The sequence below is a fragment of the Notamacropus eugenii genome, chromosome 1 (assembly GCF_028372415.1).
Source record: "Notamacropus eugenii isolate mMacEug1 chromosome 1, mMacEug1.pri_v2, whole genome shotgun sequence".
Taxonomy (NCBI): domain Eukaryota; kingdom Metazoa; phylum Chordata; class Mammalia; order Diprotodontia; family Macropodidae; genus Notamacropus; species Notamacropus eugenii.
In genome coordinates this window covers 292,635,994-292,900,674 of record NC_092872.1, presented here as the reverse complement: position 1 = coordinate 292,900,674, position 264,681 = coordinate 292,635,994, and the positions used below count along the sequence as shown (strand labels likewise).

Here is a 264,681-nt window from a genome sequence, read left to right as displayed (position 1 = left end):
ACTCACTATTTGGGATCTCATGTGTTTGTTGTTTTCTAATTTGTAGATTTGGGGTCATCATTCTGGCTAGAAGTGAACTTCCTCCCAATGGTCTATTATTCAAATTATGGAAAGCAGTGAAGAAATTATCTTTCTAATACTGATAAGAATTATTAGAACTTCATTTCTTTAACTCTTCTTTCAATAATCCATTTATTTTTTCAGTTAACCCAGATGCTAATGGATAGTATGGAATATGATAGATCCATCCTGTACTGTTTAATACAAAATATCTCTTCATTTCATTACCTTTGAAATGGAACCCATTGTCACTTTGAGTCTTCACTGGGGTTCCATAATATAGATTCATATGGGTTATGTTCTTATAGGAACAAAGCACTAGTACACCTGAATAGGTGTCAATACAAGTACATATAAATTTGCATCCTTTATCTTGGAGGAAGGGTCCAGTATAATCTATTTGTCAGATCTGGGCTGGTACTTTTTCCCTTGCTATCTCTCTAGTTACTACCCGAGGCGTAGTTCATTCCATTTCCAATTGACATATATCACATTCCTCTGCTACTTATTTCAACAATGAATGAGAGATACTAATACCTTGGTCTTGTGCCCACTGATGTGTGGCCTGGAGCCTTAAATGGTTGGGCATTTGATGGACCTATTTTGCTAGTAGCAGATCCTCAGTTGGTGTCAGAGTGGGGACAATACATTGTGTAGCAGTCTTTGCTAGTCAATCAGCATGTGCGTTGCCCTCATGTTCTGGTGTGGTAAGGGTCGCATAAGCATCTACATGAAAAACTGACAAATTAATAACCAAAGACATATCCCATATGTCTTCCCATAATTCTTTGTCCTCAACTAGTTTGCATGAATTTTCCAATTCTGATTTTTCCACATGGCCATCCATGTAGCTAACCCATTAACTCCTGCCCATGAATCAGTGAATATATGACACTGTCCTTCTTGCTTTGTTTTGATAGCTTGCTGTACTGCCATAAGTTCAGCATATTGCCTACTTCCAGGACTTTCTAAAGTCCACCTAGTACATGGGTTATAGGCCACCACTTTCCAATGTCTTTTGTGGCCCAAATATTTTGCTGTCCCACCAGTGAACCAAGCATGTCTCTTTTGTTCTTCAGTTAACCCATCATATCCTTCATTCCATTTTACCAAGGACTGTACCAGCTATTACTTTGTTTCAGGGCATATATCATTTCAGTTATCTATGTTTACTATAGATTCGTGAAAAGCATAAACTCTACTTTTCCCTATTTTAAATCTATTTTGGATATAACAATTCCATTTAATTATGCTAGCCTCTTGTGCATGTCCAATTCTGTGAGAAGCTGAGGTACTCATTACCCACATGATAATCAGGATTCCAGGCCTTAATATTACCTCATGGCCCAGAGTTACTTGTTCAGTCTCTACCAAAGCCGAACATGTAGTTAGCAACTGCTCTTCAAAAGGGTGCATTGAATTCCAGATGAAGGGAGTTTCCTAGACCAAAATCCTAAGGGTACATTTCCACTTTGTTGTTTTTGCCATAAACTCCAGTTTGCATATTCCTGGACAGTCACTTGTAATTCCACCAGGCCACTTTGCAAAGGCCATATCAAGGGCCAATTATATAGTGGCCTTTGCTTCTTCAAAAGATTACTCTTTTCAAGTTTCCCATCAAATTCATATTTTTTCCCAGTAACTTTATATAAAGGTTTCACAATTTGCCTTAGATGTGGTATGTGATGTTGCCAATATCCAAATAATCCAATAAACTTTTTGGCCTATTTCTTACTGGTAGGGATAGGAAAATCCTGAATCTTTTGTCAAGCTTGCAGGAGAATCTCTTGCAGTCCTTTATTCCATTGTATACCCCAAAATTTTATGGTTTGAACTGCCCCTTGAATCTTTCCAGGGTTTACTGTCCATCTTTTGCTTTTCATATGCTGATGTAAAAGCAACAGAATCTCCTCCACTCCTTTTACATTTTCCCCCCTGTATCATAACATCATCTATGTAGTGGGTAAGCTATACACCAGGTAGTTCTAATTCATCCAAATGTCCAGTCACAGTCCTATGACAAATAGTGTGGCTATGCAGATATCCTTGTGGCAAGTGTGTAAAAGTATGTTGTCAACCCTACCAAGTGAAAGCAAATTGGTCCCATTGTTTAGAATCTATTGGAATAGTAAAGAAAACATTGCCTAAATCAATAACTGCATACCAAGTCCTATCATATTTCTAGATCCTTTCTGTTAATCTAATGGTATCTGTAACAGCAGCATACAAAGGAGGAGTCACCTTATTCAATTGTCTGTAATCCACTGCCATCCTGCATGTCCCATCTGACTTTCATACTGGCCAGACAGGATTATTTTCACTTCTTCTCCTGAGCTACATGAACAGTCTTTTCTTTCACCTGGGACCCTCCAGCTTACTATTTTAAAGGACAGCTTGAACACTGAGAATTCCCATGCAAACTAGCAAACTCTTTTTTCCATCTGAATTTTTTTCTTCAACTGCTCATCTCTACTTTTACACAAAATACAGTAACTTGTTAATAAAATCCAGCCTCTCCTACACACTCTGACCAGTTCTTTCCCTGGCTTTATTGATATTCTTTGCAAACATCTTCCCAGATCTTTAAGTTCTCCCTCCCATAAGCTCAGTTCCCAGTTTTCACAGGGTCTGGTGCTTTTAGCCCCCTTCCTTGTTAGGAAGGAATAAGGTAAATCCTCCCATAATGGGATATCCATTTCTTCCTCCAAAGCCCTTCTGCCACCAAACAGAGATTTTATACCCTACAAAGGTGTTTGTGACACCAAATGTATCACCAAAGTAATATTAACAGCACTGAAAGTCATTATGAATATGCTGGTGTAGCAAAAGATAGCAGATTCTCCATATAGAAGGCAGAAGAAAAACATTTATTCAGACACCAGAAAGCTGAATCCCAAAATCAGAGAGCCAAAACCATCATAGTAACCAAGAAGTCAATACATATGAGCACTGCAGGGGACAACATTGTTCCCAGGCCTTCCCCCTCCCCCCCAATGCCATGGTGGTGCCTTTCCACAAATGAACACTCATAATACAAGCTGTCTGCCTGCCTCTGTCCTCTCTCTCCTCTGCTCTAATTTCACCAACTTCCTCTAAGCTCTGTTCTACCCTTCCTGTTCCACCCATTCAGAAATCTCCTCCCACCATAGGTGACTTAGGCTTGCATGTCACATGGGTCTATTAATGGATGGGAAAAATCTTCAAATTAAGCAAAAGTACTTTGACAACACAAAAGACCAGTCCCTTCCTACTATCTAGAGACCTTAAGCATCCCAGTGAAAATGTTGAGGAAATCAGCCACCTCCCTACACAACAGTAGGCAGCACTATAAATGACAATAGCTCCTCTCCCTTTCTTCCTCTCCACTGAGCACTGACTTTTCAAGATATTGGGAGACCCCCTTTTTCCACAGCTAAAGCCCAGGAAGCAAGCTGTGCCCTGAGCCTTTGTGTTCACCTTCTGGAAGTGATGGTCTCTGAACTTGGGCATGGACCAGCAGGCCCAGACATGAAGCTCTGCTATTTATGGACTTTTTATCACTAGACAACCTTGCCTCACTATTGTCATTGTGCCTCATTCCTGTTGCTAAACTACACTGTTTCACTCTTTATATAGCCATAAGTATGTAAATCAAGGTTTAGCCCTACTGCCTTGAGTCTACCCACTAGGGGCAGGACTCCAGAATATGTGTCCTTCCTTGCAAGCAATCCCTTTCCCCCCCCTTTGAAATTAAACTTCTGTTTGATTCCTGACTCTCTTGTCTCTAGCCTGTTTGGCTGCAGCCATCCAGGGGTTAGAGAGGCTAGCTTGGTCCAGTTGACAACCTCAATCTCCTGACATTGTGTTGGCTTTTTTGAGGAATAAGTGTAGTTTGATGCTATTTTCTTTTTAATAGATTCCATTACTCTCCAGAAGTTTGGGGGAATAATTTCTAAAATCAGAGAAAGAAAATGCAGTATTAGTTAGTGATAATGAGGACAAGGGCTGATAATGAGGACAAGGGCCGACCTGCAGATTGATCATAGTTTTCTCAATTGCCTCCCCATTTGGCCCTTTAAAGATCTTCTGTGATGCTTTTTAGAAGACCTGAGCCATGAGGCTCTAAGCAGTGAGCTTCTATAAGGAGCAATCATGTGAATGTGTTTGGGAGAACAAGGAGGCACCAAGAGAGCCCCAGGTTAGAGAGAGTGAGATGAAAGCTTTGTGGTATATCACTGACAGGACTCACTTAGTTCTCTATAAAGTCCTGCAGCATCCTGCTTTACATATGAGAGTTTAAATTAGAACTATAGCTAGGGTAGAGGTGGAGAAATCAAAGTTTTGGAGCCAGAGGAGAAAGGACAAGAAATGAATGAAATCTGGTTAAATAAAGTGAAGACAGGGATAGATAAAGCTCTTATTAAATATTTACTATGCCTTAGACTCTGTGTGGAATTCTGGGGATACAAAAAACAAAGATGAGGAAGCCATTATCAGCAGTCTTTACTGATGAAGAAGAAATCCTTCTACATGATACATTTGTAACATCACATTAATGTAAAGTTTGTGAAATGGGCTGCCTGGAGAAAAAGTGGATCCTCCCTCCTTCCTCCAAGCAGAGGCTGTTATGCTCTGAGGTTGTAGTGGGGATTCCTTGGTTGAACTGGATAGTTCCTGGAGACTTCTCTAGAGTCCTGCCTGGACACAGCCACCCCATCCAGCTCTGAATTCCTTGACATCTTGGATTCTCATCTTACCATCTCCCACCCTCCTGTAGCTGCTGCGTTTGCAGATACTCCTCCTCTACTCACTAAGTCAGACCTTAGCAGATCTTCCCTAGGAGATATTAATTCCATCTTATCTTTACTGGGGCCATTTTCTGCTCTGCTGCTTAGAGTAGCCATTCTTCCTCTCTAAGGTTACCATCCATGTATTCTGTACCTTGTTTGTACCAATAATGTTCCCATTTCACAGATGAGATTAAGAGAAGTTAACAGATTTGTCCAGGGTTACACTGCTATTAAGGGTTTGAAGCTGGATTTGAACTCAGGTTTTCCTGATCCCAAGTTTAACTCTCTGTACATTGTATCACTTAGGTGCCTACCCAAACTGCCTCATTTTCAGATTTCTTTGAATTATTTAGCCAAAGGGAACACTAAGAATGCAAGCTTGCCCTTGGGGACAAAAAACTTTATCTTAATCTGATTTAGACAGTTGGGTGGCACAGTGGATAGGACAGTGGAAGATCTGGGTTCCAATCTAGTCTCAAACATATAGTAGGTGTGTGGTCCTGGGAAGTCACATAGCCTACATGTGCCTCAGTTTTCTCATCTACACACGGGGATGATAATAGCACCTATTTCACAGGATTGTTGTGAAGATCAAATGAGATATTTGTAAAGTGTGATATACATACCTGTGAATAGATTTGTGGGTATGCATATGTTTATATATCTAGTATATTTACATGTGTGTGTATGTATGTACATACATATGTATACTAATGGTATCATTAACAAATTAGACTCCCTGCTTCCTTAGATCTAGTCACCAGTTCTGGGTTAGGGGGAATTAGGGACATTCCCTCTGTATCTTGATTTGATGATTGTCTTTCTCTCAAAACAGCTTGATCTTGTTACAAACTAAAATATAATACCTTTGTATTGTGCCTACAGTGAAGAAAGTGACCTTGGGAAGACTAAGATCTGGGATTTAGTAAAAAGAAAAAAAAATGAAAATAAGAGTGTAAGGGTGTGCCTGTTAGGTTGAAGGTTATTAGACTTGGAGACTTTGAACTAGAAAGAGGAAGGCCTTTCAGATACAAAGAAAACATTGTCCACCTCAGGTAGAGTCAGAATCAGGAAAAGTTCAGATGCATAAAAAGGGACCACTGAGATAAAGAATCTGCTCCTGAGTGTAGACTTCTGGCATAGCTTGGTCCCTAGTCACTCTCCTGGAATCTGTGAAGGGAAACGTGGGTGATTATCATAAGTCAAAATGAATTTTCTCAATTTAGGAAGTCCCATCTGTAGCAGAAATGATTGTCAAGCCAGAGAGGCTAGAGAACTCTCACCTCTTTTCTAGAGGTGAACAGTCCCAGGGATCTGAAGAAGTCTTCAGACAAGAGGCCTCTGCCAATGCAGTACTTGGAGAAGGGTTATTCCTGTGAGTAAAAAGAGTGGTCACATCTACCTGACCCAGGAGCAGAAGATGGTAAAGACTGCAGCTGCCTGTTGAAGAGGAAGTCTGGGAGTCAAGGAGAGATGCTTCAGGCATCCTGAAAGGAGTCCTGCAGCTTGGTCTGGTCCAGCCACAGCTGTGTGCCTGGGGGTGTGTGTGTGCGTGTGTGTGTGTGTGTGTGTGTGTGTGAAGGTGAAAGATTGCAAGACTGCTTGCATACATATATAGATGTATGAACTGTATATACCTATATGTCTCTAGTACTGATTTTAAAAACTTTAACAGGAGGGGGTCCCCAAGAAATCTCCTGTAACCAAACAATCAGAACTATTTAAATAAAACGGAAGTACATAAGCACAACTTCTTAAACTGTTTCTCATGGTTTTGTTTATTTTTGGCATTAGTGGGAAACCCACCTTCTTCTAAGTTTCCAATCTCTGCACTTCATTTCCACATGTATCCCTACCCCATCCCCCACTTTCTTGATCTGGAATACATTGAGGACAGTTTATTTGTCCAAATATAGTCTTAAGATTTGAAATGGCGGTGGGTTTGGGGTGTTGAAGATACACAGGTGGAAGAGAGAAAGGAGTATAATCTTCTCAACAAACCTCTTGGTCATAAAAGAAGTTTCTCTTTCTTAAGACCGCAAATCCAGAGTTCTTTCTACATAAGACCAAACTATAATAAATTACTTTTCTAACTGAGAGAGACTGAGCAAAGGACTTTAAATTCTATTCATGTCTGGCCCACTGACCTTCCTAATCCTGGGTGGTTTCTTCCCTCTGTGGAGGTAATCTATCAGTCAACAAGAGATTCCAATGCTGGGAAGCCCATGAAATTGAGATGTGGCCACACGATACCCATGTGGGGTGTGTGTGTGTGTGTGTGTATGTGTGTGTGTGTGTGTGTGTGTGTGTATGTATAAACCTGGAAGATTACAAGGCTGCTTACTGATACAGAGATAGATACACATATGTGATTGGTTGGTTGGTTGTTGTCCTTTGTCTTTGAAGAGGACCAAAATGACATCACCATGATACAGTGAAGTTTCAGTGTGTCTGCCTGTGGCTGATCAAACCAATATGAGCTTGAAATGCTCTACCACAGGTGGGGCACAGATAGTCCATGTGACTATTTGGGGTGGATATCCCAAATTTGTGCATCCTGTGTTTACTTTGTGCTGTCTCAATTCTGCTTTGCTCAAAGAGCACAGCACCCTTTCTGATGTGGGCATGTCATGCTGAGCAGTCCTGTGCCAGTGTCTCCCATGCTGCACAGTCAAATCCAGAGTTCTTGAGAGAGACCTTGAGGGTGTCCTTGTACCATTTCTTCTGGCCACCATGTGATTTCCTGCCCCATGAGAGTTCTCCATAACATAGTCTTTTTGGCAAGTGTACATTTTGCATTTGAACAACATGGCCAGCCCATCGGAGTTGGCTCTCTGAGGCATAGTTTGAATAGTTGGCAGTTCAGTACTGGTCCACCCTGAACACACCCTACACCCCTATCACATATGTCTTACAGGTTGTATGTTCACTTCAAAGGCTTGACCATAATCTTGTCTCCTGGGCCTAGATGCCAGGGGGATGTTAAGGCAGCCAGTAATGAGCATCAGTGCCCAGAGAGAAAAATGAATGTTGGGGACAAAAGGGATGCAGTAAGTATTCTCAGGACATCTCTCACAATTGAGAACAGTTGAGACTAATTATCCAGGACCACCAACTTCCTGATGGCAAGGTGGAACAAATGAGGAGAAAATGATTATGAACATCAAAGAGAGTCAAGGAGAAAAAGAGAGGCATAAGGATGCACACATTTGCATTTTGTGGAAGGAAGGATCCTCATTAAATATAGATTTAATAAATTATTCAAACTTTATTAAATATATAAACATGGCAGGGATGATTAAATATTTGTTTCAGGTCTTTGTAACTTTGTATAGATAACTTTTATAGCAAAATTTATCACCACAAATATAAACAATTTAAGGGAGAGCTCCCATGAAGAGTACAACCATATAATGAGAACTGTTTACATAAAAATCCAAGACAGCCAGGCCTGGTATTGCATGTCACTAAATTTAGCTACCAGGGAGTCAACTCCAGGCTGGCTCTTCTGAGCTGCAAGAGCTTATGTCTAATCCAGGGAAAGAGCAACGGAATCTGAAGGCAGATTGAAGCACACCATTTTCTCACTCTCTTCTCTCTTTTTCATTGTTTTTCCCTTTGGTCCTGATTCTTCTTTTCAACAGGCCTCATGTGGAAATCTGTTTTTTAAAAGAATAGAGTTTATGTCTATTCTTTGCCTGCACTGTCCTGCACCAGGATTTTAAAGAAGAGGAAGGGAGTAACCAAGTTGCCTAAGGAGCAAACCTGCCCACTCCCAGCCAGGAAGATATAGGGAATCAAGTCAAGACAAGTATTTATTAGGAACCTACTTTTTTTGTGCTGTATAGGGAGAAGTGAACTATAAAATAAAAATATAACAATTTTTTTTCAGTTACGTCCCACTGTTTTTGACCCCATTTGGAATTTTCTTGTCAGAGTCATTGGAGTGGTTTGCCATTTCCTTCTCCAGCTCATTTGACATATGAGGAGCTGAAGCAAACAAGGTTAAGTGACTTGCCCAGGGTCACATAATTACTAAGTGTCTGAGGTCAGATTAGAAGTCAGGAAAATAAGTCCTGATCCCAGGACCCACACTCTATCTTCTGTGTCACCTAGCTGCCCTCAAAGCTAACACAAATTAATCAAACAATTAAAAAACAACTTATTTACTATGCTTTCAATCTATTTTAAAAGCATTAATTAGTAGGGTATTCTTTTTTCTCCTGAGCTCCCCAGTTTTCCACAACTCCAGCAAACTTTTCCCCACCCTGAAATCATGATGACCTTAAGCAAGTCAATTAGTGCTCACTAGATCTCAGTTTCCTCATTTATAAAATAAGAGATTTGAACTAATTTGCTCTGAGGTCCTTTCCAGCTCTAAATCTAGAATTTTTTTCTTCCTTCCTGAATCTTCCCATGCCTCTCTGTCCTTCCCACTCTCTCAACTGAGAACCTTGCCCAATAGTTTACAGAAAAAAAAATGAGACCATTTCACTGACAGCTCCCTCTTCTCCCCTCTTCCTTTTCTCCTGCCACTATTTCCTCTTTCACCCCTCTCAAATGATGAGGGGGTCATATTTCTCACTCTGACTAACCTGCTCAAGGGATCCCATTCCATCCAGGTTCCTCCAACTTACTGCCAAACAGAACTTTTTGTATTTGATCCTGGAGGCATATGGAGCCAGCCTGCCTCTATCCCTTATGTTCAGTCTTTCCCTATCTATTGGCTCATTCCCTAGTGCCCATGTCTTCCCATTCTGAAAAAGCCCTCACTTGGTCTTTCCATTCCCACTGTTGTCCTATATGTCTTCTGCCCTTTATAGCTGAACTCCTCAAAAAGGTAGTCAACAATGGGTGACTGCACTCTCACCTCTGACTCCCTTCTTAACCTCTTACAATATGACTTCTGGCCTTATCCTTTCCCTACAATAGCTCTCTCCAAAGCTCACGATCTCTAAGCAGATAAATCTGATGACCTTTTCTCAACTCTCATTGTCCTTGACCTCTCCAAAGCCTCTGAAAGAGCTGCTCACTCTTTCTTCTCTCTGGGTTTTTGGAACACTGCTCTGCCTTGCTTATTCTCCTGCTTATCACACTGCTCCTTCTCAGTTTCCTTTGCTGGATTCTCATCCAGAGCATGATTTCTAATTGTAGGTGTCCCACAGGACTCTGTCCTGGGCCCTGTTCTCTTTTCCCTCTATACAACTTCACTTGGTCATCTCTCACCTCAGACACTTGACACTCACTAGCTCTGTATTTTGGGCAAGTCACAACTCCAGTTGCCTCATCCTGGGGCATCTCCAGGCACCCTGATGAATCTCTGGTCAGTGCATTCAGATGGCTCTGGAGGACAAGTGAGGCTGGTGACCTGCACAGCCCTCCCTCACTCAAAACAAAGTCAAGTGCAAGTCGAGTCATTATTTCTCTGATGGCATGGTCTTCTTTGGGAACAAAGGAGAAACACACACATCAGCTCCCATGTACTGAATTACCATGTCTATGCTGCAGCTTTTCAAATCTGCCCATCCTGACCCAATCTCAGTCCTGACCTCCAATCTCTCATTCCCAACTGCCTTTCAGACATCTCAAATTGGATTGTCCAGTACACAGCTTAGACTTAATCTGCACAAAAGAGAACTCTAACTCCCTGCCCCCCTCAACTCTCCCCTGCTCCTTCCCTGTTTCTGTAGAAGACAACACCATCCTCCCAGTCCCTCAGATAGGCCACCTAAGTGTCAGGCTAGACTGCTCACTCTTCTCCTACCCCTTCACCCACAACTGTTGCCAAGACCTCTTCATTTCATTTTTGCAACATCTCAAATGCATTCCCTTCTCTCCTCTGACACTGCCATCACTCTGGTGCAGGCCCTCAGCACCTCATGCCTGGACTAAGGCAATAACCAGCCAACAGGTCAGTCTGCCCGAAGTCTCTCGACATTCATAGCCCTTTAGGACCTAGCCGCCTCCTCAGTCTTGTCAGTCTTCTCACACCTTACTTCTGATCAAGTTCTCTCTAGTCCTTTAACAGGCTCTCCATTACTCCCTGCGCGGGACCTTTCCTGTGGCGGTCTCCAAGGCTTGGCAGGCTCTCCCTCCCCAACTCTCCCTGCTGACCTCCCGCGCTGAAATCCCATCTTTACAAGAAACTTTTCCAACGCCTTCCTAATTTTAGGGGTTTTCCTGAAAACGCGGAACTACGAAAAGGAGGAAAGGACTTTGAACTAGACACGCGCCCATCCCACGCCTCTGCCTCCCCGGGAGCATTCTCGCCTCTACAAAGCCGTTGGACAGCTCCCAAGAGATTCCGCCCCCGGGGGAGCCACTGGCAACCAGAGGACCACCCCTTTCATCGTATCTCAAAGGACTCCTGGGTGCCTCAGGTCAGTTTCAATGGCGGTGACGGTGACCCTGATTCCCGGTCCCCGCAGCATGTGGGACGAGACGGTGGCAATCGCGGTGCACGGTCTGGCCCCGGCTCAGCGGGTCACCCTGCGCGCCTCCCTCCGCGATGAGAAAGGGGCGCTCTTCCAGGCGTCGGCCCGCTACGAGGCGGACGCGGGCGGGCAGCTAGACCTGGCGCGGGCGCCCTCTCTGGGGGGCAGCTACAGCGGCGTGGAGCCCATGGGGCTCTTCTGGAGCATGAAGCCCGACAAGCCCTTCTGGCGGCTGGTGAAGCGGGACGTGCAGACCCCTTTCCTCCTGGATCTGGAGGTGTATGAGGGTCACGACCCACAGCCCAGCAAGCTGCTGGCACGGGTGGTCCACGAACGGAGCTTCCTGCGGCCAGGGGTGAGGAGGATCCCGGTGCGAGAGGGCAGCCTTCGGGCCACCCTCTTCCTGCCTCCAGGTCGGTGCCCCCCCTCCAAATCTTTATGCTCTGAGCCCTCATGTAATCACCGACCACCCCTCTTTCTTTCCCTCGCCCACAGCAGGATTTTCTACCATTCAGAAGTTCCAAGAATTCCTCCTGGCAGTCTAAAAGAATCTTGAGATGTCAGAGGGATGGATGGACGTTTCTCAGTTGTTTGGGAGGGAAGCACTAAGGACATGGCTTACAAATCACTCCAAGGTCCTTTCCAATTCTAAATCATCTGATTTCTGATCTATAAGTGGGAGTCTGAAGTCCCATGTTCAAGTCCAGGAATCTGCCACTATACCCCTCCAAATCTCAGTTGCATAGAACAAACATTTGTGGTTATCTTTTACTCTTAACTATTCATTGAAGGTGAAGTTATCTGAGGCATCAGCATTGATAATACAGGTCTCTCTTGGCTAAATCCCAGCCTAGTTAAGCTCCTGACCAAAGTTCACCTTTCAATGGTGATCATTTTTGGCCATTTGAAGATAATCAGTTATACAGGAATTGTTCTTTATGTCAGTAGAGGGCATTCTCCCCGCGACAAGATCACTGGTCTTTGAAATATTAAAATAAGTTTGGAAATAAAAGGGGCGGGGTAGGCATGGCATAAAAAGGAACTGCAGAAATACATGGGCAAGCAAGCTGTTAATCTACAAAATGACTAGCAAGAAAGTGACAGAAATTGAGGGAATTTTTATATCGTTAACACAAAGGTGGAAAAATTGATGAAGAAATGTTTATTGTGGTGCAAAAACAGAATATAGAGACATTTAAATTGCTGATACAAGTAAGACCTGTAAAAATAGAGCTATAAAATTATACTGGCAGCAACAAAGGAAAAGGATATACTTGAGGTATAATCTCAACAATATAGTAGCAGTGTTGACACTTTCTAAATAAAGTATAGATTTACAGGAGGGCAGGTGAAAAAAAAGGATTTCTCCTTAAACTCAAGAGAAGTTGCTACTGCTGAAAAGGGAGATTAAAAAGGCAAAAACAAAATATACTCTGCCCAAAGGACCTTACATAGGGAAACAATACATAAACATAGAGATAATTAGAAAATATATAAGGGGCAAAATTTTTATTTTTAATCAGTTTTTACTCTTCATGACCCCATTTAGTGTTTTCTTGGCAAAGATACTGGAGTGTTTTGCAATTTCCTTCTCTAGCTCATTTCAGTTATGAGGAAACAGGCAAAAAGAGTTCAGTGACTTGTCTAGGGTCACAAAACTAGTATGTGTTTGAGGCCAGATTTGGACTCAGAAAGCATCTTCCTGACTTGAGGTCAAGGATTCCATCCATTGGGTCTCCTAGGTGTCCATAAAAATCAAATAGAAGGTACATATAATTTGAAGTTGGGTGGGGGAAGCATCAGGAGCTACTGGGAATCAGAAAAGGCCTTAGGTATGAAGAGGTATTTGTAGTGAGTTTTGTACTTAAAGGCCAGGTGTATGGGACAGCAAAGGCATGGAGATGAGAGAAAGATGTCTTGAGTGAGGGATAGCAGATGGGCCACTTTGAGTGGTCTGGAGGTTATGTAATGCTGAGTCTTGTGTAGTAAGTATAAACAAGTGGACTGGAGTCAGGTGGTGAAGGGTTATAGATCCCAGAGGAAGCAGAGAGCTGCTGGAACTTCCTGAGAGGGGAAGTGACATACACCGAGAGACCTGAGTTTTAGAAATATCTCATTGGCTGTGAGGGGAGATCCTAGAGGCAGGGAGACTTGTAGTAGTCTAGGGAAGAGGTGATCATGCACAGATCTATCTAGGTAAATGTATAGGGAAAAGGACTATTGTTGGCTTGTATTTCTAAGCCTAGAATCTAATATAGTGGTGGTAAAGGCAACTGGTGATGCAGTAGAGAAGAGTGCTAGCCCTGGAGTCAGGTAGTGCTGAGCTGAAATCCAGCCTCAGAAAACTGCTAGCTGTGTGACCCTGGACATGTCACTTAACCTATGTCTGCCTCAGTTTACTCATCTGTAGCACCTATCTTTGCAAAGTTGTTTCAAGAATCAAGTAATTGTAAAGAAGTTTAGATAAATATAAATTAACTAAATAATTGTCAAGTAAGTTTGTAAGAGCTAATTTTAAAGTGCCTGGCATATTGAAGGTGCTATATAAAAGCTTTTCCCCTTCCCTTTCTTCCCTTTACACTTATTGCTTCAATAAGTGGTTATTAGATGGGATTGGAAGTGGCTTCTCTTCTCTGTGGGAGGGTTCATGCCAAAGAAATCTGAGCAGTTCTGATTGGAGGACTTCTAGTATCTAGGAAGGAGATTCTTTGGTTAGCATCTGCTCCAGTCCTCTCATTTCACAGATGAAGAAACTGAGATTCAGAGATGAAATGACTTGTGTGTCCAAGACTTGCAACCAGGTGTTCTGACAAATCTGGCCTTTGTGCTACTTGACCTTGTCATGTGACCACTTTCCTAAGAAGGACATAATCGAATTTATTTTTTATTTGATTATTGAAAATGTTTCCAGTGTCTTGGGGCAATAATTATGACCACAAATTATTAGTAGCCTAGTACCATCACTGGAGAAGGCATGGGAGATTGAGCCAAATTGTGCTTCTCCTAAAAGGAGCATAATGGGGGGACCAGGTTGTGTGGGTAAATGGGTGTGTGGGTAAATGATTCTCTTTGCTGTTGATGAGAATTCTCTTGGTGACTCCCTATGTACCTCTGGAAAGTCCTGCTGTGATGCCCCATCATGGCCAATTTTGTTGAGTGGATTGCACATGTGACCCTGAAGCTGACTTAACTTGTCTTCTGGAGTTGCCCTATTTTCCCAAAATACTTTACCTGGAATATACAGGAGTCCCTGAATGATTTAAGGATGGTGAGTCCCCTGAGCTGACACAATTTGATACTTCCACTTTTAATTAACCCAGATAAGCTCAGGACATTGTCAAATCTCCTGGAAGGGTATAATCAAAGGAGTCTGACTTGTCTTTCCACACAGGAAAGGAAATGGTTGAAGAGTACCAACTGATCACATGTCAACATGCACTTGGATAGGTACCCATAGAGCTTCTATTTATATCATATGACAATATATACTTATATTTTGGCAAATTTAGAGACATTTCCACTCCAAATACTCCTATGGACTATTTGTGCCTGACCTCTGGTAGATAGAGCCTTCAGAGGTCCTACTGGTCTGATCAGCCACAGTGGGACACACTGTACCTTTATATGGACATAGTGATGCCATTTTGGTCCTCTTCAAGAACAGAGAACAACAACCAACCACCACATCTGGGATAGATAATAGAGATCAGCAATGATCCCAGAGTGGAACATGAGGAGAAGAGTAGGCTGGATTCTTCTTTCAGGTATTTGCACAGTTTTGTATTGTTTTGTTTTTTTTACTGATTGAAAGATTCCCATAAAAACAAAGACCCATATTTTCCAAACTAGTATTTTCCTAGTGTTTCTACATTACAGTGAGATATGAAATGTCACTGTCTTTGAAGACTTAAAGGTGGGGGAGGGGGTGGCAGTTGAGAGGCTCAACATATAACCAGTGAGGAACTCTGAAGAAATACAGGAATAAATAATGCCCCTAAGGAGTTACACCATTGGAAGAGAAGACAGGAAAGATTGAAGAATAACTGATGGATGGCCAAAGTGCTTCAAAAGTACCCTCTTGATAAAAATAGAAAGCATTTATGTAGTTCATGCTATGTGCCAAGCACCAAACTAAATACTTTACAGATATTATCCCATTTGATTCTCACAGCTCTGTGAGGTAGGTGCCATTATTATTCCACCCTTACAGTGAAGGAAACTGAGGAAAACATAGGCTACTAAGGGTCTGAGACAGGATTTGAACTCACCTTTTCATGATTTCAGGTGCAGTGCTCTATCCACCATCCCACTTGGCTACCTCTATGGTGGAATGTTGGGAGAAAGGGAGGAAGGCCTTCATGATATTGGATAGAGGCCCTGTGATGAAGGCTATGGTTAAGAATCACATAGGACAGGCATGCATGAATGAGGAAAATCACTCGATGTCCCAACCAGGGAAGCTCAGAGAAAAGACAGAAGACCCTCCAACTCTGGGATAGGGAAAACTTCAAGGGAGATAGAGACCACCAGTCTCCCTGATCAGAGTAGAGAGAATCCCCAGCCTCCTACTCAAATGGGAAAGAGACAACCCACCCTCCTGATGACAGAAGCCCCAGGGAATACAAAGAGCACCAATTATCCTAATCATGGGAGCCCCCAGGAAAGACAAAAGACCACCCAGTATCTTGATCCAGGAGGACTTCTGTCACACCCAGGATTGTGATCAAGAAATCTTCAAAGAGGACAGATGATCACTCAGTGTTATGATCAGAGACAGCTGACCATAGAATTCTTACCAGGGACACTGAAGCATACCAACAGTGAGTGCAAATGAAAGCCAGCAGAAGGAACACAGGAAATTGAATTCAGAAACAAAGCCTAACCACACAATTTGAGAGGGAGGAAGGGTGCAGAGTCTGGCTGTTGCATTAAGTTCTAATTCAGGAAATAAGTCTGGAAAAATTAGTAAAGAGCCAGCTTTTAGCTTTATTTCTCATTTTTTGGGGGGAGGGGGTTGCTTCAAAGTTGTGAATTTTCCCTCTAATTTTTAAAAGTCTCCTTTTTTACTTACTTTGAGTTTTTTTTGTTAGTTTTCTAATTCTTTATTACATATTCAGAAATCCTCTCTTCTGTTTTACATCTTTTTTCAGTCTATATCTTTTGTTTGTGGTCCCTGAGCCAATTACTATTTTTATTGCGTTATGATCTATAAATGATGCATTGAATATTCTTTCTGGGTAAAACTCAATATGGTGCTGAGATGAAAAAAGTGGATAAAGCCAAGAACCTCCAAAATGAGAAGTCTTAGGTGTATCAGGGTCCAAAGTCAGAGCTCTCACATAAAAGGAGAAATACTGCAAGTATTCAGAAACAATTCAAGTATCAAAGAACCACACTCAGGATCACACAAGACCTATAAACTTCTACCATCCATGAGAGAAGACCTTGAGTTACAATATATCAAAAGTCAAATTAGCTTAAAACCAAAAGTAAATCTGCCAAACTGAGGATAATGCAACAAGGAGGGAAAGTAGATCTTTGATTGAATAGAGGATTTTCAAGCATTTCTGATGAAAAAGACAAAAGCTAAGCAAGAACTTTGAAATACAAAACAAGATTCAATAGAAATCTAGAGGGTAAAGTTATTTCAGTAATTGGAAGCTGCTATAGTATGATACAGTGCTAACATCCTGATGGGAGAGAAGAAACAAGTTTCCCTTCAGAATCTTAATATATTCAGTACATTCAGGAAATTACATTAGGAAAACAGAGATCCTAGAGATGGATTGATTCCATTCTGAGGATTTTTAAAGGAGAAAGAGAAGAGAATAAATGAAATACCTTAGTTTATATAGGAGGAAGAAGAGGTGGTAGAACATGTTATTCTCCACAACTGAGGTACTTGAGGAATATACAAATATGAAGGAAGGGGTTATAGCAACACTGTAAAAAAGAAAAAAAACTACTTTGAAAGACTTAGAAATTCTGATGAGTAAAGTGACAAATCATATCTCCAGCTTAATATGTGTTACCAATCTTGTGAGAGACAGAGAGGTAATTTATTCAAGGTGCACAGATAAAAACATTTTGACTTGGACACTGTATGGATTCATTTTGTTTAACTCTATTTGTTACAAATGTGTTTTCCCCCCTTTCAGTTTTTAATTTGGGATAGGAGGAAGATAGATTATTAGAATAGGGATTCCAGTCTTTGCCAGAAGAGCCATTGAAACTTTTTTTTAATGTTCAGAAGCGTACAGAAAGAAGTTCAGAAGGAAGCATAGATAAGCAGGATAGTTTTGAGAGTGATACGTGGAATTTATTATATGCTTTGTTTATGACATGGAAATTGCTGATTTCATACATAACCCTCTTTTTTTATGTTCTAAGATATATGTGTTTGTACCTATGTACATGTGTGTATTACTATATGCCTATAGCTATAAATGCCCTTTTTAGTGTTCAAGTTCAGGATAAAAAATTAAATTTTTTAAAAAGAAATTTTAAATTAATTTATTTAATTTTAATTTTAAACATTCACTTCCACAAGCATTTGGGCTTTAAATTTTCTCCCCTTCCCCATGACAGTGCACAATTTGATAAATGCTTTACATATACATTCTTATTACACATATTTTCACATTAGTCTTGTTGTAAAGATGAATTAGAATGAATAGGAGAAGCCAGAGAAAGGAAAAACAAAACAAACAAAAAAAGAGAGCAAATAGCGTACTTCAGTTTGCATTCAGACCCCATAGTTCTTTTTCTGCATGTGGATAATATTTTCCATCGTGAATCTTTTGGAGGTGTCTTAGATCCTTGCGCTGTTGAGAAGAGCTAAGTCTATCAACGTTAGTCATAGCACAATATGACTATCAATGTGTATAATGTTCTGCTTCTGCTCAACTCACTCAGCATCAGTTCATGTAAGTCTTTCCATGTTTTTCTGAAGTCTACCTCCTCATCATTTCTTATAGCACAATAGTATTCTATCTCATTCATATACCACAACTTGTTTAGCCATTCCCCAATTGATGGGCATCCCCTCAATTTCCCATTCTTGGCCACCACAAAAAGAGCTGCTATAAATATTTTTGTACATGTAGGTCATCTTTCCATTTTTATGATCTCTTTGGGATACAGACCTAGAGATGGTATTGCTGAGTGAAAGGGTATACACAGTTTGGTAGCCCTTTGTGTATGGTTACAAATTGCTCTCCAGAATGGTTGGATCATTTCACAACTCCACCAACAATGCATTAATATTCCAATTTTCCCACATCATCTCCAGAATATATAATTTTCCTGTTTTGCATGTTAGCCAATCTGACAAGTGTGATGTGTAACCTAAGAGTTGTTTTCATTTGCATTTCTCTAATAAATGTAGAGATTTTTTCATGTGATTATAGATAGTTTTAATTTCTTCATCTGAAAATGGCCTGTTCATATCCTTTTCAAAGGAAGGATTAAAAATTAATTGGAGATTATATAGTTTAAACCTAAAATTTAAAGCTCAAATAGCAAAACACATAAACAATAGAAATTTCATCAAAGAAAATGGCAACAATTAGATAACATTCCTAAACATTTGGAACGACCTAAAACTAGTCACAAAAGGGAAATAAATATCTCTAAACATTTTCATCAAAAAAGGGAAAGAGTAGATTAATAAATTGGACATGCAACTAAAAAGAAGCCCTAGAAAAGCAACCATTTAAAAACCCAACTAAATATCAAAATACAAATCCTGAAAAATCAAACAATTAACAAAATGAAGAGAGAAACATGAAATGAGAAATAACACTAGAAACAGTACTTTAAAAAACATAAAATAGAAACTAATAACTAGTTTGATGTTGTAAAAAGAGAAAACAGAAAAACCAAATCAACAATATCAAAAATGAAAAGGTATAAAGGATAACAAAAATATTTATAGTTACTTCTTTTTGTTGTAGCAAAGAACTAGAAACAAAGGGAGTACTCAAAAACTGATTAATGGCAGGATGAATTGCTGTTTTCATTTGTAATGAAAGATCCTGAGTTCTCTTTGAACACATAACAAGATATCCAAAAGGTTATTGGCAAAGTAGGAGCTGAGGAGAAAGACTAGGATTGGAAATGTAGATGTGTGAATCATCTGAAAGATTGAATATGGGATTTGTGAGAAATGTGCTCAGTCTGGACAAAGAACAATACTCACTGTGAAGTCAGAAAAGTTCTCATTTTGTTTAAACCAATTATTCTACATTCCTAGTGAATGGATCTCTCCCTAATGGAGAAGACACTTGATCACACAAATGCAACACTTTTTATACTGTTCCCAATTCGAATTTCCTGTCTTGCTCTCCATTGACTAGATGCCACATCCTTCATCTTACACTTCATAGTCTCCTCCCTGGTAGGTTCCCCTTCAAATAGCTCATTAAGCATGCATACAAGCTTCTGACCTTTTGCTTAATCAGAAGCCTGGTTCTGCTAGGTCACGACTTTGATTAGAACCAGTCACCTCTGACTTACATTTTGCTATCACCCCAAACTGGGAGGTATTTCAGTCCTGTGGAAACAGAATTTCTCCTTTTGTTCCACACAAATTTCTTCTCTTTTTTTTTAATTCAAATTTTGTTTCCACATCTTTAATACTCCCTTACTCTCTTTCTCATGTGAATTCTTCTCCTCATGTATCTCTATTTTAAGTAGGAAGGAGGAGAGGTGTATCATGTCATTGATAAACCAATTGGGGAGATACCCCTCAATACATAGACCCAAAGGAAAAACTATAATGAGCAACCAATTGTCCCTTTAAGCTTCACAAATCTCTTCTTACACAGCTGATTGGCAGGGAACATTATCTGATGAAGTCCTCTGACCTGGGCTCCTGTTCCAGCCATCTCCAGCACAGCATCTTCCCTTTACCTTCTATAGAAATCTGCCCTCTTATGTCCATTCTCCTACAAAACTGCTATCCTTATAAAATCAAAATTGGAAACTTGGCAAATTGTGCATTATTCATTCCCACATCAGGAGGATGAAATTTCATTAAGGAATTAATAACAGGCTTGAATACATACATAAATACAATATGTCATCAACACAGCACATATCAAGTCATAAAACAATTCCAATTTCTGGTCATGTTCTGCTTCTTTTGAAGCACTTACAAGATAGACCACAAACTATTCTTCTTTTAACATTAACTAACTTCAGACAAGTATGATTAACTAAGCAACAGAATAACATGCTGACTTCAGAAGTCCTTGACCTAGTTGTCTCCATACTGTTACTAAGAATTAAAAGAACTTAACTTATACAGAAATACACACACACACACACACACACACACACACACACACACACACACACATAACAAATGTCAAGGCTAAATAGTTGTTTTGGCTAAAATTCTAAGCCTAATAACTCAATCTTACTGTAATAACTTCAGATGTTCCTGTACTAACCAATTATTTAATAGATCTGATATTATGCTTACAAAACTTTTGCTTATAGGATTTGCCATTATGAGAGTAGGTCCATAACTAAAGCAAGGGAACAACATTTCCCTAACTTCATGTCAATTCCAGGCAAAAATTGTGTAGACTACCAACTGGTATTTAGCCAGGTTTAAAGTCTGCCAGGTGTCAGTGGGGGAAATTAAGTCAGGAGAATCCTACCTCACCTCATCTTTGGATATGACTATAGCCTCACACCTTTAAAGTGAGTCTTAAATGGCCTACATGCCTTTCTATACTTGTTCAAATTCATAAAATCAGATTTCTGATTAAGATCATAAATTATTGTCCTAATAGATTTGCATCTGTTTCCCAAGCTTCTCTGTTCTTTTTAAACTATTTTGTTTGAAAGAAAGGGATATACATATAAGTTCAAACACTAACTTTAACTTATATTTAGGTCATGGAATGAATTCAGATCAAAACAGGAAACATTTAACTTTTCTATCAATGCAAAGGTATTCTACAAGCTACCTTCCTCTAAGAAACTTCCACTGAAATCCTTTTCCCCAAACTGAAGATGTCTCTGATTTAGTTTCAGTGACTAATTTGGTCAATTGTGTTAATACCCAATTCCTCTTACATCATCTTGAAATATGTAAGGACCTTATTCCATATAGATACACCTTCATTACAGTTCACTTTAAATCCCAGCCTTAGTCTATGTGATATTGATTCAGCATTATATTTGTACCTTTGTTTACTTCCCTTTATCTAATTATTCCCATAACATTTAGAAAGATTATTCCATGCGTTTTATCTTTCACAAGACGATACAAGAGTACCAATGTACCCAATTATTTGATTGATTCCACTACTTGCTACTTACTTTGAGTGCAGAAGCATGCCATAGAGACGAAAAGCAAGGACCTGATTAGATAAAGCATCAAAGTCTTCTACATGCAGTATCATACCCACTTTATAGGGCCAGACTCAGAAATAGTCAGGGGGGAAAACATTCCTTTTCAAAGGAACACAATGGGGAAACTGAGCCAGAAGGCTCCCATCCCAGGCTGGGGCCAAGATTGTCCATTCAACTATTTTTCTCAGAGGCAAACTTCCACCTGTAACAGTCACCTTCTCTCTGAGTAGCTAATGGTATCTTCCTCAGATGGTGGGTTATTGAGGTTAGAACACAATTTGTTATTATCCCAGAAGTTTTTACATCACGTGCCAAGTTTTATTAATCAAAACTTTACCAGGACTCACATCTTAAATTTTAAATTTGTCCTAAAAGTCAGTCACTAGAAATCATTTTTATTGACTTTAAGAGCCACTTTTGGAAGCTGGTGCCTTGCTATCACTCAGTATTACTTCCAAGCTTAAAGGTCCAGGACAGGAACTGTGGGGCCTTCACTGTAACTGTTGCCTCTCCCCCTTCCCTTTTGCCTGGTGGAGAAGGGTAAAGCATTCTCTTCTTATTTTGATCTGGGATAAATAGAAAAGCCCTGGGACTGTTTGCAATACACTTGAACTCCTCAAAAATGGAAGTTTCACCTAGAAACTTAAGGAAATTCACAGTATGTTTGAATATTAACTTCAGTATTAGGATATTACAACAAATTAGTTTACAAATAGAAATTTGGAGGACCTTCTAAAAATCATGCAAAAGATTTTACAAAACATTTCTTCATAAAAGTATTTCTCTTTTGAAAATCAGTTCAAAATTTGTCCTAATATTATTTCTTAAATAACACAAAATTCCCATGTTTCATGCCCATCTACAAACTCTTGTACATAATTGACAAAAATTACAAGACTAAATCTTACAAGTCCTTTGCATAATTATCCATTTTCCTTTCACAAACATACTTTTATAAATTCTTCATCTGTAGCACAACAATTTTGACTGAACCTTCCTTTTAATTAAAAAAAAAACTTGGAAATTTATAATACCTTAAATTAGGGCATATGGTCAAATAGAATGACTTAACAGCTTCTTAAACCATTCATCATTTTTCTCCAACAGTAAAATGAAGAGAAATTGCTTTTTTAAATACCCATTATCAAGTTAGGTGAATGCATTTCCAAATCACTTGCACAGAGAATAAATTATAACTTTAAACCACTGTATACATTTTCATAATAGCCAAGATTTCAAATGGAGAATTTATATATATGTATAACATATACATATATGTACATATGTATATAACCAAATATAACAGTTTTAAATGATCAAATTTTTATCACATCTCTTAAAAAAACCCATTTATATGCAACAAAATTCAGATTTAAAAATTGCTTTAACATCATTTCTACCTCAAAGAGAACTTTAGAAATACAGTAACAACACAAACAATAACTTCGGATGATATCAATTGCATTTCCAGAAATTATTGATCTTCTTATTTTGGGTGTTTAAAACCCATTTCAAAGCTATTGGGTATGTTACAATTACCTTAAATTAAATGTATAATAATAATGTTATGTCTAACTTATGCCAGTCCTTGTGTTAAGCATTTTGCAGTCCTAATGCCAAGTAACAATATGTAAACATTTTAATTATATGAAGATTTGTACATATTCTTAAAGTCCAATATCTCTGGCCTTTTAAAATGGAATATTATCCACAAATTTATACACTCCCCCAAAAGGACACAAGACTGTGTATTCCTGACTTTGGACAAACAAACACCTTAGGCATTTCAATTCCTTAGGCATTTCAATTCCTAACTCCTATTCTTCAGAAAAAGTTTCACAAAAAGGTTTGAATCAGATTAGCTAAAAGGTTTAGCCTGATCACAAAGTCTTAGGAATTTGAACTAGGTGTGGCCAGCTTCCCTTCCAAGCAGAAACCTTTGGAGTTTAATAATTAATTGAATCAATACTTTACCATAGTTAAGACTAATATTAAATTCAATAAAACTCTCCCATAGATCCATCCTGGAAGGCAGATAAACATAACCTCTTCTAACTTTCCATCATTAAATCAGGCTACAAATTTTTCTTTTCAGTCCCTAACCTTTCATTCTTTTAACATTCTCAAGTCTTCTGAAGTAGGATGGGGGAAGGGAGAGGCTAAGAACCCATGGAACTGAGGGCACATGGACTAGCTGCAGTCCCACCCCTCCCAAATCCTTCCTTTTTTTCTATTCTACCTTTCTTTCCTAATCCTTAGTCAGACCACCTTTGCCCTCCTTTACATTTCAAATAAATAAAAAAATTATACTTACCAATTTCATCCAGCTTTTCTGTACCTTATAAGCTAGAACAAGTTAAATGCCTAACAATTTATACACCAAGAAAACCATTGCCTGATATCAGATACATTCGAAATAGAAACTTTAGCTTTCAGATGTAATTGGACGTGGATTCAAAAACTCAACCTTTTTTTGTCCTAGCCCTTGCTTCCTCTGGGTTATTGCTAGGCCCTGTTACCAAATTTCCAACTAATCATGTTGGTCCTTATGTCTCAGCTCTGTAACCATTCACGATGCCCTTAATTTCATGTTATCTACCTTGTTCTTTTCTTTGCTCTACACTTCCAAAACCTCTTTGTGGTAGAGCTGCAGTTAGGGTTGGGCAAAAAGGGCTGTACCCCCAAGGCATGCAGCTTTGAAGGAGGGGAGATTTTACCCCAGGAGAGAGCCCTTCCTTCCAACCTCAACCATGGCCCCTGCTTCCCAAGCCATTGCCAGTTGACTTCTGTCCTCTCACTGGACTTCTATGACTCTGGAGGAGAGAGTGAGGATGATAACTTTGCTTAGCTCTGCCTCACTTAAATCCAGTTCACAAGCAAGTCAATATATCACCATCCTGATGTTATTGATCCTCTTTGAAAATGAAGTATGAAGAACTCCCCAAAGCATATAGAAGTTCAACTATCCTTTTGTTCAAGGTCTATGGCATTAATGGAGTACTAGCCATTGACTTATTTAGTGACAATGGCCTACCTCTGCTAATAAATGTTATCTTGCTCAGAGATCTGCCTCAATGTTACCATTTTGTTAAATTTCAATTGAAATAAGACAACAGTTGTATACCCTAGACAAGTCACTTCACCTCTGATGGGTTAGTTTCCTCAACTATAAATTGAAGTAATTGTACTTCACAGGACTGTTGTGAGGATTAAATGCTTAGAACATTGCCTGGCTCATAGTAAGCACTATATGAATGTTAGTTATTTCTTTTCCAGTTTTTATAGATATTACATATATTTATTTTTAATTTTATTTTACATATAATTCGTATATATATATATATATAGTTTTCCAGTTATTGAGGGGTTTTTTAAAAATCACGCTGTGTGGATGTAATTAGGTATATTCTTTCCAGGGCACATGCAGTAGTGAACAAGGAGTCTTATGGTGAGTCAGAATATGTCATGTAAGAGCAAACAACTTGATTAACCTTCGAATTCAGAGGGAAGACTTTAAAGGGAATGCTTTATGACTCTGAGTTTCTTATAGGTTCAGGGCCCTTTCCTGGGATCATCGACATCTTTGGAATTGGAGGAGGCCTGTTTGAATATAGAGCCAGCCTCTTGGCTGGACATGGCTTTGCTGTGTTGGCCCTGGCATACTATGCCTGTGAGGACCTCCCCAAAGACATGGAGGAACTTCATCTGGAATACTTTGAAGAGGCTGTCCAGTACCTGAAGAACCACTCCCAGGTTGTCTTCTCATTTTATGACTTCTCTCTTCTTTGATTTCTTTGATTCTGGGGGTAGATGCTTTCCCTGACTGCTTTTCATTTTTAGAAATGAAACCAGGAGTGAAACCTCCTATGTAAGTATTTATTGGGAATTGGAGGGGTTTGCCATACAGAGAAGGAAACTGAGGTAAACAGGAGGGGTAAGTGATTTGTCCAGGGTCACACAGCTACAAAGTTTTTGAGGCCAGATTTGAACTCAGGAAGAGCAGTCTTCCTAACTCTGGACCAGGCACTCTATCAACTTTGCTACCTAGATGCCTGCATTTCTGGGAAATTTTCCCCTAATTCCAAAGAGTATTTTAACACTGGCTAATTCCTCTCTTGTGTTTAAAAGAGAAAACTGAGAAAAATGCAAATCCCCTCTGGTAATGTTCTCTGTGTGGCCTTTGGAAGACACAGGCTTTTAACCTCTCTGGGCTGTAGTTTCCTTATTTGTAAATTAAGTGAGTGAGAGTGGACATCTCATTGGATCCAGCTTTCCAGGAAGAATGTCAGTGAGGAGTGACTTGAAGTATGCAGAAGGTCTACCTGCTCCAAATTATATCATCCATCAACCTGTAGTTCCCCTGAGTAGACTCATTAATAGGTTGGAAAAGAGGCAAGGGGAGAGTTTACTCCAAAAGGCCTCAATTAAAATACATAATCAGCTCTCTATCATAGGCATGTGAGTTGTCTTGGGCCAAATGGAAGGAAGGAAGGAAAGAAGGAAAGATTTATTAAGTGTGTCTACACTGTACTAGGAACTATGCTGAGTACTTTGTAAATATTATCTGATATGATCCTTACAACAAGCTGTGGAGATAGGTGCTCTCCTTATCCCTAATTACAACTGAAAAAACTGAGGCCAGCAGAGGATAAGTGACTTGTTCAGGGTCATAGGGCTGCCAGAGGCCCAGTTTGAATTCAGATCTTCCTGAGGTCCAGTACTCTATGTGTTGTACTATTTAAATTTCTTGAATTTTAAGTCACCGTGATTGTGGGCAAGTATTTGGTTCTCAGTTTCTTTTCTCAAAAATGGATATCATAATATTTGCAACATAGGATTATAATCAATATGCTGTATAACATGAGTTTTACATGTCATGTTGATATGAGCAGGGGTTACTGAAAAGCTCTATACAGTCCAAAAATATTTCTTAAAGCAAAAGGAAAGTTTTTTTCAGTTTTGGATTTTTTTTTTTTTGAGGCATTCCAAATTAAATGATTTGGTCAGGGTCACTCAGTAAGTGTCAGGTGTGCGATGTTAAATTTGAACTCAGGTCCTCCTGACTTAAGGGCTGGTTCTCTATCTACTGCACCTCCTACCTGCCCCTTTTTGTTAGTCATAACATTATTCTCATTCCCTCTCTCTCTGACTTTCTCAGGTAAAGGGTCCAGGAGTTGGGCTGCTTGGAATTTCTAAAGGGGGTGATCTGTGCCTCTCCATGGCTTCCCATTTGAAGGACATTACAGCCACTGTCACCATCAATGGCTGTCTGGCAAATGTAGGGTGTGTGCTACACTACAAGGATATGACCACTCCCCCACTGAAACGTGACCCAAAACGTATCAAGATAACTGAAGATGGCTTTGCAGACATCATTGATGCTCTCAACAATCCTTTGGAGGAACCCAATAGAAAAAGCCTAATTCCAATTGAAAAGGCTGAGAGTTGTTTCTTGTTTCTTGTTGGTTTGGATGACCACAATTGGAAAAGTGAATTCTATGCCAATGAAGCTGCCAAATTATTGCAAGCCCATGGGAAGAAAAAACCTGAGATTATCTGCTACCCTGCAACAGGACACTATATTGAGCCCCCATATTTCCCTATGTGCGTGGTTTCATTTCACAGTGGAGTGGGTAGACATGTGATCTGGGGAGGAGAAGTTAGGGCCCACTCCATGGCCCAAATAGATGCTTGGAAACAACTCCAAGCCTTCTTCCACAAACATTTAGGAAATGATCAGATAACACATCCCTCCAAATTGTAACTCATCATTTAGAATTTAAAATGCTATACGCTAAGGGTGTGCTGAGATGATACTAACTGGAGAGATTATTATTAGAATAATTGGAATAGGACATTTTTCTCACCATCACGATAAAGTTGAAAGTAAGAATTATTTTAAAACTCAACATTTTTTTAAAGTGAACTTTCCCCCCAAAAAATAAGAGATTAATTTTGTGAAACATAAGAACAGTGAGAGAGTACTTTCATTACATGGGATATAAACTCCTTAAACTCACAGCATTGGCTGGGACCTCCTAGGCCTATACAAATTGCCTATGAATTTCCTACAAATATTATCTCTGTGCCTTAGGAAAGTTATCAGATCTTACATATAAACAAATAAGATGCTAGGTATAGGATCTGGTACCAAACTTGAAGTCCATAGCAAAAGCCTCATCTTCACCTGTTTATGGAAGTGGTCCACAAGTGGCATCTAATCCCAAAGGCATTTGCTTCTACATGACTATGATATACAAAAAGATACACAAAAGGCAGGGCATGAGAAGGTTCAGCTACTTCCTTAGGCTGGACAAGTGGACCACCAAAAGCAAGAAAGTTTTGCACATCTGAATTAAGGATATATCCTCACCAAAGATTCTTTTTCTGTTCTGAATGTCTTTCCCCTGCAATGGATTGTCAGTTATACTATGAGTATCTCATTTTGTTTCACTCTCAAACCTGAGGTACTGGACCAGCCTGGATCAGGCCTGGTACATTATATGCATTCACTTGTATGTGATAGGGGGCAAATGGATTCTAGATTTAATATTGCCTTTTCTGGTTCCTTTTTCTTGGAAACTTCCCCCACCACCCACATCCCAGAGAACCTTGCCTGAAGGTCAAGCTTTACCTCCACCTTTGTAACCTCACCCATCACAGAGAAACAGAGGTCAACAGGGTTCAGTGACTTGCCCAAGGTCACCCATCTCATAAGTGTCTGAGGCCAGATTTGAACTCAGGAAGATGAATGAGTCTTCCTCACTCCAGGCTAAGCACTCTATCCACTGAACCACCTAGCTATCCTTAAAGTATTATAGCAACTTCCATCTCCTGAGAACCTTTGCCTTGTGACTTTCTCACTTGTCTTGGCTGTGGTTAAAGGTGTTCCAGAAGGGGAGGTCCAAATGATATAATCTCAATTCTGACTATGTCATCAATATCCAGTTGGAAGAAGACACACCTATGTTGCAAGAAATTTGGCTATGTCACCTTGCTAACTATTACAAAAGACCCTGTCAGCCCTCACTCAAAGTCTTTGGCCATGGAGAGAGGCCATTGACCTCATTCATTGGTTCCAGCTAGCCAAATTAATAAAGTGATCATGCTCAGAACTTTGACTCTCAGAATTTCTCTTAAAAAAGATGTATCCCCAAGGCAATATTCACAGCTGTGATGGCGACTATGCTTGTGTAGTTATGAATAGCAAAGTATAATAGATTCTTCATATAGAAGGCAAAAGAAAAACATTTATTTAGACACCAGAAAGCTGAATCCCAAAACCACATAGCCAATATCATCATAATAATCAAGAAGTTAATACATATTAGCACTGTAGGGGTAAACACCATTCTCAAGTCTTCCCCTTCCCCCCCACCCTGGGGGCCTTCCCACAAGCAAACACTCACAATACTAGCCAGACAGCCTGCCTGTGTCCTGTCTCTCCTCTGCTCTAATTGCTCTCACCAACTTCCTCTCAGTTCTGCTCTACTCTTCCTGTTCTACCTGTTCAGCAAGCTCCTCTCACCATATGTGATTTAGACTTTTGTGATTTAAGCAGGTCACATGGACCTGTTAATGGATGGGAAAGTTCTTCAAACTAAGCAGAAATACATTAACAATACATTCAGCCCCAAGATCTTTCTTATGCATTACATAGGTCAATGGGGTAACTAGTGTCAACAGAACTTTACAATAATATAAGACAGATCAAAAAAAATATGCACATGGAAGCAATATCTTAGGGTGAATCCAAGCACCCCATCATTCCCCCCTCAAACAAATGGGGCCTAAAATCTTGGGATAAGGGGTAAAAGTCTCTTCTTCCATAGCTGCCTCCTCCTGAAATTGGAGGTAGAGCTGTCCCTGCCCCAACAATCCCTATTCTAGAGGTCTGTTCTTTAGCTGGCATCCAGAGCTTGGTCAAGGTCAGGTCAAGGGGTGACATATCACACTAATGGATGGGGGGGACATTCAGTCTTAAGTGATCAGGCATCTGCAGGTGGAGGGTACTAAGCCTACAGGAAACAAATCTAGCAAACAAATTTAACGAGGAACAAAGAAAGAAACAAGGCGACACTAACCAGAAGCAGGGTAGATATAGGGTCAGCCATGCTTCTGGATTTCATGAATCCACTAGCATAGCCTCATTCACCACAGAATATCTTGAGTGAGGCATGCAGTTTGGTAATCATCTTCTCCTTTTACAGTATTATCTTTCCCATGTGCTATAATTTTTGCAGCCTTTGGAACACCATCCAGCTTCTGTTTTACCCATAATTTAGCACCCAATTTTATTCTATCAGTAGAACCCAACCCTTAACTTCCTTTGCTAGTCCTTTTGGAAGGAGAGTCAGTTTTCACACAAGGTATTATTTCATAAGGAATAATAATCACTTGAACTACTGTATAATTTTTCCAAAACTGTAGGGTTTCTTCACCTAAATTTTGGAATGTCACAATAATTTCTCCTTGATAATTTGAATCTGTCATTCCAACCAATACATGTATTTCTTGAGCTGCTAATCCTGATTTATGTAATATCCATCCCAAATGATTTTTAGGGATTCTCATTCATATTCCAGTAAAGATTTTTCTTATTTCTTTTCTATCCAACCAAAAGTCCTGTAAACATTGTAAATCATATCCTGCCAAACTAGCTGTTGTTCCTGGAAAAGATGCTGGGACATCTGTCCTCAGAGCCAATTACTCACTATTTGGGATCTCATGTGTTTGTTGTTTTCTAATTTGTAGATTTGGGGTCATCATTCTGGCTAGAAGTGAACTTCCTCCCAATGGTCTATTATTCAAATTATGGAAAGCAGTGAAGAAATTATCTTTCTAATACTGATAAGAATTATTAGAACTTCATTTCTTTAACTCTTCTTTCAATAATCCATTTATTTTTTCAGTTAACCCAGATGCTAATGGATAGTATGGAATATGATAGATCCATCCTGTACTGTTTAATACAAAATATCTCTTCATTTCATTACCTTTGAAATGGAACCCATTGTCACTTTGAGTCTTCACTGGGGTTCCATAATATAGATTCATATGGGTTATGTTCTTATAGGAACAAAGCACTAGTACACCTGAATAGGTGTCAATACAAGTACATATAAATTTGCATCCTTTATCTTGGAGGAAGGGTCCAGTATAATCTATTTGTCAGATCTGGGCTGGTACTTTTTCCCTTGCTATCTCTCTAGTTACTACCCGAGGCGTAGTTCATTCCATTTCCAATTGACATATATCACATTCCTCTGCTACTTATTTCAACAATGAATGAGAGATACTAATACCTTGGTCTTGTGCCCACTGATGTGTGGCCTGGAGCCTTAAATGGTTGGGCATTTGATGGACCTATTTTGCTAGTAGCAGATCCTCAGTTGGTGTCAGAGTGGGGACAATACATTGTGTAGCAGTCTTTGCTAGTCAATCAGCATGTGCGTTGCCCTCATGTTCTGGTGTGGTAAGGGTCGCATAAGCATCTACATGAAAAACTGACAAATTAATAACCAAAGACATATCCCATATGTCTTCCCATAATTCTTTGTCCTCAACTAGTTTGCATGAATTTTCCAATTCTGATTTTTCCACATGGCCATCCATGTAGCTAACCCATTAACTCCTGCCCATGAATCAGTGAATATATGACACTGTCCTTCTTGCTTTGTTTTGATAGCTTGCTGTACTGCCATAAGTTCAGCATATTGCCTACTTCCAGGACTTTCTAAAGTCCACCTAGTACATGGGTTATAGGCCACCACTTTCCAATGTCTTTTGTGGCCCAAATATTTTGCTGTCCCACCAGTGAACCAAGCATGTCTCTTTTGTTCTTCAGTTAACCCATCATATCCTTCATTCCATTTTACCAAGGACTGTACCAGCTATTACTTTGTTTCAGGGCATATATCATTTCAGTTATCTATGTTTACTATAGATTCGTGAAAAGCATAAACTCTACTTTTCCCTATTTTAAATCTATTTTGGATATAACAATTCCATTTAATTATGCTAGCCTCTTGTGCATGTCCAATTCTGTGAGAAGCTGAGGTACTCATTACCCACATGATAATCAGGATTCCAGGCCTTAATATTACCTCATGGCCCAGAGTTACTTGTTCAGTCTCTACCAAAGCCGAACATGTAGTTAGCAACTGCTCTTCAAAAGGGTGCATTGAATTCCAGATGAAGGGAGTTTCCTAGACCAAAATCCTAAGGGTACATTTCCACTTTGTTGTTTTTGCCATAAACTCCAGTTTGCATATTCCTGGACAGTCACTTGTAATTCCACCAGGCCACTTTGCAAAGGCCATATCAAGGGCCAATTATATAGTGGCCTTTGCTTCTTCAAAAGATTACTCTTTTCAAGTTTCCCATCAAATTCATATTTTTTCCCAGTAACTTTATATAAAGGTTTCACAATTTGCCTTAGATGTGGTATGTGATGTTGCCAATATCCAAATAATCCAATAAACTTTTTGGCCTATTTCTTACTGGTAGGGATAGGAAAATCCTGAATCTTTTGTCAAGCTTGCAGGAGAATCTCTTGCAGTCCTTTATTCCATTGTATACCCCAAAATTTTATGGTTTGAACTGCCCCTTGAATCTTTCCAGGGTTTACTGTCCATCTTTTGCTTTTCATATGCTGATGTAAAAGCAACAGAATCTCCTCCACTCCTTTTACATTTTCCCCCCTGTATCATAACATCATCTATGTAGTGGGTAAGCTATACACCAGGTAGTTCTAATTCATCCAAATGTCCAGTCACAGTCCTATGACAAATAGTGTGGCTATGCAGATATCCTTGTGGCAAGTGTGTAAAAGTATGTTGTCAACCCTACCAAGTGAAAGCAAATTGGTCCCATTGTTTAGAATCTATTGGAATAGTAAAGAAAACATTGCCTAAATCAATAACTGCATACCAAGTCCTATCATATTTCTAGATCCTTTCTGTTAATCTAATGGTATCTGTAACAGCAGCATACAAAGGAGGAGTCACCTTATTCAATTGTCTGTAATCCACTGCCATCCTGCATGTCCCATCTGACTTTCATACTGGCCAGACAGGATTATTTTCACTTCTTCTCCTGAGCTACATGAACAGTCTTTTCTTTCACCTGGGACCCTCCAGCTTACTATTTTAAAGGACAGCTTGAACACTGAGAATTCCCATGCAAACTAGCAAACTCTTTTTTCCATCTGAATTTTTTTCTTCAACTGCTCATCTCTACTTTTACACAAAATACAGTAACTTGTTAATAAAATCCAGCCTCTCCTACACACTCTGACCAGTTCTTTCCCTGGCTTTATTGATATTCTTTGCAAACATCTTCCCAGATCTTTAAGTTCTCCCTCCCATAAGCTCAGTTCCCAGTTTTCACAGGGTCTGGTGCTTTTAGCCCCCTTCCTTGTTAGGAAGGAATAAGGTAAATCCTCCCATAATGGGATATCCATTTCTTCCTCCAAAGCCCTTCTGCCACCAAACAGAGATTTTATACCCTACAAAGGTGTTTGTGACACCAAATGTATCACCAAAGTAATATTAACAGCACTGAAAGTCATTATGAATATGCTGGTGTAGCAAAAGATAGCAGATTCTCCATATAGAAGGCAGAAGAAAAACATTTATTCAGACACCAGAAAGCTGAATCCCAAAATCAGAGAGCCAAAACCATCATAGTAACCAAGAAGTCAATACATATGAGCACTGCAGGGGACAACATTGTTCCCAGGCCTTCCCCCTCCCCCCCAATGCCATGGTGGTGCCTTTCCACAAATGAACACTCATAATACAAGCTGTCTGCCTGCCTCTGTCCTCTCTCTCCTCTGCTCTAATTTCACCAACTTCCTCTAAGCTCTGTTCTACCCTTCCTGTTCCACCCATTCAGAAATCTCCTCCCACCATAGGTGACTTAGGCTTGCATGTCACATGGGTCTATTAATGGATGGGAAAAATCTTCAAATTAAGCAAAAGTACTTTGACAACACAAAAGACCAGTCCCTTCCTACTATCTAGAGACCTTAAGCATCCCAGTGAAAATGTTGAGGAAATCAGCCACCTCCCTACACAACAGTAGGCAGCACTATAAATGACAATAGCTCCTCTCCCTTTCTTCCTCTCCACTGAGCACTGACTTTTCAAGATATTGGGAGACCCCCTTTTTCCACAGCTAAAGCCCAGGAAGCAAGCTGTGCCCTGAGCCTTTGTGTTCACCTTCTGGAAGTGATGGTCTCTGAACTTGGGCATGGACCAGCAGGCCCAGACATGAAGCTCTGCTATTTATGGACTTTTTATCACTAGACAACCTTGCCTCACTATTGTCATTGTGCCTCATTCCTGTTGCTAAACTACACTGTTTCACTCTTTATATAGCCATAAGTATGTAAATCAAGGTTTAGCCCTACTGCCTTGAGTCTACCCACTAGGGGCAGGACTCCAGAATATGTGTCCTTCCTTGCAAGCAATCCCTTTCCCCCCCCTTTGAAATTAAACTTCTGTTTGATTCCTGACTCTCTTGTCTCTAGCCTGTTTGGCTGCAGCCATCCAGGGGTTAGAGAGGCTAGCTTGGTCCAGTTGACAACCTCAATCTCCTGACATTGTGTTGGCTTTTTTGAGGAATAAGTGTAGTTTGATGCTATTTTCTTTTTAATAGATTCCATTACTCTCCAGAAGTTTGGGGGAATAATTTCTAAAATCAGAGAAAGAAAATGCAGTATTAGTTAGTGATAATGAGGACAAGGGCTGATAATGAGGACAAGGGCCGACCTGCAGATTGATCATAGTTTTCTCAATTGCCTCCCCATTTGGCCCTTTAAAGATCTTCTGTGATGCTTTTTAGAAGACCTGAGCCATGAGGCTCTAAGCAGTGAGCTTCTATAAGGAGCAATCATGTGAATGTGTTTGGGAGAACAAGGAGGCACCAAGAGAGCCCCAGGTTAGAGAGAGTGAGATGAAAGCTTTGTGGTATATCACTGACAGGACTCACTTAGTTCTCTATAAAGTCCTGCAGCATCCTGCTTTACATATGAGAGTTTAAATTAGAACTATAGCTAGGGTAGAGGTGGAGAAATCAAAGTTTTGGAGCCAGAGGAGAAAGGACAAGAAATGAATGAAATCTGGTTAAATAAAGTGAAGACAGGGATAGATAAAGCTCTTATTAAATATTTACTATGCCTTAGACTCTGTGTGGAATTCTGGGGATACAAAAAACAAAGATGAGGAAGCCATTATCAGCAGTCTTTACTGATGAAGAAGAAATCCTTCTACATGATACATTTGTAACATCACATTAATGTAAAGTTTGTGAAATGGGCTGCCTGGAGAAAAAGTGGATCCTCCCTCCTTCCTCCAAGCAGAGGCTGTTATGCTCTGAGGTTGTAGTGGGGATTCCTTGGTTGAACTGGATAGTTCCTGGAGACTTCTCTAGAGTCCTGCCTGGACACAGCCACCCCATCCAGCTCTGAATTCCTTGACATCTTGGATTCTCATCTTACCATCTCCCACCCTCCTGTAGCTGCTGCGTTTGCAGATACTCCTCCTCTACTCACTAAGTCAGACCTTAGCAGATCTTCCCTAGGAGATATTAATTCCATCTTATCTTTACTGGGGCCATTTTCTGCTCTGCTGCTTAGAGTAGCCATTCTTCCTCTCTAAGGTTACCATCCATGTATTCTGTACCTTGTTTGTACCAATAATGTTCCCATTTCACAGATGAGATTAAGAGAAGTTAACAGATTTGTCCAGGGTTACACTGCTATTAAGGGTTTGAAGCTGGATTTGAACTCAGGTTTTCCTGATCCCAAGTTTAACTCTCTGTACATTGTATCACTTAGGTGCCTACCCAAACTGCCTCATTTTCAGATTTCTTTGAATTATTTAGCCAAAGGGAACACTAAGAATGCAAGCTTGCCCTTGGGGACAAAAAACTTTATCTTAATCTGATTTAGACAGTTGGGTGGCACAGTGGATAGGACAGTGGAAGATCTGGGTTCCAATCTAGTCTCAAACATATAGTAGGTGTGTGGTCCTGGGAAGTCACATAGCCTACATGTGCCTCAGTTTTCTCATCTACACACGGGGATGATAATAGCACCTATTTCACAGGATTGTTGTGAAGATCAAATGAGATATTTGTAAAGTGTGATATACATACCTGTGAATAGATTTGTGGGTATGCATATGTTTATATATCTAGTATATTTACATGTGTGTGTATGTATGTACATACATATGTATACTAATGGTATCATTAACAAATTAGACTCCCTGCTTCCTTAGATCTAGTCACCAGTTCTGGGTTAGGGGGAATTAGGGACATTCCCTCTGTATCTTGATTTGATGATTGTCTTTCTCTCAAAACAGCTTGATCTTGTTACAAACTAAAATATAATACCTTTGTATTGTGCCTACAGTGAAGAAAGTGACCTTGGGAAGACTAAGATCTGGGATTTAGTAAAAAGAAAAAAAAATGAAAATAAGAGTGTAAGGGTGTGCCTGTTAGGTTGAAGGTTATTAGACTTGGAGACTTTGAACTAGAAAGAGGAAGGCCTTTCAGATACAAAGAAAACATTGTCCACCTCAGGTAGAGTCAGAATCAGGAAAAGTTCAGATGCATAAAAAGGGACCACTGAGATAAAGAATCTGCTCCTGAGTGTAGACTTCTGGCATAGCTTGGTCCCTAGTCACTCTCCTGGAATCTGTGAAGGGAAACGTGGGTGATTATCATAAGTCAAAATGAATTTTCTCAATTTAGGAAGTCCCATCTGTAGCAGAAATGATTGTCAAGCCAGAGAGGCTAGAGAACTCTCACCTCTTTTCTAGAGGTGAACAGTCCCAGGGATCTGAAGAAGTCTTCAGACAAGAGGCCTCTGCCAATGCAGTACTTGGAGAAGGGTTATTCCTGTGAGTAAAAAGAGTGGTCACATCTACCTGACCCAGGAGCAGAAGATGGTAAAGACTGCAGCTGCCTGTTGAAGAGGAAGTCTGGGAGTCAAGGAGAGATGCTTCAGGCATCCTGAAAGGAGTCCTGCAGCTTGGTCTGGTCCAGCCACAGCTGTGTGCCTGGGGGTGTGTGTGTGCGTGTGTGTGTGTGTGTGTGTGTGTGTGTGTGAAGGTGAAAGATTGCAAGACTGCTTGCATACATATATAGATGTATGAACTGTATATACCTATATGTCTCTAGTACTGATTTTAAAAACTTTAACAGGAGGGGGTCCCCAAGAAATCTCCTGTAACCAAACAATCAGAACTATTTAAATAAAACGGAAGTACATAAGCACAACTTCTTAAACTGTTTCTCATGGTTTTGTTTATTTTTGGCATTAGTGGGAAACCCACCTTCTTCTAAGTTTCCAATCTCTGCACTTCATTTCCACATGTATCCCTACCCCATCCCCCACTTTCTTGATCTGGAATACATTGAGGACAGTTTATTTGTCCAAATATAGTCTTAAGATTTGAAATGGCGGTGGGTTTGGGGTGTTGAAGATACACAGGTGGAAGAGAGAAAGGAGTATAATCTTCTCAACAAACCTCTTGGTCATAAAAGAAGTTTCTCTTTCTTAAGACCGCAAATCCAGAGTTCTTTCTACATAAGACCAAACTATAATAAATTACTTTTCTAACTGAGAGAGACTGAGCAAAGGACTTTAAATTCTATTCATGTCTGGCCCACTGACCTTCCTAATCCTGGGTGGTTTCTTCCCTCTGTGGAGGTAATCTATCAGTCAACAAGAGATTCCAATGCTGGGAAGCCCATGAAATTGAGATGTGGCCACACGATACCCATGTGGGGTGTGTGTGTGTGTGTGTGTATGTGTGTGTGTGTGTGTGTGTGTGTGTGTGTGTGTGTGTATAAACCTGGAAGATTACAAGGCTGCTTACTGATACAGAGATAGATACACATATGTGATTGGTTGGTTGGTTGTTGTCCTTTGTCTTTGAAGAGGACCAAAATGACATCACCATGATACAGTGAAGTTTCAGTGTGTCTGCCTGTGGCTGATCAAACCAATATGAGCTTGAAATGCTCTACCACAGGTGGGGCACAGATAGTCCATGTGACTATTTGGGGTGGATATCCCAAATTTGTGCATCCTGTGTTTACTTTGTGCTGTCTCAATTCTGCTTTGCTCAAAGAGCACAGCACCCTTTCTGATGTGGGCATGTCATGCTGAGCAGTCCTGTGCCAGTGTCTCCCATGCTGCACAGTCAAATCCAGAGTTCTTGAGAGAGACCTTGAGGGTGTCCTTGTACCATTTCTTCTGGCCACCATGTGATTTCCTGCCCCATGAGAGTTCTCCATAACATAGTCTTTTTGGCAAGTGTACATTTTGCATTTGAACAACATGGCCAGCCCATCGGAGTTGGCTCTCTGAGGCATAGTTTGAATAGTTGGCAGTTCAGTACTGGTCCACCCTGAACACACCCTACACCCCTATCACATATGTCTTACAGGTTGTATGTTCACTTCAAAGGCTTGACCATAATCTTGTCTCCTGGGCCTAGATGCCAGGGGGATGTTAAGGCAGCCAGTAATGAGCATCAGTGCCCAGAGAGAAAAATGAATGTTGGGGACAAAAGGGATGCAGTAAGTATTCTCAGGACATCTCTCACAGTTGAGAACAGTTGAGACTAATTATCCAGGACCACCAACTTCCTGATGGCAAGGTGGAACAAATGAGGAGAAAATGATTATGAACATCAAAGAGAGTCAAGGAGAAAAAGAGAGGCATAAGGATGCACACATTTGCATTTTGTGGAAGGAAGGATCCTGATTAAATGTAGATTTAATAAATTATTCAAACTTTATTAAATATATAAACATGGCAGGGATGATTAAATATTTGTTTCAGGTCTTTGTAATTTTGTACAGATAACTTTTATAGCAAAATTTATCACCACAAATATAAACAATTTAAGGGAGAGCTACCATGAAGGGTACAACCATATAATGAGAACTGTTTACATAAAAATCCAAGACAGCCAGGCCTGGTATTGCATGTCACTAAATCTAGCTACCAGGGAGTCAACTCCAGGCTGGCTCTTCTGAGCTGCAAGAGCTTATGTCTACTCCAGGGAAAGAACAATGGAATATGAAGGCAGATTGAAGCATACTATTTTCTCACTCTCTTCTCTCTTTTTCATTGTTTTTCCCTTTGGTCCTGATTCTTCTTTTCAACAGGCCTCATGTGGAAATCTGTTTTTTAAAAGAATAGAGTTTATGTCTATTCTTTGCCTGCACTGTCCTGCATCAGGATTTTAAAGAAGAGGAGGGGAGTAACCAAGTTGCCTAAGGAGCAAACCTGCCCACTCCCAGCCAGGAAGATATAGGGAATCAAGTCAAGACAACAAGTATTTATTAGGAACCTACTTTTTTTGTGCTGTATAGGGAGAAGTGAACTATAAAATAAAAATATAACAATTTTTTTTCAGTTACGTCCCACTGTTTTTGACCCCATTTGGAATTTTCTTGTCAGAGTCATTGGAGTGGTTTGCCATTTCCTTCTCCAGCTCATTTGACATATGAGGAGCTGAAGCAAACAAGGTTAAGTGACTTGCCCAGGGTCACATAATTACTAAGTGTCTGAGGTCAGATTAGAAGTCAGGAAAATAAGTCCTGATCCCAGGACCCACACTCTATCTTCTGTGTCACCTAGCTGCCCTCAAAGCTAACACAAATTAATCAAACAATTAAAAAACAACTTATTTACTATGCTTTCAATCTATTTTAAAAGCATTAATTAGTAGGGTATTCTTTTTTCTCCTGAGCTCCCCAGTTTTCCACAACTCCAGCAAACTTTTCCCCACCCTGAAATCATGATGACCTTAAGCAAGTCAATTAGTGCTCACTAGATCTCAGTTTCCTCATTTATAAAATAAGAGATTTGAACTAATTTGCTCTGAGGTCCTTTCCAGCTCTAAATCTAGAATTTTTTTCTTCCTTCCTGAATCTTCCCATGCCTCTCTGTCCTTCCCACTCTCTCAACTGAGAACCTTGCCCAATAGTTTACAGGAAAAAAAATGAGACCATTTCACTGACAGCTCCCTCTTCTCCCCTCTTCCTTTTCTCCTGCCACTATTTCCTCTTTCACCCCTCTCAAATGATGAGGGGGTCATATTTCTCACTCTGACTAACCTGCTCAAGGGATCCCATTCCATCCAGGTTCCTCCAACTTACTGCCAAACAGAACTTTTTGTATTTGATCCTGGAGGCATATGGAGCCAGCCTGCCTCTATCCCTTATGTTCAGTCTTTCCCTATCTATTGGCTCATTCCCTAGTGCCCATGTCTTCCCATTCTGAAAAAGCCCTCACTTGGTCTTTCCTTTCCCACTGTTGTCCTATATGTCTTCTGCCCTTTATAGCTGAACTCCTCAAAAAGGTAGTCAACAATGGGTGACTGCACTCTCACCTCTGACTCCCTTCTTAACCTCTTACAATATGACTTCTGGCCTTATCCTTTCCCTACAATAGCTCTCTCCAAAGCTCACGATCTCTAAGCAGATAAATCTGATGACCTTTTCTCAACTCTCATTGTCCTTGACCTCTCCAAAGCCTCTGAAAGAGTTGCTCCCTCTTCTCTCTGGGTTTTTGGAACACTGCTCTGCCTTGCTTATTCTCCTGCTTATCACACTGCTCCTTCTCAGTTTCCTTTGCTGGATTCTCATCCAGAGCATGATTTCTAATTGTAGGTGTCCCACAGGACTCTGTCCTGGGCCCTGTTCTCTTTTCCCTCTATACAACTTCACTTGGTCATCTCTCACCTCAGACACTTGACACTCACTAGCTCTGTATTTTGGGCAAGTCACAACTCCAGTTGCCTCATCCTGGGGCATCTCCAGTCACCCTGATGAATCTCTGGTCAGTGCATTCAGATGGCTCTGGAGGACAAGTGAGGCTGGTGACCTGCACAACCTTCCCTCACTCAAAACAAAGTCAAGTGCAAGTCAAGTCATTATTTCTCTGATGGCATGGTCTTCTTTGGGAACAAAGGAGAAAAACACACATCAGCTCCCATGGACTGAATTACCATGTCTATGCTGAAGCTTTTCAAATCTGCCCATCCTGACCCAATCTCAGTCCTGACCTTCAATCTCTCATTCCCAACTGCCTTTCAGACATCTCAAATTGGATTGTCCAGTACACAGCTTAGACTTAATCTGCACAAAAGAGAACTCTAACTCCCTGCCCCCCTCAACTCTCCCCTGCTCCTTCCCTGTTTCTGTAGAAGACAACACCATCCTCCCAGTCCCTCAGATAGGCCACCTAAGTGTCAGGCTAGACTGCTCACTCTTCTCCTACCCCTTCACCCACAACTGTTGCCAAGACCTCTTCATTTCATTTTTGCAACATCTCAAATGCACTCCCTTCTCTCCTCTGACACTGCCATCACTCTGGTGCAGGCCCTCAGCACCTCATGCCTGGACTAAGGCAATAACCAGCCAACAGGTCAGTCTGCCCGAAGTCTCTCGACATTCATAGCCCTTTAGGACCTAGCCGCCTCCTCAGTCTTGTCAGTCTTCTCACACCTTACTTCTGATCAAGTTCTCTCTAGTCCTTTAACAGGCTCTCCATTCCTCCCTGCTCCGGACCTTTCCTGTGGCCGTCTCCAAGGCTTGGCAGGCTCTCCCTCCCCAACTCTCCCTGCTGACCTCCCGCGCTGAAATCCCATCTTTACAAGAAACCTTTCACAAGTCCTCCTAATTCTAAGACTTTTCCTGAAAACGTGGAACTACGAAAAAGAGGGAAGGACTTTGAACTAGACACGCGCGCATCCCACGCTCCTGCCTCCCTCGGAGCTTTCACGGCTCCAGAAAACCATTGGACAGCTCCCAAGAGATTCCGCCCCCTGGGGAGCCAACCCGAACCAAAGGACCACCACTTTCGCTAGGTCTCCGCTCACTCTTGGGTGTCTCGGGTCAGTTTCAATGGACTTGACGGTGACCCTGACTCCCGGGCCCCGCAGCCTGTGGGACGAGCCGGTGGCGATCGCGGTGCACGGTCTGGCCCCGGCCCAGCGAGTCACCCTGCGCGCCTCCCTCCGCGACGAGAAAGAGGGGCTCTTCCAGGCGTCGGCCCTCTACCAGGCGGACGCGGGCGGGCAGCTGGACCTGGCGCGGGCGCCCTCTCTGGGGGGCAGCTACAGCGGCGTGGAGCCCATGGGGCTCTTCTGGAGCATGAAACCCGACAAGCCCTTCTGGCGGCTGGTGAAGCGGGACGTGCAGACCCCTTTCCTCCTGGATCTGGAGGTGTATGAGGGTCATGACCCGCAGCCCAGCAAGCTGCTGGCACGGGTGGTCCACGAACGGAGCTTCCTGCGGCCAGGGGTGAGGAGGATCCCGGTGCGAGAGGGCAGCCTTCGGGCCACCCTCTTCCTGCCTCCAGGTGGGTGCCCCCTCCTTCAAACTTTTGTGCTCTGACCCCTCTTCTAATCACCGACCACGTCTCTTTCTTTCCATCGCTCACAGCAGGACTTTCTGAAGTTCTGATAATCCTGAAGTTCCAACGATCTCCCTGGCATTCTAAAAAAATCTTGAGATGTCAGAGTAATGGATGGACATCTCAGGTGCTTGGCTGGGAAGCTTTAAGGAAACGGATTAGATATCAGTCAAGGGCGCTTTCCAATTCTACCTCCTCTGATTTCTCATTTATACCTAGGGGTCTGAATTCCCATGTTCAAGTCCCTGAATCCACCACTAGACTCCTCTTAATCTCAGTTATATAAAGCAAACATTTATGATAGTCTCTTACCCTTAGCTATTCATGAAAGGTTAAAGTATATGGGGCATTCATCAGATACAGATTCTACAGGTCTCGTCTAAATCCCAGCCTAGGCAAGCTCCTGAACACAGCTCACCTTTCAATGGTTTTTAGCCACTGTAATTTTCAAAAACTATCGGGGATTACACTTTATGTCATCAGAGTGGGTACTCCCAGAGACGAGGTCCTTCAAATATCGAAATAAGTTTAGGGAAAAAAAAGGGGGGATCATAAAAAAAAATTACGGGAATAAATGGAAAAACAAGCTGTTAAAGTATCTCTCTGTGGATGTTGTGATTGTGTTTTTGAAAATCTATGAGAATGGAGAAAAATTGAGGTAATAAATGACTTTAGCAGGAAAGTGAGACAAATTGAGGGAATTTTTATGTCACTAACACAACGATGGAAAAATTGATGGAGAAACTTTTCTTGTGGTGACAATACAGAATATAGACATTTAAATAACTGATGCAAATAAGATGTATACAAATGGAGGTACAAAATGATATTGGTAGGAACAAAGGCAGAAGTAAATATTTGAGGTAAAATCCCATTCCCATCACTAAGCCAAGACCATAATATCGTAGCACAGTGTTGACACTTTCTAAATAAAGTATAGATTTACAGTATAGCAGGTGGGAAAAAAGGGTTTCTTCTTAACATCAGAGGAATTACTCCTACTGAGAGAGGAAATTAAAAAGACAAAAATAAAATATGTCCAGTTCTCAAGGAGGTTACATAGGAAGCAATAAATAGCGGTAGTTAGAAAACATATAAAAAAGCCAATTCTTTATTGTTGTTAAGTCAGTTTTTACTCTTCATGATCGCATTTGCTGTTTTCTTGGCAAAGATACTGGAATGGTTTGCCATTTCCTTCTCCAGTTCATTTTACATGTAAGAAAACAGAGCTAAAAAGAGTTAAGTGTCTTGCCTAAGGTCACAAAACTAAGTGTTTGAGGCCAGATTTGGACTGAGGAAGAGACTCTTCCTGACTTGACGCTAAGCATTCCATCCACTGGACCTCCCAGCTACCCATAAAAACCAAATACAAGGTAAGTATAATTTCAGGGTGGGTGGGGGAAGTAGCAGCAGCTACTGGGAATCAGGAAAGGCCTTATATAGGAAGTAGTATTTATAGTGAGCTTTGAGGGAATTTATATACTTAAAGGCCAGATGAAGGGGACAGCAAAGACATGGAGATGAGAGAAGGATGTCTTGGGTGTGGGACAGAAGATGGGACACTTTGAATGGACTGGATCCATGATATGATGCTGCATCAGTAAATATAAAGTGCAGCCCCTGAAGCCAGGTGGTAAAGGATTATGGATCCTAGAGGAAGTAGAGGGCCTCTGGAACTTCCTGAGAAGGGAAGTGACATACACTTGTAAGATCAGAGTTTTAGAAATATCTCTGACTGTGAGGGGAGATCCTCGAGGCAGGGGAGACTATTCTAATAGTCTAGGCAAGAGGTGATTATGCATAGACTTATCTAGGTAAAAGTGTCATCTGTAGAATTCAAGTTCTTGAAGGGAAAGGGATTATCCTTGGCTTGTATTTATAATCCTAGAATGTAATACATTGCTTTGTAGATAGTAAAAACAGCTGGTGATGCAACAGAGAAGAGTGCTAGCCCTGGAGTCAGGTAGTACTGAGTTGAAATCCAGCCTCAGAAAGCTACTAGCTGTGTGACCCTGGACAAGTCACTTAACCTTTGTCTGCCTCAGTTTGCTCATTTGTAGCACCTATCTCTACAGGGTTGTTGGGAAATCAAATAATTGTAAAGAAGCTTAAATAAGTATAAATTAAATTTAATAATTTAAGTAAAGTTGTAAGTGCCTAGCATATCAAAGGTATTACATAAATGCTTATTCCCTTCCCTTTCTTCCCTTTACACTTATTGCTTCAATAAGTGGTTACTAGATGGGATGGAAAGTGGCCTTTCTTCTCTATAGGAGGGTTCATGTCAAAGAAATCTGAGCAGTTCTGATTGGAGATCTTCTAGTATCTAGGAAGGAGATTCTTTGGTTAGAATCTGCTCCAGTCCTCTCATTTCACAGATGCAGAAACTGAGATCCAGAGATGAAGTGACTCTTATGTCCCAGACTTCCACCAGATCCCCATTTGGATCTGTATCTTTTGTTTGTGTTCCCTGAACCAATGACTATTTTTATTGCATCATGACCTATAAATAAAGTATTGACTTTTTCTGCCTTTTATATGTGTGTTTGCAATATCTCTGTGCCCTATTCAGTTTCAGTAAAAGTTCTATGTGGTACTGAGATGAAAAAAACTGAATCAAGGCAAGGAAACATACTTTGAACAAGAACCTCCAAAATGAGAAATCTAGGTGTAGCAGGGTCCAAATTCAGAGTTCTCACAAGTATTCTCAGCAAGTATTCAGAAACAATTCAAGTACCAAGCAACCATATTCAGGATGACACTAGACTGACCTCTTATCAGTTAGAGAAGACCTTGAGATAACAATGTATCCAAAGGTAAACTATATTGGCTTAAAACCGAAAGCAACTTGACCAACTGAACATAATGCAACAGAGGGAAAAGCAGATCTTTAATTGAATAGAGGACTTTCAAGCGTTTCTGATGAAAAAGACAAAAGCTGAGTAAGAACTTTGAAATACAAAACAAGACTCAATGGCAATCTAGAAAGGTAAATTTATTTTAGTAATTGGAAGCAGCTGTAGTATGATAGAGTGCTAACATCCTTATGGGAGAGAAGAAACAAGTTTCCATTCAGAATCTTAACATAGTCCAAGTGTATTGAGGGAATTACATTAGGAAAATAGAGATCCTGGAGATGGATTGATTTCATCCTGAGGATTTTAAAAAGATAAAGAGAACAAAAGGAATGGAATATACTATGTTTAGAGGAGGAAAAAGTGGTGGTAGAACATGGTATTGCCCCAAGTATATACAAATATGGATGAAGGGGTGATAGCACCACTATAAAGAAGACAACAGCACCTACTTTGAAAGACAGAAACTCTGATGAATGCAGTGAGCAATTATATTTCCAGCTTGATGCATGTTACCAACCTTCTGAGATACAGAGAGGTAATTTATTCAAGGTGCAGAGATAAAAACATTTTACATGGACACTGTATGAATTCATTTTGTTTAACTTTCCTTATTTGTTACAAACGTGTTTCCCCCACCCCCCCGTTCTCTCAGTTTTTCATTTGGGATAGGAGAAAGAGAGATGATAAATTCGTGATGCCTGTCTTTGTGAAAAAAGCCACTGAAGCAGATCATGTTTGTGTATGTGTATATGTTTGTGTATCATGTTCTGATTTGTTATACAGATTCTTTCATTTATCTTAGTCTGACTACACAGCATGACTAGAGTGAAAATATACTCAATAGGAAAGTATATGTAGAATCTATACAGAATTGTATGCAGTCGTGGGGAGGGAGGGAGGTAGTGGGGGGTGGGTGGGGAGGAATAAAATCGCAATTGTATGGCAGTGATTGTTAAACATTAAAAAAATAAAAAAATAAAAAAAAATAAAAAAAAAGCCACTGAAACTTTTTTTTAATGTTCAGAAGAGTGGAGAAAGTTCAGAAGGAAGCATAGATAAGCAGAATAGTATTGACAGTGAAATATGGAATTCATTATATCCTTTGTTGATGAAATGGAAATTCTCAATTTCATTGATAATGTTTTTGAGATTTTGAGACATACATGTGCATTCTTGTGTACTTGTGTGTGCATCTATGTATCTATAGATACAAATGTCCTTTCTGTTGTCTAAGTTCAGGATAAAAAAATTTTTTTTTAAATTAAATTGCTTAAAGTGAGGATTAAAAATTAATTGGAGATAAGATTGTCATACTTTGTAGTGTCTCAAGTCTAGTTCACACTTGAGACAAAGATGGCCCCAGTTATCCTTATAAAGATATCAGTCTAGGAGCAATAGACTCTCACTGTTTCTGGCCCAAACAGAAACAATTGCTATTTCTTCAAAGCCATCAAATTTGGAACAATGAGACACAGAGGATTTTCAATGTTTATTATTGGTCATTCTATGAAAGTCAAAGTGATTTGGGTTGAAAGCCATTGTCTAGTAGCTCCCTGCAAAAGAAAATGAGCTTTTTCAAAACCTATCTTCTCAGAACTGTATTCCAAGAAATCAAAAATGAAAACTGCACTGGACAAAAAGTAAATTGTCCTAGCTTTTTCAAAAATAAAAAAAGTTAATGAAGAATTGATCCTGTAGAAAGAAAGAGAGTTTGGACCTGAAATATATCTTTACTCCACAAAGCTATGCTTGAAGGATGTCTTATTTGCTGTCCCAAAATTTGGATTACTGTCTCACACCTAGACTCAAACAAAGAGTGCTTCTTAGACTCCTGAGAGAAGCAGGGGGTTATTGCTAGGCCCTATTACCATTTTTCCTAACCATTTACATTGGTCCCTATGTCTCAGCTCTGTAACTAGTCCTGATGCCCTTAATGCCATGCCATCTACCTTTTTCTCTTCTTTGTTCTATACTTCTAAAAGCTCTTGGTGGTACAGCTGCACCTGGGGTTAGGGAAATAGGCCTGATTCCCCAGGGCATGCAGCTTTGGAGACGGGTGCTTTTACCCCAGGGAAGAGTCCTTCCTTCCAACCTCAACCATTGTCCCTCCATCCCACTGCCAGTCATCTTGACGTTTGTCCTGCCACTAGACTTCTATGAATGTGGAGGAGAAAGTGAGGCTGATGACTTTGCTTAGCTCTCTCTCACTCCAGTTCCCAAGCAAGTCAAAATATTCCTCTCCTGATGTCATTGATCCTCTTGGAGAATGAAAGATGAACAATTCCCCAAAACCTCCATAAGGTAAAGTGTCCTGTTGTTCGAGGTCTGTGACACTAATGGAGTCCAGCCTTTGACTCATTTATTGACAGGTAACATGCCTCTGCTAAAAAAATGTTATCTTGCTCAGAGATGTGCCTCAATTCACCCTTTTGTTAAATTTCATTTGAAACAAGACACTAGTTTTATGACTGTAAGCAAGTCACTCTGATGCCTCAGTTTCCTCAACTGTAAGATGAAGGTGATAGTAATAGTACCTGCCTGACAGGATTGTTGTGGGGATCAAATGCATACAACATTTCCTGACACATAGTAAAAATGATATAAATGTTAGCTATTTATTCTCTAGTTATTGAAATCTTTTTAAAAACCACACTGTGCAGATATAGCCAGTTGTACTATTTATAGGAGGAATGAGGGGTGGTAGAATTTTAAAGGGAATGCTTTATGACTTTGACTTTCTTGTAGGTTCAGGGCCCTTTCCTGGGATCATCGACATCTTTGGAAGTGGAGGTGGCCTTTTTGAATACAGAGCCAGCCTCTTGGCTGCACATGGCTTTGCTGTGTTGGCCCTGGCATACTATGCCTTTGAGGACCTCCCCAAAGACATGAAGGAACTTCATCTGGAATACTTTGAAGAGGCTGTCCAGTACCTGAAGAACCACTCCCAGGTTGTCTTCTCATTTTATGACTTCTCTCTTCTTTGAGTTTCTTTGATTCTGGGGGTAGATTCTTTCCCTGACTGCTTTTCATTTTTAGAAATTGTGCCAGAAATGTGAACTCCTATTATAAGTGTGTATTGGGAAGTGGAGTTTGCTATTTCTTTCTCCAATCTGTTTTATAGATGAGGAAAGTGAGGCCAATGGAATTAAGTTATTTGTCCAGGGTCACATAGCTAGTGAATGTTTGAGGCCAGATTTGAACTCAGGAAGGGGGGTCCTCCTGACTCCAGGACAGGTACTCTATCTACCTAGATGTCTGTCTCACTTTGAAATTTTTCCCTACTTCCAAAGAGTATTTTAACACTGGCCAATCTGTCTCTTCTTTTTAACGAGAAAACTGAGACAAATGCAAATCCCCTCTGGTAATGGTTCTCTATGTGGCCTTTGGAATACAGAGGTTTTTAACCTCCCCAGTCTGTAATTTCCTTATTTGTAAAATGAGTGAGTGAGAGTGGGCATCTCTTCAGCTCCAGGATCCAAGGAAGAATATCAATGAGGAGACTTGACGAATGCAGAACATCTACCTGCTCCAAATTATATCAAATTATATCAGCCTGTAAGTCTCCTTAGTAGAGTCATTCATAGGTTGAAAAAGAGGTGTGGGGAGACATTTTCTCCAAAAGGCCTCAACTAAAATACATAATGAACTCTCTACCATTGGCATGTGAGTTGCCTTGGGCTGGAAGGATGGAAGAATTTATTAAGTGCCTACTCTGTACTAGGTATCAGGCTGAGTGCTTTGTAAATATTATCTGATTTGATCCTCACAACAACTCTTTGCTGTTATTATCCCTAATTTACAATTGAGACAAGTGAGGCCAACAGAGGTTAAAGTGACTTGTTCTGATGTTACATGTCTGGTAAGTGCCTGAAGCAGGATTTGAACTCAGATCTTCTGGAGTAGGAGGTCCAGGGTTCAGTCTACCACCTAACTTTTTGAATTTTAAGTCACTGTGATTGTGCGCAGGTATGTAGTCTTCAGTTTCCTAGCTGAAAACTAGGTATCATAATATTTCTGATATAGGGTCATAATGAATATGCTATATAATATGAACTTTACCTGTCATGTTGATATGAGCAGGGGTTAGTGCAAAACTCTGTACAGTCCCAAAATAACTGTCAGGAAAAAAGTAAAAAAGGAAAGCTATTGTTTAGTTTCTTGTGCCTTTTTTTTTTTTTTTTGAGGCATTCAGGGTTAAATAACTTGCCCAGGGTCACTCAGCTAGTAAGTGTCAAGTGTGTGATGTCAAATTTGAACTCAGGTCCTCCTGACTTCAGGGCTGGTTCTCTATCCACTGCACCACCTGCCTGCCCCATTTTGTTAGTCATAACATTATTCTCATTCCCTATCTGACTTTCTGACTTTCTCAGGTAAAGGGTCCAGGAGTTGGGCTCCTTGGATTATCTAAAGGGGGTGATCTCTGCCTCTCCATGGCCTCCCATTTGAAGGACATCACAGCCACTGTCCTCATCAATGGCTCAGTGGCAAATGTAGGGTGTGTCCTATACTACAAAGATCTGACCATTCCCCCATTGAAGAGTGACCTGAAACGTGTCAAGATGACAGAAGATGGTTTTGCAGACATCGTTGAAGCTCTCAACAATCCTTTGGAGGAGCCAAACAGAGAAAGCTTAATTCCAGTTGAGAAGGCTGAGAGTTGTTTCTTATTTCTTGTTGGTTCAGATGACCACAACTATAGAAGTGAATTCTATGCCAAATTGTTACAAGCCAATGGGAAGAAAAATCGTGAGATTATCTGCTATCATGCAACAGGACACTATATTGAGCCCCGATATTTCCCTGTGTGCCTGGTTTCCTTTCACACTTTAGTGGGGAAACCTGTAATCTGGGGAGGAGAAATTAGGGCCCACTCTATGGCTCAAATAGATGCTTGGAAACAACTCCAAGCCTTCTTCCACAAACATTTAGGAAATGATCAGATAACACATCCCGCGAAATTGTAACTTGCCATTTAGAATTTAAAATGGTGGATACTAACATTATCATGTTGAGATGATACTAACTAGATAGATTATTTTTAGAATAATTGGAAAGGGATTTTTTCTCACCATTACGATAAAGTTGAAAATAACTAGAATTTTAAAACCACTCAAACTTATTAAGTATACAATTTCCCTCAAGGAATAAGAGAGTAATTTTTTGAAATGTAAGAACAGTGAGAAGGTACTTTTTCAGTATGGGATACAAACTCTATAAACCCACAGAATTTGCAGGGCCCATCTAGGGCTCTACAAGTTGCATGTAAATTTCCTAGAAATAGTCTCTCTGTGCCATAAGAAAGTTATCAGATCTTAAATATAAGCAGATTAGATGCTAGGTATAGGATCTGGTACCAAACCTGATTTGCTGGTCATAGATAAAGTCTTACTTTTCCCTGTCTGTGGCAGTGGTCCAAGTGTAGCATCTGATCCCAGGAGTTAGCATACCTAAGTGGATAGTTATGATCTACAAAAAAGTACAACAAAAAAAGGAAGGACATGAGGATGTTCCACTACTTCCTTAGGCTGGACAACTGGACCACTAAAGGCAGGGAAGCTTTACCTATATGAATAAGGATGCATCCTCACCAAAGGTACTTTTTCTGTTCCGATTGTCTTTCCCCTGCAAGGGATTGTCAGTTATTCTATGAATACCTCATTTTGTTTCAATCTCAGACCTGAGGTACCAGACTAGCCTGGATCAGGCCTGGTCTATTATATGCATTCACCTGTATGTGACAGTGGACAAATGGATTCTTTCCCAGGCTTGCCCTTCTTCTGAACCAAAGAAGAGGGAGTTTCAGTGTGGGAGAGGAATGCCCCATCATCTCTTTTCCCTCCCTGTCAGCACCTTGGTCCCTTAGTATCTGTCCCCTGCCTGCAAGCCTCTCTGCTCCTTTCCTCAACACTTACTCCACTCCACCATTTACAAGACAGCTCATACCAATGAACCCATTCTATACCAACACATAACTGCCCATCTCTATATCCTAAGACCTCTAATAGACTATAAAGTTAAAAACTGATTTTAATTCCATTTTTCTGGGACTTAATTAAGCTCTATTTAATACTGTCTTTTGTGGTTTCATCCCAGGGAACCTTGGCTAAAGGTCAAGCTTAACCTCCACCTTTATAACCTGACCCATCACCCACTTTCTGGAGAAATCTGATTAACCTAAAAGCTCAAATCTTATCAATTTAAAGTATTGTGTTGTTCAGTTGTGACCCCATTTGGGGTGTTTTCTTGCCAGATGAGGAAACAGAGGTTCACAGGGTTAACTGACTTGCCCAGAGTCACCCAGCTAGTGAGTGTCTGAGGCCAGATTTGAACTTAGGAAGATGAGTCTTCCTGAGTCCAGGCCAAGCACTCTGTCCACTGTACCATCTAGCTGCCCTTAAGATAATATAGCAACTCCCATCTCCTGAGAACCTGTTTTGTGACTCTGTCACATGTCTTGACTGTGGTTGAAGGGATTTCAGAAAGGGAGGTCCAAATGAATCTGAATTCTGACAATGTTATCAATAGCCAATCAGAAGAAGACACACCTGTGTTCCTGTAGAGTTTGCTCTGTCATCTTGGTAAGTATTATAAAAGACCCTGTCTGCCCTCATTCCAGGTCTTTGGTCTTAGAGAGGGGCCATTGACCTCATTCATTGGTTCCTGGTAGCCTAATCAATAAATTGATCCTGCTCACAACTTTGACTTTCAGAGTTTGCATTAGACAAGATCAGCCCCTTTCTACTATCCAGAGACCTTCAGCATCTCAGTGAAAATGTTGAGGAAATCAACCACCTCCCTAGACAATAGTAGGCAGTACTATAAATGACAATAGCTCAGTTCCCTGTCTTCTTCACTGAGCAGTGCTTTGTCAAGATAGTAGAAGACCCGTTTGTCCACAGCTAAGGCCCAGGAAGCAGGCTTTGCCCTGATCTTGGCAAAATAACAATCCTTTGTGCTCACGTTCTGGAATTGATGGGCTCTGAGCCTGGGCAAGGACCAAGAGGACTCCACATGAAGCCCTGCTATGAATGGAACTTTTGTCACTAGACAACCTTGCCTCACTGTTGCCTTTGTGCCTAATTCCTGTTGCTAAACTACACTGTTTGACTCTGTGTAGCCACAAGTATGTAAATCAAGGTTGAGCCCCACTGCCTGGGGTCTCCCCACAAGGGCCAGCACCTTCCCTCCCTTCCCCCAGCCCCAGTAGATGTGTCCTTCCTTGCAAGCTTTCCCTCACTTTGAAATTAAACTTCTGTTTGATTCCTGACTCTCCTGTCTCTATCCTGCTCTGTTTGGATCCAGCCATCTGGGTTAAAGGCCATCTTGGTCCAGTTGACAACCTCATTCCCCTTACATAATGCTGGATTTGTTAAGGATTAACTCACTGTTTTGTTTTCTTTGTTTTTAACTAGTTTCCATTATTCTCCAGAAGTCTGGGGGAGTAATTTCCAAAATCAGAAAAAGAAAATGAAGTACTAGTTAGTGGTTGTAAGGACAGGGTCTGACATGCAGACTGATCACAGTTTTCTCAATTTCCTCCCCATTTGGGCTTTTAAAGGTCTTCTGTGATGCTTATTAGAAGACCTGAGCCATGTGGCTCCAAGGTGTGAGCTTCTATAAAAAGCAATCTTATGAGTGTGTTTGGGAGATCAAGGGGGCACCAAGAGAGCCCTAGGTTAGAGAGAGTGAGATGAAAGCCTTTGTGGTATATCACTGACAGGACTCACTTCCTTCTCTGTAAAGTCTCTCAGCATCTTGCTTTAGATGCAATAGTTTCACTTACAGCTATAACCAGGGTAGAGGTGGAGAAATCTCTTGAAGTTTTGGGGCCAGAGGAGAAAGGACAGGAAATAAATTTGTTGAAATAAAGTTAAGTTAAAGATAAATAAAGCTCTTATTTAAGTACCTACTCCATCCTAGACTCTGTGCTGAGTTGTGGGGGTACAAAAAACAAAGATAAGTAAGGCATCATTAGCAGTCTTTACAGATGAAGAAGAAAACCTTCTACATCCTACATTTTTAACATCACATTAATGTACAGTTTGTGAAATGGGCTGCCTGGAGAAAAAGTGCATTCTCCCTCCCTCCCTGAAGCAGAGGCTGTCATGCTCTAATGTTGTAATGGGGAATCCTTGGTTGAACTGAATAGTTCCTGGAGGTCTCTCCAGAGTCCTACCTGGACACAGTCAGCTCATTCAGCTCTGAACTCCTTGGTACCTTGGATTCTCATCTTGCCATCTCCCACCCTCTTGGTGCTGCTGCTTTTGCATGCCTAGACTAATGCAATAACCTGCTAATGGGTCATTCTGCCTTAAGTCCCTGTCCATCCAGTTCATTCTCCATTCAGCCACCAAAATGATTTTCCTAAAGTGAAGATCAGATCATGTCACACCCTCTCCCCCTTCTCAACAAACTCCAGAGGGTCCTTATTGCCTCCAGGACCAAAGAGAGAGTGTTCTGTTTGACATTTACAGGACCTAGCCGCCTCCTCAGTCTTGTCAGTCTTCTCACACCTTACTTCTGATCTAGTCCCACTGGAATCCTCACTAGTCCTTTAACAGGCTCTCCATTCCTGCTTGCTCCGGACCTTTCCTGTGGCCGTCTCCAAGGCTTGGCATGCTCTTCCTCCCCAACTACCCCAGCTGACCTCCCGCGCTGAAATCTCATCTTTACAAGAAACCTTTCACAAGCCCTCCTAATTCGAGGGCTTTTCCTGAAAACCACAGAACAACGAAAAAGAGGGAAGGACTTTGAACTACACACGCGCCCATCCCAAGCTCCTACCTTCCTGGGAGCTATCACGCCTCTACAAGGCCATTGGACAGCTCCCAAGAGATTCCGCCCCTGGGGGAGCCAAGGCGAACCAAAGGACCACCACTTTCGCTAGGTCTCCGCTCACTCTTGGGTGTCTCGGGTCAGTTTCAATGGACTTGACGGTGACCCTGACTCCCGGGCCCCGCAGCCTGTGGGACGAGCCGGTGGCGATCGCGGTGCACGGTCTGGCCCCGGCCCAGCGGGTCACCCTCCGCGCCTCCTTCCTCGATGAGAAAGGGGCGCTCTTCCAGGCGTCGGCCCTCTACGAGGCTGACGCGGGCGGGCAGCTGGACCTGGCGCGGGCGCCCTCTCTGGGGGGCAGCTACAGCGGCGTGGAGCCCATGGGGCTCTTCTGGAGCATGAAGCCCGACAAGCCCTTCTGGCGGCTGGTGAAGCGGGACGTGCAGACCCCTTTCCTCCTGGATCTGGAGGTGTATGAGGGTCATGACCCGCAGCCCAGCAAGCTGCTGACACGGGTGGTCCACGAACGGAGCTTCCTGCGGCCAGGGGTGAGGAGGATCCCGGTGCGAGAGGGCAGCCTTCGGGCCACCCTCTTCCTGCCTCCAGGTGGGTGCCCCCTCCTTCAAACTTTTGTGCTCTGACCCCTCTTCTAATCACCGACCACGTCTCTTTCTTTCCATCGCTCACAGCAGGACTTTCTGAAGTTCTGATAATCCTGAAGTTCCAACGATCTCCCTGGCATTCTAAAAGAATCTTGAGATGTCAGAGTAATGGATGGACATCTCAGGTGCTTGGCTGGGAAGCTTTAAGGAAACGGATTAGATATCAGTCAAGGGCGCTTTCCAATTCTACCTCCTCTGATTTTTCATTTATACCTGGGGGTCTGAATTCCCATGTTCAAGTCCCTGAATCCACCACTAGACTCCTCTTAATTTCAGTTATATAAAGCAAACATTTATGATAGTCTCTTACCCTTAGCTATTCATGAAAGGTTAAGGTATTTGGGGCATCATCAGATACGGATTCTACAGGTCTCTCTTGTCTAAATCCCAGCCTAGGCAAGCTCCTGAACACAGCTCACCTTTCAATGGTTTTTAGCCATTGTGATTTTCAAAAACTATCAGTTATACAAGGATTACACTTTATGTCATCAGAGTGGGTACCCCCAAAAACAAGGTCCTTCAAATATTGAAATAAGTTTAGGGAAAAAAAGTGGGGGGGGGATCATAAACAAATTACAGGAATAAATGGACAAACAAGCTGTTAAACTACCTCTCTGTGGATGTTGTGATTGTGTTTTTGAAAATCTATGAGAATGGAGAAAAAATTGAGGTAATAAATGACTTTAGCAGGAAAGTGAGACAAATTGAGGAAATTTTTATGTCACTAAGACAAAGATGGAAAAATTGATGGAGAAATATTTCTTGTGGTGACAGTACAGAATATAGAGGCATTTAATTAACTGATACAAATAAGATGTATAAAGATGGAGGTACAAAATGATATTGGTAGGAACAAAGGCAGAAGTAAATATTTGAGGCAAAATCCCATTCCCGTCACTAAGCCAAGACCATAATATCATAGCACAGTGTTGACACTTTCTAAATAAAGTATAGATTTACAGTATAGCAGGTGGGAAAAAGGGGTTTTTTCTTAAAGTTAGAGGAGTTACTCCTACTAAGAGAGGAAATCGAAAAGACAAAAATAAAATATGCCCAGTTCTCAAGGAGGTTACATAGGAAGCAATAAATAGAGGTAGTTAGAACACATATAAAAAAGCAAATTCTTTATTGTTGTTAAGTCGGTTTTTACTCTTCATGATCGCGTTTGCTGTTTTCTTGGCAAAGATACTGGAGTGGTTTGCCATTTCCTTCTCCAGTTCATTTTACATGTAAAGAAAGAGAGCTAAAAAGAGTTAAGTGTCTTGCCTAAGGTCACAAAACTAAGTGTTTGAGGCTAGATTTGGACTGAGGAAGAGACTCTTCCTGACTTGACGCTAAGCATTCCATCCACTGGACCTCCCAGCTGCCCATAAAAACCAAATACAAGGTAAGCATAATTTCAGGGTGGTTGGGGGAAGTAGCAGCAGCTACTTGGAATCAGGAAAGGCCTTATGTAGGAAGTAGCATTTATAGTGAGCTTTGAAGGAATTAGTATACTTAAAGGCCAGATGAAGGGGACAGCAAAGACATGGAGATGAGAGAAGGATGCCTTCGGTGAGGGACAGAAGATGAGACACTTTGAATGGATTGGAGAGTATATGATGCTGGATAAGTAAATATAAAGTGCAGCCCCTGAAGCCAGGTGGTAAAGGATTATGGATCCTAGAGGAAGTAGAGGGCCTCTGGAACTTCCTGAGAAGGAGAGTGACATACACTGTGAGACTTGAGTTTTAGGAATATCTCTGACTGTGAGGGGAGATCCTGGAGGCAGGGAGATTATTGTAATAGTCTAGGCAAGAGGTGATTATGCATAGACTTATCTAGGTAAAAGTGTCATCTGTAGAATTCAAGTTCTTGAAGGGAAAGGGATTATCCTTGGCTTGTATTTATAATCCTAGAATGTAATACATTGCTTCATAGATAGTAAAAACAGCTGGTGATGCAACAGAGAAGAGTGCTAGCCCTGGAGTCAGGTAGTACTGAGTTGAAATCCAGCCTCAGAAAGCTACTAGCTGTGTGACCCTGGACAAGTCACTTAACCTTTGTCTGTCTCAGTTTGCTCATTTGTAGCACCTATTTCTGCAGGGTTGTTGGGAAAATCAAATAATTGTAAAGAAGCTTAAATAAGTATAAATTAAATTTAATAATTTAAGTAAAGTTGTAAGTGCCTAGCATATCAAAGGTATTATATAAATGCTTATTCCCTTCCCTTTCTTCCCTTTACACTTATTGCTTCAATAAGTGGTTACTAGATGGGATGGGAAGTGGCCTTTCTTCTCTATAGGAGGGTTCATGTCAAAGAAATCTGAGCAGTTCTGATTGGAGATCTTCTAGTATCTAGGAAGGAGATTCTTTGGTTAGAATCTGCTCCAGTCCTCTCATTTCACAGATGCAGAAACTGAGATCCAGAGATGAAGTGACTCGTTATGTCCCAGACTTCCACCAGATCCCCATTTGGATCTGTATCTTTTGTTTGTGTTCCCTGAACCAATGACTATTTTTATTGCATCATGACCTATAAATAAAGTATTGACTTTTTCTGCCTTTTATATGTATGTTTGCAATATCTCTGTGCCCTATTCAGTTTCAGTAAAAGTTCTATGTGGTACTGAGATGAAAAAAACTGAATCAAGGCAAGGAAACATACTTTGAACAAGAACCTCCAAAATGAGAAATCTAGGTGTAGCAGGGTCCAAATTCAGAGTTCTCACAAGTATTCTCAGCAAGTATTCAGAAACAATTCAAGTACCAAGCAACCATATTCAGGATGACACTAGACTGACCTCTTATCAGTTAGAGAAGACCTTGAGATAACAATGTATCCAAAGGTAAACTATATTGGCTTAAAACCGAAAGCAACTTGACCAACTGAACATAATGCAACAGAGGGAAAAGCAGATCTTTAATTGAATAGAGGACTTTCAAGCGTTTCTGATGAAAAAGACAAAAGCTGAGTAAGAACTTTGAAATACAAAACAAGACTCAATGGCAATCTAGAAAGGTAAATTTATTTTAGTAATTGGAAGCAGCTGTAGTATGATAGAGTGCTAACATCCTTATGGGAGAGAAGAAACAAGTTTCCATTCAGAATCTTAACATAGTCCAAGTGTATTGAGGGAATTACATTAGGAAAATAGAGATGCTGGAGATGGATTGATTTCATCCTGAGGATTTTAAAAAGATAAAGAGAACAAAAGGAATGGAATATACTATGTTTAGAGGAGGAAAAAGTGGTGGTAGAACATGGTATTGCCCCAAGTATATACAAATATGGATGAAGGGGTGATAGCACCACTATAAAGAAGACAACAGCACCTACTTTGAAAGACAGAAACTCTGATGAATGCAGTGAGCAATTATATTTCCAGCTTGATGCATGTTACCAACCTTCTGAGATACAGAGAGGTAATTTATTCAAGGTGCAGAGATAAAAACTTTTTACATGGACACTGTATGAATTCATTTTGTTTAACTTTCCTTATTTGTTACAAAGGTGTTTCCCCCGCCCCCCCCACCCCGCACCTTTCTCTCAGTTTTTCATTTGGGATAGGAGAAGGAGAGATGAGAAGTTCGTGATGGTGTCTTTGCCAAAAGAGCCACTGAAACTTTTTCTTAATGTTCAGAAGAGTGCAGAAAGTTCAGAAGGAAGCATAGATAAGCAGGATAGTTTTGAGAGTGAGATATGGAATTCATTATATCCTTTGTTTATGAAATGGAAATTCTATTTCATTGATGCTTTTGATATTTTAAGACATACATGTGCATTCTTGTGTACTTGTGTGTGTATCTATATATCTCTAAGTGTCTAAGTTTTGGTGTCTAAGGTCAGGATAAAAAATAATTTTTTTAAATTAAATTGCTTAAAGTGAGGATTAAAAATTAATTGGAGATTAGATAGTTATATCATGTAGTGTCTCAAGTGTAGATCACAGTTGAGACAAAGATGGCCCCATTTATCCTGATAAAGATATCTGTCTAGGAGGAATAGACTCTCACTGTTTCTGGCCCAAACAGAAACAATTGCTATTTCTTCGAAACCATCAAATTCGGAACAATGAGACACAGAGGATTTTCAATTTTTATTATTGGTCATTCAATGAAAGTCAAAGTGATTTGGGTTGAAAGTCATTGTCTAGTAGCTCCCTGTAAAGGAAAATGGGTTTTTAAAAAACCTATCTTCTCAGAACTGTATTCCAAGAAATCAAAAATAAAAACTGCACTGGACAAAAAGTAAATTGTCCTAGCTTTTTCAAAAATAAAAAAAATAAATGAAGAATTGATCCTGTAGAAAGAAAGAGAGTTTGGACCTGAAATATATCTTTACTCCACAAAGCTATGCTTGAAGGATGTCTCATTTGCTGTCCCAAAATTTGGATTACTGTCTCACACCTAGACTCAAACAAAGAGTGCTTCTTAGACTCTGAGAGAAGCAGGGGGTTATTGCTAGGCCCTATTACCATTTTTCCTAACCAATTACATTGGTCCCCATGTCTCAGCTCTGTAACTAGTCCTGATGCCCTTAATGCCATGCCATCTACCTTTTTCTCTTCTTTGTTCTATACTTCTAAAAGCTCTTGGTGGTACAGCTGCACCTGGGGTTAGGGAAATAGGCCTGATTCCCCAGGGCATGCAGCTTTGGAGAGGGGTGTTTTTACCCCAGGGGAGAGTCCTTCCTTCCAACCTCAACCATTGCCCCTCCATCCCACTGCCAGTCATCTTGACTTTTGTCCTGCCTCTAGACTTCTATGAATGTGGAGGAGAAAGTGAGGCTGATGACTTTGCTTAGCTCTCTCTCACTCCAATTCACAAGCAAGTCAAAATATTCCTCTCCTGATGTCATTGATCCTCTTGGAGAATGAAAGATGAACAATTCCCCAAAACCTCCATAATGTAAAGTGTCCTGTTGTTCGAGGTCTGTGACACTAATGGAGTCCAGCCTTTGACTCATTTATTGACAGGTAACATGCCTCTGCTAAAAAAATGTTATCTTGCTCAGAGATGTGCCTCAATTCACCCTTTTGTTAAATTTCATTTGAAACAAGACACTAGTTTTATGACTGTAAGCAAGTCACTCTGATGCCTCAGTTTCCTCAACTGTAAGATGAAGGTGATAGTAATAGTACCTGCCTGACAGGATTGTTGTGGGGATCAAATGTATACAACATTTCCTGACACATAGTAAAAATGATATAAATGTTAGCTATTTATTCTCTAGTTATTGAAATCTTTTTAAAAATCACACTGTGCAGATATAGCCAGTTGTACTATTTATAGGAGGAATGAGGGGTGGTAGAATTTTAAAGGGAATGCTTTATGACTTTGACTTTCTTGTAGGTTCAGGGCCCTTTCCTGGGATCATCGACATCTTTGGAAGTGGAGGTGGCCTTTTTGAATACAGAGCCAGCCTCTTGGCTGCACATGGCTTTGCTGTGTTGGCCCTGGCATACTATGCCTTTGAGGACCTCCCCAAAGACATGAAGGAACTTCATCTGGAATACTTTGAAGAGGCTGTCCAGTACCTGAAGAACCACTCCCAGGTTGTCTTCTCATTTTATGACTTCTCTCTTCTTTAAGTTTCTTTGATTCTGGGGGTAGATTCTTTCCCTGACTGCTTTTCATTTTTAGAAATTGTGCCAGAGATGTGAACTCCTATTATAAGTGTGTATTGGGAAGTGGAGTTTGCTAATTCTTTCTCCAGTCTATTTTATAGATGATTTCAGAAAGTGAGGCCAATGGAATTAAGTTATTTGTCCAGGGTCACATAGCTAGTGAATGTTTAAGGCCAGATTTGAACTCAGGAAGAGGAGTCTTCCTGACTCCAGGACAGGTACTGTATCAACTTTGCTACCTAGATGACTGTCTCACTTTGAAATTTTTCCCTACTTCCAAAAGGTATTTTAACACTGGCCAGTCTGTCTCTTGTTTTTAAAGAGAAAACTGAGATAAATGCAAATCCCCTCTGGTAATGGTTCCCTGTGTGGCCTTTGGAAGACAGAGGTTTTTAACCTCCCCAATCTGCAGTTTCCTTATTTGTAAAATGAGTGAGTGAGAGTGGGCATCTCTTCAGATCCAGGATCCAAGGAAGAATATCAGTGAGGAGACTTGAGGTATGCACAACGTCTACCTGCTCCAAATTATATCAGCCTGTAAGTCTCCTTAGTAGAGTCATTCATAGGTTGAAAAAGAGGTGTGGGGAGACATTTTCTCCAAAAGGCCTCAACTAAAATACATAATGAACTCTCTACCATTGGCATGTGAGTTGCCTTGGGCTGGAAGGATGGAAGGATTTATTAAGTGCCTACTCTGTACTAGGTATCAGGCTGAGTGCTTTGTAAATATTATCTGATTTGATCCTCACAACAACTCTTTGCTGTTATTATCCCTAATTTACAATTGAGACAAGTGAGGCCAACAGAGGTTAAAGTGACTTGTTCTGATGTTACATGTCTGGTAAGTGCCTGAAGCAGGATTTGAACTCAGATCTTCTGGAGTAGGAGGTCCAGGGTTCAGTCTACCACCTAACTTTTTGAATTTTAAGTCACTGTGATTGTGCGCAGGTATGTAGTCTTTAGTTTCCCAGCTGAAAACTAGGTATCATAATATTTCTGATATAGGGTCATAATGAATATGCTACATGATATGAACTTTACCTGTCATGTTGATATGAGCAGGGGTTAGTGCAAAACTCTGTAAGGTCCCAAAATAACTGTTAGGGAAAAAGTAAAAGAATAAAGTTATTGTTAAGTTTTTTGTGCCTTTTTTTTTTTTGAGGCATTCAGGGTTAAAATAACTTACCCAGGGTCACTGAGCTAGTAAGTGTCAAGTGTGTGATGTCAAATTTGAACTCAGGTCCTCCTGACTTCAGGGCTGGTTGTCCATCCACTGCACCACTTGCCTGCCCCATTTTGTTAGTCATAACATTATTCTCATTCCCTATCTGACTTTCTGACTTTCTCAGGTAAAGGGTCCAGGAGTTGGGCTCCTTGGATTATCTAAAGGGGGTGATCTCTGCCTCTCCATGGCCTCCCATTTGAAGGACATCACAGCCAGTGTCATCATCAATGGCTCAGTGGCAAATGTAGGATGTGTGCTACACTACAAGGATATGACCATTCCCCCATTGAAGAGTGACCTGAAACGTGTCAAGATGACAGAAGACGGTTTTGCAGACATCGTTGAAGCTCTCAACAATCCTTTGGAGGAGCCAAACAGAGAAAGCTTAATTCCAATTGAGAAGGCTGAGAGTTGTTTCTTATTTCTTGTTGGTTCAGATGACCACAACTATAGAAGTGAATTCTATGCCAATGAAGCTGCCAAATTGTTACAAGCCAGTGGGAAGAAAAAACCTGAGATTATCTGCTATCCTGCCACAGGACACCTTATGGAGCCCCCATATTTCCCTGTGTGCCTGGTTTCCTTTCACAGTTTAGTGGGCAAACCTGTAATCTGGGGAGGAGAAATTAGGGCCCACTCCATGGCCCAGATAGATGCTTGGAAACAACTCCAAGCCTTCTTCCACAAACACTTAGGAAACGATCAGATAACACATTCACCTCAATTTTAGCTTACCATTTAGAATTTAAAATGGTGGATACTATGGTGATTATGTTGAGATGATACTAACTAGATAGATTATTTTTAGAATAATTGGAAAAGGATTTTTTCTCACCATTAAGATAAAGTTGAAAATAACTAGAATTCTAAAACCCCTCAAATTTTTTTTAAGTAAACAATTTCTCCCAAGTAAAAAGTGAATAATTTTGTGAAACATAAGAACAGTGAGAAGGTACTTTCTCTATATGGGATATAAACTCTATAAACCCACAGAATTTGCAGGGTCCATCTAGGGTTCTACAAGTTGCATGTAAGTTTCCTAGAAATAGTCTCTCTGTGCCATAAGAAAGTTATCAGATCTTAAATATAAGCAGATTAGATGCTAGGTATAGGATCTGGTACCAAACCTGATTTGCTGGTCATAGATAAAGTCTTACTCTTCCCTGTCTGTGGCAGTGGTCCAAGTGTGGCATCTGATCCCAGGAGTTAGCATACCTAAGTGTATTTGATCATGGATAGCTATGATCTACAAAAAAGTACAACAAAAAAAGGAAGGACATGAGGATGTTCCACTACTTCCTTAGGCTGGACAACTGGACCACTAAAGGCAGGGAAGCTTTACCTATATGAATAAGGATGCATCCTCACCAAAGGTACTTTTTCTGTTCTGATTGCCTTTCCCCTGCAAGGGATTGTCAGTTATTCTATGAATACCTCATTTTGTTTCAATCTCAGACCTGAGGTACCAGACTAGCCTGGATCAGGCCTGGTCTATTATATGCATTCACCTGTATGTGACAGTGGACAAATGGATTCTTTCCCAGGCTTGCCCTTCTTCTGAACCAAAGAAGAGGGAGTTTCAGTGTGGGAGAGGAATGCCCCATCATCTCTTTTCCCTCCCTGTCAGCACCTTGGTCCCTTAGTATCTGTCCCCTGCCTGCAAGCCTCTCTGCTCCTTTCCTCAACACTTACTCCACTCCACCATTTACAAGACAGCTCATACCAATGAACCCATTCTATACCAACACATAACTGCCCATCTCTATATCCTAAGACCTCTAATAGACTATAAAGTTAAAAACTGATTTTAATTCCATTTTTCTGGGACTTAATAAAGCTCTATTTAATACTGTCTTTTGTGGTTCCATCCCAGGGAACCTTGGCTAAAGGTCAAGCTTAACCTCCACCTTTATAACCTGACCCATCACCCACTTTCTGGAGAAATCTGATTAACCTAAAAGCTCAAATCTTATCAATTTAAAGTATTGTGTTGTTCAGTTGTGACCCCATTTGGGGTGTTTTCTTGCCAGATGAGGAAACAGAGGTTCACAGGGTTAACTGACTTGCCCAGTCACCCAGCTAGTGAGTGTCTGAGGCCAGATTTGAACTTAGGAAGATGAGTCTTCCTGAGTCCAGGCCAAGCACTCTGTCTACTGTACCATCTAGCTGCCCTTAAGATAATATAGCAACTCCCATCTCCTGAGAACCTTTGTCTTGTGACTCTGTCACATGTCTTGACTGTGGTTAAAGAGATTTCAGAAAGGGAGGTCCAAATGAATCTGAATTCTGACAATGTTATCAATAGCCAATCAGAAGAAGACACACCTGTGTTCCTGTAGAGTTTGCTCTGTCATCTTGGTAAGTATTATAAAAGACCCTGTCTGCCCTCATTCCAGGTCTTTGGTCTTAGAGAGAGGCCATTGACCTCATTCATTGGTTCCTGGTAGCCTAATCAATAAATTGATCCTGCTCACAACTTTGACTTTCAGAGTTTGCATTAGACAAGATCAGCCCCTTTCTACTATCCAGAGACCTTCAGCATCTCAGTGAAAATGTTGAGGAAATCAACCACCTCCCTAGACAATAGTAGGCAGTACTATAAATGACAATAGCTCAGTTCCCTGTCTTCTTCACTGAGCAGTGCTTTGTCAAGATAGTAGAAGACCCGTTTGTCCACAGCTAAGGCCCAGGAAGCAGGCTTTGCCCTGACCTTGGCAAAATAACAATCCTTTGTGCTCACGTTCTGGAATTGATGGGCTCTGAGCCTGGGCAAGGACCAAGAGGACTCCACATGAAGCCCTGCTATGAATGGAACTTTTGTCACTAGACAACCTTGCCTCACTGTTGCCTTTGTGCCTAATTCCTGTTGCTAAACTACACTGTTTGACTCTGTGTAGCCACAAGTATGTAAATCAAGGTTGAGCCCCACTGCCTGGGGTCTCCCCACTAGGGCCAGCACCTTCCCTCCCTTCCCCCAGCCCCAGTAGATGTGTCCTTCCTTGCAAGCTTTCCCTCACTTTGAAATTAAACTTCTGTTTGATTCCTGACTCTCCTGTCTCTATCCTGCTCTGTTTGGCTCCAGCCATCTGGGTTAAAGGCCATCTTGGTCCAGTTGACAACCTCATTCCCCTTACATAATGCTGGGGTTTTTAAGGATTAACTCACTGTTTTGTTTTCTTTGTTTTTAACCAGTTTCCATTATTCTCCAGAAGTTTGGGGGAGTAATTTCCAAAATCAGAGAAAGAAAATGAAGTGTTAGTTAGTGGTTGTAAGGATAGGGACTGATATGCAGACTGATCACAGTTTTCTCAATTTCCTTCCCATTCAGCCTTTTAAAGATCTTCTGTGATGCTTATTAGGAGACCTGAGCCATGAGGCTCCAAGCAGTGAGCTTCCATAAAAAGCAATCACGGGTGAGTGTGTTTGGGAGAACAAGGAGACACCAAGAGAGCCCTAGGTTAGAGAGAGTGAGATGAAAGCCTTTGTGGTATATCACTGACAGGACTCACTTCCTTCTCTGTAAAGTCTCTCAGCATCTTGCTTTAGATGCATTAGTTTCACTTATAGCTGTAGCAAGGGTAGAGGTGGAGAAATCTCTTGAAGTTTTGGGGCCAGAGGAGAAAGGACAGGAAATAAATGAAATTTGTTGAAATAAAGTTTAGTTAAAGATAGATAAAGCTCTTATTTAAGTACCTACTCCATCCTAGACTCTGTGCTGAGTTGTGGGGTTACAAAAAACAAAGATAAGTAAGGCATCATTAGCAGTCTTTACAGATGAAGAAGAAAACCTTCTACATCCTGCATTTTTAACATCACATTAATGTACAGTTTGTGAAATGGGCTGCCTGGAGAAATAGTGCATTCTCCCTCCCTCCCTGAAGCAGAGGCTGTCATGCTCTAATATTGTAATGGGGAATCCTTAGTTGAACTGAATAGTTCCTGGAGGTCTCTCCAGAGTCCTACCTGGACACAGTCAGCTCATTCAGCTCTGAACTCCTTGGTACCTTGGATTCTCATCTTGCCATCTCCCACCCTCCTAGTGCTGCTGCTTTTGCATGCCTGGACTAATGCAATAACTTGCTAATGGGTCATTCTGTCCATCCAGTCCATTCTCCATTCAGCCACCAAAATGATTTTCCTAATGTGCAGATCAGAGGCTCCTTATTGCCTCCAAGACCAATGCTCTGTTTGGCATTCACAGGACCTAGCCGCCTCCTATCTTGTGAGTCTTCTCACACCTTACTTCTGTTCCAGTCCCACTGGAATCCTCGCTAGTCCTTTAATAGGCTCTCCATTCCTCCCTGCTCCGGACCTTTCCTGTGGCCGTCTCCAAGGCTTGGCATGCTCTTCCTCCCCAAGTACCCCAGCTGACCTCCCGCGCTGAAATCCCATCTTCACAAGAAACTTTTCCCAAGCCCTCCTAATTCGAGGGCTTTTCCTGAAAACACAGAACAACGAAAACGAGGAAAGGACTTTGAACTAGACACGCGCCCATCCCACCCCTCCGCCTCCCCGGGAGCTTTCACGCCTCTACAAAACCATTGGACAGCTCCCAAGAGATTCCGCCCCCGGAGGAGCCAATGGGAACGAGAGGACCGCCCCTTTCACTATATCTAAAAGGACTCCTGGGTGTCTCGTGTCAGTTTCAATGGCCGTGACCGTGATCCTGACTCCCGGGCCCCGCAGCCTGTGGGACGAGCCGGTGGCGATCGCGGTGCACGGTCTGGCCCCGGCTCAGCGGGTCACCCTGCGCGCCTCCCTCCGCGATGAGAAAGGGGCGCTCTTCCAGGCGTCGGCCCGCTACGAGGCGGACGCGGGCGGGCAGCTGGACCTGGCGCGGGCGCCCTCTCTGGGGGGCAGCTACAGCGGCGTGGAGCCCATGGGGCTCTTCTGGAGCATGAAGCCCGAAACACTCTCCGAAAGACTGGTGAAGCGGGACGTGCAGACCCCTTTCGTCGTGGACCTGGAGGTATATGAGGGTCATGACCCGCAGCCCAGAAAGCTGCTGGCACGCGTGGTCCACGAACGGAGCTTCCTGCGGCCAGGGGTGAGGAGGATCCCGGTGCGAGAGGGCAGCCTTCGGGCCACCCTCTTCCTGCCTCCAGGTGCGGTGCTGCAATCTCACCTTACTCATTTTATTTTTACGAGGATAGAACGTAGTGACCTTGGATATTTCAAATTCTCTCAAAGCATTCCCCAGGCTCCTCGATTTCCTCCCAGCAGCACTGTCTGCATCCCATTTTGTAGCGCATTTCTCATGCTTGGTAGCATTACACCTCTCTTAGTAACCTTAACCAGATTCTATTAAATTTTGGTTAGATGCCTGAGGAAGCCCTTCCATATGTTAGATAATTGGGTACTGTGGAGACAGCACTTTGTCTAGAGAAACAGTATCTCCGTTTGAATACTGTCTCTGCCCCTGAGAACCTTGTCTGACTGGGCAAGTCATTTACCCTCTTTGGCCTCAGTTTTGTTGTCTATAAAACAAGGAGAATCAATGGGGTTTGAGGACCTTTCCAACTTTAAATCTATGTTCTTTTGACCACTTGAGTCCCTGATACTCTACTTCCTTCATTAAGGACCAAATTGGCAAGGAAATTGGAGCCCAGAGAATCCCTAGACTGGATTTGTCAGATATTAGATTATACACGTATAATCGATTCAGAACAGATGATTGTCTCTTTTCTTCCTATAGATCTGGTTCTCACTTTAGTTTTTGGTATTAATCATACGGAGGAGAGGTTTGAGACTTAGGGAAAATTAAAAATCATGGGTGGAGAAGGCCAGGTTTGTTTTGATAGAAATTGTGAAATATGAAACCATTTACCCCCATTAAGGAGGCTGAACATTGCGTTGTCTGTTTAGGGACATTTATCTATATAAAGATTAGTTTGCACATAAACGATCACCTTGGTATTCACAGGTAGAGATGTGAATGTGTCTGAGAGAGGCAGGAGAACAGAGGGATAGGATACAGAAAGGAAACTTTTTTCCCAATTTTTTTCTGTGATTTTTCATTTTTTGAAAACCAAAGGAATTTTCAGTTTCTCCCCCTGGACCTTTACAATCCTTTCTGCACACTTTGCTAGGCATATCAATCTTTTGTCCATGTCCATTCCCAGCTCAAGAGACCCTCAATGGTTCACATATTGTTTATAGAATAAAGTCCACTTTCCCCATCCTGGCATTCGAAACACTCCACAGTTTAGCTCTAACAAACAGAGGATGACAGCAGGAATATTTTTTTCTGGCCCTTTGTGTTTTATGCTTCTATTAATACATTGCAATATTAATGCAACTAAAGTGGATAGAGTGTTAGACTTAAGAGTCTGGAAGATCTTTAAGCCAAGTCCAGATTCAGATACCTTACAGTTGTATGACCCTGGGCAAGTCACTTAATCCGACTGCCTCAGTTCCTCTATATATAAAATGAAGATAATATATAGTGCCTCCTTCTGAAGATTGTTGTGAGGATCAAACGAGATAATGTTTTTGAAGTCCTTTGTAAACTTCAAAGCTTAATATAAATGTTAGTTATTATTTTGACTTTTTACTCTATATTGTTTATTATTGCTACAATTATGGCTAATGAAATGTGACTATGTGCAGCAATTTACATGCAAGCACCTAAGTAATCTTTCAACATTTCTGCAACATCAATCAATGAGCATTACGTGCCAAGCACTTTACCAAGTGCTGCGGATAAAAAAATGCTCATTCCCTTCCTTGAAGGACATTATACTCTATGAGATAAAATAATACGAAAACAAACAATACAAAATAAATACAAATGGAATTGTTCACATGATCGTTCTGGAACGTGATTTAAGGACCCTTCATTGACTTTGGGCCTCATGGTGATCCTCGGTTCCAGGGCTTTGCTGGTATGTTATAAGATCTGGCAGCTCTTACACTAAGCTTGTCAAGTTTTAAGTATGGACCCCAATAATGCCCAGCCTCATGAAGTTAAGAGAGATTCATCACCAGAATATTGGCCACCAGAGGATGCTTTTTTGGGACCTGAACAACTCATAAGACTATTTATTAAAATGGGGGATAATTTTGTTCTGTGCCAGAAGAGACTTTGCTCACACTTATGAAATCTCATAAATGTTGGAGTTAATTTTAAGAATCAAAGACATGGTTTAAATCTGTTGTCTTTACTTTTAGGTCCTAGCAATGTAATTTAAGTTTGTCTTTTGGGACTAAGGGATCCTTCCAATCTGTCACCTCTTCCAGGAGCAGGGCCTTTCCCAGGGATCATTGACCTCTATGGAACTGGAGGTGGTCTCTGTGAATATAGAGCCAGTTTGCTGGCTGGGCATGGTTTTGCTGTGCTTGCTTTGGCTTATTTCAGATTTGAAGATCTCCCTAAAGAGTTGAATGATATACATCTGGAATATTTTGAAGAGGCCCTGGACTACATGTTGCAGCATCCAGAGGTAAGGGTATGAAGGTATCAATGGACCAAATGAAATTGTGGGAGGGAGGAGGGTAGGATAAATATGGGAAGGTAAAGATTTATTTATTATCCAGAAGCTCTATCAGGGAAACTATTTTATGGTAAGATAGTGAAGGTTCCTGAGATAATTATTCACATTAATCTTTCCAATTCCTTGGGACATCATTTAATCATCTCCCTTTGGACTCTTGCTTGTAATAGTAAATACCTTTTCCTTCTTCGACTCTCCTCTTTTCTCTAAAAGAACTAAAAATGAACAACAACAACCCCCCAAAACACCACCAGAAACCAAAACCAAATCTAATCCTCAAACTGAAGCTTTTCTCAGCTCATTCTACACTTCAACATTCATGACACCATTCTTGTGCAACTATGCCACATTTCTGTATTTATCCTTTATTTTTTCCCTATATATTCTTTTAAAAAATATTTGTTTTTAGTTTTCAACATTCACTTCTATAAGATTTTGAGTTCTAAATTTTTCCCCCTCCTTCCATTCCCCCTTTCCCAAGACAGCATGCAATCTGATAGAGGCTGTACATGTACAATCATATTAAACATATTTCCACATATGTCATGTTGTAAAGAGGAATTAGAACCAAAGGGAAAAACCACGAGAAAGAAGAAATAACGAAAAAGAAAATAGTATGCTTTGATCTGCATTCAGACTCCATAGTTCTTTTGCAGGATGTAGGTAGCATTTTCCATCTTTTGGAATTGTCTTAGATCCCCTTAGGGCAGCTAGGTGGTGCAGTGGATAAAGCACCAGTGCAGGAGTCAGGAGGACCTGAGTTCAAATCTCATCTCAGACACTTGACACTCACTAGCTGTGTGACCTTGGGCAAGTCACTTAACCCCAATTGCCTTATCCTGGGTCATCTCCAGTCATCCTGATGAATATCTGGTCATTGGATTCAGATGACCCTGGAGGAGAAGTGAGGCTGGTGACCTGTATAGCCCTCCTTCACTCAAAACAAGGTCAAGTGCAAGTCATGTCATTATTTCTCTGATGGCATGCTCTTCTTTGGCAACAAAGGACAAACGCACACACACAAGATCCTCTTTATTCTTTATTTCTACCCTTGCTTTCATCTTTTTATGCTTCTTTAAAAAAAAAATCCAATTTCATCAATGAAAGGCCACATTAATCTTTCAAAAATGCCCTCTTTTTCCTCAGTACTGTATATTAGTTCTATATATTTGGTATAAAAGAAACTTATGCCAGATGTATCTCCTTGGGGTCTTAGGGGCACCTCTGAAGGACTGGAAATGCCTTTCTGTAATGCTAGTGGCTCAAGCCTCCACTTTGGTGATACTAGCTGCTAGTGTTTAGCTCCTCAGGTGCTTTTAACCAATTAACATCAATTAGCCTTTATGAGTAGATATTGACTCCAAAAATATAGCAAGAATGGAAATACATTCTTGACTTTCTCCATGGAGGTTTCAATTTTCACAGGTAGGCATAAGAAATGAAATGGGAATTTGGGGGGAGTTTTGCAGAAGCTGCAGAGGACACACGAAGGCTAGCAGATGATGCAGAAAATGTTTAGATGCTCAGAAATGAATAAAATATGTACAGTATTGTATAATATCAACATAAACTATCTTTTAATACCATAATAATTCAGTTTTCTCTGGTACGAAGGGAGAGTCAAAAAATTTTACAGGGATTTTCCAGATCGAGGGGGCACCTTGCTCCAAACGCCCAAGATGTGGAAGGGATAACAGTACAAACTTATCCCCCCCAGTTCAGATCACCTTTTCCTCTGCTGGTCCCTGAACACTGTGCTCAAACGGAAATAAGTTTCTATATATTCCCCCTCTCATGCTCACTTTGAAATGCAGTAAAAATGCTAGATGTGTCATTTCAGCTACCTCTGGGCTGTGCCTCTCAGGTCCACTCTCACTGGTGGGCTAAGTGACTGTAAAACCCAGCATGGATCTTAGCTCCCAGTTATCTAGTGGCTCACCATTCTGATCTTTTGCAGCTCACCGAGTCATAGCTCTTTCCATTATTCCTTCACCTTTGCTCAAATCTCAACCAGGCAGGTAAAAGGCAGAGCAAGGGACTCCTTGTTGCTGTTTGTTGCTTTTTGAACGCATCCAGTTCCATCTCCACAGCCAACCAAAAAGGTTCCTCTTTGTCACATAGTTAGCAGGACACAACCAGTTACAGAATGTCTCTGGCATGCTCCAGATAGCGGAGGGCAACAAGGCCCTTCTGTTACACATTATCATGTTTTTCTGGAAGCTCATACCCCCCTCCTCCCACGCCTGCCCCCAATCTTCTTCCACATGGAGACTGTATTAGCTGAGTGTGCTGCTCATGCTTCTTTAGTCCATCACTACCCAGGTTCAAAACTTCATCCTTGATTACTCCATAACCCCCTCCTGGGCTCTGTAGAATTTTAGGACATGGTACTCTACTTATCCTTTCTCTGAACTCTTTGAAATCTTTTTTGCCATAATTGAGGGTGCATGTCAGACTACGCCATGCTTTCTTTTCTTGTCAGACAGAGTGATGGCCCCACAGAGTTCCCATCATGTCTGTTTTAGCTCTGTGACCCTAGGCTAGTCACTTAATTTGTTAAGTGACCTTAATGGTGACTTAATTTTAAAAAAAATTAATTTTTTCCCTATTGGTGAGAATCAACTCTAGAACAGCATGTCCCCTTTGTCATTTCTTCTGCTTTTGAAGGATGAAATTAACATTAAGACAAGCCAAGTGTAATAGTAAGGATCCCAACATACATGGGGGTGGGGAGGGCTGCTATCACAAGTTCTTAGATCTGCATTTCTAAAAGGAAAGCACTTTTGAGGGGTCAACAATCACTTTAATCAAGCACACATATCATTCACTTAGTTCAGGGGAAAAAGTCAGCACCCTGAATGTCAGAGAAAATACAGAGAAATTAATAGACATTGCTTCCAACTGTCTGACAAAAGCAATACATACATCATAGATCAACAAACAGATCCACCTGTCTGACCATTACATACAATGCATAGTTACCAGAGAGAGAAGCACCAATATCTGGGTTTTTAAAGCCCGGGGGCTCCTTAGCAGCTTCCCAGAGTCTAGTCTGGCCAAACAAACGCTTCCAATCAGTAAGCCCCAAAGTAAAACTTCACCTTAAGAGTATTTATACATTTTTCAGAGCCCAAGGGCATCACAACCCTTGAGAATCAATGCCTCATGAAAAAAAGGTGTGGGCCTTCCTACAAATCTTCCCAGGCCCATTAATGAGTAGAGAAGATCTTCTTTAATCCCATTATTCAATCAGAGGCACTTGATTATACTAAAACAAAAAAATGCATTACCAATACACCAAGAAATTATCAGCTAATAATTCTTATAGTTTTTGACAGGAAGAATACTCCAGAAGATGCACAGGTAATTGATGTTCCCAGTCACTATCACATCATACTTCTGATCTATTTCCCAAACTCTTCATTTATTTCCTTTTTTTGTCCAAATGGTCTTAAGTATAATTTTTTTAAATTATTGATACATTTTGTTTTTACATAAATCGGCAGTCTGTGTCACAGTCAGGCACTGTGCTAAGCACTTCACAATTATTACCTCATCTGATCTTCACAACAATCCTGTGCTATTATTATCCCCGTTTTGCTGATAAGGAAACTGAGACAAAGAAATTAAGTGACTAGCCTAGGGTCACATAGCTAATAAGTGTCTAAGAATGGAGTTGAACTCAAGTCTTCCTGACTCCAGGCTCAGTGCTCTATCCTCCGTCTCACCTAACTGCCCTAGATAGTTTAAATAATAATGACTTCACAATACGAGATCTGGTCATGCATATTTTAATATTAGTGCTTTTTCACCATTTTTCTTAATTTTTTTACATGTTAGATGTGGTCTATATTTGCAAAGCCATATATTTCAGTCAGGTTGTTGTTGTTCAATTATATTTGACTTTTCATGAACTCATTTGGGGTTGTCTTGGCAAGTACTGGAGTGGTTTGCCATTTTTTTTCTTCAACTCATTTTGCAGATGAGAAAACTAAAACAAACAGGGCCAATTGACTTGCCCAGGGTCACACTGCTAGTAAGTGTCTGAGGCCAGATTTGAACTCAGAAAGATGCATTTTCTGACTCCACAACCAGAAATCTATCCACTGTGCCACCTAGCTGTCCAACTTTAGTCAGGAGTTTCAACCTAAGAGTCTCAGTCGAAGAACTAGGAGGTCAAATTTTCTTGCATTAGGATCTCTAAATTCACTGTTTACTGCCCATGGTTTTTACATTTATATAAAGATATTTGAGGCCTTGGGCTTTATTGCTCGCTTCCTCCTTGGACTTTGTCTGCTGTGAATTACTGGGTCACTACTACCATTCATCCTATAGAGTAGCTATTCCCTGTTGTATCTAGCTTGTTAAATAGTCATTTGTAGTTTCCTCCCTTACAACTTAAAACTATTGGGATTACATTTTCAGATAAATATATAAATATATTCATTATTTTTATGTTCCATTTGTTTCTAACTATATTACTACAACAGCTTCCTCCTTCTCTCTAGTAAGTCATTTCTTTTAACAAAGATTAAAAAATAAGTTGAGAAGTAGGAAGTTCAGCAAAAGCATCTAATACAGCAGTGTCTGAAAGTATACGCAGTATTCTAAACTCATAGTGCTTCTGTGTGGAAGGGAAGGAGATGTATTTTGTCACTCTTTGCCAGGGCCCAGCTTGGTCTTTATAACATCCCACAAGCCAGTCAACAAACATTTATTAAGTGCTGATACTATGCTAAGTGCTAGGGATTCAAAGGTAAAAGAGCTCAGTCTAGTGGGGACACTACATGCAAACAACTATGCACAAACAAAATATTTACAGAATAACTTGAAGATAATCAGTGAAGTTCATTGCACTGAACTGAATTCTGATGTTGTTTTCCTTTATGTTACTATGGTCATTTTCTCTCAGCTCTGGTATACAGCATCTTTTTTTGTGTACATGTCTAATTTGGACTGGTCCTCTGAGCTGCTGCTGAGTTCCTCCTAAAAACTGAGACCTGCAGGAGCTAGTACTCTTTTGGTATAGCCTGTGAGGTCCCAAGATCTCCTCCATACCATTAACATTAAAGGGGGATTGGGAAAGAATTCTTGTGGATAGTGGGATTTTATTTTGGACTTGAAAGAAGCCAGGGAGCCCAGGGGCTGGTAATGAGGAGGGAGAAAATCCCATGCCTGGGAGATAGTCAGTGAGAATGCCCAGAATCAGAAAGTGGGGTCTCCGATGGGAGCAAGAGCAAGATCAGTGTCACTAGATTTCATAGTGGGGGTATAAGATGTAAAAAGAGTGGAAAAGTAGGAGCAAGCCAAGTTATTAAGGGCTCTGAATGTCAAACAGAAGATTTTTCATTTCATCCTGGAGGTGATAGGGAGCGACTGGAGTTTATTGATCAGGGGAGTGACATGGTCCAACTTCTGCTTTCGGCAGATCAATTTGATAGCTGAGTGGGGAGGGACAAGGCAAGGAGACAAGCCAGTAGGCTATTGCAACAATCCCAGATGTGGTGATGATGCTCCAGCGTGATGGCAGTGTCAGAGGAGAGAAGAGAGGGTCCTGAGAGATTTTATTAAGGTAGAATTGATCAGATTGGGAAGGGGGAGAGAGTGAAGAGTGAAAGGTCACACCTAGGTTGCAAGCCTGGGTAATTGGGAGGGTGGTGGTGTTCTCGACAGTAAGTTAGAAGTGGAGAGCTTTGGGGGAAAGAGAATGAGTTCAGTTAAAGATGTGTATAAGACATCTGCAGGGTTCAATTTCTTTTTATCGTTCTTTCCATTTACATTGTTGTATATTGTTTTCCTGTTCTTGTTTCCTTTACTCGACACCAATTCATGTAGGTCTTCCCATGCTTCTTTGAATTCATATTTGTCATTGCACAGTACTGTTTAACTACATTCATCTGCCAGTTTGTTTAGCCATTATAGACACCTACATTGTTTCTACTAATTTGCTACCATAAAAAGGGCTACTAAAAACATTTTGTTATATTTATGACTTTCTGTCTTTGACCTCCTTGGTATATATTCCTATCAGTAGGCTCTCTGCAGCAAAAGATATGGCCATTTTAGTCACTTTTTAAAAAAGCATATTTTCAAATTGCTTTCCACAATGGCTGGGCCAATTCAGAACTCCACTAACATGTATTAATGTCAGGTAAATGTATTTTTGCCAGGTCTTGTTAAATGTACTCCATCCCTAGCCAGGGATGCATCTTTCCAATTTTTTAAACTCTAGTCCAGAAAAACAGATCTCACAGATTCATAGGAAATGGTTCTGGGTTAGGACTCTAGTCCTTTGGATAACTCAAAAGAACAAAGTAAAGTTGAGTTTTAGATAAATTTGGAGCCTAGGGAAGAATGCTGGCATAGGGAAACAAGAAAGGATCCAATGACTAGAACTGGGCTATCAGGAACAAATTTTAGCCAAGAGAAAAGGAAAAATCTGTTCCTGGAACTAGGGTACAAAATCAGAGTGGGATCAGCAAGAGGGAAGGTAAACTAATATCCAGATATAGGCCCTGTGGTACAGGTCCCAGGTGGTCATATCACCTGTCGTTCATATAAAATTTGAATCAAGGACAGGTCAGGGACCAGGAGAGGGTAATACAGGAGCCAAGACCCTTACCTGAAGCAACAAGTAGATCATGTAAAAGAACCAAGATTGTGGTTATTTGAGAAAGAGAAGCTGAAATCAGAGAAGGCAATGGCTAGGATGAGTTTGAGAGCAGCAACCAGGACCTTTTGTTTTTTTAAAGTCTCTCTCTCTCTCTCTCTCTCTCTCTCTCTCTCTCTCTCTCACACACACACACACACACACACACACACACACACACACATATTTGTTTTTTAAAGCATAGACTTTTTTAATTCTTTTTTTAGTTCCAAATTCTTTCCCTCTTCCTATCCCTCCCTCACTCAATGATCATGCAAGAAAAATGAAACCTATTACAAATGTGTATATTCATGCAAAACAAATTTTTGTATTAGTCATGTTCCCCCCCATACCCCCCAAAAGGAAAAAATGTGCTTCAGTCTGCACTCAGAGACCATCAGCTTTCTATCTGGAGGTAAATGGCATGTTTCACCATGAATCCTTTGGAATTGTGGTGGGTCATTGTGTTATTCAGTTACTAAGTCTTTCCAGGTTGATTATCTTTAAAATATTGCTGTTAATGTGTAGATTGTTTTCCTGGTTCTGCTTATTTCACTTTCCATCGGTTTATACATATCTTCCCAGGTTTTTCTGAAACCATTCCCTTCATCATTTCTTACAGCATATTAGTATTCCATCACATTTAATGTTTCCAGTTCTTTGCCACCACACAAAAAAAGTTCCTATAAATACGTTTTGTACATATGAATCCATTTCTTCTTTCTTTGATCTCTTTGGGGTAACGCCCTACTAGAAGTATTGCTGGGTCAAAGGTCACAATTTTATAGCTCTTCAGGCATAGTTCCAAATTGTTCTCCAGAATAGCTGGACCAGTTCATAGTCCCACTAACAGTAAATTAATGTACCTAATTCCCCACAGTCCCTTCTGCATTTGTCATTTTCCTCTTTGTCAGCTTAGCCAGTCTGATGGATGTGAGGTGATACCTCAGAATTGTTTTAATTTGTATTTCTCTAATTACTATTGATGCACAGCATTTTTCATATGGCTATTGATAGCTTTGATTTCTTCCTCTGAAAACTGCTTATTCATATCCTTTGACTATTTATCAAATGGGGAATGACTCTTATTCTTGTAAATTTGACTCAGTTCCCTATATATGTTAGAAATGAGACCTATATCAGAGAAACTTGCTACAAAGACTTTTCCTCCAGTTTATAGTTTTTCCCCCTAATTTTAACTACATTGTTTTTGTTTCAACCATGGCCTTCCCCAGCAAGATGAATTATGTAAATGGACTCTCCTTATGAACAATCTCTCTCAACTCTCATAGCACTTTGCTCCTAATTTTACATATTATGTTCTTTTAAAAAAAACTTTTATTGATTCTTTTTTAATCATTTCCCCAAACCATACCCTGATTCCCCATAAAACCCTCCCTTTTAACAAAGAAATATAGTTAAGCAAAATAATCCAACATATTATCTGTGTTTGAAAACATGTCTTAGTCTTTACCTGTAGTCTACCACCTAAATGTCAACTCGCTGAAGTCTACTGTCCTCTGAGGACAGGCTATTGCTGAATGCTTCCTGGAACTTCTCCAGATGAGTTCAGACCTGCAGGAGCTAGTACTTTTTTGGCATATCATTTGAAGTCCCAGCATCCCCTCCATACTGAGGGAATCAGAACAAGTGGTAGTGGAAATTGCATGAACCACACTAATTCCATCTTGTGATTTAATTCTGGAGCTAGCTCAGTTCCTTTTCCAATCAATTATGAGTCTATGCCTAATTTCTGTCTTGTGAGAAAACTTTATTCAATTATGGGACTTGTGAGAAAATATTACTGTATTATTGAACCTATACCTTCATGGCTAGAAAGCTAGACCACCTCTACCTGCTACTTAGAGACTCTTAACTAAGGATTTAGTTATGTTGACCAGAAATCCAGTCTGAAGACTGATACAAGGAGTTTTTTCACAGTTATACACCTCAGTCTTATCTGAAAAACGACCTTGTGCTGGTCAACCAGTTATTGTTTCCATGTTTCTTTGATTGAATAGAGACACTTGTGGGGAGTAGGATGCTGCTTTTTCTGATTTCAGGGAATTGCACCTGTTCCCTCTCCCCCTCCCAACTTGGAATATCTTTAATCTTTCCTCCAATTAGAAATCGGATTACCTAATTTTGAAGCCTGGTTAACCGTTTTCTTTTAATTAATTGGTCTTATTTGATGAATTGTTTTAATGCATAAAAGTCTATCTCCCCCTGTATTTGGAGTCCAGTGCCATAGCTGAGGGGCCTGGTTCTGATTTGTTAGGCAATTAGCATACATTGCTTAATAAATCAGTATGCTCAGAAAAACAAACCTTTTATTTCTCAGTCATTTCATCCTTCACTCACCATAATGCCATAATGAGATAGCTAGGTCAAAGTCCTATTTTGATGAATTTAGAGAGGCTCATGAGTCTTTTTGGCTATAGCAACTCATGAAACAGTCCTTTAATGTATTATGTGTTGGTGGAAGGAATAGCTACAAAAATGAAATAACAGATTTTTTAAAGGATTAAATTCTTATCTTTTCTGTCTTATTTCATCTATTAGCTTTCACTCCATGAAAGGTCAAGGGTCATGTCCTATATCTATCTATCTATCTATCTATCTATCTATCTATCTATCTATCTATCTGTCTATCTCTCTATTTATCTTTTTGCTGAAGATCATACTTGGCTATATCCAGAAGTCTTATCTGTCTTAGGAACTATAGTAATAGTTTACTACAGTAATAGTTATTACTATGTTTATAGTTTACAGATTTTATTAGGGTCTCTTGCATGATTCCAGAGCCTAAAACCTAAGGCTACACACTATCAATAATAAGTTCTTAATATTTGTTTACTGACTGGCTAATTTATAGGAGACCCCATCATCACAGCTGTGTGACTTCCTTCAGCTTCTTTTGGCAGCACATGAGTTATCTATGAAGAAGACAAATGGGAGGAGTTATGGTTGGAGTTAGCAAGGTATAAGTCACAATAGTCCAAGAGAATAAAAGATTCAAGAGCAGGGGATGGAATATAATTATACTGGTTAACAACAGTGTGAGGTAGATAATGCAAGCATTTTTTAATCTCCATATTACAGATGAGGAAACTGAGTCTTAGCTTAAGTGATTTGTCTGGTATCAAACAGCTAGTAAATGTCAGAGGTAAGATTAGACCAAGAAATCACCTTGTTATTTCTTCTATTTTTGACTACTAGAATGGCTTTATTTCTCTCGTTCTCTCTTCCATCAGGTAAAAGGCCCAGGCATTGGGCTACTTGGATTCTCCAAAGGGGGTGACTTGTGTCTTTCCATGGCCTCCTTCCTGAAAGGTATCACAGCCACAGTACTTATAAATGCCTGTGTGGCCAACACAATGATCCCACTGCACTATAAGGAAATGACTCTTCTTAATATTGGATGTGACCTAGAAAGACTCAAGATCACTGAGTCAGGCCTTGTAGATCTTGTGGATATTTGGAGTAACCCATTAGAAAAGCACAACTGCCAAAGCCTCATCCCAATAGAAAAGGCCCAGGGGCCTTTCTTGTTCATTGTTGGTCAAGATGACCATAACTGGAAGAGTGAATCCTATGCATATATAGCCTCTGAACGATTACAGTCTCATGGTAAAGAAAAACCTCAGATCATCTGTTATCCAAAGACTGGGCACTGCATTGACCCTCCTTATTTTCCTCCATGTTTAATGTCTGTGCATAGATTGGTGGGTCAAGGAGTGATCTGGGGAGGTGAGTCAAAGGCTCACTCCATGGCACAGGTGAACAGTTGGGAGCAAATTCGAACATTCTTCCAAAAATACCTCAAGGGTAAAGACTTTATCTTCCATAACAAAATGTAGCATTTTGGTCTAGGACCCATTATTCTGATCTGGGCCTGATTCAAGCCAATCCTCTGGTTATTTAGGTTTGATATTAGAACAAAAAGACTTGAATTCAAATCCAGCTTCAGACGCTTTCTAGTCATGTAGGCCCTGGGCAAGTCACTTAAGCTTGTTTGCCTCAGTTTCTTCATCAGTAAAATGAGCTGGAGAAGGAAATGGCAAACCACTCCAGTATCTTTGCCAAGAAGACTCCAAATGGGGTCACAAAGAGTCAGATGTGACTGAAAGGACTGAACAACAGAAACAAAAATTGGAACGAAATAAGATACTTTTGTGGGACATTAATCAGCAGTCAACACAAAGAGGAATAGCAGAAGGATACTGATGAAGGTTAGGCGCTGAGGACACCTTAGGCCGACTCAGCTAAATGAAGCACCCTTGTCTCTTCTGCCAGCCAAGCATCAGGGAGCAACTCATGGCTGATCTGTACTCTGGCAACTAGGAAAAGATGTTAAGAGTCTGAGTCTTTAGTCTCCCGAGCCAATCAAGTCTGGATAATATTTCAATACCATTTAAGGAAAAACTGGGGTAACTTTAATAGGGGTAGAGGTTAGGATATTGTTCCCACCATAGCCATAACTTCATGGCTATGGGCTCCATGCTACCAAGAAGGATCCTTTTTATATGACATGAAAGTGCCATGTGTCTTGCTGTTTAAGGGTGACAAGGTACTATAGTATTTAATTATAAGCAAGTGAACTCAGCTCCAAAGGGGTTCCTCCCTGGACCCAAGAATGTTTGACTGAAGTATTTTCTTCATCAATATATAACACCAAGGAGGTTCAGTTATATGTCACCGTAACTGTACTTCCAGAATAAAATATATATGTATTTTTTAACTTAGTATGTTGCTATGTTAGTATACTGCTGCATGTTATTAAGAACCTTGCATCACTAGGAAAACTGGAAAGTGATATTGTAAAAATTGAAATGGACATTATTCCCCCCCCCGGAGCCCCTGGGTTGAGATAATGTCTGTTGAGTTTCTAGGCAGGGTTGGGCCTAGTAGCCACTTTCTGTTAGTGGCTACACTTTCTGTTGTACCCCTTTGCCCAGCAGCTGCCTGGGCCCCCCTCTCTGTTGTACCCCTTTGCCTAGCAGCTGCCTGGACCCCCCTCTCTGTTGTACCCCTTTGCCTAGCAGCTGCCTGGGCCCCCCTCTCTGTTGTACCCCTTTGCCTAGCAGCTGCCTGGGCCCCCCCTCTCTGTTGTACCCCTTTGCCTAGCAGCTGCCTGGGCCCCCATCTCTGTTGTACCCCTTTGCCTAGCAGCTGCTTGAGCCCCCCTCTCTGTTGTGCCCCCTTGCCTAGCAGCACCTAGGAAACCCTGTCAAAACTGTTCTGTGAAAAATGTGTGCTATTGGAACCGCAAGGCTGTACTGGGAAGTGCTAAGATGCTTAAAAGGCACACACACCTTTGTTCGGGGCTGCTTTCTCTGAGGACAGCCGCCGGCTAATAAAGATGCTTCCAAATTCTCAATTGACTCTTGCCTGTGCTTGTCTTGGTTCGTCCATTTCAGAAATTAGTTCTAGAGTCTAAACTTCAGACCAGCATCTCACACCATATACCTTTGTTTTCAAAGAGGACCATGACATCAGAGAAAGGAAGACATGACTTGCACTTGACTTTGTTTTGAGTGAGAGAGGGCTGTGCAGGTCACCAGCCTCACTTTCTCCTCCTGAGAAATCTGGATCCAGATACCAGATATTCATCAGGATGACTAGAGATGGCCCAGGATGCAATGGGAGACCCTGGCCTTTTAGGCTATGACCTTTTCAGGTACTCAAAGTGAGGTAAAGAAGCTGCTGACATCTAAGGTTTGAACAAATCCTTTTGGGGCCTCTTTTGTATATATTCTCATTTCCTGGCCAGGACAAGAAAGCTACCAGTTTCTTTCACAAAAGTACAGGGTCCTTCGTGGATATACCAAGATAAGCTTGCAATGGATGTAGGACCTAAACAAATTAGAGGAGCAAGGAAGGAAAGATCTTTTACAACTATGCATAGAGGAAGAGTTCATAACTAATGGACAGAGAGGATCACAGAAGATAAAATGGACAATTTGGATTATATAATAATATTAACTAGCATTTATATAGCTATATTTTATATACATTATAGCACTATATATTATGTAATATGCTTATGTTAAGCATATTATAGTAACTATATTAACATTAGTACATATATTACATATATTACATACATTATACATACATATATTACACACATTAACTATACTAACATTAGTACATATATTACATGTTAGTAATTATTTTTATGAACATAAATAATATTGATTATGATGAATGATTATAGGATATACTGTTAATATATTAATTACATGTAAGAATACCAACAAATGGTACCAGTACCGATTTGCTTAGATGAATTAGATGGTTTCTTTCAGCACTAAAATCTATGACTGTTTCTCTGTAGAATGTAATGCGGTCCTTGAAGGTAGAGACAGTTTCACTTTTGTCTTTGTATTCCTTAACACTTTATACATAAAAGGTGCTTAATAAATGTTTATTAATATGAATTTAATTTGTTGAATTGGACTTTTATTTTAATATTGAAGGAGCAAAAGCCTAGAAAGAATAAGAGATAGTTCTGAGATCTCACATCTTTAATCTGTCTCCAGATTCTTAGTTCAAACCCTTTCTACCCAAGTCATCTTGCCTTTCTATTTTCACTGCCTTGTGTCTTGAGATCCAGTGAGACTTATCTCTAGGTCCATTTAGAAATAAACAACAACAGTGGGAATAGCTCCTGTTTATGCAGTGCTGACTTGGGAGTTCAAAGTTGAACTTAGACCTGGGTTCAAATTCCAGCTCCTACTTATTATCTATTTATCCTTTCTTCAAAAATGATGTGTTTTCCTTGTATAGAGATCCTGTATTCTTTTATCATTACTGCTTCTCTTTTTCCAGACTGTTCAATTTCATATATTTGTCTTTTCAATAAACTATTTTTTCTTTCACTTCTTTGGAGAGACTTGCCATCGTGGATTTGAGTTTTTCTATTCTGCTTAATTACAGGTCATGGAGTCTACCATTTTGCCTCTTTAGTTTGTTTTAAGAATCAGATTTTTCTCGTGAACCATTCAGATACATCTTGCTGGGGTTCCATGTTCTTTTGGGAATCCACAGAGTTCTTGGTTTCATCTGATTGTCCTTCAAATATTGCTCATCATTGTTGGTTCAATTTCCTTTGCTTTGCAACATGTATTTACAGCCATCTTCCCTTACATTTGGCTATCTTCCCTGTTGATTTTTCTGCTTGTTCTCTTGGTTTTTAACTGAGTTTTCTTCCTTCTAAGATCTTTGGTGGTTTTAGTCTTCTTTCATTATATTTCCCTATTACTAATTTTCTTCCTCTTCCCCTTTGATGGCAGATCTCAGGGAGCTGGACTTCTAAGTTATGTTTTCTCCCTTGTTGGAAAATTCACTTTTCACTGTCCCTTTTCTAAGCAACTTTTAAGAGGACAAGATTGGTCACAACTAAATACCAGCAACCTTTCCTTTATCCCTGGTGTAGCCCTCATACATACGCTGGCACCCCAATTCCCCATTTTTTTGTTCTGTGAATGACCACTTCTGCCCCAGGTCTTCTTCTACCACCTCTTTCGCAAGTGGCTGGGAAAAACTGAAATCTGGTTGTTGTCACAGACTAGTAGGGTAAGGAGAGGAGAAGGGAATACCAGCAGAGAAATTGCTTTGTTAGCCCTAGAATCATGCATGGGGTGCTGAGTGTGCACATTAGAAATTAGTATTCTCTGCTGTTAATTCACAAGGCTGCTAATTTATTAGGTTTCTCGGTGTTTTGGCTCATGGAGAGCTAATTTGTGCTGTATCTTTTGGAGAATCTTTGAGAATATTCTAGTCTTCCATCTTGCTGGTTGTGTGACCTGGAGGTCTACCATTTATTATAATTGTGACTTTGGGTTACCCACTGAACCCATCTGGGCCTCAGTTTCCTCATCAGTAAAATTCAGGCTTGAATTTGCCTAAGTCCCTCTATGATTTTGGACAGATCACTTAATTTTTCTGGGCTGCAGTTTCTTCATTAACAGAATGAAGGAATTCAGCATGATGGCTAATAAAGTCCTTTCCACCTCAGAATCTGTGACTGGAAGGAAATTAAAACTTTTCCAATTCTTAAGATCAGTTTGACATCCTATGTCAAACTGTCTCTTAAATGCACCAGACACAGGACTCTGAACAAATAAAGTGTTTTCCAAGTATTGATTGATTTAACTTATCTATGAAAGAGTTTTTCAGGATTAGATAAATAACCAACCTGTTTACTATAATGCTCACATTTGACAATGAATACTTTTCTTGTTAAAAGCAGAATTAGATAAGAGCTTTTGGGAATTTTAAAGTGATTTATCGGTCTACTGACTCATGTCAAAGAGCACATTCTTTTGGATCATTAAAATTCTGAAGCTGCTGTGTCTTAGTAATCTATTAATGTCTGTGGCATATCCAGCCTTGGCCTGGACCCCACATTCCATTTATTTATTTTTCCACTCATTCATTCATTCATGATAACAACTTTTTAAAAATTTTTCATCTGTGCTCTCTTTTCTCTGACTCCCTTCTTCCCATCTCTACTTCACTCCTATTTCAGTGGTCTCCAAGGCAACCCTTCTCCCCCCTAGCCATTAAGCCACAGCATAAAGCCAAGAGACAACCCATTAGAGGACTAGGAGATTGCTAAAATTCCTCTATCTGTTGGATAGGTAGGGTTTGTCTCCAATTCAACTCCACTTGCCCTTTACCTATTATCACCTAACACTTTCCCCACTGTGCCCTCTACAATGGCTGTGCAAACTGCCTGTTCTCTTCCAGGCATACACCTAATGGTCTTGGTAACTAGGAACCCTTTCCTATTGTTAACTTTTGATGAGACAGAGTAAGTAGCACAAGCTGCTTGAGCAGGTGTAGATAGGTTCTGATTTGCTTCATGGATCTCATTCGCTTTACCTGCAAAACCCACCCCTCTTACAAACTTCCCTAAAATGGGGAACCATACCCTCCTTCTGGTCATCCAGTTCTGAAGACTCTGTATTATCCTTCACTCCTAACTCCCCTTTATTCCACATATACAATTAGTTGCTGATTCTACTTCTACAACATCTATCCCATCCATTCCCACTACTTCACTTTCACAAGCCACCTCTCCCCATTCAGGCCCTCACATCATCTTGGCTGGACTCAGACAACAGCCTCCTAATTAGTCTCCTCCTCTAGTCTCTCCCTACTCCAATCCAACCTCTTCATGGCTGCCAAACAGATATTCCTAAATGGCAAATTTCAATGACCTTTTCAATGACCTCCAATGGCTCCTTATCAATCAAAGAAGCAAGCATTATTTCATCTTTATCTCATCCTTTTCAAATTACTATTTTTTTTAGTTGGTTTTTACAAACTCTTGACAATTTTGCTTCCATTCCGGTGGAGAGGAATGAGCAATCATTCTCCACCAATGAAAGATATTGGTTCAATAATACCTGTACATAAGCAACAAATAAGGAAGTATTTGTATATGTGTGTGTATGTATGTATGTATATATGGGGTGTACAGGATGTTCAGGGAGGACCTAGCACCTGTAAGGGCTTGCCTAGTCCTTTTCAGAGTTGCTCATCTACCTCTGGTGTGCACCTGGCACTCAACTCTCACCTGTGGGTCCAAGAAGCTGATTTTGAGATTGGTCAGACACTGAAGAAGACATGGTTATCCACTGCATCCCTGAGGTCATCGCTAGTCTTCCTGAGTTTTGTCTTGCCACTGGGCTTCAATGACTCTGGACCAGAAAGTGAGGGTGATGACTTTGTGCAACTCAGTCTCACTCACAAGTGAGTCAAGACATCACCCCATGATGTCACTGGTCCTCTTTGAAAAGGAAAGGCAAACAACAGTCACAACAATATTTGGATGTATTAGAGATGAACAATAGGAAGTCTGAAGACCATAGTTCTATTTCAAGGAGGGTCTCTCCTTGGCCTCACTTTTACCAGCTTCTTTGTTTCCTCTATTTTAGCCAAAATATCATTAATAAGAAAAAAACCACAAATATCATTGAATAAAATGAGTTTGACATTTGATAAAATCATATTTCCCTTTTAGGCTGACTTTTTGTATTTTTTAACCGGTATTGACATTCACAATAGAAAATATCCTTTATATTACTTTCCTTTTAGTGCCCCCACCTGTTATCAATCTATTAAGCAGGGTACTGGGCATTGTACAAATTGTAAATTTTAATTTAAAAAAATTTTAAAAACCTGTTGGTTGCTGAAGAAAAGGCTGAGCTGCCTGAGGGCCCTAAGGTTGCAGCACTAGCAGTTTCTGTTTCTCTGGGGGATATGTATGACCTTAGCTTCACCTTCCACTCAGTTGCCCTCTGAACACAAGACGCTGAAGTCAGCAGTAAAAAGTACTTTGTTTTAGTATAACTTCCAGTGAAAAATCTTTGGGACTTGACCCTGGGCAGCATTTCTTGAGCTGGGGGTGAAATTAACAGCATTGTTGGGGAAACATAACAGAATCAGCTCTTTCAGAGTCAGGAAGTGACCTTCATGTGACCTCCTGGGTTTGATATAACCAGGATTGGGAAACAGCGTCACCCGGTGGGCACCCTGGAGTTTAGTGAAGGACCCCCTTGAATCCAAAAAACATTTTTTACATCCCCAAATCACAGATTCCATTTACTCTGAAAAGAGTGGAGGAGAGTCCACACAGCTGAATTTCTGCCTCCTTCAAGGGAGGCATCCTATGCAACCTGCTCATCTTCTTGCTTTTCATCCCTAGCCTCCAATAATGCATCTGGGCGGTCTCCAGTCATCCTGATGAATATCTGGTCACTGGATCCAGACGGCTTAGGAGAAAATGAGGCTGGTGACCTCGCACAGCCCCTCCCCCCCTCACAAAACAAAGTCAAGTGCAAGTCATGTCATCATTTCTCTGATGGCACGGTCTTCGAAAATGAAGGACCAACAGAATGAATCTCGAGCCTCCAAGATCAATTAGTTTATTTATTTATTAAGCACCTACTAAGTGCCAGGAGACTGGAGATACAAAGTAGCAAAAGACAGTCCCTAACCTCAGGGAGTTTACAATCTAGTTTACAATCAATCCATTAACATGCATTAAGCTATGTGCCAAGCTAGGGCAGCAAGGTGGGTTGGTGGACAGAGTGCAGTAAGTCAGAATGACTCACCTTTCTGAGTTCAAATTTGACCTGAGACCTTTCCTATCTGGGGGTGGGGGTGGGCGTGGGGCTTCAATTGATAGCTTTTGTGGGGAAGACACCGAACGAATGCAGCCATGTGTTGAAACAGATTGCGTATCATTCATACTAGGTCTAGTCAAAGCCTATTTCAAGGTGACAGCTCTGACAATATGGGCTGCTAAATTATAAAGGTCCTAATCCAGAGTTAATGCCCACCAGGTAGGGGAAGAATATAGAAATTTAGAGGCATTTCGGCTTATAACTTTAAATATATCTGAAATCCTGATAGTCATTTGCAGTTCATTTTCTGAATTTTCATCATTTTTTATGAAAATGAAAACCCCACACAAGTGGTTCCTGCCACTCCTGACCTCTTTGACCTTGAGCATGTCAGGGCTTCAAGTGTCCAGGAACGTTAAACGAAAAGTGGCTGGAAGAGATGCTTTCTCCGGGCTCTTCTCCGAAGCGAGAAGCGTTCTTTTTCTCTATTCCCGCTAAGGGTCTCTTCCCCAGCCCCAGGGGCGCCCGGCCCCGGCTCCTCGCCCCCCGGCCTCGGCTCCTCGTCCCCCGGCCCCGGCTCCTCGCCCCCAGGCCCCGGCTCCTCGGCCCCAGCTCCTCGCCCCCCACCCCCGCCTGCTCGCCCCGGGCCGAGCCTGGCCCGCAGGCCGAGCTGCGGGCCGGACGGAGGAAGGGGCGCACGCGCGGACGCGGAGACGGGCCGGTGGGCGGTGCTGCACTAGTATATCCCAGCCCCGGCAGGTGCGGCGGCGCTAGAGCTCGCCCGCCGCGCCCGGCCCTGACCTTCCTCCCGCGGGGTGCCCTCCTCGGCGGCGGCGTGTCTCGGAGCGTGCGGGCTGTGCGGGCCCCAGGCTCCCGTGGCCAGCCCGCGGCAGCATGTGGCGCTCGGCAGGGGCCGCGTTTCGAGGCTGGTCGCGCTTCGGCCGGCAGCCCCTCCGCACCCTCTCCGCGTCCCCCGGCGGCGCCCCGAAGGGCGTGACGTTGAGCGTGACGCCCCCCGTGGGCCTGGCGGACGAGCCGCTGCACATCCAGGTGCAGGGCCTGAGCCCCGGCGAGCCGGTGACGGTGCGGGCGCTGGCCGTCAGCTACTACGGCCGCCTCTTCCAGTCGTGCGCCCATTACGAGGCCGACAGCGTCGGGGCGCTGGACCTGACCAGGGACCCCTCCCAGGGCGGCGACTACACGGGCGTGGAGCCCATGGGGCTGATGTGGAGCCTGGCCCCGGCCGGCATGGAGAACCCCTACCTGCGGATGGTGCAGCGCAGCGTGCTCAAGAAGCCCCTCAAGCTGCAGGTGACGGTGCACCAGGCGCACAACCAGACCGGGCTGCTGCTGGGCCAGGTGCTGGCCTCGGCCAGGGTGGAGCGCTGGTATGCCACCCCCGAAATCCGGGCCGTCAGGGTCCGCGAGGGCACGGTCAGAGGCTCCTTCTTCCTGCCCCCAGGTGCGTGAGACTTCGGTCGCTCCCTTTCCTGTCAGCCCCTCAGCCCTCCAACGCTAAGCAGGATTTTTATTTTTATTTTCTCTTTTACGAACTCGCACAGTAGGGCTTTCTAGGCCCCCCAAGTTGCAATCCCGATTCAGTAAACATTTTCTAGGTGCAATGGGCTCCCTTAATGCCCTCGAGGTGGTTCGCCTTCCTCAGAGGAGTAGTTACAGAGTTCTTTTAAGGTTTCCAAAGCACACATTACAAGCATTTATCAGTATTTATTAAGTGCCTACTATGTGCTAGGCTATATATAGGATAGATAGGAATAATTAAAAGAGGAAAACCAGTCAGCATTTATTAAGCACCTGCTGTTTGCCAGATACTGTGCTAAGCGCTGTAGAAAGAGGCAAAAGATAGTTTACAATGTAACTGAGGAGACAACCTGCAAATATATACAAAGCAAGCTATGTATAAGATAAAGAGAAAATAATTAAATGAGAAGACAGTCAGTAAACAGTAGCATCTGCTATGGGGCCAGGCACTGTACTAAGTTCTGGGGATATTAAAGGAGGCAAAAGACAGGCCCTTTCCTCAAGTAGGGGAGACAAAGCAAGCTATATACAGGAAAAATATGAAATAAAAGAGAGAAATCAATCAGTAAACATTTATTTAAAATAAATGTCTGCCCTGTGCCAGGCACTGTGCTGAGTGCTAGGAATACAAAAAGAGGCAGAAGACAGTCCCTGTCATCAAGAAGTGTACAATCCATCGGGGGAGACAACATGCACATAAATATGTACAAAGCAATCTATATATAGGATAAATAGGAAATAATTAACAGAGAGAAAACACTGGAATTAAGAGGGATTGGGGAAGGCTTTAGATAAAAGGTGAGATCTTAATTGGGACTTAAAGGAAGCCAGGGAGGTCAGTGATCAGAGAGGAGTTTGGGGTGAACCTCACAAAATAGGGGTAAATAATAGCACCTATTTCCTAGGTATTTTCTCTATTCACTTACCTAGGAAATAGGTGCTATTCTTATCCCTGTTTTACACATTGAGAAATGGAGCAGCTGAGGTCAGATTTGAACTCAGGTAGTACTGATTCCAAGTCCAGTACTCTATCCACTACACCACCATTTACACAGTTATTTAAGGAGGAGAAGAGTAAGAATTAGGAGAATCAGGAAAGGCTTCCAGGGGGACAATGGAACTGAACCGAACCTGAAAGAATTTAGGGATTCGAAGACGCTAAGGGGAGAAAAGCTTGCATTTTAGTATGGAGGATGCTTATACATAGGAACTGAATGCAAAATGCTGGCCTGCTGTCTTAGCCTATTTACCCGTATCTGAAATCAAAGCAGGGAGGTCCCGTGAGAGCCTGTTTCTCCGTCTCTGATAGAATTATTAAATAACATGGATTCCAGAATGAAGGGGCCAGAGGGCAGGAAAGGGATTAGTCATACGTATGTATTCCGGTTTACACCAAAAAGAAGAATTTGGAAGCAAGAGAAATTAGCTCTCCAGTTAGTCAAAAGTATGTAGGGCTGAAAAGGATCTTAGAGGTCATCTAGTTGAATTGCTTCATTTTACCGATGGGGAAATTGCAGTTAAGTGATTTATTCACAGAGGTAGTAAATGTCAAAAACAGGATTCTGGCTCAGGTATTTTAAAACCAGGTCCAACATGACATTCCAGGCACCACTACCTTTCCTGCATGTGACATTTACATAACATTAAATTTAACAGTTTAGAAAATAATTAAACTTTTTTCTTTGGCATAAAGTTCAGTTCCTTTAAAAAAAAAACATTGAATTTGGAGTTTTGAGAATCTAAATTAAAATCCTAGTTTATTCCTTACTCTCTGCTAGTCACTGGATCTCTCTGGGCCTCTTTCCACATTTGTAAAATTAAAGGATTGAACAGGGTCTGATTCTCAAACCTTTCTTTCTGCTCAGAGCACAGCATTCTTTGCTGTGAGAAATTGTAGCACCCTAAATGTTAAAACTGACAACAAGGAAGAGTTCCAAAGCTGCTGTCCAGGACTTGGGATTTCTTGACTCTCCTAAGAGGCAGCTAGATGTCTCAGTGGGTAGAACATTGGGCCTCTAGTCAAGAAGACCCTAGCAGTATGGCCTTAGGCAAGTCACTTAATCCCATTTGCCTCAATTTCCTCAACTGTAAAATGGCCATCATAATAGCACCTACCTCCCAGAGTTGTGATGATCAAATGAGATAACATTTGCTACCTAAATGCTAGCTACTGTTACTAATATTAACTCCTCTTTGCCCCATTGTGTTCTTTTTTTTTGTTACTTCTCCAGGCATCTAATCAGAAGAGGCAGCTTTGTACCTGCATGGGTAGAGCTGCTTTTGTAACTTTCTTGACAACTAGGCTGGGCAGAATAGGCAGCAAATTGCAGCTGGCTCTTGGGAGCTAGGAAATGTGGAGGACTCGGGAGGTAGGGAGGAGTCTGGAGGCATACCCCATACTATGAGAATCATTGGACTGGATGATCCCAAACTTCCCTTTTAGCTCTAAATCTGCGATCCTGTAAATAGAACAAGTGTAGAGAGACTTTTTGGCAAATCTGTCTTTTTGTTCCTGAGCCCATCAACTCAGGGGAGTATGCCTTTTTTTTTCTTTCAGTTATGTGCTTCTATAATAATAATAACAAAGCACTATAAATATTATTTCATTTTCTTCTCACAGCAACTTTAGGAGGTAGATGCCAACAGCCTTTCATATCTTGTGCAAAAGTAGATATTTTAAAATTACTTTTTAAATACTTTCTTTCAAAATAGCGCCAGATAAAGTATTTATTTAGGTCAGAATTCCTTCCAAACAGAATAGAAATTGAAGAGATTGGAAAGAAACATTTAAGATTAGTGATGTTCTAGCAAGAAGGTGAAGAGGAAGGTCATAGAATTCATCTTTTCATTCCTTCTCTCTTCCCTTCCTCAGTAGATACAATAAGTAAAGGAGAGGAGGGAAAGATGGAGTGTAAAGGGTGTGCAAAGAGAATATCCTTTCAGAGAACTAAAGAATGAGCAAACATTAGGAAAAAACTCCAATGTGATTAACAAATACTTTGACTTAAAAGATCTGAAGAGAAGTCATTGGAAGAAAATCACAAATTAGCCTCTACGATGACCTAGTTTATGAAGTTGAACCTAACCCAGGACACAACAGACTGACTAGTAAGTGCTTTGAAGGAAGTGAAGAATAATCCATTGTCAATAAAGTAACACCTAGCCTCTCTAATGAGAATCTGTCATCAGTAAAAATAGAATAAGCAAAACTAAAAAGTTATGGTGGTAGAATCATTGGGAAGTAAAATTCTCAGGTTAGAAGGCCAGTAAGGGAGAGATGATAGAAAATGCAATAAAACAAGATCAAACAACAACTAGGTGAATATGGAAGTAGAAAACACTACAAGTAAAGATCTGGAAGATGGAACTCATTAGAGAGTTCTGAAAATCAAAAAATTTGCCCAAATCAGTAGGAGAGTGGAACAGAACCTGTAGAGTTCACCAGATGTCTCAAAGAGAAATGCCACGTTTAATTAACCCAGACTCATTGTTAATCACACTCCAGAGATTCACCTGTAAAGAGAGAATTTTACAAGTGGCTAGGAACAGAAGCATTACCTACCATAAGGTACTTTGTAATTTGTATCTAATTTATATCTTCTAGAATTATTTATCTGATATGGGGGGAAGGAAAAAGCTGGAACATAATTTACTGGAAGTCAGGGTGAACCATACTTAAATTTATGGAAGTTTCTATCCAACTAAACTAGGAGTAATTTAGTTTAAAAAGAATGTTTTGTTTTTTAAAATCTGAGTGGGGTTGAAACATTACCAGTGTTACTCAGGGGGAAGCAAAGCCCCAGCAAGGTTGCTACAATTTGTAGCTACGTCAGTTAAAATGAAAAATTGTCATGTATGTAAGTTACTGGGCACAGTATCATAGATAGTTGTATTCACATTGTTCTTGATGGTTTAAATGTTAAATGTGTGTATGTGTGAGAAAAGTTAAGTGTGAAGTTGTATTTAATAGATAAAGTAGAAGAGTTTGCCATATACTAAAAGTTGAGTATATACATTCTGCTGTTCTACTTGTAATAATCAAAAATCATAGGAGAACATCAAGGCAAAAAAGGCTTTAACGTAGTTAACAAGTGGCTAGGAGTTAGATCATTTTGACTTAAAGCTAAAATTACAAAAGAGAATGGAGCGGGATGAGAAAGATCTGCAGGTTAATCAAAAAACATTCATATACTTAGGTGTTTTTGTGTGTTTTAAGCAAAGAGAACCATGATCAAGAAGAGGAATTCTTTGATTGTAGACATCACAAATATTGAGGGAAAAAGAGAGAGTATGGAACAGTTGATGATCTTAGGGAAAGCAAGAGATTGGAGCAGACCCTTAAGTGTGTGTGTGTTTGGTTCTGGGAGAATGGGGACTCGAATCTGGCAAATTAATTGAATCAATCTAGAAATTGACTAACATTGTGGGTGTGGGTTGGAATGTATGTACGAAGAAAGGGGTCTAGGCTGTGGTGGTTGGCCCCATAATCCCTGCTGCTGGGATGACTGAGGTCAGTAGAGTGTTGAGCTCAAGGGTTAGAGTAAGCCAAGATAGATGGTCAGGTGTCTGGACTCATCCAACACCAATATGCTGAGTCCTTGGAAGGAGGGGTGAACTGGCTGAGGTTGGAAATGGAGCAGGTCAAAAAGCTTCAGTGTTGGTCAGGGCTGTGAGTAGCCACTGCGCTTCTACCCTGGTTGAGATACCTATTCTCCAACAAAGAAAGAACTCTGGAATCTTAACACAGATGGAAGCATACTTATTTGCTTTCTTTTGTAGTTTTGTTTCTTCTTTCTTGTGTTCCTCCCATTGGTTCTAATTCTTCTTTACAACATAACTAATATGAATGTATATGTAGAGCTTACATGGGATTGCATGCTGTCTTGGGGAAAGGGCAGGGGAGGGAGGAGGAGAAATTTTAAAACTCAAAATCTTGTGGAAGTGAAAGCTGAAAACCAAAAACAAATAAACTAAAAAAAAATTACTTGCTATAGTTTTCCCTGAAGTTTTACCTCTCCCCCCACAACTTGTTCAGCCATTCCCCAGTTGATGGGCATCCCCTCAATTTCTAGTTCTTGGCCACCACAAAAAGAGCTGCTATCAATATTGTTGTACATGTGGGTTCTTTTTCCCTTTTTTATGATCTCTTTGGGATACGACCCTAGAAGCAGTATTGATGGGTCAAAGGATATGCACGTTTTTGTAGCCCTTTGGGTTTGGTTCCAAATTGCTCTCCAGAATGGTTGGATCAGCTCACAGCTCCACCAACAATGAATTAGTGTTCTAACTCTCCCACTTAGTGAAAAGGGATAAATTCTTAAAATGACTCAGAAAACTATGAGAGAGGAAATACTTGTATTTGATTACATAGAAATAAAATCTTTTGTGTAAAATGAACCAATGAATTCAGAATAAGAGAGAATGAGACAAACTGGGGGAAATTATTGCATCAAATTATTTAAAACAAATATGACATCCAAAATTTATAAAGAATGGACACTTATCAACATGAGCTATTTTATAATTGATAAGTTGTCAAAGGAACAAATACAGTTCTCAAAAGAATTACAAGCTATCAGCAGTCACATGAAAAAATATTCAAAATTCCTAATCAGTGAGATGCAAATTAGAACAACTCTGAACCACCTGAGCCCCAGATTGGTAAAGATAAAAGATGACTACTGGTAAGTCCGTGGTAAAACAGGCATGATATTATCCTGCTGGTTGGGTTGTGAATTAATCCACGTTGGAAATGAGGGAAGCAGTACAGAATCATATATTAATAGCTGTGAGTGTGCATATCCTTTGATCCAGTGGTTCTCCTGCAGGGAATATGCCCCAAGGATGTTATTGACAGGGGAGAGATCAATTTCCAAAATACTAAGTGTTCATCAATAAAGGACTGACTATTAGTTCAGAAACATTTTACAAAATTAGATTAGGCTGAACAAATTATGGTATGTGAATATGGTAGAATATTATTGCATCATAAGAAATGATGAGAGGCAATGTGCTACACTAGAAAGAGATCTAACCCCAGAGTCAGGAAGACCTGGCTTCAAGGCCTGCTTCTGATACACACCAGCTCTGTGACCCAAAACAGATCATTGAACCTGCCATTGTTCCTGAGGACCGCTCTCTAAGACTGGAAATCACAGATTTGCATTGAAGGGATTTTCTTATTGGGATTTCCCAGTGTACACCAGTGGTGTCAGTCTCAAATAGAAATAGGAAACACTAGTGTTTTTATAGTGTTTTAGTTTTATAGTCCATAAGGATTGCAGTGGTCCACATATTGACTTAGAAAGCCACACGCGTTTATAATATAAAATCAGATAGAAACTACATTTTAATCTGATCTGGGCTGCACTTGGGAGTGTTGTGGGCCACATGCAACCTGTGTGTTTGACACCTCTGGTGTATACTAATGGAATTATAGATCTAGCCTCTCCTTCCCCTTTGCCCCCCCCCCCCGAAAAAGATTAAGAATATGAAGAATTTTTTAAAATAAAATCAGTATAAAAACTTATATAAAATTATGTGGACTGAAGAAAGCAGAATCAAGTCAAGTCAGCAAACACTTATTATGTGCTTGCTCTATGCCAGGTATAGTACCTGGGAATATAAATATAATAGCTGGGAATATAAATATAAGATGAAAGAAAAAGAGTGCCTGTCTTTGAGGAGCTTGCATTATGTTAGGGGAAGGCAACATATAAAGAAGCTGAAAAGGTAGTGGTTGGTAGAAGCCAAGATGAAATAGATGAAGTAAGGCACCAGTGCAGGAGCATAGTAGAGAAAGTCTAGAGAGACAAGGTAGCCTGGAGAGGAATGAAGACCTGGCTTGTCTGGGCATCTTCCTCAAAATTCAGAATCTGGGAGGAAAAGACAGAGGGGGAAGCGACGGGAATGGAGAGTACTTCACTAAGTGAAAACCAGGGATGCAGTGAGCTTCCGCCTTGAAGGAAGAGGTATTATTGGCTTTGTAGAGAAAATTTAGAAAGTAAGATCAGTCTAGAGAGAAATGAACCAAAAAAAAAATCCATGTAGACTAAACATGCTTAAAGAGACCAAACAACAAATTCTTACAGCAAAGAGCGGAAAAGGACAAGGAAAACAAGGATGAAGTGGGTGTTGCTGTGATATAATAAGCACAAACATCTTTTTGGATGGGTAAGTAATGGAAGTTATAGACAAATATGATAATTTATAATTTCTTGGGTGCTTTTCAGTTTTATTTTATCTTATATGCTCCTTCTTTCTTATGCTTTTATGCACATATTTGAATACCTGCACTTCTGTGGAAGACAAAATAACACGTAGATTAAAAGCAAACAGATAGAGCTTGAAGGTGCACCTAAGTGTCCTATTTAGTGAATCCTGGCCTTTTAATGATCCAGACTGTTCTGTATGAGATTAGGAACAACACTATCATCTTCCATCATCTCCTTGCTTTTGTAGGGGATGGTCCGTTTCCTGGTGTGATCGACATGTTTGGTGATGAAGGGGGACTACATGAATTTCGGGCTAGCCTTCTTGCTTGTCGAGGCTTTGCTACACTTGCTTTGCCATATTTTGCCTTTGAAGATCTACCTCCCATCATGAAAGATTTAAATCTTGACTACTTTGCTCAGGCGGCTAAATATGTGCAGAATCACCCAAAGGTGAGTAGCGTGACAGAAGAATATACATTCCTCAGAAGAAGGGAAGTAGTAGTAACATAAGCAGTTGGTAGAATATGTGCCATGTGAATAATAAATCAATAGTTTAACAAGCAGTAAAGATCAATCCATAGCAGTCTTTGTAACCCATTAGCAGTTGTGCCTTTCTCTCTCTCTCTCTCTCTTTTTCTTTAAAGGTCAAAGGTCCCAAAATTGGAGTGATTGGATCAGGCAAAGGAGCAGAACTGGCCTTCTCAATGGCGACCTTCCTTCCAGATGTGGCTGCTGTGGTCAGTATCAATGGTTGCATCTACAACACAGGCACTGCTCTTCAGTGTGGCCAAGTAATCCTTCCAGGGCTCCCCTTTGATCTGGATAAAATCACAGTCACTTCCTCAGGAGTGTATGATGTTAAAGAGGCCCTTGTAGACCCCTTGGATCCTGCTTATGGAAACAGCCTCATCCCCATAGAAAAAGCCAACTCTCACTTCCTTTTTGTGGTTGGAGAGGATGACAAACAGTGGAACAGCTCTTTGTATGCTGACTTGGCAATCAAGCGCTTAGAGGAGCATGGGAAAAAAAATTACACTCTTCTGAGTTACCCTGATGCAGGTCACCGAATTGATCCACCCAATAGCCCATTTTTTCCAGTTGCCTTGGACCGGTGGCTGGGCGTCCCTGTTCTTGGTGGGGGTCAGTGCAGAGCCCATGCCATTGCTCAGGAGGAATCTTGGAAGAAGATTTTAGAATTTCTGAAGATGCACCTAGGATAAAGGCTATAAAACCATAAAGTTGGGTTGAAGTGAATCCCCAAACAATGCAGCAAACTGATTTCAAAGGAAGTTAAAGGCCTGAATCTGTATAGCTTTGTAAAATGAAAATTGAGATTTCATATCCACCTACATGTTTTGGGGAGATGTAAAATTACTAAGGAAATAGTACTTTTTTGATGATAGTTCAAGGAAACTGATTCAAGGGTCAGAAATATTTCAATTTTGTGTTTACCAGAACCTGTCATTCTTAAGCTATCTATTGAATAAGGTCTTAGTTTGACTTCTCCAGGAGAAAGCAGATGCTTCAACTATAAAGGGAGAGATAATTATTAAGTGAAAGAGCAAAAATAATTTTCATTGTGGCCCCTTTTGGTGTTAAAAATCAATTTGTATACTGGCACCTTCTATTTTTCCATGTTCTTTTTTACTCATAGAAAAATATTCTTAATCTGCCACAGAAATATTTGTAAAATTTTTTTGACCAGGGTATATGCTTGAATGTGATCATATTATTGAATACACACCATTGGATTTTTGATAAGGAACTTTATTTGGTGGCGTAAAGATCACCTTGGGTTTTGTGGAAATTGCCTTTTTTTTAAGGGTCAGCAAAGATTTCACCATGAAAAAAATTCTTAGGAAATCTAAGCGTTTCTCCAGCAAACAGCAGTCAAATGCTGAGAATGGGGCTCAGTGTTTGTAATATATTTTTCCTCCTATCTTTATACATATTTGAAGTTTCAAAAGTTTATTGAATTCAGATTGTCCTTCCAGAATAAACAATCGCAGTGCAGAAATTGGACTTTTCTAATGGGAGATAGGAATCCTTCCTCCTCTGCCCTAGAAATCTAAAGTAAAATTTATTGGTGAAGGAGGGATTCTCTCGTTTAAATTGCCATCTAGTGGGGTTTGAGCCTGTGACATTTTGAGAGCCTGTGCTTTGGATTGGAGGATATTAAAAATTTTTGTTTCTGTTTTCATTTAGGTATCCTTCCCTGATGTATGCATATATTTCATTGGGGGAGAGGATGGGAGAATTTGTGACTGAGTTCTTGTATATTCTTTGGCTAGTAGCCCTTTGGGTTCAGAACTACCCCTAGAACCCCAGGATGAGTCAGTGTTATAATGTTTTTTTCATAACATTAACTGTTTCTAAAGTAAAGCCACACTTTGAATTGTTTGACATTGAAAAAAGAAACCTCAGCCAATTGAGTGCATGCTGCCCTTTCTCAGGCTATTCATGTAAGAAATAGAGAGGTGGCAAGTTGGCTTTTTTGAAATCTCTTTTCTAAAACAACAATAAAGGAAAATGTGCCTTTAGAAAACTAAGAGCCATGATCTGAGGTTGCCATTTGAAGTTTGATGTTCATTCTAATTTAATTTGAATGAATTTGACTGTTTAAAATATCCTGAAAGGGGCATTAGTCACAGCCAGATTTTTCAGTTGTGCTTTGATGTGCATTTTAAATAAAGCATGTCAAATCAGTATTTTGTCCCTAATCAGGCCGTTAGACCTGATAATTACCTCTCTTTCCTCTCTCATCCAAACTATGCACTTATTTTAAAAAACAAAAGTACTCTTGTATTTATTTATATTGACCATTTTCTCTCACTGGTTGTATCCATTTCCAGTCATAGGATAGTACTTTGGGGATTCTTTTCAAAGTTTCTCCTATAGATGAATCTTTTCCCCCTGAATTTATGAAATCCATTTAAATTATTTTCACTGTTATTTACAATTAGCTAATTTACAATTAGCATTGTAAATTTTCAGCATGCTGTGTTTACTGATTTTCCTTTTTTAAGGTTGTTTATTTGGGTAGAAATAGAGCTCAATCTCATCTATTAGGGTGTTTAAAAAATTATACACAAGGATATCCAGCTTCATGCTGTGAATTATTTGTTTATATTAAGGGTTTAAAGAACACAGCATAACTTTTTTCCATAAATATTCTTAAATTTTGAAATCAGAAGTATTGCTTTAAAATGTGTGTATAGAATATTGTTAAATTAATTTTCAAAGACAAATAAATTTTGAAGAACGTATGCAGAGTTTATGCAGTTTACTTTCCGTCTGTCACAATTTATTACTTTCAGCCACTAGTCTTTGTGGTGCCAAGGATAACAGTAAAATGAGACCTTAAAAACAAGATATAGTGTTCATTTCTGAGCCTAAAGATAACATTTATTTGTGAATGAATAACTACCTAGAATCATAGAAAATTAAAGAACGAAAAATCTTAGAGAATTATCTAACCCAACTCCCTTTTACAAATGAGGAAACTGAGTCTCTGAACTTAAATGAATTGCCCAAGCTCACACCATTAGCTTGTGGATGAACTGGAACTAGAACCCAAGTCTCTTTACTCCCGTGCCAATGATCTTGCCCACAGTACAAGTTCAAAGTATTATTCAGTTACGTGAACACTTTGCTGGTAAAAACAAATCATTTTATATAGTGTTTTATGGCTTACAAGCAGTAGTGTGCTGGGTGAAGCCAGCTCTAGAAAGCTGATTGTTAAATTTTCAGCATGAGCATTTACACTTCAGAAATTGGTGAACATTTACAAATCAGGGCTTGATTTATTTTGTTGATTATCTAGATTTAAGACAGTGATGGGGAAAACATAATGCTGATTAAACTTAAAAGTGTATTCTGCAGGCATTCCTTCCTACCCCCTAAATCTGGTTTTAAACATTTACCAGCACAACCCTGCTTACAAAGCACTTTCTGTACAATCCTAAATAGTAGGTAGTACAAGTATTATCTCCATATTACAGATAAGGAAACTAAAGTGCCGTAGCTGGGATTCTAATTTAAGCCTCCTGAATACAGATCCAGTGAGTTCTCTAATATACCATACAGATAAAAGAAACCTCACAGTAAAAACACTGCGATGAAATTGGGAATATTTAGCCTGAAAAAGAAAAGATTCAGGAGTGACATAACTGTCTTCAAATAGTTGACAAATTGTTGTACGAAAGCAGTAGGCTAGTTCTGTTTGGCTTTCAAGGGGCTGTAAAATGTAGGAAGGAAGGTTTCAGCTTAATATTTAAGGAAAAACTTTATTAGGCAGCTAGGCAGTGCAGTGGTTAGACTGTGGGACTTGAGTCAGGAAGAACTGACTCTTAGAAGCTTGCCTCAGATCCTAACTGACTGTGACTCTGGGCAAACCAAGTAATCTCAGTTTCTTCATCTGTAAAATGAGGATGATGATATCACCTCCATCACAGGGTTGTTTGTAAGGATCAAATGAGTTAAGCATATAAAGCACTTTACAAACAAACTCCTCTATAAATGCTAGCTACTATTATTATTGCTGCACGCTACTCCTTCTACTTTGTGTTTCACCCCTTCTTCTCAGTCTCATTTGCTGAGACATCATCTATGTCCAGCCCCCTAATCATGGGTGTCATCCTCGGCTCTCTGGCCTAGGCTCTTTTCACTCCCTGGTACACTCTCAGTGATTTCATCCACTCCCACGAACTCAATTACCATTTCTATTCAGATGACCCCAAATTTGTTTAGAGCCTTTATCTGTGTACTGAGCTCCAGTCCCATGTTAGCAAATGCCTGTGGGCATCGCCTGGGTATCCTAGTCGTATTTCAAACTCAACAAGTCAAAAGCAGAACACATCCCACCCCCCATTTCCCAACCTGTTTTATTTCTGTTAAGGCCTCCATTATCCTTCCAGTCACTCAGATTCACAACCCTGGTGTCACTTTCAACTCTTATCCCGCACATCTGGTCTATTACTAAGTCATGTTCATTCTGCTTCCGTAAAATCTCACTCTCTCATCCGTTCGCCTTCATTCCGTTCACATTGCCACCATCCCTGGTTGAAGATCTCATCACCTCTTACCTAGTCTATTGAAATAGCCTAATATTTGGTCTTCTTGCTTGCAAAGGGCAGCCAGTGACACAGTGAAGAAACTAGTGACACAGCAGATAGAGCCCTGGGCCTGGAGTCAGGAAGACCTCAGTTCAAATTTAGCCTCAGACACTTAACTAGCTGTGTGATTCTGGGCAAGTCACCTAATCTCTGCCTGCCTCAGTTTCCTCCACTGTAAAACAGATAGAATAATAGCACTAACCTAAGTGTTATGAGGACTAAATAGGTGCTTTTTGTAAATAGACCTAAGCACAGTACCTGACACATAGTAGGCTCTATATAAATGTTTATTCCTTTCCTCTTCTCCCAAAGTCCTTTCTTCCCAATCCATTCTCTGCACAGCCTCCCAATTAATGAGCATTTCACTTTTTTGCTCAAGAAGAGTCATCAGCTGCCTGTTAACTCTAGAATACAATCCCAAACTCCTCAGTTTAGCAATTAAAGTCCTCCAGAGTATGGCTCCCCCCCCATCTCTCTATTACTCTTTCATATACTTTTCATTCTGGTCAAACTGACCTACATTTACTGTTCTCCAACTCTGTTCCATCTCCAGCCACTCTGCCTTTGCACACACTTCCCCACCATGCTTCAAATGCTGTTCTTCCTCACCTAACCTCTTTGAAGGTTCAACTCAAGTGACACCATTAACAAGAAGTCTTTTCCGAATCTCTAGTTTGGGCATTCTTCCAGAGGTGGCGAACCTGTGGCCTTGAGACCACATGTGGCCTTATAGGTCCTTGGGTGTGGTCTTTTGACTGAGTCCAAGTTTTGCAGAACAAATTCATTTATTAAAGGAATTTGTTCTGTGAAGTTTGGATTCGGTCAAAGGGCCATTCTTGAGGACGCTTGTGTCCCAGACCACTTTGGCCCTCTGATGATATCTGATGTTTGAAACCTCTTGACACTGAAAAAGTATCAAGGAAAATTTATTACAGCAATGTTCAGAGGAATTGAACACTTTGGCCAAAGCGGGCCCCCACCCTCTTTTCTGAACACAGAAGCGAGATGAGCTATGTACCGTTACTCCAAGACAGATCCCCTTCACTAGGAGATGGATTGGTTCATTCTCTGTTAGGTCACCATCCTCTCTACATGACTAGTACATAGCCACTCCTGGTGTGATCTCCCCCTCCCAAACATGCTTTCACATAGGACCCATGATCAGAAGATGGAGGGATAATTTTAAACAGGGTATGTCTGCTTATATGCATGAGGTTCATTAAGCAAGCGCAGTAAAGTAAAGCTTTCTCCAGGTTATTCTAGGTCATTTTTCCTGACTGGTTCAGGCCAATTTCAGGCCTGGACCTTCTTATCAAAAATTCTGTGACTTTCTGAAGGCCATTCATTGCCTTTCTCCAGATTGGTGGAGTCCACCTCCAGTCTGCTGGCTTTCTTATTATCTACCTTATCCTCAATGACTTCATCAACTAATAACTTCCATGGAAACTTAACTTTTTGCTGTCTCTCACAGTTGTGGACGCCTTTTGAGAATGATCTTCCAAAATGCATAAGATACAAAATGCGTAGAAACCAAATATGCCATTTTCCCCTTATCAAGTTTGTGGGCTCCTAGAAATCGGTTGACTCCAGGTGAAGAACCTTTCCCCTACTGTTAGACCTTTTAATTTTTAAATTACCTGATATGTTACTTCTCTGGGCCCAGCTTGTACTGCAGCTCAGTAGGCCCCCAGCCCAGCGTGGTGTGAGCTGTTCTTCACATTCATTCAATTAACATTTTTTAAGAACCCAAGGCTCTCGAGCAGCAAACTGCTTGCCTGATAGGTGATACTTTGTATACAGTTACTGTGTATGTATCTGTTCCCCCAACACATACTCTGCATAGTTTTGTATCTCTTGACAAATGCTGTTTTGGGGGGAGGCATTCTTTTGCATGAACTTGGCTAATGGTATTTTCAATTGCTCATGAATAAGCAAGAAGCATTCTTCTCCATCTGCTCATTCCCTGCAGCAGCTCAGAGCAGACACAGCCTAGCCCAGAAACCATTCACTGCTCTTTCCTGCAGCTCGCTGGGCCTCCGCAACCATGGAGACCCGCCCCCTTCCTCCCCCTTCCCCGCCCCCTTCCTCCCCCTCCCCCGCCCCCGCCCCCTTCCTCCCCCTCCCCCGCTCCCTTCCTCCTGGCAGGCTGGAGCGGAAGGATTCGGTCGACCCCTTTAGTCATCCCACAATGCCTTTCGCCTCACGCGCGCGACCGAGAGGGAAGGTGGTGCTGCCGCACGCTCGCGCCTGTGTGTACCTCCTGGCAGTGCGCACGCGCCCAGGCCCAGGCTGGGCCCTAGCAACCGCCGCAGTGACAGTAGCAACGGAGCGGGATGGTGAGTTACCTGCAGGGTTTGGGGAGGCTAACCTTGGGCTGGGGACGACGGAGGGCGGGGACGTAGAAGTAGCGGTGAGCGGCGCGGAGGGAGTCTAGCGCGAAGGAGAGGAGGAAGAGGAGGGTCTGTTGGGGGGAGCTGGAGAGGAGAGGGGCCTGGGGCATACGTGTGGCCGCGGCTTGGGCTGGGGGCGGTGGGAGCCCGAGGGGGAGAAGGGGGAGGAGAGGGGGGAAGGGCACCCCTTGCACCGCAGGAGTTCTTTTCCCCAGAGAGATGGGGAGTGCTCCAGGCGTGACTGGAGCTACAATGGCCGTGCACTTGCTATCCCTAATTAACGGTGAGCATCGTCCGCGGGCTGTGGTGCTGCCACCCCGGCCCTCCCGGAGCTTTGCTGGCCGCCCGCATCGCTCAGCCGCTTGGCGATGCTCTGATTTGCCTGGTAACCGGGCGGTGACTGTCTACAGGTAAACGCCGAGCTCCAGGCAGCCCTGCTGTTTGTTTACAGCCTTGAAAACTCAAGCCAGTTTCTCGAAAGGTATTGATTGGTTGGGAGTCTCTTCTGGCCAAAAGAGAAAATTTAGGACAGTAAGTGACCATCCTTCAGGACGGTTGTTTATGAAGAGTAGGTATGGTTAGTTGTTGTCTTTTTGGAATTCCAGTGCTGGAATAAACAACAATTATACCAAAGCGGTGAATGGATGGGTGGGTAGGAATGGGAAGGTAGCCCGTAGAGAGAAGAGCGATTACTGCTCTCCTTTCCCTAAATGATCCTTCCTCCTCCCTATTCCTCTTGCGTTTATGTGGTCAGAGCTAAGAACTAAAAAGGCTCTGGAGTTTAGTTCTAAAATTTAGCAAAAAAAATCTGGCCTCTAGTAGTTCCTCAGGTGTGAGTCATGGAAGTTAATTAACAGGTTCAAGTATGCCTTTTGAACTAGTAGACAGACTCAGAGAGGAAATCAGTGACTTCATACTACTTCTCTGTTTACTGAGCAGAGAATCCAGTAAAATTTTAGATAGTCTGAAACCCCCTAGAGATGCCAGGCGCTGTGTTCAGGAAGGAGAACCGAAGAAGACAACCAGCTAATGGTTTTACAACCAGTAAAACCAGAAAATGAATGGCTGAGAAGAACCTTGACTTGATGGATGGAGTACTGCCTGGGTCAGGAAACCCTGAATTTAAGTGACTTTGGGCAAATAATTTAAACTTTCATTGCCTCCAGACAACTCTCTAAGGCTGTAAGTTGCAGAGGAAATAAATGTTAACCTACATTAGTAGAGGGAATTTCAGGTGTGCTGGTAAATGTTTAACAACCAGCTTCTCCTCCCCTAAAAAAAATTATAGCTACATTAACATTTTCTCCACTTTTCAGTCCAGGCAATCAACAAAACAATCAAGCCTGGAGTTGTAGTTTGCCGATTTCCAAGGTATAAATACTCACAGTAAAAATTTAACAGTCATCTCCCAGAGCAGTTTAATCTGGCTCCAACACATCCCTGCCACTGAAAATTTAACATTTGACTCTAAGAAGTTGGAGGTGACTTCAGCACACCCAGGCAACTAGGTGGCCCAGTGGATAGAGTGCCCTGGACCCTGGAGGTCCTGAGTTCAGATATGATCTCAGACACTTACTAGCTGTGTGACCCTGGGCAAGTAACATAACCCTGTTTGCCTAAGTTTCCTCATCTGTAAAATGAGTTGGAGAAGGAAATGGCAAACCACTCCAGTGTCTTTCCGAAGAAAACCCCAAATTGGGTCATGAAGAGTCAGACCCACTAAACAACAACCAAGCACATCCAAAAACCCTCCACCAATGAAATCCCAAATCCATTCCCATTCTATCCATGCAGTCCTCTGGTTGGAGGTGATAAAAGTACTGGATTATGGGTTTGTGGGGATGGTACCAATAATGCTACACAGCTTTTTCCTATTGTTTGTTGCCATTCTTTGTAAGTTTTTTTCCTTAAGGCATAGTTATAACTTTATTCACAGAAGTTGAAGGATATTCTCAGGCCTTTATTTGGTAGATGTTTCTCTGGTCAATTTCTGAGGAGCAGTGACATGATATTAAAATAACCGAAATTCTTTCCTATCCTTTTTGAAGGTAGTAATTCCATGTTAATCTCATTCACAGTCAGAATGATACATATTTTGACTTAAAAGTGAAACAAAGTTTAACATTCATGCAACAAATGTTGATTGAGCAACTAATGTTGTAAGGTATTAGGAGGATGCACTGTAAAATTATGAACTGTTTGATGGAGTAACTTTATATGTAAAAAATAAGAAAATTAAAGAAATTTGTTCAAAATTTTTAAAATAACATTCGTTTTGCCATAAATTTACCCAAATAAAATTTTGATTTGATTTTTAAGTGTCAAATTATTACTACAAAGAGTTATTTGGAAGGCAAAACTTACATATACTTAAGTACAAACACGAAAGTTATTATACACAATAGTGTACACAATATTAATTGAATTAAACTAAAAGTATTTATCTTAGTAATAGTAACAACTCATGAGACTTCTGTATCAAATCTGAACCAACAATAGCTTCAAGTTAATTTTGAATTCCCCTATCCTCTCCAACTTCCTATTCCTCCTCTCAAGTAACATGTGATTTCAGAGTTGAAAGGAACTTTAGGTACCATCTAGGCACTCTTCCTCATTTATAGATGACTTCACATGCTCTGTGCTAGATACTGTGCTTTTTAGGCCCTTGGGATACAAAGATAGTCCTTGTCCTCAAGCGTCTTACGTTCTGTCAGGGGAGACAGTATGTACATGTACAGTCAAGTAAATGGTGCCTTGTTTTGTACCCCTCTGATGAACTCATGATGATTATAGTTTCTTAGCTATGTGCCCTATTTCCCTACAAAACGATAAACTAGACTAAATACAAAGTAGGCCTTTAATAAATATTTTATTGAATTAAAGTCTGGTCTAGGAAGATTTTTCTTTATTCTTCTGAGGCAGACATTTTAGTTTTATCTAGGTTACTTGGTGGGTATTTCTGTGGTGAAATCTTCGGAAGTGAAGACATTGTGGTAACAACTTGTGTGTCAGAGGAAAGATTTTACTCAGGGCAATCTAAATGAATGCCTGGGTCATATGCAAAAATGGTTGACCAGACCAAAGAATAGTCATTGATGATTACTAATGTGAGAGGGAACAGGGTGTGGTAGACAGTATGCTGGACCTGGAGTCAGTAAACCTTGCTTCTCTGAGCCTTAGCCTGTTTCTTCATTTGTAAAATGAGAACAACACCTGTGCTGTCTACCTCACAGGGTTGTCGTAAGATTCAAATGAGGTGCTGTATAAAGTACTTTGATATATAAATGTACGTTATTATTTTCGTTAAGAGTCAGGATGTAGGATTTTGGTTGGAAAGTTGGCTTTAGAGTCAGACTGCCCTGGGTTCAATTCCTGCCTACTTTTACATCCTAGCTGGATGACAACAGGCAAACCACTTAACCTTTCTGCAACTAAAGAAATTCTCTAAGATAGTAAACCATGGATGAGTTGCTGATCTGCACCAGTAGAGGCATTTCCTATGCTAATGAAATAACAGAAAAAAATTGGGGTCCCCCAAAGTATGGATCAATTCAATTAAAAAACGTTTATTGAGTTTCTATAATGTAAAAAGCTTACTGCTTAGAGGGAAGTTTTCAGCAGATGAGATCAGCCCTTGGCCCTTTGGTGTTTAACATTTTTATCAGTACCTTGGATGGAGGCAGAAATGGCATACTTAACATTTGTGCATATATGACACAACTCTAGGAGGATTGGCTAACAAGGATAAGATAGGAGCCAATAAGATACTGGAAGACTAGAACACTAGGTTGAATCTAATAAGATGGAATGGAATGGGGATAAATGTAAAGCCCTGTTATATACTTGGGTTCAAAAATCAATTTTACAAGTAGAGAATAAGGGAGGTAGAGAATAAGGGAGGTATGCTTAGCAACAATTTGTGTGGAAAAGGTCTGAAAATCTAAGTGTATCACACATACAGTATTAGTCAACAATGTGAAAACTAGTTCACTCTTACACTGCTTTAAGAGAGAAAATAGTGTTTGGAGCAGGGAAGACGATAGTCCCATTGTACTCTGCCCTGGTCTCACAACAACTCAAGTATTGTGTTTAGTTCTCGGTACCACATTTTAGGAAGGACATTTGATAAGCTATATCCTGAAGAGGCTCCCAGGATGGTGAAGGACTTAGAGATATTTAGCCTGGGGAAAAACATAGACTTAGGGAGGACATGATAGGTGCCTTCAAATATTTTAAGGATTGTCATGTAGAAAATGGATTAGATTTATTCTGCTTGACCCAAGAGAGCTGCACTAGGAATAATGAGGAAAAGTTGCAGAGATAGATTTCAACTAGAAGTAAACAAAAAAAAATTTGTAACAGAGCTGTCTAAAAGTAGGTTGAGGTCTTCAGGTGTTGGGTATGTTATAGAGGGAATTTCTGTTCAGATATGTATTGAATTAGATGACTTTTCTGGACCCTTACAACTCAGATTCTATGCTGTAATGTTACTACATAGAATTAGCTCCTATATTACACTCAAGTATGTACTGACATTATTTATGATAAAGTTCTGGGCTAGTGCTGATTTAGGATCCTTTGGAATAATATAAACTGTATAATTATCTCCTGTTGACTTTGGGAGAGGCCAGGTCATATATAATAGTCACTTAATTGAAAAGAATGATTTTAAATATGACTTAAATTATGGAAATGTGTATGCATGCTACATAAGAAAAATAGTTAATTTAGCATTTGTTAGATAGGAAGATTACTCACATTTATTCAATCAAAACATTTATTAAGTATCCATATTGTATAGTTTTAAAGTAATATTTTTTGTCTGGCTTCATTTTCTCATTGTCCATTATCAGGATACAGAGAATAAAGGGAGTATAAAATTTGGAGCTGGTTTGTTTAAAAATGGGAACAGCTAGATGGCACGCAAAATAGAGTGCTGGACCTGAAGCCAGGAAGTCTTATCTTGAGTTCAAATGTGACTTCAAAAACTTACTAGCTGTGTGACCCTGGGCAAGTCACTTAACCCTGTTTGCCTCAAGTTCTCATCTGTAAAAATGAACTGGAAAAGGAAATGGCAAACCACTTCGGTATCTTTGCCAAGAAATGCCAAATAAAGTCACAAAGAGTCAGAAACAAGTGAACAACTATTTAAAACATTTCATTTTTTAAAATCCGTGGTTACCCACCATTTTTTAAAGGTTAAGTAATGTAAATAGCCCAACTTTCGTTTTGGGAGTTTGTTTTTAAAACAAATTCAATAAAAACCAGACCGATGTGAAGCTATATACCTGCCCTGCCATATGTAAAATATGTTTCTTAAATACACAGTATTCAACAACTTATTCTTCTTTGGAAACTAGATGGGAGTAGAATTTATATGTAAGCTGATAGCCCTGAAATCACTATCATTTTTTTGTAACATCCTTAAGTTAAGCGCCCCTGATTTTTCTATAGAAAATGTAAATTTCTCACTATCAATGTATAATACTAAAAAAAGTTAATATTTTAATGGGATAAAAGGTTGATTAAAATTATATCATAAATTAGCTAAGACAAAGAAGATACCAATAAAGGCACCTTACTTAAAAAACAATTTTTTTTTTTAGGCAAAAGCAACAACAATTAAAGAGGCCCTAGCCAGATGGGTAAGTATATGAGTTCTTTTAAAAATTATATAAAGCATACTTTTTGACCACTAGAAATTTGGAACCTATAAATTAACTTTTAAGAATGTAATTATTTGTTCCCCCAATTATATCTGATCAATAAGCATTCAATAAGCATCCATTCAATAATCAATGAATTTCTAGAAAAAAACATCTGTACTCATTGTCTTTATTTTTTTTGCCCCTCACTCCTCCCCAATTCACATCTCAATTCTTAATATCTGGTTTACAGTCTTTCCTCCCAAATGAAATTACTCTTACCAAGTCTACTAGTGATCTATTTGTCAAATCCATTGAACTTTTCTTGGTATTTATCCTTCCTGACCTTCCTTCAGCTTTTCACACTGATGATGACTATGTCCTCCTGTATACTTTCTCCTTTTTGTGTTTTTTGTGACATTACTTGATTCTTAGCTTTTTTTTTTTTTTTTTTTGGATCATCATCTGTTTTCTAACCCCTGTGTGTAGGTATACCCTAGAATTCTTTTGTAGGCCATCGTTTCTCACCATAGACTCCCTCCTAGTGAATTCATTAACTTTTATAGGTTCAGTTTTCCTCTCTATGTAGGTGACTTCCAATTCTGTTTATCTAGCTCTTATATGTCTACCAGTTTCCAGTCCCACATTACCAAATGCCTTCTGGGCATATGTATCAACCTAGATGGCCCATCAGCGTCTCAATCTCAATGTATGCAAAACAGAATTAGTTATTTCTACCCCATAAACCACACCTCTTCCCAACTTCCTTACTATGCAGTTACACAGGTTCACAATTTTGGGGTTATTCTTTGCTCTTTCCTTTCTATGTTCACACCAACTCTTACAGCCTTGTGTTATATTCATTGTTCTTCTGGAATTGTGGGTCTTGGAGAAAACAGATTACACTGGATAAAATAACAAAATATTTCAATTCTTGTTTACTTTCTATAGCTCTTCCTAGTTTTACTAATTTATTTAATTACTTTTTATTCAATTCTGTCTGGTTGCTATTCAAGGAAAATTCTGCATTTAAGGTTCTGATTTGTTATAATACCAATATATAAATTATAATATTGTAGTATCTACCTCTTGAGGTTTTGGTAAAGGAAGGCACTTTGAATATTTTGTGATTTAAATTGGATTTCTGGACAAGATGGCTGCCTGAACAGTGGTGGAAAGCCCAGCTCCCACACCACTATTCCAGCAAAAACTTAAAAATGGCATCATATTGAATAATAACCAAGAAATGCAGATAATGAATATTAAGCAAAGAAGTATTTTAATATGAAGAAGTAAATAAATGAAAGGAAAAAACTCATAACTCTAATCCAGCACTGAAAAGATATATTCTTTTTTATTTTAAGAGAACAGTCTCAGTAAAAGGGGAACCAGTAAGGTATTTAAAAGAAAATAGAGAATTGACACATACTGGCTATGTGACCACAGGAAACTCTCTAAGACTGTAATTTGCAGAGAATGTCTGTCTGCATTTGTAGAGAAGACTCTTCACTAAGAGCTTTCCCTGCCAAGGAAATTATTGGTTTAGTTTAAAAAAAAACCAGATACAGGCCTGTGGGCTTTTTGGAACTCTGTGAACTTGAGGTGGACAGAATGGTAGTGGAAATTTGAATGAGGATAAGAAGATAATGATAGCATTGTGGGAGTATCTTGCAGACCTACCATAAGTTCTTTATTTTTTGCTTCAGACCATCGATTCTCTTTTCAGCTCTTGGAGAGAAAACTTCTACCAAAGAAAATCTACAATTCTTTTTGCAGTGAAAAAAATGTGTACCCCTCTTAGATGCCTGACTGACTAACAATTAAGTGGCTTTCAAAGGATCAAATAGTCCACATATGTTGGAGGATGGACTTGAACCACCAGGCTTTCTTACCTCAGGTCAGCTAACTTCGCTATACTGTGCTGACTCTCTTGACATGGATCACAAAAACTGGCACAGAGGCAAGATATACTTGTGATAGAAGGCTTTAACTATCTAGACATCTGCTGGAGATCTCTTTCTACTAAAAATACAGAGCCAGATAAATTCTTGACATGTTTTGATGACAATTTCGTCTTTGAGAAGGCAGAGGAAGTCTTCTAGCTAAAATGGCAGTGTTAAAAGTTGTAGAGAAGCCCAAGTCTCACATCCTATTCTTCAGCAAAGATATTAAAAAGGCACCAGATCTAGTAATGCTCAAGACATTCAGAGAAACAACAGTGAACTCCTTCATTCAGACTAGAACTATACAAAAAGACAGCACTGAACTCATTGAGAAAGGAAGGACAATGTTCTGGGGTATTAGTCTGGAGTTACCAGAATCTAGATTAGGTAATAAAATTGGAATAAATGAGCCCCAAAGGGGAAGACATTACTGAGTGATGGTGGTAAAGGGAGAGTCTAGAAGTGACCATTGGAGGAAGATGTATAATGCCTCCACCACCATGATCAGTGAGTTGAGGATGAGTGAAAATACAACTGGATCTGCAAAGGATGGCAAGAGAAGCAGTGTCTTCAGGAGGGAGCCACGTCTCAATGAGTGCCAGAAGATGGAAAGAGTGAGAAAAGAGACTTAGTATGAAAGCCAGCTGATTAATTATGGAGCAGACAGACCCAAGGATGCAACAGAAGGGGTTGGTGGATATAGAATGAGCTAGTTAGTATTGGATATTGGGTAGGATTGAGGGGGGATGGAGATAGAAATATAGATGAAGGAATGAACTGCTAAGGATAGGGAGAGGGTCAGTATCAGGACTATGGAAAGAGCAGGAAGGATGGGAGTATGTCAGCCACTGGGGAATGATTCCAGGCAATGTAAAAGGGAAGTCTACTAATGAAGGCAGGCAATTAAATTAGTAAATTCAAGATCAGTAATTTGTGTTGACACAGACCTTAACTGCCCTGACCTGCCAGGTTATGGAAGCTGCTTTGTCCAACACAGAAGCCCCCAGGGAAAAGGATTTGTCTATTAAAGAAGTCTAGTGAGGAGGCCTCTCCCTTGCCCAATCCCTTCCTTAGCAGAGCAAGGCTGACCACATTTTGCCCTTTGACTGGACAGGAAACCTAATGAGAAAGAAGAAAATCTAAGTTTAAATCCCAACTCAACTACTTGGATAAATCACTTGATCTCCAACTCTCAGACTTAGCCCAAAATTTTATTCACAGAGGTATTGAGGGTTAAATAAAGCAAAGTGTATTAAACATTAAAAATAAAGCACTTAATGTGTCTGGGCAATCCACCGTAAGAAGACAATAGGATCATAAATGCAGAACTGAAGGAGGTCTTTGAGGGCATCTAGTCTAGTCCCTTGTTATAATCAAGTGAGCACCAGAGAGGTTTAAATGACTTGCCCAAAGTGATGGGTGGGATTTTAACCTATGATTTCTGATTCCAAATCCAGCATTTACCACATTGCTTCTCAGGGTGCTGCTGTAGCTCAGTGGTAGAGATGAAGCTTCTAGAGCTTTTATTTTATTTTTTTATTTCTACTTTTGATTGAACTGAGGGTAGAAAAAAGGAAGAAGAGATACCAAAGAAAACAGCTGATATTAGAAGTCTGGAATCCTGAATGTAAGGGAAGATTTTAGGAAGACCAGAACATCTTCGTAGGAAAGTGTTTAGAAATAGATGGAATTTAGAAGCTTTGACTATCCCAGATGTGAAACGTCTTCTTTAATCCTTCGTCTCCATTTGGTAGTGGTATACCAAAGAATTACCTAATTTGATCATGTCATAGAAGTGCATAAGATCAGTATTTATTTAATGAAAACATTCATTGGGAGAGCATAATAATTGGTGTTGGGTTTTCTTAATTCTTTTGAGTAAAAATGGAGGGATCCTCAGAAGTTATTACCCTATTTTGCTTAAATATTCCAATATTATTCTTCCCACGTTTTTTCATCCCAGGAAGAAAAATCAGGTCAGAAGCCAGCAGAAGCCAAAGAGGTAAAACTTTATGCCCAGATTCCCCCTGTAGAGAAGATGGATGCATCCTTGTCCATGCTTGCTAATTGCGAGTAAGTTCTGGAAAGAAAATAAATTATTTTGTCTTGCCAGTTCTTCTAGAATTGTCAATTTCCTTTTCTCTTTTTTTTAAGCAACGCTTTAAAAGAGATGTTTGTTCTTCTCTGCACCTTATGTATGTTTCTGCCCATAATTTATCTGCTGAGAGAGTCAAATACATAAAGAGACCACTACTGATTTGGGAGTTTCTGGGGTCTTTAATAGAATGATATCCAATGGTATATTTTCTTCATTGTATCTGATTATCATTAGCATGGAAAACAGAGAGAGATCCAAAAAACTGCTTCCCTACAAAAAATCTGTACATTGCTTCTTTCCAGACAAAGCTATGAGCCCTATACTATACTTAACCTGCTAAAAGCTCCATTTCGTAGCTGTTCTTTGGTTCTACGTTAAAATAAATTAGAATGAATTAAAATACTATGTACCAATTTTATCAACATTTTGATTCCTTTGTATTATAACTGTGACATATATTTACCCAGCATTTTAACCTACAGTGACTTTCACATAGAGCTTGGAGATCAACATTGTATGGTATCTTATTATATAATACTCTTCATGACTCTGTCACATAGCATTTGGATAAAATTAGTGTAATGGAAATTACTTTGGGGTAGAAGGAAGACTAACCTAATTCTAGAAAAATAAATGTAAGGAATCATTTCTGATCAGTTTTGGTGGGGAGGAGAAGACCTGTTATTTCATTGATAGAGGGAGTCCCCATTAAGTTAAGTCCCTCTACCACTGCAGGTCAGTCCTTGTTCTGGAATCTATCATTTTAGAGAGGTATCAAGGGCATATGTGTGTGTGTTCATCCTTTGTTGCCAAAGAAGACCATGCCATCAGAGAAATAATGACATGACTTGCACTTGACTTTGTTTTGAGTGAGGGAGGGCTATGCAGGTCACCCCCCTCACTTCTCCTCCAGAGCCATCTGAATCCAGTGACCAGATATTCATCAGGATGACTGGAGATGACCCAGGATGAAGCAATTGGGATTAAGTGACTTGCCCAAAGTCACACAGTTAGTGAGTGTCAAGTGTCTGAGGTGAGATTTGAACTCAGGTCCTCCTAACTCCTACACTGGTGCTCTATCCACTGCACCACCTAGCTGCCCCTGGTATCAAGGGCACACAGCCAGTAGATGTCATAGGGACTTGAGCCTATGTCTCCTGGACTCCAGAGATGGCTTTTTAACCACTATACCATGTTGTTCTGACCAGTTCTGATCCACATTCATGTTTAGTTATTCTCAAGAGCCTTTTTTTTCAACTGTGATATGATATCATTGTGCTAGAACAGCTCTAAGATTCCATCCAGCTCTAAATTCTGTTCTCTTTCCTAAATACTATGAATCACCACATTAGCATGGGGTAGGGCAAGGCACATTGGACTTAAGAGTCAAAGACCTGAGTTCTAACCCTGGCCCCTGTACTGGCTCTGTGACATTGGGGAAATGACAACTTCTAGGGCTCAGGTTGCTCATTTGTAAAATGTGGCTAATAACTTGTACTACAATAACTGTATTTTTTATTTCTGAAGTTCTTTAAGCCTTTTTTGAGTCTGTAGAGAGGAGATTATTATTAGTTTACGTACCAGGAAAGATAGCAAGTTTCTATTGTAGATCCTAAGAAGTGAGAAAGAGCTGATTTATGAGGGAATAGAATGGCCAAATGAGGGTGGACCATGTGGACCCATTTTATGCACTGATGCCATTCTAGATTCAAGGTGTCCTTAAAGATCGTAGTTCAGTATTAAGTTTTACTATCTTAAAACTGCACTGAGAATTTTGGTACATCCTGGATCTAGCCACATTAACAGAGAGTGAGTACATAACAAGGTGAAGGCAGCACCATCTAATACTAGACTTAGAGTCAAGAAGATGTGGGTTTGAATTCCACCACAGACACTTGCTAACTGTGTGACCCAGGGCAAGTCACTTAACATTTTTGGGCCTTAGTTTCCTCATTTGTTAAATGTGGAGGCTTGGCTTGATGATATGTAAGTCATCGCTTCCATGCCAGCTCTCTGTTCCTGTGAAATGTGAATGTTATTCGTTGAGGCAGCTGTAGTAGCATAGTAAGAATATTGGTCTAAGATCCATGAGGTCTGAGTTCCAGTTCTGAGGGCTTTGAGTTGTACAACAGCTTTTCTTAGTATAGTCCAATGAAGCAGGTGGTGCACGGATTGTCATTTGAGGATACTTGTTAGAGAAATGGAGTGCCCTGAACATGATCACACTGGTAAGGCCAGTGGGCAGCTGGATTTTATGCAGGACTCACAGTGGATGCACCCTTTTCTCAGAGCCAGAGATACAGACACAAGCAGAAAGAAAGGCTGTCACTCCCCTTGGGAAACCTACACTCTAATGGGGAAGATAACACACAAGAGGGAGTTGAGGAGGTGGTTCCCTCAGAGGAAGCATGGCATCAAAGTCAGATGAGGCCCCTGGAAGGAACTCACCAATGGGAAAAGGGGGTTGGTATGGTTCAGGGATGTTCTCGGGTGAGAATACTGCAGGAATGGAGGGATATTCCAGGGAAAGGTGGCCCCTGGTGCCTAGGGAAACACAGAGGAGCCAAAATTAGAGCTCAGATCTCCTGACTTCCATTTCAGGACCCTTTCCACTATACTATATTGCCTTTCAACTATAAATCGTTAGTAGAACCCCTCAGCTTACAGATGAGGAAATCAGGACCCATTTGTATCGCAGAATTGTGAAGATCCAGTGAAGTAATTAGTGTTTTCACTTTGTAACCATAAAGCATTACTTAATGTGAATTATAGTTGTTTTGATGTATTTGGAGAACACTGTACTGTGAGGCAATCCTCTTCAGTGCTGCTAAGTATGGCACTCAGACATTCTCTTTCTTAATGGTACACATCCCATCAGAGGAACCATCTCCAAGACAAAAATCTTTAGAGCCTTTTAGCCCAGGATCAGAGTCCTTGGAAATGGATTTGGAAAGGGGTTGTTAGTTATCGTTATCATTCATGTGCTGACAGATACTTTGAATAAGCCATCCTTTCCCAGACCTTAAGAGAATTAGTTACCAGCCATATTCATAACATATTGAGCTTTCTACTTCTCCAATTGACTAGGAGTTCTTTAGGTAACTAAAAAATATATGAAATTGCTAAGAATTTATATTTTTTAAAAAAATCATTTTAAAGTTACTTTAAGGAAGCAAAAGAAGTCAAGAATTATCCTTAAACACTGAATTCAGGCTGACTTTCTAAACCTTAAAGTGGTACATATAAATGTGAGGGCAGCTAGGTGGTGCAGCGGAGAGAGCACTGGTCCTGGAATTAGATCTTAGTTCATATCTGGCCTCGGACACTAGCCTTGTGATCCTGGGCAAGTCACTTAACCCCTATTTGCCTCAATTCCTCATCTGTGAAATGGGGATACACTGGAGAAGGAAGTAGCAAAAAACTAATATCTTTGCCAAGAAAACCCCACAGACATTGTCCATGGGGTCACTTCGAGTTGGACATAACTGAATGATTGCCAACAATATATATGTGAGCCATTATCATTATTCTCATTGTGAAGGTTTTAAGGGATTTGAATATGAGACTTTGATTTAAGATCTAGCCAAGCACATAAAGAATCATGGCATTCTTGTTCAGGCTGAGTGATTCAGGAACTTTTGCTGACATTTTTGATGTTCCAATTAATTTATTTTTATTCTCTCTAAGGAAGCTTTCGCTGTCTACAAACTGCATTGAAAAAATTGCCAATCTGAATGGTTTAAGTAAGTAATCTATCAGTTCTTTGAGTTTTCTGGCTGTTTGAAATAAGCTTTCCAAAGTTTGATGACGGTTATCTACAAATAATTATCATATAAAAGAAAAGCCTAAATACCTCAGATCTCAGTGTCATAGAAGAACTGAAGAGATAACTTTACCAAACAGTCTTAAATTTGACATGTCAGAAATATAGGGATGTTTCCTACATTCAGATGAACTAGGTTGGAACATAGATAGATCTGAGAAGTTCAGATATAATTTAGTGTTTATTTGATTTTTGAGAAGTAATTACAAATTATTAGAACATGTAATTGAAATGGTAGACTCAGCTCTTATTTTTTGCAGACTTAATAAGCATTTGAGACATTTCATTTCTGTGCCTTGAACAGATCGTATAACTTCTAACCCTTCGGTCCCTTACCTGTAAAATGAGGACAAGATTTGGGCTAGATGGCCTCTAAGGTCCTTTCCAAACTGGAAAAGATGATTAGTCGTAAAGTTGCTTCACTGTGGTACAAAAGACAATGCACTTTTTATCTAAGATTCTGGGATAGAGAGCTGAAAGGGATCTTCAGAATTGTGGAGTTCAGTCCTCTCAACGCACATGGTTTTTTTTTTTGTTTTTTGTTTCTGTTTGTTTTTAAGTTTAAAGATTGTAGGGAAACTGGTATCAACAGAACTGTAACGGGATAACAGAAAATAACATATAAAACACTATCTTAAGGTGGGGCTTGAGCACAAGCACCCCGTCAGCATTCTATGGGGTTATTGAAACAGAGTGAGAGTCCTTAACCAGCCCCTAGTGGGACTGAGCTTGCGACCTTGGTCCTATTAACACTATGTTCTAAATCAGGGGAATTGACACCATAAGCAGAAAATTCTTTGTAGTGCTGAATTCTAAAAATAATCCTTGTCTGCAGTTTATGTTTTTCCCCACCAAGATAGTGGAACCCAAGGATGCAGTGATTTGGTTTCATTGAGAACTGCTGTGAAAAGTTAGTTCACTGTCTCTAAGAGTAGCTACTTTACATGGCATCATAAAGTATTTGAAAAATTTGCAGTACTTTACATTAAAACACTCAGTAATTCTTGGTGTCAATACAACTATAAAATGGCTTATTCCTGAACAGTAAATACTGAAGGATATTTTTAGCCTGCCATCACAATTTTCTCATAAATTTTTTTCAAATATAATTTATCCAAGCTTTCATTCTCCTTAATAAGCTTATATATTAATATTAATTAAAACTCTAATTTGATTTTTAAAACATAGCATATCTCCCTAGAGAAGTTTCAATAGGATTATAGGAATCTTTAATTTCTATAAATGAAAATGATTTAATTTATATTTTTATAATACCTTATATTTATATAGGAATTAAAAAGTCAAAGTTTTTGCATAGAATAACTCACTAATTCTTATAATCAAAGCATAAATGCATTGAGGATTGATTATAAGGTTCTAGGGAATAAGCATATTTAAACTAAATTGTGATAATAAGAATATGGAAAATTACATAAGCTTTAATTCAAAGTAATGATACTTATTCCCGAAGAGAAAAGATATTTTAGTGATTTGCTAATAATGCTTTTTCAACATCATTGAAAGTATAGATTTTTTAAAAAGACAAACTGAAGTTAATTATTTTATTTTTGTTGTATATGTCTTCATGCTATGAAACGCTTAAAATATGGTTTCTTAGATTCAATAACAGCATCCCTTCAGCTGATACTTGATTGCTTTCTACAACCAATAATTGAACATCCTTATCAGGAAGCAGTTGACAGTCAGTCATGCCTATAGGTAATCATTGCTTTAATGAGATTCTGTCATGGTGTAAAATTACAATTTCGACATTTATCTTATGAGGTAGAGTCATTGATGTTATTTCCTGCTAGGACAGTCAGCTTCATTAATTCCTAAATTGATGGATTAATAGAGGTCACCCTCAGGGACTTTAGAGGTTATCTGGTCCTTTCATTTTACCGTTGAGAAAGCTAAGGTCTAGAGGGAGAAAGTGATTTGCCCAAAGTCACGCAAAACTTGAGACTAAAATGCAAGCTCCTTTTTCCTAGTTAGATATTCTTTCTGTTACAGCAAACTCCCTTGAGCTTTTTTTTTCAAACTCTTACTTAACTGAAAGCAGGTGCCCTGAGCCTCCCTGATGGGGAGAACTAAGCTGTAGAGTAGGGAAATAAATCCTAGAGAAGGAGAGTTTATGGAGAGAACAGTACCTAGTGACAGATGCAATTGTAAGTGAGGAATCTCAGGTTTAAGTAATCATTTTAAATTTCTAACTATAGGGGCAACTAGTGCAGTGAATAGAGCACTGGCCTTGGAGTCAGGAGAACCTGAGTTCAAATCTGGCCTTGAACGCTTGTCACTTACTAGCTGTGTGACCTTGAGCAAGTCACTTAATCCCAATTGCTTTGTCTTCCCCCCTCCAAAATATAAAATAACTAAATAAATTTCTTAATGTATATAAAAAACTGACATTTTAAATCATAGCTATAGGGGGATTTATTAACATGGAACCTTCAAATGATAAGGCCCCAAGGCAGGGCACCAAAAACATTAGAATGAGCCATCATGAAAGCAGACCCTAGGATGCTATGAACTTGCTTCCAGAGGAGGGAACATAGTAGTCTCCAATGGTTAGTAACTCACCTGGGACATAAGAAGGTATTTTGGCATTTGGGAATATATGAGTAATGATATCAATCTGCATTTCAGGATGGACTGGGAGGATAGACAGTATTTATGCTAGGGTAGAGACAGGTAATCTACCAGAGAATCTAGCCTGTCCTTCCACTGTACAGTCTACAGCCCCTGACACATCAACTGCCCCTCCCCGCAGAGGAGGAGGCAACTGAGTGGGGCAATGGTGTGAATAGGTGGACCCCCAAAGAGGAGTACCATGGTTATGGGACCCTCCAAAGTAATGACTTGGAGTAGGCTGGGGGGGTGATGCTGCATCATGTTGGGATCCATGGCATGACTTGAGGTGGGAAGAAAGGGTGCTCCTCAAATTATAGTTACCTACCCATACTCTGGAACAAACTCTAGTTGCCCCACATTAATCATGATTCTGGTAGTCTTGTGATGGTCTGAGGAAAACCAATACCTATCTCTACCACTTCTGAATTGTTTAAGTGCACATATTCTTCTCCTTGAAGGAGTTAGAAACCCCATGAATTCCAGCTTACATCTGGGATGAGACAGGAAACCTGTTGTGGCCAATTATTTGGTAAGGATCCCATTTGGCCCCAGGCAAGCCAAAAGTGTTGGCATATGATAGGCACTCAATAGTGATTGATTGAAGTTGAGTTATTTCTACCTGGGGTTACCAACATATTTGCCTGGTTTGTGATCACAGAAGCCATAATACTTTTATTGACTTGTCATTTGGTATTCTTTTTTTTAGGGAGGGGGGTTAAACTATACTTCTGACATCCTCCTTCCCTTCCCTCCCTTCCCTTCCTCATTGTCCCCTTAGTTCTAAGCTTTTCATATAGGCCCAGACTGAGAAATTTGTCTTTCCTGTCCTATAATCACTTGGACCCCAGGATCCAGACTAATTCCTTTATTCATAATACAAGAATCTTTCTACACATTGTATTTGTGTTGAGTACATTTGCACTATCAAATGAGATTATATCTAACAGTGCTATATAAATTTTGCAATCTACAGTGCTATATAACCTTCAGTTATCACATTTACAACAATGTACATTATAAATAGAATAATGCATTACAAAGGTTGAATCTATTCCCCTTAATTATTATACATCTAGCCAAACTAACCTACTTGCTGTCTCTGAATTGGGCATTTCTTCTGCCTTCACCATGCCTTTGTGCCTTGTCTCTGCTTTTAGGATTGCTAATTTCCTTCAAGGCTCACCTCAGGAGAGCCATAACTTTCCTACCAACATCCCTCCTCCCAGTTGTCTGTGCTCTTCCCTTATCAGATGATTGTGCATTTACTTATCTAGGCAGATCTTTCATCTCTTCCCTTTCCTCCACCCACCCCATCAAGATTAGCTCTTTGAGGGTAGAGAGGTTTTTTAATCTTTGTATTGCCTTGCACTTAATAAGTGGATTTTAAAAAAATATATAAATAAGCATATATTAAGTGCCTCATGTGCCAGGCACCGTAAGAATATAGTTAATAAAAAGTTTTTTGAATTGAATACACATAAAATCATTTTCTCTATGTTGTAGAAAACCTGCGCATCTTGTCACTGGGAAGGAATAATATAAAGAACTTAAATGGATTGGTAAGTTACCTTTCTTAACACTCTTTAGCATGTGACTTTAGAGCTCTTTTTGGTATTTGGGACTGCTTCTTTCTTTTAATTCTTTGTCCGTCTCTTTAAAGAAGAAACTTGGAGAGCATTTCTTTGCTGTACAATCTGTTTTTCTATCTAAGAACTTAATAATAGTAATGGTAACAGCTCACATTTGTTGGTGTTTAGTCATTAGTCATATTGGACTCTCCATGACCCCCTGTGGGGATTTCTTGGCAAAGATACTGGAGTGGTTTGCCATTTCCCTCTCTAGCTGCTAGATGAGGAATCTAAGGCAAACAGGGTTAAGTGGCTTGTGAAGGATGACACAGCTAATAAATTTCTGAGGTCGAATTTGAACTCAGGTCCTTCTGACTCTAGGCCAGGCACTCTATCCCAACTGCCCCAGTAGCTCACATTAATATGATGTCTGTTACGTGCCAGGCACTGTGCTAAGTGCATTTTACAAATATTATCTCATTTGATCTTCATAACAATCCTGGGAAATAAGTACTATTATTGTCTCCATTTTACAGATGAGAAAACTGAGACAAATACAGGTGAAGTGACTTGCCCATGGTTACACAGCTAGTAAAAGTCTGAGCTCAAATTTGAACTCAGGTCTTCCTGACTCCAGGCCCAGCACTGTGTCTACCACAAATAAGAATTTTAAGAGCCTTTAGCTATTAGGCATTTACTGAATGTGGTGGATGATCAGCTAACATTTGGAGGAATCAGTTCAGTTCTAATAGAGTTGAAGTGAGATAGCCTCATTGCAAAACCAAACATAGCTCCTGGGAAAATAATGCCAGGATTGTTTTCTCCTCTCTCCTTGGAATAACAAGAAACTCAGGGTTGTAAAGCCAAGAAATGAAGAAAGGACTTGCTGTTAGACTTTGTGAACTTCTTAATGGCTTTTTCAAAAGCCCAACTTTTGCATCACAGGAGCCTGGTCAGGGTAAACCTGGGAGGCAGGCCCTCCTAAGACTGAGGAGAGCTGGGGCCTGGCAGTCCTAAACTTACACATTACTCTTATGGAAGCAATTACCATCACTGAATAGGAATGAAGGTTGCTCGGAATAATAGCTGAAGTCACTGTATGACATGGAACAAATAGTTATTCAGCCACCGGATTTAGAGCTGGAAGGGGAGTCCAACCCCTTCATTTTATAGATGAGGAAACTGAGGCCCTGAAAAATTGTGACTTAATTCAGATCATTTGGAGTGGGCAACAGGGTGGGGTGGGAGGCAGTATGGACCTGCAATTTCACTGGCTTTAGGGAACTTTGGGCAAGGGAATTCCTCTTACTGATACAGATCAGCAACTGTTCTGTAATTTTTAAAGGCAATTCGGTGGCTTAGTAGATAGAGCACTAACCGAGTCCAGATCTTGCCTCAGATTCTTATTAGCTTTCTGACCCTGGGCAAGTCACTTGTCCTCTCTCATGTAAAATAGGGATAATAATGACATATACCTCATAGGATGGTTGTCAGGACTTAGAGAGACAATAAATGTATAACATACTTTGTGTTATTACTCTATAAATGTTAGCTGATGTTTACAGCCATAGAAAGTTGCCTGGGCTACCAAGAGAGGTGACTTGCCAGGGACACATGGCAAGTATGCATAGAAACAGGGCTGAAATCCTCATCTTCCTGATCTCCAGCCTAATTTTCTCTCCTCTGTATCAGGGTTGTCAAACACAAATAGAAACAGGGCCACTAATCCATTTGACAGGCAGCATGTTTACTTGGAAAACCATAGCTATGTACTGTTATGTCCTTATTTATTTGTTGAATGTTTCCCAATTGCATTATGATTTGTTCAGTCCTTCAGGAGCATTGCAGAGTATTGACACCTCTGCTTGAGGCAACTCTGTCTCTCAGCCAGAGTCACAGAGGCATGAAACAGTAGAGCCAGAAATGAACCCAGGGCTGCCTCTGCCTCCAAATCTAATTCAGTTTCTACTATGCCACATTGTCCCTGAGTTTTATTGCCTTTTCTTCTCTTGTTCCTGTAAAATGTTAGTTTTCACTGTTATTAAATGCTCTGAGTCTCAGATAATCAAGAGCTAGGATATGATAGAAATTCTTTCTAAAAGTCAGTTATTGCATAAATGCAAGGGGTGGTAAAGCCAAGATGGTGGAGTAAAGGTAGGGACTTGCCTGAGTTTTCCCAGATTCCCTTCCAAACAACTTTAACACCTCAAAACAAATTCTAGAGCAGTAGAACCAGCAAAAGGACAGGGTAAAACAGTTTTCTAGCTCAAGACAATTTAGAAAGTTGTCAAGAAAGTTCTGTCTCACTGGAGTGAGAGTAGAGTGCAGTCCAGAGCAGGGTTACACCCCAGCAAGTCAGTAGCAGGCCTTAGGGGCAACTGAATTGGCAGTGGCAACTTCTGTAACTCTCAGCTCACAGACAGTAAGAGGGGCGTGGGACTGGTCAGAAGAAGGTTACAGGTAGCCCTTTGCTGACACTAGGTACAGAACACTATTGCATTGCCCATCCCAGTCACAGTAGGTCGAAGAGGAGCACCATTCTAGTGGGTCCCTGGTCACCGTTCTGGGGCAAAAAAGAGTGCTTGTGGTCACTTGCAGACCAGAGCACAGGCTAGGGGAGCACTGAACACACCTCTCATTAGATCATAGCACCTTGGAAGAACTGAAAACTTACAGGTCTCCTCTCCCCACCCCCCACCCCAGCTAGCTCTGAAAACAGCATCATGAAAAACCTGAAGCTTGAAACAGTGTCCCCTCCACCCTAGGAGCAGAGCCCAACTTTAACATAAAGTTAAAAGTCAAGAAATAGGCTGGAAAAATGAGCAAACAAGAAAAAACAGAACCTGACCATAGAAAGTTACTAAGGTGACAGGGAAGGTCAAAACACAAACTCAGAAAAAGACAACAAAATCAAAACAGCTAAATGCAAAGCCTGAAAGTCCCCCTCAGAATTCCTGGCAGTGCTCAAAAAGGATTTTAAAAATCAAATAAGAGAGGTAGAAGAAAATAGGAAAATATATGAAAGTTATGTAAGAAAATTGTGAAATAAGATTCAACAGCTTGGGAAAGGAGGTACAAAACATATTGAAGAAAATAACACCTTAAAAACAGAATAGGCTAAATGATAAAAGAGGTACGAAAATTCACTGAAGAGAACTCCTTAAAAAGCAGAATTGGCCAATGGAAAAAAATGTACAAAAATTCACTGAAGAAAAGAACTTCTTAAACAGTAGCACTGGCCAAATGGAAAAGGATGTATAAAAGCTCACCGAAGAAAACAATTCCTTAAAAATTAGAAGTGGGCAAGGGGAAGCTAATGACTCAGTGAGACATCAAGAAAACAATAGAACAAAATCAAAGGAATAAAAAAAGTATGACAAAATGTGAAATATCTCATTGGAAAAACAGATCCAAGAGAGATAGTTTTAAAATTATTGATTATAGTTTTAAAATTATTGGATTACCTGAAAACCATGATCAAAAGAAGAGCCTAGACATATTTCAAGACATTATCAAGGAAAACTGTCCCAATATCCTAGAACCAGAAAGTAAAACAGAAATTGAAAGCATCCTCTGATCACCTCCTAATGGAGATCCCAAAATGAAAACTCCCAGGAATACTATAGCCAAATTCCAGAGTTACCAGATTAAGGAGAAAATAGCAAGAAGCCAGAGAGAAACAATTCAAATATTGTGGAGCCACAGTCAATGTTACACAAGATCTAGTAGCTTCTACATTAAAGAATTGGAGGGCTTGGAGTATGATATTCCAGAAGGCAAAAGAGCTAGAATTACAACCAAGAATCACTTGCCCAACAAAACTGAGTATACTCCTTCAGGGGAGAAAATGGGTATGTAATGAAATAGAGGAGTTTCAAGCATTCCTCATGGAAAAACCAGAGCTAAGTAGAAAATTTTACTTTGAAATACAAGGCTCAAGAGAAGCATAAAAAGGTAAGCAGGAAAGAGAAATCATTAAGGGATTCAGTAAGGTTAAACTGTTCATATTCCTGTATGGGAAGATGATACTTGTAACTCCTAAGAATTTTATTATTATTAGGGCAGTTAGAAAGAGTATACATAGAGGACCATGGGTGTGAGTTGACTATATAGGATGATATCAAAAAATAAATTAAGGGGTGAGAAAGAGGGATGCTCTAGGAGAAGGGGAAGGGAGAAGCAGAATGTGGTAAATTATGTCCCATAAAAAAGATGAAGAAGAGCTTTTACAATAGAGGGGAAGTTGTGGGGTGGGGCTGGGCAAGGTTTGAACCTTTGAACGTTTGAATCAGAATTGACCCAGAGAGGGAATAACTTACGTATTCAGTTATGTATAAAAATCTATTTTACCTTACAGGGAAATAGGAAGAGAAGGTGGTAAGAGAAGGGTGCAGGGTGCTGATAGCAGGGAGTATGTATTGGGGAAGCAGCAGTTAGAAGGCAGATACTTTTGAGGAGGGACAGGGTCAAAGGAGAAAGAAGGGTAAATGGGGAGAAGTAGAATGGAGGAAAATACACAGTAATCATAACTTTGAAAAAATTTTATAGCAAGTTTCTCTGATAAAGGCCTCATTTCTCAAATACAGAGAGAATAGATTCCAATTTATAAGAATACAAGTCACTTTCTAACTGATAAATGGTCAAAGGATATGAACAGGCAATTTTAAGAAGAAGAAATCAAAGCTATCTATGATCATATGAAAAAATGCTCTCAATTGCAATTGATCAGAGAAATGCAAATTAAAACAACTCTGAGGTACTGCCTCATGCCTGTCAGATTAGCTAATATGACAGAAAAGGAAAATGACAAACGTTGGAGGGGATGTAGGAAAACTGGGACACTAAAGTGTTGTTGATGGATTTGTGAACTGATGCAACTATTTTGGAATGCAATTTAGAACTATACCCAAAGGGCCTTAAAACTATGCTCTTTGATCCAGCAATACTACTATTAGGTCTGCATCCCAAAGAGATTTTAAAAAGAAAAAGGAAAAGGACCACCTACATGGACAAAAATATTTATTGCTTTTTTTGTGGTGGCAAAGAATTGGAAATCCAGGGGATGCCCATCAATTGAGGAATGGGTGAACAAGTTGTGGCATGTGATTGTGATGGACTACTGTTGTGCTATAAGAAATAATGAGCAACATGCTTTCAGAAAAACCTGGAAAGACTTACATGAATTAATGCCAAGTGAAGTGAGCATAAACAGAACAGCGTACACAGTAACAGCAATATTGTGCATTGATCAGCTATGAATGACTTAGCTATTCTCAGCAATACCTCCGTGCACAGAATTCCTAAGGACTTGTGATGAAGTCATAAATGTTTTTGGTCTCCAGAGGAAGAACTAATAGAGTCTAAATGCTGATCAAAGTATACTTTTTAAAAGTTAATTTTTCTTGTTTTTTTTTTTTTGTCTGTGTTTTCTTTCACAACATTACTGATATGGAAATGTTTTGCATGACAGCACATGTATAACCTGTATGAAATTGCTTTCATTTTCAACAAGGGAGGAGAGAATTTGGAACTCAAAATTTTAAAAAGTCAAAAATTATCTTTACATGCAATTGGAAAATTTTTTTAAAAATTCAAATTATTGGCAAGTTGTATTAGATGTTCTAATCTGATAGGCTAAGGAGAACAATTCTTGACTCACAAAAACTTGATATATCAAGTAGATTGAAGGATTTTTTAAAGTTTTGAATCTTTTTCAGTGAAAGTATGGTGATTTACTAATAAAGTGAAATTTCATTAATTTATAATTCTAATTTAGACCTTGATAGTTCAGATGAGTTATACTAAACTGAAGTTTACCTTTAGTACTATCCATGAGTAAATGGTACAAACAAAGGAGAGAATATTTTTTAAAAACCCAATATAATTGATGATTTTCAAACCTCCCAAGTACATTGTAAAGGCTGTCCCCTACCAAGGCTTGCTCTGATGCCCCTTCATGGTGTGGAGGTGACTTGGTCTTCTCAGAAGTCATGACAGCAGAGGGTACATTGCAACTGTAACTGCCTCCTGCCTGATATACTACACACAGGAGAAGTAAATACTTATGGATCTGGAATGTTTAAATCCATTTTGTCATTTTATTCAGGAGGCAGTTGGGGACACATTAGAGGAGCTGTGGATATCTTATAATTTCATTGAGAAGCTGAAAGGGATCCATGTTATGAAGAAACTGAAGATCCTCTACATGTCTAATAACCTAGTAAAAGAGTGGGGTAAGCCAAGTTTTTCATTCTGCTTTCTTGCTTACAGAAGTTAACTCAGTAGGAGGACAAAGGATATATAAAAGAGAAATTCCTTTCTAAACAATGGGCTTGCTCTTTGACAGAAAGAGCAGCTGAGTTGCCAGCAGTTTGCTATTTTTAGCTGTTTACTACCTTACTACAACCATAGGGCTCAAAATCTCTTTACTATCCATGAACAAAAGTTGTCTGATTTACCTAAAGGTCATAAGGAAGCTAATTTAAATGTAACTCTTCTTTTGAGTCTCCCTTCCCTAAGCTTATGTCATCCTTTGTACCTTTTTTGGGCCACTCATCTCATGCCATCTTTTACTATAAGCTTCTTCAAGGGCAAGGGCCTTGTTGAACTGACCTCTGTATCCTCCACAAGACCTAGTGCAGTGCTATGCAGGGTCAGCATTTATTGTGGGATGCAAGGTCTTGCTGACCATGGTCTCCAACCACATTCTGTTCATACTTTGTTCTTTCCCTTGACAAACATGGCGGGCATCACATAGAGTTTCAAACCTGAAGTGTGATGCGACTTGAAGAACAACTGCACAATCACTTCTTGACATGGTTGTGATGTGTCATCGTGATTTGTCATCATCACATATTCCTCAAACTTTAATTTTGAGAAGAGGAAATTAGTTCTTTTGGATTCAGCTGAAAATTATCTTATCCCTTCTTTTTGGCTGAAGTTTTTCTTCTATTTATTTACCTTTAATTGCTTGGAAGAGTCATTTTATGTGGCATAGCTTTTTGAACTGCCTTTTAAATGTCAACCTGTTGCTGAAGTAAACAGAAGAGCCACAAAATTACAGTTGCTAGTATGTTCTGTGATATCGAGGATCAGCCTATAATTAAGCCCCAGCAATTGTACTGTTAATACAGCATTTAATCTTGAGTTATTTCTTGTAATCATAGGGGAATTTGTAAAGCTGGCTGAATTAGGATGCCTAGAAGAGCTGGTGTTTGTGGGTAATCCCCTGGAAGAAAAATATTCTGCTGAGGGTGTCTGGATTGATGAAGCAACCAGACGAGTGCCCAAACTGAAGAAGCTGGATGGTAGGTTGTTTGGGGTAGCAGCTCGGTGACATTTTCTGGACATAAATGCTGATTTAGTGATGCAGAATTACAGAGAAAAGAATCAGACAAGAAAATAGTACTTCCCCTTGAACCTCAGAGGCTGCTTTAGTTTCGTTACAATTTGGATTGGTCAGATTTGAGTCAGGATGAACTGAGGAGGTTTGGTCCACCCATGGTTTCCCCAGCTTGTTTAAGACGATATCTATGCTATCCATCATCTGAAAGATTCAAGAAAATCAGGCCTTTTTAAGAGTGTGGGTCTGTATTTCATGAGGTTACAGTTTTACTCAGGATTTCCAGGGCAGTGTTTTCTCTAATTTTTTAAAGTTGTAAGCAGACAACATGAGCGACAAAGAGTGTAAGGCAGTGTACGGTGTTTTATATACAGTACTGTCATGGATAATCAGCAGAGACATAGATTAAGCTGGTTGGAGAAGGCTTCACCAAGAAGAGAAAAGATTTGAATTCAGTCTTACAAAATGGGTAGTGGTAATAGGACAGGTATAGGGTTTTAGAGTGAGATGAGATTCCAGTTGTTATAGAGCAGCAAAGTCAAAAAGCACAGAATTTGAAAGTTCAAGCCCTGGAGTCATAGATTGATAGCTGCAAAGAATCTTAGAGATTATCTAGTTCAACTCCTTCCTTTTACAGATGAGAAAACAGGGGCCCAGAGATGTTAAGGTGTCCAAAGAAAGGGCAGAGCCCGCATTTGAGCATAGGTCTTTTATTCCCCATCCATCACTCTTTTCACTGTACCACTATTCTTTTACATTTAGTGAACAGTCTTACACTCATGTGATTAGATTATAGGGGTTTCAGAGAGTAGGTAGTTGGTGATTAGCCTAGAAAGTGTGATTGGTGTTGCTAGATTGTAGGAGACCTTGAATGTAAGGGTAAGGAATTTAAACAGTTTCTTGCAGGCTATAGGGACTTTTTGCCAAGCATTTTTTCTTCAGTACCATGAGTCCATTTGAAACATTTGGGTATAACTTGGGAAGTTGTGGGCACTTCAGAGCATCTCACAATTTTTAGGTCAACAGAAAGCTTCTGTCACTTAGAATATTAAGAATATGTTAAGAATCTTCAGAAGTAATTCTCTCTTTCATTTTTAGGAATCCCAGTAATTAAAGAGGAAGATGAAGAAGAAGGCTAATGCCACATTTCCACTTGGTTTTAACTTATGATATTTAAGTAAGAAGATAGATAATGCTTTGTATAATTGTCTGTTTTAAAAAGGATATTGAGGGCAAAATATTTTAAAAACATTTTACAAATTCCTTGTCATCATTTTCCCTTTCTTACTCCATCTAAAGAGTGAGTTAACAAAACAGTGGTGACAGCAACTTTACTTATAAGGACACAGGCCTACTATTTTGTAACTAAAGAAATTGCGGATAGCAGTATCCACTCTTGAGTCACAACTGCATATCCCAAACTAATAAAATATTTATAAAATAGTTTTTTTCTAGTTAAAACAGAAGCATATTTTTCATGTCCCTTCAACCTAAGTATTTTAATTATTTATAATAACAAAGAAAAAAGTTTTAGTTCTTTGTTCAATTTGTTTAAGTACCACAGTCTATTTTTTTTTAATATGTGTTGCTTCAAGAAAAAGTTTTAGACCCACATATTTGGATCTTTACAATCTTCCTTCGTGTCTAGTTACCTCCTTGTTTTTCATAGTCACACAAATGCCATCTATTTGGTTCAAAAAGTTAACATATGGCATGAAGTAATCTTCTGTCACCAGCAAGACTAAGAACCAGCAGACGAAAAGTTCAGTTGGAACCACTGTGAATAAGAGAGGAAAATTTGTCTCCAAGGTGGCATGTTCCATATTAGGATTTGTTAAAAAATGAGTGCATGTTAACTGGGATTTAGATCATCTTTACTTGTGGCCACAGTCCAGTAACTGCAATAATCTTGATCTCCTCTGTAATCACTGGGGCCGAATCAGTCAAGTTAGGTTCAGTATCATTTGTGAAGATGACTGTAACGATCACTCTTTGTGCCGTCATCTGGTTACTTTGCACCGTCATCTGGTTACTTTGCACATGTAAATCTGGCCTTCTGCACACTGTGAAAATTGTAAAGAAGTGATGCCATAGTTTAGGTTTGCCTGGCCCAAACTGATTGCTAGGCAGCATTACTCCATATTTGCCTAGGTTTTTATCAGTTGTACCTAATTATTGGGAACAGTGATTGTGATAAATATAAAGAATAGAGACCTTATCAAGAATTGAATCTAGCAACTTCCTGATAAATGAATTTTCCTGATAAATGAATTTTCTATTTCTAGGTTCACTTTTGTTTGAGAAGTGCCAGTTCAGATAGCTGATAGGAAGGGTCATGTAAGTGCATGTAGGAGGGAAAGAAAAGAAAGTGAATATTTTGATATGGGTGTACAGGCAAATGGCAACACTCTTTAGAGTAATTTCATGTAGCATTGCAATATACTTAAACTCTGAAATCACGAAATAACAAGAAGGCACAGATTTTTGGAATATTGTGTAACAAAAGTCTGTTCTTTCCCTTCCTGGGAAGCGTAAGGTGGTATAGTGGGTGCCTAAGTGGAATTTTGCAGAGAGAAATGGCCATACAAAGCCAGAAGGAGGTCGGGAACCTTCTGCCACATTGTTCTAGATATTCCTAAAGTGAGGTACCACTGATAAATTCATAGTTAAAGGAGAAAAAGAGTAAGTTAATGATTTAAAGAAGTAACCCCTGGCATCAGAAACATTGAATTCTTACCAAGATAGGAAACATTGGATTTCCTTGAGTATACAAACTTATTAAAAAGGTGTTACTGCTTTGACAATCAGTTTCTAGTGATGAAAGAAGAAAAATTGGCACAGCATTTTAACCTTTTTAGTCATTCTCTTAGAAGAAATTCTATATAGCTAATTTAGGAAACCCTGCCCAGTCTTAAGAATCCAAAGCCTGTGAATATTCAGGGGGATCATAATTCAAAGAACCTTCACTGTACATTTGTTGTGGTTGGTAATTCATTTCTGTTGTCCGGGTTGAATCTAAAACCTTTAGGTTGGGTGGGTGTGTTTTCTTTGCTCTCTTCCCCTGAAAATCACTGTCAGAGTGAAACCAGTGACTTACAACAATGTTGGCCAGTTGAGTCTGCTTGTCACATGGCTTAGGGGTAGTTTTTGATGCCTGTTTTTCCTGTCCTTGGTTTTGACCTTTTTAAATCAGAAAGAACTTTTTTTTTTGTTTTCTCTCATAATCTTGGAATCACATGTAGTGTCCAGAGAAATAGAAAGTGGTGATTACTGGTGACTTCACCCAATATTCACATTCATGTCAACCCAACATGTTTACTGAGTGCCTGCTGTGGTGCGTACCACGGTTCTTTTTAATGGGACTGACTCTAGAGTTTTAGTCATTAGGGAAGGAAATATAGGGACCGAGAAGTAGTTCAGGATCTAACTTCACCTATTTTGAAGGACCCTAAATTTAACTGACGCTTTATGCCTTAAGCATATTGCTTCTAGGAAAGATGTTTGGCCTAGTTTGAATGTGTTGTCTCTGTGCTCCTAGATTATTCATGTGTGTATATATATATATACGTGTGTGTGTGTGTATATATATATATGTGTATATATATATACACACATACATACACACACATGCTTTATACACATATGTTTCAAGTGGTTAAATTAGTTTTCCTTAATCTATTTTTCCTTCTAATGGTAAATTTGTACAATTGATCAGATCCTTTAATTGTTCAGAAAAAGCTTCTATTTTAGTCATCCAAAGAATTCAACTCTGCTGTGGTATCCAGTATCAATACAGTTGTGTTCTATACATTTTTACACAACTCTCTAGTTATCTGCTGGCAGTCTTCACATGATGTTTAAAAAGGTGATGTGTGTATGAAGGATGGCCAGAAAAGGCATACAAATGTTACCCTATTTTGCCATTCTTAAAAACCTTTTGGTAGTTTTATTTTTATTTTCTCTCTCATCTAGAAGTGTTTCACCTAGCATTTCTTACCATTTTTATTTTAAGCCTACTCTCCCAAGATATCACTGATTTTCTCCTTCTTCCTTTTAATTAGTAATGGTGCCCTTTCTTGGATAGGAAATGTCCACACTTCTCTCTTACTCATTTTCTAAAGTCTAACCTTTTGAGTACACTTTTAAAAACGGAGTCCATGTTCTTCAAGGACAATTTATGGTCAAATTTTGCACAAGATTCAGAGTTTTATGCATCTGTGATAAAAATTTTACAAATTAAAAAAAAAATTTACAAATTATTATATAAAACTTGGGATTGTACATGAGTTGGATAATGTAGACATTCATATAAATCTTTCCTTAGTAAGTCACTTTTTAAAAAGTGCTTTAAAGTTTACAAAGGGTATTCCTTATAACAAACCTCAGAGATAGTTCAGATCTAGTTTGGAAGTGATCTGAAGATATGGTTCGTTATGTGAAAATAAGTTGGTCTTAGCAATGTTCCTAGGTGTGATTTAAAAAAAAATTAAATTACTATTTAAGTTGATGTTAATTCACTAAGTTTGAGATTACATGCCAGGAACTGAGATCAGAGGAATTAGTATTCTCTTTCAGCTTCTGAAGGAGAATTGAAGATTGAGCAGAGATGGTATAAAGAGCTTAGATACTATTCTCATATGGAAAGTGAGCTTTTGATTTGATAGGGAGCTCATTAGCAGTGTGAAATAGAATGATGAGGTATGAGAAGTGAGGTTTTAAGGGTATTCAAGTCCCTTTCAAGGATTTGTTCTCAGTATTAATTCCCCTTATGTGTAAATAGATTTTAAGGCTAATTTAGCTCTGGGGTTTACCATAATCATCTACCTGGAAGGACTAAATAGAAAGGGGCTATGTAGAGAGAGGTAGGATTTGATCATTCACTAAAAGATGAAATAATATGAAAGGCACTGTCACTAGTAGAAAAGGCAAACAGCCTAATGTATGGTTCAGTAGGTCATTTTATATTAGCACAGTGGATAAAGTGCTGGGCTTAGAGATGAGTCTTTCTGAGTTCAAATCTGGCTTCAGACACTAGCTGTGTGACCCTGGGTAAATCACTTAACCTTGCTTGTTTGCCTCCGTTTCCTCCTCTAATGAGCTGCAAAAGGCAGTGGCAAACCATTACAGTATCCTTTGCCAAGAATACCCCGGATAGGATCCTAAAGAGTCAGACAACTGAAAAACGGAATTTTTGAAGGCGCATTGTTCAATTGCTATTAGTTATTCTTTGCTAGAGATTCATTTAACACAAACTTTTATTATTTGGTTTTTTTCATTACTCTGTAGAGTATTGAAATCTACAACAAAACTTCCCTCACACAGAGTTGATGCTTCTGACTTTTCACTTGGAGCCATTTGTTAACCCCAGCTAGAGTATTTCACAGGATTTTCTTCTTGTAAAGTTGTAATGATAGTTACAATCAACAATTAAGGGTAATAACGGAAATCTTTTCTAACTTTATATGAGGTTCTAATCTCCAAATTCACTGGTGCCTTTTCATGAACTAGTGACTACAAAAGAAACTAAAGCAAACTGAGTCCTACCTTTATGTGACAAAAGTTATTGCCCAACACCATTTACTTGATGGTTGTGAGAAACTGGATTCTAGTTCATTTCCTAGGTGGAGGAGGTCAAAGGAAGCCAACCAAATTTTATTATAGCAAATTTAAGCAAGTAGAGGTTACTATTTTGGGGAAAATTTGCACTTTAAAATGATGCACTGGATGTTGATAGGAAGTATTTCCAAAGGATAGATGGATATTGATCTAGCCTGCACAATAGTATCTTTGAATTAGACCTCACATAAGCTATGTCTAGTGAACCTGGCCTAAGCATATATTTATAGTAGCTTCCTAAGAACACCAATCATAGTAAGGATTTCCTTAGTTATTTGGTGAAATCTTCTATTTCTGCTGCATCCATGGTGACGAATCTGTGTGATGTGACACACGAGTCCCATGTAGTGTGAAACCATGCTGAAACCATGTAGAATCCTGAACAGAAGCTTTTGTGAGTTATTGTTCCCTCTATGTGTCTATTTTATTAATTTAGATGTTGGCTAAACAGAGTTGTGGCAAATAGTGCAAGGTGAGTGGGCATCCTTTGCTTGTTTGGCAGGCAAGGTGCTTGCTTCTGGGGTGCTATTGCCCAAAAGACTGATGGGTAGGAGTTGAAGGGAGTGATCCCAGCAGCTCCTCCCGACTCTTGGCTAGGAAGGGTCACTCTAGAAACCTTGGCTTCTAGAACTGGCTCTAATTAAGAGGATATTTTAACATCTACTTTGGTTAATAATCTTTTTTATACGTAGAAGTTTTGTAGCATGACTTTATGGCTAAACATATTGTGTCTTAAATTATTTAGACCTATTTGGTTTCTAAATGTTATTTTGTGGAACTTGTTTTAAAACAGTAATAAATGGTGTTATTTTATAAAAAAAATTAAAAGTATATGTATCCTTTTTTCTATGACCACAGGATTAAGAAACCCTAGCAATTCCAATTTTATCAATTTACTAGCGTTTGACTTTTGGGGAATTTTGAGACAACATAATTTTCTCACTCATTCCTTTGACTCCAACTTCACTTGACTTATAGAGAGTACAAGATTCACTGAAAACCAGGATCATATATTTTTATCATTTCCTCTTCTGCATATAACACCATATTTGTGGACCTGTGGAATCCAACCCTCAAATCAAATGGATTCATCTGTCCTTCATTATCCTTGCTACTTGACCTACCTAGCATTAGCATCTTCACTCGTTAACCTACTTCAAGTAAATCTTCAAGTCAACTCCTGACTTTGTGTGTGCGTGCACATCTCTTTATTTGTTATGGGATCATGAAAGGAGGCTGTGCACATAGTTCATCCCCCAGTGCACTGGCTGATTATGAGATTCCACGGAATGAATGGTTCAGGGAAAACTAGGATTTGACCTTTCTGCCCTTAGAAGAAGCATGGTATCGTGGAGTACTATACTTGAAGTCATGGGAGACAGGCAAGGCCCCTTACTACTGTCTCACCATTGGCGTTTACCCTCTCTGATCCTGAATTTCCTTATCTGTAAAATGGGGAGATGGCCTAGATCCATTCCAGCCCCAGGATACAACCTGTAACCAAGCCCAGAGTGACAATTCCCACCATAACACAACTTCCCACTATGCATTTTTAAAAGCTTATTTAATAAAAGGCTTAGAGATATGGAAAGACATTCAAAAGTAAATAAGTTACACGGGTACATTACAATCACATCAGCAAGACTTTCTTTAGTGTATTAATTTTTTTATAAAAAGCACACAAAAAATAAAATCTTCAGTCTGGTCTATCACAACTGTACAGCAAAAGAGGTAAATAATATATATAATATAATATATATGTACACTATTTTAATATGTAACAGTCTTTAAAAAGGTTGCCACAGGCAGCAAACACACAAAAGGCAGTGTCTGATCATTTTCCAAAATAAAAGTAATATACTTATTTATACGCTATTAAAGCATTTATACGATAGTCACAGACTGACTGTTCCTGTGCTCTGTCTCCCCCCAACAGACCTCCAACTTACAGGTTTAAATAAGTGATGGTCGAAACAGCTGCAAATTGTTTTTAGAAATATTAACACAACAGGAAGGGAGAACATCTGATCTTAAATACAGAAATCTCTTCTAGAAACATGCATATTCTCTGTAAACCTAAAGAGTTAGGCTTTCCAGTCTGGTAACACCACCCCAGAAGCATGCCCCAGAGAGAACACTGAAACAGCTGAGGCTTGAATATGCATTGGATTCTCCCTTCATCCTAGCATATGGTATGAGAATGAGAAGTGGCTTCACCGAGGCAGTTGAAATGCAGACAATCCCTTTTGACTCAAGCAGCATATAAAACCCCTGTACCACTGGTCAAACTCCATTTGGTACAGTGGGAGGTATGTGGATGGTAGAAGAGGAGGGAATGTATTTTAACCATGGATTAAAGGCAGTTAAAAAAAAAAAATGGCATTACACTGCTCCCCTCATGTGTAGTTACAAGACCAAATTCACAGTCCAAATCAGAGGCGGGGAACCCCTTTTCTTTCAAAGGACAAAAGTCAGCCTAAGGAGGTATCAAAAGGCAGCAAAGCATGTATCCACACTGTTACCAAAATCATACCCCAGGTTGTATATGGCACTGACAGTTGACAATAGGCCTTCAGGCAACAGGTTCCCCCATCCCTGCCTGGATTCTGAGATCTGTATTTTATGCCCTTCCTTAGGTGAGTGGTGATGGCGGCTATTACAATGGATAGAGAATGCTAGGGAGTGGGGAGGAGGCAGAAATCCTTAGAGCTGGAGACACTGATTATCCAGCTTTTCCAAAGCAATGGACTTTCTGATTAGGTTAAGCAGAAGAAAAAATGTGATTGAACCTATCACAAATAGAGAACAGCACCATTGAAGGATATGTTTACCTTTGTTTACAGATTCTGCTTTATATGCACTTTATTAGCCGTGATTGCCTTTAATTCTTTAAAGATACAAATTTTTCATATTTTACTATAGATAACTTGTCTCTCCCCAAGTTAACAAAGATACTGTCTTGTCTTCTTTGTCTACCCTTACCTGGGAAGGTCCCTGCCAGCTGGGGTCGGGGAGAGAGAATCACTTTATTATTCAAAGAATTCCAAGAGACTGGGTTCTACCACTTTCTGAGTGAATGGAAGGGTCTCATCTGGCTGACAGTTTCTGTTACAAGATCAGCTGTTGTGTGTCTAAACAAGGACTGAAGCTAAAGGAATTTTTAAATAGAAAAATCTTGGGACATATAAGTAGCACTTCAGGGCTGAGCTGAGAAGGCACTCATATTGAACTTAACTTCCTACTGCTGGATCACATACAAGATTTTAGACAATCTTAGGACACTGAATTTTCACAGTCTTATGGAGGAAAACTGATCAGTAGGCAAGGACTGAGGAAATCTAGATCATTCTCTAGGAAGGCCAGGCCCTGGAGGGAGACGCATATTAATGTATAAATGATACTGCAGAATACCCAACAGTGCATAGTTTACAAGCAATCCCCTCCCTTAGATCACTAGCCTGATGTGCCTAGTTACCTAGACTCCCTCACTGGAAATGCTATGCTACTTCCTTTGGACCTCATTTATAAAGTTTAGGTATGTGAACAGAAAATAATCCATCCCTAAAATCAGACAAGGCTCTTCTGAATCCCACAGGCTATTTTCAAAACTTTTTTCTTGTTCTAAGTTTTCATTCCATTAATTCCAGTGAACCTGTATCCCACTAACAATCATTTTGTTTTGGGAATAGAATCCTTGGCCTACTTGAATGAAACCCAAACTCAACCTGAAATTGAAATGGCTTTTCACGACCATCACTCTTAACCTATCCGAGAGTGGAGGCAAAGAAAACTGAGCAATCAGCACTGTTTTCAATTTCTTAAAAAAAAAAAAATCCTTAAGTATTTTCTGACTTGGGCTCTCTGTCACTTTTAGCAGTTCTCCTCATTTCTTCCACTGTCAGGGGGCCAGTTCCCACAATGACTGATAGAGAAGGTCCTACCTCCCCACCACCTCCCCCCCACATACATGGGTATCATTTCCCTCTGAGGGCAGGTAGGTATCTTACTTTTGGATAAACAAATTGGGCCTCTGGAAAGCAAGAGGCCCCTGCTCCCTGAGAGGATGTGAAAAATTAAATAGGAAAAATAAATAATTCCCAAATCACAACCCTTTTCCATCTACTTCAGTGACTGCTCGGACATCTGAAGAAATCCAGGAGTCTGTCTTCCATACACCAGTGGTCAGTAAGGGGCCAGTACAAAAGGGAAGGCAGTCAAAGCATGAAACCCGAGGGCATGTTTCAGCAATTTAGGGGCTGGGAGTGGACTGGTTTGGACCTTCAAACTATAGGGGACCACCACCAGGAAAGATGAAGGCTGTCATCCTTCTAGGATTTATAAGTCTAATTACCAAGGAGGAGGTCCTGAATGACTTTTAGCTAGTCAGTCCTTAAGTACCCTCTTTCATAGTAGCTAGGGACCAGAAGGCATCCATGGGTATGAGAAATAAGGATAAGTCCAATTTAACAAAAATCCGGCCACCTTTTTCCTCCACACTCTGTTTACCAGTCTTCTCCCCACTGGCAGAGACAGCCCTCTCACTAGCTCCCTTTTCCCCAGGAAGGTCTATTAGCAGAGACAGGTGCTGCTAATTTTGGCTTGGATCTCCAAAGGTTTAAGAAATTCATCTCTGCTCTAGGCAGAGTTGCCAGGAAACAGGAAAGCTAAGACCTTGAAATGGGTAATGGGGTAAAAGAAATCTGGATCTCTGCCACTTCTTCCTTTCACTCTTTTCCCATCTGCCCAGGTGCATCCCCAGCAGCCTCCCTCCAGGGGAAGAAGGAATGCTGGGAATGGATACGGAGAAAAGCTTTGGTTTGGGTATCCGTGTGCTTGCCTGCGCCTTGCTATCCCTGGCCAGGAGCTTGGCCAGGCTAAGCACCAGGTGGTAGGTTCAAGGAGAAGACCAAATGTTCCTCTCCCAGAAGGGGCCACCCTGTCTCACCCACCTGAGCCAGGAAGGAGAGACACTGTGCATCTTGCTGGCGGAGTTGCTCAATTTCTGCTGGCGCTCAGTAAGCTGTGTCCAGGAAGATAGGGTGAAATCTTGCAAACTTAAGCTAAGCTTTCCATCCCCTAAAATATCTTCCAAGTGACTCGGGGGGAATGGAAGGCCAAGAAAAAGGGGAAATTGTGCAGCAAGTTTAGTGTCCAAAAAGCAGCAGAAGTAGCAGCAGCAACCAATAGCCTCATGGCTTGGTGAGGTGGGGAGATCAATGACTCCAGGCTGGAAGTCTCCAGAAGCATGAGAGAAGGAGTCTTACCATTCTGAAAAAGCACAGGGACAAGGTCTGACAGACTCAATATAAGGAGAACTGAGTCCTGCCCCAGGTAACACTGTTCCCAGGGCCTTTATAAATTAAATAAAAGCTTTGTCTTTTGTTGTATTTTTTTTAAGTCTTCATGATTCCCTTCTGACTCCCCGCTGAGTGTCCACTGGGCCTGGGAGCTGTAGCCACAAGGCAGGCGAGGGTTCAGAGAGGGAAATCACCCGGCACAGGGAGAGTGGGGGAGAACCAGCCTCACTGCTTTCCCAGCTGAGTCCACCACCTCAACTCATTACACCTCGCCATCTTCATCTGAGCTCCCACTGCGGCTGCTGCCACCGCCGCCACGGCCACTGTTCTCCTGTCGGGCCTGGAGGCGGGTGGCAGTAGCTGCTGCAGCAGCTGCCGCCGCCGCTGCTTCTTTCTCCTTCTGCTTTAGCGCAGCTGCCTTCTTCTCCTGTTCTGCATGGCTCTTCATATGGGCACTTCGGCTCTTTACCTTGAAGAAAACCCTGAACAGAAGAAGGAGAGAGGTTAAGCTGGGTCACAACCAGACTCCTTTCATAACTCCAGAGAGTAGGGCACTCAAGGATTGTCTGCTATCATCTCGACTTCTTCAGATTAAAAAGTCTGGGATAAGAGTCACTAGGTGTCAAAATGCTGTGTAAAAAGACAGGATATGGGTTCAAATTCCACCCCTGACATTTATTACATATAATAATATATTATTGTTATATATGTAACATATATTATTATAGTATATATTTATAATATTTTATATAGTATATAAAATATATTTATTATATTATATTATCACATTTAGCCTCCCATGGCCTCAGTTTCCTTCTCCATAAAATAAGACAGAACTGGACTAGACAGTTTTCTCTATGTACTCATTCACTAGATACTTCATGTCCTGGCTAGGTCTTTTAAATGACACCCCTCTGTGCCTATCAACTAGGGAATGGCTAAATGGGATGAAATACTACTTATTATACCGCTGTGAAATAATGAAAGGGATAGTTTCTGGAGAACAATATCTGTAATAGTAATATTGTAATGATAAACAACTTTGAAAGACTTAGGAATAACCGATCAACACGATGAAAAACCAAAATTCCAGAAGACTTCTAAGGAAGGAAGCTATCCACCTCTACAGAGACAGCTGAGTCACAGTGCAGACTGAAACATATTTTTCTTCACTTTCTTCTGTTTGAACATTGCTAATGTGGGCATTTGTTTTGCATGGAGACACATAAGATTATCTTTTTTCCTCTGTCCTTAACAGACAGGGGAGGGAGAAAATTTGGAAATGAAAATAAAATTTAATTAAAAAATAAGACCAATGAATAAAAATAATCACACCCCTCCAATGTTAAGTAAGCAACACCTTTCCTGCCCCAGTCAGGAAGAAGGGGAACCAGGGGTCAGGGGGTGGGCTGGAGCTGTATTTTAATTGTTCACCCAACAGCTCCAGAACCCCTTCCTGTCATCTGCCCTGGCTCAGGCATCACTCAGACTACTCTAATCCACGCAATTTTGAAACTCCCACCCAGGATAGGTATCGGAGCTTAGTGAGTGACTGCAGACTCACACGGCTCAAATACAGTTGCCCTCAAACCAAGCTTCACATACAACTCAGCCTTCTATTCACATCACCTTGCCCTTCAGCTAGTGCCACCACCACCGTCCTCCCCTCCCCCACCACAAGCAAGAAGATGGGAGGTGGAACAGGTAAACTAATTCCCCATCCATGTCCATCATCAGTCAGCACAAAGTCCTACGTGAATACTCATCACTGTTTCTCACTCAGTCCTACACCCACACCATATATACACTGTCTCTCTTTGGGGGTGTAATTTGGGATGCAACAAGTTCCAAAAAGTTTCATTAGAATCTTGCTGAGCCAATCACTGTGCCAAACCCTAGCAGGCTCCAACCCGGCCCCCGTATCTTTTAAGAGATTTCCCCATTTGTCCTCAAAATATAGTCCTACAAGTGCCCAGCAGCAGTTGTCCAGAGATCAGGATGTAAACATCACCAGAGATAAGGAGGAGGGGATACGAAAGCAGTCTGGAAAATAACCTAAGAGCTGAGCTTAATTTAGTACATGTGCTTCAGGTACACCATCTCCTTTGAGGTGAGGCAAATAACTACTAATTTTATCCCTATTTTATAGATGAGGAAAATGAGGCTCAGAGAGATCAGGTGATCCTGGACAAACGGAGAATTCAAACCCAGGCCTTCCTGACATCCAGTCCACCATGTTATCTATTATGATGCCACGATGTCTGTCCGCCAGACGGGTCAGGGTCACACAGTGTGACCAAATGCTACGTTAGCCCTCATGCTCCCGCCAGTCCCAGGCCGGCAGGACTCTATCGAGTGATGTCAGCTGCTGTGGCTGCTGCCATCACCATCCACCAAGAGCCAACTCTGCCCATCACTCCACCGACCAGTCCTCATCTTGTCCACTGTCCCACCAAGAACCCAAAACCTTGGTCTTTCCCCAGTTCTCATTACCAGCCACCCCACTGATTGATTGGGTATCTTTGTACCTGCCACATTTTTTACAAGGGAACGTGCTGTCCTGGTTCTGGGCTTTACTTAAGGTCTCTGAGGTCTTCTTTTCTGCAATGGGTCCAGCTCTTCGAGATTTCCCAGAGCTTTCCTTAGGCTTCTCTGTGGCTCTGCTGCTGGCCACCCCAGGAGCATTGGACTCATGGCTCCTGAGGATGAGGACATCATTGATCTAGACAAATGAAGACAAGGCAATTGCATTAGTTTGGAATAAAACAGCTACTGGGAGAGAAGAGCACCGTGGTAGCTCTGTCTACTTGGTTTGGCTCCTGACAGCAACTACCATGGCAAAGAATCCTATGGGGACTTCATAAGGAGCTGCTTTCTTAGGACGCCTTGGATGCCTGGGATTAGTTTTATCTGTCCAGAGTTCCTGGTTTTTGCTCAATTCAGTTCATATACCTGAACCAGAATAATTTCCTTCTCTTAATTCTTTTTTGAAATAATTTCTAAAACTGTGAACTTGGCAGTCCTCAACTAGACATGTAGAGGGGCAGAAAACAAGAATTACAATATGAAATCATGAATCCACCATGTACAGCTTGTTTTTTATAAAAATAAGTAAAATTTGACGTGGCAGTTAATACCAACACTGCCCTTGTCTGAATCCCGTTAGAAACTCCCTTTTGCTTTCTCTTCTGTGTTTTTCAAATATTTCATCGATGCCTTTCTTTCTTTTGGCATTTTATTTTTTTGCATCACTCCTCCCATCCCCTCCTCCCCAAATAAAAGCCTTCCCTTGTTAACAACAACCTCCTTCCCTTGTTAACAACAACCTCCTTCTTAAGGAATCACTGTTTGAGGGCCACCCCCTAAATACTTTCCCTCCAAATGAAATACTTCCCAGCTAAGTCCCATCCCCAGCAAGTCTCCCTTTCCTGTTCCAAAGGCCAGTTCTAACTTCCAATCCAATGCTCCTCAGAACTGCAATTGTTCTGCCCAAACCAACTTCTCTGGGCTTTAACTCAAGGTCCTTGTCACCTGGACCAAGTCTTGTCACCATCTCTACCAGTACTGCTTCAACTGTCTTGGTGCCCACCTGAAGGCAAACCTCTCCCTTCCAGTCATCCCTCATTACCATGCCAGCCAACCTTGCGCCTGGGTCCTAGGTGTGTGAACCCATTGGAACCTGCAACACTTTTGGGAGGTGGGAAGGGGCTGTTAGTCACTGATTTTATGTCAGAGACCTCTCTACATAACAAATGTGAGACGAGCTCTCAGCTGGCCCCAGGAGGGAAAGCCACACTCACTGCCTCATTGGCTTGTATTGTCTGGGCGGCTTTGACTGCTGCTGCCCTCCGGCTCCTCTCCCGAACCTCTTCTTGCTCTTCTGGCTTCCTTTCCTCCTCCCTGTCCTCTTTCTTGGCTTCCTTCTTGGCCACGGCACATTCTTCACTTGGGGCCTCCCTTCTGGGCGGCTGGACCCTTGTCAACCTCTGGGAACTCTTACCATTGGAAAAAGAAGAAAAAAGAGTGAGCCAGGTTTTTGTCCTTTTCTGCTTTATCCCTAGGAGGATTCTTTTTAGAAACAGACCCCAATCCTCCACACCTCAATTTGCCCATCAGCGAAATGGGGATAACATTGCTTCTCCCTAACAGAGTTGTGACGATGGTATGACAGGATAACATGCATGAAGTCCTTCTGAAAACTTTCCCAAAGTGATCCACAAACATGACACACTTTCTATTGTTATTACAATTACTAGGCAGCTAGGTGACACAATGGATAGAGCACCAGGCCTAGAGTCAAGAAGACCTGAGTTCGAATGCATCCTTCAATGCTTCCTAACTGTGTGACCCTGGGCAAGTCACTTCACCCGTCTGCTTCAGTTTCTTTAACTGTAAAATGAGGATATTAAATAGGACCCATATCCCAGGGTGGTTTGAAGATCAAATGAAATCAGAATAACAGTCATTATTAGTCATATGTTAACGTTACATAATAATATAATTAAATATCACTTAACAGAGCCTGGCAAATGTGCTGTTGTTGTTTGGTCATGTCTGACTCTTTGTGACCCCCTTGTGGGTTTCTTTAGCAAAGACAGTGGAGAGGTTTGCCATTTTCTTCTCCAGCTCATGTTACAGATGAGGAAACTGAGGCAAACGGTTAAGTGACTTGCCCAGAGTCATACAGCTAGGAAGTGTCTGAGGCCAGATTTGAACTCAGGAAGATGTTTCTTCCTGACTCCAGTCCCATCACCCTATCCACTACATGACCTAGCTGCCTACAGCCTGGCAAGGAGTAGGCACCTAATAAATCTTCCTTATCTATCTCTTCTTTCCCTTCCTCCCTCTATCACCAATCTGCTTTGCAGGGAGAACAAGGTCTAAAACCCTTGTTTCACACAATTGACTCAAGATCCTCCTCAAGGACTGAGTCCTGCAGCATTCTGTCCCCTTCCTTCGACTTCCTCTCAACACAACTGAGGGCTCATGAGGAACCAAATCCCAAGAGTCTTAGCTACTCAGACAGGAGAGAGAATCACCTTAATGTCCACTTCCACTTCCTCTTGACCCAGTTTCTCATCAGTGGCATCGATATCCCCGAAGGTCAGAGTCCCGTTTCGCCCAATCTTCACCTGCTTCTTGTAGGTGTAGTAGAACTCCACACACTGGGCCACTGTTTTGGTCTGAATCTGGTTTGGGGTCAAAATGGTGGTTAGAGTTTCTTGATCTGGTTAGCTTCATCTGTCCTGCCCATCTTCCTTTCCCCCTTTGCTGTTCTTTCCCTCCCCCAACACTTCATCCCCATCACCAAACAGTACAATGTTTAATTTATTAATTAAATTAATTTTATAATAATTATAATTTTATATTATAAAAATAAATTTTATAATAATTATAATCAATTCTAATATAATTATAATTACAAGTTATAAATACTTTTATATTAAATGCTATTAATTTAATTATTAATAATTATTAACACTTATCACCTATCAATTTAAATAGTAAATAGATTGAATGAATTAAACAATTACTTCTATAAACATTTATTAAGTGCCTTCTATATGGAGAGCCCTATGTTAGGTACTGAGGACAGCATGACAAAAATGAAGCAGTCCCTGACCTCAAGGAGCTTATATTCCATTGATCTAATGAGTACAGGTGAAAAGTTACAAAATAGCAGTGGCTTTCTCAGCACAGGGAACTCTCAGTACAAGAATTTCCTCACCATCATAGACAGATCAGTCCATAACTTAGTAAAAAAACTCCTAAGGAAATGCTTGTGGAGCAAAAGGTCAAATGTCTTATCCAGGGCAATAAAGTTGGCTTGCAAGTGCCTAAGCAAGATATGAACCGGGTTCTTCCTGGCTCCAAACTCAAAATATGATCCATTATGCTATCTACCACCTTATGCAAATAAGGATAGTACAAAGGAAACTGAGAACAGAGAGATCAGTAACACCTGGGGGGATCAGGAAAGATGTCACAAAGGGAATGGCATATTCCAAGTACATCCCAGACATAGAGGTGGCTTGTACAAATGCATCCAAGTGGGAGACAGCAGTATTGTTCTCAGGCAATAACTAGTGTACCAGCTTGGAGGGCAGGTAGATGTCACAAAGGGAAGCAATATGAAATACTGTTGGAAAAGAAGATGGGAAGCAAATTGTGGAGAGTCTTAAATCCCAAACTAAGGAATCTGGAATTATTGGAGTGAAAATGAAGGGGGTTCCAAGTGCTTTTCTGGCTTCATTCTCATTTTTTCTCTCTCTGTGTCTCTCTTTCTCTCCTCACCCCATGTCCCAAAAGTTTTCCATATGTTAATACTACACTAAGACTTTGGAGATTCCTTGCATACAATCACCTATATTTTACACATACCACTACAGCATTGGGGTTAAGTCACTTACCTATGGCCACACATCTCTACATTTTTATATCTACACCTATAGGCATATATATTAATTTACATCTATATGGGTGTGTATATGCATATAGAAAGGGAGAAAGTCATACGTTTGTGGTATTGAACACTCTTAGGAGTACAAGTGACTCATGGATAAACTAATACATTAAGTGAAAAAATCTAATATCCCCAGGGTGATTAACTAGGGTGAGACCTATGTGTCAGGGAAGGAAGTATAATAATCTCTAACTCAAACCCAGAACTACGCCACGAGCAGAAAACAATCACTTCTTTATTTCCCTCTCTCCCTCCTTCCTTCCTTTTATGCACATACGGGAGAGGTCCTGCTCTGATCTAGGAGGTTCGTGTCTGACTACTGCAGAATTTCAGACTTTAGATTTTTCTCTACTAGGCATAAAGCCACAGTCGATAGTTTTACATTCTCATAAGGATACAGGATTTTACTGACAATTGTAAATTGATTTTCTTCACAAAAGGATAAGCCAAAGCAAATCTGTGAATCTGCCGGTGACCTCTTCAGCCTTTAGAACTATTAATCACCCTTTTGGTCTTTATGAGAGAGAAGCCTGGCCATTCCAAGTTCCCCTCCCAACATCGTACTGAACCATCCAAGCTCACACTCCATTCCCCATCTAATAATTTAATTAATGATTAATTAATAATTTTTCAAGATGAGGCTTAGTACTCTTAGGTACATATTCAATCCAAGAAGTAAATCTATCTCTAGAAGGGACTGATTGGAGAAAACTCATTGTGAGTTTTCTCATTTAGCTGAGGTGCTACCTTTTCCTGACCCCCTCCCTCCCAACTGTTAATGCTTTCTCCCTCCCACTAAAATGACTTTGTATTATGATGATTATGAGTTGGATCTGATTAGAATTAGAGACAACTTAAGGAAAGCCTATGCGCTCTGTTGACATTTTCCTTCAGATGATAAGAGAAAGAGAGGAAAGTCCCCAGCTTCCCCTGCGACAAACTTATCGGGGACATGGAGAAAAATCCTAGAGGATGTGCTACAATATTCGTGACTGGAGGGAGACTCACACGGATGAGACCACAGATCCACTGGCGTTTCTAAGTATTTCTGCATATACTTTGTATTTATCTACGTGCACGTTATTTCACACACGCACATGTGCACACACATAAATTCTCTGATGACAGAGATTATTTCATATTTGGTTTTGTTTTCCCCAGTGCCCAGCACAGTGCCTGCAACATCCAATTGCGCAACTGACATCTCTAGCAGCAAGAACTCATGGGACTGACATGTGAGGGACACCTGATGAGGTCAGAGAGCAGGAGTGCTCCCCAACTTCCAATTCCCAGGCTACTTGCTGGGTCTGAAGTCACCTGTCTGCCTGTGGCCCCTCGATCTGGGGGTGATCTCACTGTCTGATGCTGCTAATCACCACCCTCTGCAGCAAGCACTCTGGCCCATGTGGCAATGACTCACTTCTGCCCACTGCCCTCCTTTATTTCCCCAGCTATTATTGGACTTGAGTCCAAAGGGTCTGAAGACCTCAACACAGGCATCCTCACCGGTCTGAGGTGAAGGCCTAGACAAAATACCGTATTATCTTCTCAAGAAAATAAGAGGCTAGCAGGAAAAAAAAAAAGAAAGAAGTGAGGAGTGGGGGAGGATGCCTTACTCTTTATAATGAAAACTAAGGGGACGCTCTAACCTGGCTGCTCCTTCTTAAGTCTGCTCTTTGAGCAGTTGCAAAGGCTTCTTTTCATTGGCAGAAAGAAACCAAGGCTAAAGTGGCTCTAATCCCCTCCCACCCCCCTTTCCACTCCCTTTATAGTCTGTTTCCAGTGCTTCTTGACAATTTTTTCAAACGATTCTCCTTCACACACTGTCTTCCTTGCAATGAAACTGATCTACCTGCAACTGCTTCTTGCACCTCAGTATTCCGTATCAGTCTCCACTTTTCTTTCTTTTCGTTTTTTGAAGGCAATCAGGGTTAAGTGGTCACACAGCTAGTAAGTGTCTTAGGCTGGATTTGAACTCAGATCTTCTTGACTCCATGCCCAGCTCTCTATCTACTGCACCATCTAGCTGCTCCTTCTGCTTTCCTTTCCTCAGCTGTCACTGATTCCTGGAAGATGATCCCTCATCCCTTCTGCCTCTCAGAATCCTTTATTGCCCAATTCAAATGCCACCTCCTATGGGAAAGTCTTTCCTGACCCCTATCCCCAATCCCAAGATGTTTGTGTCATTTTTTCCCTCCTTAAATGAGACTAAATTGAATGACCTATTTAAAAGCTAAACCTCCCAGCAGAATATAAAAGCTCCTTTAGGCCAGGGACTATTTTTTTTCATTTTGTCTTCTTATCCCCAGAAACTACTGTCTTGAACATACCAGATTGTATTGAATTAAACTGAATTTCTTCCCATATGGAAAATGCCCTCCAACTCACCAACTTCTGCACCAGGAAGAAGTCCTTCTTGTAGATGGCAATACCCTTATTGAATAGCCTTTTTTCAGCTACCTTCCACTGGTCAGACCCTGTGATGAGGCAGGAAGAGAGAAATGAGAAGAGAATGAAAAACCAATTCAGTTGGAAAGAAATTCCTTGGAAGGGTCACTAAAAGGGATACATGGTAGACCAGGTAGAGAAATTTTCCTTCCACTCTAAGGGATGCTCCATCATTTTGGAGGTCCAAATCTACATTGAAGGATACCCTATCATTCTAGAACCCATTTCTTCCTCCCAACCTTTTCCTGCTGATCTCCTCCCTCTTCTCTTAGGTGAGACCCAGGTTGAGGGAAACAGCCTGGACAGTCCTAGAAATCTTCCCTGATAAGGGTGAATGTATAAGCTTCATGAGGGTAAGGACTATGTCTCATATATTCTCTCATGATGGCTTCCACATCAGGATACACCCCATAGTGCTCTCCATAGTGCTAGGAATGGGATGAAAAGGACCATGACTTTGCTGAAGGTAGATTGCAAAGGAACTGTGCTATTCTGACCTTCAAGCCTCAGCTTTGGATCTACCACCTACACAAAATCTTCCATGACTCATCCCACTCAGCCCCAACCCTTTGATTTCCTCTGGCCACCTCTCAGTCACACATCCACTTTCCTTACAGTTATGTCAGCCTATGGTACTTCTGTTGTGTCAATAACAATTCGTGTTTACTTAGTAAGAACCTGTGTCCTCTCCCTCTCCCTCCAGTATTTAGGACAACGTCCTGTACACAGCAAGAGCTCCAGATGCTGTTAACTGGTCCCTTCCCCTACTCACCTGTATAGTGATAATTTGCCAGTGGGTGATCAGGAGGTCTAAGTGGCTTTCTAAGCAGCAGTTTGGTCAGTGTTGCCTGAAGAAGGAAAGAAGAAGGTCATGGTCCCGATCAGGGCTCTAGAGGACCCTGGTCCCAAGTACCCAGATCAAAACCTAGCAGCCCTGAGGTAACTACTTTTGTGCTCTCTCACTGTCTCCAAGAAAAAAGTATTTTCCTTTACAGAGTGGAGCATTGGCTGAAATGGATATCAAGCAGAAGGGGGCCTTGGCATCAAGTCTAGCCTTGTTTGACCTAGGTGGCAACTGAGGTCGACGGAGCTAAAACTGGTCTGCCCAGAGTAAGGAGAACACAAGACCATAACTCAGATGACTGAGAACAGTGGGAGGAGCAGTGAACTCAGTCAGAAGCCCTGGGTTGAGATTCTTGCACTATCAAACCTCAAGGAATTCACTTAGCCTGGGTGGGTCTCAGTATCCTCTGGGTAAAATGAGAAGACTACATGACCCCTGAAGTGCTTTTCAGCTACTAAATCTACAATCCTATGATCCCAAGTCACTAGATTCCTAATGGGAGGCTTTCTTTACCCATACTCTCTTTCATAAGACAACACGCCAAGAGTCAGGGAACTCTAAGAGAGGTGACTTGGAAGGGACTGATAATTCTTCTAGGACCCATGTCAAGAAAATCATCCTTTCAGGAGGTAGGAAAACACCTCACCTTGCTACTCCCTCTCTGGGGCATGCACAGTCTCCCCTTCTCTCACCTCCACCCAAGCCTTCCAAGATACATAGTATACTGCACACTGCACAAACCAGGCACTCAAGGCAGTCAGATGGGACAGCTTGTAGGTCTTTCTCTGTTGTGGAGCGTGGCTCTCGGATGGGCAGAGTTGAGAGAAGCAGCCCACATCTATCTTACCCTCTTACTGGGCAATTTGTGTTGGCCCCTCCCTACTCAGCTACCTACCTCCCCTTTGACAGCAGCATCCCCTCCCCACCCCCTTACACACAATCCATGATGCCCCTTGTCCTGGACCCCAGCTTTCTCACCAAGATGTCACCCTTGGCTTCATGCAGACAATGCAAGGCTAACTCCTGGTTGGTTCCAGCCCCAGGAAAGATACTAGAGCAGGCAGCAGTCAGAAGGTCTTCCACTGGTTCGAGAAAGATTCCCATAGAGAAAACCCCAAGGAAGATGGGAATTTAAAAAAAAAAAACAAAAAACCTGATTTAGAAACTCAGGAGCATTTAAAAAAGAAGCAATAATTCTGAAAATTGGACCCTTCCCTCGATCCCTGTGGTTCTCCTCACCTTGTCCTTGAGTCTCTCTGCTAGCATCCAGGTCTCCCCACGGCTGCCAGACCAGGTCCGCTTTATGCTCATCCATAGCTGCCAGGGTCCTGTCCCGGATTGGGGGGATTTCTGCTTGGAACCTAGTCCCCACATTGATACGACTGCGGGATAAGAAAGGATAAATGGAAATCTCTCTCAATGTAAATGGTAGCTCCTCTCAGCCTGTGCCCTGGCCCCACCCATCAAGATAAGGATCTGAAGTGCAGACCCCAGGAGTAGAGGAGGAAAGTGACTTCAAGGCTCAACAGAGCACACAACACTGGGCTGGAGATCCAACCACAAACATGGCTCTGGGTGAGGCAGGATAGTTCAGTGGGGTCCTACCTATGGGGCAAATGGTCTCTAGGGGAAAACTTGTCTTCTGTTGCCAGTGGTGGCCTGTGCCTTCTAGGCAAAGAAAAAATATGAAGGTTGGTAGGAGATAAAAAAAAAAAAAAAAGAAAAGAAACTGCAAATGAGATTTTAGAGATTAACATCAATCTATCAAAAATAAGCTTGAAAATATGCCTGAGCATGGAGTAGGCATTTAATAAATGTTTATTGATTGATAAGTGGAAACTGACCCTAGACTCTCACATTGAACTCTGCACTATAGTCAGAAATGGGGTGGGTTTGAAATGAGCAACTTTAGAAAAGGTCCTTAAAGGAGACCAAGGTGTACTCATGCATTATGCACCCTCCTTGTCATTTTCTATTGGGATCCTTTTCACAACCTTGTTACAACCCTTTTCTCTAGAGCATAAATACCCCCAAAAGTAGGCAACTGACATCATTCTAGTACATTTAGGGTTCCTAGAGTAGATGACCTCCATTTTCACTTCCTTTTCCTTCATATGCTTGAGAAGAAAGGCAAAAGACCATTTTTGTATAAAGGATGGGGCAGCCAGGGGGTAAAGGTAGCATTCTTTGAAACACTTACGGTTCAATGCTGACAGGTGTAACTTCCCCCATCACAGAAAGAACAGGTGGAGTGACTTCAGCACTGTCTGAGAGACAAACAACACATTTATGAAATAGCCCAAAACATGGGGGGAGAGATGCTGGGGCGGGGGGGGGGGGGGGGGGGGAAGGAATTCCTCTGGCTTCCTGCAGGAAACTTGCCTCTAAGTTAGCTCCTTCTTAGTTGTACCCTTGCTTAGTGCATCTGTCCCAAGCAGAGGCCGAATCATAGTCACCCTAAAACAACCACCAACCTACACTGCTGTAGATAAACCTTAGGGGCTTCCTGGGCTAAGGACTTTAGGCCAGGCCTTGCAGCATCACAGGCTGCAGACGATATCAAGGGAAACAGTGTTTGTAAAATGACAACTAAACATCAGCTTTTTATTCACATTGCTACCTCGTAACTAAGCTCGGAATCCACCTTTTCTTTCATTTGAGGCAGCAGGTAGCACAGTGACTCCACTGAAAAGACTGTCTTAGCAGAGAGGAAGGCTGGATTCTAAGCTTAAGTGCTCAAGAAGACCTAAATTCAAATCCTACCTGAAATACTTATTAGGTCTGACTCTGGGCAAGCCACTGAACCAGGCTTAACTTCAATGAGAATTATTATCATGGAGATAATAATAGCACCTACCTTAGAGGGTTGTGGTGAGGTTCAAGTGAGATATTGCATTAGTAAAATGCTTTGCAAGGCAGCTAGGGGGCTCAGTAGATAGAGCACCGGGCCTGGAATTAGGAAGACTGAGGTCCAAATTCAGCCTGACATTTACTAGATGTGTGACCCTGGGTAAGTCACTTAACTTCCCTATGCCTTAGTCCACTGGAGAAGGAAAAGGCAAACCACTGCATTATCTTTGCCAAGAAAAGACCAAGGCCAGTACTAGCAAGCTAAGGTCTATGAGGTCAACTGAACAACAACGTGCTTTGCAGACCTTAGAGCACCAAAGACCAAGTTAGTCAACCCAGCAAAGAAATAGGAATACTTCTTGGGTGGAATACTGGAAGTCTCCTAAAGCACTCTCTCGGATCCAATCCATCGGATACAACGCTGTCTGATTTGGGAGGGGAGGTGCCTGGGGATGGTGGTAATCTAAGCCTGGGAGATGTCACCAAGGTGGAGAACTCCTTCCATTAGTGAAAACTGGCAAACCCCAGGAACTTAGTCTCACAGACTTACCTGGGGCACCAAGAAGTTGAAAGACACTAGCCAGAGCCAAATCATGTGGGAACTAAACCCCTGCCTTCCTGGCCTCAGCTAAGGATTTAGTTTTCTTTTGCACATGCTACTTACTTACATCCTATCTCTTTCAGGCTTAAAAGGAAAAAAAAAACCTTCTAAATCATAGTCCAATACTTGCAGGGTAAAATCCAAATTCCTTAAACAAGTTTTCAAAACCCTCCACAATCTGGCTCCCTCTCATCTTTCCTGTCTCCCCTCCCCCTCCCCATCTGCTTTTCCTATCTTAAGATTCAGCCAGACTATTCTCCTCTCCGGTTTCTCAGTCACCTCCACTACTTTCACTTCGATGCTTTGGATCATCCTCCTCTCTCCATTTGAAACAAACTGTTCTTTTTCAGGTCTTCTTGGTCTAATAAATTCCTAACCCCTAACAAAATCTGCAGTTAGATGTCCCAGTAGATACAGCAATGGGCCTGAAGTCAGGAAGGCCTGAGTTCAAATACAGCTTCAGACACTTACTAGCTGTGTGACTCTGGGCAAGTCACTTAGCCTCTGCTTGCCTCAGTTCCTCAGGTGAAAAATGGGGACATATCAGAGAAGGAAATGGCAAAGCACTCCAGTATCTCTGCTAAGAAAACCCCAAATGGGGTCATAGAGGGTTGGACACACCTGAAAAGCAACTAAACAAATATTTGCTGATCAGTTGATCCCTTCTCTGCCTTCAATCTAACTTCAGAAGTGGCTTTTTCTTGATCTGTCTCAAGCTCAGAAAGAACATGGGTTATAGCCTGCAATTCCGCTAAGGGGGAGGTAGTGAAGGCAGTGTGGGATGGGGAAAAAACCCATGACAACCCTGCTGTCCTAGGAAACCACCAGAGGGAGACAGACAGTAATGTCACTGTATGGGGGCGGGGGCTGAGATCATGGGCACAATTGTTCCAGTGCAATTTTTTTCACAGAGTTCCAACGGTCAGCTGAATTCAGAAATCCAGGGCTCCTCCGGGCCTGTCTTTAGCCACCAGAGGGAAAAGGTGAAAACGTGGCTGGACTGGTACAAACAAACTCATGGGTGGACTATGACATCTCCTGTCACAATCGGTTGATGGGTTGGGTTGATTTTACTGGGGAGGGGAGGAAGTATTTAAAAATATGATAAAAAAAACCAAACAACCCAGTACAAACTCAAACATAACTGAAGATGGTGAACCATTCTTAAAAGTATTAAGAGTAATTCTACCCATATCCTAAAGAGGTGGTCAAGGAGGCTGTTCTTTTCATCCCAGAGATCTGGCTGAGTCCACAGAAACCCTAAAAGACCGGATTTCTCCATACTGCCTCCCTCCTACCCATACTTCCCAATAACAGAACACTCACTGGATCGGAGGAGGGTACGGTGAGCACTCTTTGGTGTGATCGGGGGAGGGGCGACGAGGCCAGTGGCTGACATGATGGCATTGAAGTAGAGGCCAGAGCCTTCCCGAACAGGGCTGAGGATAGGTGGGGGCGTGTAGGGGGGAAGTTCAAAGTTTCTGTCAGATGGGTGGTCAGCCAGGCGGACAGGAGAACGCAGGTGACTCTGGTAGGGGGTGATGTTGGAGTAGACTGGAGGAGCGATGAAAGTGCCAGCCTTGGTGGGGATAATCAAGGGTTCAGGTCGAGGCCTCTGCTTTGGTTTCCTGACCAAGCCCTCACCATCCCCCTTGGGATCCACGTCTTCAACCTGCAGAAAGAAGGTAAATAAGAGATATTCAGCCTTTTAAAAGGAAAGCATATGGTCAGGTTCTACAGTCCGGATTCTTTCTTATTAAAATTAATTTCTGGCTGATACATTTTGTGTTCATCTTTGACATGTCTCATTATTTTTCTCCCCTATCTCTTTTCCAGAGATCCATTTTTTATAATAAAGGGGAAAATAAAACGAAGGGAAAAAAAGTTTAGAAAAACTAACCAACATCAAAAAAAAATCTGATATCTACATCTACGTACATGTACGTATGGCTCCATATTTATGGCCCACCATCTCTGTTCTCTGGGGCCAAGTTCTATTATTATCATTACACAACATTCAATTTCTGTGGTTTTCCTATTGTTGATTCCAGATGTATTGTTGCAATCACCATGTATATTTCCTTCTGGCTCTCTTTCATTTTACATTAGTTCATATAAGTTTTTGCTTTGCTTCTCCGTATTCAATATTGTTTTACACAGCACATTATATTCATTTATCACAGTTTGTTTAGCCATTCCCCAGCCAAAGGTTTGTTTCCAGGTCTTTGATCACATTCACATACACACACACACACACACACACACACACACACACACACACACAGAAGTACAAATATTTTGACATATAGGGACCTTTCTCTTTGTTACTGATTTCTCTGGGGTGGGTACCTAGCAGTGGAATCTCTGGGTTGGAAGATATAGAAGTTTTAGCCACTTTCTTTGCATAATTCCACACTGCTTTCCAAGAACCAGTTTGTAGTACTCACCAACACTAGTGTGTCCATCTTTCCACAAGCCCCTCCAGCATTAACTATTCCCTCTTTTATCATTTTTGCCAGTTTTCCAGTTGTGAGGTGCAACCACAGAGCAGTTGTGGTTTGCATTTTTCATATTATTCAATGATTTGGAATATTCTTTCATAAAATTGCTAAGAGTCTGCAACTTTTCCTTTGAGAATCATTTATTCATATCCTTTGACCACTTATTGGAGAAAGGCTTTTGGGATAATTAATACCTAGAATCTCTCCCAATTGATCTCTTCTTATACTGTCAGTAATTTTGTTCACACAAAAGCTTTTCAATTTCATATAACCAAAATTGTCTATTTATTGGAAAATTCTAATATTTCCCCATTTCATATGATACTAGTTTTTGGTTTTTAGAAAGCTGTTTTGTCTCATTTTTAAAAAAAAATCCTTCTGTGTTTATACTGTGTAAGGTTTTTGGCATATATGAATATTGTACTTTGTTAAAGGTCTTTTCCACCTTTAATGATACAATCACGTGCTTTTTGATCTTATGCTTTTAATATGATTAATCATTCTGTTTCTCAAACTTTGCATCCATGGTATAAATCCAATTTGATCACATGAATGATTTTTTAGATAAATTGCTGAATAGTCAATTTGCCAGGATGTTATATTAAATTTTGGATTTATATTCATTAATGTTACTGGGCTATAATTCTGCTTTCTTTGGCTCGTTTAGATGCTAGGACTAAATTTGTCTCATAAAATGAGTTTTACAGAGTGCATTCTTTCTCAATTTTTGAGAATAACTGGAGTAGTATAGGTATTTAAAAAGTTGACATAATTCTCCTATAAACCCATCTGCACCAGGAGCTGTTATTTTTTTTTTTTTACTAATTCTTTTAAAACCCAGTTTAAATGCTTTTTAAAAATAATTAAAAGATCTCTTTGAATTTCTGTAAATAATCCTCTATTTCTTTTGAGTTCTCAATTGTGTTTGTATATAAACTGTGGGTTCCACTCATTCTTTTTATTTTTCCTCTCTTTGTTGTGCTTTCGCAGTTTATTTTGGGGATTTGGGGTCCATTTCATTTCCCCCTTCTTCTTTTAATAACATTGGTTCACGTAGCTGTTAGTTTGTCGATCAGTTCAACGTCCTTCCAGTTTTCCAATTTCTCTCTCTAATTTTCAAAATTTCCTTTTTTGCTCTAATTTGGGGTTTATTTGTTGCTGCCTTCATACCAAGATCAAGTTTTATAAAGGTGTCACATGGAACCACCACAACAAAAAGAACATTTTTCAGTAGTCTCATTCAGTGGTACCACAATCTTTTTATATCCAATAGTCTGTTCAGTTCTGCATTTTTCTGTCAAATTTGTCCAGCTCTTAGAAAGAAAGAAACGGCAAGGTATCCCAATATTGTGGTGTTCATATCTCCATCTTTTTGTAAGTCAATTAATTTTTCTTTTATGAATTTAGGTAGGATGCCATTTGCTGCATATTTAATGTTTTTTTAGTTCATTAAAACGGTCTATGGTTCCTTTAAGCATAATGTAATTTCTTTATCTCAACTGATTCTATGAATTTTAATTTTTTCTTTGTCTGAAAGCATGATTGCAACTCCTGCTTTTTCGGATTCATCTGATGCATTAGTAAATTTTGTTCCAGCCTCTCATTTTGATTCTAGATATGAATGTACTAGATGTATTACTTGTAAATATCACCTTCTAGGGTTTTGTTTTCTTACTCATTCTACCAATCGCTTTTGTTTCATTGGATTTATTTAATCCATTGATGTTCGTTTGTGTTTTTAATATTGGGGAATTTAAAGATTTTTTTAAATCTTCTTTCTCTTTATAGACAGTAGCGTGCTCCCTGATTAATTTTGCTAAAACTACTTTATCATATAGCCCAGTTCCCCACACATTTTCCCGGTTCCTCTAAAACCCTTCTGCTCTCATTTGCTAATCGTGTCCCCAGTTTGGAGTTTTTATTTAAATTATTGATGTATCAATTTCTTCTCCTTTTTATCCTCCTTTCATCCTCTCGGTTAAGCGGTTAATTCAAATTATCTCCTTCTCATAGGCTATTTATGTTTTATCAGCTTAAATGTTTCTGAGAAATATTTTTTGCTTTGTTCTCCTAGTTTATTGTCTTCTCAGTCTATTTTAAAATTTCATTCTCTGATGTGTAGTCTCTATTTTTTATTTATTCTGTTTTACTTTTTCTTATATTAGGGTAAAGTTTTTGAAGTAATGGGTTTGAATTCTATTTTCTAAACAATTTCTATGTTATTGTCATTGTACATCTTGCTCATCTACACCCTTCTGAAACTGTATTTTACTTTTAGAATCGTCAATTCATGAAGAAAATAGCGTTAGACAGAAGCTGTATCTTGTAGAAATATCTTCTGTAAGAAATCATGCAGTCCAATTGTACTCCTATGAGGTAGGTGGGGAGGTAGACAGGGTCAGAGTATGCTGATAATCTCTGAAGCAACATGGGTTCCCAATATGAGGTCCAGGCACAAACCCATGGGACAAATTTGTGTAAGACATGGAGGTAGGTGGAAAAAGGGGTGGGTATTTAGTGGACAATTTAAGAATTATCATTATTTGGTATTAACTCATGAGGATTTTTACTTTATTAGGGGGTTCTCTCTCTCTGCACTTTTTTTGGGGGTCTCATGGATTCACCTGTGATTGGAACTCTATCTGGAACTTCGTTCCTAATAGGGTTTTGGGGTTGTTTTTTGAGAACTAATGAGACCTAAAGAAAATGTCAAGTCTTGTGTCATGATCCAGAAGTCCCTTGATTTATTATTACTCATTAAGATTCTTCCTTTTGGAAGAAAGTTTGAACCTATTTCTTTCTTTTCTACCATCCCCCAAAAAACTAAAAGAGAACACATCTACTACCTTCTTTTCCCCTCGTCTTTATCATTGTCCAAGCAGAAAGGACAGATTCTCAACCCAAATGATTCAGCAATTCATCAGCAACTGTTCTAAGGACTTTAGGATAATTCTTTCCAAGGCTGGTCTACTTCACTGATAAAATAAAATGATAACCTGCCTCTGAGCGATGTTTTATGCATAACAACATCTGCAAAATGGGGACAATAACTCAGGCTCCTTAGCTTTCCTAAATGTATATCTGAATGGAACAATATGCATAAAAGGAAGGTCTTTCAATTTGAAGATTTTGAGATAAGTTCAAGGACCATTAAGAGGTTCACTTTTGTCATAAGAACACTGGGGGGCAGCATCACATAAAGGAAAGAATTCTGGGAGGAGGGTTAAGTGATCCACATTCAATTTCTAACTCTACCACTGTGTGACCCTGGGCAAGTCACTACCTCTCCGGGTCTCTCAGTAAAATGAGGGGATTGGATTAGATGAGCTGAGAGCCTCTCAAGTTTCAAAATTCTCTTGATTCAAGATTATGAAACATGCCCCAGTCTCCTCCTACTCTACAGATTTTGGAACACTATTTAACAGATTACTTTAGGACCAGTCACCATAGGGTGATTATTAAATTTAGGTGGTTGGGAGTAAAGGACAACTCTTAGGATCTGGTTTCAGTTGGCATATAGTGTTCTCTTTCTAATAAATTAGAGGCCATCAGCATTCATTTTTCCCAGAAATCTCAAGTCATCCAAAAGCTTAGAATAGTAATATATGTGAAGAGGGGGGAAAAAAGAAGTAGAATCTTGTTTTCAAAATGTCATTCCTACCTGGGCTGGCACATCAGCCATGGGATTCCGGTTGGATCTCCTTCGTGTGACAATGACTGAGGGTTTATGTTCCGTGGGGCTCCGATCAGGCGCTGAGGCCAAAGGGACTTTCCCTTCCTCATCTGCATACCCCAGCTGTGCCACCTCTGGTAGATCCACCCTGCACACAGGGACTGACACAGGGATGATAAGAGGCACCATCCCACTGTCTTCTCGTGCCCGTTTGGAGGGGGGTGAGGGCCCAGCAAACTCCACTACACTCTTGGCTGCAGATGCTACCACTGTCTTTCGCCTCTCCTCTAGGCCTTCACCATCCTGGGAAGAGAGAGAGAGAAAGGAGATATGGAACTAAAGACTGAGACAATGTCTTCATTTTCTGGTTGATTTACTCATTCCTCTAGCTACCACATCACCTTTTTAATACATCATTAAATACATCACTTAATGCAGTCACTCCCTTGATCTCTGGACTTCTGATTGAGTTAGGGTCTGACCCCACTCTTCTTATCCAAAGTAAGAATGATAATAATGATGGATAACAATAATAATAGCTAGCATTTATAAATAACATTACAAATATCTTCTCCTCCAAACAACCTGAAGAGGTAAATGCTATTATCACTTCCATTTTACAAAAGAGGAAACCGAGGCAGACAATGCTCAAACGACTTGACTAGAATTATGAAGTCTGTTGTTGTTCACTTGTTTCAGGCATGTCCAACTCTCTATGACCTCCTTTTGGGGTTTTCTCAGCAAAGATGCTGGAGTGGTTTGCTATTTCCTTCTCTAGTTCATTTTACAAATGAGGAAACTGAGGCAAACAGGGTTAAGTGACTTGCCCAGGGTCACACAGCTAGTAAGTGTCTGAGGCCAGAATTGAACTCAGAAGATGAGTCTTCCTGACTGAATCCAGGCCCTGCATTCTGTCCGCTGTGTCACCTAGCTCTTCCAGTCGTGAAATTAATGTTACCTAATGTGAGATTTGAACTTAGGTTTTTCTGACTTCAGGTCCAACTCTCCAGCCACTTTATCACCTAGCTGTAGTATGGCATATAGAAAAGAGGCAAGAGCCCTGTGACCCTCCAGAATTTAGAGAAAGCCCCCAACCTCAGGGGGTTGGATGAGAACAGCAATTCTCAAAGGGTGAGCCTCAAGGTTTGCTAGGTAGGTTGTAGAACTCTGTATGCTCAGTCACTGCAGGTAAAAGAAAATTTATAAATAATTTTGTTGAATAGAAATGTTACTCACCCAGCAAATCTAGTATGGAAAGGAGAATATTTACAAAATAATCAAGACTTGTCTATTACAAGTAGACATCAACTCCAAAGCATATCATGCCTTCACCTCCCAAAGAAGTTAATAAAATGATCGTTCTTTTTGAAGGGAAATTTTATCTGCTAACAGGTCCTGTCTCTGTCTCTGTCTCTCTCTCATCTCTTATTCCTCGTTTCCCCTGGCTTTCTTCAAATCTTGGCTAATATCCTACCTTTTGTAAGAAGGCTTTCATCCCCCTTGATGATAATGGCACCAACTATCTCCAACTTATCTTGCATGTAGCTTTTCTGTACCAAATTGTTGGCTGTTAGATCATGATCTCGAGAGCAAGGACCATCTTTTGCCCTTCTTTGCTTAGCACAATGATTGGCACATAGTAGGCACTTAAATGCCTGTGGCTTTGACTTGCTAATCTGATCTGATTCTTCACAGCAAATACTGTGCAATGAGCTTAAAAAAAAAGCTTGAGAAGCACAGAACTAGATGATCTCCAAGGTTTCTTATAGCTAGTTCTAACACTCTGATTCTGGGACTAGGATTGAGCCCCAACTCTAACAATTATTAGCAACTGAACTTTGGGCAAGTTACTTAATTTCTATGAACCTCAGTTTCCTCATTTGTAAAATGGGTATAGTTCTTATATGATTATGTGTGTACATACATATATGGAGGGAGGGGGGAGAGAGGGAGAGAGAGAACTCTCACAGGGTTGTTGTGAATAAAATGTTTTAAAAATTAAAGCAACAAAAATCAATAACCAAACCTTAAAGTACCACATAACTGTGATTTTTTTTATTATAGACAGGGATGGAAACTGGATAGGTGATTTCACTCACATGGGGAATTCTCAAGTAAGGAAACTCCCTCTACCAATGCAGGCTGGCACCTTCTCTGCATATTGTAGTCCTTCTCCTTTTGAGGCAAACAAGGTTAAGTAACTTGCCCAGGGTCACACAGTTAGGAAATGTCTGAGGTCACATTTGAATTCAGGTCCTCCTGACTCCAGGGCTGGTGCTCTATCCACTGCACCACCTTGCTTCCCTGCAAATTATAGTCTTAGAGAGTAACCTAGGACACCGATGAGTTACCAAGGGGCATGTGTTAAAGGAGGACCTGAAATCTGGCTTTAAAACTATAAAGTGGTTTTGTGAATCTTAGTGTTAAAAGTTCCCTGACCAGGAAGTCTTCTGCTTTGAGGGCAGCTCTTTAGCCATGATATTTCTTAGTAGTAGCAGCAGTAAGAACATTATTATTAATATTAATAGCAATAAATAAATTTGAGATATTATTATCTCCAATTATTTCCCAATAGGCACACTAGGTGCAGTCAGGGTAGCAGTATCCTCAAGATCTCTTCAAGGTACAGAAATTAATCATTCTTACTACTACTCTTTTCCTTAAATGACTTTTCTTCTTTCCTCTTCCTATTCAAAATTTTTTTTTGGTCTTAAATTTTTTTTAAGTTGACTTTCTCTCCCATCTTTGTCTTTCCAACTGGGAAAGCAATCCAGTTCAAATTTTACATTCAAGGTTGTATGTCAAGTCTCGTCTTGAGGCCTTCTTTTCTTGTCTACACGACCTTCTGCCTTCTTTGAACTCCACCAGTACCTTCCATCTGTTCACCCAAATTAACACCTCCATTGTCTAATAATTTCATATGTGCATCCCATCTCCCCAGTAAGACTTTCACTGAGGAAAGATCACAGTCTATCCTTTTTGTCTCTCATGTAGAGCCTTGCACACAGTTGTCCTCAATAAAGCCATGAAGACAGTGCTAGGGTCTGGGTCTAGGACACTTTGGCAAAACTTTCTATTGTATTCTCTATCTCCAATCACTAGATAAAACAGCTTCCCTTTCTTATCACAGAGATTACCCAAGTGGGAAAATACCTGTTTGACAACGGTTCCCACATCGGGAAAATAGTTACACTAATATACTGCTGGTAAAGCTGCAAATCAAGGTAGGATGAAGCCTGGAATGTACTCCCTCTCCTCTGCATCTCAGAGTCACTAGTTTCCTTCAAGAATCAGTTCTAGCACTGCTTTCTATGTGAAGCCTTTCTGCATCCCCCAAGCTGCTAGTTCTCTTGTCCCCAAATTAACCTGTATCTATTTTGGGTATATATGATTTCAACCATGAAAATATGTAACCTTGTTAAGGGCAGGGCATGTTTCACTGTTTTTTGTACCCCAGCACAGTTCTGAGCAAACAGTGAGTGTCTAATAAATGCTTCTTAACTGGTTGACCCCAATGTTCAGTCCTTCTATACCCAACACATTCTGACCCTGGCCTAGCTTTTATACTTTCTCTAGAATCCAACTACTCTTTCAATTCCTTCCAAACCCTTCTGGAGGATCTCAATTCTCACCATTGAATTCTGGAGTGAGGCCAGTTCCACAGCTTTTTGAGCCAATGTCAGCAAATTGGCCTCCTGGGAAGCCCGCCGCCGACGCCTCGTGCTCTGAATCACCCCTCCTCGAACCACTCCAAAGTCATTGGTTCCCCAGGTATCGCTGCCTTCAGGGGCCTCCCGCTCCCGGCCATTCTGGGCCAGTCTCTCTCCTTCAGGCAGGTGTTGCTGACCACCAAGAGCCACCCCACCTTGCTCTGACTGGGGCATGAGGTGGCCACCCTTCTCGTGACCCAGGGTTTCAGGATGGGGCTGCTGCAGGTGCTGCTGCTGTGACCAGTGATGCAAGAACAGGTTGCCGGATATCTCTTCCCGGGTTTGAGGAGCAGGACCATCCAGAGCAGTTGTGGATGAGGAGGGCGGTAGAATTCCTTCCTTGGAGAGCCGTCGGGAACGCCGTGGAAAGGAGATCTGGGCCTGAGGTAGCACAGGTTGTGTAGGCTGGTCCTGCATAAGGGCCTTCAGGAGCTCTGGGTTCATCTCAGGATTGGGGGGGAAGGGACAGGGCACCATACTGTGATGGGCCCCAAGGTGAGCCTGACCCATGGGGCCAGCTGGTTGAAGGCTGAAGTCCTGGGGCTGCTGGGAGTGGGGTGGAGGCTGCTGCTGGGGAGGATAGAAATTTTCAAAAAGCTGCATCTGGGGGAGGGCCTGCTGTTTCTGTTGTGGGGGAAAGGCAGCTGGATTATTACCAGGTGGGGTCTGTCGGAAAACATGGCGGTTCACCTGATTCCCAAATGCCAATTGGAAAGGCTGCAGGGGCAATTGGCTCGGGGGTTTCTTGGGTGTGTGGAAGGAGTTCACTGGGGCCTGGGACCTCCCCAGCTCCAGCTGTGCCTTTTGGGACATCATCTGCTGTATGGCATCATTGTAGGGATCCAGTGGCAGGATCCCTTTCTCCTGGCTTCGTTTTAAGGTCTCGGGGTGGCCATAGAAACCCGAGACCCCAACTGGAGGGTGAGGGCCCCCTTTTTGGCTACCATACATAGTGACTGCATGGTTCCACAATGGATGGGGAGTGGGCTGAGACTGCTGCTGCCAGCCTGCATCTCCACCCCGTTCAGGCACCCGGCCCATCACTGAATTTGGCCACTTCACAGCTGCCACTGGTTGAGAGATCATGGGAGGGTTACCCCGTTCCGCTCTATAAACTACTGAGCTCAGAATAGACAGGGTATTGTGAGGGGGTAGCTCAGTGGGTTGGGAGGTAGGGACACTGCTAACTGGTCCACCATGACCATAATACTGCCCCTCCTTCAGCTGCTGCTGCTCCTTTGGTGCCGTTTCTGGGTCGCTGAAAAATGGAACCCGTTTTCTTTTGTTCTGGGCCTTGGGTTGGGCCTGGAGGTTCATCGTGTGGTTTGCTATGCCAGGGCCAAGAGATATCTGCTCACCAGCTGCCCATCCCCCAGGGAAAGGCCCCTTGGAGCATGGGCTCCCCTCACTGTGGTGGCCAAATACTAATTTCCAGTCGTCAAAGGAAGAAAAAAGGGGCACAGGAGAAGGGAAGAAGACTCAGGTAGACTTGGACAGTCACTCAAGGCTCCTTCTGGTTCTTCTAAAGGGTCTCTCAAACCCCGCGCATCACCTCTTTTATCCTTCCCCAATTCATGGTGCCAAAATTTTCAAAGCCTACAAGAGAAAAAGCAAACATGTCAGTACTCAGGAAAATGATGAGCAGGAACTAGGGGGGAAACTCAGTTAGCCATTATGTCCCCGTGTGACTGAGCAAATCTGCTCTCCATGCACCAAGCCTGTGACTGGTTATATTATCAGGCCTCACCTCCCTTGAGCACTGTCCATATATCTCCCATCGATTTGGCTGTCTCCCCAACAGATATGGTCCTTCCCCAGTCCAACTCAGCAGCCCTCGAAGCCTCCTGGCACATTTCTGATACTGACATCTGCAGCAGAGACAGTGTGTATAAAGGAGGAACAGGGGGAGCAGAGAGACAGTTGACTCGACACCAGCTGCTGCTATTTCCTAGGAAGCTATGGGAACAAAGCCTTTCTGCATCCAAGACACAAGAGTCTAAAAAAAGGTTTGGAATTCACAGGGACCAACAAAGCCAAGATCTGAGTCTGGGTTGTGAAGGAAGGTCCTCAACTTGACATTTGTAGCCATTGATAACCAAGGTGATATAGCATAGCGTATAGGGTTTTATACCTGGAGAGAGGAAGACCAGAGTTCAAATCCTACTTCCTATATACACTTACTAACTGTGGAACCACAGGCAGGTCACTTATCCTTTCTCAGACTCAGTTTCCTCATCTTAAAGTGATGGAGTTGGACCTAATGACCACCAAGCTTCCTTCCAGCTCTAAATATATGAATGTGTAATAATTCTACCTTTCTAGCCTTATCTCATGTTATCTCATCTCCGTCCACTTCCCAAGCAAGTTATGCTTTAGTGGGTTTGGAGACAGAGGACCTGGATTTCAGTCTTGGCTCTGAGATTTACTGCTGTGTGATGCTGGGCAAGTAACCTAATCTCTCTGTATTCTTGCTTCCTCACCAGTTAAAGATGGGGGTAGAACGAAGTGAATTCTAAGGTTCTTTTCCACCTCAAAATCCATGATCTTTCTACAAATCCTTTAAAAGCCAAACTTAAATACCACCTCTTCCATGAAACCTACCTGATTCATCCATTAAAAAAACCACCTTCTACCTCATGCCCCACATACCGCTCTGTAACTATTATGGAGCAAGTAGGTGGTGCAGCAGACAGAACAAGGGACCTAGAATCAGGAAAACTCAGTTTCCTGAGTTCCAATCTGGCCTCAGATACTTCCTAGCTGGGTGACTCTGGGCAAGTCATTTAACTGTTTGCCTCAGTTTCCTCATTTGGCAAACCACTCCAGTATCCAGCATCCAGTGCCTTTTAAGCAAAGGCTTAAAAAACAATGGAATCACAAAGAGTCAGATGACTAAAAACAATCTTAATGTACTCGTCGCATAATTTTGTGTATATTACCTTTTTGGGGAGGTAACTGAGGTTAGGTGACTTGCCTAGGGTCATACAGCTAATAAAGTATCTGAGGCTGGATTTGAACTTGAGTACTCCTGACTCCAAGAACAATGCTCTATCCATTGTGTCACCTTGCTGCCCCTATTATTACTAACAGGTAGGTGAGATAGTAGATATCCTATTGAACTTGCAGTCAAGAAGACCTGAGCTCAAATCTAGCCTCCAACTAGCTGAGACCTTGAGCAGAGATTAAGAATACTTAAACTGCTGCCTGCCTCAGTTTCCTCATCTGTAAAATGTGGGTTACAAGCATTTATCTCCCAAGGTTGTTTTGAAGATAAAATTATTTGTAAAGTGCTTGGCAAACCTTAAAGAATTATATGTGCTCAATGTGGCAACTCCTATGGCCCCCAAGGAATCTACCTAGGGTTTTACACTACCCACTAGCATCTTTCTGCTCTATTTCAGACTATCCTACAATTCAGAAGCATATGACAATCCCTTACACCTTTCTTCTCTCTCTAAAACAGAGAAAGAGAGGAAAGAGGAGAGAAAGAGGGAGGGAGAGGGAAAAGGAGAGGGAAAGAGAGGAGGGGAGGGCAGGAGTGAAGGAGGGACAGGGAGAGAGAGAGTGTACCATGCCAAGGTCCAGCTAAAGCTTGGGAGGGGGAGTATTTCCACAAGGAAGAGAAGACAGCTGCCAAAGGCACCATCAGGCCAGCTGAGCATGGCTCTGGGCTTCTAGGCACATTCCTGACCCAGCCATTGGCAGCAGAAGTGGCCCCCTGGGAGAAGTTCTGAGAAAAGCCTGGTAAATGCACAGGACCTCCCAGTCTCTGGGCACGGAGGCAGATCTATAATGGGGTATGAACCAGAAGAGAAGGCAAATAACCCAAGAGGAAGCCACACTGGTCACCTAATTCCGAGGCTACTTAATTGCAAAGTCGGTCTGCAGGTTTTTATGCAGCATTTACTAGGGGTCCAAGGACTGTGCTAAACACTAGAGGTACAAAGAAGGGCACAACCAATCCTTGCCCTCAAGGTACTCATAGTCTGATGTGCAAGAAAAACTATAAATAGCTAGGCACATGCAAAACATAAAGTACAGGGAATGTAATCTGAGAAGGGAAGACACTAGCAGCTGAGGGGCCTGGGAAAGGCAGCCTACAGATGTTGGAGGCTTCAAGCACAGACAAATCTGGAGACATCCTGACTAAAGCCCAAAGCCTCAGCCTCCTTCCACTCCCAGCAGCTAAAGCCTCCAGGACAGTGGAAGGAGTGGGGAAGAAGGGCTCAATTTGAAAAAGTATTATTTCATTCAACAAAATTTAATTCAAGTGCCTACTAGCCTCTCCTTGGAGGAGGCACTTGAATTGAGAGCCCTGAACAAAGTTGGAAATTCCAAGATGTGGAAAGTGAGGAACGTATACAAATTCCAGCTAAAGGTTTCCATCTCAAGGCTCACGTAACCTGCACTGACAGGCTGGTGGTACCCTATGAAAGATGGTGGTGACTCTGGGGCAGCAGCTAGGGTTGTCTCTCCGTTCTCTCAGAAGGAACTACAAGAGGAGCTGAGGCGGGTACAGAGTCAGTCAACAAGTGTTCATTAAGCACTTAGAATGTTCCAGGCACCATGCTAAGTGCTGGGATACAAAGAAAAGCAAAAGCCAGTCCCTGATGTCAAGGTGGTCATAATTCAATGGGAGACACAGCAAACTGTGTCCTGTGAACAAAAATATACACAGGATAAACTGGAGATGATCTCAAAGGGAGAGCCCTAAAGTTCAGGAAGACTGAAGGTTGGATTTTAGCTAAGACTTGAAGGAAGCAGAAACATAGAGATGAAGTGGGAAAGCCATACAGGCATGGGGGATAGTGGTCAGTATGAATTCATGGAGTCAGGGGCATGGTGGGGGGAGGATATAAAGTATAAGAAAACTGAAAAAGTAGGAATGGGCCAGATTTTCCAGCAGGAAAGGGCTTTAAAAGGATTTTATATTTGATCATGGAAGCAATAGAACTGTTTGAAGGGGAGGGGAGTAGAGACACGGAAAGATCAAATTAATGGTCAAGTGGATGATAGAATGAAGTAGGGACAGACTTGAGGCAGTTAAAGTCTTAATGTCCAGCTATGGCGTGGAGCGGGGGAGGGAGACTATGAGAAAGGGGGAAATGTTCAGAAGAGTTTGTGATAGGGAAAGTCTGAGGAGAGAAGTCATTTCTGCTGCAAGGATACCACAGAAATGGGATTAAAAACCCAAGAAGAAAATATAATAGTACCAACCACTCACATGCATATAGCACTTCAAGGAGAGTTCCTGCAGATGGATCAGGTACTAGAAGCGTCGGGCCTGGAAAAATATTTGCTCTCACACTGTCCAACTGGGACAGCCCCCAGCCATGTTTCATGTGCCTGGCTGTCCAAGCCTCCCTACTCCCCAAAGGAAGGCTTTGCAGGGAGGAATTAACTTTCCAAGAGACCAACCTAAGGACTATCATTCATCTGACCACTTATTTCCTTACTCCCTCTTACTCCATTACCCATAGTGACTCACTCCTCCAACTCCCTCTTCCTATCATCTTTCACTTTCACCCTACATCACAGTAGGGCAGTAACTTCCTCCTTCTCTATTTTCTTCCTCAGCTCCCCAACCCCACGTGACCCATCAGATTCTCTGGGTTTCCTCCCTTAGTAGTCCCTCCTTCCCCCCCTTGCTTTCCTAGGCTTCTGTCACAGCAAACACTTGGTGCTTCTCAAAGTTCTGGTTCATCTAGAGGGAAAACCTTTTCTTTCACATAAGAAGAGACAGAATAGGGGGGCAGATGTGTAGAGATACAGACCCCAGGAGCATTGAATAAGTAAAGGGGAAAGAAGCAAAGGAGAAACTGACCTAGAACTAGCCCTCTGAACAAAAACCTCTATTGCATTTATACACTTTTGCAACCAGACCCAGCGTCACTGTAGGGAATGCAGAAACCAAAGCACTCAGGAAAACAACCACCCACAGAAGTGCCCTAAAACATCATGCCCATCATTTGTCATCGGTGGAAGGATCCTTTCCAACCTGGCAACAACCTGACAAGCTCAACCTTCAGCCAACAGCACCCAACCAGCTCAGGCAGTCAGTGTTTGCCTTGTCAGTCTGTCGTAGGGGAAGAATGGGAGTGGTAGTGGTGGTAGGCAGAGCTGCTAAGGATTAGAGGTTCATGGGACTGCAAAGAAACTCGAAGCCTCCTCTGCTGTCCCCCCTACTCTCCTAGCCTGCCTCCCCTTCACTATGACCACAGACCTTCCTGACAACCCCCATACAAACCACAGTAATGGGGCCTGGTGACTAAAGAGATGCCAGAGATACTTGGCGTGTGAGAGGCAGGCAGACAGGCAGTGCAAGAGGCAGACAGCAGCCCTCTTCTGTGAATGGAACCACACAAGATGGGGGGTGGGGGAGGCAGGACATGAGTAGCGCTAATACAAATGAGCCTTCTGGTCCCTTTGAGATTCAGGGTATCTGACACCTAGGTTATAGCTGAAATTGCTGCAGCTGAAATTTCTCTTTTATATCCTCTCATTTTGGAAGTAGCAAAGTGGGAGAAAGGTCCCAACTTCAGGAATGCAGATCTCTAGGACCTGAGTACCCACTATCAGAGCTAAACGTCTCTGGTCTTTGGTTTCTTTACCTAGTAAATGAAGAAGTTAGACAATCTCAGAAATCACTTCCAATTCAAAATCCAGGTTTGCACCAGGCTTTTAGGGAAAGGGCCTCATGGGTACCACTGACCTGACCCTGACTCTCCTCTTCTACACACAAGCTTAGCTCCCCAAGATTTTCCTTAGGAAATTACCTAGAACTTCAAATCTGTTGGGTCACAGTAAAAAGAGATTACGAGAGGGAAAACCCAAGAAATGTCAAGGGAGTGCTAAACCTAGCACGATCTATAGGACTCCTTGTAATAGGTGGTAGAGAGGTGGGCATGCTTCTTAAGTCAGGACACCCTCCAAAAAGAAAATGTCCATCTGTCGGGGCACCCAGGAAGGAACAGTAAGACAGTTAGGTGGCAGCACTGGCCCTGGAGTCAGAAGGACCTGAGTTCAAACTTAGCTTCAGACAATTACTAGCTATGTGACCCTGGGCGAGTCACTTAACCTTGATTTCAAAGGAATGGAGAGAAGGAGGGAGGGAGAGAGAGAAGAAAGGAAGGAAGGAAAGAAGGAAGGAAGGAAGGAAAGGGTGCTATTATCATCTCCATTTTATAGATGAAAAAACCAAGGTTTTGGAGTGACTAGTTAACAGACTCACCCAGGGTGATAGAGCTAGCAAGTGACTGAGACAGGACTGAAACTCAGGACTCCCAGACTCCAAGTACAGCACTGTTGTCTACGATATCACCCGGGTGTCTAATGAATGAAGCAGAAACGAATCTCTACATCTTTTAGTCTACTGCTCTTCCTTCCAGAAACCCTGCCTTGTAGCCTACCATCCCAGGAATCTGCATGGGGCACCTCCTTCTCTTGGTAGCTCCTCCCACCCCCTTCCCCTTGCAATGCTTCCTTTTGCAAAATCATCACCGTCATCTCATAAGGGAGAGCAAGAGAAGGCCAAGATACTTTGGTATAGGAGAGGCCCCAGGAGCCTTCTATTATCAGGGAGGGGGAAAAGAGGGCTGTTCTTTCCAAGCCTGGAATGCCCTTTGTCTCCAGGGAAGGGTGTGGAGTATGCACTGGGAGCCTCTCAGGGAGGGAGCCATGTAGTCAGCAGGAAGCTTGGGGCTTGCTCAACAGCTGAGACACCATGTCTCTCCTCAGCCTCTCCCCATACTCCCCCAACTCCTTTTCACCTCCCCTCCACCACCACCTGTTGTCTGATGTAGCTTCTGCTGGGGAAGGGTTTCCCTAGCACAAATTTCTCCCGATGCGTAATAGAGGCATCTGCAGCAGATGCTTCCCTTGGCCAGCAAGTCCCCTCCCATCCTCCCCAAGGAAACAGCTGTGAGGCTCTGCTGAGTCTCCCTGGCCTATAGGCAGAGAGGGTGGAGAAGAGAAGGGGCCAGAGGCTGCAAAGCTAGTCAGTTCATTTCCTTGGTCCAACTAAAGGGTAACAGATTCCACCCCACACTTTCCAACTCAACTTCTCCACCCTCTCCAGGGGCCCAAGTCTCTCCAGTCTTCTTATAGCATTTGCTCTTCAAGATTTCTGCAGAAGTCACATGCATTTCAATCACTTAGCTTTTGGGAAGTTCTATGGGCACAGGGTTTGATGCCATGTCCTCCTCTCAGATAGAACTCAGCTCTCTTATTCATCAAGTCTGCTGTAGCTTTGGTGGGCTTTGAGTCATTTCCTCCAGTCCTGCTCCCCAACCCCCACTGATGCACCATAAGGTGGAGCCAACTAGCCAGACTTTCATCTTCCTCCTCCATCTAACCTATGGTTTGCTACCCTTCTACAGATGGGGGGAAAGGGGAAATGGCTGAGGACTAACTAGTTCTTTCTCTCCAAATGCTCTTAATTTATGTCCCCTCACTGGGATATTCTTGTCCCCCTTAGAAGGAAAAGGGCTTAATGAGAAACCAAGAGCAGACAAGAATGCCTCTGGGCCTCACAATTTCAGGGACAGCTGCTGTCTGATCATCATGAAAGGAAACCACAGCTTATTTGGGCCTCCCTGATAATAATACAACCTACACTACACGGTTTCTTTTTTTTTGGTCCTGGTCTATCAACTCCTCTTTCCAGCTCTTTCCTTACCTTCTTTCCCCATCAAACCTCTGTTCAGCTCTGACCTAGGGCTATTCAGGTCCTAGGAGGAGGCCAGGACCTTAAGCAGATATGGAGATCCTCCAGAGCTTTTGGGAGGACTGTGGCCTGGAGCGCTTACTCTGAGATTCATGCAAGAGAGATTTAGGGAAACTCATTTTGAGAACAAAAAGAGGGCCAGAGAGTGTATTGATAGGGGGAAGGGAAAGAGAGAATTAGGGTAAGAAGAGCTTTGCTTTGTAAGGTACAGCTCCCAGAGGTGAAAATTCAAATTTCTACAGGTACACCCTAGTCTCTAAGGAAGTCAGCTCCAGCAACTTCCCTATTCCCTGCCTCCTAGACTCCTTTAGTAGGAATCTCATTGAGACACTCAAAACCAGAAAACCGTTGGCCAGCTGTCTGGTCCTTCATTCCACCAAAGCAGTATCATTCCAGACCAAGAGAGGAAAGGCTGACCTGCAGTCAACTCTCATGCTCTATCCCCAAGTGCCAGCCTCCCACCAATGATTATCTATAACATATTCCAGACCCCAGAACCTGACCAGATGCATCTAAAGTCTTACTTTTAACAAAGTAAGTCCACCCAGTTACCAGTCTACACTTTGAGGCCCCTTAGCACTTAAAAACACTGTCACAGTTCCCTCCCTAGCTTAGGAAATTATTAACAGTAGCTCATGTTTATAGTGTTAAGGTTTACCACAACAACAACAACAAAATTCTCCTAACATGATGAAATGCGTAGAACAAGCATAGTTAACCCCACTTTGCAAATCACGTGACTGAACATAGACTTTGGAACTGAAAGACATCTCAGAATCATCTAGTCCAATCCCTTCATTATATAGATAAGGAAACTGAGGTCTTAAAGAGGGAAAGTGTGATTCGATTACTATTAATTTGTTCAAGGTAGCTTAAGGGGCAGAAATTAGATTTGAGCTCAGGTCTTTGGACATCAAATTCAATATTCTGTTCTGTCACAATTTGCCTCCACTCCAATTAATCAATCAACAAGCATTTAGTAGACTTCAGTTATGTGTAAGGAATTGGGCAAAAATAAAAATGAAAACAATCCCTACCCATAAGACATTTACAATCTAGCTGGGAGAGACACGTCAGTAGATGGATACAGACAAAAGAGACACAAGGTGATTTTTTGGGGGGCAGGGGTTGGGAAGGAGAAGAGGAAGGTATTAGCAGCTCAGAAAATCAGAGTGGAATTTGGGTAGATCCCTAAAGACAACTAGGGATTCTGAGAGACGAGATAGAGAAGGAGGGTGTTCCAGGCATCCGGGATGGCCATCCCAAAAGCTCAGGTGAGGGGAAGGAGACAAAAGACGGCCAGTTTGTCTGGGCTACATAGAACATGGAGGAAAATAATATATTCAGCGTGCTCAGCCCAGTACCAAGCTCCCATGTGGATGGCTATTAGGCACAGCAGTGTAATTGGGTAATGGAAGAATAAGGACACGGTCCGCCCCCCAAGTGCTACCCCAACAATCATCTGCTATCCTCATCAGGCATGTCCCAAAGCAGGAATTAGGGCTTCTGACTAGAGTCCTAAGGTTATTTCATTTAATCCTCACAAGAGCCCAGGGAGGAAGAAAGTGAACAAATATTTAATGCCCCCATTTTACAGAGGGGAAACAGTCACACAAAGGTTAAGTGACCTTTTCACAGTCACATTATTATTTCCTGCCTCCTAGACCCTCCTAGTGTGATCCTGGCTAAGATGACTCGAGGTCAGAGACCTATTGGCCTGCTGCCCCATTCCCCCTATTCCAACAAAGCCATATCATTCCAGGTAGAAGAGAGGAAGGGCTGACCCTAAATTCTCTTGCTCTATCCCCAAGCGTCACACCCTGCCCGGCCCCCCAACAATCACCTACCACCCTCCTGCAGTATGTTCCAGAGCAGGGATCCAAAGCTAAGTGACTGACCATGAGTCCTGTGGACTTTTTGGCCACATAATACACAGTTCCTTTGCTTTCAAAAGGGAGAGCCACAGCTGTGGGATAATTCTTTCCATAGATTGCTAATATCTGTATCTTCACATCTTAGCACAGCACCTGGCAGATAGTAAGTGCTCAATAAATGCTCTAGCAATAGAGACTCTAGGCCAAGAATGACTCACCTATCCCCAGCTCCCTACACTCAATCCATGCATAGCTCTGGCCCCATTAACCAAGGCCTTGGCAGCTTGACCTATTTTACAACAGGAGGTCTAATTTGCAGCTCCCTTTGCTCGGGATGGCAGGCAGACTTTGTGTTCTCTAGCAATTCACTGCTGCTTCTAGCCTCCCTTCTTCTAAACCACGCCATCCAGGCACCTGTGTTCAACATCTAAGTGGAAGGACATTTCATTCAGGGGTAGGCTAAAGGCATTATTACTCAGTTTACTCCAGTTTCTTCTACCTACCGGTTTTTGAACAGGGCTTTTGGACAGGGATTTCCTACATTGCCCCACCAATTTTTCCAGAGCATACAACTGTATGTAGCATCCAATGTCATGTCTATCCGGAGCTTTGTCAGAAATGCCACCCAAACATGCGCTGTGGGCCCACCTGGTGGGCCAAGATGATGGCTGGTGGAGCACTTCTCAAAAGCCAGCAACATCCTGAAAACAATACCCTCCCACAACCTGAGGTTAAGTGAAAAGGACCCAAACTCCTAACCATACCACAACCCTTCAGCAAAACAGAGAGAAACAGACCTTACCCCCACCAGCAGGTTCCTGGGGCCGAGAGCTAAATAAATAGGGGAAAGACTTACTGGATACATTCTTTGGTATCCTGTGTGCAGAATTTAGAGGACTAAAACTAGTTCCTTTCACCCCATTCCTCACAAACACTCACTGGAAATAAAATGAAGCCTCTCATAGCACTAGTTTTGACACAGACATTTTCCAGATTGTGTCTTTAGCCTGTAGCCCGTGATTTTCCTAAATAAACTTCTGAATACCCAAGAGACCCTAAGGATATTCGTCACCTACTCATTTGGAGACAGGTACAGATTTGGGCAGTCATGAAGAACTGACTTTAGGACTCTTAGCTCCTCAGATATCTCCTTGGTCTCCTACTTGGATTAGCTCATTTTGGATTTTTTTTTTCCCTTCTCTATTTATCACTGGGAAATATTACCACCAAGAAAGATCTAATCACCTTTGGTATTCACACCTCCTCCCAATGGAGGCTGGAACTATGAATTAAAACATCTCCTCTTTACCCCAGGGGGGTGGGGTGGGGTGATTTGGGACTTCAGATTTAGCCACCATGCCCCCAGGCTTTATAGCTCCCCTCCACTACTTTTTAGCTTTTTTGTGTGTGTTCTCTTCCTCCAAGAGATTGTAAACTCCCTGAGGGCAGAGGCTGTCTTTATTTTTCATATTTGTATCCCCAGCCCTTAGCACTGTCCCTAGCACTGTGGAATGTTTAGTAAATATCTGTAGTCCAAGAAACTTTTAGGACACAGTCAGATTTGGAAGAGACTTCCTTGGTTGGAGGAGGACCTTCTTAGCTTAAAAGATTTGGGAAATTTTCGATTTCCAGCTGGCACCTCAGCTTCCCAGAAAAGCCGATGGCACTATTTGCATCTGGAGCCAAGGAAAGAAAAGAGGTATGTTCAAGCCTCTATAAAGTCTCCCAACAACAAAAATGACACTGCGGTTAAGGGGAACATATGAGGGCTCCAACAAAAGAATTTCTAGGAGATATGAATTATTCTTTTGCCATGACCTAAGCTTGAATCTTGAATTTCTACATGTACTGAACATAGAGTGTGCCACAGGCTTTAGGGTGGGTGTTTTACACTGTATCACCATAGTAAATATCCATTTCTAAAATTTAATTAAATCTGTTGGATTAATTGATATCAACTAATAATGATGGGAACAAGTGATCTAGCATTAGAGAACTGACCTTAACCTTACCGAATACCCTAGGGCTCTGGGTGGATAAGTAGAAACAACCTGCCACGGTGAGTAGGGGTTGGTTAGGGAAGTAGCTCCAGGTTCGCTGCATACACAACAAGGCCTTTCCCGGTACCTAGCAATGGTTAGTGTACTCTCCCTCAACAAATGATCTGGTTTATATTTTGCATTTGCTAATCTGGGAACACTTGGCATCATCCTAAGAACGATCTAAACTCCTTGAGGGTAGGACGTCTTTCTCCTATAACCCCAGCACCAAACACAGTATTTACATATAAGAGGTACTTAATAAGTGTGTGCCAGCGTGTTTAATGAATGGGATGGACAGACATCTCATCCATCTCACTTTCCTTTCCCCTCGGACTCCTCAGTTCCTCCAGGCTAGGTTCAAGGAAGAAACAATCAACAATAGTTGTTGAGCTACACTACAAAGCTGTCATCATCAAATCTATTTAATAACGGTTAAAAAAAATCAATCAGTGGAACAGATCATGAAACATAATAGCCTACCTAGCTTGATAAACCCAAAGACCCCAGTTACTAGAATTTACTATTTAACTAAAATTGTTGGGAAAACTGGAAAGCAGCATGGCAGAAATTAAGTAAAGACCAATATCTCATACCAAGAAAAGCTCCAAATGGATACATGACTTACATGTAAAAGGTCACCATATAAACAAATTAAAGGGGCATGGAATAAAAATACTGTTCAGAACTGCAAAGGAAAAATTCATGACCACACAGGTGGATAACTTGAATTAAATGAAATCAAAATGGTTTTGGACAAACAAAACCAATGCAGCTAAGAATAAAAGGAAAAGAGCTGGGAAGAAATCTTTGCAGCTTTTTTTTTTTTTTTATGATAAAGACCTGATATACAAGATATATAAGGAACTGCTTCAAATATATCAGAACAAGAGTTATTCATCAGGATAAGTGGTCAAGTGCTATGAACAGGCAGTTGTCAAAGTAAAACAAACTATAAGCCCTATCAAAAAATGTTCTATTAGTTCCATTTATTACTGGAGAAATGCAAAACAACTCTTAAGAGGTCCCATCTCAATCCAATAAACCAGCAAAGAATACAGAAAAAAAAATGACAATTGTTGGAAGTAGGAAAGGGGAGAAGGAAAACTTATACAGTGTTGGTTGAGGAAATTTGAAAAACTGTTGCAAAAGCCAGTAAATTGTACACATTCTTGGACCAAGGAGATCAAATTATTATATCCAAAGGAGATCAAAGAAGAAATGGACCTCTATGAAAAAGATACTTATAGTAGTAATTTTCATTATAGCAAAGAACAGAAAAGTAAGAAATGCCTATCAATTGGGAATGGTTGAACAAGCGGTTTATGAGGAAGAGATTAAGTGACTGAACAAGTGGTTTATTAGGAAGGGATTAAAAAAAAAGGAAGGGTTTTAGAGAAATTTGATAAGACTTTTATGAACTGATGCAGGGTAAAATAAGCAAAACTCAGAATTTATATAACTGTAATAATGATAATAGATATTATTTACACAGTACTTACTATGTGAGAGGCATTATGCTAAGTGCTTTAATATCTGTAAATTTATCAATTAATTCATTTGATTTTCCCAACAACCCAGGGGAGGGGGTATGAGGGAGTATTATCCCCATTTTACAGCTGCATCTGAGGCAAGCATGACTTGCCCAAGATGACACAGCAATTAAGTGTCTGAGGCTGAGTCTGAACTGTCTTCCTAACTCTAGGACTATCCATTTTGCCACCCAGCTACCTAATAATAACACTGTGAAGAACAACATTTTTGAAAGACTAAGAACTGTGTTCTTTGCAATGACCAACAATGATTCCAGAGGACATTTGAGGAAGTAAATGTACCCACTTCCTAACGTACAGTTGATGGACTAAAGGTGCAGAATAAGACACATATTTTGAGTCAGAGCCCAAGACCAGAATATGGTGTTCTTGACTACGTATCCTTATTAGAAGTTTTTTCTTTCTTTCCAATGGGGGTGGAGTGGAGTTGGAGAGAGAAGCCAACATAGAGCTGACCTCAAAAAAAAAAAAAAACAACCCACCAAAAAACAAAACAGGGGAAAAAGCAAAGAAAGGAAAGAGAAAAATTAAGCAAATTTTAAAAACTGAATAGTTAAGAACACAAGGAAGGTCAAAAGGATAAACAGACAAGTTGGACAGGTTTGGAAGTTACTTGTTGAATTTATTATATACTTGAAAGGAAAAGCAAACTATATGAAATAGAGATTCAGAGTTTCATAAATAACTTCTTTTTCTTTCCAACTCTGTATATGGAAATGCTAATTTTATTTGGTGCTTGTCAAGTTTAGAATTTTAAAAATAAAATTTAAAAATAAAGCATAACTAGGGGGAAAACAATTAGTTGCAAACATAACTACATAGAGTATCTGTCCTATACCCTCCCGGGGAAAGAGGGTCTGTTCGAGGCTTACTGGACCCAAGGGGTGAGGTCTTGAAGAAGTCAGATTACGCTCTGCACACATCCAAGCCCAAAAGTTTACCTCCCCATCTTAGTACAGGGGGGATAAGAAAAGGGAAAGGATCTTATGTGATACCATTATAGACCAAATGGTAGCCAGATTGCACACTGGTTGGGAATCCTCAGAATGGGCTAGTCTGACTGTCCAAGTGCCCAAAGAAGTTTTCATTATGGACAATGCTTAATCAGTAACCAATTCAATTCTCTCCATTCCCTGTTCCATCACTGACAAAAGTCTCCCACAAGAGACTGAGGGAGCCCACCCAATTTTCCCTGAGACAAATAGAAATATTATCCTTGTTTTCAGTTTCCAATCTAACAGGGGAGAAAGAACAGAGGAACACCACTGATACACATTCATAACTTCCATGACCCTTTGCTTAGGCAAACAGAACTCGGATAGGACTTCAGTAGACTGAAGTGAAAATTTAGTCAGGGATTTGGCCAACTAAAAAGCATGTCAGATTTGGGAATGGTTTATACTTTGCTATAAAAACATCTATCCTGGAACATGGATCAGGGTTGGAAGAAGAGGTAAGAGGATATCCTCTCCAGTTATAAAAGACTAATATTGCATCTCTGTTGAATGGAGTTCGCATCTTTCTATTTCACTTTTATCCTCATGACAACACACCAGAAGTCGATGGGAAATGGGGATAATTATTCCCATTTTATAGATGGAAAAACTGAGGCACAGCGAGAATAATGAGTCAGAAAAAAAAAGGACCTCACATTTCTAGGCTTCAAGGATTGCCACTGGCAGTTAAGTTGCCTCCAGCTTCCCCTCCCACACACTGGGAATATGCTTGGCCCTAATGAAATTTCCTAGCTGAACTCCTCCCCAACTTGGGGTGGTCCTTCTCAGGCAGTAATCCTTAGATTCTGTCTCCCAACTATTACCCAAGCATCTGGTAGGTGTGAACGTATAAGAATGAATCAAGCTTTCACAAATTCAAAGGCCGTCTTCACTCATCCAGGAAACCCCTATTCAGATTGTACTGCCCCTTCTCTCCTTGGGGAGGTGGAGAATAATGGTTACAAACTCACATGGAGGTGCCACAGCCCAGGAGACCCTCTAGAGGACCAATTAAGTTTTCAGTGTGCTCACTTACATCTCAAAACTCAGCATATGCTACAAATCAAGACTGGATTTATCATTTTGTTTGATAGTCTAGACTTAATATAGGGATGGAGAAAATGCTAATATTATAGATTAAACTTAAAAGGTTGTAAATATACAATGTTAAATATTTACCAGTTCATTTCTGGTGCAGAATACTGAATTTTATGTCAGTCATTCGATCAGCAAGTCTAGTATATAGTGGGGTTTTTGTGTGTTAGTCATTTTTCAATTATGTCAGACTGACACTGGGTCACCAAGGTGCCCCCCACCCCCAGATGGTTGCTGTTTGGTCATTTCATTCATGTCCACCTCTTTGTGACTCCATTTGGGGTTTTCTTGGCAGAGATACTGGAGTGGTTTGCCATTTCCTTATCCAGCTCATTTTACAGATGAGGAACTGAAGCAAAAAAGGTTAAGAGACTTGCCCAGGGTCACACAGCTAGTAAGAGTCTTAAGCCAGATTTGAACTCAGGAAGATCAGTCTTCCCAATTCCAAGCCAGTGCTCTATCCACTGTACCATCTACCTATTTATATGCCAATGGTGTATTATAGGTGTTATTAAATGCCTACTATAGGTATTTAATGCCAGGTACCCATAAGTGAGTCAGTCCCTGACCTCAAGGAGCTTATATTTTACCAGGAGGACAAAAATACACACACAGACAAGTGATTGAAAGATCCATGTGAAAAAAAAAAGAAGACTCCAATCCCTTAACTATTTTTCTTTATTACAAAGGTAGGGTCACTATATAGATTTTGGGGGGAAAAAAGCATCAATAAAACATTAATTTAAAAAGCCAACTGTCTGGTAGGAGTTGGTTGGTTGGTTATTGTCCTTCATTCTCGGAGGACTAAAATGACATCACCATGCTAGAGTCAAGTTTCAATGTGTCTGACTGTAGCCGATCAGACTAATACGAGCTCAGAATGCTCTGCCACAAGTCTGGCACAAATAGTCCATATGAGGTGTGAGTGATCAAGGTGAGACTTCCTCTGCCCAGTGGACCAGGAAAGTACCCATGCTATCTACCTATCAGGCTGCTGATTTTCTGAGCCTCTACAGAAAGAAGTTCCTGGAGATTGGAGATGAGGCAAATCCATGCTCCACAGCCACTTGTTTCGGTTTCTCCTTCCCCTTCTGGAAAAGTATGGGATGCTTAATAGGTTACTAGGTAAAAGCTCTCTGGGGATTTGACCCTGGAATTTCTAAGTACGCTCAGGCAATAAACTTACAAGATGTCCACAGTGGGGAAATACAAATGGACAAGGTTTTCAAGGCCTTCCCATCACCTCGCTTCGCCCTGCCTATTCAACCTTATCTTCTGCTACTGCCCTACGTGCAACCTCCACTCCAGTCAAGCAAGTTACTCACTGCTCCTAGCGTGCCTTTTCTCACGTTGCTTCACTGGCCTAACATGCCCCTCCCTTCAAAGCCTGTAGAATCAGTGCTACCACACAGTTTAGCAGTGACTTATTCTCTAATGATTCCCTCTCCACAGCTAGAAAGTCAGCTTCTTGCACCTAGGGATTATATTTTATACTGCTTCCTAAAACAAAAGTTCTTATACCTGTCCATGAACTTGGTTTTTTAATATTTTAAGTATATGTCAATACAGTTGGTTTTCTTTGTAATCCCATGTATTTTGTTTTATGCATTTAAAAACATTACTGAGAGAGTATCCACAGGCTTCATCAGATTGCCTAAGGGGTTCATGGCCCCCCAAAAGTGAAGGACCCCAGAACCAGAGTACAAACTGCTTGAGGACAGATATTGCTTTACTTGAGCTGGAAGACAGAAGGTACTTTTGAATAATTGATTATTTATCTTCCAGAGTAGCAACCACAATGCTGAGTACTTAGGAGCAGATGAGTAATAAAGACTTGTTTATTGACTGACTGAAGGAGTAGATGGGATTCTTTTCTGTATGAAACTTAGAACTTCATAAGGGAGGAGAAGCTGCCTAGCAGGCAACGAGTTGGTTTAGTGGATAGAGCACTGGACTTGGCAGTCAGAAAGATCTGAGTTCAAATCTGACCTCAGAAACTTACTAGCTGGGTGACCCAGGGCAAGTCACTTAACCCCTGTTTGCCTCAGTTCCTCTTCTGTAAAATGGGGGCACACCCAAAGAAGGAAATAGCAACCACTCCAGTACCTTTGTCAAGAAAACCCCATGGAAAAAAGTCCATGGGGTCATGTAGAGTCATGCCTCATTTCAGACACGTATTGACTAGGTGACCCATGCAACAACCTGTCTCACCCTCAGTTTTCTCACTTGTAAAGTGGAGGGCAATTAGAGAATGGGGGGTAATAACAGCACTTGTCTCACAGGGCTGTCCTCCAGGAAAGCAACTTTGGTGTCATTGCTTCTGCAAGTGCTGAAATCCCTCCTTGCTTAGTCCTCCCAACCAAAGTCTTTAGCCCCCTTAAAATCAACATCAGAAATGGATACGGTTTTATTCATGGAAATCTCTCTCCCTCTCTCCCTTTCTCTCTCTCTCTCTTTCACACACACACACACACACACACACTCACACACACACACACACACACACACACACACACACAAATTAGATTTTTGTTCAAATTCTACCTTGGCTCCTCCTCAGCTGTGTGACCTTAAAAAATAGGTCACTTAACCTTTGTGAGCCTCAGTACCTAATGCATAAATTGAGAATGTTGGACTACAAGGATATAAGACCTTTTTTCAGGTTGAAGTCTTTTAATCAACCTATGATTCTAAATACAGACTCACTAGAGACATGGTCCAGTGTTGAGAAGCTGATAGAATGACTATAATAGTACTGTCTAGTATTTATATAGGTTTGTGAAGCCACTCACACGTGTTATCTCACCACAATTCTGGGAGGTAGATGCTAGTGTTACTCCCATTTTACAGATGAGGAAAATGAGACTCAGAAGTCAAGTGATTTGCTCAAAATCCAACAGCTAGTGAAAGTCCTGAGGCAAGATTTGAACACTGATCACATGACTCCAAGACTAGTGCTCTATCTACTATACTACCCAGATGTCTTGACTAGAAAATATTATACAGTGACCGAAAAAGAACATTGCAAATCTCTGGTGACCCCTCTAATCTTAGCTTGGCCCCAAGTTATCTGCAATCCTGTAGAACCCAAAAAAGACAGGGAGGTACTAGAGGGTTTTGAGCTGCTTAGGTCTACTCTGAGGATCTGCCTTAGTGGAACGTGGCTACCCCCCTTCTATTTGACACCCTTAAACCAGTAACATTTCCCACCCCATCCATTCCAGGGGACTCTACCTGTGTCAAAGTCTCTGTTCAAAGTCTCCTGCTATAACTCCATGTCCAACATCCCCAGAGGCCACAGTAGATGCCAGAATTATCTAAAGTAATGGGCAAAAGCTTGCCCTACCCTGACTTCGCCCCAACAACCACCTCCTGAGGGCCTTCTTGACTAAGTGAGTACAAAACCCAGGTGTTCCCATTTCCCCTAGTTCTACCCCAAACAAGAAAGGACGGAAGGAAGGGGAACTGGACAGTTGGGTCCCCAGTGGGGCAGGCACTACTACTCACAGATTGTGTTTCATTCTTCGATCTCAAGGGTCTTCCCCTCTGGGAATAATTCTTTTGAAAAGGCAAACTAGGCCATCTTTAGACTCAATTCTTACCTAGCCTTTAATCACTGAATGCCAAACTGAGACCCAGGAAAGAACTTACTTTAAAAAAGGCCAAGGTCTCCCATTGTATCCTGGGCCACTGCCAGTCATCCTGACTTATATCTTGCCACTGCACCCAGATGTCTCTGAAGGAAAGAGTGAGGCTGGTGACATTACACAGCCCAGCCTCACTTAAATCCAATTCACTTGCAAGTCAAGACATCACCCTCCTGATGTAATTGGTCTTCAAGAAGGAAGGACGAACAATAACGAGAACCCCAATCGAAGGGAAAAAAAGGCTATTCATTCAGCATTTATTATGTATCCAACATTGCTAGGAGACAGGAAGAAATCACAGGCCCTGCCCCAAAGGCAAGGCATACACACAAAGTTAAAATAAAAAAAAAACTAAAAACCTATGTTTGCTCCATAGTTCAGAGCGGATGCTCTCTTTCTGGATAAAGGGAACACAAACACACTCTTTCCCTCTGTTCCTCCCCAGTCCATGTCCCGTCTCCCATCTTCCCCCGCCCCTCCTTCTCCAGTAAGCTAATCATCCGTGTTGCTGCTTTCTCATGTGGGTGTTAACTCACAGGGCTAAACACCAGGAGAAATAAACCAACCCCCTACCTGGCAGAAGCACAAGTTTTTCTTCCAGACAGAGGGAAGTTGTCAAGAAATGCCCCAGGAAGCCAACAAAGCATTGTGGTGGGTGTTGGGGGAGAGAGAAAGGAAGAGAGAAATTGTGTGTGTGTGTGTGTGTGTGTGTGTGTGTGAAGAAACCATAACACTGCAACTCTAGCAACCTCGGAAAACCCTGCTGTTACTGCTGCTGAAGCCAGGGCTGCACAAACGGTAAACAATATCTCACTCAGGAAACGGGAGAGAAGGTAGGAAGAACCATGACCTCAACCTTTTCAACCAGACTCTGCCAAGAACATGGTCCAAGCTTGGAGTTACACTAAAGAAATAATATCATGAATGCTATGGAATATCACAGCTACAAGGGAGCCTACATATCAAATCTAACGCCCTCATTTTGAAGGGGAAAAGACCTGCCCAAGGTCACAGAGCTGCCTTTGTTAGTGGCTAATTCAGAGCTAGAAAATTCAGGTCTTCTAACTCCAAATCCAGAGACCTTTCCACTATGCCTGCCAATGGAACAGAGTTGAGGGTTGGATGGGGGTAGGGAAAATACGGCCAGAGACTGAGGTAGGGCTGAGAAACAACAGACAAAACTCAAATCCTGCCTCAGAACACTAGCTGTGTGAATCTGGACAAGTCATTTTAGCCTCTTCCTGCCTCAGTTTCCTCATTTGAAAAAATGGGGATGATAATAGCTAGTACCTACCTCACTGGGTAGCTGTGAGGCTCAAAGGGGGCAATACACATTAAGCATAAGCAAACTTTAAAGTACTATAGGAATGCTAGCTATTATTATTAGAATTCAATTCAACAGAATTCATTAAGCTCCTACTGGATACAACTATGCCAGGCCCTTGGGATAAAAAAGTAAAAATAATCCCTTCCTTCAAGGAGCTTACATTCTGCTTAGAATAACGTACACACCTAAGTAAATATGATGGTGAAGGAAATGGCAAACCACTCCAGTACCTTTGCCAAGAAAACCTCAAATGGGGCCATGAAAAGTCGGACATGACTGAAAAACAACTGAACAAGTAAATACAAAGCATGTATATACACAGTTATTTCAAGAAGAGGAGAGAGTTAATAAGCGGTGTGTGGGGTGGTGGTGGGGATCCTGTTACATTTCATTATACTTTGAACGAAGGTAGGGATTTTAAGAGGTGGAGGTGAGAAAACATTTAATTCTAGGTCATGCAGAACCATTTGTGCCAAGCTTGGATGAGAGAGGGGCAGGGAGAGAGAAGGACTAGGGAAGAGGCACTGGAATCAAGAAGGTAAATCCTGCAGAACTGGGCACCACTGAGGCTAATGTTTTCATCCTGAGGCCCATCCTTCCTAACAAGGACTCCACCACACAACCTTGGGGCAACCCACAAAGTGAAGATTCCAAAGGCGCCAATAACATTCAGTACATCCATCTCTGTCCTAAATAGCTTTCATGCAACTTTCCTTTCTGCCCCGACAGGGAATTCAATTCCTTACCTCCTAGAAGGGAAAAGACACTCCCGTCCCTCTTAGGGCATAAGAACACAAGACATGCCATAGAGATCCAGGTCTTTGAGCCATCTGGTCCAGCACATTCTAGTACAGAAGTCTGTCAGAGACAGTGGTGCCAAAAGTAAATGCCATTCGTGAAGTTGTCTTAAAAACTGAAAAGGGACATCTTCCTGTCTCATGTGCAATCTCCAATGCTATTAATGCTATTAGGATGGTAGCTGGTTATCAATCTTCTTTTTCTCGAGCATGCATGGTCTTGTGGGTCATCACAAGGGGAGAGAAGGAAGGAAGGGAACAAGGAAGGAGAGAAGGAGGGAGAGAAAGAAGGGAGGGAGGGAGGAAGGAAGGATTAAGTGTTTAATTGCCAAGCACTGTGCTAAATGCTTTACACATATTATGTTATTTGATCCTCAAAACAACCCTGTGAGGGAAAGTAGGAACTATTATTATCCTCATTTTACAGATGAGGAAACTGGGGCAGATAGAAATGAAGTGACTTATCCAGGTCATGTAGTTAATAACTGAGGCTGGATTTGAATTCAGGTCCTTGGGATCAGAAAGAACATCAGAATTAATCCAGTTAAGGCCCCTGCCTCAAAGCAAAATGGATCGTCCTGAACCATATATGTATATACACACATATACACACACACACACACGTATATATTCTTAGAGCCCTTCAAAGAGAGCTAATAAAGAGCAGAAGATCTATTGAAATGAGATGATATAAGTGAAAATGCTTCTCAAAAAGATGAAACACCATACAGATTCAAGATGGAGAATGGACAGCATTGTATAGTGGGGCAAAGCTTGGGCTTTGGGGTCAAAGAATCTGGGTTCAAATCTCATCTCTTCCACTTACTGCCTGTGCGGTCTTGAGCAAAACACTGAACCTCTCTTGGTTTCAGTTTCTTCACTGCTAAAATGAAGGTGTTGGACTAAATGATCCCTAGCATCCCTCCTGTCTCTAAATCAGAGAATTCTACTATTCTGTGAGATACTTTCTCCAGTGATATACTAGCCAATAACTAACATTTACAAGGGACGCTAATGTTTACAAATCACCTTATATATGTAACCTCATTTAATCCTGACAACAACCCTGGAAGATAGGTGCCATTATTATCTCCATTTTACAGATGAGGAAACTGAGGCCAAGAGGGTAGGTGACTTGCTCCTGATTCCAAGTTTAGGATGCTACCCACTAGGCCACCTAACTACCTCAACAATAATAGTTATCACTTATAATAGCACGTCAAGGTTTTCAAAGTGCTTTACAAATAGCTGATTTGATCCTCACAACAAACTGTGTGGTTAGTGCTCTTATAATCCCCATTTCACAGATGACAAAACTGAGGCTGAGAGCAGGTTAAGTGATTCTCCAAGAATCTCAAAGTACATTTCAGAAATTCTTATTCTCATGACACCCCTTGTTAGGTAAGTAAAGGAACAGATACTAACACACTCCCTTTAAAGATGGGGAAATCCAGCCACAGAGAGAGAATGTAAACTTGCAAAAGTATAGAGCAAATCGAGAGTGGAACTGAGAGGAAGTCCAGACTTCCTGGGTCATTAAATTATAGAGCTAGAAGGGACCTTAGAGATCACCTCATCAAACCTTCCTGCTTTACAGATGAGGAAGTGGAGGCCCAAAGAGATGAAGAGGTTTTCCACTGTCACAGGGTAGTGAGTGGCTGAGCTACTAGGGTAACTCTTGCCTTGTCCCATGTACCTGACACTCAGGGACATACAGGGAAAAATGTTTAACCAGCAATCTAGAAAGAAAAAAGTACCCAAAACATACACTTTTAAGTTTTATCTGCATTAATTTCTCCATCACTAAATAAGCAACAACAACAACAAAAAAATCAAGCCCTGATTTATAACAAACATCTACTGATTTCTGAGGTGGAAATGCTCCCACAAGCAGGTATGTGCAGGATCCCACACACCCCTGCCTGCCTTGTACCAGGCTGACCAGATACTCAACAGTCATTCAGTTTATCTGGACTTAGGTAACACATGAAACAGGTTTGAACATCTCCTTCCCTCCAAATGTCCTTCACATCAGGACCAGGTTGTATCTACTCACTTTCTTAAAAGCCAACCCACTAAGACTTTATCTCTGTATAGTACTTAAGAATGGAACAAGATATCATGGGAAGGTCCCAGAATATCACAGGAGAGGCCCTGACCCTAGAGTTCCACATCCCAATACCAGTTCTGCCACCCACTCACTCTGTGAGCATCCCTTGTCTGCTCAGGGCTCCCTGCCTGCCTCAGCTTGGGAAGTTGGTGTGACCCTACTGTCTCCCACACTGTAGTGTGGTGAGTTGGGAAGAGAAGGTGGACAGCCACATAGAGAGCTTTGAAGTCAAAGGGCTATGAGTGGTTACAGGTCATTTAGTTGACCTGGTTCTTCAAGATTAATGGCTCATACAACTTCCACAGAACAAGCAAATGACAAAATTCGGCAAAAATTTCTTGAATGTCCACTGTGTTCAAGGTATACATGGAGGAACAGAAGCAAAATGGAAACAGTCCCTGTCCTCACAAAGCTTACCTTCTACTCCTCCAAACCCCACAGCCACTCTATCTCTTTCATTATTTAATCAATAGCTTTCTTTTAGAACAAAGGTTCTTAAGATAGAGTCAAGATGGTAGAAGAACAGGAAGTACAGTGGAACTCACATACACCCACACATCTCTAACACATCTAAAAAAAATGCCTCAGACTAAGTTCTGATCAGGAAATCGAAGAAGAAAAATCATAGTGAGTCATTTTTCCATCCCCGGTCAGCACAGGGAGACAGAGAGAAGTCTATGGACAATGGAGAACAGTGCAGGGAGAGGCTGAGCACCAAAGCAAAAAGAACCTCCAAATCCAGCAAAGAGCGCCCCAATCTTATTCAGGGCAAAAGAAAAGATGACAAATGGTTGTTCTCTATCCAGGGCTGCCTAATTAGAAGGGGACTTGGCCTTAGATTGTGTACCAAGCAAGGAGCAAGTTCCAAGGATAAGTAGCAGCTGTGAGGTTCTGATCCCAGGAGCAGAACAAGGTCTGATTTCCAATCTCCAGACCAATCTGAAGCCTGCAGCAGAATAATCAGAAGAAGACAGCCCTAGACTAAAGGAGAGTCTACATTTTTTTCACTGTGAACCTGAGTTGGTTGATAGCCACCAAGTCCAGCAGCAATCCATTGCAATCCAATTGAGGAAAGTCTACAGGTATATTGCTCAGATCCAGACTGAGGTCAGGAACTCGAAGAAGTTAGACCAAGAGGGTAGAAAGTATAATTTTGCCCTGGATCACTAAAAGCTCTGCAAGTCCCTAGCCCAAGTTGACCCTGACATCCTGGAATAACTGTGTATAGTCCAGGAAAGCAGCTGCAGGGGCAGCCCAAACATTCCCTACAGAAATATGCAGAGTCTAGCTCTAACATAAAGTCCAAAGAATGGAAGATTGAACAAATGAAAAAAGGATACCACCGTAAAAAGTTATCATGGTAACTGAGATGCTTAAGATATAAAGCCAAAAAAAGAGAATGACTCTTAAACAGATGTTTTGGCAAACAAAGGCTCAACGAAAAACACAGCTTGGGCCCCAATTCAGCTACAACTTGGAGGAGATCAAACAAGTTTTTTAATGGGGTAAAACAATTATTTAAAATAAATGAAATGAGAGTGCTAGAGGAAAAAATTGGAAAAGAAATGAGAGTTTTGGAAGAAAGAATTGGAAAGGGAATTAACAAAACCTTACCCCACACAATGAACTCGAAATTAGAAGGACCAAAGAACAGTTAATGACTCCATAAGACAACAAAAAATATTAAAACAAGGTCAAGAGATAAACAATAAAGGCACATAAGAATATTTTCAAGCAAAACAAATTCTAAGGATGTACAAAAATATTTAAAGCAGCTTTTTTTTATAACAGCAAAGAACTGGAAAGTTTTTTTTCTTTATAACAGCAAAGAATTGGAAAGTGAGGGGGGATATCCATCAATTGGTGGAGTGGTTTTAGTAAGTCATAGTAAATAAAAATAGTGGAATAACTACTGTACTGTAAAAAGAGTATGGTTTCAGAGAAACCTAAGAAGACTTGCATGAGCAGATGCAGAGTCAGGAGACCACAATTAGAAGAAAGGGTCATACAGTGACAATATTATAGAGACAAATTTATGAAGACTTGAGAACTTTGATAAATGGAATGACCAACCATGGTTTCAGAATATTCATTTTGAAATATATTGCATACCTCAGCAGAGAGAACATGAACTCAAGAGTACCAAATGAGACATACTTTGTTGGACAGAGACATTAGGGGAAATTGATTTGCTTGATCAAACATGTTTATAACAAGGATTTTGTTTTTCTTTCTATCTTACTTGCAGGGTGGGGGAGGAGCTTGAAAAGGAAGGCAGATTTTTGTTGACTGAAAAAATTAATTTATTAATTAACAGTAATATAATAATTAATTTTTAAAAGAAGAGGTTCCTAACCCAGGATCTGAGAACTTAAAATTTTTTTGATAATTTTATTTCAATATAATTCGTTTATTTTGTAATCCTATAAATACTAGCTAGGCATTCTGTGTATTTTATTTTATGTATTTAGAAACATTATTCTGTGAAAGGATCTACAGACTCAAGAGATTCCCAAAAGTTTAAGAACCTCTGTCTGGAGTCAAGTGGAAATTATATCCAACTTGGTTATGTGATGCTTTGCATAGAACAAGAGTTCTTACCTTGGGATCCATGAACTTTAAAAAACAGTTTAACCGGTTTTCTTTGTAGTCCTGTGTGTTTTATTTTATTCATTTAAAATCCTTTTTAATTTAATTAAATTCCTATTTCATTCATTTAAAATCCTCAAAAAAAAAAAACCCTTTTCTGAGAAAGGATGCATAGGCTTCATTAGACTGGCAAAAAAAAGGTTTATGACACAAAAAATGTTAAGAGCCCGTTTTAGAGCAAGTATCTAACTTTCCACTTCTGCTGAATATTCTTTCTGCGGTCTCTTATATGCAGAAAAAAAATCTTGATGCTACATCAAGATTTAGGATAATAATATTGTGAAGCTGGAAAGGATGTCAGTGATAATTTAGTCTACCTACTCAGTTGTGGGACAGCTAGGTGGTACAGTGGTTAGAGTGCTGGGCCTGGAATCAGGAAGACTCATCTTCCTGAGTTCATATCTGGCTCAGATACTTACTCGCTATGTGACCCTGGGTAGGTCACTTAACCCTGTTTGCCTCAGTTTCCTCATCTGGAAAATAAGTTAGAGAAGGAAATGACAAACCACTTCAGTATCTCTGCCAAGAAAACCCCAGTTGGGGCCATGAAGGGTCAGACACAACTGAACAACTAATTGAATAGATGACAAAATTGAAGCCTGGAGAATAACTGATACACCCAAAGGTACTCTGAGCATGCCTTGCTCTAATCCCTGTCATTCAGTTCCACCTCCCCTCCCTGCAAAGCTAGGATTCAATAAGATACTCTCTAATCTTTGAGTCAGTGAATCCTGTCCAGATCCTGCCACATTCACTCCAGAATAGCCATTTAATTTCCCAGCTCACGGGCTGTCCTGTATGCCTAGGAAGAACCTCCCTCCTCACCTCTGCCTCTTGTTTTCCCGGCTTCCCCCAAAATTCAGCTCCTATTCAACTTTTCAAGAGGCCTTTCCTGAACTTGAAAGCTCCTAGTTCCTTTCCCTCTCAAGTACCTTGTATCTACCCAGTATGTATCTTGCACACAACTACTAATTATTTACATATTTTCTCTTCCACTAGAAGGAACAGGAATCAACTTTTTTGTGTCATAGACCCCATCTGGCAATCTGTTGAAACGTACACGTCCCTTCTCTGAATGTTTTTGAATGTGCAAAATAAAGTATGTAGGATTACAAGGGAAAGATGTAACTTTTTCTCATCCAAATTCACAGACCATGTCCCTTTCCCCCATAATCAGTCCATGGAACTTTTCCCTAGAAGGTCAGCTCCTTTAGAACAGGGACTGTTTTTGCCTTTCCTTCTACCCCCAGAGCTTAAACAGAGTCTGGCACACTGTAAGTACTTAACAAATGCTTGCTGACTGAGCAAAGCAGCTATATCCAGGCTCTCAGGAGCACCTTGCTTTCAAAGGATTCTAGCATGAGCCTATTCTGCACCGGAGGAAACTGAGTCACCAAAGTTGGAGTGTGGCCACTCAGCAACTAGTGGAACTGGAAGCCAAACTATAGGTCTGGAATGTTCAGCTTAGACAGAATGGATACCCGACTCTGACACACTTGGAGAAAAATTCCTGGGGGAGGGGCAGGAAACATGGGAAGAAAGGTGGCAGGACTTTCAACTCATTACTCTTTGCCCTGTGGCCTAAAAGGTGACCTGTTTATTAGGTGATGGGCTGGAACAGTAGTAACCTACTTCCCTAAGGAAGTGAGTGAAGACCAGGGAACTGGCCTGGCTGGTCAAGTATGTAGAGCTTCATTTGGCCCTAATTCCCAAATACAGCCTGGCTACAGTATGGCTCCTGAAGACTGCTCACCTTGGGGGCTCATTCATATCTACCAGGTGAGGGGGTAGGGAACACAGCCTGAGAGCCTCTGCTCAAGTGAATACAAACTCCTTGAGTTTCATTTCTGAGACAGCAGCTGCAGGACTCCTTTCTCCTATGTTAATTTAATGTTCCTGAAATACACCCAGAGCCTTTGGCAATGGGTCTTCACAAATAATCCAAACCTGGAATACATGCTAATAAGGCTCCCCCAGCATGGGCCAGGCCAGACAGTAGGGCTCAGGGGCCTAAAGCTTCTACCAACCTAAAGAAGAAGGAAATTTTAGAACCAGGGATTACATACTCTGCCATGGTACAAATTCTCTAGCAGACATTGGGCTGTAGGAGTTGGAAAACTGTTTGGGGAGAAGATCCAAGCTTATCTTCCTCAGCTTTGTTTGTGAGGATCAAATGAAATATTGGTAAAGGGCTTAGCACAGATCCTGCACATAGTAGGTGCTTAGTTTAATAAATGCTTGCTCCTTTCTCTCCTAATACACCTGCGGTCATATCCAATATTTGCAGCCCTATTCAGGCTAGCCACCTCACTAGCACCCTATGGCCCTGAACAATTTACTGCAACTTGGTCAGTGAAACCAGAGCAATTCTAGCTCTTTGATAAACTTGCCTTAGATCCCATATTAACGCAATTGCTTAAATAAAGGGATTTTGAAAGATGTTGGCTTTAGGCCTGCCACAGATTGTAGTAATTCCACTATTAAAGATTATTGGGGGTGAAGTATTATCCTTAATAATTCAAAGAGCCTCAGGAAAGGTAACACATGAATCTTGTTATCCATCACTGACACCTTATTATTCCTAATTACCTTTTTAAGGGGAGGGGGAGAAGGGGAGAGACAAGAGGGGGGAGGAGACTAGGGGAAACAAAGAGATAGAAAAAGAAGGGGAGAGGGGGAAGGAGAGGAGGGAAGGAAAAGGGGAAAGAAAAGGGAGGAAATTGATCCAAAATCAAGTACAGTCTGAAGGGTACCCTACAGGGCCATATAAAGACTTGGGGGGAAATCAGAAGTCCCTTTGAAAGGGAAACAGGGAGGGTGCCCCCAGAAAACTTTGCCTTTGTTCAAACTGCCCCAAATGTCCTCTCCCTACCGCTGTGCCTTTTGAAATCCTACCCATTTTTCAAAGCCCAGCCCAAATGCCCTTCTCCATGATGGGGTCCTTGAGCTCCCTCAGTCTAAAGGGAGTTCTCTCCTCCAAATCTCCAATAACATTTTGTATGTACTAGTAAACTCTGTTTTGTGTCAGAACATAAATTTTTAGGGCTGTAAAAGACCTTACAAAATCATCCAGTGACAGCATTTAGTGAGGAAGTCAAGGAAGGTCACACAGGTAAGTAAGAGGTAGGGCCAAACCATCTTCCTTTTCACTGCACTAGACTTCCTTCTCTCTCTCTCTGCATGCATTTTTTTTTTTTTTTACCCAGCATACATAACAGATTGCCCGTTACTCTTTAAGGTCACAGACCATGTCCTATTCCTTTTTATACTGGAGGTGAGGAAGGGGGCAGAACTCTCAAATGTTTGTCGAATGAATAAAGGAATGAACTTCACAGTTTTGCCAAGGAAAGATTTCATCGCTTGGGAAATATTTCTGAAATAAGTCCATGGAAACTCTGCAGAGGGAAAGAACAGGCAGAGAGGAAAAGTGATTCCCCCACTTTCCTCAGCTGCCCAGTCCCCAGATGAGTGGGGTGGGGATCAGAGCCCATATAACTACAGAGTTCAGGGAGGAGTTGGAAGGAAAAAAAATGTTTTTTTCGAAGCGGGAAATCATTACTAGAAGAAAGATGGAAAAGCACTGGGCATAAAGAAGTGGGGCTTTGAGAGCAGGCTCCAGGGTGACTGGGTGTGACAGGCCTGTTGGGAGCCTCTGTTTTCATTCAGGAGGCCCCAAGAGCTCCCCTTTCCCCAAAGTGTGTTGGGGTTAGTGCTTAATGTCCTGCTAATTATAAGAGCACAGCTGGTTATTTTTGGCACCTTTTCTGTCAGGAGCCAACAGGGAAAGGCAGTTGCTAGCAACAGAGAGTGGGACGTTTATTTTCAACTGTGCAAGGAATTACCACTGGGACAGAACGAGAGGCCTGAAGTAGAGTAAAAGGCTCTCCTCTCCGCCTCTCCCTACCTCCCTCCCCTCCCAGTCCCCAGCATTGCAAAGCTGCATTCTGGGTGGAAGATGGAGCACCAGTACTTCTGCTTTCACTGTGTAGGGCTGCCTCCTTTCTCACCACTAACAAATGCTGATAAACATAGAAAAACAAAAAAGCCCAGTTGTGATGTGACATACCCGGAAGCCAGGGCCTCCACACAGATTCCCTCTGACCCCTGTCATGTGGGAAAAGGGGGACTCTTTCCAGTGTACCCTTTAGAAGCTGAGGATGTAAGGAAATTGTTTCACTGAAGGGGGGAGGGAGAGCAGGGTTTTCATTCCCATAGGCCTCAGCTCTGCCACTCATTAACCAGAAAGGCTAGGGCTAAGTTGCTTCTGAGACTTGACTTCCTCATTTGTAAAACAAGTGGGTTGGGCCAGAGGATTTTTTAAAAGTGCTGCCAGTTCTGACATTATAGCATTATATAACATGATCTAAAGGCCTGGGGGAGTATGAGCCCAACTGGAAAGCTTGCAACAGCAGAGAGGGTTAGGACTCCCAAAAGATTGGCTGGAGCTGCAAGAAGATTGATTCCTTAAGGGGTGAGGTATGGGTGTGGACTCATAACTAGGATTGCAAAGTTTTGTTGCAAAAGGTTGAAAACACTCTAGCCCAGATTGGAGCAGCTGAGCCCTTTCCCTCAATGGGGGCAGCTGAAGACTGGATCAGGTTTTTGGAACAAAACTGGATACAGCAGGAAATGGAAATTCAATTAGATTCAACAAGATTGTAGTAAGTACCTACTATGTGCAAGACTTGATGGCCTCAGTGGAAGGAGTTTCCACACTGGAATCTCCCCCATACAACTGAACTCACAGGTCAGAAATAAGTAAAGTTGCAGGGTAAATGTTCTAAAGTGTTCTTAGAAAACCTTAAAGGCTATAGGAAGGATGGTGGAAGGTATACAACATTTAAACCAATAAGCAAATAAAAGATAATGTGATGGCAGACAGCACTAACAATTAAAACTAAGGGGATTAGGAAAGGTTTCCCAAAGTACCTGAATTCTCTTCTCCGTGGTTTCAAGGGAAGAGGGTATTTTGCTGGTAAATGTTTAACAATAGGCCGGGGGTGGGGGGAGTGTGCATGACACACTGCATTATTAACATTTTTGCATGGTTTTCTCAAGTTGAAACAGCTAACAAAATAATTAATCAAGCCCTAACATGTAGTATTTGTCTTTTTCTAGGTATAAATGGTCACACTGACAAATTATTGAACAATCAACTCTAGCAACGCCGTTGCTTCGTTGGCTCCCTTCAAGTCCCAGTTAAAATCCTATCCTGTACAAAAAACCTTTCCCAGTTCCCCTTATTGCTAATGCCTTCTCTCAGATGACTATCTCCAATTTATCTAGTGTACAGCTTGCTTGAACACAATCCTTTGCATGCTGTTTCCCTCATCAGAATGTGAGAGCACAGTGCTTGGCACCTTTGAGGTAGATGATAAACGCTTTTTGACTTGATTTGAAGGGAAGCCAATTTTAATTGTTTATTTTCCTCTCCAGAGATCTCATTTTCCACGGTATCTTGGGAGAGGGGAGAGCAGCATCCAGGGAAAACCCCGTTCTGGCTTAATATGGGCCTGTGCTTCCCACAGAGCCAAGGTCTGGACCCATGCCATCCCTCTCCCCGACCTCAATTCTGGCCACAAACTCCAGCCAAAGCAGAAAGGAACGGAGAAAACTGCCTGGAAAAAATGTGATCACTGAAGTCCCTCAGGCCAAAGGGGAAAGGAGAAGAGGGGAGAGAGCACCTCAGCCAGGCCCAGGGCAGCCTGCAACATTCCAGGAAGAGCGGGCCTGCGCAGACAGCAAGACATATTTAGGGAGAAGCTTTTAACCAGTCACTGGGAACTGCAAAAATCTCCCATGCCTTCAGCTCTCCCCTTGGAGATCATTCCTTCAAGCCCAGCCAAGGCTGGGCACACACAAAGGCGCCCAATCACATGCCAACGGGCAAAAAGAAGCCCAGGGGAAAAAAAATCAACAACCCAGCTGGCTTCCAAACTGTCGTAACTTTCTTATGTAATGTAGCTTCCCTCATTTTCTGTCTGTCAAAGAGGAAGCTTGAAGCACTTTGAAGCTTTGGCCCATCCTTTACCACCCCCCCACCCCCCACTCCCCCAATGAAACTTGCTCCAGAGTTCACCCTCCAAAGTTCAATGGCCGAAGGTGGAGTCCAAAAGAAGGGGGAATTTAAAGTAGTTTATCAATCCAAACATCCTGATTGACTCTCCCAAATGACACTCCACTAGCTGAATGCAAAGCTTTGGGTGTGTTCTAGGATCTGAGCCAGCACACACAAACTGATGTCACTAAAAGGTTACCCCATTTTCCCAGCACTTCCTCAAAACTACCGGGATAGAGAATCTCCAACATCTCTCGACCTGCTGTCTCAATCCCAACTAAAATTGAGATGTGGTGACAGGAGGTCCAAGATACCAAAACGATTCTTTCTCCAGAAAAAAACAACAACTATTTGACAAGTATTAGTTAAGCCTCTTAGATGGTTCTAGGAATACAAAGCCAAACAGAAACAGTTCTTACCCTCAAGCAACTTACATTCCCTAGTAGTTAGATAAAGGTCAGTTCCAGGCCCACTGGGATTTACCTTCAAAGACATCAAAGATGAAGATTTGCAGGCACTGGGTTTTCCTGGGGCAAGAATCCAGGGAGGTTGGAAGAGATCCATTTAATTTTAATCACTCGGACAGCCCCAAAAGCTCCAGTACCTCAAGAGAAACCCAATAAATAGAATTTCCTTTCCATGCTGGAAGCAAACACAGTCAAGAGCTAGATGAGGTGGAAGTTGGTAGAAAGGTCATTTCAGGTTGACAGACACAACTATTAGGCCCAGGGAATGTTACAAAGCCAGAGGAAGACAAAAATGATTCGTTCAGTCATTAAATATTAAACACCTTATTACATGCCAGCCCCAGTGCTGGGAATACAAAAAAAAAAAAAAGGTAAAAGACAGTCCCTTATCCTCAAGGAGATTACAATCTAATGGGAGAGGGGGGAGGAAAGAAAAAACAAATATTTATAAACAAGCTATATACAGGATAGGGACTGCTGGGGAGGCATAGTGCATAATAGGGTCCTGGGCCTAACGTCAAGAACATCTGAGTTCAGATTTAGCCTCAGACACTGTGTGACCCTGGGCAAGTCACTTAACCCCATTTGCCTCAGTTTCCTCATCTATAAAATATACTGGAGAAGAAAATGGTAAACCACTCCAGTATCATTATCAAGAAAATGTGGTCAGAGTGGGAAATGACTGAACATATACAGGAAATAATTAACTGTGGGAAGAAAAAAATTCCTTTAGTCACTGGGAAATTACCTTTAAATGCTACATCCAGTATTTGCCCAGAGTTCAATAATGATAATAAATGACACCCAAAGGGCACTTTACAAATATTATCTTATTTAAGGCTTCACAACACCCCTATGAGATAGACACCTTCTGTGATTGTTGGGTTTATTTATTTTTTTGACTGAACCTGATTTCATCAGCGTAGGGAACTCTCAATGAGCAGCTAACAAAACAGACTAGCACCTTTTCTGCCATTTATAGTCTCACAGAAGTAATGAGAAGTTGGGACTTGCCTGAGGTTACCCTGTTCAGGGATACAATGATGTGTCCGGAGGTGGGACCTGAATTGAGGTTAGGTTTTCCCGATTCTGAGGGCAGTTCTCTATTCACTATGACATGTTTCCTCTCATTACAGGCATTATTATCCCCATTTTACAAATAAGAAAACTGAGACTCAGAGATGTGCTGCCCATGAGCAAACAACTAAAAAAATGTCAGAGGTGGGATCTGAAAGCAGGTCTGTAGCCTCCAGGGCCAACACCTCCAAGCAGTATGCAGAGTTGTTCCTACATAGCAAAGGTCTGGAGGAAGAAGATCCAGTAAAGTTTTACTATTAAGATATTAAAACAGAGAGGGGTAGGGTGTAAGGAAATTTGAGTTTTGGTCCCTGGTTCTAAAAGGCAATGCCACTTTCAAGATTTCTCTATACTCTAATCCAGACAGATGCTGATACACACACGTATGTATGTATGCATGTGTATATATACACACACATATTTGGGGGGGAGGTGATTGGGGTTGTGACTTGTCCAAAGATACACAGTTAGTAAGTGTTTTGAGATGGGATTTGAACTCAAATCTGAAACTTCAGTCAAACTTCTGACTCCAAGGTTGGTAGCTTCATCCACTGTGCCACCTAGCTGCCCTGACAGATGCAAATTGATATTTTAAAATCTGGCTAAATTACACTCCCCTAACTCAAAAATCATCAGAGGCTGCCTACTTCTTTTAGGACAAAATACCAAACATCTTAACGTTGAAAGTTTGGCACAATCAGGCTCCTACTTCCCTTTTATTTCATATACTCCCCTTTTACTCCTTGCTCCAGTCAAACTGACCTGTGGTAGCTATTCTCCATACACAACCTTCCTCTTCATTCTGTGCCTGCACAGGTGGGACCCTCTACATCTGGAAAGCATCCTCTTTTCATCTCTACTTCTCATCTTCATCAAATGAGATTTGTAAAGTGCTTTAGCATAATGCCTGGCACAGAGTAGGTGCTACGTAGGTGCTACCTAGGTGCTATGTAGATGCTAATTCCCTTCTTCTACTCCCCCTCCACCTAGCAGAATTCCTAATTTAAATGCCTCTCCCCGATCATTCCCCCCATAAGTAGCAAGCTTTTCTTTTCTCCAGAAACTGTTCTATATTGACTTGTAAATACTCCTATTTATCTGTCGACTTGATGTACCCTTCTCCCCACTCCCCTTCAGAATATAAGCATCTGGAGGGCAGAAATTGTCTCATTGTGTCTTTGTCCCCCTTAACCTAGCACAAGATACCTCTTTGTTGAGTACTTACTTAAATGTTAAAAGCTCATTTGTACATAAAGTTCTGTACACAAAGTTTACTATCTCCAGCTGCATGTCACCTCAAATACAGATTATTTTAATAAGAGTTCATGATTCCAAGATGTTCATTGCCTCATCCCACCCCCACTGGCTAGAGTTTAATATACAACAATCCGTCCAACTCACATGAAGCCAAAGTCCTAATGAACCCCAAATAAAAGGTCTTGGGCAAGTCTGCAGAGGCCCTCTCCCTAGAAGCCCCAATACCACTGGAAGCTTGTGCCTGTCCCTAAATCCATCCCTGGCTGTATCACCAAGAGAAACATCTATAACAATGACTCTCTGCTCAACAGCCCCTTTTGCTCTGTTGCTTCATACAGCTCCCACCCAGGAGACTGTAAGCTTTTTGAGGCAGAAACTGTAAGACATAGTAGTAAGAGTATTGGTTTGGGAGTGAATCTCACTCTTGGTGCTATTTAAAGTATTTTGGTCAAATCACTTGCTTCCTCGGGTCTCAATTTCATCACCTGTAAGATGAAGATACTGGACCCAAAGGTCTCTAAGGATCCCTTTCAGCCCTAAATCTGTGAAGACCGATGAGTTGCAAAGAAGCAAAAAAAAAACCTAAGAGTTAAAATAAGGCTAAAAAAATTAGAGTTATGCAAAGGCAGAATGGTCTTCCTCAGAAGGTGGTAGTTTCTTCCAGTCTTCAAGCAAAGGCTAGATTGCCATATGTCAGGTAGGTTTCTTTCAGATATGGGTAGGTTTAGATAGCAGTTGAAGTTCCCTCTAATTCTGAAATTCTGCGATCAACAACTTGCTCACAAAATCTAGTCTAAAAATTTTAATGGAATATATTCCAACTCCTGAACCTCTCCCCCAACTCTCTTCCTATCAGATCCTCCCCCTCTCTTTTTTTCCCTTTTCCTGAGTCTAAGGAGATCTACATATAAGATGTGGGTTTTGGATATGGAAGAGGCAGAGAATGGGATCTGGCTTTCTCTAAGAACTTTTCATTTTTTAGCTCCCACCCATCACCCTATTCACAGCAATTTTCTCTTAATTCACTGCCCCATATTTTGAACTTTTGCTTACATAAATGGCACATTCTGCCATTTATAGTTGCACTCACAGGCAACTTAGCTGTAGGGCTGATTAAATGCTAGACTTGGGAGTGAGAAGACCTAAATTCAAATCCTGACTGAGACCCAAGTTATCTTGCGAGTCACTCAAGTCATTTAACCTCTCAGTTTCATTTTCCTCATCTGCAAAATGAGATGATAATAATGGCCCCCCTAACTCATTGGGTTATTTTTGTAAACCACTTTACAAACCTTAAAACACTACATAAATGTTGGCCAAATTTTTGTGATATTCCTTGCTTGTTTCCAACAAGTTGACAAATGTTCGACTAGGTCAGTGTGTCCTTAAATCGAATGTAATCCAATGTCCATTCACTCAGTTTTCAAGGTTGGTTTATCTCTGAAAGAGCTAAACTGTATTTATCCCTATTCCCACGAGGTATAACCACAATTTAAGCAAGTATTAAGCACCTTTTGTGTAAAAGGTCAATGTGTTAGCTGCTAGGTGCCCAGAACACAAATGACTCTTACCCTACCCTCAAAGGAGTTTATAATAATATAATCATAGAACTGGAAAGAAGATCAGAGACCATATACCAACCATCTCATTCTACAGATTTTATAAGTGACTTGACTAAGGTCTCACAGGTAGTAAATATAAAAGGTGGGATTTGTCCTTTGAATTCTAAGTCAGCACACACTTCATGGTATCACACTAATCTAAGCAAGCAGCTTACAACACCACAGAGGAAATAAGAGTATACAAATAAGTCCTATGCAAAGTCAAATGTGATGAATATTCAAGAAAATTACAAACAAAAATGCTTTGACAGAACCAAGGAAGGAGACATTATTTGAGACAAATTATTTCTGTCTGAAAGATCAGGAAAGGCTTCATTGGAAGGGACTGCACTTCAGCAGTTTTAAAGGATGGAAAACTTGGAGTGGATGGGTATCTTCTAGTGAGTGAAGAGAAAGAGCAAATTCCAGAAACAGGGTCATCCAGCTTGACTAAAGCCAAATGTAAGAAGATCCTTCTAGGATATAGGTATATTTTCATTTGCCCTGGGGCAATGAACATCACATTTCATCCAGAGGGGAGTCACCTTGGTAGAGTAGAAAAAAATACTTAGGATGGGAAAACCTAGGTCTTGTTACTAGCTCTGACTATATGACATGGAAGCTTTTGTGGGCCTCAGTTCTGTCATCTGAAAAATGAGAGGGGGCTGGACTAGATTATTTCCAGGATCTCTTTCAACTTAACATTCTATGACTGTGTGCCTCTATGAGTAGGGGGAAGGAAAAGCCCTGGTCTTCAATAGTCCTACCCCAAGGGATCTAAAAGTTATCTAGGGACTTGCTTGGCTCAGGGATAAATGCCTTTTGTCCTAAAGCTTTGAAGGCTCCCATGGCCAGAAATTCTGCCTATCCATCTGCCTCTAAATGAGTTGGAGATTCAGAAAGAAATTTCCTGAACTAGGTCTTTGGTCCAAGGGAATTTCCTGATGCCCTTCGTTCTAGGGGGTCTCACAAAGCAGACTTGGCTAACCAGTACCAATTAGCTGCATCTTTCACTTTTAGTAACCCATGCCCGAGTCCAGGGAATCTGAGAGGCTTCTCCTTAATCTGTATGAAGCATGTTGTCTTTTCCCCTCCATTTATTAAAAGCAGCAGCCCACAGCACCAAATGCCGGAGTTATTTTTAAATCCTGTGTTTAAAAGTTAAATTGCCTCCTACTGTGTTCCAGGAAGGCAACTCAGAAAGCCCCCTCTCCCTTTGCTCTGGAAGTAAGGGGGGGTCATGGTATGCAAGGCCTGTAGAAGTTGGAGGAAGGCAACATTCTGCATTTGCCCTTCCCATGCCCAATCTGAGACTTGTGGAGCTTATAGGATTTCAAGTGGTCAACTCCTCCAGGGGGTTCCATGAAAGAGTAAGCCTGGGCTCCTAAAACCCAACATTATTATTTATAACCCAATCATAATAGGAAATGTGGCATAGCCCCTGCATGTTAACATTAAATTGGGTTAACAATTTATCACTGTATTTTAATTTTTACTTATGTCTTCTTTACTGCTCATGGAAGAAGGCAGAAAACGAAGCTGGAATTGTTCAGTCTTTTTATCTTAAGATGTTTAGCAGGGAAATCTAAACTTTCCTTTCTCCTCATCCAACAGCAAATGAAAAGACCACATGTGAGATGAAGGTGACTAATTAATTGGCATGGTGGATAGAGCTGGACCTGAAGTCAGAAAACCTGAGTTCCAACATGACCTCAAATAGCTGTGTCACCTTGGATAAGTCACTTAATCTCACCTACTTCAGTTTCTTCATCTGTAAAATCAGGATAAGTCTTTACCTCCCAGGGTTATTGTGAGGATAATATTTGTAAAGTGCATTGCAAACCTTTAAGTGCTATGTAATGCCAACTCATAACATTATGTCCTATATCTAGACTACCACTTCTGAAGGCCACCTTTCACCATCTCTGGAGGCCACCAGGGTAGATGGTTAATAATTAGACTTGTTTGGGCTGGTCGTAGCCCAGAGGGACAGCCTTCACAGCTATAATGCCTTCTTTTTGTATCTCTAATAAGTCCATCTCTCCTCCTAGGAAAGGACCCAAAGTAACAAACCAGAGGGAGCACAGATTGGGTGGTAGCGTTCCAGTTAGGGCTCATAAGACACAGGAGGGGAACCTGGGAACATGAGTATTACTCTTGTGCAAAAGGCCTTCCCTTCCACCCAAGGCACAGAGATTTAGGGAAGACCTGTTCCCTGGGATTAGCCTTGTATTCCCCCACCCCACCCCAGTTGCAGCAATTTCTATGACAGATGTATGAATCTTCATCGCCAGATTGGGGCCTCTCTACCTGACTGCTGTCCAGCCCCCTCGCCCCTCCAACATCTTCAGTTAAGGTCTACTAAGCAAGGTCTGATTGGAATTTTAAAAAACCAGGAAGTCACAAAGTTTTAAGGGGAAATAATTTTTCCTTTCACCAGGCAATGCTTAAAGTGGAGTCTTATGTATGATTCCAATTGCTTGCAGCCCAGGGGAATCTTGAGGCGCCTCCAAGAGATCAGCCTTTTGGAAATCACCCCCAAAGCTGCAACAGGTCTCCCTAGATCTTACATCCACATCCTTCCTGCTCCTTGTATCCTGTTCACCAAGTGGGGTTAGGAGAAGAACCATGTTCAGAAATCGGGGTTGGTGCCGGCAGAACTTGGGGTTCCTGGGGAAGAGGAGAGAGGCTACACCGGTAGGTAGCTGCAGAACCTGGCTGCGCAGAGGGATGCAGGACGTGCAGATCCCAGAAGGTGCAGAAGGCAAGGACCTCCTCAAACATTAAAAAAGAAAGAAAAACCATCTCCCAACTAGGCTCCCCATGGGCCTCTGGGCTCGCAGCCTCACCATGGGGCCGGCCTAGTCTCTCATCGTGGGGGCAGGGGAGAGGGGTGCGTGGGAGTGGGGGGGGGGGTGTCTGGATGACAGGTTGAGGCGCGCCAGCCCCGTCCTGCGCCGGGGGCGGCCCCAGAGCCCAGAGCCCTCGCAGCCTCTGCCTCTCCATCCATGGCCCTGCTCCCAGACCACTCAGGCAGTAAAAATGCCGGGGAGGAAATGGGTTTCTCGCACCCTCCGCCCTGCCTTCACAACTCCGGGGCGGCCGTCCCGTCCCGAGCCCGCCAAGGGCCGGGCCGCTGCAACTCCAGAAGCGGCTCCCCGCCTCTCGCAGGGCCATCGCGTTCCACCACGGCTAAGACGAGCAGCCCCGGGGCGGCGGGCGCCCAGCGCCCGGGTCGGAAGGATGTTCCGCCGGGGGCCGCGCCCCGGCCGCTGGAGACGAGAGGGACTGAGCTGCGTAGCAGCACAAACAGTCCGCTTGCACGCACACGCAGCAGAGGGGGGAGGGGGAGGGGAAACACTCACACGCACGGCGAGCCACAAAAGTTATCGGGCACCGAGATCTCCCGGAGCCGGGCTGGCAGCCCAGCAGCTCCAGGCCCCGGCTGCACGTCTGCAGCCCGCCCGGCGCCGCCACCGCCGTGCTCGCAGCAGCCACCGCTTGCACGCAGCCGATCCCGACCCGCGGGGGCTGGAGCTGGCAGCGCGGCAGCGGCGGCGGCCAGGCCTCCGGGACCCTGCAGGGGCCCGGGGGTGTCCCACTTACCCGTGCCTGACCCGGGGGCTGGGAGCGGGCCGGCAGGACGGGCATCGGCTTCCCTGCCCGCTGCAGTGGGCTGATTCCGATCTCCCGAGGAGCCACCAGCAGCTTGCACGCAGCTCCCCAAATTTAAAAACAAACCGACGCTCGCTGCCCACCCACCTCCTCCTTCCTGGCGGATGGGCCCTGGGTCTCCCGGTCCTGGGAGGGAGCGCAAAGTTTGCTCGCAGATCCCCGGCGTCCCGTCCCCCCCGGGTGCGTCGTGCAAGGGCTACGTCCTGCTCCGAGTACCTGGGTCGCACGGAGCCCGTGTTTTCTCCCTCGTTCTCTCCCTCCGTGTCACCCCCAGCCCAGCGATGCAGTGTCAGGATTGCACGGCTCTGACTCATCGGTTGAGCTCACAGCTTGAAAAAAAAAAGAGGCGGGGGGAGCATGCAACAGCAGAGGAGGACTTCTGCTCCGGCGCTCTGGAGGATTGCACAACCCAAACCCTGCACGGCACAGCCCAGGGACACCCTCCAGCCGCACACATTTGCACTAGGGCGAACTGAAACCAGCTCTTCCACTTCATCAGCACTACTGTCTTATGATCTCGCCCTCCCCGGAGCAGGCCGGTCCCCGCCCACTTCCTGTGACCAAATAAGGCTGGCAAAGGCGTTTTTAAAAACCACCAGCCTCTCCGCCGAAGTGGGGATTTCCAGCAGCCTTCAGCTCCGCTCAGGACTCCGATCTGCTGCCCCTGGGTGGAGGTCTCCAAGAAACCTCCTCCAGGCCGGCCGCCGTTGGGTCCGCCAGGATCCAGCTGGCCTGTGCACTGCTTTCCCTGCAAAACCCCAAGGTCAGGAGGAGATGCTGACGAAATGTTTGGAAACCCATCAGCCCGCCAGGAAAGTGTCCCAGCCTGGGAGGGTGGGGGGGCGGGGGCGGAGGAGGGCGGCAGAAACAAACACGCAGAGACGGGGGAAGAGGGAAGCGAGGATCCTCTTCCATGAAGAGCATCTATCTTTTTGGATGCCTGGTCAAGGCATAGTTCTTCCCCTCCCCAACCCCCGCACGTCAATAGCACAGCACAGCATCCTTCACTTTCCGACTTGGCAGAAGAGCCTGGTGCCTGGAAAGGGAGGAATGATTTTTTTTTTTTTGTGGTAGAGATCTTCCTGGAACCCACCTTTGAAGGATCTATGCCTTAAAAAACTAGAAGTTACTGGGGTGTCCTTCCTAAAGAAGTCTGGTTGTATTTGAAGGAACTAGTAGACCAGGCTTCCTCCCCCCCCCCCCCCCCCGACACACAATTTATCCACCAATCCCAATTAGTGCACGCCCAAGGAGGCAATGTGCCCTTTCCTGCCCCCACACCTCGTAACGCTAAAGTGTAGAAGGGGCTGTATGAGACAAATTGTAAAGTCTCTTACCCTTTTTATTGTAAAGTCCCCCTTTTACTTTAGCAATTGAGTCGAGCAAGCTGAGTTTGGGAATACAACTGAAGAAAAGGAGGTGATGGTCCTAAGCCTACAGCTTTTTGGAGAGCCAAAATGGCAGCACTTGAAGGAGCAGCTGCATAGAAGTAGTGGGGCCTGGAGTCTGGAAGACCTACTGTGAGTTCAAAGCCTGCCTTAGACACTTACTAGCTATGCAAGTCACTGAACCTCTTTTCCTCAGTTTCCTCAGTACCTACTTCCCAGAGTTGTAGGGAGGATCAAATGAGTCAGTACTTGTATTAAAAAAAAATTGAGTGCTTAGTTTCCAGCCTTCACCAATCCAGACGATTCCCACAGGGGTGGGATTAGGAGTAAAGAAAGATTTTCTAGGGGTAGAAGAGGTAGAGAATGACACTTGACAAAAAAACAAACAAACAAACAAACAAAAAACCTTGGCAGTTGTTCCTCACCCGTTTTCCCCTCCTTCTTTGCAACCTAAGGGAAAGAAACATCTATCTTTTTCTAATGTTCACCCAGTTTCCTGCAGCATTCACAGGAAAGAAAGGAGAAAGCAACTTCAGGAGCATGATCCTAGGTATACAACACAGGTAGAGGATGAACCAGCTATTAGCCAGTTCAATCCAATTCATTGTGGCAAGGTAGACTTGGAGTCAGAAATATCAATTCTATCACTTTGAGTAAATGTACCTCTTCATTGCCAAGGTTCTTTGCAGCTCAAACATTCTAGGATTCTAGAAACTTGACCTATTTGGGGAGGTAAGCAGGTGTGTAGAGATTACCTCCACCTGAAACCATTTCCCTAGAAATGGTTTAGCTGCTTAGGAGGTGAGATTCCAAGTCTTTGCAGCACCTGCTCTAGATCCAAAGGTGGACATTATTTCTGCTGGGTGGCAACTTTGAGGTGTGGATTGTACAATCTGGACTTTAAGTGCTTTCTGGAGGAGAAAAGGAAATAAAAAACATGTATTAAATATTTACTGGGGCCAGCTAGGTGGTACAGTGGATAGAGCACTTGGCCTAGAATCAGAAGACCAGTTCAAATTCTGCCTTAGACACTTAATAGCTGTGAGACCCTGGGCAAGTCACTTGCCTCAGTTTCCTCATCTGTAAAGTGAGTGGAAGAAGGAAATGGAAAACCACTCCAATATCTGCCAAGAAAACCCATATGGGTTCATGAAGAGTTGGACACTACTAACAAAATGAATGAACAATAAAATAATTACATTTGAAACGATTTCCACTTGAACAGCACTTTCCTATAAACATAATATTCATGCCCCTTACTCATTTGATCTTCAAACATAACCTAAAACTCATCAAGAGTCTGGCCTCAGTTTCCTCATCTGTAAATTCCTGGCATGCCTCATTAGTACCTCCTTGTTTGAAAGTTTCTATGATTCTCTAAAATGATCCTGTGAGGCAGGAAGGGCAAAATGAAAGTGTATCAGATTTGGAGTCAGAGGTTCAAGTGCTGGGACAACTTCAAGACCTTGGGCAAATTGCTTTAATATCTCTGGGCCTCAGTTTCATCCCCTAAATTGAGGGAATTGAACTGCATGTCCTCGATGATCTCTTCTACCTCCAAACAAATTGGTCTATGACAGTAGTGTAACAATTAAACCAATCTTGTAGATGAAAAGTAGAGTGCAGGACCTCAAGTCAGAAACACTTGGGCTCAAATCCTGCCTCAAGACACTTAACTAGCTGTGTGCTCAGTTTCCTCATCTTTAAAATGTAAAATAATAGCACCATGTCCCAGCTTTGTTGTGACAATCAAAGGAGATAATATTTTTCAAGTGCTTTGCAAACCTCTAAGCACCATATAAATGCTAACTATTTTTATGGTGGGCAGTGAGGTGGTCAAGTTGATGGAATGGCAGGCCTAAAGTTAGGAAGCTCATCTTCCTTGAGTTCAAATCTGGCCTCAGACACTTATTAGGTATGTGATCCAAGTCACAACACTGTTTGCTGCAGTTTCCTCATCTGGAAAATCAGCTGGAGGAAGAAGTGGTAGACCACTCCACTATCTTTGCCAAGAAAACTCCAAATGGGGACACAAAGGGTTGGACATGACTGAACAATAACTTTTTGTTATAAAAGTAGATGTAGAAAGCTAACCTATGGATCTCAAACCCATCATTTCTTGCTTTCCAATTTCCTAAGGAACAAGGAAACAGAGAAAGGAAAAAAAAGCAATGTGATGTGAAACTCTTCAACATCTAACTTCTACTCTGGGAGCTAAATGTGCCAGCCAAGGCACATATAATCACATATAATATTTGGTAAGTGAATGAATGAATCCTGATGAACTAAGAGATGTTCTCTTAGAATTGAATGCTAGATTTGAAATCAGGAAAATCTGTGTTCAGATCCCCCTTTTCACCCTTATTAGTGTGACACTGTCACTTCATTTCTCTTCTGGGCCAGTTGGCACAGTGGAGTGCCAGCCTTGGAGTCAAGAGGACCCAAGTTCAAATCTGTCCTCATTTCCTAGTTCTGTGACCCTGGACAAGTCACTTAACCTTGTTTATCTCAGTTTCCTCATCTGTAAAATGAGCTGGCAAAGGAAATGGCAAGCCATTGCAGTATCTGCCAAGAAAACCCCAAATGGGGTCTCTGGAGAATCTGACAAGACTGAAACACTCAGTAACAACAATCACTAGATTGCTAGAAGGTACAAATGAGATGATAATGCGTGTAAAGGGCTCTCCAGACATTAAGGCACTAACTATATAAATGTTGTTTATGACCTGGTTATGGCTCAGGGTAAAGCAGTTAAGTCTTTCATATTAGTTTTGCTTCTTTCCTCTAACCTGCTCCTTAGAAGTGAATTAGATAAAAGTGAAACCAAGTGGTTGTCAGTGTACTGTTGCTACTTTGGTCTCCTCCAAAAGTACTTACAACAAAGCTTACAGAATTATTCATACCCTTTGAACTATAATATCCCTATGGGGCTAATTTTTCAAAGTTTTTTTTTTTCCAGCAAGAATTCCGGACAAAAATATTCTTAATGGTACCAGCATTTTTTTTCTTTGAGACCAAGTCTCTCTATTTCATCCAAACTGCAGATGCAGTGACCAATCATAGGCCCAATCCCACGGCTGATCAGCAGGAAAGCTTTGACCTGTTCCATTTCTTGGACCAGTTTGTCCCTCTTAGGCAGTCTGGTGTCCTCCCCACTCCCAGGAGCTTACTATATAGATGTCAGAATTAGTGGAGACATCTAATAGGCTTTAGCCCTACTCCCTAGGATCAAATGATCCACCACCCTCAGTCTCCCTAATAACAGAGATTATAGGCATGTGCTCAGCTTCACAGCACTGTTTGTAAGAGCAAAACATTGGAATAAATAACGTGCAACTATCAGGGAATGACTAAACAATTTATAGAGCCTGAATGTTATCAGTTGGAGGCACTGGAAATGTCGGGCTGGGAGAAGACTTGGAAATGATGCGATGGCTATCACTAAGTATTTGAAGGGCTGTCTTACAGAGGGCAGACTAGACCTTGGCCCCAGAGGATAGAACCAAGAACAACAAGGGAGTTGTAAAGAGGCAAATGTAGGTGGGTGGAAGGAAGGAAGGAAGGAAACTAACTTGCTAATGATCAGAGGGGACTAAAAGTGGAATGAATGGGCTGCCTTGGGAGATTGTGGGTTCCTTCTCTGTGGAGGTCTCCAAATAGAAGATGGCAATTCCTCAGGCATGTCATACTGGGGATTCCTTCAGAGTATTGGCCTGAACTAGATGGTTAATGAGGACACTTCCAACTCTCAAATTGTGTGATTTTGTGAATATCATGGAAAATTACTATGCCATAAAAGATAACAAATGTGAAAAATTCAGAGAAATGTAGAAAGACTTTCATGAAGTGATACAGAATGGATGAAAGCAAAACCCAAAGAGTTATATGTACAATGACTCCAATTATACAAATGAAGACTACTTTATACGTTGGACAACATGTACTCAATAAAGTTAAACAAAGCACACACCCTTCCTTTCTTTGAACAAATGAAAAATGACTAAAATGTGAGATTGCATATACAAATCAGCAGCAATCCCTCTTTTAGGCTGTTTTCTTTCACTGTGGGTTGAATGATGAGTTTGTCAGGACTTGTATTTAGCAATCAAAACAAAAACAAAAAAACCAGCAGCTGCATCATAACCTTCATTTCCAGGCCAAATTTCTAAGGAGCCTAAACTTAATGTTGGTCAATAGAAGACATACATGGTGCTTGTAACCCTGGGTATCCAGTGCTAACCACCCCAAGTGACATATTTCTAACCGACTAGAAAACCCTGCTCCAGGAATATATTGTTGGAAGAGTTTCCACTGCAAAGAGCCAAGATTCATAAGCAACCCCGGGGATCATCTGTAGTTCTGGGTACCCTCCCCCTCCCAGTCTTCCATTCTGAGCCATTAAACTTGGATCAATGGGCATACACCAAGGGAGGATCAAAATAGCAAAGAATGTGCCATATTCTTACTCCACATGGCAGTGAGAAGTCAAAGACCCTCAGGAAGCTTCAATCCAGCAGGTGTAGTACAGCCATTGTATCATAGCTCCAATCAACTGCAAAGCCTCCCATTCCAGGCATTCATATTAAGGATTTGGGTGGGGTGGGTGTGGTAAGATGAGATTAAATCCAAGAGGTTCAGAAATGAAATAAACTGGCTGGTAGGAAAAGAGAACACTTTTCTGAACACAGACCGGATGTGTGATTTCAATGATGCAGGGAATTCCCTGGTGAGGAAACTTCTTGTACCAATTCAACACCTCTGCAACTTTGTTTTAGACTAGAGCACTGCCTAAAAACTGAGAAGTTAGATAATTTGCCTAGGGTCAAGTATCCCAGTTTGTAATAAAGGTAGGACTTGAACCAAGATCTTCCTAGCTTCAAGGCCAGCTCTCCATCCAGTATGCCATGTTCCCTCTATGGGCAAAAGAAACCACTTCTTGAAGGGGTTTATTCAGCATTCAATCATTTAACAAGCAGTTAATGCACAGAAAAGAAAGAAAAACAAGAGAATATTTGTACCATATATGTATAGATGGATATATAATATATAGATATATATACATAGATACAATAATGACAGAAAAACAACACTAAAAGGAAACTAAACTCAGATTAGTTTCAACAATATCTGTTCCCAAGAATGGGATCAATCAATCAACAAGCTTTTATTAGGCTCCTATTATGTGACAGTGCTCCTCATACAGAGAAAGCAAATATAAAGATCTGCTTTCCACAGAGAGGTGGTAGAACTATGGGACTTCAGAACTCATCAAGTTCAACCTCATTTTACATGTGAGGAAAGTGAGGCCCACATGGGTTAAGTGACTTGCCTATAATCACATAGCTATGTCATTTTTCAGTCATGTCCAACTCTTTGTGTCCCCATTTGGGGTCTTGTTGGCAGAGATACTAAAGTGGTTTGCCATTTCCTTCTCCAGCTCATTCTACAGGTGAGGGAACTGAGGCCAACAGGAGTAAGTGACTTGCCCAGGGTCACACAGTGAGCAAGTATCTGATGCTAGAGGCCTGGTTAAGTGACTACTTAACCTTGATGACCTTCCTCCCTGCCCCCCAAAAAAAGCTGGAAAAAAAAGATTAAAATTAAGGCTACAATACAATTACAGTGGTAGTGATCATGCAAAGTTGTTGTTGCCCTTTGCCTTTTATTCTCAAAGAAGACCATGACATCAGGGAGGTGATGCCATGACATGCAAGTGCACTGGATTTAAGTGAGGAAGGGCTGTGCAAAGTCACCAGCCTCATTTTCTCCTGCTCCAGAGCCATCTGGTTCAGTGGCCAGATATGGATCAGAACAACTGGAGATGGCCCAGGATGCAGCGGGGGACCTTGTCTTTTTCAAGCTAAGGTCTCAGTTTGACTGAAGCAGCTCCCATTCAGTGATTAAGGAGGCAAAGAATAGACTCCTTAAAAAAAAAAAAAAGATCTGAGAGGGGAAGACAATTGTTATTTACATTCATTCTGAGCCAATCAGGGCCCAAAGAGTGAAGTAGGGCTTGGTCTGGGACCAGAGTGATTTGGGGTTAAGGCTGGTCTTTAAGAGAAAAAACAAAAATGAAAGTTACATTCCCTTTGGGCAGACCTCAGGCAGGTAAGGAAGTGATACCCAAGGTGGAGAGAAAAGAAAAGGAAGGAAGGAAATGAAAGAAAATGAAAGACAGAAAGTAGCTGTGTTGCCCAACTGGAAATTCTCCACTCACAGAGGTTGCTGTTTGCTCTTTGTTTTCAAAGAGGACGCTGACATCAAGTAGGCACTGCCATGACATGCAAGTGAATCGAGGTGGTCTGTGCAAAGTCACCAACCGCACTTTCTCGTCTGGGGCCATTTGGGTCCAGTGGCCAGATATGGATCAGGACAACTGGAGATGGCCCAGGATGCAGCGGGGGACCTTGGCCTTTTCAAGCTAAAGTCTCTAACATGCCACGGCCTGCCTGAGGTGGTACTGTTCAGTGATTAGGGTTCAAGCCCTGCTTGGTCGCTATTTGGGCCCTGATGTAGATAACAATTGCTTCAGTTTTGGCCAGAAACCCTGAGGGTCTTCCCCTCCCAGATCATGCAAAGTAAAATGTGACAAATGCTGTAGATGTGGTACAGAGTACTACAGGAGTTCAGATGATGGAAATTAAAAAAAAAAAAATACCTAATAGATCAGCAGAAAAGACTCCATGGAAGAGGTACATTTGATCTGGGTTCTGAAGGAGTGGAATTTCATCAGAGGAATTCGTAGAATTCATATGTAGCCAGAGTACTCAGACATGTTCTAGGAAGATCTAAGTAAGCCTCTCCTCCTTCTGTTGTTAGTTCCCAGACTAGGTGTTAAATTCTTCATTTTTCCAGTAATGAAGCCTTTGTTCTGGGCATGAACTCAAGTTTTTACAGAATCACAGAATTCAAGAGTTGGAAGGGAACTTAGTAGCTATACAGTCCTACCCTTACCTGAAAGAAACCTCCATTATAACACACCTGGCAGATGGCCACCCATTCTCTGCTTAGAAACTTCCAGGGAGGAGGGACCCACCATGTCTCAAGGCAGACCATTCCACTTTTACACATCTCTAATTGTTAAGAAATTTTTTTTCCGGACCTCAATCCATCCTAAATTTCCACCCATTGTTCCTGCTGCTGGGCCAAACAAAATAACTCCAATTCCATTTCCACATGAAAGCCCTTCCAGTACTAGAACGCAGCTATCTTGTTCATCCTGAATGCCCTCTTCTCTCGATTAAGTATCCCCGTTTTCTTCAATTCAATTCTTATGACAGGAATTCAAGTTCCTGAACATGAACCCATTCTAGGCATTCTCTTCTAGATGCTCTCTTGACTTACCAATTTTCTGAACAGTGGTGGCACACAGAACTGAACCCAATACTCAAGATATGGCCTGAGTAGCGCAAAATATCAGCCCCCTTATTCCTGGAAACCATGGCTCTTCCAATGCAACCCAAGGTCGACAACTTTTCTGGTTGCCACATCAAACTGTCAATTTCATATGGAGCTTTCGACCCACTAAAAAATCCATGATCTTTTTCAGATAAATTGCCCTCTAAACCCAAATCTTGTCTTTCTGGAGTTAATTTGTTGAATACCAGTGTAAGACTTTACATGTATCCCTACTGAAATTCATCTCATTAGATGCAGCATAGCCTGTCAAGAGTTTTCTAGATCTTTATTTTGTTACCCCAGTAGGTTGAAGCTAGGCCTTCAAGTTTTTTGTGTGATGAACATGCATTTTATGTCTTTGTTAAAGTCATTACACCTCACAGGGACAAGCACAAGTCCCTGGGATACTCCACAGAAGACTTCTTGCCATACTGACATGAAAGTTCTGGTGATTTATTTTTTAATAGCTGTGGCCCAGTGATCTGTTAAGAAGGAAGGAAATAAGCATTTATTAAGCACTTACTGTGTGCCAGATGCTTTGCAAACATTATCTCATTTGATCCTCACAACTCTGAGAGGTAGGTACTATTATTATCCCCATATTATAGATGAGAAAACTGATACAGACAGAAGCTAAATGACTTGCCAGGGTCACACACCTAGAAGTATCTGAAGCAGGATTGGAACTTAGGTCTTCCTGACTCTGAGGTCAACTCCCTATCCACTGTGCTATCTGGTCTCTAACAGCTGCCATTAACAACTACTTTTTGAATGTAGCCAAGTAACCAAGTCTATATCCACCTAATTGTATTACTTTGTAGTTCATGTCCCTCCATCGTTTATTTTTTTCATAAAAATAGAATGAGATACTCACTAAAATCTAGGTGAAATATATCTACAGCATTCCCCTGATTTAGCAATTTAGTAATCCTGACAAAAAAGGAAATAAGTCTGGTATGATGTAGTCTTGAGGAAGGCTTTCAACATTACTGACAGTGGCTCAGCAATCTCATCCTCAACTTCTTTCTGTATTCCAGAATGAAATTCATCTGGGTCAGGTGACTTGAATTCATCAAAGACAACTAGGTACTCTCTTACTATCTCCTTATCTTTCTTGGGTATCAACTTTCTGTCAGTCATTTTTGTTCTGTCATTCCCGTCCAAAAATTCCTTCTTCTTGGCTGGGAAAATTAAAGCAAAACAAGACATAAGCCAATTTCCTTCTCTCTGCTGTCTGTGGGTCATCATCCCATCTATCTCAAGCCACAGATCTAGCCCTTTTTTGAGCTTCTCTTTTCTTCTAATTTGACAAAAACAAATCATTTCACTTTGTTTAGCTTCCTTTCCTCTCAGTTCTGAACTTTAGCTTCCCTGATATTACAGGACCATTCCCTTGTTACACTGCTCATATTCAATATTTGTTGTCTGTCCTTGCTTCCATCTACTATATATGTGTGTATGTATATATACATGTACATGTATATACACATGTACATATATATATGTTTTTACATATGTGTTGGCTATTGAGGTCCCTGTGCACCTACTTTAGTCTTTTCAGACAAGTCCCATTTTTCTAACCCATTGACATTATTTCCTTTTGTAGATATCTTTTCAATTATCAAGTATTTTTTCCTCCCTCCTATTTTCCCATACCCACTAAAAAAAAAGGAGGAAGAAAGAGAGTAAGAAATACAGAATCTTTTTTTCAGATAAGCATAGTCAAGAAAAACTAATTCCCACACTGGCCATGTTCAAAAATATGTTTCTGATTCTGCGTACTAGGTCATCATCTCTCTGTTGTGAAAGGGGCAGTGTTCTTTACCATCAGTTCTCTGGAATCCTAGACGATGCTTGCACTGATAAGAGTTCATCAGAATCATTCATTTTTATAGTCTTTATGTTAAAGCATAAATTGTTCTTCTGATTCTATTTACTTCACTCTGGACCAGTTCATACAAATCTTCCTAGCTATAAACCATAACTTTCTTAACTTCTTACAGGAAAACAGTATTCTACTACATCTACATATTTTGATTTATTCAGCCATTCCCTTCATGTCTTCAGAATTTCATCCTTTGGGATTTCACATCCCTCCTGGGCTTATTTCCTCTGAAGAATTTTAGCCCATAGGATCCTACCTCTTCTTCCTATAAACCTTTAGAAATGTGCTTTCCCAAAGTCTGGGGTGCATGTAAAACTAAAGATTTCTTGTCCTCTATCACAAACTCTAGAAGAGGCAGTCCCTTTCCCCTAGCATTCCTAGGCGAGGTCATGCCTGAGTCAGTCTCTAGATAAGTCAGACTTATACAGATGTTGAGTAGCTATCCCCACAGATTTGGTGCCCTACAGAGAGGTTAGCATCCTTACAGTTCCTTCAAGGAACCACATGCAATGGAATTACTGACCAATCAGAGTTTTAAAAAAATCAATATGGAGACAGAAAGATACAAAGAAGGCCCCAGAGAGAAGCCGGCACATCCATATGACCCCATCAGAAGAGAAGTAGCTGACAGAAAGATTTAAGGGGTTAGAAGGATTGCTCAACCTTGCTCAGACTGGGGAAAACATGTATATAAATAGCTCTCAAAAGGAGCACAAATCAACACAATAGGGAGCCATGGCATGCATGGAGGTGCTACCTGGATTTCTGTCTTCTTTTTACTTTGAATTGAATTACTATGAAGGTCCTATGGGAAAATGGAACTTTCTAGAAGAACTTCTAGTATTGCACTATAAATCTAGAATGACTATGGAAGTCCCTAAGGAAGGCAAAGCTCACCAGGAGGAGAGTTTTTGACTTCCTAGCAATCCTGAATTCTTCCTGTATGGATGACCTCTATCTACCTGTACTATCTGTCAACTGTATAGATCCCTAAAGATCTGAAGCAGAAGTTGACCAAAGGAGAGAGTTACCTTAATGACTAAGAGGCTCAGAGAGGAGACTTTTCTGTTTCTGTTGGGTGAAAAAAACCCAAACTTATCCTAAATTTAACACCTTGTTGGAACAAATACTTGCATAGAAGCTGAGGGCCCTTCTAGGGAAGTTTAGTCAAATTCTGATGCTTCCAGGGAAAAAACCTGGGTGTTTAGGAGCATGCTATAAAAATTATTGAAAAAATATCAAAGTGAACCTAGGTCCCTGGTTATATGAATCACCTGAAATGTAAGTTGTTGTAGGATGTCAAAGCTGGAAAGGAACTAATTGATGATACTTTGTTCAATCTTTTATTTTACAGATAAGGAACCTGAAACTCAAAGTGGTGAAAGTACTTGGCCAAGGTCTTACAGAATCAGGCCTTGAACTCAAGAATGCTTTGGACTCTTAAGCTACAGTTTTTTCTTCAACCACATCGATGGGACAGAAAGGAGTCAAGAGGTTAAAAGGAAGCTTCCTTCCCTACCCTCTGCTCTGGACTTGGACAAAGTCCTAGAAATCAAGTTTGGGGCCGACTGACATTGCAGAGTTACTGAAGCCTAAAGTGAAAGTATGTTTCTGGAATGGGCATTTCAGCAGCTCTTATAATCCAATCAGGTCTAATCAACTGAGCATTTATTAAGCACCTATTATATGCCAAGCACTGTGCTATGGATCTGTGTTAAGTCAAAGGAATACAAAAAAGGTAGAAACAACCCCAACCCACAAGGATCTTCCATTTTAATTATAGACCCCATATACAAACAACTTTGTACAAACAACATCTACACAGGGTAAACTAGAGATAATCTCAGAGGGAAAGCACTAACATTAAGGGGGACCATAAAAGCCTTCTTGCAGAGGGCAGGATTTTAGCTAAGACTGGAATGAAACCAGAGAAGCTAGGAGGTAAAGGTAAGGAGAAAGAGAGAACTGCAGGCAAAGGGGGCAACCAGTGAAAATGCATCCAATGCCTTTATAGATAGCTCAAGCAGCAGAAAAGAAAGGTTTCAAAGGCTAGTACTATGACCTTATCAAAACTTGAACAAAAATATTTATGGCAGCTCTTTTCGTGGTGGCAAAGAATTGGAAATGGTGAGGGGATGCCCATCCATTGGGGAATGACTGAACAAGCTGTGGTATATGAATGTAATGGAATACTATTGTGCTATAAGAAATGATGAGCAGGCAGACTTCAGAAAAACCTGGAAAGACTTTTGTGAACTGATGCTGAATGAAATGAGCAGAACCAGGAGAACACTGTACATAGTAACAGCCACACTGTGCCATGACTGACTGATAGACTTAGCTCTTCTCAGCAATGCAAGGATCTAAGACAACTCCAAAAGACTCATGATGGAAAATGCCATCCACATCCAGAGAAAGAACTATGGAGTCTGAATGCAGATGGAAGCAGACTATGTTTTTCTCTTTTTTTCTTTGTTTCTCATGGTTTTCCCCTTTTGTTCTTATTCTTCTTTCACAATATGACTAATATGGAACTACATTTAATATGATTGTAAAAAAAGGGAAACCTGTATGTGTACATACATCCGTGTTTGTGTGCATGTGTGTATATATCTATATTTACATATAACTATAGATAGGCATATATCTATATCTAGAGATAATCCATCCATACATATGTGTGTATATATGTGTATATATACATATACATGCACATATACACATACATAGACACATATATACACATGGATTATAGGACTTAGAGCTGAAAGGAACCTTAGCATCCATCAAGTCCACCCCCTTTGGTTTATAAAGGAGGAAATTGAGGTTCAGAGTGGTATAGGGACTTTACTTATGATCACGCATATAATAAGTGGAAGCTGCCAGGACTCAAAACCCAAACCTACTCTAGATCCAGCATTGTCTCTACAATAAAACAACACAATCAGAATCTATTAACTTTACTGTGTACATTAATAAACACTATATGCAGTAGTATACAACTAACCTTACTGCAGTGTAGAGAATTCTAAAGCATAAACTATGTACAGTTAAGGGACAGTTGACTGCACGCAAGTACAGTTCCATGTTATTCACTTAACCAGGCACTGGTTTAAAACATCAAACCACCCATTAGTACAGTCACTGCTGTCATTCTTTGCAATCTGAAAGCTGTTCCACTAAAATCAAAACTTAAGTTTGTTGTCTTCTGTGCTAATCCACCTCTGGGGTGAGCTCGTAGGTCTTTTTTCAGTACTATTTTTTTTTTCCTAAAGATATCTGGGTGGGGCAGTGGATAGAGCACTGGGCTTGGAATCAGGAAGACCTTAAGTTCAAATCTAGCCACAGACACTAGCTGTGTAACCCTGGCTGAGCAAGTCACTTAAACCCTCTCTGCCTCACTTTCCTCATCTTTAAAATGAGCTGGAGAAACAAAAATGGCAAACTACTTTAGTGTCTTTGCCAAGGAAACCCCAAATGGAGTCACAAAGATTTGGATATGACTGAAAAAAAAAAACAACTGAAACTTTTTCCTAATGGGACCCTGGGTCCCCCTACTCCTCATACTCCCCTATGGTTGCATGATTAGAATTTTTCAACATTTTAAGCATCTCTAATTTTGTTAGTGGAGAACTGCCTCCACCAATACAGATCACAAATTTTCTAAGACTTAACAGATGGTTAAATATAATAGAATGTAAGCTCCAAGGAACTGTTTTCTTTTTATCTTTGTAATCACTGCACAGTGATAGTCATTTAATCACACATAGCCATCACTGTTGTCTTTGAGAGTTGCTGTGGCCAAAAACCTTACACCACAGCTAATGTGTGATGATCCTCTCTGAATTTAGTTAGGTTGGTAGTCAGATAACAGATGTATAGGCTTTCAGCAGGTCCATATTCAAATGACTTCCACATTGGTAGGAACTGGAAAAATTTGCACTCCTTTGGTATTGCCTTTGAAAACTTATGGTCACCTCTATGCCACAATGAGGCATCAGAGTGGGACTTAAGTGGAGAACGAGGCTATGTTGCTGACACCCGCTAGACCAACTCAGCTGGAGTGTCAAATGGATTCTGCCCTCCAGGAAAATCTTTTTAGCCATTATTCAGTTTCCTGTCTAGATCAACTCATTCTGGGTTTCATTCCACCCATTCTGCTTATCCTTTCCAACTCCTTTTAATCCACGTGTCCATTCTAGAGTTCCATTTCTTTCATAGCTCTCCTCCCAGCCAGAATCACTAGATCACTTAATAACTTAGACCTACCCATTATGATGTCATATTCTTTTTATAGGAAGTCAGGTAGCTCAAGTACACATTAGTGGGTAAAGACAGCCTGATCTTGTTCTGGGAAGTCCCTGCAATTTGTTCTCACAACATTTAAAATATTTAAGGCCCCTTCCTGGCTCTACTAGTAGTAGCCAGCTGTGTGACCTTGGGCAAATTATTTCCCTCAGCCTCAGTTCCCTCACCTATAAAAAGACGGGATTAGACTATATATGATCTCAAAAGTCCCTTCCAGTTCTACATTCTGTGAAATTTTTGGGACATTTATATAAAGAGCATACAATCACAGATTTAGAACTGGAAGGAACTTTAAGGTCATCTGGTCTTAACTTCTCATTTTACAAATGAAGAAAATGGGTACTTGGGAAAGTGATTTACCCAAGATCACACATATAGTAAGTGAGAGAGTCAGGATCTGAACCTGGGTCCTAATCTTTTTTCCTTCAAACTATGATATAAAATATATAAAAGTGCTCCATAAATCACTTTAGAAGCAGAAGGCATTATACTTTGATGTTCAAAAGAACTACAATTTCATCAGTGTATTTACTCCTCCCACAGACTGATCTCCTCCTCCCTCCAAGTCCACAGACTGTCATGAATCATTGTGGTTTAAAAAAAATAATCACTTCGTCACCAGTGTCCTAATGATGGGGCACTATGTTCATTCATTCCTCTCCAAGCTATGCTTCTGACTCTTCAGGATTTAGTACTATGATGCCTCAGTGGTCTTCTCATCCTGGATCATATCTTCATATCTGTGGTACCTTTTCTCCTATTGATGAGTTCTTGCAAGAACCTCCATTTTGGGGAATAACCCCAGGCCAGTCAGCCAACCTTTATTTCTCTGCCGGTTCTTTCTTTGAGTCAGCCATTCTGTCTAGTTCTATTCACTCTATCATTACTAAATTCCTGAAAAAAGAATTCTACGTTCACTGTCCCCAGTTCTACTTCTCCATGACCCACTCCTTGTAATCTGGCTTCTGCTTCCACCGTTCTTATATCGTTCTTTTCCAAGGTGACTGCCCCTTTTTTCTCACTTCACTCAGAATCAGTTCATACAAATCTTTCCTTATTTCTCCATATCTTCCTTTTTTATCACACAATAACATTCCTTTATATTCATAAACTAGAATTCATTCTGCTATTCCCCAATTGATAGACACCAATTCTGTTAGCAATTCTTTACTACAACAAAAACTGATCTCATAAGTATTCTTAGGCATATAAGTCCTTTCCCAATGTTCCTGAACTTCTTGGAGTGCATATCTAATAGTAGTATCACTGAGTCAAAGGGATGTATAATTTAATGACCTTTGGGGTACATAGTTCCATACTGATTTCTAGGATGGTTGAAACAATTCAAAGGGGTGTGGGGGGTGAGGGGCTGCTCCAGTAATTGCTTATTGCTCTTTTATTATCTTTGCCAATCTGATGGGTAAAAAACCTGTGTTATTTTGAACAGTATTTCTCTTATTATTAGTGACTTGTGGAATTTTTTCATATGGTTACTGATAGGTTGCATTTCTTTATGTGAGATAGCTTTTGACCACTTACTTACTGGGGAACTGTTCTAATATATTTGTATCAATTTCTTAATATAACTTGCATACTGGACCTTTATCAGAAATATGCCACTTTTTTTCAAATTCATTATTTCTCTTATGATTCAAAGTATACTTAGGTTTCTTCTACAGAAGCATTTCAATTTTATATAATTAAAAATTGTTATTGTTTTTGGAATCAACTTCTCCCCTGTTTAAGTAAGAATTCCACCCCCCTTGCCATAGTCTAGAAAGACATCTCCTTCCTCTGTCTTGTAATCATTTCAAGACACGATCTCTTGTATCCATTTCAAATTTAGCGTGTATAAACCTAATTTCTACCAGACTGCTCTCTAGTTTTCCCATCAAATTTTATCAAACAGAAGTTCATACTCCAGAAGTCTGTGTCTCTGGTTTTATCATATACTATATTTCTGCATTCAATTGTCTAAGTATTGTTTACTAAGCTATTACATTGATAATCACTACTTCCTTGAAGCCTCCCCTAACTGCTCTGTTCCCAGGTGAAAGTGATCTCCCACTCCTCATATTTCTCATAGCACTTCGACCTCTACTTTGCACTTTCATCTCCCTTGCCTTTGAATTTGTGAACTTGTCCTTTCCTCTATTAGACTGTAAACTCCTTGTGAATAGGGCACAATACTTGACCTGCAATAGCTGCTCATTATATATCTATTGAATTAAAGACCCCAGGGTGAGCTCTTCATCACAAAAGTCACCAAAACGTGGAAGTGATGGTGATGTTCTGTTTGTTTTAAATATCTGTTTATCTATCTGTCTGTCCGTCTATCTATCCAACTATGCTTCCAAGCTATTTGTTGTTGCTCTATGCAAAAATGCCATGAAATGTTAATTTTCAAGCTTGACAACCTATTCAAATAGCTTACACCAGGACTTTTAGAAAATAATCCTAACCAGAATCCTACATGGAATTCCACAACATTAAGGAGAGAACATTTAATTGGATGGGGAATTATGGGAAGGGGAGTTAATATAAACAGCCTTTTGTAAGGCTTAGTTGATTCTCATTCACATCCAGTCTTGCCTTGTTCATTCATATAAGAGGGATGCTATGTTACCCTGAACACCAAATTTGTAAAAATGCTAAGTATTATTATCCAAAGGTATCAAATGTATTTGGCTTTCACCTCACTGTGTCAGCAAGTTTCTTCCCCATATGTTTTGTTTTGGTCTAGGCCTGCTGTGGTTTTCATGCATGTAAGAAATATCTCCTCCACCCATGCAAATCTGTAACTTCTCTGAAATTTACAGTCTTAGAGAGCTGCTGATAGGTTAAATGACTTCCACTGTCATGCAACTAGCTTGTGTCAGAAATGCCACTTGAACCCAGGGCTTCCTGACTCACAGACTCACATTCTTTCCAGTATGGTATCTGATTCTCTTCATGTATCTAAGGATGGTTTTTCACTTGCTATTTTCTTACCAGTTCAAAATCTTTTTTTTGGGTCAAATGTAGCCAATTGGAAGTAAACTATAGATACATTATCTTATTTTAAAAGATAACAAGGTTCTTAAAGGTCATTTTAGAATACTGTTGAATGAAAGGGAATGAAACCGAACTGGAATGATTTGAAATACACTGAATTTGACTGTATTCAAGAGCCTCTGGTTACCCCAAGAATCATGAAGAGGTCCCAGGGTAGGACTTCACTGTTGTGTGAGACTCTTGTGAACTCATCTGGGGTTTTCTTAGCAAAGGTACTGGAGTGATTTGCCATTTCCCTCTGCAGTTAATTTTACAGATGAGGAAAGTGAAGCAAACAGGGTTAAGTGACTTGCTCAGGGTCACACAGCTAAGTAAGTGTCTGAAGTCAAATTTGAACTCAGGTTCTCCTGACTCCAGGCCTGGTACTCTATCTATTGTGCCACCTAGCTGCCTTTCATGACAGGATTCTTTTTTTTCTTACTTAATTGTTTTTGTTACTTAAATGTTTTGTTGCATTGTTACTGAATCACAGATACCTGACAGACACCTTCAAATACACTCTCATGCTTTGATCAGGGGCTTTTTATTACATCTTTTTGACACATCCTGGACCCTCCAGAGCTCTTTCTAGTGATAATTCCTGTCCTCTCTCCCCCTCCCATCAGACTTCCACCAGGATTTGGGGGTTTTGCATACAAATACTGGAAGCTTCTGCCCAGGGGTCCCAGTTACTGCTGTCACTCTGGCTGAATTTGGGGGTGGGGTTTAAGAGGAGAAAAGAAATAGTCAACTACCCAGAGTCACTGACACCATTCCAGGAAGGACTGGCAAACAGGGTTTGGGGATACATAGACAAAATAACTCTTTGCTATGACAGTTTTTAGTGGGGCAGATGCTCATAGATGTGCCAATCAATCAATCCACAAGGATTTATTAAGTACTTACTAAGGGCCAGGTTAAGCAGTGGGTGTGATTCCTGTGATTCACTAAAGATAGTGAAACAGTCTTTGTCCTCAAGATACTTATCTATATAAACTGGAGAGATTACAGATACATATATTAGGAACATAAAATATATATATATATAAAATCAATACTATGCACACATAAGCATACATATGTATACACATATATGTATGTATATGGGGAGAGAGAGAGAGATCACAAGAAGCTAGCAGGGATAGGGGGTGGACATGGAAAGATGTTCCTTGGGCTGAGTTTTGAAGGAAACCAAGGATTCCAAAAAACTGAGATGAAGGATATCAGCATTCTATACATGGCAGTCAGCCTATGCAGAGGCACAGAGATGAAACATCTTGCATGAGAAAAAGAAAGGGGATAAGTACAGCTAGACTGAAGAGTGCTTAGAGAGGGAGCAACATGTAAAAACACTAGAATGGTAATGTCAAAATATTCTGTTTCCCAGACCTAAGGTCCAGTAAACATGCTGTGTCCTGAGAGTGGCATAACCATAATCCTCTGCGCACAGGATGTTATCACCCTCTGGCAAAGCATATTGCTTGGACCAGCACCAGGTGTTCACTGAGGGATTATTTCACAGGGCCATCTATCACATGTTCATAATCCCTGTTCCTTATCACTGACAAGTATGCTCCTCCTCTTCCTGTAACAGAGTTCTGGTTCTCTATCTGGCAGGGTAGTCACAATCCCCAAGACTTGAGACAGTGACGTCCCATAGTACTCAACAATGCCTGTATTGTTCCAAGAAATGACAACCATGAGAACTGTCTCAAGATCTAAGAATGACTGTGTTTGGGCCAACCCTTTTCATGTATATAAGTGGCCCTAGCACCAACAGAAATTAAGTCTTCCTTCTTCGGAGGGGGTCTTCTGTATACATATGTCATTTTCCTCACTCTGAAATTAATTAAACTTTTGTTTGGGTCCTGACTCCCCTCTCTCTAATCTGCTCTGTTTGTCTGGCTCTGGCCACCCACAGGTTGGAGGTTGATTCCAGTCAGGTTGACAGTAAGAAGGGACCAGTTGATGAAGGGTTTTACATGCCTGAAAGGGGAGATTATATTTGATCCTAGAGGTAATTAGGAAGGTAATTAGGGAGGAGGTTGTATATGGGAGAAAGGCATGATGAAGCTTTGGGAAAATCACTTTGGGTGTCATGGAAGATGGAAAGGAGTGATAATAGGTTTGAGGCAGTGATATCAAAAAGAAGGCTGTTAGAATAGTCTAGGAGAAAAGTGATGAGGGCCTGTTTGTGTAGAGAGATGGAACCCTATGCAAGAGATATTATGGAGATATATTTGGCAGTTGATTGGATATACAGGATAAATGACATACACAAGAGTGAAGATAGAATTGGCAACTGATTGGATATGGAATGAGTGAGGTTGATGAGTGAAGAATGACACCAAGGTTGTGAACCAAGGAGACTGGAAGGATGATGATGCCTTCAGTCGTAATAAAAAAATTTAGGAGAGGAATGTTTTTTTAGGGAGTGGTGGTGGTGACGGTAATGAGTTAACAACCGCAATTCCAGAAGATTGATGATGAATCATACTACTGACCTCCTGTGAGAGAGGTGATAAACCCAAATTGCAGAATAAAATACACATTTTTGGACATGGTAAATATTGGAATTTATTTTACTTGACTCTGAATTTGTTACAATAGTGTGTGTGTGTGTGTGTGTGTGTGTGTGTGTGTGTGTGTGTGTGTGTGTGTATATGTCTATGAGATTCTTTTTGGAAGTGAAATAAGAGGATGAGTGGGTCATTGAAGCATTTTTTAAAATTCACTAAAGATAATAGAAGACCAAAAGACCAGAAAGATCAAGCAAGCAGGGCAGCTATGGAAGTTACATGTTGAATTTTTACATATTTTAAAAGAAGAGCAAACTGCACATAGCTGAAATTTGCAGTCTTGTATATATTCTTTTTTTTTCCATTCTACAATATTTATGGAACTGTTTATTTGATGTTTGTTTAGTTCAGAGTGAAAAAAACATCTTTTAAATATGTAAAAAAGAAAGAAAAGGAGTTTTGTTTTACATATGTTGAGTTTGATTTCCCTACAAGACATCCAGTTTGAAATGCCCAAAGGGCAGTTCATGATGAAAGGGAGGTCAAAGGAAAAAGACCAGAGCTGGATACTGAGATAGGGAATGTAGAGATACAGATACAGAAAATCATCTGCACAGAGATGATAATTGAACTCATGAGAGTTAGTGGGGTCACCAAAAGGCAGAGCACAAAGAGAAAAGAGAAAGCCTAGCTTAGAGTTTTGGAGGCTGATGGCCCAGCAAAGGAGGGTTTAGAAGACTATGAGCGGTAAGAGGGAAAAAAGTGGAGATACCTCATGTAGATCCCTTTCAGAGGGTTTAGCTAAAAATGAGAGAAATAGGATGTTGGCAAAATCGTTACGGCATATCAACTTACCATGCCCTACCAAAAAAAAAATTTTTTAATAAAAAAAAGGAAATAGAAATATTCTCCCATTAGAATAATTCCCAATAATTCCTAACAGAATAATTCTCCCATTGCTCTCTATCACTCGTCTCTGGAGTTTCTTTTGACTGTGAGCTTGATGTCACAAGGACTTGATCCTATAGTATAGACTACAATGGGTAAGATGAGCAAAGATAGGTGGTGAAGTATGGAGACTGCTGGACTTAAAAGTCAGGAGGATCTGAGTTTCAATTCTGCCTCAGACATTTACAAGGAAAATGAGGATGATCCTGGGAACCTCCGATCAATTTGGCCAGTCTGCCAGTTAACTTGATGTGATTACAGGACAAGAACTTTTGAAGGACAGGCACCCATCATGAAAATAAATATATACTTTCTTGGTGAAAGGCCATAGAAACTCTTGATTGGTCTCCAGTAAGTAGGGTTCCTTCCAAGCTGATGGACAAAGCAGGGTTGGGGAATATGGATTCCTTCTTAAAAAGAGCTTTCTTTCTTGGACTTCTAGAGTTCAGCAAATGAGAGGGAAGGAAGTGACTTTTTCCTCCCCATACCAAGAGCATAAACTGATGACTAGCAGGAAAAGCTGGTGAGCTGCCTGTGTTTTCTCAGAGGGCCTGAGAAGGTATCAATGGGCCTTGAACTCTTGACTGCCTTCTGCCTCTCTTTCCTTTTCTGAGCATGTCAGGGACTAGTCCTGAGAGAGAACTTTCCATGTAGAGTTGCAAAGAAAGCAAGCGTTTCTGACCTCAAAAGTCAGGCACTGAGCCTCCTAGAAGATTTACTCAACAGGAAGCGAATTCTCAACAGAGAATTGCCCTGCTATGCCATCACCAGACATCTGGGCCTTGTAAACCCCGCTATTGCCATAAATTGCTGAGATGGTGGAGGCCCAAGGAGAACGGGAAGTATTTGTTCAGCAATCTCTCGAAGTATCTTTACCTTTCAGAGGGTAGTTTAATGAGCCAGTGAGTGCTTTATGTTTTTATATTTGTTCATGGGTTCCTGTGAGCCCATTTTCCCTCATTCATTTTCTAGGTAGAATGGAGAGAAATAAAAGCTGTCTCATACTAGCTATCCATATTGTACACTAAATGCCTGTGCAGAAACTGGGCACCCTGTTACCCATTTGGGGGGAAACCTAGACATGAGCCACATCAAAAGTTTATTCAGGAAATTTTTCCAGAACAGAACTCTGGGTTAGGGGCATGAGCCAAAGTAAGAAAATGACCCCTATTAGAGGGATTAACTCCCAGGATCAGAACTGGGTTTGTATGAGCTCACTGTTCTTAGGAGGAGGGGGAGGCATTATTATGAACATATAATTATTGAATTATAACAAAATCTACATTCTTTCTGTGTGCTGGAATCTGCTTGTACTGAATGTTGTTTTAAATAAGCAGATCGTTGACTCGGCCTTAGCTTTCTACAGAGGTTGCTGCAACGGTGTTTGTTATAACAGGATTTAACCTGTACATTCCAAGGAAAATCCCAAGGGCTCTCTAGGTCCTGTGCTATCATTCCAGATGAAATCACTATTTCCATTTCCATTTCCTACACTTTCACCTCCCACATTAAATCTGCCAGTCTGTACAAACGAATGATCGTTATTCAACTGGACAGACCACATCAGAGACAAATTCTTAAATGGAGAGGAAGCCTTCACGCTTCTCTAACATCACGCACTGTGACAGCCTCCTTCTGGCTTGGGGCAGCCATACAGAAGTATAGTACTGGGCCTCCCTCTCCTAGAAGGATTCCAAAGACAGCACAATAGAATTGCTGAAGGTGGTTAGAAGAGAGGAAACTATTAAACAAAAACTGAAGCATCAAATTTGTAGTCCTAAGCCTGGGACAAGCTCAAAGACAAGACGAGGAGACGTGACCAAGGATCTTACTTGCTAAATTCTTGAAAGAAGTGGTAATGACACAGGATTAGAGATCTAGAGATGTAATGGACCTCAGAGGCTTTCTGGTCCAATGTCCTATGTTAGAAAGAAAGAAAAGGAAGGAAAGAGAAGGGAGAGCAGGAAGGAGGGAGGAAGAGGAGAGAGGAAAGAAGGAAGGAATGAAGGAAAAAAGAGAGGGAGGAGAGAGGGAAGAAGAAGAGCAGGAAAGAAGGAAGGAAAAAAGGAAGGGAAAACGAAGGGGAGAGGAGGAGGGGAGAGAGGGAAGAAGGGAGGGAGAGAAGGTAGGGAAGAGAGGGAAAGAAAAGCAGGGAGGTAGGGAGAGATGAAGGGAAGAAAAGGGAGAAGGGAGAAAATAAGGAATGAAAGAGAACTTTAGAGAGACACAGAAAGGGATTCCATAAGGGAGGGTTTTTTTTGCTTGGTTGTTGTTCATTTGGTTCTAAATTTGTTAAATGCTAAGGATCTTATTAAAAGTGTGCATCTTACTTTAAATGCTTATCTGGCTATTGTGTTTTTGTGGACGGTTATTAGCAAAAAAAAAAAAAAAGAATCATGGAGTCTCATGATGATACACTGGAATTTACTTAGGCCTCTGATTTTTCTACCATGGTCATTTTGCAATATGCCTTCCCAACTCCCACTGAATCCTCCCTTCAAAAAAAAGGAAAAGTTACACAAAATCAGCTGATGTAGTGTCCAACATCCTATATACCACATTTTGCACTTAGAGTTCCCTACTTTTCTCCTAAGAGCATTAGGGAAGAGTGTTTCATTATCTTTTCACTGAACCAAGATTGATCAGTTATAGTAAATAGGAATTTGTCTGCTTTTTAGTGTTTTTTTGTTTGGTCATAATGGGTGAATATCATTATTATAAAACAGTATTATCACTAAGTTACATTCAGAATGACAGGTCCTGGATAGATTTAAAAGTAGAAAGGATACAGGGATATTAATTCTGCTTTGGTTCAAGCACAAGTTAGAGGTCAGTTAGTCCAACCCTTTCACTTTATATTATGTGGGTTATGCCTATGTTATATTTAGAATCCAGCTTTTATAGAAGTTAAGTGACTCTCTTTAAAGTTAAGGGGCATACAGCAAATAGTTTCTGAGGTTGGATTTAAACTCAGGTTTGACTTCAGGCCTAGTGCTCTATCTACTGTGCCTCAACCATATAGTCTTTAGGACACAAAGAAAGGCAAAAATATGTGTGGTCCTCACCCTTAAGTAAGTTGCATTTGAAATGAGGGAGACAATATGAAAATATATATTCAATATGCAAATATATGCAAATAATGACAAAATACAGAAAAAAATATGTAGAGTTATATAATGTAAATTGGAGGTAATCTCACAGGGAAGGTGCTAGTAGTGGAGGGAGGGCGGGGGCAGAAGGAGAAAGAGAACAAAACAAGGCCTCTTGTAGAAGGTAGGATTTGACCTGAGTCTTGAAGGAAAACAGGTTTTCAAAATAAGCTTTGTTATGACGAAGCCCTTGAACCTGAGTTAGAAGAAAACCAGGCTGCTTCTCTAGGGCTGTTGCTCCACCCAAGGTGAAATATTAAAGGCCTCCAGTCACCCAGGGCCTGATATTACAGAGAAGAGCAGGTAGAGGCTTATCTACCACCAACACTGAAGAGTAGGTGCTCCCATCCCTCTTCAGTCCCCCTACTCTTTGGCTTTTAGTCAACTTTCTCATTCTTTCTATCAATGCAAGAGGAAATAAAGTTGAGTGTTTACCATGCACATTCATGTAAGAAGCAAAATAAAGAGATTAATGAATTTCAATAGAAGAACTTAGCTATTTACCAAATATTTCCCATGTGTCTGTGCCAAGCTTCTTGAGGGTGTGCATGCTGAAGGTTGGGAACCCTTTTTTTAGGGGTTGGAGGATTTAGATTGGTTAGCCTAACCTTCCTGTAACTAAGAGGTTTAAACTTCATTTGCAGGAAGGCTATACAAATGTGGGTTATCTTTTGGGTAGGCAACTGGGTGGCACAATAGATACAGTGACATACCTGAAGTCAAGAAGATTCATCTTCCTGAGTTCAAATCTGGCATCAGACATTTACTAGCTGCGTGACCCAGGACAAAACTCACTTAACCCTGTTTGCCTCAGTTTGCTCATTTGTAAAATGGACCGGAGAAGGAAATGGCAAACCACTCCGGTATCTTTGCCAAGAAAACTCCCAAAAGGAGTCACAAAGAGTAGGACATGAGTAGTCTACCCTCTCTAAAAAAAAAAAAAATCTCCTTGGCGTTCTCTGCCTTTGTGCTTGTTCCTGAAATTGGTGCCCCTCAACGTACCTCACAGCCTTGTAGGAATAGACACATCTAGTTCTCCAGAATGATGAAGTGATGATCACATGTGGCTGCTAAGGTTAGTCTGGAGGCTACCACTTCACTGTACCCATCATATAACACATCTAAACTATAGTAAGAAGAAATCCATTGTTCCTGCAGCTAGTTTAGCACAGGGACTATATAGCACATTGCAGCTTGGGCACAGGGTTGTCCTTCATGGACCCCTACCCAGCTACAGCTGGTGGAGTAATTTTGTCCCAGGCTTTGATTATACTATGTATTACAGTTTTAAAAGACAAAATATAATTTCATTGTGTCATTGGTTTTGTAAACTCAGTGTGGTTCTGTGGGAAGAGACCTGGCTCTGAAGTCAGAGGATTCAGAGGTTCAAATCCCACCTCTTGACATCAGACTGTTTGACTTTGGGCAGTCACATAAGCTCTCTAGATAGTTCAGTTTCTTTAAGTGGTAGACCCTGGTCATTTAATGAGTTAGAACTAAACAAATTAACAAAAAAGCAGGAAAAAAATACTCCTGTAGTGCATCCCCTTCCCTTGAAGCTGCACTATTTCTGCCTTCTTTCTTTTCTTTTCCTTCCTCCTTTATTTTCCTCCTCCATCCCTTTCTTCTCTCTTCCCTGACTTTCTTCCTTCTTTCCTGCCTACACTCTCTCTCCCTTCCTTCCTTTCTTTCTTCCTCCTACACTACTTCCTTCCTATTAACAATACTGGGCAGAATGGATAGGATGCTAGACCTGGAATTAGGAAGACTCATTTTTCTGAGTTCAAATCTGGTCTGGTTGTATGACCCTGGGCAAGTCACTTAACCCAGTTTGCCTCAGTTTCCTTATCTGTAAAATGAACTGGAGAAGGAAATGATAAACCATTCCAGTATCTTTTGCCAAGAAAACCCCAGATGGGGTCATGAAGAGTCAAATGTGACTGAAAATGACTAAACAACAAAAAGCGAGAAAAGGAAGAACCCAGGACATGAAACTCTAGGATTTTATGATGAAGAAAAAAAGATCTTAGGAAAGGAAAAGCCAGATGCTTGGGGAAGCACTGGGAGAGCCATAGCTTATGTTCCTTCTCTCATCCAATTAATCCGCCTACTGGGAAAGCCTTCTTCTGGCTGCTCTTTACTTTGGCTAAAATGCTCTTTCTACGAAGTTTTATTCCTGAAGAGGACAACTGAAATACTGCGCATTTTTTCTGGTACTATCTGAAACTACTATATGCTACTCACTGAAACATGTTTTGAGGATATTAACTTTGGAAGTCACTACCAGCTCAGTGTAGGCCAGGCCAGTCAGTAGCTTCAACCCTAAGTGTGGTATCAGGGCAATGACAGCTGATATTTATACAATGTTTTAAAGTTTGTAAATCACTTTACATATATTATCCTACTTCATCTCTGTAACAAACCTGTGAGGTAGATGTGATAGTCATTATTATCCTCATTTTACAAACAAGATCTGTGATTTCGCCTCATTAAGGGAATCCAAGTAAAGCAGGTAAAAAGATCTGGGTTTGGAATCATAGGACATGAATTCAAATTCTAGTGCAACCACCTAACACCTATGTGATATTAGCAAGTCATGTCATCTGTCTGAACCTCAATACCTCAGAGATTTGACTAGGTGCCTTCTAAAATCTCTTCTGCTTCTAAATCTATAATCTTATGAAACTCCCTCCAATAATGCCAATTGTCACACTGTAATTAGAGTCCTAGAGAGCTGACTGAGAGGTTAAATGAATTGGTCATGGTCATGCAGCCAGTATCTATCAGATGTGAGACTTAAACCTTGATTTCCCTTCTTCAGAAACTGGCTCTCTATCTCAACTAAACCATAACTGCCTCATATCCCATTTTACAAATGGGTAAACTGAGGCTCAGAGAAATGATGTTAATTTGTCCATGGTCAGAGTAGGATACAGAATATCATTCAACTGACTCTTTTTTTGGGCGGGAGGGGATAGGAAAGCAAAGAAAGGGGTGGAGAAAAGCTACCTCATCAGCAATGATTGGACAAATTCTATTCAAGGGGAACAGTAAAGCTGTCCTTGCTGGCCTGTGAAGCTAATATTTCCAAGCCTGTTCTTCGCTTTATTATAGTGATCTTCTAATACTGTTGCTATTTGAAAGAAAAAACCCAATTCCTATGATTTCAGGAAATACCAGCCACAAAAATCCCTACCATTCCTTAACGCTCAAGAAACCTTTTTTCTGATCTCAAAGCTCCAAGTGGCATCTATGAGCTATAATGGTTCTACCTGGGACTGGGCACATTATAAAGTCTGGAAAGACAAAGGGACATGACAGGTTCTTTGATTTCCTTTTTCTTTCTTTCCTTGGTCATGAGGGAAAATCAGGGATGACACTGCTTTCTTCCATTCAACAAACTTTTAATGTAATTGAACAACCATTTGTCAAGAATCTACTATGTACTATGTGCTATGACTCCTATTAAAAATTTTACATTGATCATCATGATGTGGAAGTGACCTTGGGTTTCTAAAAGCTATGTCATAAGACTGAGAGCTCTGGCAGGTTCTACTTATTTGGAAAAACTTGAGTTAAAGCATGTCTGAGAACAAGCATGCCTGAGTTTGGAAAGGGCAACCTATCATCAGAAGGTTGGCCAGCAGTGGGTTTTGTTTTGTTTTGTTTTGATACAGTGACACATAAAATGGACAAAAACATAGCCTGAAGGTTGACCCAAATCTTCCCACTTCCAAAATGATGCTGGGAGCAAGGCAGAAAAAGGATTGGAACATAAGATTGGACAAATATGAAGAATTCAAAGGAGCATGAGGAGATCTGAATAAATTGATGCAGAGCAAAAAACAATTCACACAAAGAATATCATAAAGTAAACAAAAAACAAGAGAGTCACTGATAAAAATTGATTAAGTGCCTACTATGTGTAGGTTCTGTGCTAGGCTCTAGGGATACAAAGAAAGGTTTAAAAAAAGTCTCTGCCATCAAGGAACCAACATGGTAACTACTTACAATGTTCAACTTTTGTTGAGGGCAATGTTCTTAGGAAACAGTGAGAAAGTAAAAAACATAAATGTTGATAAATTCAATCTATGAGAAATAGGAGTTCAGGTTTCCAAGACCATGAAAAACAATAATCTTTTGCTAGAGATTGCTGAAAAGACAGCTGTGGAAAATTCCCTAGCACTTACAACTACTTTCCTCCCTTTTGAGGCTATAATGTCATTAACACTAAATGCACACTGACAGTGGGAGCAGACACTCCAGCACGAAATTTATCTGATACCTTTTATTTTCTCACTAAGCCACATCACTGACTTTGCATGCTTGGATTTAGTGCCCAAAGGACTTGCCCTGTACTTCTAGGGGTAGAATTGTAACACAGATCTAGAGTTATAGAGTCCAACAATGAAAACATGCAACAAATACGGTGAGCACAGCCAAGGAAGTGCCCAGTAAGGATGCCAATCACGCAACAAGCTTACGTGCATTGTGCCTCTGATTTTTTTCTCAATTGCACATGTGTGTTCATCCTTCATTTTCGAAGAGGACCATGACATCAGAGAAATGATGACAAGACTTGTACTTGACTTTGTTTTGAGTGAGGGAGGGCTGTGCAGGTCATCAGCCTCACTTTCTCCTCCTGAGCCATCTGGATCCAGTGACCAGATATTCATCAGGATGACTGGAGATGGCCCAGAATGCAATGGGAGACCCTGGCCCTTTTAAGCTAAGGCCTTTTCAGGTAATCACTTAAAGTGAGGTAATGCCCATTCAGTGAATAGGCCTCTTTAAAAGGTAGTCAGGGGGATGGCCCTTTTAATATAAAAGGAAAAATAAATAGATAAATCATGCTGGGAGGGGTAGGAGCGTTAGGGTTGTTGTTTTGAAGAGAAACGGTTACTACTGACATTCACTCTAAGCCAGGAGGATCCAAAAATGGGCATTGAGTGGAGGTTGGGCAGGGACCCTTCCTTGTTCAATCCATAGGCTTCAGAATGCATGGGGTCTAAGGTTTTAGGGGAGGGAGGGAGGGAGGGAAGGAAGGAAGGAAGGAAGGAAGGAAGGAAGGAAGGAAGGAAGGAAGGAAGGAAGAAGGAAAGGAAAGGAAAGGAAAGGAAAGGAAAGGAAAGGAAAGGAAAAAGGAAAGGAAAAGAATCTAGTCAATGTAGTCCAAGTTAACTGGGCAGCTTCTGGTCTTCAAAATTTACCTTCTTTTGGAGAGCAGAAGGAAAGGGAGAGGGCTAGGTTGAGAGAGAGGATAAGCTGAGTTACTCAGTTAGCTGGGTCCCCATTTAGGCAGCTTGGTCTATTCAAAGGTTGTGTTCATCCTTTGTTTTCTAAGAGGACCATGACATCAGAGAAATGATGACATGACTTGCACTTGACTTTGTTTTGAGTGAGGGAGGGCTGTGCAGGTCATAGCCATGGTTAAATGCATAAATATTGAGGGCTGACTGTACATACAAGACATATACAGGATAAATTGGAGGCAATCTCAGAAAGAACACACTAGCAGTGAGGAAGACTGGCAAAGACTCCTTGTAGAAGATAAGATCTAGACTGAGACTTGAATAAAAAGCCAAGTAAGCCAAGAGTCAGAGATGTGGAGGAAGAGCATTCCAAGCACAGAGGACAGCCAACAAAAATGTCTAGAATTATACTTCTCAAATATGTAGAGAACTGAGAAAAATTTATAAGACTACATGTCATTCCCCAATTGATAAATGGTCAGAGGATATGAACAGTCTTCAGATGAAGAAATCAAAGCTATCTACAGTCATATGAAGAAATGCTCTAAATCACTTTTGATTAGAGAAATGCAAATTGAAACAACTCTGGTATACCACCTTACACCTATCAGATGAGCTAATATGACAAAAAATGAAAATGATAAAATGTTGGAGAAGATATGGAAAATTGGGACATGAATGTATTGATGGTGGAGTTGTGAACTGATCCAAACATTCTGGAGAACAATTTGGAACTATGCACAAAGGGTTATAAAACTGTGCATATCCTTTGACCCAGAAATACCACTACTAGATCTGTATCTCAAAAAGATGATAAAAAAAGGAAAAGAACCTACATGTACAAAAATATTTATAGCAAATCTTTTGGTGGTGGCAAAGACTTAGAAGTTGAGGGGATGACCATCAATTGGGAATGGTTAAACAAGTTGTGATATATGAATGTAATAGAGTACTATTGTGCAATGATGAACAGGAGCATTTCAGAAAAACCTGTAAAGACTTATATGAACTGATGCTGAGTGAAGTGATAAGAACCAGAACACTGCACACAGTAACACAAACATACCATGTGATGATCAACTATGAATGACTTAGCTCTTCTCAGTAATACAATGACTCAAGACAATAACAAAGAACTCATGATGAAAACTGTTATCCACATCCAGAGAAAAAACTGATGGGGTCTGAATACAGATCAAAGCACACTATTTTCACTTTCTTTAATTTTTTCCATATTTTTTTCCTTTTGATCTGTTTCCTCTTTTGCAACTCTGACCAATATGGAAATATATTCTACACAATTGCACATATATCAAACTGCTTACTGTTTTAGAAAGAGAAGAGAGAGAAAAAATTAATGTTGAAAATTGTCTTTACACGTAATTGGAAAAAATGTCATTTGAACAACAGTAAGGAGGCCTGTGTATATACAGCAGAATAAAGTATAAGAAGCATAGAAAGATAGGAAAGGCCCAGGTGGTGAAGGGCTTTAAAAGTCAGACAGAGGATTTTATTTTTAATCCTGGAGGTAGTAGAGTCAGTAAAGTTTATTGAGTAAGGGAGTAGGGGTTGACATGATCAGACCTGTTCTTTAGAAAAAACACTTTGGCAACTAAGTGGAGGATGGATTAGAGAGGGAAGAGTCTTGAGGTAGACAGAGCAACCAGCAGGTTATTACAATAGCCTAAGAGTAAAGTGAGGAGGGCCTGTACCATGGTATTGGCAATAACAAAGGAGAAGAGGGGGCATATATGAGATACATCATTAGAATTGACAGGACTTAGCAACGTATAGGATACAAGGAGGGAACAGATAATGAGGAGTTAAGGATGACACTTAGGTTGTGAGCCTGGGTGACTGGGAGGGTGATAGTGCCCTCAACAGTAACAGTAATAGTTCAGAAGAGAGTGTTTTGGGGAAATTATGAGTTCAGTTTTGGACATTTGAGTCTGAGTTTAACATGTGTATGGAATATACAGTTTGAGATGCCCAAGAGGTAGTTGGAGTTCTACTGCTGGAAGTCAGAAAGAGATGAGGGTTGGTTAAATAGGCTTGGGAATCATCTGTATGGAGACTGATCAAAGAAACCATGGGACCTGATGAAATCCCCAAGCAAAATGGCACAGAGGGAGAAAAGAAGAGGATCTAGGACAGAGCTAAGGGAAACACTCATCTTTATTAGGAATGATCTAGATGAAGATCCAGAAAAGGAAACAAAGAGAAGTAGGAGGAGAACCAGGATAATGTAACAAGAACCTAGAGAGAAGTACCTCAAGAAAAAATTGATGGACAGTCAAAGGCTGCAGAGAGGTCAAGAAGGATGAGCACTGAAAAAGTGCTATTAGATCTGACAGTTAATAGGACAGCTAGTAAGTGTCTGAGACCAGTGTCAGGTTCTCCTAACTCTAGGGGCCTGAGTTCAAATCTGGCCTCACACTTACTAGATGTGTGACCTTGGGTAAGTAACTTAAGGGCTTGGTTTTTCTTTAAGGTCAGAGGAGACATGGACATGTTTATAGGCAGTAGATAAGGAGAGTGTAACCATTAGAGAGAGTGTGAATGATAGAGAAGGGGCAATCTGATAAAGAAAAGGGGATGCAAAAGGGTGTATGTAGAGAAATTAGTCTTGGAAAGAGAGAGAGAGAGCTACCTCTTCCCATGAGGCAGGAATCAAAAGAGGAGAAAATGGAGGAAGACAAATAAATGATGTAAAATGACAAGGAGGAAAGAAGAGGGAGCTCTCTGTGAATGACCTCAATTTTTTGTTGAAATGAGAGGCAAGGTTCTCAGATGAGAAGTACAAGAGATTTGAAAGATAAAAAGGTTTGCAAAAGCTGTTGTGGTGAGTGAAATCATGAACTGATTAGACAGTGTAAAAGGACTGTCTTGCCCCAGGGATGATGAGTGAAGGCAGCAGATGGTAGGAATAATCAAAAGATGGGACTTGGTAAGACATAATCAATCAACAGGATAAAGGGGCAAGGGACTCAAGTGTGGATAATAGTGTAGATTTGAACTAGTTCATCAAGGGGTTGAGATAGCAAAGGGAGGAGAGTATAATCAATGCAGAGATGATAACTTGGAAAAGAATTGAGCACTGGAAGAATCTTCATCACAGTGAAAATAAAGAATAGGTTGAGGGGTTTTATGGCAAATGGAAAGTTGGAACTATAAATTATGATCAGATAAAGGAATTTCATAATTCATAAACATGAAAATGAAACACTTGTGGGTGATGGCAAGATCAAAGATATGATCATCTCTGTGTGTAGCTACAGTAGAGGTCAATGGAAATGAGGAAACTGAGGAAATTTCCTTTGAAGAAACATAAATACTAAATTTTTGAGAATTTGAGGGAACAGAAATACTAACTTTGAAAAGCTCAACACCAAATTGCGATGAACAAAATAATGAATTTTTTCAGTCACAACAATTCCCAAAGACTTATTTGTTTGGGTATAATGCACTGTTGGTGGGGCTGCAGACTGGTCCAATCATTCTGAAGAACAATTTGAACTGTGCCCAAAGGGCTATAAAACTTTGCATATCCTTTGACCCAGCAATACCTCTATTAGGTTTATAATCCCAAGGAGATTTCTTTTTAAAGGGAAAATGACCCACATGTACAAAAATATTTATAGCAGCTCTTTCTGTGGTGACAAAGAGTTAGAAACTGAAGGGATGCCCATCAACTGGGGAATAGCTGAACAAGTTGTGGTATATGATTGTGTTGGAATATAATTGTGCTGTGAGAAATCAGATTTCAGAAAACCTGGTAAGACTTACATGAACTGATGCAAAGTGAAGTGAGTAGAACCAGAAGAAAAATCTATGTAGTAATAGCACTAGTGTAAAGATTGTGTTCATCCTTCATTGCCGAAGAAGACCATGCCATCGGAGAAAGGATGACATGACTTGCACTTGACTTTGTTTTGAGTGAGGAGGGCTGAATGTAAAGATAATCAACTATGAATGACTTGATAACTCTGATCAATACAGTGATCCATCACAACTACAAAGGACTCATCATATAAAATGCTATCTACCTCCCAATAGAGAATGGATAGTCTCAGAGTGTAGACTGAAGCATATTTTATTTCCTTTCTTTATTTTCCTTGCCTTTTGGGGGTGGGTGGGAACATTGCTAATGGGGAAATAAGTTTTGCATGACTTAATATGTATCATCGGTGTCATATTTCTTGCCTTCTCAGTGGATAGGGCAGTGGTGGTGGGAGAAAGAAATTGGAACTGAAAATTTAAAAATAAAAAATTAATAAATAAAATCAAGATTAAAAAAAAGAGTATCCACACAAATGGAACAATGTATCTCTAAACCACTAGAGTATTTAATACTATTAATATGAGGTCCCAGTCCTCCTGGAACATACAAACTTATAGGGGATATGTGTGTGTGTGTGTGTATATACATACAAAGAAAACAAGTTAAGATAAGAACATAAGAAATAACATAAGAAACTCAAAACGCTATGAGGATGTGGTAGGAGGTCCAAGAAAGGAAAGATCATTTAGAATGATGTTTGGACACTTGGAAAAGTAAAGCTATGCACTCTGAAACTATACTCCCCAAATTCAAAAGCTGTGAACATCTTTTGGCATAGCCATAAGATAAGCATGCCTTAAAGAGATCAAAGAAAGAGAGAAAATAAATTATACATACAAAATTATTTATAGCAGAACTTTTTGTAATACAAAGAACTGGAAACAAAAATGGGTCCCCATCAGCTGGGGAATGACTGAACCAATTATGGTCTATAAATGTAATAAAATATTACTGGGCTGCAAGATATGATGAAAGAGAGGAATTCAGAGATACTTGGGGAGACTGATATTAACTGATGCAGAATGAAATAAGCAGAACCAGAAAAATCAATGATAACTAATTTTCAATACAAAACAGTAAATATAAGATTGTAAAGAAAAACAGCTCTGAAGGACTTGAGAACTCTGATCAAGGCAAACACTCAACGACTCCAGATGACTTATGATGATTCATTCTTCCCATCTCTTGGCAGGGAGGTGATGGAGGAGAGGTACAAAATGAGATAAACATTTCTGGACATGGTCAGTGAGCATATTTGTTTTGCTTTACTACACTTATTTGTTTCAAGGGAAGGCTTTAATTGCAGAGTTTTGGGGGTTTGAGAGAATTGTTATAGGCAGGGTGATGGTAATGCCAAAAATAAAAAGAAGAAAAGGAAGAATTGTCCATGAAAAACTTTTAAAATACACAAAAAAACTAGGAATGGTGGTACATGCCTATAGTCCTTGCTCCAGGGAAGGCTGAGGTTGATGGATCACTTGAGTTCCAGTGTTTTGAGCTGTGGTAAGGCTAGAGCCAATTGAGTGTCTGTGATAATGTTTTGCATGACTTCATATGTAGAATGGGTTTCATATTTTTTGCCTTCTTGATTAGTGGGGGAGGGGTGGAAGCAGAGAATTTGGAACTGAAAATTAAGGTTAAAGGGGAAACTAGGTGGCACAGAGGACAGAGCACTGACCCTGGAGTTAGGAGGATCTGAGTTCAAGTCCAGTCATAGACACTAGCGGTGTGACCCTAGGCTAGTTACTTAACACTGACTGCCTCCAAAAAAAAGAGAAAATATTGAAAAAAAATTAAGAGTGTCTGTACTAAATTTGGTACCAATCTGGCAATTCTCAGGATCTTTAGGATGCCTAAAGAGCAGCAAACAGGCCCAGGCTGCAAACAGAGCAGGTCAAAGCTTCCATGCCTATTACTGTGGGACTGGGCCTATGAATGGCTGCAGCACTTCCAGGCTGGTTGAGATGGAGAAACCTAGTCTCAAAAAAAAAAAAACCCAACACACAAAAGAAAACCTAACCAGAAAGAGTGGGGAAAGATATAAATAGGTCAGTGCTATAACTATGGGTTATATAAAATATGCACTTCAGTAAAATTGTACATAATAGAAACTCATGATATCATATATTGCCCCCTTTTTCTTTTCTTTGGATAAGGAAATGTTCATTTTTATTTTTTTGATCAATTTCAAAATTATAAAAAAGAAAAAAAATTAAAGTAAAGCTATGCCACAAAACACAGATGCCACTAGTTCTCTTCACTGACCATTTTTCAACTTGACACAAAGGTTTAGAAATCAAACATCTTCCCCCCAAAAACCCAAAAGAACATTTGGTATCCAGAGCCATCAGTGGGCTGTGAAGCTTCTAGAAGGAAACACTTCTACATGGATTAAACTAGATCATAAAAGATAATTGCTGATGCATAAGATAACAATCTGAGCTTTCAGTATCTGAATCTACAGAAAGAAGGACCAAGTTTGACAATTTTCTTTATTTCTTTTCTGTGTGTGTATTAATTTTTTATTTAACATTTTATTTTTCCCCAGTTACATGTAAAAATAATTTTTAACACTTGTTTTTAAAACTCTGAGTTCTAACTTCTCTCCCTTCCTCCCTCCCCAATACAACCCATCGGAGAAAGCAAGCAACTCAATATAGGTTACACATGTGTAGTCATGCAAGACATCCACAATAGTGCTGTTGTGAAAGAAAACAGACCAAAAAAACCCCCCCATAAAATAAAGTAAATAGAAAAGTATACTTCCTTCCATATTTGGACACTATCCGTTCTTTCTCTGGGGATAGATAGCATTTTTCATCGTAAGTCCCTCAGCGTTGTCTTGGATCTGGATATAGCTAAGTCATTCACAGCTGATCATCTGACAATATTACTGTTACTTTGTACCCAATACATTTCACTTTGCATCAGCTTATGCAAATCTTTCCAGGTTTTTCTGAGAACATCCTACTCATCATCTCTTATAGAGCAATAATAGTATTCCATCATATTCATATACTACAACTTGTTTAGCCATTCCCCAACTGATGGGCATCCCCTGATAATTTACTAACAGCATTCTTTTTTATTTTCCTTTCCCTTCCCTGACTCCTGCCTTTATGATTTATAGATTTACCAATGAGGTGACTGCCCTAAGAGTTATAACTATGAATTTTTTCACCAGAGTAAAAAACAACTGAAGTTAGGGAAGGATAGTCTAATTATGGATACATTTGCACTGGAAAAGGACGTGGCCTATTCCCATACATTCCCCACTGAGAGAGCTGGGAGAAGATAAGCTCCTGAAGAAGGATGCCATGGTGACAGGACTCTCAGGACACCCAAGGCCTGAATATTGACAATTCCTCCCAGGGGACTGAAGGATGTGAACAGACAGTTTTCAGAGAAAGAAATCTAAGCTATCAATGATCATATAAAAATGCTCCAAGCAATTAATAATTGGAAAGCAACTCAAAGGCTCCACCTTACACCCACCAGATTAGCAAAGTTGACAAAAAAGAAACAAATGACAAATGTCAGAAGGGATTTGGGAAAACAAGTACAGTAAACACCTCTGTTGGCAGAGGTTTAGATAGGTGTAACCACTGGAGAAAACAATTTGGAACTGTACTAAAGAATTATTAACTACGCACATGCCCTTTGGCCTAGGGATGCCACTAGGTCTCCACTCCTAAAGAGAGAAAAGAAGAAGAAAAGGACTCATATACACAGAAATATTTACAATAGTTTTTTTTCAATGGCAAAGAAATGGAAACTAAGAGAGTGTCGATCAATTAGGATATGAATAAACATATTATGTTATGTGAACATAATAGAGTACTATTTTGCTGTAAGAAATTTCAGAGAAACCTGGGGACTCTTGTATGAACTGATGCAGAATGAACCAAGCAGATACTGGAAAACAGTTTATACAATAGTAATACCGTAAAGGGAAACAACTTTGAAAGACTTAAGAATTCTGCTCTATACAATGACTAGTCACTCTTTCAGAGGACCCGTGATGAAACATGCTACCTATTTCCTGACAGAGTTAGGCAAAGGACTCAGGGTGCAGACTGAGGCATATTTTTTGGACACAAACAATATTAAGGCAACTAGGTGGCTCAGCCCATAGAGGGCTGGGCCTGAAGTCAGAAAGACTCATCCTCTTGAGCTCAAATCAGGCCTCAGACACTTATTAGCTTAGGTGTGTGACTCTGGGCAAGTCACTTAACCCTATTTGCCTCAGTTTCCTCATCTGTAAAATGAGCTGGAGAAGGAAATGGCAAACCACTCCAGTATCTTTGCCAAGAACACCCCAAATAGGGTCACAAAGAGTTGAAGAGTCAGACACAACTGGAAAAAAAAAAACCCAACTGAACAACAAACACTGTGGAGATTAGTTTTGTTGGACCATGCAAGCTTGTTAAAAGAGTTTTGTTTTTCTTTTTCTTTTCCCCAAGGCTAAGTGGAAAGTGGGAAGGAGAGAAAATAGACTGGGGTTAATTAAAATAATTTTTTTTTAAAAGAATACTTCCCAAGAAGAAAATGTGCCCCTAAGTGTTGGCCCCCTGGCGCAAAACCTTGTTTCATCCCCAAGTTAATTAGGGTTCTGACAGCCCTATTCATCCACTCATCAAACAGGTCAGTATTGACAAACACAAAAACCTACATCCCAGCCCTTTAAGACAGGAATTGGCTATGGGCTAGTCTTAAATAGTTGAGACTTAAGCATTACATTTAGTCCAACCCAGAAAATCCATCAGGCAGCCACTCAACCGAACCAGCTGTTCTGCTGGAGAAGAAAACTTTCCCGATCTTTTCTGAAGAAGACAGAGACAGATAAATCAGCAATAGTTTTGTCTCCAGCTTTCAGGCAAGCTCGGTCTAGCCCTGGGGTATGCTCCAGGCTTCGTGGAAGAGGGAGGAGGGGGAAACAAAACAAGATATGCATCAGTGTGGGGATGTAGAACTGAACCTCCAGAAAGCACCTAGGAGGTAATGTACCACTTCTATTTTTAAAAAAATTAATAACCATCAATAAAAACAAATAAAGAAATTAAGGTTTGAATTCTCACATAAACCCTTGTATTTAACAGACTATATCCAAATGAAACAACCAAAAAAAATGCATTTGTTTAATGTTTTTTTCAAATATTATCGAAAGTTTCATTCACAACTTTTGCCTTTTTTCTTTTTTCCATTTTTAATTTTTTCTTATATATATTTTAATCAATGTGTATATAATATAGTTCTGGAACTGCTCTGATCTTCACTTATATCACTTCATATAACTTTTCTTCTCTCATATCCACACCTTTACACTGTCTACCTGCCATTCCTGGAATGCATTCCATCCCTATCTCTACCTACACAAATTACCTTGTTATTTATTTTAGGTATACTTATTTCTAAACATGTGGTTTCTTTCTCTCTACCCCACAGAATGAAAGTTCCTCAGGGCAGAGGTTGTTTATTTTTCTTTATATTCTTTGCACACAGTAGGTGCTTAAAAATGTTTGTTGATTAACTGATTCACTTTTTACCATTTCTTGAAAGCATCACATTTTTATGGCACCACAATATTCTGATTCATTACTATATAATAATATATTCAGTCAATCTCTTATCATTGAAGATTAATTATTTCCTTTTTGCTGTCGTTACTACAAATAAGGTACCTATGGCTTTTTTGGGGGTAAAATTGGTCCTTTTTTCATTTTAAGGAGATTATTAAAATAAAATCTTAGCAAAGGAATAGCTAGGTAAAAAGACATCATCAGTTTTGTGATGCTTATTATATGTTACTTGTCCAAAATGTTTGCATCCATCTGCAATCCCACCAACAATGTACTAGTGTGCCTGTTTCCCTTCAGCTCCTTCAATGTTGAATTTTATAATTTCCTTGCTATTTTTCTGCCATTATAGTACTAACCCCCTCATTAGACAGCTGAAGAAACTGAGGCTCAGAGAGAATACATGATTTGTTCTTTCTTTTCCACTGCATTTGTTTGGTTTGCTTCCTAGTACTGAAGGTGCACATGGGAATGAGTAGTTTGTGACTTAACATCTGGAACTTCTCTCATGGGTATACCTGGGTTAGAAAGAATCTCCTTCTTGACTCAAAGACATTCTGAATAGTAGAATAATTTTAGACCCAAGCTTACTAATACAAATGCTGTTCATACTTCAATACATCTGTGAATTCTAAGTATGAGTACACCCCTCTACCTAAAATATATTATGCTTTTCCACACCTAAATAGGTGATCTCCTATCTTACAATATCATTATAGTTTGTGCCATATTATAACAATTATAAACATATAACATATAAACATAGTCTATATGCAATTTGTGAAAATATAGGTAGAAGGGTCTACATAGGGCATCCACTAAGTATAGTGGATTTAAAGAGACTGGGCGTGGGTTTTAGTCCTGGCTTACCCACACATTACAGCAGCTAGGTGTTAGAGCGGATAAAGCACTGAGCTTGAAATCAGGAAGACTCATTTTGAATTCAAATCCAGCCTCAGAGATTTACTGGCTATGTCACCCTAGGCAAGTCACTTAACTCTGTTTGCCTCAGTCTTTCATCTATGAAAACTCCAAAATGGGAGCAGCGGCTCAGGCTAGGGCCTAGAGTAAGGAAGACCAAAATTCAAATCCAGCCTCAGACAATTCCTAGCTGCAGGAGCCTGGGCAAGTCACTTCACCTCCGATTGCCCAACAAAATGGTCTCACTGGATCCAGCGGAGAAGGAAATGGCAAACCATTATAGTATCTTTGCCAAGAAAATCCCAACTGGGGTCACAAAGGGTCAGATACAACTGAACCAACTGAACAAAAATCCACATACTAGCTAGGTGACCCGTGGGTAAGTTAAGTTGACTTGTACTGCCTGCCTACCTCAGAGGTGTGGGAGGGGGATAGCTGAGCACAACACCTACACACCAGAGATGGTCCTGCCGTGGGAACCAGGCACCCAGTAGCTAACCTTTAGCCAAAGGTTATAAAGCACCTGCCCTAAAGCCTCAAAGAGACCTGAGTGCAAAGAAAATAAAGATGAACCAGGAGAGATAAGCAAGTCTGACTCAGTAGAAGTTCATCTCTGGCTTCCACTGCGACGTAGCAAAGCCATCAAAAAACAGACCTACAGCCCTTCACTGTGGCTAAAGAACAAAGAGGAATGCGATGTGGTTATAGCCAGGACAACTTCATTCTAATCTGTCTCTGCTAGTAACCAGCTATGTGAACCTCAACCACAACACTTTCTGAAGTCTCAGTCTCCCGATCTGTAAACTATGCTCAGTTCAATTCAATTCAACAGTTTTTAAGTACCTACTATGTATGTATATATATAAGGCAAGTAGGTGGCGTAGTGTCTGCTAGCTTAGCTATGTGACCCTGGGCAAGTCACTTAACCCAGTTTGCCTCAGTTTCCTCATCTGTAAATGAGCTGAAGGAGATTGCAAACTCCTCCAGTATCTTTGCCACGACAACACCAAATGAAGTCATAAAGAATCAGACATGACTCACCAACATGTGAAAGGTAAAAGGTATCATGTCATAGCGAAGAGGAAGCCAACTTTGGAGTACCCTACTCTCCACTATAACACAGCCTGCCTTTTGAGTATGACCTTTTTAACATAATTTTTTTTAGGATAAAAATCCTAGCAAAAGATGCTAGCTTTGTGGTCATGTAGTTAAGTTAAGTTAACTTAACTTAAAGTGGTCATGTAGTTAAGTTAACTTAATCTCTTGGTGCATTACTGACCAGCTACCAATCAGCATCCTTGGAAGGAACTTACAATATGAGTTTCCTACAATAATGCAAGCTTACATCTAGGACCACTCTTCCCCCAAATAGGGAAGGGATGCAAAGATTAGAAAAAAAAAAAGCTTACAGCCTAATAGGGGATTGGACCATATCATCCCTGGGGTTCCTAATAGCTCCTAATATTCAATGACTCAAATAATTTTGGACTGCATTTTCCTTTTAATTTTAAAGAACACTGAAGAATAAAGAACTAATCTCAAAGGGAAAATGCACAGAAGAAAAAGTGGTAAGTGGGAGGGATGGAAGAAAACCAAATGTCTGTAATTTTGTTAGATATAATATACACAATTTTAAAGACACATTGTAAATACTTTGCAGTTTACGGTTTTCATATGATCTTTACAATAACATTTGTTTTTGTTAATGGTAACAATTTCTTTTAAATGAAAACAATCAGAAAAAACTGGAAAACTTGCATTAACGACAGAAACTGACATGAGCAGAACCAGGAGAATAATTTATACAGGAATTATGTAAAAATAATCAACTTTGAAAGACTCAGTAACCCTGATTAACACAATGACCAATCACAATTCCAAAGGACCCATGAAACATACTATCTGGATAGAGAACTAATATACTTAGAGTATGGATTAAAATAATTTTTTCCTTCCTTCCTTCTCTCCCTTACTTTCTTCTTCCCTCCCATCATCCCTCTTTCTTTTCTTTTTTGGGAGGGGTGAAGACTAGGCTGATTTGCTCATTTGTTTTGCATGACTGCACCTATTTGTAATGAGTTTTGTTTTTCTGACCTTCTAAATAGATGGGAGAGGGGGAGAGGGGAGGGGAGATAATTTAGAATTGAAAATAAAATAAAGTGTATTGAAGGTGAGTCTAATTTTTTTGGTTTTGGGTTTTGGGGGGTTTTGGGGGGGGGTTTGGCTCAGGATGTCATCACTGGAATTTCAATGGTCTAAGATTAAACCAAGGAAACTTTTTGACCCAAAAGACTCAAGGCACTATGACCTTGGCACAGACCCCAGACAAGTCACACTATCAGCTATCAGAAAAGATGTCAGACAGGATACCCGAGCTCACTCAGAACCCTGAGGGCTCTAGAACTGACATCCTGGAAACCTTCAGAGATCTCCACTCTTGTCATCATACACACTGCAGGTGTGAAAAGAACTTTTATAGGGCTAAAGGGAACACAGGAGGACTGTGCTTTCCCAGAAAATAAATCCTGAATCTATCACCCCAAACCAGCCTCTATGCCATACATGTCTCAATCCTCCCCTCCTGCTCCCCAAAAGAGAAATAGAAGGACAAGACTAAGAACAGCTGACATTTACATAGCACTCTAAGGCTTAAAACAGGTTTAACACAGAATTTCTCATTTGATCCTCACAACAACCTTGTGAAATAGGTAATATAGGTATTATTATCTGTTTTATAGTCAGGGACACAGAAGCTTAGAGAAACCAAAAAAATAAATTTATCCATGGTCACACAACTAGTAAAAATGCCCAAGGTAGAATTCAAATATAGTACAGTACAGAAAATATAGTACAGTACAGCCTCAGTGAACCTCGGTTCAAATCCCAGCTCTGCCACATTCTTCCTGTGTGACCTTGAGTGTTACTTAAACCTTTTTGGGCCTGAAGCATCCTCAGTATAAAATGAGAGGACTGGACTAGATAGCTTCTATGATCTCTTCCATCTCTAAAATCAATAATGGTAAAGGCTGATCCCAGTGAAAGCTGAGAAAAGGCACCTGACTTCCATGCCTCTTTGCAGGGGTTCAGACTATGGGTATGGAATACTGACTGTAATATGGTTGATATGTTGACTAGTTTCCACTAATCTGGTTTTTACTCTTGTTTAAAAATTTTTTTTTGTTAGAAGGGATGGTTTGTTGGGTAGAGGTAAATAAAAGTGATATAAAAAGATGACATCAATTATATATATGTATATATATGCATACATACATACACATACATAAATAATAAAACCAATTACCTCTATTGTATTTCATAATAAGACTTAAAACGTTATAGAATAATCTGGGAACCTGGAATACTGTGCTATAAGATGATGGACAGATTCATTTTTAGAAAACCATGGAAAGACTTGCAAGAAATAATGTAGAGTGAAACAAGCAGAACCAAGATAATACTGTCTACAGTAACAGCAATACTGTTCAAAGACTAATTGCATAACTAAGCTATTTTTTGTAATGTGATGATTCAAATCAACTGCAAAAGACCTATGAAGGAAAGTGCTATCCAGCTCCAGATAAAAAACTGCTATCTGGACGTGTGTATTGTACAGTTTCAACATATAGATCTACGTCAAATATTGGCTTTCTCCAATGCAGAGTTGGGATGGAGGGAGGTAACTCAGAGGAAATAAAGAATAATCTGAAACCAAAGTCATTGTTCTCTTAAACTACTTCTATTTTTCCACTTAGCTGGTATTTTTTGTCTATCACTGAAGAAGTCAAATCCTCAAATTGGATTTCTGGTACATAGTGTGGGGTACTAAGAATTCTATATCTTACCTCCTCTCCCAGAGAATACCAGAGACCCTAGAAAAGGAATAATAATAACTGATATTGTTGGCATGTTAAAATGTACAAATGCTTTCTTCCTAATAATTGTTATGGATGGAAGAAGTATAAATATCATCCCCATTTCAGAGATGATGAAACTGAGTGTATGTTAGAGTCATAAATTGAAAGTAAGTTTTCTGACTCCAAAACCAACACTCCTTCCACTAGATTATGCTGCTTCTTAAAAGAAGGTGCTACCACCCCCTGATTCTCCCATCTACTTCCCATGCTTCTTTCCTCCTCCAACCACTATGACTACAGTGATCTTTTGTGCAATCCTGAAAGAAACAGGGTTTCTTCCCTCTTAAAGTTCATCTCTTCCAGGAAGTCATAATGGATTAACCCAAACTTCACTTCAGTCCATCCTCCACAGTTAGCAAAATGATTTTCTTTTTTTTTTAATTTATTTTTTATTTAATTTATGGAATAAAATAAGCATTTCCATATAATAGAATAAAATAGAACAGAAATAGAAAATAGAAATCAAAATATGATTGCGCATGAAACTGCAAATCTATTATGTACAACTTGCTATTCTTTTAAAATATATAATAAAATTATCATGTAAATTTCTAAAAAAACTTTAGACTTTTTTTCTTCCCTCCCCACATCCTACCCTAGAAATATAGCTACCATTAGTTAAACGAATATTTGACAGTATAACTCTCCTACTCAATAAACTCTAGTGGCTCTCAAACCAGATAAAAACTCTTCTGTTTAGCCTTGAATAACCTTCATAACCTGGCCCCAAGCTATATTTCCAACTTTATTAGTCACTATTCTCTCTTCCAGATTCTGTGATCCAGAGACAAAATGACCACTTTTTTCTTCCTCCCACGTGATTCTCTATTTCCCACTTCCTAGACTTTGCAGTAACCATCTCCTCTACCTGGAATGCCATCCTTCACCTCCAATCTTGAGTCCCCCTCTTTCTTCAAGACACAAATTAAATACCACCTTCTACTTCAAAGTCCTTCATGATTTCCTCAACTGTGAGTGTACTCCCTTCTCAAACTACATTGTATTTAACAATGTTGTATTTTTGGTATTTATTCTCTTTATATTTCTACACACTTGTTAAGTGTCCTTGTCTCCCTGTTAGAAAATAAGGTTCTTTCAAGCAGATATTGGTTGATTTATTTTATTAGTTTCCCTTGTGCTGAGAGCTACAGTTGACATAAAGTATAGTAAGCAGGACATTTCTCCAGTGGCAATGGGCAGATGAGAACAATGTGTTCCAACAGCCATGAAGGTGGCTGAACCAGGCACTGTGAGCACTTAAGAGTTTGGTCAAGTATAGAAGGTACCAAGATCATCCACTGCATCCCTGGCCATCACCAGTTATCCCGACGTGTATCTTGCCACTGGACTTCAATCCCCATCTTCTCTCTTTCTTTAGGGCAAGATATATTTCTATACCCCATTACCTGTATTTCTTATTTCCCAGTTGTATGCAAAAACATTTCTCAATATTCATTTCTAATACTTTAAACTTCAACTTTTCTCCCTTCCTCCCTCCCCACTCATCCCCACTGAGAAGGCAACCAGTTTAATATAGACTATATATGTGTAGTTTTGCAAAAGATTTCCATAATACTCATGTTGTGTAAGACTAACTATATTTCCCTCCATCCTATCCTGCCCCCCATTTATTCTATTCTCTCTTTTGACCTTGTCCCTCCCCATAAGTGTTTACTAATAATTACTCCCTTCTCCCATGTGCCCTCCCTCCTATCATCCCCCCCACACCTCACTTCTCCCCTTCTCCCCTACTTTCCTGTAGTGTAAGACAGATTTTCATACCAAATTGAGTAAGCATGTTATTCCCTCCTTAAGCCAAATGTGAAGAGAGTAAGCTTCACTTTTTCCTTCACCTCCTCCCTTTTCTCCTTCATTGGAGAAGCTTTTTCTTGCCTCTTTTATGAGAGATAATTTGCCCACTTCATTTCTCTCTTTTTCCTCCCAATATATTCCCCTCCTTAATCAAGTCACTCTGTGCTGTCTATGTGTGTATGTGTGTGTGTGTGTGTGTGTGTGTGTGTGTGTGTAATCCCTCCAACTACCCAAATACTGAGAAAAGTCTCAAGAGTTACAAATACTATCTTTCCATGTAGAAATGTAAACAGCTCAACTTTAGAAAGTCCTTGATGATTTCTCTTTCCTGTTTACCTTTTCATGCTTCTCTTGATTCTTGTGTTTGAAAGTCAAGTTTTCTTTTCAGCTCTGGTCTTTTCATCAAGAATGCTTGAAAGTCCTCTATTTCATTGAATGACCATTTTTTCCCCTGAAATATTATACTCAGTTTTGCTATGTAGTTGATTCTTGATTTTAATCCTAGTTCATTTGACTTCTGGAATATCATATTCCAAGCCCTGTGATCCCTTAATGTAGAAGCTGTCAGATCCTGTGTTATCCTGATTGTATTTCCACAATACTGAAATTGTTTCTTTCTAGCTGCTTGCAATATTTTCTCCTTGACCCGGGAACTCTGGAATTTGGCTACAATATTCCTAGGAGTTTCTCTTTTTGGATATCTTTCGGGAGGTGATGGGTGGATTCTTTCAATATTTATTTTACCCTCTAGTTCTAGAACAATAGGGCAGTTTTCCTTGATAATTTCATGAAAGATGATGTCTAGGCTCTTTTTTTGATCATGGCTTTCAGGTAGTCCCATAATTTTTAAATTGTCTCTCCTGTATCTATTTTCCAGGTCAGTTGTTTTTCCAATGAGATATTTCACATTATCTTCTATTTTTCCATTCTTTTGGTTTTGTTTTGTGATTTCTTGGTTTCTCATAAAGTCATTAGCCTCCATCTGTTCCATTCTAATTTTGAAAGACCTATTTTCTTCAGTGAGCTTTTGAACCTCCTTTTCCATTTGGCTAATTCTGCTCTTTAAAGCATTCTTCTCCTCATTGGCTTTTTGGGTCTCTTTTGCCATTTGAGTGAGTCTATTTTCTAAGGTGTTAACTTCTTCAGCATTTTTTGGGTCTCCTTCAGCAAGCTGTTGACTTGCTTTCCATGGTTTTCTTGCATCACTCTCATTTCTCTTTCCAATTTTTCCTCCTTCTCTCTTACTTGATTTTCAAAATCCTTTTTGAGCTCTTCCATGGCCTAAGACCATTGCATATTTATTTTGGAGGTTTTGCATGCAGAAGCCTTGACTTTTAGTTCTTCCTCTGAAGACCTAAATTGTTCCTTCTTATCCAAAAGGATGAAAGAAAATACCTGCTCACCAAGGAAGTAACCTTCTATTGTCTTATTGTTTTTCCCATTTTTGGTCATTTTCCCAGCCAGTTACTTGACTTTTGAGTTCTTTGTCAGGGCGGAGCTCAGGTCTGTGATTCTGATCCATGGCTCAATTCCTCCAGAGGCTTTAGGCAGAGGTCTCCCAGAACTGCCACTCAGGGCTGAGATTCAGATCAGCTGCTCAATTCCCCCAGGGGCTTTAGGTGGAGGTCTCCCAGGGCTGCCACTTCAGACCTCACTCCCCTCTCCTGGGTGAAGAAGCCCTCCCACTGATCTTTGAAGCTATTGGTGGTTTGAGCAATCTGGGAACTGGTGCTTCTGGTGGCTCTGTGAAGTCTGTTCAGGGTCCTGTCCCTGCCAAGTTGAGCTGCGCTCTGCACTTCCTGGGCTGTGCTCCACACTTCCTGGGCTGTGCTGCATCTCCTGGGCAAGTCACTTAACCCTCTTTGCCTCAGTTTCCTCATTTGTAAAATAAGCTGGAGAAGGAAATGTCAAACCTATCTCTTCCAAGAAAACCCCCAATGGGTAGACAAAGAGTCAGACATGACTGAACAAGAATAAAAAATATCAATAACATTTTTTAATGTAATAAACTGAATGAATTGAATTCAGTGAAATAACAAATGAGTGAATGAATGCTGGATCAGAACTGAGCTCTCAAGTAAACAGTTTTCTAAGAATAAGTAGTTCAAATATTATTTTGTAATTGTTCATGTGAGCTTTTCATGCATGTTTATCCTGGCTACCTCATCAGAATGTAAAACTTTTAGGTCAGGCCCTCTCTGTCTTGGGTCTCTTTGACATGTTGCTGAGTACAACATTCTGAAGGTAGTGAACACTCAATAAATATTGTGAGCTCTTTAACATTGGCCAGGAATCTTGGAAATCAACAACACTAAAGTAATTAATAATACAATCAAATGCCAGTACTTTAACTCTAACAAAGCACATAACCCATGCTTTTGTGAGGAAAAGCTATAGGGTTTTAAAAATCTTTAAAGAGAAGGTGTGTCAAACTTTATGTTAACCAGATATACGAAAATCAGTATTTACAAAAAAGACAAAAATCGTATTTGATGTCTTATTCTCATCAGTTATAATTAAGGCAGCATGAAAGGAGAAATGACACTGGACTGGGATACAGTAAGCTCTCAGTGAATTTAAGATGGATTCTGAGTTACAAAAATTCAGTTTACACACAACTTTTCAGGCAGAATTCACTATGTTAACTCAAGATCTGTTTATGTGTATGCCCAGGAATAGTTTGCAATCAAAAAGGAATCTAGCTTGCAAGAGAAGGCTGTAATTGACAACATTTGTGCCAGGTGGTGGCCACTGAATTCCTGGGGGCAAATCTGATGGTAGGGTTTACCTTGGAGAGGATCTTCTCAAATCTGACCTGATGCTTTTTATTTTCAAAGGTACAGTAATTATATAGTGAAATCAGGCTTCTGGCTCAGGGTGGGGACTGGGGGTTGAGAAGGGGAAGGGCAGAAGAATTTGTCTTTTCTTACTCTATCCCCCTTTGCTTGACACATGGCATAACTGATGTTTGCTGACATTTTCTCCACCATTATCCTCAGACTTTTATTGAGGGGAGGGAGAGAATAAGCACCTATATTATAGCCTATTATGTATCAGACATCCTGCTAAGAGCTTTTTATAAATATCATCTCATTTGACCCTCACAACAAAACTTCGAGGTAGGTGCTATTATTATCTTTATTTTATAAATGAGGAACCTGAAACTGACAGAGGCTGAGTGATTTGCCAAGGATCACACAACTTCTAAGTGTTTGAGGCCAGAATTAAACCTGGGTCTCCTAACTCCAGGCCCAGAACACTACCCTTTGCATCACCAGGTGCCTCTATGAGAAAACAGAGCATTTTACAAAAATTTTACTAAGCATTATACATTCACTCTCTCATCTGAATCTCACTATAGTCCAGTGAGGTAGGTACTGCAAGGGTAGGGTGTTCCAAAAATATAGTCATCTGTAAATTTTATAAGCATGTCATCTATGTTTTAGTCCAAGTTATTAATAAAAATCTGTTTTCTTATCTATGAAAGGAAAGAATTGGACAAGATGACCTCAGAGATTCCTTCTAGGCCTAGCTTGTATTCTATGTTCTGTACTATAGTCCCCAAAAGATGAAGTTTTAAGCTATTAAAGCTTAATAGCTTATTACCCCTACCTTACAAATGAGGAAACTGAGGCTCAAAGGGAGATTAAAAATTAACATTAAATTTTTTTAAATTTTAAATTAAAAAAATAAAAATAAAGTTAAAAGAAAAACAAAAACAAAGGGAGATTCAGTGACTTGTCCTAGGCCAAATAACTACTAAATATCCTATGAGAATTCAAACCCAGGTAAGAAAAACGCTGGGTTTAGCACTCTATTTGCTATGCCAAGCTGATGCAAAAGTAATCAAAAAGGTCCCTCTTTTTGAGAAAGTTTATAGTTTACTTGAGGAGAGAGAAGATATGTGAAAAGGTAACAAATGGTTAGCTAAGACAGTACATGATAAATACTACTTGAGAAATAAAAAACAATAAATGACCTGGGTTCTAGTTCTAACTCTAGCCTAGGTGAAGTCACAATTCCTTTGAACCTCAGTTTCTGTACTTGTGAGATGGGTATATGAATACTTGTGGTACCTCCCACATAAGGCTGTAGAGTTCAAATGAGATAATCTGTGTGAAGTGATCTGCAAATTGTGGCTCCGTATTACAGAATTGCAGAGTTTCAGGGAAGCTTAGCAGCTGCATAGACTAGCCCATGCCCGCAATAACACTTTTGCTTGAAGACCTCCAGTGAGAGGGAAACCTTTACCTCTGCAACAGCCTATTCTACAGTTCTACATCTGGACAGCTCTAATTGTTAAGAAATGTCTTCCTGATAGCAACCCTAGATTTGCATCTTTGCAACTTCTATCCCTCATCATTCTTGAGTCTGTCCTCTGGGACCAAACCAAACCAATCCAATCCCTTCTTCATACGACAACCTTTCAAATACTTGAACGTAGGTGGCGCAGTGGATAGAACAAGGCCCTAGAGTCAGGAGGACCTAAGTTCAAATATGGTCTCAGACACTTATCAGCTATGTGACTTGGGCAAGTCACTTAACCCTAACTACCCCATCCCCAAATATTTGGACATAGCTATAATATTCTCCCCAAGTCTTCTCATTTCCTGTACCTTGAACCTACCTTCATATAAAATGAATTCAAGGCACTTCACCATCCCGACTACCCTCTCCTACACACCCACACACTCGCCAGGACACTAAGTGTCCTTCTTAAATTACTGTGCCCAGTATAATACTCTAGATTTGGTCAAATGAGAAACTTTATTTCCGGAAACAATGTCTTTCAATGCAACTCAAGATCATATTAGCTTTTGGATTTTTTGGGTTTGTTTTCCAACTATACATTCATATTGAGTTTGTAATCCACCCAAAGACCCAGCTCTTTTTCAGACAAAATACTGTCTAACCATAGCTCCCCTACTTTGTGAAGCTGATTTTTTAAGCCAAGTACAGTTTTCCCTCCCACATCTCAACTTTACCCCTCACAGATTCAATATATTTTGTATCAGCATAAGAAATTAAATGGGGGGAGTTTTGCAGAAACCACAGACAACACTTGAACGCCAGCAAATAACACAGAGCCTATGACCAAAAACTGAGCCCAAATTTTACAATATGGTACAGCAAACACCCCATAAAAGAAAAAGAAAAAATTCAGACTTCTTCTCTAGTATAAAGGGAGGGCCAAAAAATTTTATGTGAATTTTCCAGATTGTGGGGGTAACATGCCCCTAACCTAACTACCCCTGCCCAATGTGGAAGGGATAACTACATAAGACTTTATATTTATCCCTACTAAAATGAACCTTATTTAATTCAGATCAGTGCTCTTTCTTATCAAGATCTTTTTGGATTCTATGTCTTCCAGGGTATTAGCTACTCCTCCTGGTTTACAGGCATCTATAAATTTTATAAGCATGTCATCTATGTTTTTGTCCAAATTATTAATAAAATTCTCCTTGCTCATCTGTAAAAGGGAGGAATTGGAATAGATGACCTCAAAGATTCCTTCTGGGTCTAGCATTCGGTTCTGTCCTACAGGCAGGGGTGTGCTGGGGTCAGCTCTTATGGCTCCTAATACCCATTTGTTATATTTTGAATGTAAGCATTTACATTTCAGAAATCTGCAAATGCCACAAAACAGGGCTTGATTTATTGTTTTGCTGTTTGTCTAGACATAATAAAGTGATGAAAAAAATTTTAAAAATGCAGATTAAACTTAAAAGTACATTGCGTGCATATCTCCCCCACCCCCAGACCCAGCTGTTAAACTTTTACCAGCACACCCCTGGCTACTGGAGTTCAGGGGGGTAGGTTCCATGGCTTAGGCCAGTAATTGGGGAAAACTTCATGGAAGAGGTTTGAGCCACAGCTTGAAGAACTAGTAAACTGTATCAGCAAGGACCCCAGCATACCCAGGAGGGCCTGCTGTACAGGTTCTTAGATCTGCTTTTCTAAAAGGAAAGCAACTTTTGAGGGGTCAACAATCTACTTTAATCAAGCACAAATATCATTCGCTTAGTTCAGGGGAAAAAGTCAGCACCCTGAACTTCAGAGAAAATACAGACAGAAATTACAAACAGAAAAACCAACAGACAGGGCTTTCAACTCTTTGACCATAAACAATACATACATCACAGATCAACAGACAGATCCAACTGTCCGACCATTACATACATAGATAGTTACCAGAGAGAGAAGTATCAACATCTGGGTTTTCAAGGTGGGGGGAACGACGGACTCCTTAGTGACTACCCAGAGTCTCATCTGGCCAAACAAACACTTCCAATGAGTAAGCCCCAAAGTAAAATCTCACCTCAGAGTATTTATATACTTTCAAGAGCCGACCCTCTGATCCAGTGCCTCAACAGAAATTAACAAAAGGTACTGAAGCCTATTAATGGGTGGGGAGGATCTTAACATTATATAAACAAGTTGGGGAAGAAATCCAAGCAAGGGGAAGCCTGTCAGCGTACAGCAGTGAAGTAGACAGGAAGAACGTGCATGACCTTTTAGCAGAACAATGGGGAAATATTTTGACTGCAACACAAAGTCCCATCCAATGGCAGAGGAATAGTGGGAGATGCAGACGGAAAGGTAAATAGGAGTCATTTTGTGGAAAGTCTTAGATTCAATTTCTCCAATATCTTAATAGCCTGCAGGGTTTTTTAAGAAGATAAAAAGGTAACAAATAGTTGCCTGAGGCAGCACCAACAGAGAAAGAACAACAAATGACCTAGGAGCTCACAGCAGAGCAGTAAAGACAATGAACACACTCTGGATTATGATATTTTCAGCAATGGGTAGCCACTGAATGTTTTTTTTTTTAACTGGGAAACTGTCAGTTAAATATAGTATATAGTATTTGAATACAGAGTATTCTTCTAATCAAATCACTCCTATCTAATCAGATCAATCTTTTATTTTTGGAGGGGAAGGCAAGGCAATTGAGGTGAAGTGACTTGTCCAAGATCACACAACTAGTGAATGTAAAGTGTCTGAGGCTGGATTTGAACTCAGGTCCTCCTGACTCCAGAGTCGATGCTCTGCTCCTATTCACTGAGCTCTCCGCCTCTTTTTGGAGGCAGGAAGGCAAGACAATTAGGGTTAAGCAGTATATAGTATAGTATGTAGTATCTGAAGAATACACAGTATTCCTCTAATCAAATCACTACTATCTAATCAGATCCATCCTATAATCCCTTACCCTTAAACGGCTGTGACTTCCATGAGCCACTTTGGGAAAATAGCAAATTGGAGAGTATTTTCCTTGTGTTCCTTTGGCTATAAAGGCTTAAGCTTGATCAAGTTGGCCAAGTCTCATGGATTCTGCCTCCATAACACTTTTTGGAATTAGCCCCCTTCTCTCCATTCACACAGTCATCAGCCTAGTTAAAGCCCCTTCTCCTTTTACCTCTTAGACCCAAGACTATGGCAATAATATCACAATATCATCCTCTTCCATTTACCCTCAACACAGTCGCCAAAGGGATATTCCTAAAATATGGGGCTAACCAAGGTGAAATAAAATCAAGTTGCTCCCTGTTGCCTTGAGGATCAAATACAGACTCAATCTGCCTTTCCAAATTTGTTATACACTACTCTCCTGAAATTCTATGGTCCAGTCAAACTGACTTGGTTGTTGCTCCTGTCACATGATCCAGTGCATAGAGCTGGGATCCAGAGTCAGGAAGACTTAAATTCATATCACTAACTCTGGACATGTCACTTAGTCTGCCTCAGTTTCTCCATCAGAAATGATGGAGAAACACCTATCTCTCAGGGTTCTTGTGAGAATTAAAATGAGATAATATTTGTAAAGTGATTTGCAAACCTTAAACAGCTACATAAATTCTAGCTATTATTCTTCCATCTTTCATTTTCACATCTTTGCACAGGCCAGCCTTTGAGGCTAGAATTCACTCTCTTCAGATCAAGACCTACTTCCTAGATGAGGTGTTTCCTATTCCCCTCAAGCTACTAGTGCTTCCCCTCCCCACAAAAGTTGCCTTACATTTATTTTGCATATACAGTTATCCCTTCCATATCATGGTTTTCCCCATCACATTTCACTATAATATGGGTCAGCACACAAAATTAAATGGGGATTGTTTTGGAGTTTTGCAGAAGCCACAGACTATATTCAAAGACAACGCAGAAAACATCTAGAAACTCAGAAATGCATAAAATATATGTATGCTTTTGTATAATATCAACATATTTTGTCTTTTAATACCATAATAATTCAGACTTCTTCTCTGGTATGCAGGGAGGGCCAAAAAGTTTTACAAGGATTTTCCAGATCTCAGGGGTGCCCCATCATTAACCCCTGAGATGTGGAAGGGATAACTACAGTACATATATAATTAGATGCATACACAAAGCCTCCCTGAGACAAAGTAAGCAGCAAGAGATCAGGCGCTGTTCAAATTTTGTCTTTGTATTCTCATCACTTACCGTACAACTCGGCATAGAGATGCTGAATAAATGCTTATTGATGGATTTGAACATTCCTACTGACCATGTCAATGATTCTGCCACTTTCCTGATCAAGAGCTTTCTATGAATCCCTATTGTCTCCAGGATAAAATACACACTCCTTAGCCTGCCACTGGAATACTCTCCACAATCTGGCTCTACTTTACCTTTCTAGCTTGACTTCACATTGTGGTTCAGTCATATCTAACTCTTCATGATCCCTGTGCCAGTGCTGTCCATGGGGTTTTCTTAGCAAACGATACTGAAGTAGTTTGACATTTCTATCTCCAGCTCATTTTACAAATGAGGGAACTGAGGCAAACAGGTTAAGTGACTTGCTCAGGGTCACACAGCTAGCAAATGACTGAGACCTCACCTGACTCCAGACCCATGGCTTTATCAATTGAGTCATCTAGCTGCCCCTTATTTCACATTAACACTGTCATTCAAATAGAGCTAAAAGCTGTTCCATATGCTTCTCATCCTTCATTCATTCCTGCACACCATCTTCCATTCCTGAAATACTCTACCTCCTTATGTCTACTTGTTGAACTCCTAATGTCATTATAGTACAGTAGAAAGTATACTGGAAATGGAGTCAGAGAATCCGTTCTAATCTTGATGCTGTCACCTAGTAACAATTGGGCCCTTTGGCAAACCAATTAAGCCCTTTGGGCCTCAATTTCCTCATCTATGAAAGAAGGGAGTTGGATCAGACTGCTCCCAGGATGCCTGTAAAGTTCTAAGTTGTGATTCTATATTTTTTTTCAGGACTCAGTCTCAGATGCTGCCCCAGGAGTGCCCAATCCCTATGTCATCCACAGCTGAAAGCAAACACTGATTTAAATTTTCTTGGAATACATAGTCTGGACCTCTCCTTTGCCCTCATCAGTATCACACTCTACCTTGTATAATCTTTGTGTCATTGTGGTGTCTTCCTTATGAGATTGTGACTTTTCTTTTGAGTAGGAGCTATATCATTTCTTATTTGTACACTCCCCAATGCATGGACCTGTGCATCTGTTAGTTTTTTAATCTTGATCTGTGATTTCAATGGTGTAGGAAGCCCTAGCAAGGAAACTATCTCCACCCTGTGCAGAAAGGCAGCTAGTGTTATAAATTATAGTTATAGTTGCCTAGAGGCGTTGAAAAGTTAAGTGACTTGCCCAGGGTCGCACAGCCAGTAAGTATCAGGCAAAACTTGAACCCAGGTTTTTCTGCCTCCAAGATTTCCTCTCAAGGCTTGTACATACAAAGCATTTTATTTATCTTTTATCTGTTTATTTATTTATCTGTTTTTCTTGTTAATTGCCTTCACTAAAAGCTTTTTCAGTGAGAAACAGAAATGAAATGGGGGAAGGGTTCTTTTCAAGAAGGAAGTGAGGTTGATGGCCCTAGCATCAGTACACACAGTATCAGGAAATTTGCAAAGGTTTGTTATATGGAGGAATTCAGGATCAGTGTGGGGTGTTTCTGCCTCTCTTTCAGGAAGCTAACAGTGATGTCAAAACAGAGGATTATGGTTTCAGGAGTGAGTTTGTCAGGAGGCCACCAGATGAATGGAAATGCAGATGTGGGGCAGACAGAGCATAATGGAGCTTCCTCATTACACCCTGGTAGGGGGGAAGGGGCGGGAGGGCTGCTCCATCTGGCTCAGAGGGCAGCATTTTAGAGTACTCTCTAAGCATTATTAAACTCCATGATCAACCTCCAGGAACTCCTATGTGTGGCATGTTCCCACATCCCACAGTACAGGTAAGTGCTGTTTTGTTTTTAAATCTATATTCAATTTATATTCACAGCTTTTACAGGCTCCCAATAGGCAAATGCTATAAAGTAGCTCTAGGTCCCATGAACTCAGCAGTAAGCCTGGCTAATAAATCAGCATTTTATGTAAGGTGGGAGAGGAAGTAAGGATTAAGTTTCCGGTCTTAAGGAACTACTGTGCAGATTCTAGTATAATGGAGAAGCAGAAAGGGGAGGGGGGCAGGAAGCAAAGTGGAGGGCATGAATTATGAAGAACTACCAAGCAGAGTTAGGCTCTCCTGCAACCATTTCAGTTAGCTCACCAGCTGCTGGGTGGCTCTCAATTAGACCTACCAACTGCTCCTCTCTCTCTCCAGCCCTCAGCAATCAGCACCACCCTTTCCCTGTCGTTCCTGGCCCCAAACTCCAGGATGGTTATGTGGGCAGTTAGCTTCTCCTGCAAGCTCCCCTAAGATGCAAAGTAATACAAACTTCTTCTAACCATCTCCAAAAAAGGCAGTAACCGCCTACGCCAGTGGCTAGTAAATCATTACAACCAGCTTTATGGGGCAAAATGTGTTTATGTATTCCATAGGTGGTAAGCATCAGGAGCAGGTGATGTAGCCAGATCCTCTGCTTCCACTTTCTACTATATCGGGGGTTAATCAAATCCCAGTTAGAGGTAAAAAAAAAAATCTGGTCCACTTAGGTCAGACTCTTAAAATGTGCAAAACATGACCTCCAGGGCCAGCATGGTATTTCACACCCACTATTAAGCACAATGCCCAGGCATGGTAAATGTAGTGCTTTTCTACTGAACCAAATACCTTATAACTTAGGCAAGATATAGAGGAGTAGGTTGATTTTGGAGGGGGAAGAACATTCCAGAAAAGGCCATCCTGTGGGCAAAGGCAAGAATTATGATCTAGGTTGTTCCTGATAACAAAAATAACAGCTGTCATTTACACGAGACTTGAAGATATTTGATTCTCAACAATTCCAGGAGGCAAGTGCCAAGGGTATTAATTATTCTCATTTTAGAAATAAAGACACAGGCTGAGAGGTTTAAGTCATTTGTCCATGGTCACACAACTAGTAAGGATCAAAGACAGATTTTGAACCCATCTTCCTGACTCCAGATTCAGTTTCCCTTTTCCACTATAAATGGCTTCTGAGGTTTTACACTAAGTACTGATTCTTCTTGCAATCACTGGAGATAAGAGTATTCATGGTCATAAAGGGGTTTTTCTCTGTCCAAAGCTATCTGCAACTTATGTGGAAATGTAGCCTGGTTTTCAAGGACCTCCCAGGTGTGACCAGAAGAATGCCCAGCATGATCACCACTTAGGAAGCTCATTCAAGGCAGTTAACAGCTGTTACTCACCTCCAGAAGCCTGAACTGCTTGCCAGAGGTGGGTGGGGAGGATTCCAGACAGAAAGAAGTCACAGTCCTCACAACTGAGGGATGCAGGCTTAAGAACACTTGTAAAGCAACATGCAAAGGAGTGTCAATTAACATACACCTCCCAGGGACCAGAGCTTCAGCTTTACAATCACACAAGAATGATGTCCCTGCCTTCTATGCCTCTCCATCTCACTTTTTTTCTTTAAAATATTTGACTGTAGTTATACTGTATATCTGTAATATGCATGTATACATAGAGGAATACATATTTACGTATGTATACACACACATACGCTGCTTATACTATAGTATAAGATTTAATTGAGGAAAACTTCCAGCTATGGAGCTCTCATTTCCTATCTGGTGGGAATCTCAAATTTATCAAAAAAAATGAGCCAGGTCAAGGTCCAAGTCCTTTCCTGGCATAGGAGTAGCTTATGACACTCTGAGAGGGCCTCTGGGTAAAAGGTGCTGTGTTTCATGACACATCCCTCCTCTTCCTCCTTCTCTGTATATATACACACAGTGTCTTGAGTTTGTTTTTTTCTCTTTTACCCAGAACACTATAAAGAAATCAGGCCCCAACAAGAGTTTTTGTGGCTGGCCACGCAGGCTGGAGCCCAAAGTCTAACAGGCAGTCATTGATTTTTAACGCTGCTCTCAGAAACACAGCCACACCCGGCGTGCCCCAGTAAAGCAGTGTGCAGCCAGCCAGTCAACAAGCCTACTTACTACATGCCAAGCACTGTGCTTAAATGCAAGGGATACAAATAAAGTCTAAAAGCAAAACCGGTCCTTGCCCTCAAGAAGACGATATTCTAAGGGGAGAAACAACAACAAAGTAACTATATAATAATAATATAACGATAAGAAATAGGAAATAACTAGATACATAGAAACAGGCGGAAACTAATGGGGGGGGGGGGACAGAGAAAGACCTCCTACTGAAGGTGGGCCTGGCCCGAGCTTCGGATCCCGTTTGGACCTTCTCTCTTCATGAGTTTTTCAAAGGGAACTTATAAGGGCATATTTCGCTGAACTTTTTTTCTTGACAAGCATCCCAGTCCTAAACTGGTAGGCAAGGCAGTAGGGCGCTTCCATCTTTCTTCCTGCTTTCCCTTCTCAGGTATTTGGCACATAGTCTAGGAAGAGGGAAGTTTGGGGCCAGAGACGAGTAAAGAAATCACCTGCTGGAAGTTAAGGGGCAAAATGGAACTTGGCAACACCACCGAGGCTGAATTCTTTCTTGCATTTGCATTGCAAATCTGCGTTTTGTCTCCAGCGCCCCCCACCCACCCACCGGCCAAAGCCTTGCTCCTGCGTATCAACCTCTATTCCAACAAAGCCGGAGCCTGCGATCCCACAGTAATTACACGCCGCCATCATGAAACTGCTGCAACATTTCGCCCTTGAGACAACTGATCCCCACATCTCTGCCTTTAGTGACCTCCCTTCTAGAAGGGACGCGTTCGTGTACGCCCCCAACCTCCCAGTCCCCGGCTGCCTCTACGTGCAAGAGAACCTCTGCACCGCTGGGCAGAGTTGGACTCCACTCGGGTTGCTTTGCTGGGGTCAGAAATCTCTCAGCTGTTATTTTTAAAAGGATACTTTACAAGGCTTACTCCCCCCCTCCCCCCCAAAAAAATCCCCCAGCGCACTTCTACGGCCCCAGGATCTTCATTAAAACGATGATATGCCAGAATCCATCAGAAGGAAGAAATTGTGAGTTTTATATATAAAACACTCCCATATGTATGTGGGCGTGCTGGCAGTTTTATGGATAAACTGCAAAAGCAATAGTCCTTAGCAATTAAGTCGGCTAAAGAACTGTACGGATGGGGCGGCGGGGGAGTTGGGGGTGGGGGTGGGGTGGGAGTCGTGGAGAAGTGATAATGAATTTATTCAAACATTTTCAGGTTTTGCAGTGAAAGGAGTTTTTTTGGAGGCCAGATTGTGTGTGTTTATTTAAACTGAAGTTTGATGGATCTTAGTAGTTTAAGAGCCATGGAAATTAAAGAGGGTGGGGGGATGAAAAAGAGTTCCTTTTAACTTTCTTCCTAAAACTACAGAAGAAACGAAGAGGAGGGTGTCCTGGCAAGAAAAATAAGGGAGTGGGGGTGGGGAGAGTATGCGGAGTTAAGAGGTAAAGAAAAGTCTAGTTCTCTGGAAAACACCGAACTTTTCTTTCCCTCTCTCTTTAGAGAACCTAGGAAAAATGGACTGCGGAACTGGCTGTTCCCCCCACAAAGTGATCGCCCAGGGCGCAGACGCTTTGCCGAGTAGCTGTTTTTGGAGGGCTTCCGAGCCCAGCGGGTGGAGGAAGAGAGCGAGCCGGGGCCGGGGCCGGGAGGACGGGGGACTGGCTAGTCACTTCCAAGGCTGGGGCCCGAGCCCGCCGGGCCGGGAGCCCTGGGCTAAGGCAGTCAGCTGTGCCTGTCACTTGGTGCGCTGTGGCTGCAGGCGGCAGCAGCAGAGGCTGGGGGAAGGGGCACCCGGGCCGAACGCTCCTCCGAGCTACAGCGAGAACCCCGCAAAAGTGCAGCCGCCAATTGTTTTCCTTCCTCTTCCCTAACACCCGGCCACAATAACTCTAGTCCGGCCACCAAACGCACCAAACCGCCCTAAAACGCACTCCCCTTCCGTGCTCAGCTGGGAAACCGAATGCATGAATCCTTTAAAAAAAAAAAAAAAAGGAGCCAAAAATACCCTTTCCTTTGAGGGTGGGGAGGCCGGGGCGGGGGAAAGAAGCCCAGTGAGGCTTGAGTGGGGTGGGGGGACCCTTCCCTGTCTGGGCTACTCACCTTGGTGGGTGAAAATCTCGGTCGCAGACACTCCAAAGGGTGTGAGAGAGCGGAGGCAAGGGAAACAATTCACAAACAAACTTTGTTTCTTTTCTCTGGGACTCGGGCGAATTCGTCACTTCCTAGTGGTGCCTGGGGAGACTCTCAGTCTGGATCCCTTTAACCCAACAACTCCTGCAGCTCCTCGTCCTGCCGCCGCCCCCTGCAGCTGCTGCTGCTGCCCCAGCTCCTGTTCCATGCGAAACTGCAGATGTGAGTGAGCAGCTCGTCTCCCTCGCCCGCGCCCCTGCAGCTGCAGGATCAGGGACACCCGGACAGCTGCAGATTTATATTTTCTCTCCCCAGCCTTACGGTTGTCCCTTTGTCCCAAATAGCATCTCTCCGGACCTTACGTGCCCAGTGCTGTTCTGCGGGTAAAAGAAGGAAGTGAAAGCCGCCTTGGTACAGCTTTGCCACGCCACGGCCTCCCTGGGAAAGGCTTGTTCCGGGGCTGTTTTCATGCCTTTTAAGTGTGGCTACAGTTTCCATGCTGGTGCAGCTCCATTCTCCGTTGCTTTGCCGTTTGGAGCTGGCTTCTTAGTTTGGGAAAGTGCTTTGGATTTATTGTGGAGCTCGATATGACCTAGAAGAAATGAAGCCCCTGGAAACACTGAAACGTCACACACATGCACACAGCAAGTGATAAAGAAGTGGTGGAGGAAGAAGAGACATTTTAAAAAAAAGAAAGAAAACTTAGGGCTTAGCCAAATCCTTAAGCCGGGTCAGTCAGGTCAGTCAGTGGTGTACTCCCAGTACTGTTTTACTAAATATACCTAGCTTTGGTTGTGTTAAAATAACTTTTCTTTTCGCTTCTCAGAGGCCTTCTCTTGCCTATCCTCAAGTCCCCTCAAATAGGTTTGTAAATTGTGACTTTGTACCTAAACCTTTTACTGGGTTATTTTTGTATTCTAGTACAAACGTTAGGGCTGCAAAATTATTTCGGTTGCAAAATTCCTTTTGTCTCTCTTTCCATAAAGCCTGGAATTTACAGAAAAAAAATCCCTCATTGGGCCTGAAACTTTTCATATCTGGAGGTGGATCAAAAGTAACTATATGGTGAGAGGAGTTAGGAAGGGGGACCGAGTCTTTGAGAGGACTTTTACTTCTATTATAATTCTGAAATTGGACAAGTGAAGCCAGATAACTTTTCTTACTACCCTCCAGAATATTTTGATCTCACAAATAACTACAAAATAGTGAAATTGCAATCCTCTGTGAGGAAGGAGTTCCTTACTTGATTGGGGGAGAGAAATTTACTTTTATTTTAGGGAGAAAGTTGCATACGTTTGAAAATACTGAAAGGAGCCAAACACTGGCTTCCTTGTACATTTCTCTGGAAAGAAGAGGCAGTTTTAAAAAGGTGGTTCTACTGTATTAGTTTTCTTTTGCAATATTTATTTTTTTCTACAATACTATGTTTGTCAAAATAGTCCCAGCCACTGAATCCGTCCTTCTTGAGCTAAAATCTCTTAATTAAGCTCAATTACCATGCAAGTCTATGCGTAATTGAC

General features: G+C 41.0%; 7 protein-coding genes across 12 annotated transcripts; 6 read left to right on the top strand and 1 right to left on the bottom strand.

The window, feature by feature from the left end:
- Nucleotides 1-10,863: 10,863 nt before the first annotated feature.
- On the top strand, nt 10,864-28,746 carry LOC140517712 (acyl-coenzyme A thioesterase 1-like). Its single transcript, XM_072629180.1, has 3 exons — nt 10,864-11,676; nt 25,182-25,384; nt 26,790-28,746. The coding sequence occupies exons 1-3, from the start codon at nt 11,220-11,222 to the stop codon at nt 27,393-27,395; spliced, it is 1,266 nt and encodes a 421-aa protein (XP_072485281.1). The 5' UTR covers nt 10,864-11,219; the 3' UTR covers nt 27,396-28,746.
- A 12,589-nt stretch (nt 28,747-41,335) lies between these two features.
- On the top strand, nt 41,336-52,205 carry LOC140517710 (acyl-coenzyme A thioesterase 1-like). Its single transcript, XM_072629179.1, has 3 exons — nt 41,336-42,026; nt 47,684-47,886; nt 49,309-52,205. Exons 1-3 carry the CDS (start codon nt 41,570-41,572, stop codon nt 49,900-49,902), a joined length of 1,254 nt encoding a protein of 417 aa, XP_072485280.1. The 5' UTR covers nt 41,336-41,569; the 3' UTR covers nt 49,903-52,205.
- Nucleotides 52,206-53,537: 1,332 nt separating this feature from the next.
- LOC140517709 (acyl-coenzyme A thioesterase 1-like) lies at nt 53,538-64,256 on the top strand. The gene is made up of 3 exons (XM_072629178.1): nt 53,538-54,319; nt 59,710-59,912; nt 61,334-64,256. Exons 1-3 carry the CDS (start codon nt 53,863-53,865, stop codon nt 61,937-61,939), a joined length of 1,266 nt encoding a protein of 421 aa, XP_072485279.1. The 5' UTR covers nt 53,538-53,862; the 3' UTR covers nt 61,940-64,256.
- A 92-nt stretch (nt 64,257-64,348) lies between these two features.
- On the top strand, nt 64,349-80,731 carry LOC140517708 (acyl-coenzyme A thioesterase 6-like). Of its 2 annotated transcripts, XM_072629176.1 has the most exons (3): nt 64,702-66,314; nt 68,449-68,651; nt 78,606-80,731. In XM_072629176.1, the coding sequence occupies exons 1-3, from the start codon at nt 65,858-65,860 to the stop codon at nt 79,209-79,211; spliced, it is 1,266 nt and encodes a 421-aa protein (XP_072485277.1). In that variant the 5' UTR covers nt 64,702-65,857; the 3' UTR covers nt 79,212-80,731. The 2 variants fall into 2 exon arrangements, with proteins under 2 accessions (XP_072485278.1, XP_072485277.1); XM_072629177.1 differs by lacking the exon at nt 78,606-80,731 and having other exon boundaries at nt 64,349-66,314; nt 68,380-68,493.
- A 6,514-nt stretch (nt 80,732-87,245) lies between these two features.
- On the top strand, nt 87,246-98,511 carry LOC140517707 (acyl-coenzyme A thioesterase 1-like). Its single transcript, XM_072629175.1, has 3 exons — nt 87,246-87,954; nt 95,493-95,695; nt 95,890-98,511. The coding sequence occupies exons 1-3, from the start codon at nt 87,387-87,389 to the stop codon at nt 96,463-96,465; spliced, it is 1,347 nt and encodes a 448-aa protein (XP_072485276.1). The 5' UTR covers nt 87,246-87,386; the 3' UTR covers nt 96,466-98,511.
- A 3,996-nt stretch (nt 98,512-102,507) lies between these two features.
- Nucleotides 102,508-129,245, top strand: DNAL1 (dynein axonemal light chain 1). Of its 3 annotated transcripts, none has more exons than XM_072629172.1 (8): nt 102,508-102,695; nt 108,356-108,394; nt 112,301-112,410; nt 116,123-116,178; nt 120,396-120,451; nt 126,567-126,693; nt 127,627-127,767; nt 128,901-129,245. In XM_072629172.1, exons 1-8 carry the CDS (start codon nt 102,693-102,695, stop codon nt 128,939-128,941), a joined length of 573 nt encoding a protein of 190 aa, XP_072485273.1. In that variant the 5' UTR covers nt 102,508-102,692; the 3' UTR covers nt 128,942-129,245. The 3 variants fall into 3 exon arrangements, with proteins under 3 accessions (XP_072485273.1, XP_072485274.1, XP_072485275.1); XM_072629173.1 differs by lacking the exon at nt 102,508-102,695 and adding an exon at nt 102,700-102,769; XM_072629174.1 differs by lacking the exon at nt 102,508-102,695 and adding an exon at nt 117,877-117,977.
- A 9,550-nt stretch (nt 129,246-138,795) lies between these two features.
- On the bottom strand, nt 138,796-263,512 carry MIDEAS (mitotic deacetylase associated SANT domain protein). Of its 3 annotated transcripts, none has more exons than XM_072629169.1 (13): nt 263,132-263,512; nt 161,728-163,401; nt 158,084-158,398; nt 153,248-153,593; nt 150,671-150,737; nt 149,710-149,852; nt 149,449-149,552; nt 148,399-148,474; nt 147,567-147,655; nt 143,755-143,904; nt 142,516-142,710; nt 141,244-141,437; nt 138,796-139,197 (listed from the first exon to the last, which is right to left on the bottom strand). In XM_072629169.1, the coding sequence occupies exons 2-13, from the start codon at nt 163,120-163,122 to the stop codon at nt 138,978-138,980; spliced, it is 3,294 nt and encodes a 1,097-aa protein (XP_072485270.1). In that variant the 5' UTR covers nt 163,123-163,401; nt 263,132-263,512; the 3' UTR covers nt 138,796-138,977. The 3 variants fall into 3 exon arrangements, with proteins under 3 accessions (XP_072485270.1, XP_072485271.1, XP_072485269.1); XM_072629170.1 differs by lacking the exon at nt 263,132-263,512 and adding an exon at nt 202,968-203,220; XM_072629168.1 differs by lacking the exon at nt 263,132-263,512 and adding an exon at nt 202,839-203,094.
- Nucleotides 263,513-264,681: the final 1,169 nt, after the last annotated feature.

Coding starts and splice junctions, on each gene's coding strand:
- LOC140517712 (XM_072629180.1), top strand. CDS start 11,220: ATGGCGGTGACGGTGACCCTGATTCCCGGTCCCCGCAGCATGTGGGAC. Junction 11,677..25,181: donor CACCCTCTTCCTGCCTCCAG/GTCGGTGCCCCC, acceptor AGTTTCTTATAG/GTTCAGGGCCCTTTCCTGGG. Junction 25,385..26,789: donor ACCTGAAGAACCACTCCCAG/GTTGTCTTCTCA, acceptor TGACTTTCTCAG/GTAAAGGGTCCAGGAGTTGG.
- LOC140517710 (XM_072629179.1), top strand. CDS start 41,570: ATGGACTTGACGGTGACCCTGACTCCCGGGCCCCGCAGCCTGTGGGAC. Junction 42,027..47,683: donor CACCCTCTTCCTGCCTCCAG/GTGGGTGCCCCC, acceptor ACTTTCTTGTAG/GTTCAGGGCCCTTTCCTGGG. Junction 47,887..49,308: donor ACCTGAAGAACCACTCCCAG/GTTGTCTTCTCA, acceptor TGACTTTCTCAG/GTAAAGGGTCCAGGAGTTGG.
- LOC140517709 (XM_072629178.1), top strand. CDS start 53,863: ATGGACTTGACGGTGACCCTGACTCCCGGGCCCCGCAGCCTGTGGGAC. Junction 54,320..59,709: donor CACCCTCTTCCTGCCTCCAG/GTGGGTGCCCCC, acceptor ACTTTCTTGTAG/GTTCAGGGCCCTTTCCTGGG. Junction 59,913..61,333: donor ACCTGAAGAACCACTCCCAG/GTTGTCTTCTCA, acceptor TGACTTTCTCAG/GTAAAGGGTCCAGGAGTTGG.
- LOC140517708 (XM_072629176.1), top strand. CDS start 65,858: ATGGCCGTGACCGTGATCCTGACTCCCGGGCCCCGCAGCCTGTGGGAC. Junction 66,315..68,448: donor CACCCTCTTCCTGCCTCCAG/GTGCGGTGCTGC, acceptor CACCTCTTCCAG/GAGCAGGGCCTTTCCCAGGG. Junction 68,652..78,605: donor ACATGTTGCAGCATCCAGAG/GTAAGGGTATGA, acceptor CTCTTCCATCAG/GTAAAAGGCCCAGGCATTGG.
- LOC140517707 (XM_072629175.1), top strand. CDS start 87,387: ATGTGGCGCTCGGCAGGGGCCGCGTTTCGAGGCTGGTCGCGCTTCGGC. Junction 87,955..95,492: donor CTCCTTCTTCCTGCCCCCAG/GTGCGTGAGACT, acceptor TTGCTTTTGTAG/GGGATGGTCCGTTTCCTGGT. Junction 95,696..95,889: donor ATGTGCAGAATCACCCAAAG/GTGAGTAGCGTG, acceptor TTTTCTTTAAAG/GTCAAAGGTCCCAAAATTGG.
- DNAL1 (XM_072629172.1), top strand. Junction 116,179..120,395: donor TGCCAATCTGAATGGTTTAA/GTAAGTAATCTA, acceptor TCTATGTTGTAG/AAAACCTGCGCATCTTGTCA. Junction 126,694..127,626: donor TAACCTAGTAAAAGAGTGGG/GTAAGCCAAGTT, acceptor TTGTAATCATAG/GGGAATTTGTAAAGCTGGCT.
- MIDEAS (XM_072629169.1), bottom strand. CDS start 163,122: ATGAACCTCCAGGCCCAACCCAAGGCCCAGAACAAAAGAAAACGGGTT. Junction 149,853..150,670: donor ACACCTGTCAGCATTGAACC/GTAAGTGTTTCA, acceptor CTTATCCCGCAG/TCGTATCAATGTGGGGACTA. Junction 149,553..149,709: donor CAGAGAGACTCAAGGACAAG/GTGAGGAGAACC, acceptor TTCTCGAACCAG/TGGAAGACCTTCTGACTGCT.